Here is a 261281-nt window from a genome sequence, read left to right on the forward strand (position 1 = left end):
CGTATTTTTTGTTTTCGGAAAATCCTAATAGGAAGGGTGGAAAAGGGTGAAAAAGAGGTTGAATGCCTTTAATGAGGCTACTTATATTTCAGAACCAGAAGATATTACAGACCTGAAAAATTGGTATTTGGGATCTACTTTAAAAATAAGGAAACAGGTATTTTTTCGTTTTTGGAAAATCCAAATAATGGGCGGGGGGTGGAAAGGGGGAAGAGATTTTTAAAATGAGTGTATCTATATCTCAAAACTTTTAAAATTTATAGATGTAAAATTTGGTATTTAGAATCTCGTTTAAAAATAAAGAAACACGTATATTTTTGCTTTTGGAAAATTCAATTAATGGCGGTTAAACAGGAGTGGCAAATTGGGGTGAATTTTTTGAAAGACTATATCTACAGAATATCTGAGAAGCGTAAAATGTTACAGACGTAAAAAGTGGGTATTTGGAATCTCCTGTAAGTGTAAAGAAACATAGGTGATTTGTCTTTGGAAACTCCACTTAAGGGGAACTAAAAAGGGGTGAATTTTAAAATGAGAATTTCTACAGTATATCTCAAAAAACTTAACATGTTAAGAAGTGAAGAATGGTAATTTTTTAATTCTACTAAAAATAAAAAAAAACGTGTATTTTTAGTTTTCGGAAATACCACTTGGGTAGTGGGGGGTGGGGTAAAAGTGACTGAAAATGGTGTTGAATTCTTTTAATTAGGCTACTGATATCTCAAAAATGAAGATGTTACACACGTGAAATTTGATTTTTGGAATCTGCGTTAAAAGTAAACAAACACGTATTCTCGGAAAATCCAATGAAGGGGGTTTGGGGGGTTAAAGGATTGAAAAAATTAATTAATTGTATGAGAATACATACATCTAATAAAAACTAAAGTTGTTACTGACGTGAAAATTGGTATTTTGATCTCTTTTAAAAACAAAGAATAGCGCGGTTTTTTTGGAGGGGGGGGGGGAACAATCTTGGGGGTGCGGGAGTGAATAGGAGTTGAATTCCTTTCATGAGGACACATAAATCAAAAACTAAAGAGGTTAGAGTGGTGATAATTGGTATTTAGAAATCCTTTACTATTACAGGAACAAGTATTTTTTGCCTTAATAACACTTTGTGAGGGGGGGGGGGTGGATTGTGAGAGGAAGTTAAAAAAAGGGAATTAATTGTAAGGGGATACTTATATCTCAAAACTGAAGGTAATAAACGTGAACATTGGTATTTGGAAGCTCCTTTAAACATAAAGAAACACACCTTCTTTTAATTTTTTGGGGGGTGGGGGTAAATAAATTTAACGGCGGTGGGGTGTAAAAGGCGGTGAGACCAATTGATTTTACTGTTCATAATGTACTTATAAGGAGCCTCAATTGCTCAGGCGGCAGCGCGCCGGCCTCTCACAGCTGGGTTCCGTGTTCCAAATCCCGGTCACTCCATGTGACATTCGTGCTGGACAAAACTGAGGCGGGACAGGTTTTTCTCCGGATACTCCGGCTTTCCCTGTCATCATTCATTCCAGAAACACTGTCCAATATTTCATTTCATTTGTCACTCATCGATCATTGCCCCAGAGGGGAGCTTCGGCAGACGGCACAATTCATATTGTCGCCGCTAGATGGGGCTTTATTTATTCCATCCCTGATCCTGTCGAATGATAGGAATCAGGCTGTAGACTTGCGATGTACTTATTCTGATCATAAACCGATCATTTTTAATCTTTCCTGGGTTCTTTTTCAACAGCCATCTTTCCCTTCGGAGAACGTTCTTAGATTACAGTAGATTCTTCTGGCATATAAATAAAAATTTAAACACATTTGAAATAAACGATAGGAATGATATTGACCGTCAAATTGTTCACCTCTATAATAAGGTCAATAATACACGGAAGTATGTCATTCGTATCGCCAGAAATCCCGCACACTTGCCTACGCGCTACAATGGTGCTGGTCTCATTGTCAACAATGACAATGGCAGAAGATGTAATTTACCGCCAAGTAGCGGTCTTGCATATTGCCGTGGGGTCCAGAACATATAATAATAATAACAATAATAATAATAATAATAATAATAATAATAATAATAATAATAATAATAATAATAATAATAATAATAATAATAATAATAATAATAATAATAATAATAATAATAATATAATAATTATAATGTTCTGGACCGTCGTCACATGTGCGGACCACGCTGAAAACGGGTCCTGGACGGCTAATGACTAAGAATGTAGTCCGGCCGCGGGTTCAGTAGGCTACCGCCAAGGCACCCAAGACGACACCACGACAGATCCCCTGAAGGATTTGATCCATATTAAAAATGCTTATAGGAAGAGATGGCAAAGATTTAGGGACCCAACTAACTGGGTGGAATACCTGGACCTAGCCCGGGAAGTACGAAATCGTTTGCTGGAAAGAAAGATTGAAAAATGGGAGGAAACTTGCCGTAATCTATTAGCAAACGAGTCAGATCGCGAATTTTGGCGGATTCTCGCAGAAAACGAGTCAGATCGCGAATTTCGGCGGATTATATATCTAAAACAATAAGCATTCAATTATAAATTTCAGTATAATACCGTAGCGAAGCACGGGTATCTTGCTAGTCTATATATATAAAATAACTTGTCCTGACTGACTGATTCATCATCGCCGAGCCAAAACACTGGACATAAAGAAATTAAATTTTGGGGATATATTCATATTAAGATGTAGGTGCTCGCTAAGAGAGGATTTTTGGATATTCCGTCACTAAGGGGGTGAAAAGGGGGGTGAAATTTTAAAATGAGTGTATCCATATCTCAAAACTTTAAAAGTTTACAGATGTAAAAATTGGTATTTAGAATCTTCTTTAAAATTAAGGAAACACGTATTTTTTGTTTTCAGAAAATCCCAATAGGAGGGGTGAAAAAGGGTGAAAATGTGGGAAAATGGGTTGAATGCCTTTAATCAGGATACCGGTACTTATATCTCAGAAACTGAAGATATTACAGACCTGAAAATTGGTACATTTGATCTCTTTTAAAAATAAAGAAACACGTATTTTTTTGTTTTTGGAAAATCCAATTAATGGGAGGGTGAAAATGGGGGGATTTTTAAAATGAGTGATTCTATATCTCCAAACTTTTAAAGTTTGCAGATGTAAAAATTGGTATTTAGAATCTTCATTAAAAATAAAGAAATACGTATTTTTTTGTTTTCGGAAAATCGCAATAGGAGGAGTGAAAAGGGGTGAAAAAGGGGTCGAATGCATTACATGAGTCTACTTATATTTCAGAACCTGAAGATATTACAGACCTGAAAATTGGTGTTTGGGATCTCCTTTAAAAATAAAGAAACACATATTTTTGTTTGTGGAAAATCCAATTAATGGGGCTGGTGGGGTGAAAAGGGGGTGATTTTTTAAAATGGGTGTATCTATATCTCAAATATTTTAAAGTTTATAGATGTAAAAATTGGTATTTAGATTCTCCTTTAAAAATAAAGAAACACGTATTCTTTTGTTTTCGGAAAATCCCAATAGGAAGGGTGTAAAAGGGTTAATAATGGGTTGGATGCCTTTAATGAGGCTACTTATATTTCAGAACCTGAAGATATTACAGACCTGAAAATTGGTATTTTGGATCTTCTTTGAAAGTAAAGAAATACGTATTTTTTTCGTTTTTGGAAAATCGAAATATTGGAGGGTGAAAAGTGGGGGGGGGGGGGTGAATTTTTTAAAATGAGTGTGTCTACAACTTAAAACTTTAAAATTTACAGATGTAAAAATTGGTAGTTCGAATCTCCTCTAAAAATAAAGGAACATGTATTTTTTGTTTCCTGTAAATCCTAATAGGAGGGGTGTAAAAGGGTGAAAAATGGGTTGAATGCCTTTAATGAGGATACATATATCTCAGAAACGAAAGATATTACAGACCTGAAAATTGGTGTTTGGGATCTCCTTTAAAAATAAAGAAACACGTATTTTTTAGTTTTTGGAAAATCCAATTAATGGCGGTTAAACAGGAGTGACATATTGGGGTGAATTTTTTGAAAGACAATATCTACAGAATATCTTGGAAACGTAAAATGTTACAGACGTAAAAAGTGGGTGTTTGGAATCTCCTGTAAATGTAAAGAAACATAGGTGATTTGTTTTTGGAAACTCCGCTTAAGAGGAACTCAAATGGGGTGAAATTTTAAAATGAGAATGTTTACAGTATATCTAAAAAAACTTAACATGTTACAGAAGTGAAAAATGGTATCTTTTATCTCTATTAAACATAAAGAAACGTGTATTTTTAGTTTCCGGAAATACCACTCGGGTGGAAGATGGGGGGGGGGGGGTAAAAGTGACTGAAAATGGTGTTGAATTCTTTTAATTAGCCTACTGATATCTCAAAAATGAAGATGTTACAGACGTGAAATTTGATATTTACAATCTGCTTTAAAAGTAAAGAAACACGTATTCTCGGAAAATCCCTTGAAGGCGGGGGGAGGGGGGGTGAAAGAATTGAAAAATTAATTGACTTAATTCTATGAGAATACATACATCTAATAAATATAAAGTTGTTACAGACGTGAAAATTCGTATTTGGATCTCCTTAAAAAACAAAGAAAAACGCATTTGGTGGGGAAACCATCTTGGAGGGCGGGAGTGTAAAGGAGTTGAATTCCTTTCATGAGGACACATAAATCAAAAACTGAAGAAGTTAGAGTTGTGATATTTGGTATTTAGAAGATCCTTTAGTATTAAAGAAACAAGTTTTTTTTTGCGGGAAAGTTCACTTAGGGAATGGGGGGGGGGGAGTAATTTGAAATGAAGTGAAAAAAGTAATTTACTTTTATGGGGATACTTATATCTCAAAACTGAAGGTAATAGACGTGAACATTGGTGTTTGGAATCTCCCTTAAACATAAAGAAACAAGCATTATTTTAATATTTTTTTTGGGGGGGGGGGTGGCGGTAAATAAACTTAACGGCGGTGGGGTGTAGAAGGAGGTGTATCCAATTGATTTTACTGTTATTAATGTACTTATAAGTATCCTCCGTTGCTCGGGCGGCAGCGCGCCGGCCTCTCACAGCTGGGTGCCGTGGTTCAAATCCCGGTCACTCCATGTGACATTCGTGCTGGACAAAACGGAGTCGGGACAGGTTTTTCTCCGGATACGCCAGTTTTCCCTGTCATCAGCCATTCCAGCAACACATAATAGTAATAATAATAATAATATTCCGGACCGTCGTCAAATGTGCGGACCGCGCTGGTAACGGCTCCTGGACAAATGACTAAGAATGCAGTCCGGCCGCGGGTTCAGTGCCGCCAAGGCACCCAATATGACACCACGCCGGATCTCCTGAAGGATTTTATCCATATTAAAAACGATTATAGGAAAAGATGGCAAAGATTTACGGACCCAACTGACCGGGAGGAATACCTGAGCCTAGCCCGGGAAGTACGAAATCGATTGCTTGAAAGGAAGATTGAAAAATGGGAGGAAACGTGCCGTGAAATAATAGAAAACCAGTCAGATCGGGAATTTTGGTGGATTCTCGCAGAAAACGAGTCAGTTCGCGAATTTCGGCGGTTTATATATCTAAAACAATAAGCATTCAATTATAAATTTCAGTATAATACCGTAGCGAAGCACGGGTATCTTGCTAGTGTTAACATATGATCTTATCACACGTCCGAGGTCACCTGTCCTAATACAATCCCAATCACATACGGTAATGGGGCTGCCCACTGAAATAGGTAAAGGAGTGTTTGGTTCTCCCGGAAGGACGTGTTTTTAAATTCCCCGTCAAAGCGTCTTGAAGTGCAGAAGCGATGGAAACAATTCTTTCTCTTTTGGAAAGTTCGGGTTCACCCAGTTTAGACTAGGCACTTAGGGCGACAGAATGAAACTGGATGAAATGTACAATGTATTTCATACCGGTTCGAGTCTGGTAACACCCGCTGGTGTTGGATGGCCCATTGCCTCCTATTAACGCTGTATATCCTTGTAATAAGATACCCGTACAACCGGTCGTCAAAATGTCTCAGTAATATTCAAATTAAAAAAAAAATGGCTCTTTGGTTGACCGAGTGAAACATCAACATTTAATCTATTTAACTATTTTCCAAGGAAGTGCCAGGTCAGGAGATGAACCCCTAACTAGCGCCAAGTAATAGGATCGTGCTGGCTGTCGACACTTGTGGCAGATCATCGGGACGGTGACAAGTGAATGATTACGGTGGGTTACTGGGATATAATTTACGGGAGAAGCCGGAGCTCCTGGAGGGAACCACTCCCACGTCAACTACGTCCACTTCAAATTGAAAAATCAACGTCTAAGCGCCTGAGTCACAGAGACGCCTACAAGTAAGAAGCCAAGTAATAATAATTCCTGGGAATAAAGGTGGCGAATAAAGACTGACTGCGAATTTTAAATGGAATGTTTCGAAGTCAAAACTGGAATCTCGACAAACATAGCAGTATAACTGCATGGAATGCTTTAGTTCCGTTTGGACAGCCTTGATTACTGGTGGAACGCATGGACTCGTGCGAAGTTCAAGGGCACGCCTTACAACTCGCTCGAGCATCTGGAGAGTTCAGGGATGTCCAACTGCTATTAACTCACTGCTTTGATATGGCATACTCCAGGTTCGACTTTGGAAATTTCCAGTTAAAATTCGCAGCTATTTTTTTTGATAAGCAAGCTTTCCATATGACGCAGATAATTTTAGGGAAATTTCAAGGCAGGTTTCTGCATGAGCTCACTGGGTTTTCTCTGTTTAGTACCATCAATACAGCTAGACTTCTTTTTCCATATGCTGAAATTAAAGATTATCTTTGCCACTTCTGAAATCAACCTGGTGGAATGCTGTAAAAATTAAACTTTAGGAAGTCTTCAATGGAATGGAGAATCAACTATACGCTATGACATAAGTAAATTAATGGCTATTCTTTCGTACCTGTGGATGACGTAAATGAAATATTCGATACAGTGGTCGATACCGTTGCAGGATCTGTTTGGGGCCTTACTCTGTACATCGAACGTCAGAGGATTTCCTGCAAACTGGAATGTATATAACCTTGTATTTAGTGGTTTTCAGAGAACAACAAATCCTTCTGAGGATTGGCACAGTAAGTACCAAAAGTCTAGTGTTACTCACCTTGCCAACATATGGAAACGTAGGCTTATCGAATATTTACAATAAGACCACCATGATAATGCCTTACTAATAAATTCACTTCCTCCAGGACATGTGGGTGTTCGACATCTTAAACAAATATATACTTTAAACTTGAGAAAATGTGAGCAAATGGTTCGAAATTATGCTGTCTGTAGTGAAAGAAGTGAAACTCAGAGATATCAGAGAGACATCGCTTACCTGTTGGAGCTTTACCCTGAGGAGGTCACCAATTAAAATAAAAAATATTGATGATTATATTGTTTCTGCCCACAATATGATTTCGCATTGTACTTCATCCAAATACTACATTTTAATTAAAAAGAACTGTCATACTTTCATACACATAAAATCGTCGTGTTTCAGTAGCTTAAGGCCTCTGGAGATAGGTAATGTGGACCCACATGATCATGGACATTTCAGTGTAGACACACGTGCTTATGGACACTATACATGTGGACATGAGCATTATGGACTATGAAAAAGTGGACATTTTGTCAGCGGACATAAAACAGTGGTTTTGACATCCATGAACATATCGATTACATGTTTACTCACTCGTGCAGTCTCTAGTCTAGACTAATTATCGAAGGGGGAAAATTCTATGAATTGTACATATTATTATTATTATTATTATTATTATTATTATTATTATTATTATTATTATTATTATTATTGAGTTGTGTTAGGATCATAGATGATCATGCTGGGAAGAAACTGAGGAAATGAAGTGAAACACAGGGCCTAGATCTTCGTTCATTCATTCAGAGATGTTTCCATCATATATACAAACAACATACATATGTATTTCTTTATTAAAAGTAACGTATGTAGGTACAAAACATTTACAGACTCTCTCCAAAACTGTCAGTGTTTAGGAAATGGTATTCAGGAAAATAATATTCGTCCATAGACAAGGCATATATTGAAGAATTATTTTAATTTATAAGATGCTCAAAGGGGGTGTAGAGCAAGACAGCTTCATGCAGTATGTGGGCAAATGTTTGGCTATTGCTGGGTTTGATTGTACTTAGCAGCCATAAAAATGGTACAACTTTCTCTTAGGAACAAGAAGCAGATAATTTATTCGAAATTTATCCCTGACGTTTCATGGCAAAATATATCTCTACCAAGGCCAGTAACAGCATGCAAAGATCTTGGTAATTCTTTTAAATATAATAACATGTTATTGCTGGTTTTCCTAAGTAACAAAACAAATTGCTCGCGCACGCTTGGTCATCACAAAGGGCCTTTCTTGTGATAAGTATGTATATTACAATATTCTTAATATAACCTGAGATTTACATTTCCTTGCTTGCAGCTCGACGTTGGTAAACCCCCTTCCACCTTCAGCTGAACGAGTTATCACCAAAGACTTCTAGATAGGCAGTAGTAGACTTGGCAGGTCAAGGAGCTAATCGATTGTTGCGCCACGGGTTTGCTTTGTTGCACAGAAGGAAAATAATAGACGCTGTCTAGAAAATAAAATACATGCTGCATGGACATACTGCTAGCCCCGTGATGTAGCGGTAGAGTGCCTGCCTTCGATTCCGGTCTCAGGGACCTGAGGGCTGGTTCAAGGCCAACTCAGCCTGCATGATTACACTTAAGGAGCAATCTGACGGTGAGATGGCAGCCCCAGTCTAGAAAGTCAAGAATGACAGCCGAGATGATTCGTTACGCTAACCACGCGTCACCTCATAATCTGCAGGCATTCAGAATGAGCAGCAGTCGTTTGGTAGGCCAAAGGCCCCTCGGGGCTGATAGTACGGGGGATTTTAATTATTGATTCGTGGAAATAGTATGGTAATCAAGTTCTACATTAGTCACTGTACTACTTAGGAAGGAAGACTAGAAAAATGAGGAGGTTTTCTATTCTGTTGAACCGAGGATCGGAACACAGCGTTGATGGCGGCCATTCCGAGCAAGGTTTCCGTTTGAGTTTTTTACCACTCATTCCTGAATAAATCGGTTATTTCATTTCCCGGATCCAAACAATTAATTGAAGATGGTCTTCCGTGGTTTTCTATTTTCACACTAGGTAAATGCCGGGGATGTACCTTAATTAAGGCTACGGACGCTTCCTTTCCACTCCTAGACCTTTCCTATCCCATCGTCACCATAAGACCTATCTGTGTGCGACGTAAAACAAATTACATTAAAAAAGCGCTTGTTCAGTTACAGTAGCAACACAAACCATTCTAACGGTTTCTCGTGCATATACACGCACAGAATTTATTGACGAAGTCATACATAGCTCTTAAGCAACACAACAACCATGTCAAGGAGCCATAGGAAACTATGGTTTTTGACTATTTGCTTTACGTCGCACCGACACAGATAGGTCTTATGACGACAATGGGACAGGAAAGGCCTAGGAGTGGGAAGGAAGCAATTAAGGTACAGCCCCAGTATTTGCCTGGCGTGAAAATGGGAAACCACGGAAAACCATATTCAGGGCTGCCGACAGTGAGGTTCGAACCCACCATCTCCCGGATGCAAGCTCACAGCTGCGCAATCCTAACTGCACGGCCAACTCGCCCGGTGGGGAAACTACTAGCAAAGTGTTTCACGTCTTCAGCCCTTAGCAAAAGAGACAAACCATTACTGTCTAATAATTACCTCTTGGCCGATGAATGACAAATGAGTACTCCCAGGTCTTGATATGTGAGTTATTTCTGTTGACCTTATGTGACTAACAACAAAACAGACATCGATAAGAAACCTGACATTTGAACATAAGTTCCATAAGTAAAGTTCGCATGAAGAACAAAATGATGAAGTTTTATGATCAATAACATTTTACAATACTGCAACCGTACAATACTATTCGACAAAATCACACAACTCTTGAAACACAGTTTATAGAGGAAGATGGAAACTGGGAAACTAGTTCAGTCATCTGTTGTTCAAAAAGTGACGACTCCTCACATTACCCTGGAAACGTGAGGGAATCATACGGTCAAACTGAGATGGCGTGAAGAATGGTCTCGTGGCTCGTGATAAACTTCCAGAATTAGGTGGGGAAGACCTTAGATACTAGCTAAGAGCATAGAGTTACATGTATTATCAGTATTAATAGAGGAAATGCACGTATTTTGTTAAATAATAAGTTCAAAAGAGCAGCTTGGCACTTTCCAACGTTCAGTGGTACACATTCCCTAGGGAGCCTAAGAAATACATTGTGAAGACTGAAATAGTACGTGATGATGAGGTGAAGTCTAACTGATTTAAAGAGTAAATGTTCCGTCTGTTTGAAAAACTTATTGGATGATCAGTGTAGTAGTATATGTCTTTAGATCAATAAAACTCTATATTAGGATAATTAGAGTAGCAACTCAAAGGGGCCCTGGTTGATGTGCTGTGATGTACTCGTAATATTAGGCACTATGTAGATAATCACTCGTGTAATATCGATTTCTTTGATGCTGAATGAGATGTTTATCGTTTTCTTCGCAGTGTGAAATATTAAACTTTGTTCCGTATGGTCTGATTTCAGACCAATAAATATCTTTACACAGAACTGTCTTGATGAACTGGAACGACGTCCCCAGCTGGAGAGCTCTTCATCATCCTTGCCGCTCCACCCTCTCCACTTAGAAGTAACTCCTTCGCTAAAGCCGCTTCTGGTTCGAAATTCGACTTGTCGTAGTCCAGCGAAGTCTTTTTCTTTTGCGTAGCGTAACTCACCACCATGCCCACGAACATTGTGACAACTATGGAGATGAAGGAATACCATAAAAATGATATCCGATACATCACAAAAGCGTCCTCCACGTCCCTGTAAACACAAGCAAGCAGGAGTTATTGCTTAGACACAGGTAATTTAGACACAGAGAATTTATAAAAGAAACAAACCGAAATACATAGATAGACAACGAGCTACTGTATTCCTGTTTTTATCTTCTACTGCTAAACTGAGAGAGGTACGCAAGGAGTAAATAGTACGATGGGGATGAATAGGGTGAAACTTCTTGTTTAAGGAAGCTGAGTTTCATATGTACTCTTACCAGCACAAGAAGCGAGTGGACCCTTGTGTATGGAAGAATCAGTGTCAAACTCTACACGTAGAGTTACCTAGGACATCAAAGATGTAATACCAGGACAGCAAAAGTAAGAAACCAGGATACTTTGTACTAAAAAAAAGTCAAATATGGAACATGTCACACTTGCTTATTACAAAGATGCTACATGTCGCTTACAATGATCAGACTTCCTACTTCTCTGATTCACTAGTCATTGCCAGGAGCTTGCTGTTTGTCAAAATATATGTGTAGAGATTATTACCGCGCAACTCATATCTTGAAATATTATACTGCAAGAAAATTATTTCTCGTATTGTGTCTAGAGAGAGGCGAATTCTCTCTTATGTCCACTGACTGAATTAGTGAAAACAAGTCAATCCTTCAATGCGTGCATTATGCCCAGGAATTAAAAAGAGAATTATGCAATTTTTCAAGAATTCAAAGCACGCCTCTCTAGTTGAACACTTAAATAATATCACCCACCGCCGAAGCGCCAAAAATGTTATTGCACGTTTCTGCTTTTAAATCATCACTAAATGTATTTAAATTGTACAAGTGAGCAAACACATATACAGATAGAACATTCTTCCAAAAAGGAAATTCTCTCCAAATTCGACCACTGGAAAGATGCACATGCCTTTAAGGAAACGGAATCCAAATTCCTACAATGGTGGGAGAAGGGGGTGAACACTATTTAACAGATACTGAGAAAGCAAACCTCTTTAGTAGGGAATTCAGAGATTCAGTAGATGATTGTCAGGAGTTGGAAACCGAAAGAGAAGATACAGAGGGAGAGACACAGAGGGAAACAAGAAGCTTCTCATTCACAAATGAAGATATTTTCAGAGAAATCCAACTGCTTCAGCAAGGAAAAGCAGCAGGGAGTGATCAGATTACTGGGGAGGTGATACAATGGGGTGGTATATAGTGCCTTATTTAAAATTTATCTTTGACTATGTCATAAATAATAGTGTAATACCAAAGGAATGGAAGGAATCTATAATAATATCAATTTATAAAGGAAAGGGAGATAAAAGGAAACCAGAGAACTACAGACCAATCAGCCTGACCAGTATAGTTTGTAAAATACTGGAGAGTTTAATAGCAAAGTACATCAGAGGGATATGTGATGATAAAAATTGGTTCATGAGGAGCCAGTATGGATTTAGAAAGAAATTTTCTTGTGAGGCACAACTGGTGGGATTTTAGCAGGACATATCAGATCAATTGGATTTAGGAGGACAGTTAGATTGCATAGCCATAGATCTTTCCAAAGCCTTTGATAGAGTGGAACATGGAATATTATTAAAGAAATTGGAGGGAATAGGATTGGACGTAAGGGTTACACGTTGGGTAAAAACATTTCTAAATTCAAGGGTTCAGAAAGTCAAAGTGGGAATTAACGTATCGCAGGAAGAGAAAGTTTGGAACGGAATTGCACAGGGTAGTATAATCGGTCCGTTACTTTTCTTAATATACGTAAATGATTTAGGGAACAATATAACATCAAAAATAAGATTGTATGCAGATGACATAATTGTTTATAGGGAAATAAATACCATTGAGGATTGTTCAGAATTACAAAGGGACCTTGAGAGTATCCAAGAATGGGTTGAAGAGAATAACATGAACGTTAATGGAGGCAAATCAACTGTTACAACATTTGCAAACAGGAGTTTTAAAACTGAATTTGAATATACTTTGGATGGGGTAGTTATCCCAAAAGATGGCAAGTGCAAATACTTAGGTGTAAGATTTGAAAGTAATTTGCACTGGAAGGGTCATGTGGATGACATTGTTGGGAAAGCATACAGATCGTTACATGTCATAATGAGGCTACTTAAAGGATGCAACAAAGAATTAAAAGAGAAAAGTTACTTAAGTATGGTTCGTCCATTATTGGAATATGCAAACAGTGTTTGGGATCTTCACCAAGAATACCTAATAAAAGAAATAGATAGTGTGCAGAGGAAAGCAGCAAGATTTGTAACAGAGGTTTTCAGGAGAAAGAGTAGTGTATCAGAAATGTTAAAGGAACTTGGGTGGGAAACTTTAAGTAAGAGAAGGGAGAAAACTAGACTTATAGGATTATATAGAGCCTATACAGGAGAAGAAGCATGGGGAGATATCCGTGAGAGGCTTCAGTTGGATAATAATTATATCGGCAGGACTGACCACAAATATAAAATTAGAAGGAATTTTAGCCGAAGCGATTGGGGTAAATTTTCATTCATTGGGAAGGGTATGAAGGAGTGGAACAGTTTACCAGGTGTAGTGTTTGATCCTTTTCCAAAATCTGTACAGATATTCAAAAAGAGAATAAACAGCAACAGAGAAAATAAATGAAATGTTAGAGGGCATTCGACCAGTGCAGGTTAATGTAAATAAAAATGTGTGTGAATAAATTAATTCCATCCCCTGGTCTAAGGAGTTTGGACAGCCAAAGTAGGGGACTGCCTGTAGGGGTGAAGTACAGTGGGGACTTCGAGGGCTCTGGGACCGCTACGGTAGCTGTGAAGGCCCTTCAGGAACTCTGAAAAGTGGTGGTAAAAGGGGCTCTGGTTAAGATGCAGCAGGTCGTTATGCTACTTAGGTTCCAGAATGGGTAAAGAAAAGAAAAAGTAAATAAATGCAATGTAAATTTTAATCTTATACCAGTTGTACAGTATCATTTGAAGTAATTCCACATACTGTATATCAGTTGACTATATTTGTAAGTAGTACAGGAGGTATTATAAGTAGAATTTTGTAAACAATGTAAATTTATTAAGGATGAGCTGTGTGTTTAATAGAAAAATTGTTAGCGTAAATTATATAATATTGTATTATAGGAAAATTTTATTCTCTTGTTAATTTAATATTTAGAGCTTGACAATAATGTATTTTAGTGTACCATTTGCCACCGAGATAGACACCTCATTTGCAAATAAAGATATTTTTTAAATTTTTTTTATTCAGTGCATGAAGTATACAATATATCCGATGTTTCGGTATATTCCTTACATTCTATACTTAAGCATTCATCCTCTACGTTTTGCAAGATTTCCTCGACTTTGAAGGGAATGCATAAAGTTCCCATCCCACTAAGAATATCAAGTACCTCATTAACTGAATTTCCCTTTCGTTCTATTGCTTCAATTTTACTATGATATATTGACATGAGCGAATGCAAAAGAATAGCATAGTATTCGCTGAGCTCATTATTGAAAAATTTCACTGAGAGTACTATTGGTGGCCTATTTTCGACGTAAATCGATCAGGAAACACACTTTAGATTTTTTCACAACCTACAGTTGCCAACTTCCACTACATCATCCTTGGTTAAAGAAAACCATCGGCCAACATTTCCAGAAATAACAAATGTATACAGCATATTGTCAGTTCTTGAGAAGGTAATTAAGTCTTAATCGGAAATCCCCTCGAACTTCTCCGGACGAACTTGGAAACCTAAACAATTCGGACGTACGGTAACCCTATTGTACATGTACGGTACCTCGTCCCGTGCTATAGTCTCTCGTAATAAAATATGTCTTGTCTTGTTTTCTAAGATGCATTTGCCAAAATTCGTTTGAACATTCGCAAGATTTCCTGTTGATCATGTAATCAATTTCAATTTTTCCATAACAAGATCGTGACTTTTAATAGGGACACTCTTTACTTAGTGGAGCTTGTTTAATGGGCTATAATCCCACTTCTCCGAAGAGTTACATCATGCATCTTTACAACCAGTCATCTGCGAGGAAACCGTGATCCACTACACTCATTCCCACTCTCATGTTTATCTCAACAACATATAAAAACCTCCATACTCTTAGAGTAGCATCTTATGCTCACGGTTACAGATCGAATTCGATTGGTGTATTCTGTTCCTTTTTTCTCACGATAGTTGCACAGCATACCACAAACACTGAAATTCTTATGACTCACAATCTCCATGGGTGAAATGAGGAATTAAACTCCGAAAGCTTTCCAAACTGATATTATATTATGTCCATGATGGTGTGAAGTATGCGAAGAAGGCCCTAGCAGCAACGAAACTTACACAAAATAGCACCAGATGAGGAACTTTCAAAATCCAACCTGTTTAGAATGGTTGTAAGATGCATAAAGAAAAAACCTTACTACACTAAAAGTCAACTCAAGAGCTGAGGAAAAGTATCCTTCCGCATGTAAGCTCGTCCCCTGTTCCCGCTTCCCGTTTCGGTTCTCCTTGTCTGCCACAACCAGCTTATTATTAACGTCGTACGTCTATCTGACAAGTACTTCATTCTCAAATAGTGTAGCATCGAAAGTAATCACTTCCTTTCACATAGTTGCACTTTGATTACGTACCATACCTATTTATTCCTTTATTGACCATGTAAAAAACATACAGATTAGGCTTACTGACGAATACAAAGGCAAGAGAAGCAAGGTTTATTTTCATTTCACAATGCAATTTTGGTGAGCTAGACACATGGGGACAACGAAAAGTATGACGACATAAGTATACGATTCCTCTCTCGTGCAACGACTGTCAGAGGCAGTTTCTCATAGTTCAACAAGTTGAAAACCCACCTATGAGTGGGATTGCAAAATACAGTGTTTCCATAAATGTTGTAAATATTGTAGTCTCTTCATTCGACAGGTAAAAACGAACTCATGATTCCCTCATGCCTACATTTCTGCATATGGAGGGCAGTTATGAAAATAAAATAGACTACAAATTATTATTATTATTATTATTATTATTAGTATTATTATTATTATTATTATTATTATTATTATTATTATTATTCTTTTTTCTAGGGGCTTTACGTCGCACCGACACAGATAGGTCTTATGACGACGATGGGATAGGAAAGGCCTAGGAGTTGGAAGGAAGCGGCCGTGGCCTTAATTAAGGTACAGCCCCAGCATTTGCCTGGTGTGAAAATGGGAAAACACGGAAAACCATTTTCAGGGCTACCGATAGTGGGATTCGAACCTACTATCTCCCGGATGCAAGCTCACAGCCGCGCGCCTCTACGCGCACGCCCAACTCGCCCGGTATTTATTATTATTATTATTATTATTATTATTATTATTATTATTATTATTATTATTTCGAGTTCGCTAAGGATCCTATACCCATATCGTGTTAAAGCCCTTCCTGTTTTACTTACGGCGAGTGCATAGTTCGAACTGAGCTGACACATAGGCCTACTGACGAACAGTCAAACGAAAGAGAACTTTTTCTGTCACATAAATCCTGGCATGCAGCTTACTTGAATTACAGTTTGTTTCACTTCCCTTATAGCCTTAATTGCTTGTTTACATCATTCAGACACTTTCTTAAAACAAGATTTTCAGCGACTTTAGGGAGACGTATCGTCAGAAACCCTCAGGACATACTGTATATAAAACCACAAGCCAGTATATACGATATGGTACCTCAAGAAACCATACGTATTCCTTTAAATTCCGCGCGAGCCGTGTAAACACTGTAGGCCTACGTAGAAACGCCGGCCATCTGAGCGGTTTCTTTCACCACTTCTTCCACAGTCCACAGCGGATTCTCGTCTGGTAGGCTACTGTAAACGTTCATAACAATTTGTTTAGACTTCCTACTTAATCCCTCCCCCACTTTTATTAGCTTTAAAGTATTTCACTTGTGACTCAAGCGTCACAGCATCACCCACGTGTTGCTCACGGATGGCAGCCATTACGAATATTGAACATGCTATTACAGCCAGTACTGCCAGCAGTTTTCTTGGATCCATCTTCAACGCCGTAAACATTACGCGAACTAAACAGCAATGGAATTAATTCAAACAAAGCTTAAAAGTACACAATGCAATAAGATATCAAACTCATGTTAAACAATAATTTATGTTGCTACATACACCACCGAGAACAATAACTATTCACAGCCATCTACGTATGAAATATAAGAGTTGGTAACGAACCCAAATAACATACAACTTGTGAAATATTTTCCATATTTTTACAGCGCAAAAGTATTTATTTGGTCAAGTCAGAACACCAGAATATCCAAACAAACTGAGGGAAGCTCCTGACTGCAACAACAAGCAACAAACATAGGAACTATTCACTGCTGCGGAAGCCTCTTCACTGACCAGAAGTCTGGCTAACATCAAAGGGACCGCTTAGGTCTTGAGTTGACTCTCAGTATAGTTTCAGTTGTACAAGAACGTAAAATTTCAGGTGATTTGTTGAAGAAAATTATTGACGGAATTATTTACGTTCCACTCTATAAAATGAATGAAAGTTTGAAACATAATTTTGTAACATTCTTTAATAATTTTGTATGTGTTCATTGAAATACATTGCCGGGCTGAGTGGCTCAGACGGTTGAAGCGCTGGCCTTCTGACCCCAACTTGGCAGATTCGATCCTGGATCAGCCCGGTGGTATTTGGACCCGTGTCGGTAGATTGACTGTCACGCAAAATGAACTCCGTCGTCCGCAAAAACTGTAAAAGTAGTTAGTGGGACGTAAAAGATCATTAAAAAAGAACAGTTTGTAACCATCTGAGTGTATATTCAAATGAAAGGGATCTGTGCCATTTTTATGTTAAAGATACTATTTCAAGGAGAGCATGTGGTATAGTGAAGCTTCTCCAGATGATTAACAGTTAAGGGATGTTGTTCACTGGAAGATGAATATGATCAATATACGGGGTGGTCCGCCGCCCCTTGAGATCTAGTTTTATGCAAACCCTTAGCCGGGGTAATATAACGAGATATGTGGTTACGGGCTAGAAAACAGCAGGAATCATGAGCGCCATTATTCATTCATTGTGGGTACCCTGAATGAATCCGTAAAACGAACACAGAACACGTACCTTACAATACAGGAAGTGTACACATTGACCAGAATCAGGCATTGTGCTCCTTACATGACAAGCCTCGAAATATGTCCCTTGGCAAGGGTGCGGTCGAAGGTAAGATAGTGGACTGTGTTCGAGGATATGGAGGTTCGAATCCCATGCAAGCACAGTACTTTTTTGCACCGCCACTTGCTTGGGATGTGGCAAGTTTGCATACTTAATAGTTTCCAGAGATTGATTTGTTTATTTGGCCATGTTACCAAGATACGAGTCAGTTGCAGTCAGAAACCATTTGCGTGTGTTCAAATGGAAGATATATATAAAATATGATTGTTAACCAACCTTTCTGTTCCGAGCGGCAATGAGGTGTTTGCTGGACAGTTGTTCGTGTGGAGTGGTAGAATTGTAAATATTCTCTGGTGATCCTCAGCTGCCACTTGGGCACCAATAGTGATCCAGCCAACGACACAGACTCCAGCAAGAAGTCCACTGAAAGCACCCTGCAATAAAAGCCAAATGATCTTAGTGACTTGTTGTAGAGGTACATAATCTGAAATAAACTGAAGGGCTGAACACATGATAATTTGTGAAACTCTTGCTTTCAGATCATCGGCTCAAAAAATAAAAGCTTACAGCAGGGCGTCCAGTAGACGTGTATAGAAGAAAAGCAATCGCGTATGGCCGTCTCCACCCAACCAGCACCAGTTTTGTTCCACGGAACTTGCTGGTACGCTTTCATAAGCACACTTATCATGCAGTGTGATAAGTCTGTTACGATGCACTGTACATGTATACTTAACGATTAACCTACGTCACCTCTTTGGAATGTGCATAGGTAATTTGTAGAAAAATATCTGGCGATCAAGTGTCATGTGGAGAATCATTTAGAGAGATCACTTTACGGTGTCAGTAATCAACTGGGGCCGATGACCTAGATGTTAGGCCCCTTAAAACAACAAGCATCAGTAATCAACTGCGGTCGCAGAATGTTACACAACATATAGATATACTACAATAAAGCTTATTATTGTTATTTATATATTTTACCATATGTTTTCATGAGACTTGTTGGTCGGTTGTAAAGTTAGAATAAGTATCTCGCGAGATCACGATTGAACTATCACTATTAATAAATAATTATACAGTTATCTGGGAGTCGAAACGATGCCACGGTGAGACTTGCGATAACCGAATACGGTTCTAGACTAACTCTAACTTCACTTAATTTCTCGACCGATTCACTGCACAGATGACCCTTTAGGTGGTGAAAACAAATGGGACTACAGTTTTGTGAAAAATGTTTGTTTTCGGTTTTTTCATGCCGATCATGTTTCAGATATACGTAAGAGATAGAGAAAAGAAAATTTGAGCCATTTTTCTAACGAATTCAAACAACCGATTTACTTTTTAAACACCATGTGCAGTTTGTAGTCTCCGGTTTTGCTAGGACGGTAGAGCACTGGCCTTCTGAGCCCAGCTTGGCAGGTGCGATCCTGGCTCAGTCCGGTGGTATTTGGAGTTACTCAAATACGTCAGCTTAATGTCCGTAGATTTACTAGCACGTTTAAAGAGCTCCTGCGGGACGAAATTCCGGCACCTCGGCGTCTCCAAAAAATGTGAAAGCACTTAGTGGGACGTAAAAGCAATATTTCAGCGTCCAGCTAGACTTCGTCCCGAATACCTGTCACGCTTATGTTTCTTTCTGAATAGTTCATGGTGGTCACTAAAACAAATTATTTCATCATTTTGAATTTTCCTTTGAGTAACCACATTTTTGTAAAAACCTCGACTGAATCAGCCGATTATCATAAGACTAAACCCCCTCTCTGAAGTACGAAATAAAGTTAGCAAAGAGCACCTTAAACGCGAGGAAAACTTAACAGCCCATATTTCTCACCAAATTAAAAAAACATTTACTGTTTTCCAGTAAAAATGTTCTTTCTTCCTTACTTAATCAGTTTACCCTCCCGGGTTGGTTTTCCCCTCGGACTTAGCGAGGGATGCAACCTTTATAGCCTCAAGGGCAGTGTCCTGGAGCTTGAAGACTTTTGGTCGGGGATACAACTGGAGAGGATGAACAGTACCTCGTCCAGGCAGCCTCACTTGCTATTATACCTATTCTCAAGAAATCAGGTGCTGAAAAGTGTGGAAAACTACCGCTTTATTAGTTCAGTGTCTCACGCTTGTGAAATTTTGACACGTATTATTTACAGAAGAATGAAAAGGCAAGTTGTAGCTAAGTTGGGAGAAAATCAGTTTGGCTTCAGAAGAAATATAGGGACACGCGAAGTAATACTGACTTTACGTCTGATCCTAGAGGATCGAATTAAGAAGAACAAGCCCACGTACATGGCATTCATAGATCTATAAAAGGCGTTCGATAATGTTGACTGGACCAAGCTGTTTTAAATTCTGAAGGTGATTGGGATCAGAGACAGAAAAATAATAATTATATACAATATGAACAAAAATCAACCTGCAGTAATAAGAAACGAGGGCTGTGAAGAAAAGAAGCAGCAATCAAGAAAGGAGTGAAAACTACCGCACTATTAGTTCAGTAGCGCATGCTTGCAAAATTTGAACACGTATTACTTAGAGAAGAAGGGAAAGACAAGTGGAAGCTGAGTTGGACACAGCCTCGGAGGAGTCTTCTTCTTAATCTGTTTACCCTCTAGGGTCGATTTTTCCTCTGACTCAGCGAGGGATCTCACCTCTACCGCCTCAAGGGCAGTGTCCTGGAACGCGAGACTTTGGGCCGGGGACACAGCTGGAGAGGAGGACCAGTACCTCGCCGAAGCGGCCTCACGTGCGATGGTGAATAGGAGCCTTGTGAAGGGATGGGATAATTGGAAGGGACAGGCAAGGAAGACGGAAGGAAGCGGACGTGGCCTTAAGTAAGGTACCATCCCGGCATTTGCCTGGAGGAGAAGTGGGAAACAACGGAAAATCACTTCGAGGATGGCTGAGGTGGAAATCGAACCCACCTCTACTCAGTTGACATCCCGAGGCTGAGTGGACCCTGTTCCAGCCCTCGTACCACTTCTCAAATTTCGTGGCAGAGCCGGGAATCGAGCCCAGGCTTCCGGGGGTGGCAGGTAATCACGCTAGCCACTACATCACAGAGGTGCACCCCCGGTGGGGTACTAGATGAAAATAAATAAACCTAAAACGAACGTAATGGGGTGCAGTCGAACGAAGTCTGATGATGCAGAAAACAAACATCCATCTTCATTATATACTCTTATGCCTTCCAGCGTTCAGTCTGCAAGCATCTGTGAATTTATTAAACGCTGCCGTAATCCTCTATTTGTAAATAGTCCTGTGGCAGCGTTTAGTTCTATACCTCTAATCTTTAAATCATTAGAAATTGAATCTAACCATCGTCGTCTTGGTCTCTCTCTACTTCTCTTACCCTCCATGACCGAGTGCATTATTCTCATAAGTAACCTATCCTCCTCCATTCGACTCACATGAGCTCACCACTGAAGCCGGTTTATGCGCACAGCTTCATCGTTTGAGTTCATTCCAAATTTAGTCTTCATTGCCTCATTCCGAGTACTCCCATTGTTCGTACCTGCTTGTACCAGCAATCATTCTCGCTACTTTCATGTCTGTTACTTGTAACGTATGAACATGAAATCCTGAGTTCACCCAGCTATCACTCCCGTAGGCTAAAGCAAAGCTGGTCTGAAGACAGATGGGTGTAAAGATAATTTCGTCCGGTAACTGACTTAATTTTTTTTACAAGTTGCTTTACGTACGTCGCGCCGACACAGATAGGTTTTATGGCGACGATCGGATACGAAAGGGCTAGGAATAGGAAGAAAGCAGTCATGTCCTCAATTAAGGTAAATAACATTTACCTGATATGAAAATGGGAAACCACGAGAAACCAGCTTCAATGCTACCAACATTGGGGTTCGAAATCACTATCTCCCGAATACTGGATACTGGCCGAATTGAAGTGACCGTTGATCGCAACTGCAAACTCACTGCATCAGCTTTGCTGCATCTTGATTCAGTATCACAATGAAATGAAATTAAATGTCGTATGGCTTTCAGTGCCGGGATATCCCAGGACGGGTTCGGCTCGCCAGATGCAGGTCTTTCTATTTGACTCCCATAGGCGACCTGCGCGTCGTGATGAGGATGAAATGATGATGAAGACGACACATACACCCAGCCCCCGTGCCATTGGAATTAACCAATTAAGGTTAAAATCCCCGACCCGGCCGGGAATCGAACCCGGCACCCTCGGAACCGATGGCCAGTACGCTAACCGCTCAGCCAACGAGTCGGACAGTATCACAATACTACCAACCTGGAAGAATACACATCTTAAATACTTGAACATATCTACCTGTTCCAGCTTTGTATTCCTAACCTGACATTCTTGCTTGCTTGATGATGATGCTTATTGTTTTAAGGGGCCTAACATCGCAGGTCATCGGCCCCAAACCTGACATTCAGTTCTTTTAGGTTTCTTACCTATTGACATCACTTTAATCTTGGAAAGGCTAATTTTCTTATCAGACTCATTGTACGTATTTTCAAATACCAGGACTTTAGAACGCAGGTTTTCAGCACAATCTGCCATTAAGACCAAACTGCTTACCATATTTCCACCTAACTGAATCTCTCCCTGCCGCCTTATAATTTTCAGTAGATGATCCATGTAAACTATGAACAACAAAGGTGAAATAATACAGCATTTTCTAGCCCCTGTAAATAACTTGAACCAAGAACTTATTCTATCATCAATTCTCACCGCAGCTCAATTGTTAACATAAATGCTTTTGATATATTTTAATAATATGCACTTAATCCCATAGTCTCATAGGAAATATTAGATAAGGGAATGAAGTCATATTGTTACTTGGGTAGCATAATAACTAATGATGGCAGAAGTAAGGAGGTCATAAAATGAAGACTAGCACAAAGAAGGAAGGTCTTCCTTAAGAAAAGAAATTGGCTTCCTTCGAACATTGATATAGGAATTAGAATTATTTTTGCTTTCTTCTGGAGCATGGCATTATATGGAAGTAAAACATAGTCGACACTAGCTCAGAAAGAACGAGAATAGAAGCATTTGAAATGTAGTGTTACAGAAGGATGTTGAAGGTGAGATGGGTAGATCGAATCACGAATGAAGGGTGACTGAATCGAACTGGTAGAAAGATTTGGCGAAATTTGACCAGAGGAAGAGAGTTCAGTTTATTCTTGAGGGAAGTGTAGGCGGTAAGAACGTCAAGGGTAGCGTGATAAACAGATTAGTAGGATGTAGTAGTTACGTAGAAATGAAAAGTTTAGCTCAGGATAAAGGTGGCATGGAGAGCTACATCAAACCACTCTATGGACTGATGACCCAAACAACAACAACAACAGCAACCACAACCTTGTTCACAAGGTCATCATACTTCGGTTTACTCACGCAAACTCTATTTGTACTGCAAGAGTGTCCGCCTCCATGGGTCACAGGGCCTTTGGTCACAGGGGTCCCAGATTCGGCAGAGTCGGGAATCTTAACCTGAATTGGTTAATTTCGCGGGCACTGGGGCTGGGTGTATGTGTCGTCTTCATCATCATTTCATCTTCATTACGACGCGCAGGTCGCCTACGGGCCTACGGGCGTCCAATCAAAAGATCTGCACCTGGCGAGCCGAACTTGTCCTCGGACACTCCCAGCACTAAAAGCCATAGGCCATTTTATTTCATTACTGCAAGAGTCATGATCATGTCTAAGTATTCCATTGAACTGTTCATAATCTCACCGTGTTGTAAACACAGAAACAGACAGAAAAGTCTGAAACAACTAACAATGACACTGCGTGAAGTTGGTAGTTACGAAATTCGTGGAATGAGACGGGTTTGACACGTTATGCTTTTGAAAATCGAGCAGGGAGGGAGAACGTAACAATATTCACCCTTCACTGAAGTGTGTTAGTGAAGGTCGACGTTCACTAGGAAATGCTGATTGGGCCTACAGTACATGATAAATATTCAACTTTCACTACTCGTCCCAGTGACTGTCAACTGTCACTAGTCAGTGAATTTCAAGATTCACTGTGACATATACACCATTTAATTTAATTTAGAAACGAGCTAGTAGATTTTCGTGTCCACTAATATCGTAGTTACGACCTTCAGTATGACGTGGAATTCGAACCACAGGGATGTGACTTTCATTTCCAAAATCTCACTTGCTTTGATTAGGAATCGAAGAGCTGCCATCTTAGCAAAAAACCAGTGGCGATGTAAATCGGCTATCATGTTCTGAGAATTATTACGAGCAAATGATGAATAAACTGCAGAAGGAAAGAAGCAGATAATATTAGCAATAAATAAACTAAAGTATGAACATTGTAATTACAAAGAGACAGTCTAGCATGTGTGAATGTGTTCGAAACTCTATGTGAACATGCATGGTGCAGAAAAGGCATGGCTGCCAGTATCCTTCACTTTCATATAATGTTATTAGTTTTACGTTCCAGGTTCACTGACTACTTCTATGGCTTTCAGGGACCGATGTGCTGAAATTTTGTCCCACAGGTGTTCTTTTGCTAGTAGGCTAAATCTACTGCCTAGGCTGACGTGTTTGAGCACCTTCAAATACCACCAGAATAAGCCACTTCGAAACCAACAACTACAGTTCACAAGCCTAGGATTCTACCATCAGGTCTACTCAGACGGGGGTTTCTCCTTCATGTGCTTGTCGTAATTCCACATGATTAGAACGCGCTGGAGTTACTCCATCTGGAGTGAACAATAATAATTGCACTAACTAATTTTACGGTTTTTAGAGATGCAAGGTGCTGGGATTTTGTCCTGCAAGTGTTATTTTACGTGCCAAGTAAATCTATCGACAAGGCGTTAGCATATTTGAGCACCTTCAAACACAACCAGACCAGTGGCGTATACTGGGATGAACACGTGGGCTACCACAAGACTTAGGTTATCGTTATCCCTTTCCGATAGTTGGTTTAGTGAAAGTCAAGCCTTAAGTGTTTTGAGCTGCAGCTAATAGCTAACGGAGTTGCCTGCTGTGTTGTCAAGGCTGTTTCACATGCTACAGCCCTGGCCTCTTCTACCGTCAATAATCAACACCTAATCAGTGGAGATGATAGCCTAAGGTTTAGCAAGTTAAAGTCTGGCTTTGTGGCTAAATGGATAGAATGCTTTCCTTTGGTCTGATACCCCCGGTTCAATTCTCATAATCAACTCCCTTGTACTCTTGATTCCCCTGGCTTGGGGACTCTGCTTTTATGACGTCTTCACAATTAATTTCATCCTCATTAGTTCACCATTAAGTCTATACAGATGTCATGCACCATTATTATTATTATTATTATTATTATTATTATTATTATTATTATTATTATTATTATTCCTCCGATTGTCCCACATTGTGGGGTCGCAGGTGCGAACCGTGTCGCACGTGTAGACTTGACCATATTTTACGGTCGGATGCCCTTCCTGACGCCAACCCTATATGAAGGGATGTACTTACTATTGCGTGCTTCTGTTGTGGTTGATAGTGTAGTGTGCTGTCTGCATATGGAGAGGAAAGTATTGGGACAAACACAAACACCTAGTCCCCGGTCCAGAATAATTAATCAGACCTGATTAAAATCCCCGACCCGGCCGGGAGCCGAACACGGGACCATCTGAACCGAAGGCCTCAACGCTGACCATTCAACCAATTAGTCGGACATTATTATTATTATTATTATTATTATTATTATTATTATTATTATTATTATTAAATTAGTATTTTGAATTTTACAGCATTACCAGCGGTCGTAACTATCGTTTACTGGTTTACTAGCTTCCTCGAGAGATCAGTATAGGTGTCCGACCCATGATCACGGGTTCTATTCTAACTAACAAAAGAGAACACTAAACCTGAAAGATTGTATTTCATATTAGAAGAACCACCAATAGAAAGAGAACTATATTACTTCTATAACAGCAGCCCAGCAGTGTCTTCCCACGAAGTTGTAGTAAACGGGAGTGAAATGCCAGCACTCTGTTATCTATACAATACATACAGAAGTATGTGGTGAGGAAGTATACACGATGAATAACACATGGTTGTTCGTTAGCAGTGGCGATCTGACGGACCGAAACGAAGCCTAGCAGAGCAGCAGCACGACGCGCGAGGTGCGGCGAGGGGAAAGGGACACACCGCTTGGACTGCAATATCAGTCTCCGATGCCTTGCTCTCAGAAACACGTGTGACGTATTTTCTCATTGCTTTCAAGTATTTTAAATGGAACTATTTGTCAGATGCTTACATTATAATGTGCTTTAGATATCCATCGTTCTCATTTCAGGTTCGGGCTTCACCGACAGCCTCGGTAGCCCTCAGTATACGCCACTGAACCAGACTGAACCGTGATCTTAGCGGGACAAGAACACTTGACATGTCCATTACCAACATTACCATTAGAAAGGCAGTTTTGCATAATTTGATGGTAGAATGAATGGGACTTGAATTGTGTCTTGCAACTGGGAATGCTGGTATTTTGATATCTTTGTGTGTTTGTACATTTTTACAATTTGATTTACGTCGTACAGACACAGACAGGTCTTCAGGGCTGTCAATAGTGCGGTTCGAACCCGCAATATCCCGAATGCAAGCTGACAACTACGTGACCCAAACCACGCAGCCACTCCCTTGGTTAATGCTCTGAAATGAAGTTCGAACACCTTTTGTATGTCATGCACGATGTGATGCCCTTGTGCGGTTGGTGGAGGTTTCTTAACAAAATATAGACAGCATGCCCATCACCATAGCCGAAGAGTTGTCGAACTGTAAGGCCTCACAGAAACCAAACAATGAAATGGGGTCAGTTTGCCATCCTGCACTACATATTACTTTTAGTGATACTTCTTTGTTCGGGGGTGAGGAGTAAGGAGGGAGCTAGCCCGTTTCCGGTACTACTGCCAACTGAATGGAAATGAAATCTGAATTGAATCGATAGTGTGGTCGATCGATAGGAATTTTCTAAACCTTTGTGATCTTAAGCCAACAACTGTCACACACACATTATATAACATTATATAACATTTCTCGATGCCAATCTTCTTCCTAGCATGAATTCTATATTTTGGCTTTGCTGTGTAAACAGCAACAGTACTAGTACGTAAAGTGTTCGCCAGATGTCTCACGGCGATTCATAGTTCGTGTTCAAAGGAATCAATAAGAATCTCGAAGATTGCCGAAGTCTACCGATTCAGCACTAGGGAGTCCAGGTATCACTAAAAGTTTCGCGAGTAATACTAAGCATTGTCGGCGTTGTTTTGAATCATATTGTCATAATTATGGCTGTGTTCCTTAGGGCTGATGCTTGTGGGTATGTCTGCATATGTTCCTGGTAAGTGGTTGACAGGTTATTGTTCTGTTTGAATTTTCTTACTATTATTCTACCACTTTTACCCACATCCTCGTGGGGTTGCGAGTGTGAATTGTGTCACACATATGCGGATTTATCCTTTTATATACGGCCGGATGCCCTTCTGGACGTCAACCCTATGTGGTCAGTTTGCTATCCCGCACAACATACTAAGCATTTTCGGTATTGTTTCACTACTCTATGTATTCACTATTGCTTGGGTGATGTATTGTGTGAATATGAATAGGAATATGTTGGGAGAAACACAAACACCCAGTCTCCGAGCCAGAAGTATAAACCAGGTGCAATTAAAATCACCTACCCGACCGTGAATCGAACCCGTGACCCTTTGATCCGAATGGCTCAACGTGTACCATTCAGCCAATGAGCGAGCTCTGTGTTGTATTGTATGCTGTGTACATCGTCCTGAAATTTCGATCGGTTTGACCAATACAGTAGGCTATCTAATGCTTGCATAACTAGCGTCATGACCCCGTCTGTTTAAAACGACATTCAGTTGGTCACAATCAGTCTGAATCAGCTGCCTGTTCATCCCCAACTGAGTGAAAGAGTGCAATTAATTCATCTTTGAGTCATTTATTCTAATATCTCATGAAAAATTCTGCGTGGCATGCTGGGAAAACAAAGGTAAGATATTTTTGTTCATGCTACCTCCCAGAACAACAAATCATATCAAGAAAGTCTGCATATAATTCGAAAGCCAAATGTTAAACTGAAGTTAAAATAGAATTAAAGCATAATATAGGAAACCCTTATAACTCTTGGCATTTCACATGATGTTTCACAAGCAAATAGTTTGTTCGTAATGAGAGGAATGGTAATTGACTTGAATACCAAAGTTTCAAATGAATCTCGTATGTTTTGATGTATTTACTAATAACGCCATTCAGTTAGAAAGAAAACTACTGTCACATTTGCAAAACTAGTGCACGCAAGCATAACAACATAGCTCTCTCATGTAATTGCAATTAATTTGCATAGAATCGCTATTGATCAACACTCAAAGGCTCGACAGGAACAAAACCGCACTAAGATCAACTCTGTCGTGGATGGTGATGCTCGTGAGAACCACTTACGTACTAAAACAGTGCTATGAAGTGTATAACGCAGAGGTGAATGTATATACCGCCACAATCTATCCCAGTACATCTGGACACGTTTATAAGGGTCATCTCACGTTAACGAAAGCATGCATTTTGGAACTTAGGTTAGGTAGTTGCTCTATGGTCCACTATCCTATAACGGGTTAATGTTTGTAATTAATCTTAAAGAGCTGCAACTGTGTCAAAGTAAACAGAAACTTAAACATTTTGTGAGTAAATAGGACGTTAAATTCAGTTATTTAGGTGTAGGTACAATTTGGTCATTTGATTATTACATACAATTTTCTGAGGACATTAGAAAGTAAGATACCGAAATCGGTACACAGAAAGCTAAGTTGATACTACCAATGAGTTTCCGACACCAGGTAGCGCTTATCCTCCCACGACTACGTCACGTGAGTATCGTATATAAACGGAAGCAACAAGAGTCCATCAGTTCAGCAAACCAAGCATATAGCATAAGTAACTTTGTGACATTTTTCTTCAAATATCTCTCATCTACAGTTGCGCTCAAGATAATTAACGCTCCGTGACGGCTGAAGTAGTCTTTCTTGTAGGATCCTTAATTCCTTTCTCCTGAACATTGAACTCTTCCTCCTCTTCCATAAGTAGTTAAGTTAAATCTAGGCATTAACTTGACATTCATTTGCTTTGTTCTGATATTGTCACTATTCACAATTTTCTTATATATAGTGTAGGGGTAGCGTGCCTGCCTCTTACCCGGAAGCCCCACGGTTCAATTCCCGGCCAAGTCAGTGCTTTATACCTGGATCTGAGGGCTAGTTCGAGAGCCATTCAACCTACGTGATTACAATTGAGGAGCTATCTGACGGTGAGATGGCATCTCCGGTCTAGAAAGCCAAGAATAACGGCCGTGAGGATTCATCGTGCTGACCATACGACACCTCGTGATCTGCAGGCCTTCAGGATGAGCACCGATCGCTTGGTAGGCTAAGGCCTATCGGGGCTGTTGCGTCATGGGGTTTTACTAATGATGTAAACTGATGTCGCTTATGTATCCCAATTTAATGAGCACTTGATCATGGGAGCCCATCTTTTGAAAGATCGGGTGAGTTGGCCGTGCGGTTAGGAGCGCGCAGCTGTGAGCTCGCATCCGGGGGATAGTGGGTTCGAACCCCACTGTGGGCAGCCCTGAAGAGGGTTTTCCGTTGTTTCCCATTTTCACACCAGGCAAATGCTGGGGCTGTACCTTAATTAAAGCCACGGCCGCTTCCTTCACATTCCTAGGCCTTTCCTGCCCCATCGTCGCCATAAGACGTATCTGTGTCGGTGCGACGTAAAGCAACTAGCAAAACGAAAATTTTTTTGAAAGAATACTCCGGTAAATTCTAACTGAAAACACCCGTGAAAACATATCCATATATAAATATAGTTTCACGTAGTTATACTTACCGCTGCGTTAGCCCATGGGACGAATATCCCCAGGATAAAGACACCAAATAAGGATCCTGAGAAGAAACTGGATACAGCTATGGCAACCTGCAAGGATAAATGTGTCATATTGTACGTATTCATTAACAAAAGATTACATACATAGGCCTACTGTACATACATACCCATCGGTGATTAACAAAATACTGGAACTTCTAAACGAACATGATTAATATGACGTTGAAATATACAGCTACGATTCGTCGTGGAACGAATGCATACAACTCGTCAATTGTTTCAAGAAGAATTGTGTACGATTCGTTGTGGCGTACAGCACACATTCCCTAAAACGATGATGGGGGATTCTGTGCTCTGCTCTGAAAAGGACCACGGATGTTCTTTAATGTTCAAGTCGGGTGATTGATCAGGTCAGTGGAGTTGTTGAAGTTTATCCACATATTTGCGTCAAATCACGCCTGAAGAGAGCTAGTAGTGAGTATGAATTACGGCATATTCATCTTGAAGACGGAACAACAACTGAACTATAGAATGCACTTTGTCACCTAAAATGTCCACATAATCTTTGACCGTAATGCGTATTTAGGAACAAGAATATAAAAATACCAGGAATACCAAAAAATTGCGGCCCACTTCATCACAGAGTCACCTCGATGTTTAAGGGTAGGAAGTACGCAGTCTGACGCATCGGGTTCTTTGGGCGCCCACCATGCAAAAAACCATCTTGTTGTTGGAAGGTGAAGGATGACTCATTGGAGCAAAGTACACTCCTCCAATCATCTTTGGTACTCGTTACATGATCTTGGCACAGATTGTGTCTTGATGACACGTTCTTTGCGTGCCACACCGCCGCGGGTTTCAGCTTGTGTAGCTCGCGTCGCGTCAAACTGTGATTGCAGAATCCGATTGTTCTGACGTCACTTATTTCGCGTTAACTCTATGGTTCTTTGAGACTCAGTATTTGAAGATCCCGATCACAGGATTTGTTTTCACCCACTCTTACTCTTCGATGCCTTTGCTGACGAGTCGTAGTGTTTACAGCGCACTACGTCTTCTAGTGTGGGCTAGAACAAATTAGTTACTTTCATTGACCTCTCTGACTTATCCTTGGCCTTTACAATATCAATGTCACTGAGGTATGAGCGATGCTAGTCATGCAGCCTTTTTGCAGAAAGTCACTGGTTTAAACGGTGTGAAAATGTTGCTCGTAGTGTTGGTACGTGCATTTCAGTGAGCTTATCAGACTGATACGTAATACCAACTTCTGGCTTGGTGAGGAAAGCAATGGGAAACTACCTTGCTCCTCATTTTCCTCGTACACCTTTTCAGTAATGCCCAGGCCATCTATAACAGCTGAGCTGTTGAGGCTGCAACCAAACTTCGGGCTAAGTACGCAACATACATTGATTCTACTTTTATTCTTGACCTCACTTCACTGAATTCTGTGATCTGATACGTTGTTTAAAATTTGTTTTATTAGGGTTGTTCTAGTGACAACACTTAAGGGTGTGAGGTTACAGTAAACGTTCTTGTTTCAGGAGGCTGCCGTCATCTATGGACTGGGGGTGGAATAATTGGACAGATGTTCTTAGAGCTACGGTCATTATCATCGGAAAAGTCCGTAACTGCCTAACGGACAACAATAATAATAATAATAATAATAATAATAATAATAATAATAATAATAATAATAATAATAATAATAATAATAATAATAATAATAATAAATCGTGTCCGCCTCCGTGGTGTAGTGGTTAGTGTGATTAGCTGCCACCCCCGGAGGCCCGAGTTCGATTCCCGGCTCTGCCACGAAATTTCAAAAGTGGTACGAGGGCTGAAACAGGGTCCACTCAGCCTCGGGAGGTCAAATGAGTAGAGGTGGTTTCGATTCCCCCCTTAGCCACCCTCGAAGTGGTTTTCCGTGGTTTCCCACTCCTCCTCCAGGCAAATGCCGGGAGGGTACCTAACTGAAGGCCACGGCCGCTTTCTTCCCTCTTCCTTGTCTATCCTTTCGAATCTTCCCACCAAGGCCCCTGTTCAGCATAGCAGGTGAGGCAGCCTGGGCGAGGTACTGGTCATCCTCCCCAGTTGTACCCCCCGACCCAGAGTGTGAAGCTCCAGGCGGTAGAGGTGGGATCCCTCGCTGCGTCCGAGGGAAAAACCGACCCTGGAGGGTAAACAGATAAAGAAGAAGAATAAGAATCGCATGGCCTCAGCTACTGTATGCAGACATTTAAATTTGACGCCATGTGGCTGTCTGCTCGTCAATTTCGACTCTAGGCCCACTAGCTGGCAGACAGAGTAAACCGGATCTCTCTTGGGTGTCTGTGGCTGAGATTTTAATAAATTTTATCTGGTAAACACCAAATGTGTCACCAGAGATCTTTTACATGCCGACATCGTACGACATGGAGTGTCGAATGGAATTTTCCCACCCTTCAAAAATCCGACTACCTCTGCCGGGTTTGAACCCGCTAACTTGGGATCCGGAGGCCGACACTCTACCACTGATCCACAGAGGCAGCTATAATAATAATAATAATAATAATAATAATAATAATAATAATAATAATCGGAAGGCATTTTGATAATCCACCCAGCCGCCTCATGTAAGAGCTCATTTCGTCAGGTGTACTAATCTGGAGCTATTTCCCGTCTTCTAAATGTACGATAACTCGGCCATTCTGCGATGAAACTCGCCGCACACCTCAAAAGATCAGTCCTTTCTTTAAACCTTCCTTCCTCGTGGACACCAGGGATTCGGTAATGACTATTTTGGTACCTTTAAGAGCTCGCTTGACACGCCAGATGCGGTCTCATTCATGGCACATACGGCCCAGTCTGTGACAGCGATCTCTACTGTCCATAGAATAGACAATTCGATGTTCAGTCTGTTTTTCCAAAGTTCCCAGTATCACAGCACCTCGCCAGGGTCTCACATACACCATACCCTCTGCTATACAGTTCTGCTTCTTCAATCAGAATGTCCTACTGGACGGTACGTTCATCTAGATTACCTTCTTCATATCACATGATTCGTAGAATGCTACTCCTGGAAGTCTGATGCAGGGCCAGCTAGATTGTCACCAGAGTTGGCAGGACTGGTCGCGCTAGCAGCCATGGTTTGTTCCACGCGAACTTGAAATTCAGCGATTCGCTATCGTGGACATCATATAGACTATATAATCTATCCTACTTCAACCTCCTCTCGATACCACTAGATACGCTGTAGACTGCGGTGTAGATTTTGCAGAGATCAGCTTGACCTGGCCGAAAAGCAGCTGGAAGTGATTTACAGGGAAGCGCATGCCTGTTGTAGACTTTTAGTATGAAACAATTCAGGGCCAGACAGAATTATGCCATACTTTGTTGCACTCTCTGCCACCCTACATGACTAGGCTAGGCTATACAAGCTCTGGGACTTGCCGTAGCTCTATGATATACAGAACAATGCCGTCACCGTTCCAAAGAAAGTCACTGATAACGACCTATTACTGAATGACGCCTTGAAAGTTGTAGATAATGGAAAATTGCTCCAGCAATTTGGATCGTAATTGCGATACGAGATTATCTAAAGAGTTTCAACATTTATCTCAACAGTTAATAGAGAAGTCATTGGACTTGTTCATTACCAGATCCGCCCTACTGGTTAGTGGCGAGCCGTTCTGACCATTACTGTGCTCCCAACACGACCGTCAAGTGGTGTAGTAACTTGACTTTGTCAGTTTGAAAATAAGTCCTTCGAACCGAATCACGATAAGCTCAAATCCGTGATCTCAACAAAACAATGTTAGCGGGACCAAATGTAGACAGATCATCGGCCAATGTTCTCTGTGAAGTTGATCATGATATAAGTATGGAATTTCAGAGAAAGTTCTAGCTTCTCACCCCAACGGCCGTAGCCGTGTTGAAACACCGGATCCCGTGTGATCTCCGAAGTTAAGCAACATTGGGCGTGGTCAGGAGTTGGATGGGTTGCCACGCGCTGTTGGTGGGGGGGGGGGCGGGGGGTAAGGGAATGGAGGAGCGGAATGGAACTGGCCACCCTACCGCACGTAAACTCCGGCTCAGGAACACCTCTGCGGAGGTTCGGACCTGCCTTCGGGCAGAATAACCCTTACCTTACCTTCTAGCTTCTCACAGTGGAACATTCATATTGAATATCATATTTAATACGTGTTATTTACTTTACTTTAGCATAGATTTAATTCCACAACTGAAGGAGACAAACTCAAAAACAACAACACAAATGGAGAAAGTAATAAAATATTAAAATTCCAATTGCAAGTTTCGTTATGTAAAAAAAAATAAAATAATAATAATAAAATAAAATGAGGAGCTTCACATAGAGTTGAGTTGTACCTCTAATGTTCTACTTCATTGATTTGAGCAATTATTAATTCATTAGCGGATACTGGATGTTAGATAGAATTTCGTTATTTAAATGAATGAGGCATATACAGCAATTTAGAATCAAAAAGTCATTCTCTGAAGGTCTAAAGCTGACAGATGTGCGTTAAACTCCCGTAGAATTTTATCTTTGCAAATCAATACATTGTGAGTTGTAGGTTAGTAGTTTTAATTGTTCTCAAATAGATGGAGCTTACAAAATTGTTAATTATAAAACCGTTGAAACACAATTCAGCCACTCAGTTGTTATTTCTGTCGGCTGTACTATGACAGAAAAGGCAAACACATTTGTACTGTGTCTGTATGGGACTGATAACCTCATTGTCCTTAAAGCAATAATCATCATCACCACGACAATATGTAACTTATGAGTCAAATGTTCCTTCAGAATTACTACATGATGTTTTGTCCATAACTTATTTTCTATTGAATAAGAAAAAGCACGTTCCTATCTGTTTCCCGACTCTGCTATTCTTTGTAAAAATCAAGATTTTTTGGAATGGACTACAGTAATGTATTTCATACACCAATACTGGTGAAAATTATATTTGTCTCCAAGTAGGCCTACAAGATTTTTAACAATATATCAGGGATACTCCTCTAGAGTGTAGCAGTTTCTTATACAGCTGTATATTAATTTTCTTGGGTGTGTATGTGTATGATGATCCACGACATTAAGTTTTCCCTACACGAAGGGAATGATAGCAATTACTTGTTGTATTAATGGTTCAGACATGGATGCCATCATCCCATATCTTACATAATTTACTGAACAGTGGTTCTATAGCAGAGGTGTTCACGCTGGGCATTCCGTCCCGCGGGCGCCCAGCACTGTAAGTGGGCGGACTGGCAGGCGATGAGCGCAGCGTATGCTATTCAACCACAGTGACGTTGTGGCTACGTCACAGGCCGTGAAGGGTGGGTGAAGTTCTCCCAGTCACTCTCGATCACTGCGGCGATACCCGAGTTTGAAATTAAGTCAGAAAATAATGAAAGATAGAGGGCAGAAATCCATGTCATTTTCAATTTATGTTGTAAGAAATAAGTTATTTATGTTCATAGCAGTTTACGTCGTTTGACCGGATGCAATAAAGAGTAAGGCCTACAAACTCAGATATTTTTATAATGTACGTAATGAATTACAATTTTCACTATTGCATTTTGAATTAAATTGAATACAATTGGCTTTACGTCGCACCGACACAGATAGGTTTTATTGCGATGATGGTATAGAAAAGGCCTAGGAGTGGGAAGGTAGCGACCGTGACCTTAATAAAGGTACAGCCCCAGGATTTGCCTGGTGTGAAAGTGGGAAACCGCGGAAAACCATTTTCAGGGCCGCCGACAGTGGGGTTCGAACCCACTATCTCCCTGATGCAAGCTCACAGCTAAGCGGCCCTAACCGCACGGTCAACTCGCCCAGTACTATTTTAAGAGGTGCTTTAGAAACATGTCTAATATAATACGGAGTTACGGTGGATAAGCTGTGGCTTGTGGTTGCTTGGGTTTAAATTATCTGATAAACTCACCAACAATCTAATCATACAGCGAATAACATCAGTGAGGTTATTTATTTGAAAGCATACTGTGTATCTATCTGGTAGATATACTTACATTGTTGTACTTTGATCTTGGATAGCAAATATCCATGTCCTCACTCGTGATGAAACTCCCTCTCGCCATTTAGAGGCTAGCTATTAAAATTGGACGCCTCTTAAATTTCAAATACTATGCTCAGAAATTCAGTGAACAGAGAGAGAGTCACACAACATTACAATACTGTGCAAAATCAAGCAATTATGTAATTATATTACTTTTTGTTTAATGAATAACAGGAATGTTACTTTCTTAAAAATGGAAGTACTGCCATGTCCATCCAAGGAATTGTAAATCGTAGCTTGTACGCTTAAACCCTGTATCCTTGTACATTGTAATCAAAATCGTTAACATGTCAGTTTTCTTTGAATAAATGAATACAAGAAAATAAAACGGACTGTTTATATCGAGCGCAGTATAAATCACTCCGGAATATCTTGAAAAGGTCAGTTTCCTTTGCGATTATAGCGCTATGTTTTAAATACTGCACCCCAATCCGCATTTCGCTGAGTGGTGGAGGAGAGCTTCGTAATGACAATTGAACGTCAATGCTCCCCCTCTTCCCTGCAAAGTGTGTTCGCTCTCTCGCTTAATTGTGAAGTATGCTTGCTATGTAAGCTGCGCGCATTTACGTCACGCCAGCTCGACCGCACTGGCCTAGCCTCAGCGGGCGCCCAGCTGAGCACCTCCTACAGTAAAGATCATTTATGCTCTACTAGCAAGATACCCGTGCTTCGCTACGGTATTATACTGAAATTTATAATTGAATGCTTATTGTTTTAGATATATAATCCGCCGAAATTCGCGATCTGACTCGTTCTCTGCGAGAATCCACCAAAATTCCCGATCTATTATTTTACGGCAGGTTTCCTCCCATTTTTAAATCTTCCTTTCCAGCAATCGATTTCGTACTTCCCGGGTTAGGCTCAGGTATTCCTCCATGTCAGTTGGGTCCGTAAATCTTTGCCATCTTTTCCTATAATATTTTTAATACGGATATAATCCTTCAGGAGATCCGGCGTGCTGTCATACTGGGTGCCTTGGCGGCACTGAACCCGCGACCGGACTGCATTCTTAGTCATTACCCGTCCAGGAGCCGTTTCCATCGCGGTCCGCAATTTGACGACGGTCCGGAATATTATTATTATTATTATTATTACTATTATGTGTTGCTGGAATGGCTGATGACAGGGAAAACCGGAGTATCCGGAGAAAAACCAGTCCCGCCTCCGTTTTGTCCAGCACGAATGCCACATGGAGTGACCGGGAATTGAACCACGGAACCCAGCTGTGAGAGGCCGGCGCGCTGCCGCCTGAGCAACGGAGGATCCTTATAAGTACATTAATAACAGTAAAATCAATTGGTCTCACCTCCTTCTACACCCCACCGCCGTTAAGTTTATTTACAGCCACCCCCCCCCCCCCGAAAAAGAATTAAAAGGATGCTTGTTTCTTTATGTTTAAGGGAGATTCCAAACACCAATGTTCACGTCTATTACCTTCAGTTTTGAGATATAAGTATCCACATAAAAATAATTTACTTTTTTTCACTTCATTTCACAATAATCTCTCCTCCCCCTAAATGAATTTTCCCGCAAAAAAATACTTGTTTCTTTAATAGTAAAGGATCTTCTAAATACCAATTATCACGACTCTAACTTCTTCAGTTTTTGATTTATGTGTCCTCATGAAAGGAATTCGACTCCTTTACACTCCCGCCCTCCAAGATGTTTTCCCCACCAAAACGCCTCTTTCTTTGTTTTTAAAGGAGAACCAAATACGAATTTTCACGTCTGTAACAACTTTAGTATTAGATGTATGTATTCTCATACAATTAAGTCAACTAATGTTTCAATTCTTCCCCCCCCCCCTTCATTGGATTTTCCGAGAATACGTGTTTCTTTACTTTTAAAGCAGATTGCAAATATCAAATTTCACGTCTGTAACATCTTCATTTTTGAGATATCAGTAGCCTAATTAAAAGAATTCATCACCATTTTCAGTCACTTTTACCCCCCCCCCGCCCTCCACCCAAGTGGTATTTCCGAAAACTAAAAATACACTTTTCTTTATGTTTAATACAGATAAAAAAAATTCCATTTTTCACTTCTGTAACATGTTAAGTTTTTTAGATATCCGTAAAAATTCTCATTTTAAAATTTCACCCCTTTGGGTTCCCCTTAAGTAGAGTTTCCAAAAACAAATAACCTATATTTCTTTACATTTACAGGAGATTTACACCCACTTTTTACGTCTGTAACATGTTACGATTCCAAGATATTCTGTAGATATAGTCTTTCAAAAAATTCACGCCAATTTGTCACTCCTGTTTAACCGCCAATAATTGGCTTTTCCAAAAACTAAAATCCTCATTAAAGGCATTCAACCCATTTTTCACCCTTTTACACCCCTCCTATTAGGACTTACTGGAAACAAAATATACGTGTTCCTTTATTTTTAGAGGAGATTCTAACCACCAATTTTTACATCTGTAAATTTTAAAGTTTTAAGATGTAGACACACTCATCTTAAAAAATTCACCCCCGTTTTCACCCCCCAATATTTGGATTTTCCAAAAACGAAAAAATACCTGTTTCTTTACTTTTAAAGTAGATTCAAAATACCAATTTTCAGGTCTGTAATATCTTCAGGTTCTGAAATATAAGTATCCTCATGAAAGGCATTCAACCCATTATTCACCCTTTTACACCCTTCCTATTGGGATTTTCCGAAAACAAAAGAATACGTGTTTCTTTATTTTTAAAGGAGATTCTAAATACCAATTTTTACATCTATAAACTTAAAAAGTTTTGAGATATAGATACACTCATTTTAAAAAATCACCCCCTTTTCACCCCCCCCCCCCCATTAATTGTATTTTCCACAAACAAAAAATACGTGTTTATTTATTTTTAAAGGAGATCCCAAACACCAATTTTCAGGTCTGTAATATCTTCAGGTTCTGAAATATGAGTAGACTCATGAAATGCATTCGACCCATTTTTCAACCTTTTCCACCCTTCCTATTAGGATTTTCCGAAAACAAAATATACGTGTTTCTTTATCTTTAATGGAGATTCTAAATACCTATTTTTACACCTATAACCTTTAAAAGTTTTGAGATATAGATACACTCATTTTAAAATATTACCCCTTTTTTACCCCCCTTAATTGGGTTTTGCAGAAACAAAAAAATACGTGTTTCTTTATTTTTAAAGGAGATCCCAAACACCAATTTTCAGGTCTATAATATCTTCAGTTTCTGAGATATAAGTAGCCTCATTAAAGGCATTCAGCCCCTTTTTCACCCCTTTTCACACCTCCTATTGCGATTTTCCGAAAACAAAAAAAAATACGTGTTTCTTTATTTTTAATGAAGATTCTAAATACCAATTTTTACATCTGCAAACTTTAAAAGTTTGGAGATATAGATTCACTAATTTTAAAAATTCACCCCCTTTTCACCCTCCCATTAATTAGATTTTCAAAAAACAAAAAAATACGTGTTTCTTTATTTTTAAAAGAGATCAAAAGTACCAATTTTCAGGTCTGTAATATCTTCAGTTTCTGAGATATAACTACCGGTATCCTGATTAAAGGCATTGAACACATTTTCCCCCATTTTCACCCTTTTTCACCCCTCCTATTAGGATTTTCTGAAAACAAAAAAATACGTGTTTCCTTATTTTCAAAGAAGATTCTAAATACCAATGTTTACATTTGTAAACTTTTAAAGTTTTGAGATATAGGTGCACTCATTTTAAAACTTCACCCCCCCTTTTCACCCCCTTAGCAACGGAATATCCAAAAATCCTCTCTTAGCGAGCACCTACATCTTAATATGAATGTATCCCCAAAATTTCATTTCATTATGTCCAATAGTTTTGGCTCGGCGATGATGAATCAGTCAGTCAGTCAGGACAAGCTATTTTATATATATATAGACTAGCAAGATACCCGTGCTTCGCTACGGTATTATACTGAAATTTAGAATTGAATGCTTAGTGTTTTATATATAATCCGCCGAAATTCGTGATCTGACTCGTTTTCTGAGAGAATCCGCCAAAATTCGTGATATGACTCGTTTTCTAATAGATTACGGCAAGTTTCCTCCCATTTTTCAATCTTTCTTTCCAGAAATCGATTTCGTACTTCCCGGGCTAGGTCCAGGTATTCCACCCGGTCAATTGGGTCCCTAAATCTTTGCCATCTTTTCCTATAAGCATTTTTAATATGGATCAAATCCTTCAGGAGATCCAGCGTGGTGTCGTCTTGGGAGCCTTGGCGATACTGAACCCGCGGCCGGATTGCATTCTTAGTCATTACCCGTCCAGGACCCGTTTCCAGCGCGGTCCGCACATTTGACGACGGTCCAGAACATTATTATTATTATTATTTTTATTATTATTATTATTATTATTATTATTATTAGAGATGTACTGCACCCCACAGCAAGATGCAAGACCGCTACTTGGCGGTAAATTACATCTGATGCCGTTGTCATTGTTGAGGATGTGAGCAGCACCATTGTCGCGCGTAGGCAAGTGTGCGGGATTTCTGGCCATACGAATGACGTACTTCCGTGCATTATTGAACTTATTATAGAGGTAAAAAATTCGACGGTCAATCTCATTCCTATCGTTTGTTTCAAAGGTGTTTAAATTTTTATTTATGTGCCAGGAGAATCTACTGTAATCTAAGAACGTTCTCCGAAGAAAAAGTTGGCTCTTGAAAACGAACCCAGGAAAGAATAAAAATGATCGGTTTATGATCAGAATAAGTACATCGAAAATCTACAGCCTGTTTCCAGTCATTCGACAGGGTCAGGAATGGAATCTAGCGGCGACAATAGGAATTGTGCCTGGCGCCGAAACCTGTCGCACTCCGCTGGAGCATTGATTAATGGATGACAAATGAAATGAAATTATATTGGACAGTGTTACTTGAATGAATGATGACAGGGAAAACCTGAGTATCCGGAGAAAAACCTGTCCCGCCTCCGTTTTGTCCAGCACGAATGTCACATGGAGAGACCGGGATTTTAACCACGGAACCCAGCTGTAAGAGGCCGGTGCGCTGCCGCCTGATCAACGGAGGCTCCTTATAAATACATTATGAACAGTAAAATCAATTGGTCTCGTCTCCTGTTACACCCCACCGCCGTTAAGTTTATTTACCCCCCCCCAAAAAAAAAGAAACTAAAAGAAGGCGTGTTTCTTTATGTTTAACGGAGATTCCAAACACCAATGTTCACGTCTATTAGCTTCAGTTTCGAAATTAAAACAATTCACTTTTTTTCTCTTTCACACTCCTCCACCCCCACCCCCCCCCCACCCCCCGAAGTGAATTTTCGGTAAAATATACTTGCTTCTTTAATAGTAAAGGATCTTCTAAATACCAATTATCACGACTGTAACTTCTTCAGTTTTTGATTTATGTGTCCTCATGAAAGGAATTCAACTCTTTCTCAATCCCGCCCCCAAGATATTCCCTCCCCCCTCCCAAACGGGCTTTTCTTTGTTTTTAAAGAAGATCCAAATACCAATTTTCACGTCTGTGGGCCCTAACAACTTTAGTTTTTGTTAGATGTAAGTATTCTCATACAATTAAGTCAATTAATTTTTCAATTCTTTCACTTCCCCCCCCCCCCCCCCACCTTTCATTGGATTTTCCGAGAATACGTGTTTCTTTACCCTTAAAGCAGATTCCAAATTTCACGGCTGTAACATCTTCATTTTTGAGATAATAGTAGCCTAATTAAAAGAATTCAACACCATTTTCAATCACTTTTAACACCCCCCCTCCACCCAAGTGGTATTTACGAAATTTAAAAGTACACGTTTCTTTACTTTTAATAGAGATAGAAAATACCATTTTTCACGTCTGTAACATGTTAAGCTTCTTGAGATATACTGTATAAATTCTCAATATAAAATTTCACCCCTTTTTAGTTCCCCTTAAGAGGAGTTTCCAAAAACAAATCACCTATGTTTCCTTACATTTACAGGAGATTCCAAATACCACTTTTTACGCCTGTAACATTCTACGTTTCTCAGATATAATGTAGATATAGTCTTTCAAAAAATTCACCCCAATATGTCACTCCTGTTTAACTGCCATTAATTGGATTTTCAAAAAAAAAAATTTAAAAATACGTGTTCCTTTATTTTTAAAGGAGATTCTAAATATAAATTTTTACATGTGCAAACTTTTAAAGTTTTGAGATATAGATACACTCATTTTAAAAACCCCCCCTTTACCACCCCCACCCACTATTTGGACTTCCCAAAAGCAAAACAAAAAAAGTATCTTTATTTTTAAAGTAGGTCCCAAATACAAATTTTCAGTTCTGTAATATCTTCAGTTTCTGAGATATATGTATCTTCATTAAAAGCATTCAATCCATTATTCACCCGTTTACACCCCTCCTATTCGGATTTACAGAAAACAAAAAGTACGTGTTCCTTTATTTTTAAAGGAGATTCTGAATATCAATTTTTACATGTGCAAACTTTTAAAGTTTTTAGATATAGATACACTCATTTTAAAAATCCCCCTGTTCACCCCCCCCCCCCACTATTTGGACTTTCCAAAAGCAAAAAATAATCATTATTTTTAAAGGAGATCCCAAATACCAATTTTCAGGTCTGTAATATCTTCAGTTTCTGAGAGTTAAGTATCTTCATTAAAGGCATTCAACCCCTTTTTCACCCCTCCTATTGGGATATTCCGAAAACAAAAAAATACCTGTTTCTTTATTTTTAAAAGAATTTCAAAATACCAATTTTTACATCTGTAAACTTTTAAAATTTTAAGATGTAGATATACTCATTTTAAAAATTCACCCCCCTTCTCACCCCCCATTTTTTGGATTTTCCAAATACGAAACAATACCTGTTTCCTTATTTTTAAAATAGATCCCAAATACCAATTTTCAGGTCTGTAATACCTTCAGGCTCTGAAATATAATTAGCCTCATTAAAGGCATTCAACCCGTTTTTCACCCTTTTCCACCCTTCCCATTGGGATTTTCTGAAAACAAAAATATACGTGCTTCTTTATTTTTAAAGGAGATTCTAAATACCAATTTTTACATCTATAAACTTTAAAAGTTTTGTGATATAGACACACTCAATTTAAAAAATCACCCCCTTTTCACCCCCCATTTAATTGGATTTTCCAAAAACAAAAAATACGTGTTTCTTTATTATTAACGGAGATCCAAAACACCAATTTTCAGGCCTGTAATATCTTCAGTTTCTGAGATATAAGTGTCCTCATTAAATGCATTCAACTCCTTTTTCACCCCTTTCCACCCCTCCTATTGGGATTTTCCGAAAACAAAAAAATACGTGGTTTTTAATTTTTAATGAAGATTGTAAATAGCAATTTTTACATCTGTAAACTTTCATAGTTTTGAGATATAGATACACTCGTTTTAAAAATTCACCCCCCTTTTCACCCTCCCATTAATTGGATTTTCCAGAAACACAAAATTACGTGTTTCTTCATTTTTAAAAGCGACCAATAGTACCAATTTTCAGGTCTGTAATGTCTTCAGTTTCTGAGATATAAGTACCGGTATCCTCATTAAAGGTATTGAATCCGTTTTTCACCCCTTTTCACCCGTCCTATTGGGATTTTCTGAAAACAAAAAAATATGCGTTCCCTTATTTTTAAAGAAGATTATATATACCAAGTTTAACATTTGTAAACTTTCCAGTTTTGAGATATAGATACACTCATTTTAAAATTTCACCCCCCTTTTCACCCCCTTAGCGACGGAATATCCAAAAATCCTCTCTTAGTGAGCACCTACATTTCAATATGAATGTATCTGCAAAATTTCATTTCATTATGTCCAGTAGTTTCGGCTCGGCGATGATGAATCAGTCAGTCAGTCAGTCAGTCAGTCAGTCAGGACAAGTTATTTTATATATATAGACTAGCAAGATACCCGTGCTTCGCTACGGTATTATACTGAAATTTATAATTGAATGCTAATTGTTTTAGATATATAATCCGCCGAAATTCGCGATCTGACTCGTTTTCTGCGAGAATCCGCCAAAATTCGCGATCTGACTCGTTTTCTAATAGATTACGGTATGTTTCCTCACATTTTTCAATCTTTCTTTCCAGCAATCGATTTCGTACTTCCCGGGCTAGGTCCAGATATTCCACCCCGTCAGTTGGGTCCCTAAATCTTTGCCATCTTTTCCTATAAGCGTTTTTAATATGGATCAAATCCTTCAGGAGATCCGGCGTGGTGTCGTCTTAGGTGCCTTGGCGGTACTGAACCCGCGGCCGGACTGCATTCTTAGTCATTACCCGTCCAGGACCATTTTCCAGGGGGGTCCGCACATTTGACAACGGTCCAGAACATTATTATTATTATTATTTTTATTATTATTATTATTATTATTAAAAGATGTTCTGAACCCCACAGCAAGCTGCAAGATCGCTACTTGGCGGTAAATTACATCTGCTGCCAGTGTCATTGTTACAATGTGACCAGCACCATCGTCGCGCGTAGGCAAGTGTGCGGGATTTCTGGCGACACCAATGACATACTTCCGTGCATTGTTGACCTTATTATAGAGGTGAACAATTTGACGGTCGATCTCATTCCTATCGTTTATTTCAAATGTGTTTCAATTTTTATTTACATGCCAGGAGGATCTACTGTAATCTAAGAACGTTCTCCGAAGGAAAAGATGGCTGTTGAAAACCAGCCCAGGAAAGATTAAAAATGATCGGTTTATGATCAGAATAAGTACATCGAAACTATATAGCCTGTTTCCAGTCATTCGACAGGGTCAGGAATGGAATGAATAAAGCCCCATCTAGCAGCGACAATAGGAATTGTGCCGGCTGCCGAAGTACACCTCTGGGGCAATGATCGTTGAATGACAAATGAAATGAAATATTGGACAGTGTTGCTGGAATGAATGATGAGAGAGAAAATCGAAGTATCCGGAGAAAAACCTGTCCCGCCTCCGTTTTGTCCAGCACGAATGTCACATGGAGTGACCGGGATTTGAACCACGGAACCCTGCTGCGAGAGGCCGGCGCGCTGCCACCTGAGCAACGGAGGCTCCTTAAGTACATTATGAACAGTAAAATCAATTGATCTCACCTCCTTTTACACCCCACCGCCGTTAAGTTTATTTACACCCCCCCCCCCAAAAAAATAGAAGACGTGTTTCTTTATGTTTAAAAGATATTCCACACACCAATGTTCACATCTGTTACATTCAGTTTTGAGATATAAGTATCCCCATAAAAATAATTCACTTTATTTTCACTTCCTTTCACACTCCCCTCCCCCCCACCCCGTAAGTGAATTTTCCGGCAAAATATACTTGTTTCCTTAATAGTAAAGGATCTTCTAAATAGTAATTATCACGACTCTAACTTCTTCAGTTTTTGATTTATGTGTCTTCATGAAAGGAATTCAACTCCTTTTCACTCCCGCCTCCCAAACGCGTTTTTCTTTGTTTAAGGAGATTCAAATACCAATTTTCACGTCCGTAACAACTTTAGTTTCTATTAGATGTATGTATTCTCATACAATTAATTCAATTAATTTTTCAATACGTGTTTCTTTACTTTTAAAGCAGATTCCAAAGCAGATTTCACGTCTGTAATATCTTCATTTTTGAGATATCAGTAGCCTAATTAAAATAATTCAACACCATTTTCAGTCACTTTTACCCCCCCCCCCTTCCACCCAAGCGGTATTTCCGAAAGCTGAAAATACACGTTTCTTTATTTTTAATAGAGATAAAAATACCATTTTTCACTTCTGTAACATGTTAAGTTTTTGAGATATACTGTAGAAATTCGCTTTTTAAAATTTCACCCCTTTTTATTTCCCCTTACGTGGAGTTTCCGAAAACAAATCACCTATCTTTCTTTACATTTACAGGAGATTCCAAATACCCACTTTTTACGTCTATAACATTTTACGTTTCTCAGATATTCTGTAGATATAGTCTTTCAAAAAATTCACCCCAGTTTGTCACTCCCGTTTAACCCCCATTAATTGGATTTTCCAAAAACAAAAAAATACGTGTTTCCTTATTTTTAAAGGAGCTCCCATATACAAATTTTCAGTTCCGTAATATTTTCAGTTTCTGAGATATATGTATCATCATTAAAGGCATTCGTCCCATTATTCACCCATTTACACCCCTCCTATTGGGATTTAAAGAAAGCAAAAAATACGTGTTCTTGTATTTTTAAAGAAGATTCTAAATACCATTTTTTTACATCTGTAAACTTTTAAAGTTTTAAGATGTAGACACACTCATTTTAAAAATTCACCCCCCATTTCACCCTCCATTATTTGGATTTTCCAAAATCAAAAAAATACCTGTTTCTTTATTTTTAAAGTAAATCCCAAATACCAATTTTCAGGTCTGTAATATCTTCAGGTTCTGAAATATAAGTAGCCTCATTAAAGGCATTCAACCGCTTTTTCACCCTTTTCCACCCTTCCAATTGGGATTTTCCGAAAACAAAAAAATACGTGTTTCTTTATTTTTAAAGGAGATTCTAAATGCCAATTTTTACATCTTTAAACTTTAAAAGTTTTGAGATATAGATAGACTCATTTTAAAAATTCACCCCCTTTTCACACCCCCCATTAATTGGATTTTCCAAAAACAAAAAATATGTATTTCTTTATTTTTAAAGGAGATCCTAAACACCAATTTTCAGGTCTGTAATATCATCAGTTTCTGAGATATAAGTATCCTCATGAAAGTCATTCAACCAAGTTTTCACCCCTTTTCACCCCTCCTATTGGGATTTTCCGAAAACAAAAAAATACGTGTTTCTTGTTCTTAATGAAGATTCTAAGTACCAATTTTTACATCTGTAAACTTTAAGAGTTTTGAGATATAGATGCACCCATTTTAAAAATTAACCCCCTTTTCACCCTCCCATTAATTGGATTTCCCCCAAACAAAAAATACGTGTTTCTTTATTTTTTAAAGAGATCAAAAGTACCAATTTTCATGTCTGTAATATCTTCAGTTTCTGAGATATAAGTACCGGTATCCCGATTAAAGGCATTCAACCACTTTTTCACCCTTTTGTGCCCCTCCTATTGGGATTGTCTCAAAACAAAAAAATACGTGTTTCGTTATTTTTAAAGAAGATTCTAAATACCAATTTTCACATCTGTAAACTTTTAAAGTTTTGAGATATAGACACACTCATTTTAAAATTTCACCCCCCTTTTCACCCCCTTAGCGACGGAATATCCAAAAATCCTCTCTTAGCGAGCACTTACATCTTAATATGAATATATCTCCAAAATTTCATTTCTTTATGTCCAGTAGTTTTGGCTCGGCGATGATGAATCAGTCAGTCAGTCAGTCAGTCAGTCAGGACAAGCTACTTTATATATATAGATATAGATAGATAGCTTGTCCTGACTGACTGACTGACTGACTGACTGACTGACTGACTGACTGACTGACTGACTGATTCATCATCGCCGAGCCAAAACTACTGGACATAATGAAATGAAATTTTGGGGATACATTCATATTAAGATGTAGGTGCTCGCTAAGAGAGGATTTTTGGATATTCCGTCGCTAAGGGGGTGAAAAGGGGGGTGAAATTTGAAAATGAGTGAATCTATATCTCAAAACTTTAAAAGTTTACAAATGTAAAAATTGGTATTTAGAATCTTCTTTAAAAATAAGGAAATACGTATTTTTTTGTTTTCAGAAAATCCCAATAGGAGGGGTGAAAAAGGGTGAAAATATGGGAAAATGGGTTGAATGCCTGTAATCAGGATACCGGTACTTATATCTCAGAAACTGAAGGTATTACAGACCTGAAAATGGGTACTTTTGATCTCTTTTAAAAATAAAGAAACACGCATTTTTTTTTGGAAAACCAATTAATGGGAGTGTGAAAAGGGGGGTGAATTTTTAAAATGAGTGTATCTATATCTCAAAACTTTGAAAGTTTACAGATGTAAAAATTGGTATTAAGAATCTTCATTAAAAATAAAGAAAAACGTATTTTTTTGTTTTCAGAAAATCCCAATAGGAAAGGTGGAAAGTGGTGAAAAATGGGTTGAATGCTTTTAATGAGGATACTTATATCTCAGAAACTTAATATATTACAGACCTGAAAATTGGTGTTTTGGATCTCCTTTAAAAGTAAAGAAACCCGTTTTTTTGTTTTTGGAAAATCCAATTAATGGGGGGGGAGAGGGGGTGAATATTTAAAATGAGTGTATCTATATCGCAAAACTTTTAAAGTTTATAGATGTAAAAAATAAGTATTTAGAATCTCCTTTAAAAATAAAGAAACACATATATTTTTGTTTTCGGAAAATCCCAATAGGAAGGGTGGAAAAGGGTGAATAATAATGGGTTGAATACCATTATTTTAATTAAGCTACGGATATCTCAAAAATGAAGATGTTACAGACGTGAAATTTGATATTTGGATTGTGCTTTAAAGTAAAGAAACACGTATTCTCGAAAAATCCAATGAAGTGGGGGGGGGTGAAGGAATTGAAAAATTAATTGACTTAATTGTATGAGAATACTTACGCCTAATAAATACTAAAGTTGTTACAGACGTGAAAAGTGGTATTTGGATCTCCTTTAGAAACAAAGAAAACGCGTTTTTTTTGGGGGGGGGGGGTATTATCTTGGTGGGCGGGTTTGAAAAGGAGTTGAATTCCTTTCATGAGGTCACACAAATCAAAAACTGAGGAAGTTAGAGTCGTGATAATTGGTATTTAGAAGATCGTTTACTATTAAAGAAACAAGGTTTTTGCTGGAAAATTCAATTCCGGGGGGGGGGGGGGAATGTGAAAGGAAGTGAAAAAAGTGAATTATTTTTATGGGGATACTTATATCTCAAAACTGAAGGTAATAGACGTGAACATTGGTGTTTGGAATCTCCATTAAACATAATGAAACATGCCTTTCTGTTTTTTGTGGGGGGGGGGGGTTAAATAAACTTAACGGCGGTGGGGTGTAAAACGAGGTGAGAATAGTTGATTTTACTGTTCATAATGTACTTATAAGGAGCCTCCGTTGCTCAGGTGGCAGCGCGCCTGCCTCTCACAGCTGGGTTATGTGGTTCAAATCCCGGTCACTCCATGAGACATTCGTGCTGGACAAAACGGAGGCGGGACAGGGTTTTCTCCGGATACTCCGGTTTTCCCTGTCATCATTCATTCCAGCAACACTGTCCAATATCATTTCATTTCATTTCATTTGTCATTCATTATCCATTGCCCCAGAGGAGTGCGACAGGCTTCGGCAGCCGGCACAATTCCTATTGCCGCCGCCAGATGGGGGCTTTATTCATTCTATTCCTGACCCTGTCGAATGACTGGAAACAGGCTGTAGATTTCCGATGTACTTACTCTGATCATAAACCGATCATTTTTTATCTTTCCTGGGTTCATTTCCAAGGGCCATCTTTTTCTTCGGAGAACGTTCTTAGAATACAGTACATTCTCCTGGCATATAAATAAAAATTTAAACACCTTTGAAATGAACGATAGGAATGAGATTGACCGTCCAATTGTTCACCTCTATATTAAGGTCAACAATGCACGGAATATGTCATTCGTATCACCAGAAATCCCGCACACATGGCTACGCGCGACGATGGTGCTGGTCACATTGTTAACAATGACAGTGGCAGCAGATGTAATTTACCACCAAGTAGCGGTCTTGCATCTTGCTGTGGGGTCCAGAACATCTATAATAATAATAATAATAATAATAATAATAATAATAATAATAATAATAATAATAATAATAATAATAATAATAATAATAATAATAATAATGTTCTGGACCGTCGTCAAATGTGCAGACCGCGCTGGAAACGGGTCCTGGGCGGGTAATGACTAAGAATGCAGGCCAGCCGCGGGTTCAGTACCGCCAAGGCACCCAAGAGGACACCACGCCGGATCTCCTCAAGGATTTGATCAATATTAAAAATTCTTATAGGAAAAGATGGAAAAGATTTAGGGACCCAACTGAGCGGGTGGAATACCTGGACCTAGCCCGAGAAGTACGAAATCGATTGCTGGAAAGAAAGATTGAAAAATGGGAGGAAACTTGCCGTAATCTATTAGAAAACGAGTCAGATCGCGAATTTTGGCGGATACTCTCAGATAAGAAGTCAGATCGCGAATTTCGGCGGATTATATATAAAACAATAAGCATTCAATTGTAAATTTATGTATAATACCGTAGCGAAGCACGGGTATCTTGCTAGTCTATATATATAAAGTAGCTTGTCCTGACTGACTGACTGACTGACTGACTGACTGACTGACTGACTGACTGACTGACTGATTCATCATCGCCGAGCCAAAACTACTGGACATAAAGAAATTAAATTTTGGGGATATATTCATATTATAATGTAGGTGCTCGCTAAGAGAGGATTTTTGGATATTCCGTCCCTAAGGGGGTGAAAAGGGGGTGAAATTTTAAAATGAGTGTGTCTATATCTCAAAACTTTAAAAGTTTATAGATGTGAAAATTGGTATTTAGAATCTTCTTTAAAAATAAGGAAACACGTATTTTTTGGTTTTCAGACAATCCCAATAGGAGGGGTGAAAAAGGGTGAAAAACGGGTTGAATGCCTTTACTCAGGATACCGCTACTTATATCTCAGAAACTGAAGATATCACAGACCTCAATTTTGGTACTTTCGATCGCTGTCAAAAATAAAGAAACACATACTTTTTTGTTTTTGGAAAATCCAATTAATGCGAGGGTGAAGGGGGGGGGGGTGAATTTTTAAAATGAGTGCATCTATATCTCAAAAGTTTTAAAGTTTAGAGATGTAAAAATTGGTATTTAGAATCTTCATTAAAAATAAAGGAACACGTATTTTTTTGTTTTCGAAAAATCCCAATAGGAGGGTTAAAAAGGGGTGAAAAATGGGTTGAATGCCTTTAAAGAGATTACTTATATCTCAGAAACTGAAGATATTACAGACCTCAAAATTGGTACTTTTGATCGCTTTCAAAAATAAAGTAACACATATTTTTTCGTTTTTGGAAAATCCAATTAATGCGAGGGTGAAAAGGGGGGTGAATTTTTAGAATGAGTGCATATATATCTCAAAAGTTTTAAAGTTTAGAGATGTAAAAATTGGTACTTAGAATCTTCATTATAAATCAAGGAACACGTAGTTTCTTGTTTTCGGAAAATCCCAATAGGAGGGGTGAAAAGGGGGTGACAATTGGGTTGAATGCCTTTAAAGAGAATACATATATCTTAGAAACTGAATATATTACAGACCTGAAAATTGGTATTTGGGATGTACTTTAAAAATAAAGAAACAGGTATTTTTTCGTTTTGGGAATATCCAAATAATGGGGGGTGAAAAAGGGGATGAATTTTTGAAAATGAGTGTATCTATATCTCAAAACTTTTAAAGTTTATAGATGTAAAATTTGGTATTTAGAATCTCCTTTAAAAATAAAGAAACACGTATTTTTTGTTTTCGGAAAATCCAAATTGGAAGGGTGGAAAAGGGTGAAAAAGGGGTTGAATGCCTTTAATGAGGCTACTTATATTTCAGAACCAGAAGATATTACAGGCCTGAAAATTGGTATTTGGGATCTACTTTAAAAATAAAGAAACAGGTATTTTTTCGTTTTCGGAAAATCCAAGTAATGCGGTGTGAAAAGGGGGGTGAATTTTTAAAATGAGTGTGTCTACATCTTAAAACTTTAAACGTTTACGGATGTAAAAATTGGTGTTTAGAATCTCCCTTAAAAATAAAGGAACACGTATTTCTTTGTTTTCTCTAAATCCCAATAGGAGGGGTGTAAAAGGGTGAATAATGGGTTGAATGCCTTTAATGAGGATACATATATCTCAGAAACTGAAGATATTACAGAACTGAAAATTTGTAAATGGGATCTCCTTTAAAAATAAAGAAACACGTATATTTTTGCTTTCGGAAAATTCAATTAATGGCGGTTAAACAGGAGTGGCAAATTGGGATGAATTTTTTGAAAGACTATATCTACAGAATATCTCAGAAGCGTAAAATGTTACAGACGTAAAATGTGGGTATTTGGAATCTCCTGTAAGTGAAAAGAAACATAGGTGATTTGTCTTTGGAAACTCCACTTAAGGGGAACTAAAAAGGGGTGAAATTTTAAAATGAGAATTTCTACAGTATATCTTAAAAAACTTAACATGTTACAGAAGTGAAAAATGGCAATTTTTTAATTCTATTAAAAATAAAGAAACGTGTATTTTTAGTTTTCGGAAATACCACTTGGGAAGTGGGGGGGGGGGTAAAAGTGACTGAAAATGGTGTTGAATTCTTTTAATTAGGCTACTGATATCTCAAAAATGAAGATTTTACACACGTGAAATTTGATTTTTGGAATCTGCTTTAAACGTAAACAAACACGTATTCTCGGAAAATCCAATGAAGGGAGCTTGGGGGGTTAAAGGATTGAAAAAATTAATTGACTTAATTGTATGAGAATACATACATCTAATAAAAACTAAAGTTGTTACAGACGTGAAAATTGGTATTTTGATCTCTTTTAAAAACAAAGAAAAGCGCGTTTTGGGGGTGGGGAATAACCTTGGGGGGGGGGGAGTGTAAAGGAGCTGAATTCCTTTCATGAGGACACATAAATCAAAAACTAAAGAGGTTAAGGTGGTGATAATTGGTATTTAGAAGATCCTTTACTATTAAAGGAACAAGTATTTTTTGCCTTAATATCACTTTGTGAGGGGGGGGGGGGAGTGTGAAAGGAAGTTAAAGAAGTGAATTATTTTTAAGGGGATACTTATATCTCAAAACTGAAGGTAATAAACGTGAACATTGGTATTTGGAATCTCCTTTAAACATAAAGAAACACACCTTCTTTTAATTTTTTGGGGGGTGGGGGTAAATAAACTTAACGGCGGTGGGGTGTAAAAGGCGGTGAGACCAATTGATTTTACTGTTCATAATGTACTTATAAGGAGCCTCCGTTGCTCAGGCGGCAGAGCGCCGGCCTCTCACTGCTGGGTTCCGTGTTTCAAATCCCGGTCACTCCATGTGACATTCGTGCTGGACAAAATGGTGGCGGGACAGGTTTTTCTCCGGATACTCCGGCTTTCCCTGTCATCATTAATTCCAGCAACACTGTCCAATATTTCATTTCATTTGTCACTCATCGATCATTGCCCCAGAGGGGAGCTTCGGCAGCCGGCACAATTCCTATTGTCGCCGCTAGATGGGGCTTTATTCATTCCATCCCTGATCCTGTCGAATGATAGGAAACAGGCTGTTGACTTTCGATGTACTTATTCTGATCATAAACCGATCATTTTTAATCTTTCCTGGGTTCTTTTTCGACAGCCATCTTTTCCTTCGGAGAACGTTCTTAGATTAGAGTAGATTCTCCTGGCATATAAATAAAAATTTAAACACATTTGAAATAAACGATAGGAATGATATTGACCGTCAAATTGTTCACCTCTATAATAAGGTCACTAATACACGGAGGTATGTCATTCGTATCGTCAGAAATCCCGCACACTTGCCTACGCGCGACAATGGTGCTGGCCACATTGTCAACAATGACAATGGCAGCTGATGTAATTTACCGCCAAGTAGCGGTCTTGCATATTGCTGTGGGGTCCAGAACATATAATAATAATAATAATGACAATAATAATAATAATAATAATAATAATAATAATAATAATAATAATAATAATAATAATATCAAAAAAGGCTTTCACGGCCGCAGATCTTATAATCACAGCAATAGAACCAGCTTTTGGGTGGTTAGACCGTGTGCATTATGCAGAGTTTCGTCCAGACGTGCCATTTGGACTCATCAGCTGGAATAATAATAATAATAATAATAATAATAATAATAATAATATTCTGGATCGTCGTCACATGTGCGGACCACGCTGGAAACGGGTCCTGGACGGCTAATGACTAAGAATGCAGTCCGGCCGCGGGTTCAGTAGGCTACCGCCAAGGCACCCAAGACGACACCACGACAGATCCCCTGAAGGATTTGATTCATATTAAAAATGCTTATAGGAAAAGATGGCAAAGATTTAGGGACCCAACTAACTGGGTGGAATACCTGGACCTAGCCCGGGAAGTACGAAATCGTTTGCTGGAAAGAAAGATTGAAAAATGGGAGGAAACTTGCCGTAATCTATTAGAAAACGAGTCAGATCGCGAATTTTGGCGGATTCTCGCAGAAAACTGGTCAGATCGCGAATTTCGGCGGATTATATATCTAAAACAATAAGCATTCAATTATAAATTTCAGTATAATACCGTAGCGAAGCACGGGTATCTTGCTAGTTTTATATATATAGATTTAGAAATCACAGCTCGTTGAAGGAGAAACAAACAAAATATCATATAACATGAAAAAGGCAGAGTTCAAATCACTGCACACATTTTGAAACATATCCTATATAAACAATAGTTTCTGGAGGGTTTCTCTGGGCTTTTTTTCTTGTTTGGATGATAGCCTCACACATAAACGAACATGTTGGCATAGGCACAGAAAAATAACAATCCTGTATCTCAATGCCGTTATACAATCGACCTGTCCCAAACGTTTTGTAGATTGTGACTTTTTTCCTTAGAACATTATTTTGCTACTTAGGCATTACTAGCAGTCCCATACATGTTTTGTGATTCAATTATTCATTCATCTCAAGTACAACAGTTCCATAAAGACATTTTCCCTCGTCTATAGCTCATTCCGCGTTAAGAAAATAGTATTACTCTTATGGACCTACAAGGAGTGAACACACACCCTCTGAGACACCCATAATTACTCCTGATTAAGGGATATTATACTGTACTTTGTAATGTATTATGAAGGACAGATAAAAAGGATGAGGCATTTGCGCCCGTGGCCTATCAATATAACTACGTAACATGTTATTTTCATAAATAGATTTGTAGGGAGGCAGCACAATGGCGGACACAGCCATTACTTCGTTGCCTTCCTTCATTTTTCTTTTTCGCTGTTGCTCTGGTACAAGCCTCGTGTAGTCCCTCACTCTGTGAACCGCCGGCACCTCACCTCTGTAGTGAAGACATGTACAGTACTTATTTGTTGCGCGTGAGTTTTTAGGCTATAAATCAGTGCGTACATGTCTTATTTTTACAAGTTGCTTTACGTCGCACCGACACAGATAGGGTCTTATGGCGCTAATGCGACAGGAGGAGTGGGAAGGAAGCGGCCGTGGCCTTAATTATGGTACAGCCCCGGCATTTGCCTGGTGTGAAAATCGGAAACCACGGAAAAACATCTTCAGGGCTGCCGACAGTGGGGTTCGAACCCACTGTCTCCCGAATACTGGACACTGGCCGCACTTAAGCGACTGCAGCCATCGAGCTCGGTTACTTGTCTTGTGTTGAGTGAGAGTTGGTTGTATATTGCATAGTATTTGTGTGTGTTCTATTATTTTTGTACTGTACAGAAGTTGCTACTGAAGATTTTGGTATTATGTTGTGCAGCGGTACATCATGGCATAACTTTTACTGATAAAAAATTTGTCGTGTGTTTTATTTGTGCTTGGTTTGTTATTTAGCTGTTCTTTCTTAATGCATTTTAATTTTACCACTTTGTTTTACGACCGCATTTAATTTTCACTATTGTTTTTGTGAGCGATACGACAGCACAGTAGTACCCCCGCGTTGCCTGGGGAAATTTATTAAATCTATTAAATCCATCCCTCACCCCTCGAGCCCATAAAAATATTTTTTTTTCTATTTTATGCTCAATTTGCCTTACATTTCAATGGTGAGGTTTGTAATGTGCCGTAGTATACCTCTGATTCCATACAAACCAAAAATAGCCCCTAATTATCCCCACCCCCTTTAGTTCACAAAATTAATTTGTAGCTTATTTTCTTCCAGTTTTTATCTTGAACTTAAATACTGAATTTCACAATAATTTATGTTCCGCCATTTTCCCGCGATGGTATTGAACAGAGCCGTTCGATATGGCAACCCTGTTGTCATAAGAGCATGGAATGACCTGTAACTGGGGTACGTTTGCTCGTATTAACCGAAGTGTTTCCATTTTGACCACATTCTCCTTCGAAGTTAGTTTAAAAGACAATTTACTTCAAGGGAACAAACTCCGGAAGAATGCACAGAGAGTAACCGATATAAAGCCTATCTTTGGATAGAATGGAATATTAATCGACAGGAAGAAAGTAAGAGATTGTTCTTAACTGCTTGGGAAGAACAATAACTTAATTTGATGATAAATAATTTATCTCAAAATTTTACTCCCGGTATTTTCCTAATAGGCCATTTATTTTGCAATACAATTTAATACTATGCCAGATATTAGTAGATAAACCAAAAAATTCAATAAGGTTACATTCTTCAAACTCAATGTGAATAATGCGCTAAATATTTAGATATTTTTGACAATATGTCACCACTGTCACAAAGATGGTTGAATTGGTCAGTAAATGTGCTATTTTGAAAAATTCAGTTAACTTAAAGCTAAAGAAAATGAGCCATAATGTAAATGTACATACAACATTATCAGTGTTATGAGAACTACTCCGACCATTATTATATCTCCAATGAATAATCTCATATAGAGCGATATATAGTGATACCGGATCGGGTGAGTTTCTTAGATTTTTGCAGGTAAACTGCGGAAGAATTGGTAATAACATCGCAAAATTTACACGGGGTAGAGGGTCGAAAGGAGGGAGAATTTTCATTTGTGTTAGATCGGAGCAAAACCGTACGTTAAAATGGGTTGTCAAAGACTGCGCAACAATTGGGTTGGAGGTAAATAATGCACCCAATGAACAAAATATAGTCGTCATTGGAGCTTATCGCCTGCCGAAATCACGTTTAAATACGATCACTCGTCTTTCAGAATTGACATGTGCAAATATGAGCTACGGGAAAAGAACTACAGTTGCAGGGGATCTAAACCTACGGCCAGTAAACTGGGCTTGGTCAACTACAGCGGGACTACCGCAGGAAGCAGTTAAATTATTAGTGTGGAATAATGGCTTTTCCCAAGTCGTTACAAAGAACACGCGTAAGCGAGCACTTTTAGATGTTTTTCTAGTCAGATCGGATTACATAGTTATATCTTGTGACGTAATTCAGGGGATTAGTGACAACAGTGCAGTGATACTTGATTTATCTTCGGAAACTTGTAATACGAGGCATGTGGGAATTTTTAAGACTATTTGGGGCTATGCGAGGGGAGATTCCGTATGTTTTCAAAATTATTTGAGGTTGTGCTATACTAATTGGTCACAAGAGGGCGAGGGGATGGACGGCATTCGGAGAATCTCAAAACCATTTTAAATCCTGGACAGAATAAATTCGTTCCCAAAAAGGTAATTAGGAAAGATTCAGACTCGCCGTACTACACCGCGACTATTAGGAAGCTCAAAAGTAAGACTAGGAGAGCGTTCAGCAGAATAAATAATAATGATGCGTACAAGACGGAGTATAGACGTTCGGTGAAGCTTTTGCTAGCAGAAAAGAAAGTGGCTGAAGAGAAATATCTTGACAATATCCTAAATGAAAATCGAAATTTATTGAACCGTTAAAAAAATGTACGAAGATTGATGGAAGAGATAAGTCAATTCCTTCTCTTTGTATAGGAGGCGATTTCTTGGCGACAACAGATATAGATAAAGCGGAAGCATTAAATAAGCCCTACAGAAAAGTTTTTAATCCGGCGGCAAAGTTATTTTTGGACAATTCTCCTTAAACTAATCATGATCTCCAAATTAAAGCTTCATTATTCTAAACTCAGAAAAAATAAATCTTGTGGGCCAGATTCTATCTCCGGAGAGGCACTTAAACTCGGGGGTGAAGCGATCCTACCATACTTAACAAAAATCTTTAGTATATAACTGAACAATACGAAGGTTCCAGAAGATTGGAAATCGGCCAATGTAATTCCTATTCACAAAGGGGGTGACAAGAGCGACTTGTAAGTTTGACGTCAATCGTATGCAAACAAATGGAGCAATTAATAGAAGATTATTAGAGGTTAAAATGGGACTCTTCTGGAATTATACTTAAGGGGCAGCATGGTTTTAGGAAAGGCTTCTCCTGTGAAAGCCAGCTCTGTTCCGTATGTCGACATACAGTATATTGGATAAGCTCGACAATGGGTCAAGTATTGATGCAGTAGAAATTAATTTTGCTAAGGCATTCGATCTTGTGCCACATGACATCCTCCGTAACAAGTTAGCGCGTACAGACATTGGCATTAGAGTTGTGAAATAGATACGAGAACTCCTCAATGGAAGAACTCAGACGGTGCGCGTGGGAGAAACGCTATCTTCTAAAATAAAACGTTGGCCCAGGAGTAGTATAATTGGATGGTTCGGCCGCCACCACCTCCTCCGGCTCCCAGAGGCCTCCTCCACCACCACCACAGCCAGAGGCCTCCCAGAGGTCTCCTCCACCACCCGCGGGAAATTTGAATTTGTAAACAAAGCCACGTGCTTCTTGACAGCTATCATCGATAACAACGCGTCGCTAACCTCACTGCTGCCATCTTGACGGGCCTAAACCTCAGTAGTACCAACTTAACTTAACTAGCGCGAGATTCGAATTGGTAAACAAATCCACGTGTTTTTGACAGCCACGTGCTTTTTGACAGACAACAACGCAACGCTAACCTCAGTACTGCCATCTTGACAGGCCTAAACCTCAGTAGTACCAACTTAACCTAACTAGCGTGAGATAAACAAATCCACGTGCTTTTTTGACAGCTGTCATCCGCCATCTTTAAACCACAGAGCACTGTGCTGCCCTCTTTATCGCAGTAGCTGCAAATTCGTCACCTGTCATCCGCAGTGCTGCCATCTTAACGGGCCTAAACCTTAGTGCTACCAACTTAACCTCACTAGCGCGAGATTAGAATCGGTAAACAAATCCACGTGCTTTTTTGACAGCTGTCATCCGCCATCTTTAATCTATAGAGCACAGTGCTGCCCTCTTTAGCTACTTACCTTTGAAATGTGGTGGCGGATAATTTGAAAAATGCTTTTTGACAGCAGCCATCTTTAATCTAGAGAGCACCGTGCTGCCCTCTTTAGCTAGATACCTTTGAAATGTGGTGGCAGGCAATTCCACATGACAGCAGAAATCTCTAATCAAGAGAGCACCGTGCTGCCCTCTATGTGGTGGCGGCAATTTGAAAAATTCTACATGCTCTTGTTTGGAAACAAACTCACGCGCTTTTTTGACAGCCGTCATCCCCCATCTTTAATCAACAGAGCACAGTGCTGCCCTCTTTAGCTAGATACCTTTGAAATGTGGTGGCGGCAAATTCCACGTGCTCTTGTTTGGAAACAAAGCCATGTGCTTTTTTGACAGCTGTCATCCGCCATCTTTAAACTACAGAGCACCGTGCTGCCCTCTTTATCGCAGAAGCTGCAAATTCGTCACCTGTCATCCGCAGTGCTGCCATCTTAACGGGCCTAAACCTTAGTGCTACCAACTTAACCTTACTAGCGCGAGATTTGAATCGGTAAACAAATCCACGTGCTTTTTTGACAGCTGTCATCCACCATCTTTAATCCATAGAGCACAGTGGTGCCCTCTTTAGCCACTTACCTTTGAAATGTGGTGGCGGATAGTTGGAAAAATGCTTTTTGATAGCAGCCATCTTTAATCCAGAGAGCACCGTGCTGCCCTCTTTAGCTAGATACCTGTGGTGGCAGGCAATTCCACGTGACAGCAGCCATCTTTAATCAAGAGGGCACCGTGCTGCCCTCTTTGTGGCGGTGGCAAATTCCACGTGCTTTACACACTCACGTACTTTTTTCTGACAGCTGTCATCCGCCATCTTGCATCACAAACCTCAGCGCTGCGCTCTTTAGCTAGTTACCTACGAAATGTGGTGGCGGCAATTTGAAAAATACTGTGTGCTCTTGTTTGGAAACAAAGCCACGTGCTTTTTGACAGCTGTCATCCACCATCTTTAATCAATAGAGCACTGTGCTGCTATCATGCGGGCAATTTCGTCAGCTGTCATCCGCCATCCTTAATCTACAGAGCACCGTGCTGCCCTCTGTAGTAGCGGGGAATTTGAAAAGTTCTGTTAGCTGTCATCCGCCATCTTTAATCAAGAGAGCACCGTGCTGCCATCTTTAGCTGGATACCTTTGAAATGTGGTGGCGGCAATTTGAAAAATTCTATGTGCTCTTGTTTAGTAAACAAAGCCGCGTGCTTTTTTTGACAGCTGTCATCCACCATCTTTAATCAATAGAGCACTGTGCTGCTATCATGCGGGCAATTTCGTCAGCTGTCATCCGCCATCTTTAATCCACAGAGCACCGCGCTGCTCTCTGTAGTAGCGGGCAATTAGAAAAGTTCTGTTAGCTATCATCCGCCATCTTTAATCAAGAGTTCACCGTGCTGCCATCTTTAGCTACATACCTTTGAAATGTGGTGACGGCAAATTGAAAAATTCCACGTGCTCTTGTTTAGTAAACAAACTCACGCGCTTCTTTGTCAGCTGTCATCCGCCATCTTACATCGCAAACCTCAGTGCTACACTCTTTAGGTACATACCTTAGAAATATGGTGGCGGAAAATTTAAAAAGAAAAATTATACAGCAGCCATCTCTCGACGCTAATTGCACAAGATGGTGACTATACATGACTCCATAAAGGTGCTTATGCAAGATGGCCGCTATACATAGGTTCTTATGAGACACCCTTGGGATGCTTGCGCAAGATGGCGGTTATACAAGGCTCCTTATGAGACACCCTAGGGATGCTTGCGCAAGATGGCGTTTGCTCTTATGAGGCGGCTTAAGGGTCCTTGCACAAGATGGCTAGAGACGCCCTAAGGATGCTTGCGCAAGATGGCGGACGCAAGATGGCGGCTATACACGACTCCTTATGAGACGCCCTAGGGATGCTCGCGCAAGATGGCGGTTGCTCTTATGAGGTGGCTTAAGGGTCCTTGCACAAGATGACTAGAGACACCCTAAGGATGCTTGCGCAAAATGGCGGACGCAAGATGGCGGCTATACACGACTCCTTATTAGACGCCTTAAGGGTGATTGCCCAAGATTGCCGCTGCCCTTATGAAGAAAGCTACCTTAGAGGCTAACGTGTCATGCTAGTTCGATTCATTAAATTTGGGGCTTAAGTGCAAAATGTTAAATATCTCGAAAACGGTGCATCGTAGAGCAAAACGGACAAAACAATTTCTGCCCAACTCCTCGGTTCGCAGTACGAGGAACATGATAGCATAAGAAAAACATAGTCTAATGATGAGATCAACGGTTCGGTTCCTACTTAGGCCCTTTGGCATTCGCTCTGTTTTAGCTTGTATTGAAGCAAGTCTTCCTAACATGATCAGGTCTAGCTATGGTAGAGAGTATAACGTGCCGTGCAGGTTCGATTCATTAAATTTGGGGCTTAAATGCATAATGTTAAATATCTCGAAAACAGTACATCGTAGAGCAAAACGGATAAAATTTTTCCACCTGTTACCTAGGTTTGCAGTATCAGGAACAAGAAAAACATAGTCTAATGATGAGATCGACGGTTCAATCCCTACTTAGGCCCTTTGGCATTGGCAGCTATCTAATTCTACAAGATGGCGGCTATACATAGCTTCTTATGAGGCAGCTTAAGAGCGCTTGCACAAGATGGCTGCTGCTCTTATGAGACGCCCTAGGGGTGCTTGCGCAAGGTAGCAGCGACAAGACTGTGAATATACACCGCTCCTTATGATACGGCCTAGAGGTGCTCACACAAGATGGTTGCTGCTCTGATGAAGAAAGCTAGCTTTGCATCGTGCAGGTATCTTTACAGCACTAAACCTCATACCTTTGAAATGTGGTGGCGGGTAATTTGAAAACTTCTACGTGCTTTTTCTTAACAGCAGCTATCTTTAAACAATAGCGGCTATACATAAGCTGTTAAGGCCTCCTCTTATGTCAAGGCATAGCTCTATCGAACAAGTTTAAACCTGCATCGGGATAGCTAGAGTAAGCACGTGCTGCAGTGATGACGTCATTATGCATGTTTAGACTTGCAAATCACTAAAGAAACATAACAAGACTAGAATCGAACACTGTACTCTATGCCGTTAACTTTATCATGTGATCGCAACATTGATTGAAGTGTTTAGATCAATAAATAAGTAGAACCGAACACTGTACTCGATACAACATGTGTTTAGAACATGTCAGGTGATACCTTTGTTCTAAGAAGATTAGATTACCGCACATTCCTTGTAGGGCAAATAGGCTAAAGGGCTAATGGGCTAAAGGGCTAGGGTGCCTCTCCTCTCTTTATCCGGGCTTGAGACCGGCTCTACAACTAGAGGCGGAGTTAACACCCTAAGGGAGGGAGAATGTTGGGAAATAATCTATACGAATATAGCTACTCGATCGACTATATACTACAGATAGATGACTTAGGTGAGGGTAAGCGCATACTTAATAATACCTATACGACGTAATTCATGCTCTATTTCAAAAATATCTTCTTTGTACTGTGTGTAACCAGCATCAGCATCTTAGCAGTTGTAAACGTTTTACGAGTACGTTGGGGTCTTTACAGTATCTTATATCTACATAGGGTAACAGAGGCTTGTTGTGAACTTTGAGTCTATATGCAGACAGTTGATGTGTGGGGACTTGTTTTGATGTAATACGTGCTTCAGCAGTAGCGTTTCTAGGTACAAACTTAACTTCTTTCGATAGCGATGAAGCGTTGAAATTTCCTTCTTCTTTACCTTGCATCTCTTCTTGAGATGTTTACACTGCGACAGAACGTGTAGTAGGCTTCGGAAATGAAGTAAAATCATCAAGCTGTAATGGCAATGAATTTTCTTCTTCTTCTACTTTCCCTTTACTACTGTTTTGATCAACATCATTATCCTTATTATCATAATGATGATCTTGCCTCTCTTTATCTTGAAGTTTGTGCTTAGTAACAGAGTTTGCAGCAGGCCTAGACAACAAGGGAGAATTAAAAATCTCTCGCAGAGGTGTACTTTTTAAACATAAATCAGTGTTCGCTGGAATATGGTTGAGCTCTTTGTATTTTGTTCCCGATGAAGCTACAGTACACGCGGCTTCATGACGTTGAGCGTTGTATGCGTTCTTGAACTCTCTTCTACAATGTTTGCATCGAAAAATTGTCCTACATGATATCTCATGACGTCTCCTGTGATAGCTTCGGGAAAATTCTTTTCTACACTCTTCGCAAATAAACCTAGAAATAGGTTTTTCCATGACGGACTTTTATCTTCTGCTAACAGATTCTTCTTTAAATCTACTTAAAATTTGTTACTCTCTACTTCGATGATGCGAACAGCTTAGCGATTGACAGTAAACTAACACAAAAGCGTATAACCAAGGTAGCAACAGTAAGGTTTAAGCCCATCAAGATGGCAAGAGTGAGGTTAGCGACGTTCTGTTGTTGGATTTTAAATTCCGCGCTATAACATGCGTAAGGTGACAGCCTTGAGGTTTACCGCCGTAAAGATGGCAGCAGTGAGGTTAGCGACGCTCTATTATCCTTCAATGTGAGGTTAGGGTCCGTCAAGAAGACAGCTGTCAAAAAAGCACGTGGCTTGGTTTACTAAACAAGAGCACGTGGTTGTGACGTCACGGTCACGTAGTATGCTGCTTCAGCATGCAAAGTTCAATGTCTACACCTACGTAGTTAACACTCTGCTATGTTCACAAGATTTTTACACATAACTATTCTTTATGTTTTAAGTTCCTGCATATACGTTATGTTAAGATAGCAGCACATGTACAAGCGATGGTCGCACGCTCGCGTAGAGGTTGTTTAGTACGATAGTTGATGTATGCATTATCAAAAGGTGATATGTACACACTTTTAAACCTTGCTATTCTTACTGCTACTATGTTCGCAAGATTTTCAAACATCGCTATTCTTTGTGCTTTAAGTTCGTTCGCTTAAGTCATGCTAAAGTAGCAGCGCAAACACATGTGAACGTTGTACATTCTAGCGGGATTTGTTTAGTACGATAGTTGATGCATGCATAATCGATAGGTGTTGTGTACACGCTTTGAAACTTAACTATTCTTCGTGCTTTAATTTCGTGCACATAAGTTATGCTATGATAGCAGCACACTCCAGCGGGAGAAGTTTAGTACTCTAGTTGATGCATGTATAATGGATAGGCAATGCGTACACGCTTTTCAAACATCGCTATTCTTACTGCTGCTGCTATGTTCACAAGATTTTATACATCGCTATTCTTTATGCTTTAAGTTCATGCGTATAATTTATACTAAGTTAGCAGCATACTTATGAGGTTGCCGCACGCTCTAATGGAAGAAGATTAATACAAAAGTCGATGCATGCAAAATCGATAGGTGATGTGTACACGCTTTGAACTTGGGTATTCTTTGTGCTTTAACTTCGTGCACATAGGTTATGTTAAGATTGCAGCACACACAAGCGATGATCGCACGCTCTAGTAGAAGAAGTTTAGTACAATAGCTAACGCATGCAAAATTGACAGGTGATGTGTACACGCTTTGAAACATAACTATTCTTTGTGCTTTAAGTTCGTGCACATGGGTTAGGGATACACAAAAGCGATTGCTACATGCTCCAGCGGAAGAAGCCTAGTACGATAGTCGACGCATGCATCATCAATACGTGATGTGTACACGCTATTCTTTATTCTTTAAATTCATGCACATAGGTAGCGGAACACAATTGCGAATTCTAGCGGAAGAAGTTTAGTATGATAATTAATGCATGCAAAATCGATACGTGATGTGTACATAGCTATTCTTTGCGCTTTTATACACATAGGTTAGCAATACACATGTGGAATCGTTGTACACTCCGGCGGTAAAAAACAGTCGATGCATGCAAAATCAATAGGTGATGTGTACGGGCTGTTAAACGTTATTTGTTGTGCTTTAAGATCGCGCGTATAGGTTATGCTAAGATAGCAGCATAATCTAGCGGAAGAAGTTTTAGTACGAGAGTCGATGCATGCGAAATCGATAGGTGATGTGTACACGCTATAGCTAATCTTTGTACTTTAAATTTATGGGTATAGGTTATGCTAAGATAGCAGCACAATCTAGCGGAAGAAGTTTAGTACGAGATTCGATGCATGCAAAATCAATAAGTAATGTGTACACGCTTTGAAACATGGCTATTCTTTGTACTTCAAGTTCATGCGTATAAGTTATGCTAGGATAGCAGCAGAATCTAGCGGATGAAGTTCAGTGCGATATTTGATGCATGTGAAATCGATAGGTAATGTGTACACACTTTGAAACATGGATATTCTTTGTACTGTAAGTTCATGTGTATAAAATTATGCTAAGGTAGCAGCGCAATCTAGCGGAAAAAGTTTAGTACGAGAGTCGATGCATGAAAAATCGATAGGTAATGTGTTACACGCTTTGAAACATGGCTATTCTTTGTACTTTAAGGTCATATGATGCTGGTTACACACAGTACAAAGAAGATATTTTTGAAATAGAGCATGAATTACGTCGTATAGGTATTATTAAGTAAGCGCTTACCCTCACCTAAGTCATCCATCTGCAGTATATAGTCGATCGAGTAGCTATATTCGTATAGATTATTCCCCAACATTCTCCCTTCCTTAGGGTGTTAACTCCGCCTCTAGTTGTAGAGCCGGTCTCAAGCCCGGATAAAGAGAGGAGAGGCACCCTAGCCCTTTAGCCCATTAGATCTTTAGCCCTTTAGCCCATTAGCCCTTTAGCCTATTAGCCCTACAAGGAATGTGCGGTAATCTAATCTTCTTAGAACAAAGGTATCCCCTGACATGTTCTAAACACATGTTGTATCGAGTACAGTGTCCTATTTTAGTCTTGATCACTTATTTAGTACCAAGCTCGATAGCTGCAGTCGCTTAAGTGCGGGCAGTATCCAGTATTCTGGAGATAGTAGGTTCGAACCCCACTGTCGGCAGCCCTGAAAATGGTTTTCTGTAGTTTCCCATTTTCACACCAGGCAAATGCTGGGGCTGTACCTTAATTAAGGCCACAGCCGCTTCCTTCCCACTCCTAGCCCTTTCCTGTCCAATCGTCGCCATAAGACCTATCTGTGTCGGTGCGACGTAAAGCAAGTAGAAAAAAAAACTTATTTAGTGTTCTAAACACTTCAATCAATGTTTCGATCACATGATAAAGTTAACGGCATAGAGTACAGTGTTCGATTCTAGTCTTGTTATGTTTCTTTAGTGATTTGCAAATCTAAACATGCATAATGACGTCATCACTGCAGCACGTGCTTACTCTAGCTATCCCGATGCAGGTTTAAACTTGTTCGATAGAGCTATGCCTTGACATAAGAGGTGGCCTTAACAGCTTATGTATAGCCGCTATTGTTTAAAGATAGCTGCTGTTAAGAAAAAGCACGTAGAATTTTTCAAATTACCCGCCACCACATTTCAAAGGTATGAGGTTTAGTGCCGTAAAGATACCTGCACGATGCAAAGCTAGCTTTCTTCATCAGAGCAGCCACCATCTTGTGTGAGCACCTCTAGGCCGTATCATAAGGAGCTGTGTATAGTCACCGTCTTGTCGCTGCTACCTTGCGCAAGCACCCCTAGGGAGTCTCATAAGAGCAGCAGCCATCTTGTGCAAGCGCTCTTAAGCTGTCACATAAGAAGCTATGTATAGCCGCCATCTTGTAGAATTAGATAGCTGCCAATGCCAAACGGCCTAAGTAGGGATCGAACCGTCGATCTCATCATTAGACTATGTTTTTCTTATGCTATCATGTTCCTGATACTGCAATCCTAGGTATCAGGTGGAAAAAATTTATCCGTTTTGCTCTACGATGCACCGTTTTCGAGATATTTAACATTATGCATTTAAGCCCCAAATTTAATGAATCGAACCTGCACGGCACGTTATACTCTCTACCATAGCTAGACCTGATCATGTTACGAAGATTTGATTCAATACAAGCTAAAACATAGCGAATGCCAAAAGGCCTAATTAGGAACCGAACCGTTGATCTCATCATTAGACTATGTTTTTCTTATGCTATCATGTTCCTCGTACTGCGAACCGAGGAATTGGGCAGAAAAAAGTTTTTTGTCCGTTTTGCTCTACGATGAACCGTTTTCGAGATAATTAACATTTTGCATTTAAGCCCCAAATTTAATGAATCGAACTAGCATGACACGTTAGCCTCGAAGCTAGCTTTCTTCATAAGAGCAGCAGCAGTCTTGCGCAAGCACCCTTAAGGCGTCTCATAAGGAGTCGTGTATAGCCGCCCTCTTGCGTCCGCCATCTTGCGCAAGCATCCTTAGGGCGTCTCTAGCCATCTTATGCAAGGACCCTTAAGCCGCCTCATAAGAGCAACCGCCATCTTGTGCAAGCATCTCTAGGGCGTCTCATAAGGAGCCTTGTATAACCGCCATCTTGCGCAAGCATCCCAAGGGTGTCTCATAAGAACCTATGTATAGCGGCCATCTTGCATAAGCACCTTTAACGAGTCATGTATAGCCACCATCTTGTGCAATTAGCGTCGAGAGATGGCTGCTGTAGAATTTTTCTTTTTAAATTATCCGCCACCATATTTCAAAGGTATGTACCTAAAACGTGTAGCACTGAGGTTTGCGATGTAAGTTGGCGGATGACAGCTGACAAAAAGCGCGTGAGTTTGTTTACTAAACAAGAGCACGTGGAATTTTTCAATTTGCCGCCACAACATTTCAAAGGTATCTAGCTAAAGATGGCAGCACGGTGCTCTCTTGATTAAAGATGGCGGATGACAGCTAACAGAACTTTTCAAATTGCCCGCTACTACATGTCATAAAGAGGGCAGCACGGTGCACTGTAGATTAAAGATGGCGGATGACAGCTGACGAAATTGCCCGCATGATAGCAGCACAGTGCTCAATTGATTAAAGATGGTGGATGACAGCTGTCAAAAAAGCACGTGGCTTTGTTTACTAAACAAGAGCACATATAATTTTTCAAATTGCCGCCACCACATTTCAAAGGTATCCAGCTAAAGATGGCAGCACGGTGCTCTCTTGATTAAAGATGGCGGATGACAGCTAACAGAACTTTTCAAATTGCCCGCTACTACAGAGGGCAGCACGGTGCTCTGTAGATTAAAGATAGCGGATTACAGCTGACGAAATTGCCCGCATGATAGCAGCACAGTGCTCTATTGATTAAAGATGGCGGATGACAGCTTTAAAAAAGCACGTGGCTTTGTTTCCAAACAAGAGCACATAGAATTTTTCAAATTGCCGCCACCACATTTCGTAGGTAACTAGCTAAAGAGCGCAGCACTGAGGTTTGTGATGCAAGATGGCGGATGACAGCTGTCAGAAAAAAGCACGTGAGTTTGTAAAGCACGTGGAATTTGCCACCGCCACAAAGAGGGCAGCACGGTGCCCTCTTGATTAAAGATGGCTGCTATCAAATAGCATTTTTTCAAATTATCCGCCACCACATTTCAAAGGTAAGTAGCTAAAGAGGGTACCACTGTGCTCTATGGATTAAAGATGGTGGATGACAGCTGTCAAAAAAGCACGTGGATTTGTTTACCGATTCAAATCTCGCGCTAGTAAGGTTAAGTTGGTAGCACTAAGGTTTAGGCCCGTTAAGGTGGCAGCACTGCGGATGACAGGTGACGACTTTGCAGCTACTGCGATAAAGAGGGCATCACGGTGCTCTGTAGTTTAAAGGTGGCGGATGACAGCTGTCAAAGAACACATGGCTTTGTTTCCAAACAAGAGCAAGTGGAATTTGCCGCCACCACATTTCAAAGGTATCTAGCTAAAGAGGGCAGCACTCTGCTCTGTTGATTAAAGATGGGGGATGACGGCTGTCAAAAAAGCGCGTGAGTTTGTTTCCAAACAAGAGCATGTAGAATTTTTCAAATTGCCGCCACCACATAGAGGGCAGCACGGTACTCTCTTGATTAAAGATGGCTGCTGTCATGTGGAATTGCCTGCCACCACATTTCAAAGGTATCTAGCTAAAGAGGGCAGCACGGTGCTCTCTAGATTAAAGATGGCTGCTGTCAAAAAGCATTTTTCAAATTATCCGCCACCACATATCAAAGGTAAGTAGCTAAAGAGGGCAGCACTGTGCTCTATAGATTAAAGATGGCGGATGACAGCTGTCAAAAAAGCACGTGGATTTGTTTACCGATTCTAATCTCGCGCTAGTGAGGTTAAGTTGGTAGCACTAAGGTTTAGGCCCGTTAAGATGGCAGCACTGCGGATGACAGGTGACGAATTTGCAGCTACTGCGATAAAGAGGGCAGCACAGTGCTCTGTGGTTTAAAGATGGCGGATGACAGCTGTCAAAAAAGCACGTGGATTTGTTTATCTCACGCTAGTGAGGTTAAGTTGGTACTACTGAGGTTTAGGCCTGTCAAGATGGCAGTACTGAGGTTAGCGATGCGTTGTTGTCTGTCAAAAAGCACGTGGCTCTCAAAAACACGTGGATTTGTTTACCAATTCAAATCTCGCGCTAGTTAGTTTAAGTTGGTACTACTGAGGTTTAGGCCCATCAAGATGGCAGCAGTGAGGTTAGCGATGCGTTGTTATCGATGATAGCTGTCAAGAAGCACGTGGCTTTGTTTACAAATTCAAATTTCCCGCGGGTGGTGGAGCAGACCTCTGGGAGGCCTCTGGCTGTGGTGGTGGTGAGGAGGCCTCTGGGAGGCCTCTGGCTGTGGTGGTGGTGGAGGAGGCCTCTGAGAGGCCTCTGGCTGTGCTGGTGGTGGAGGAGGCCTCTGGGAGGCCTCCGGCTGTGGTGGTGGTGGTGGAGGAGGCCCTTGGGAGCCTGTGGTGGTGGTGGTGGTGGTGGAGGGACCCCTGGGAGCCCGGAGGAGGTGGTGGCGCCCGAATCCTTGTATTATACTACTCCCAGGGTAGCGCTATTGGGCCAATTCTTTTCATACTTTTCATGAATGACATACCTGGTTCGATAAAATCGGAATTTCGCCTCTTTGCTGATGATTGCGTCATATACCGGAAGATAAAGACAGAGGAGCATGAACTATTGCTTCAGCAGGATTTAGATACGATTGAAAAATGGGCGCGTGAAAATAGAATGAAAATCCACAGCGGAAAAGAAGAAACTGTGTTTCAGTACGAAAAAAATAAAAAAAATAAAAATAAAAACAGGAAAGAGGGATTACGAAATTGGAGGGGAAAGTGTTATGGAAGTTGATAGTTTTAAGTACTTAGGTGTTACTATTAGAAAAGACTTAAACTGGTCAGAGCAAGTGGAAAATGTAGTTAATAAATCCTGGAGATCGTTACATTTTATTGTACGGATTCTCAAGAAAGCTAATTCTGGTTCCAAAAGCAAAGGTTGTAAATGTTTGGTAAGACCCATTCTCGAATATGGATCAGCGTGATGGGATCCGTAGAGGGTAGGTTTAATAAATTCCCTAGAAAAGTTCAAGGAATAGTGATGCGCTTCGTAACCGGCAATAGGAGGAAAACCATTTATTGGGAAAGCCTTGAATCTAGAATAAGTAGCGCTTGCTTGTGTGGCCTTTCTTAAGCGCTATACGGGAAGGACTGACTAGAGTAGTATTAGGAATAGGATGGAACCTCCCTCGTACTTATCGAGAAATGATCACAAGCATAAAAGTAGGGCCAGAAACCACCATACGGACGTGGGCAATTTTCCTTCATAAACAGGACCGTAAGGGATTGGAATAAATCACCTGCAGCAGTCTTTGATACATTCACTTCCGGTATCAAGTCATTTAAGAAGACCATTAGTGCTAGTGTAAAGTGAAAAGTAAAAGTTGTAAATTACGAACACTGAATTTGTGATTTGCTGCTTGGTTTAGAATGTTAAAGTAGTTGTATTCCTTGTAGTATTCTCTTTCCAGGGAATTGTTTGTTGTACTCATGTTGTTGTAGTTGTTTGATAATTACCTATGTTTATTGTACCGGGCGGTACACCTCCACGCCGCTTATTCAAACTTTGCGCCAGTTGAAAATCCTCTGCTGGAGGAAGTCCGAACTTTATCTAATGTATTAAATTTTCAAGTTACCCAGAAGATGTCACTACTTGGAAATTTTGAAGTTTCTGAACTGGGTCGTTTTCGACGTATTTTTGTTTTGCTTGTAGTAAGAAGTGTGAACTTTCTCTTCTAGAGGACACTACTGAAGAATTACTATAGTGCACCCTAGTGCAAGGTGAAAGAACTGTTTTTTGGAGAAATTTCTATTTCAAAAGTTTGCTTCTTGTTAAATTTCTTTCTGGTATTGTTTAAGTTGGCTGTATACCCCTTTCTTTCCCCTTGTTTTGAATTTAGCCAATCCCGAATTTCTTTAATTAATTTATGACCAATAAGGGGTTTCTTCTTCAAATTGGATATGCTGCTTAACCCTAACCAATAAATGATTGTGGGCGGGTGTTTTCTTTCCTGAAACGCCTCGAACTTTCCGCAAGAGTATATAAACTGCTGATTTTAGGGTCTCGGCGCCACTTCTCTTCCATCTTTCAGTGTGTAAAGTACATAGCAGGGGGCGGGAAGCGCCTCTTTCTTCGGACAGCAGTTCAACAACCAGGTAATGGCCGTATAATAACTTCTTTTCTTGCTATCTCAGCAGTTTAACTCTCGGGGCGGGTCCGAAGCTTTTTCACCATGTAACCTTTCCCTAAAATGTAAAGACTCTTAGTATCTATTCTCTTTTAAGCTACGTATTGGGATAGAGAGTGCTTAACCCTCTCGAGCTCCCACTCATATTGTTTTGAAGTGAACTTATTTCTCACAACCGATTCTTCCTTAATGTAATGTAAATTGTTCTTTTCTAAAGTCACCTCCGTAGTATGGGATTAGCCCTTGCATTAGCGGCCTAGAGCCAGATTAGGTTTTAAACAAATGTATTAGGAGTGCAGATCGCCTCCTCTCAAATTGTTATTTTAGAGTTCATGTAACTAACCTTTTTCTCACTTAATAGGCCTCAGTAGGTTGGGTATTTTACCCCTGTGTCTATGTCCTTAGAGGACAACTTGAAGGTGGAGTTTGGTGTGGCCTTTGATAGGCTTAAAGTTGAGAGCGAGTGGCTCTTTCTCGAAAATTGAGTGTTGTATGCCTCGAGGAGGCTTTTCTGTGTAATTTAGAGCAAGTGCTCCGGGGCATGAACGGGGTTTTCTGCCCCTCTGTTAAATCTTGTTTTGAGGTAAAGTTGGGCTAGTTGCCCAAGAATTGCGAGTTCGGGGCTCGAAGCCCAAATCCTGTAAATACTGTAATTGTACTTTTGTTGCCTTGCTACTCTGTACCTGCCATTCGTGTTATTTCTGAATTTTGGAAAGAAAATATAACCTTGTTAAATTTTAAATTAACTTTAATTTCGTAGCCTGAGACCTGTTCACCCCCGCACCTTCTTTCACCTCTACCTACCACTAAAACTTGGTAACATTTATAACTTTACTTTATTATCAATTGTAATGTTGCGCTAGTAGTAAGCTCAACGTATAGTATTGTAAGCCGCAATGTTAAGCACTGGATATACTTAAGTTGTATATAAATTTGTATATGATGATACTGGATTTAGAATGTTAAACCAGTAGTATTTCTTGTAATATTTCCTTTCCACGGATTTGCTTGTCGTTGTTGTTGTTGTTGTTGCTGTTGGGTAATTACGTTTTTAAGTTTATTTTATTATCATTGTAATGTTAAGCTAGTAGTAAGTCAAAAAAGCAAAGTCATCTCCGTACAGGCCATGAAGGCCCTTGGATTGGTGGAAGGTAAAGGCTTTCACTATTCGTAACGTCGGCACTTGATGGAGTAGAGTGGATAGCTCTACGCCCGGCCGCCTTTGCCCCCAGGAATTAACCTGGTACTCATTTTTGGTGTAGGCTGAGTGAACCTCAGGGTCATGTGCACCTCCGGAAGTGGAAATCTCGTTTCTTAAATTTTACGACTTCCTGACGGGGGTTCGAACCCACGTCCTTCCAGGCGAACCGAGCACGCCTTTTACCGCCTCGGCCGGGCAGCCCCTAAGCTAGTAGTAAGCTCAACCTATATTACTGTAAACCGTAATGTTAAGCTCTAGATATACTTAAGAATGTTAAACTAGTAATGTTTTATTTCCATGGAAGTGCGTGTTGTACTTTTGTTGTTGTACTTTTGTTTTGTTGTTGTTGTTGTTGCTGTTGCTGTTGTTGGGTAATTATGTTTTAACTTTACCTTATTATCACACTACTGTAAGTGGCCATTGCCACCGGGATATTTCCCCTTTGCGATGTATTTGTTAATAATAATATTAATAATAACAGTGTAAGTAGCGCAAAGTCAGTATAGGAAGATGAGGCATTACTCACTGAAATAGATTATTTGCTATCGGGCTGAGTAGCTCAGTCGGTTAGAGCGCTCGCTTTCCGAGCCCCGTATGGCAGATTCGATCCTGGCGGAGTTCGGTGGTATTTGAAGATACTCAAGTACGCCAGACTCTTGTCACTAAAATTTGCCGGATCCCAAAAGAACGCCTGAAGGAGAATGTTTCGGTATATCGGCGTCTCGGAAAACCATACGAGTAGTTATTGGGAAATAAATAAATAGAATTATAATTAGACTATTCAGTCTACTAAATGTGTAACAGAATTAGCTCGTATGTCGGCAAGTCTAGTCTTTTAAATATAGAGGCATATTCAAAGCACATCCGTTATTTCTTTTTGGTATATCTTACGACATGCTACATTCCTTAATTATTGTTCCGGTGACCACAGTGGGTGTTGAAAAAGAGGCATGGCCGTAAAACTGGACGAATGAAATAAAGAAAATCAAGTAAAGGCAATAATTAGATGTTTAGTAGACTATCTTAGGTTTGGATCTTAACTTTCTCTTTGTTTTTATTTCTCTTGGTTTGTAATCAATATAACAATTGTGTTACAATACGAGGACGTCAGTCACTCTGAATAACAATTCCATAGAAATTTTAACAGTTAATAACAGTTATAAGATATAAGAATTCCACAAAAGGCAGAGTGCCCTCAGAGCCTAATCTATATATATAAAATAGCTTGTCCTGACTGACTGACTGACTGACTGACTGACTGACTGATTCATCATCGCCGAGCCAAAACTACTGGACATAATGAAATGAAATTTTGGGGATACATTCATATTAAGATGTAGGTGCTCGCTAAGAGAGGATTTTTGGATACTATGTTGCTAAGGGGGTGAAAAGGTGGGGTGAAATTTTAAAATGAGTGCACCTATATCTCAAAACTTTAAAAGTTTACAAATGTAAAAATTGGTATTTAGAATCTTCTTTGAAAATAAGGAAACACGTATTTTTTGTTTTCAGAAAATCCCAATAGGACGGGTGAAAAAGGGTGAAAAATGGGTTGAATGCCTTTAATCAGGATACCGGTACTTATATCTCAGAAATTGAAGATATTACAGACCTGAAAATTGGTACTTTTGATCTCTTTCAAAAATAAAGACACACGTATTTTTTTGTTTTTGGAAAATCCAATTAATGGGAGGGGGAAAAGGGATGTGAATTTTTAAAATGAGTGTATATATATCTCAAAACTTTTGAAGTATTTAGAATCTTCATTAAAAATAAAGAAACAAGTATTTTTTGTTTTCGGAAAATCCCAATAGGAGGGGTGGAAAGTGAAAAAGGGTTGAACGCACTTAATGAGGATACTTATATCTCAGAAACTGAAGATATTACAGACATGAAAATTGTTGTTTTGGATCTACTTTTAAAATAAAGAAACACGTATTTTTTGTTCTTGGGAAATCCAATTAATCGGGGGGGGGGTGAAAAGGGGGCGAATATTTAAAATGAGTGTATATATATTGAACCCGAGTGACATAGGTCCATAGTCAGTCATGATTTGATTGATAAACTAATATATGGTACATTTATTGAAATACAGAAAGTTTATTCCGTACAAGCTGTGTTGAAATAATAATTTGGGTACGCGACAGACTGGAGCTGTGAGGCTTAGCCTGGCACAAGAGAATTTGGCTGCTTCACAGCAGGGGAGCCCATTAGTTTGGCGACCAGGAAAAATACAAATCCACAAATAAGTCTTGGTCAGAAAGAGAAGGGGGTAGTTTGAGACAACGAAAGCTTGCCACACGTGCAGTGCGCTGGGATGTTTTGGGCGAACGGAAACTTCCGCGACGTCATGAATTCCAGGAAAGGTTGAATGGAAACGTACAGCGGTTTCAACGACATTCGCTAGCCTAGGTTATTGCAGGTGGAAACTTAAATCACGTGACCACTTGTAGGCCAATCACGTAAATTTAGATGGAGACTCAGGGATACCATCTTGAGAGACAAGGAATGAGACACCAATGTAACTTCGAAAGTAATCAGTAATAAATTATTGTGAGTACACGGATCAATGTAATGAACTTATTAGATGTCACCCATGGAAAAATAATCGATAATTATGGGCAAATTAAATAAATTGAAGGATGGATTTCTTGGAAACCAGACAGCTTGAATGTCATTGGCTGGACGGAAACCACGTTGTAAGGGACGCTTCCAAAGGCGCGAAATGTGGGGAGCTAAATCCACCCGTACCTCCTAAATCTATGATCGTCAGGAGTTCATATTTAATCCAGCAAATATGCTAGAGGAGTGAAGTAATTTGATATAAATTTTAACGTCCAATTCGGAATGCAAGTGCCGATATTAAAAATCCACCCCCTCCATCATGGATATGACGTCAGTTAATGCGCTAGGGAAAGCTTCGTCAATATATACGAGCGCATGGAACACTCATCCCCCAGTCTTACCAGTCGTAGCAGTCTTAGTAGTTGTGCTAGTCTTACTTGTCTTGAAACTAAACTTCGGAGCGGAAATACCGTCCGCGCTTGACTTGAAATTGTACTTCGAAGCTGAACGACCGTCCGCAGCTGAATTCAAACTTGTCGTGCTTACAGTAATTCAACATGTATTGGTGCGAGCATCCGCCGGTACTTATAAAATGTGACCGCGCTCGAAAACCTTGAACTGAAAATAGTTAACTTAGGACAGTGTGTGCCAGTTACAAATATCGTAGTAAAGTTAATTAATTGCATTGCATGAGTGACTAATATAAAATTCAACTGCACAGCATTAAGTGCAAGATTAGAATACTGTGTGACGAACAGTACCTGGGAAATAATAGCCTGTACTTAGGAGGATCGAACCGCTATCATGAACACTTCAAGAGGGAAACCTGCGTCGGGCGTATCGCGTCGGACAACATAACTCGTGTCGGGCGAATAATTCGACACCTCGTCGTACGTGTCCAAGTCCTTTTGTGCGGTAATTGGACGAAGCTTAAAACAGTGTAATATAATAAATCTTGGGTCTAGGGTATTAATTTGTTTTGTAAAAGTCAACTTTTCATTGTTAACATTGTCAATGGTGAAGTAGTGTGATATTTAAAGTATTTGTGTAAAAATGGTAATGTGCCAGGAAGTCACTTGTGGAATTCCGCCATTAAGAATGGGCGAGTAGTACGGCGGATAGGGTCCGAAAGGAACCTCTCATCTGCCAAGCTGCAATGGATTACAAATAACTAAAATGAGTACCAAAATGTAAATAATATTTGGGAAATGTTAGCGTGATTGGGAAAATGGGAATAATTTGGTTAGACTTGGTTACCTTCTGTAACAAGATGGGTCGCTTAACGATCCCATCCTAAATTTGTAGCACGGACAGGATTTAGTAATAATAACGTAAATAATCGGGTCTTTTTATGTATTCAGTTTGTAGATGTAAATTTTGTAGATATAGGGTAGTACGTTAAGTCATGCATGCATTCATATTTTCTTTGTAGTCATGAATATTTTTACATTTGAATTCGTTATCATAGTCTAATAGACCCGATCTGTGCTTTTCTGTTAGTCATTTTGACGAGTTATGTAATGACGTTGAAGGAAAGTCCAGCCTTGTCATGCCAGCTGTGTTTTGTTGTTGATCAGTGTGTTCAGAATTTCAAAGTGAAGTTGTTAAATTTGTGAGAAGCGATATTAATAATAATAATAATTCAATAGATATTGGAAGTTTAGTGAGCAGTGCGTAATAATAAAATTCAAGTGATAAGATGTTGAGTTTATCGGGAATCATTTAATGACGGGATGTCGTTTTTAATTCGGAATTAAAGTGTGTGATAATTTAATTTGATCAATTAATAATATTGAAATTTAATATCGGTGCTAATAATCCGTACATGTTAATGAACGTGTGGTTTAAATTACGGTCCAATATTTTTTTTTTACGAATAAACATCGTGTCTTAAATTTGCAATTCAGTAGCCGGAACACGTAGGACTAATGTTACGAAACCATGATTGTCAAATTTTGGTAAATATAATTTCAAAATGTTACGGTTATTTGTGGAGAACGAACTAAAGCGTAGATCAAAATGAGATAAAAAACGTTAAAGAATCTGCAGTCAGATAATAAAAGGTCGTACGATGTCAGAAGTGGAATAAATAAGTCAGTTGATAATTCTGTGAGAAATAAATGAATCAAGGAATATTGAGATAGAAAGGGATATAAATTCCGTATGAGAAACACTTAGGATATTTAAATGAGTGTAAAATGTACGGGCAGTGTCACAGAGAAATACTGAGTTACGTAGCGGGTAGAATTCGAACCCGTGACAGCATGTACGAAATAAATAGACTGCACCGCTACTCGTCGAGATACTACGGATCTAAGGATAATGAGAGTTCAGATTCCACATAAATGATCGTATATTGTAATCATTGTAATGACGAGTGATGACAATCATGATACCGTGATGATAATAACAAATATTGCAGATAAAAGGTTGGACCGTGTTAATTTAATGAGCGTTGATAAAGATGTTAAACGGGAATCTAGATGATAATATGCAACCGATAATAATAGTAACAATGTAAGGACGATGTTAAATCATCGCGGTCAGATTAATAATAATTGTCATAATGATAATAATAATGATGTCGTTGGTTGATCAGTAAAATAATTGTAATCGCGACCGATATCTTAATGTATTTTGGCGGAAGTGACCGGTTCAGTAATAATAATAAAATCTTGAGTGACCGGTTCAATAATAATAATAATAATAATAATAATAATAATAATAATATCTTGAGTCACCTATTCATTAATAATAATAATAATAATAATCACAAGGGGATATAATAATAATAATGACAGTAATAACCATTTGTGTTTGCGTCCCGCATAATAATGACGATATTAATCAAACGTGACAGTGCCAGGAACCGTATAATAATAATAATAATAATAATAATAATAATAATAATAATAATAATAATAATAATAATAATAATAATAATAATTTCAAGGATGATAATTTCGTGGATAAATAAATATTCTGACGACAGTGGATTAAATAAGTGGTGACAACATCTCTCTATTCGAGTAGTTTGAATAATAAGAATAATAAATATTATAGTCATTTTGTTACCTCGTTATCGTACGGTTTCCGCACGGGACAAGTTACAGTAATACTTTGTGTGTTTGTTTACTTCGCTTGCGATGCGAGGGGAGGTCTTCGGCATGGTATTTCCCACCGCTTCTCGTTATCTCATGTGTAGCAATAGTCTACTGAGGCTAATTTGTAACGTTTCAGATCATGTGTAAATAAAATATAAATGTTAATTCAGTGGTATGGCATCAGCTGGACATCGTAAGATAGGAACTGTCCGTGTAATCCATTTTCGTAATTCACGAGAAACATTACCCAGTCCGAGTACCGGTCTCGAAAAAATGTATATAGCCGGGGTACGCCATCTTGGTTAAATCGAGAAGCCGACCGTAACATGGGTTATGCTCGGGCTCCCGATAGAAGGAAGCTATATCCTTGAACAACGGTTCGATTCAAACGTAATCGATCCATAAGTTATATCCCATTTGTAATTTCTTTCAGGAGCAACCCAGCAACATATTGATACCACTTGCGGTATAGCAAGTGATTTGTTTATGTAACGTGTGTGAAAATTTAAATATCATTGCCAAATGTATCAAAGTTTCGTACGTCGGATGGCGTAATAAACCGCTCCTCTAGCCATTATTTCAAAGGAAACCATTCTCAATTTTCTCATTGTAGTTAGATGATACCCTTTTTAAAGTTAACTGTCACTTCCTAGTCCTATCATGGAGTCCTTAAATTAAAGTTTACAATCGAGCTTTCCCCATTTTAATTTTAATTGCTCCGTTCATTCCCGTGTTCCATTGTGCCTCTACATTTATATATTCCTGGACTTAAAGTAATGAACCGACACCCCTGAGATAAATGCTAGTCTGGGACCCGGGAGGTGGACGGGTGCAATATCTCCAAACTTTGAAAGTTTACAGATGTAAAATTTGGTATTTAGAATCATCATTAAAAACAAAGAAACACGTATTTTTTGTTTTCAGAAAATCCCAATAGGACGGGTGAAAAAGGGTGAAAAAAGGTTTGAATGCCTTTAATCAGGATACTGGTACTTATATCTCAGAAACTGTAGAAATTACAGACCTGAAAATTGGTACTTTTGATCTCTTTTAAAAATAAAGAAACATGTATTTTTTGTTTTTGGAAAATCCAATTAATGGGAGGGTGAAAGGGGGGTTGAATTTTTAAAAAGAGTGCATCTATATCTCAAAACTTTAAAAGTTTTCACATGTAAAAATTGGTATTTAGAATCTTCATTAAAAATAAAGAAACACGTATATTGTCGTTTTCGGAAAATCCCAATAGGAGGGGTGAAAAGGGGTGAAAAGTGGGTTGAATGCCTTTAATGAGGATACTTATATCTCAATAACTGAAGATACTACTGACCTGAAAATTGGTGTTTGGGATCTCCTTTAAAAATAAAGAAACAGGTATATTTTGTTTTTGGAAAATCCAATTAATGGGGGGGGGGTGTGGATTTTTAAAATGAGTGTATGTATATCTCAAAACTTTTAAAGTTTATAGATTTAAAAATTGGTATTTAGAATCTCCTTTAAAAGTAAAGAAACACGTATTTTTTAGTTTTTGGAAAATCCCAATAGGAAGGGAGGAAAAGGGTGAAAAAGTGGTTGAATGCCTTTAATCAGGCTACTTATATTTCAGAACCTGAAGATATTACAGACCGGAAAATTGGTATTTGGGATCTACTTTTAAAATAAAGAAACAGGTATTTTTTCGCTTTTGAAAAATCCAAATAATGGGGGTTGAAAAGGGGGGTGAATTTTTAAAATGATTGTGTCTACATTTTAAAACCTTAAAAGTTTACAGATGTAAAAATTGGTATTTAGAATCTCCTTTAAAAATAAAGGAACACGTATTTTTTTGTTTTCCGTAAATCCCAATAGGAGGGGTGTAAAAGGGCGAATAATGGGTTGAATGCCTTTAATGAGGATACATATATCTAAGAAACTGAAGAAATTACAGAACTAAAAATTTGTGTATGGAATCTCCTTTAAAAATAAAGAAACACAGTTTTTGGAAAATTCAATTAATGGTGGTTAAACAGGAGTGAAATTTTGGGGTGAATGTTTTGAAAGACAATATCTAAAAAATATCTGAGAAACGTAAAATGTTACAGACGTAAAAAGTGGGTATTTGGAATCTCCTGTAAATGTAAAGAAACATAGGTGATTTGTTTTTGGATACTCCTCTTAAGGGGAACTAAAAAGGGGTGAAATTTTAAAATGAGAATTTCTAGAGTATATCTCAAAAAACTTAACATGTTACAGAAGTGAAAAATGGTACTTTTTATCTCTATTAAGTATAAAGAAACGTGTATTTTTAGTTTTCGGGAATACCACTTGGGTGGAGGTGGGGGGGGTATAAGTGACTGAAAATGGTGTTGAATTCTTTTAATTAGGCTATTGATACCTCAAAAATGAAGATGTTACAGACGTGAAATTTGGTATTTGGAATCTGCATTAAAAGTAATGAAACACGTATTCTCGGAAAATCCAATGAAGGGGGGGGGGTGGAAAAATTGAAAAATTAATGGACTAAATTGTATGAGAATACATACATCTAATAAAAACTAAAGTTGTTACAGATGTGAAAATTGGTATTTGGATTTCCTTTAAAAACAAAGAAAAACGCGTTTCGGGGGGTAACATATTGGGGGTGGCGGGAGTGAAAAGGAGTTGAATTCCTTTCATGAGGACACTTAAATCAAAAACTGAAGAAGTTAGAGTCGTGATTATTGGTATTTAGAAGATCCTTTACTATTAAAGAAACAAGTATTTTTTGCCGGAAAATTCACTAGGGGGGGGGGGGGGGGAGTTTGAAAGGAAGTGAAAAAATGTTCATTATTTTTGTGAGGATACTTATCTCAAAACGGAAGGTAATAGACGTCAACATTGGTGTTTGGAACCTCCTTTAAACATAAAGAAACACTCCCACTTTTAAATTTTTGGGGGGTGTAAATAAACTTGGGGTGTAAAAGGAGGTGAGACCAATTGATTTTACTGTTCACAACGTACTTATAAGGAGCCTCCGTTGCTCAGGCGGCAATGCGCCGGCCTCTCACAGCTGGGTTCCGTGGTTCAAATCCCGGTCACTTCGTTTGACATTTGTGCTGGACAAAACGGAGGCGGGACAGGTTCTTCTCCGGATACTCAGGTTTTCCCTGTCATCATTCATTCCAGCAACACTGTCCAATATTTCATTTCATTTCTCATTCATCGATCATTGCCCCAGAGGGCTGCGACAGGCTTCGGCAGGCGGCACAATTCCTATTGTCGCCGCTAGATGGGGCTTTATTCATTCCATTCCTGACTCTGTCGAATGACTGGAAACAGGCTGTAGATTTTCGATGTACTTATTCTGATCATAAACCGATCATTTAAATCTTTCCTGGATTCGTTTCCAACAGCTATCTTTTCCTTCGGAAAACGTTCTTAGATTACAGTAGGTTCTCCTGACATATAAATACAAATTTAAACACATTTGAAATAAACAATAGGAATGAGATTGCCCGTCAAATTGTTCACCTCTATAATAAGGCCAATAATGCACGGAAGTATGTCATTCGTATTGCCAGAAATCCGCACACTTGCCTACGCGCGACAATGGTGCTGGTCAATTGTCAAGAATGACAATGGCACCAGATGTAATTTACCGCCAAGTAGCGGTCTTACATCTTGCTGTGGGGTCCAGAACATCTATAATAATAATAATAATAATAATAATAATAATAATAATAATAATAATAATAATAATAATAATAATAATAATAATAATAATAATAATAATAATAATAATAATAATAATAATAATAATGTTCTGGACCGTCGTCAAATGTGCGGACCGCGCTAGAAACGGGCCCCGTGAGGGGTAATGACTAAGAATTCAGTCTGGCCTCGGGTTCAGTACCGCCAAGGCACCCAAGACGACACCACGCCGGATCTCCTGAAGGATTTGATCCATATTAAAAATGCTTATAGGGAAAGATGGCAAAGATTTAGGGAGCCAACTGACCGGGCGGAATACTTGGAACTAGCCCGGGTAGTACGAAATCGATTGCTGGAAAGAAAGATTGAAATATGGGAGGATACTTGCCGTAATCTATTTCGAGAATTTTGGCGGATTCTCGCAGAAAACGAGTCAGATCGCGAATTTCGGCGGATTATATATCTAAAACAATAAACATTCAATTATAAATTTCAGTATAATACCGTAGCGAAGCACGGGAATCTTGCTAGCCAATAATAGAGAACTATTTGGATTCCCACTTTCAACAATTGCTGACGAAAATTTCAAGCTTTAAAGACCAACTTGGGATGTGTATATTCAAGAAGCCTACATGATCTACGTATAGGCCTAGAATGAAAAGGAATTGTGAAGTACGGTATTTCACTACGAGTACATCGAATCAACTACTCATTTTATCATCGTAGATCATTGCAACTTGTCTCTGAACAAGAGTCAACGAGGCAAGTGGCGGGTCCCAATTCGCAACCGATTTTTCACTGATAATGTTCTCCTTCAGAAGTATTTTTCTATTACCCACCACACTACTGATCACATCAAACTCCTCTTATAAATAATACCACAAACAAACTCAAAAGTTATAGTGGCAGCATCATCTAATAATATTTTGTCTGCATTGTTCAATTTAAAGAAACATGTTATTCCTACCTTGAGCCATGATGAAGCACAACCAGGTAAGTCTGGACTACGTGTGAGTTTAACGTCTGAATCACGTAGCCACCAGTCGGAGTCTCCTACTGAGGCCCAGTATGTAGTGTAGTGGTTCAGCCCGAAGAAGTCGGCAGTACCTGGACAAAATATCTAGTTTTATTCTGATATTCTACTAAACATATGACTACAGATCTTGTTAGAAGTGAATTCCTTATGATGGTTTGGCTATGTTTGACACGAAGGTATTAGATGCTGTCAGTAGGTGAGTGACCGATTTAATGTAAGCTACTTCGAAAGGGAGGTAGTTCAGAATGGTGCCGTAGGAATGCGATTAAGATAAGATAAGTGCCAAGAAATTGACAAGAGAGGGTAAGAGATTACATGAGCAGTCCCACCTAGCAACAGCATTTCCAGCCATCTTGATTGTAATTTCGTCAATTTTCTATCGCAGTTCACTGTTAGGGAAATTGGTCTACCATCGATGAAATAAAACTCAGAAATAATGTTCACAACTATAATACACAAAACACAACCAGCTTGTTTGCCGTCGTTATACGTTTTAAAATACATATTCTAGCCATTTCATCGTTCAGTTACAAATATTTTACAAATTGCTCAAAGATCTAAACGAACTACTATCAGTCAATCAGTCACTACTGATCTGCCTTCAGGACAGTCATCCAGGTGGCAGATTCCCTATCTGTTGTTTTCCTAGACTTTTTTAAATGATTGCAAAGAAATTGGAAATGTATTGAATATCTTCCTTGGTAAGTTACACGAATCCCAAACTGCCCGTCCTATAAACGAATAAATGCCCTAATTTGTTGTCTTGAATTCCAACTTTATCTTCACATTGTGACCTTTCCTACTTTTAAAGACACTGCTCAAACTTATTCGTCTACTAATATCATTCCACGCCATCTCACCACCGAGAGTTCGGAACATACTACTTAGTCTAGCAGCTCGTCTCGTTTCTCCCAAGTTTTCCCAGCCCAAAAATCGCAACATTTTTGTAACGCTCCTCTTCTGTCGGAAATAACCCAGAAAAAATGGAGCTATTTTTCTTTGGATTTTTTTCCAGTTTTTGAATCAAGTAATCCTGGTGAGGATCCCATACACTGGAACCATACTCTACTTGGGGTCTTACCCGGGACTTATATGCCCTCTCCTTTACATCCTTACTACCCTCAAAACCATGTGTAGAGATCTGTACCCTTTATTTACAATCCCATTTATGTGATTACCCCAATGCAGGTCATTCCTTATATTAACACCTAGGCACTTAAAATGATCCCTATAAGGAACTTTCACCCATCACCGTAGTAGTTAAAACTGAGAGGACTTTTCCTATTTGTGAAATTCACAACCTGACTTCAACCCCGTTTATCATCATACCATTGCCTAATGTCCACCTCATAATATTATCGAGGTCATTTCCTCTTTTCATACCAGGCAAATGCTGGAGTTGTAATTTAATTAAGTCCTCAGTAGCTAACCTTTTCAATCAATCAATCAATCAATCAATCAATCAATCAATCAATCAATCAATCAATCAATCTGTCGTGACCCTAAGGGACGTACAACAGGCTGAGGACTTGGGTTCGGAGTTCTGGAAGCGTATAATCAGATTGGCAAAGTTTGAACACTAATTATATTCTAACATCGAGAATATTCACACATCAATATATACAATAATACATACAACATAAAATCTCTGACACCAATTACTCTCAATTCCTTCTCAACTTCAGGTCTCTGAGAAAGTCTTTAAGTCTTTTCCCTAGTGCACACAAAAATACATATAATACATATATTTACTGGTTGCATACTTAACTACGGAGTATAGCTGATTCTTGTACAACTGACGTCTTCCCTCTTCTCTTCTTGCCTTCTCCTCTTCTGCGTAGATATCCCTGGAACTCGTTACTCTTCACGGCGACGTGACTTCTCCCAATTAAAACTGAGCTGCTAGTCTATAAGCTTATATCCCAACACCTATTTTGATAATCGGTGTGGAAAACCCTTGTGATTGTTTACCAAAAACTCACACTCAGTTCGGGAGCCTGATATCCCTCTATCTTACTATCACCTTACTGCGTACTGCGACTGAATGCTAAGTCTACCAGCTCTCCAACAGTTCTCCCTAGTTGATTATGCTTACCGTCGAAACGCCTTCTTCCAGTGCTGTGAGTCAAAAAACCTCCTTCGAGGGATGAAAGTCAAAAGCCCTGTTGTTTAAAAGTTACCAAGTTTTATAGTTTCTTTCTATTCTTTCTCGAATAATCCTACTGATTCACATACTACCACAACAAATCACTAGTTCACGTCACGGCTGCACTGTTCTCTGATTGGTTCTTTCACATGGAACCACCCAGTCACGTTGCATTACACACATTGTTCCAGAACAATTTGGAAACTGTTTCTACGACTCTTACAAGTGAGCCTGTATATTTCCAACCCAAAATAAGTGCGTATTTGACTTACACAATGTTTCACAATATTAAGACACAAAGCTCTTGGCTTACGAGCTCCCAAAGCAACATCGAATATTCTAAATCCTTCTTTGAAATATTCTGTTATTTCTCTTATTATTAATAATACAATCATTTATGAATTATGAGTTATGAATATACACAAACTCTCCTATAATTTCCCTTCACATATACATGCGTTCATATGCTTGCTACTTTTTAAATCACAGGCTTTTTACCCTGGAGTTCGCGGACTCGAATCCCATTCAAACCCGTTCGCTTTCTCGTTAATATGCGGAAGGCGCGTCGTGAGCCGTCGTTCACGACAAATCAATCAATCAATCAATCAATCAATCAATCAATCAATCAATCAATCAATCAATCAATCAATCAATCAATCAATCAATCAATCAATCGATCGATCAATCAATCAATCAATCAATCCTGATCTGCATTTAGGGCAGTCGCCCGCGTGGCAGATTCCCCATCTGATGTTTTCCTAGACTTTTCTTAAATGATTGCAAAGAAATTGAAAATTTATTGAACATCTCGCGTGGTAAGTTATTCCAATCCCTAACTCCCCTTCCTATAAACGAATATTTGCCCCAATTTGCCCTCTTGAATTCCAGCTTTATCTTCATATTGTGATCTTTCCTACTTTTAAAGACACCACTTTAACTTATACGTCTACTAATGTCATTCCACGCCATCTGTCCACTGACAGCTCGGAACATACCACTTAGTCGAGCAGCTCGTCTCCTTTCTTCCAAGTCTTCCCAGCCCAAAATTTGCAACATTTTTGTAATGCTACCCTTTTGTCGGAAATCACCCAGAACAAATCGAGCTGCTCTTCTTTGGATTTTTCCAGTTCTTGAATCAAGTAATCCTGGTGAGGGTCCCATAAACTGGAACTATACTCTAGTTGGGGTCTTACCGGAGACTTATATGCTCTCTCATTTACATCCTAAATACCCCTAAATACCCTCATAAACACGTACAGAGATATGTACCTTTTATTTACAATCATGTTTATGTGATTACCCCAATAAAGATATTGCCTTACATTAACACCTAGGTATTTACAATGATCACCAAAAGTACTACAGATATGGTACTATATCCCAACCCATTGTCTTTAGTATATCTCCCGAATACTTATCAATTCCAGCTGCTTTTTCAGTTTTAGACTTTTGTATCTTACTGTAAATGTCATTGTTATTACTGGTAAATTATAATACTTCTTTAGTATTAGTCACCTCCTCTATCTGGACATCAACGAAGCATATAACCTGAGAGGAATTTTACTATTTTTGAAACTCACAATCTGACTTTCAACCCCGTTTATCATCATACCATTGCCCACCGTCCATCTCACAACACTATCGAGGTCACTCTGCAGCCTCTCACAATCTTGTAACTTGTTTATTACTCTGTACAAAATAACATCATCTGCAAACAGCCTTATCTCTGATTCCACTTCTTTACACATATCATTGATATATATATATATATATATATATATATATATAAGAAAATATAAAGGTCCAGTAATACTGCCATGATGAATTCCCCTCTTAATTATTACATGGACAGATAAAGCTTCGCCTACTCTAATTCTCTGAGTTCTGTTTTCTAGAAATATAGCCACCCATTCAGTCACTCTTTTATCTAGTCCAATTGCACTCATTTTCGCTAGTAGTCTCCCATGATCTAGCCTATCAAATGCCTTGCATAGGTCAATCGAGATACAGTCCAATTGACCTCCTGAATTCAGGATATCTGCTATATCTTGCTGGAATCCTACAAGATGAGCTTCAGTGGAATAACCTTTCCTAAACCTAAACTGCCTTCTATCGAACCAGTTATTAATTTCGCAAACATGTCTAATACACAAAAAAATGCTTCCCCAAAGCTTACATGCAATGCATGTCAAACTGACTGGCCTGTAATTTTCAGCTTTATGTCTATCACCCTTTCCTTTATACACAGAGGTTACTATAGCAACTGTCCATTCATTTGGTATAGCTCCTTCATGCAAACAATAATCAGATAAGTACTGCAGATATGGTACTATATCCCAACCCATTGTCTTTAGTATATCTCCCGAATACTTATCAATTCCAGCTGCTTTTTCAGTTTTAGACTTTTGTATCTTACTGTAATGTCATTGTTATTACTGGTAAATTATAATACTTCTTTAGTATTAGTCACCTCCTCTATCTGGACATTATCCTTGTAACCAGCAATCTTTATATACTGCTGACTGAATACTTCTGCCTTTTGAAGATCCTCGCTTACACACTCCCCTTGTTCATTAATGATTCGTGTAATGTCCTTCTTGGAACCTGTTTCCGCCTTAAAGTACCTATACAAGCTCTTCCATTTTTCACTAAAATTTGTATGACCGCCAATTATGCTTGCATCATGTTATCCTTAGCTAACTTCTTTGCTAGATTCAATTTCCGAGTAAGTTCCTTCAATTTCTCCTTTCTTCTACAGCCATTTCTAACTCTATTTCTTTCCAGCCTCCACCTCCTTCTTAGTTTCTTTACTTCTCTGTTATAATATAGTGGGTCTTTAATATTCCTTACCAGGTGTAAAGGTACAAACGTATTTTCACATTCCTCAACAATTGCTTTAAACCCTTCCCAGAACCTCTTTACATTTTCATTTACCGTTTTCCACCTATCATATTTACATTTTAGAAACTCCTCCATGCCTGTTTTATTAGCCATATGGTACTGCCTAATGGTCCTAATGTTAATACCTTCCTTTCTTTCGCATTTATTTCTAACTACCGTACTAAAAAATCAGCTTCGTGATCACTAATACCATATAATACAGTACTTAGGCTTCTCTATAGAGCTCATCTGGTTTTACCAACACCACATCCAGAATATTGTTCCCTCTAGTTGGTTCCATCACTTTCTGAATTAGCTGTCCTTCCCATATTATGTTATTTGCCCTTTGTTGTTCATGCTTCTGTCGTTCGCATTACCCTCCCAGTTGACATCTGGTAAATTGAGATCACCCGCTACTATCGCGTTCCTTTCCATATTGTTTCCCTCATCCTGAACCCATAATTCTACAATGATAAATAATTGCAGATATTTATTTCAGCTCCAAATAACATTTTTGAGAGTAGTCATGTTTTAATTCGAGAGACTCTCTCCCTCCGTGGGAACAGAACTCACCCCAGCGAGCGGGCGACCCGCTCGTGAAATGCCGGAACGCTTCGGTTGATTTCGAGTACTGACTAATTTAACAATTTAGGAAAAACCTTCTCAACGAGAGATTTTGGCTACATGTTAATCCAGCAATAAAGGATCGAAATTATTAATAAACATTAAATGATGACAGAATCCACAGTGTGAATTTAAATGCAATTAAGCCTGGGGAGAAATTAGCGTCCGTACTGGCGGATTTGCGGTACGTGTGGAGGTCATATCCAAAGAAAGCGCACCAAGTTACATGTCAGAAATAAATGTATTACGCCCGTTGTAAGTATGGGAAAAATATAATCCATCGGTTATGGAATTAGAGGATTGGACCACCAGGCTTCATGATCGGGGTAGCTTCACATGTAGTCTTATAAAAGGAATCCCCTCCACCGACATTTACACATTCTATCTGAAGGTCTGGTCGGAGGAACCCACGTCGCTCGTCTACAAGAAAGTACGGGATTTGTTTCTTAAAAATAACTTATATTATATATTCAGGTAGATGGTTCAAGTTAAAGTATTTCATTGAAAGTGATAGAAAATTTTCCTGAGCTTCCGCCGACGAAAACCGTGAAGGCATAGATATCTACTTAAAATACGTAGCTGATTTCATTTATTACATTGTGTGTTTAAAATTGTCAAAGGAGGTTTGGAGGCTAGTCAGAGACAGGTCTTATTTTGTTACCTTTTGGAACACCTGGCCGAGTATGGTGGATGAGAACTGAGTCCCCAGAGACAGTTCGCAGTCGTCAGCAGAGAGAAAAGTACGTTCGAATGATAAAGAGCGAGTAGAGTGCGTCATTTGTGTTGTTGTTAATTAATAGCGAGTGTAAAATCTGTGTATTTTTAAGTGATCTATAAGAAGATGACGTATTTTACAGTCATGTGCGGCTGAATCTGAGGTCAGCTGGCTAAAATGTAGCCAGAACTCCAAGATGACTACATTACAGGTCTGTCTATATTTTGTATTAATGTTGTAGATATAATTTGTTTGTCCCAATAAAATTTTCCAGTGCGTGTGTCGAATTAGTGTTAACAAAATGATCAGGCGAAATGTTTATATTTCTTGTCGGCGTGTGGAACTAGTCAGGGTGGTAAAAATCACGTTGAGAAACTGTAAAATGCGAAGTTTAAGTAATGTGTTAAAATTCTTTAAGATGTTGTTCAAACTGATTAAAGTTCTAAGTACGATAACGATCACACAATCGCGGCGAACATGATAAATTCGAATATCCTTTGAGTTCAGAAAAAAATTAGCCGAAATAATAATAATAATAATAATAATAATAATAATAATAATAATAATAATAATAATAATAATAATAATAATAATCATATTTACAGCAGGATAACATTTTTCTATGTTAAAACATGTATGTAACAGTAATTTCAAGTAAGGTTTGCGTTCGTTTCGAAATCCAGTGAAGTCTGATAAAGTTATATGTATTCGTGGGAAGTTAATTTTTGTGACACCGGGTATTTTGTGATATAGGAAATCACGGTATGTTATTTTGTCCTTGAGGTCCGAAAAAAGTAACGAAATGAATGGAAAGATTCTTATTAAAATTGTTCGTCATGGGAGGACCGAGGTTTGAATGTTTTGGAACAGGAAGAAATGGATTGTGTCGGAATCATATGTTAAGAGATTAGTTGTGTAGACGCTGAAGGCATAGGAAGCCTGCATTTCACGAGTAATGCCGCCGTGATGATAGGCGATGTAGAAGAAATTTTGAGACAGGCTGTGTTTGTCGATTGCGAAGAATTTTAGAGACAGGCTGTATATTAAATGTGATATGTCTGATGCAGGCTGTATATGAGGTTCTGTTAGCAATCCGGAACAGCTCACTGATTTTATGATGGTCAGATTCGAAATGACTACGTTGTAACGCCTATTATGATTTCAAGCCAAGAACTCCCCGTGATAAACAATTTCTGTAGAAGACTGTAGCTGTTGGCAGTTAAGTCTAAATGACGATTTATGTAAAATCAGAATAGTGCATGTTATATTAAGCGACCTCACGAACAGAAGGGCATTCTGAAACACGGTTGGTGTTATTTAATTGTTGTAACAAATTTCCATTCATTTTTTATTACGAGACGAAATGTTCATTAAATCGGAAACATTGTGGGATGAGATATTGGACGTTATTAAAGTGATAGTTGGCTGTGTGGATCAGAAAATTTCGCTTCACTGGATAGTTCTTGGATAGAGATGTTTGGAACGATGAGATGGTAGGCGATTTTGGGCGTCACACAAGAATTGCATTGCGGATTTTGCGATGGTGATGATTACTGTTTTGGCGATATTCACGTAAAGTTAGACGACTGCTGAATATTATTATTATTATTTTTCCAAATTTTACTGCGTGTGTTGAGATCGTGTTTGAGTCGTGGATTTAGTAGCCGCGCGTTATTAATTTTCAATTTCACGTTTTATTGACGAGAAGGGATTTAGTTACATTTCCAGACTTGCGTTCATTCTGTGGCAAGCTTCATTTCATTGTGTTCGAGATTCGACCAGGTTTCGAGCTAAATATCAGCACTTATATTTGAAGTTACGATTTTGCCTGATATTGTAGAGGATGAGTAGATATCCCAGCTTCCGTTCGACGAAAGATTTAGGACGTTACGCGTATCATAGAAGTATCCCGATGAGTAGACATCCCCGTTTACGCTCAACGATAGATTTGGGATGCTGCGTGAATATATAGATGTTATTGGTAGGGTGTGTAGACACTATGTAGGCTCGACGACAGGATTAGGTTGTCGTCTGTATATAGTCAAGTCTTAGGTTAGCTGTTTTGCGAAGTGACTTGAACGATGGTAGCGTCTGCAGTATTGTATGTAATTCGAAGAGCGTTAGCAAAGAAATATTGAGGCCATGTTTTGGCACAATCCTTACCAGCTAGAAGGTGGTTACATAGGGACATGGAACCACTAGTGGCATAAACTTGAGGGTTGTCCAGCATGGATACTGAGCTAACGGAGATTGATTATTACTGTTATATGCCACGCACGTTCGAGTTCATTGAACTTTAGTATTTTTCATGTTATTTCTTGACTTAATTATTTTATAGTTCAGATGTCCGATATGCTTTGATAGTGCCGTGTGGACGCTTAGCTTATTTATATGAGACTTGGGTTACGAATGCGGTTTCGATTCGTCAGCTGTTATATATTTTATTTTCAATTTTCGTTCTTTCATTTTATAATAACTTGTAGTTAGTTTATTGGGACAAACATAGGTAGACGGATTTGTAATGGTAGTCAAAATTGTGGGATTGGAAAGATTTCCTTTGTGATTTCCTTAGGTATTTTTGTATTTTATTTTATCGTGTGGACTTGTAAGTTCATTAAACTTAAACTTAACACAACCGTTTATAACCTGAAAGTTTGTTTTGTAAGAACATTTTCAAGTAATTTACCACTTTTTCTTTACCTTCAGTGTTTGGCATTTCTTCTAAATGCATGATGAATAAGTGTTTCCTGCATTTCGCAGTTTTGTTCCTTCAGAACGACGTAACATAAGGTCCTCTCGGATCGAGTTGTTTTTTGGTTCCTTCTGAACATCTGTTTGTGTGATGTATGTTTCAGCATCGGGATTATTCCATAAGGTCAGATTTTCCATGGATTGTGTGGGTTAATTCTCAGTTATCGTTTGGATCAAAACGTGCCCGATTTTCAGGTTTTATTTTCGTTTTTCTAGTTTTCGCTGTCCACTAATTTGTGATATTTTCTACTTTCCTCCGAAGAAAGTTCTTCGATAAATGTAAAAAGACAACATTCACGCAATGCAATGTGTCTGCGTTTAAATATTAAATAACTAAATGTTTTTCTATCCGATAAATGAGTTTATAAACATATTTTTTTGCAACTGATAAATTAATAAAATCTAGTAAGCACATATTTACTCCTCATTTCAAGTAGTTAGGCTCTCTCCTGAACCCCATCGTTTGGTCAAGATCGTGATAGAAGTATACCCGCTACGACCCTAAGATTTAAGAGTTCTACATTGCTCTATTGCAGCAGGTGTGGCCGACCAACGATGGAACGGTAAATTCTAGGGTTCGATACCTCATTATCTTATCAAATAATTCTGAATCAGCGTCAGCGCTACATTTTACAGGTCTGTACACTCCAAAGACAACAAGTAGCCAATTCTCTTTGAAGATGAACCTTACATCTAGAATTTCATGTTTGTCATCTTTAACTTTTTCGTAGCTTACAAATTCTTCTTTCACCAGAATGAATACTCACCCTCCTACCATTCCTATCCTATCTCTACGATACAGACTCCATTTCCGTAAGAATATTTCTGCATCCATTATATCATTTCTTGGCCAATCCTAGCCCTTTCCCATTCGTCCTTCGCTGAAAATTTTCGATGTGTTAATGCGATGTTAGAAAGTAGCAAAAAATATTTTTCTTGGTTTTGGTTCGACTTCGAATACCGTGAACCTTCACGCAATTCCGTGAACAATACTATGTCGTATACCGCGATCTTCTGCTGTGTGCATTATTCTTTCAAGTGGCAGATTGATCAAACTCTTTATCTGGTCAATGTACCGGTTTGGAACACGTCCTTTCAGCAGATTTCCGTCACCTTTCCCCTGAATGATGTGCTTCTCAATGCCGTCACGCCGAATGACATGGCCGAAAAAAATTCATTATTTGCCTTTGGAAGTTTGGGAGCAGGCGTATGTAAGGGGCAATCCTGAGCTCCTTCAGAATGAAGTCATTCGTTCTTCTTATTACCACGATATTCATAGCATTATTTGATAGCACGTCTTCCCTAAGGTTTCGATTCTCCAACAGCATGCAACACTTACACTCCAGGACCCGGATCCATGAGTGACGAAAGGAAATACCAAAGCCTGAACCACTCGCTTCTTTGTGCCCTTGGTAATATGATGATCTTTCCATATGTATGTTAGAGTAGGCAGTGCCTTCTTAGCCACACCTGTTATTTTTTAATTTCGCCTTCACAAATCCCCTTACTGAATACGCGAATTTGTAGGTAGACTAGGCATTATTATGCATTAGGCATTTCTAGGTAGTAGGCACTACGAGGGTAGATCTTGATTAAACAAGTAATAGTTTAAATAGTAAAAGGCGAGTTACTTTGAAGGAGGTTGAAGGGTTGGGACATATTGAAGAATGAGTAGGCAGGCCTATATCATGTAAAGAATACAGTGAGCTGTGAGATCGTGGAAAGTGGAACACTTGCTGGACTACACAAACTTAATATCGTCAATATGCCGAAGTGAACTCTGACAGAAATTGTGGGAAATCAATCAATCAATCAATCAATCAATCAATTGATCAATCAATCACTCACTCAATCAATCAATCAAACCTGCGATTTTCGCATGGTTGTTGATATCACGATCATGACCACAGAATCTCCAGTTTTGCTAGGAATCCCTGGGTCACGACATGTCATTAAAGGAATACCAACAACATTGAATTATTTAAGATGTGTAAATACGCAATGAGATAGGATGTAATACCAAAAAATGGGTGTTCTTAAACAGTGAAGTAAATATGAAGTGGTGTATGGCTTTTTGCACCGGGAGGTGTCCGAGGACTTCGGCTCTCCAGGTGCAGGTCTTTCGATGTGACGCTCGCATCGTGATGAGGATGACATGATGATGAAGACGACACATACACCCAGCCACTGTGCCAGAGGAATTAACCAATGATGATTAAAATTCCCGACCCTGCCGGGAATCGAACCCGGGACCCCTGTGACCAAAGGCCAGCACGCCAACCATTTAGCTATGGAGCCGGACAACAGTGGAGTAATCCCACGTGACACTTTGTGCAGATTTCAAATCACTACCCTCTTGCTATCCAGTCTACAAGTTCCTATAAACATACGGTGTTAGTTAATTACGGAATCGTTCATTTATACTTTTAGTTACCTTTAATTTTGTTTCTCCACTCTTCACAGAAAGGTAAAAGGTGTGATCTGGAAAGTCCTCGTGCTTTACATTTTTCTGTGACCTTCTCTACTACAACAGGTGGAAAGTTTCCAGCCTCACTGAAGATCGGATTGGCGAACGTCCCAAGCTGTAATGGAGAAACGAACGTTACTTCAATAACCATTTTTCATTCCATCGCATAAAATTTAAATGACATAATTATTATGTGAGCAGACGTCGATCAATTTTATTTATTCAATTATCTGGCCTAACAGATTGTTTACCAAATGATACATAACAGCTCACAAATTTTGATATAAAAGAAATATGTTTATGAAATGGTTATCATTATAAACATGAGCAAGGTTGAAGAGCAGACTACGTACACCATATAAATATGCAGGTAACAATTTGATCTCGAAGGACGTCGGCATCTTATATTTCTGCCACCATCCCGAACAATTAGTCGTCCTCGCACCGAAGAAGAGAACTGTGATAACTATCTGCTTTAGACAATATTGAACACATTATTCTAAATCGCCAAGGACTACGCCGCACGAAAACAGCGCGTCCATTAACGTCACAACTTGGCAAACAGCCTGTTTTTTTTCTTTTTTTGGTTTTTGCTAGTTGCTTTACGTCGCACCGACACAGATAGGTCTTATGGCGACTATGGGACAGGAAAGGGCTAGAAGTGGGAAAGAATCGGCCGTGGCCTTAATTGACCACGGAAAACCATCTTCTGGGCTGCTGATAGTGGGGTTCGAACCTACTATCTCCCGAATACTGGATACTGGCCGCACTTAAAACACCCTGTTGCTAGCCGATCGATAAAGATCCATTTCTTTTCATCTGAATATGCTTGGTGAGGGATAAGGCAGTATTATAATCTCCTTGCGTTGAGATAGGCTCAAAATTACGATATCCTACGAGGAAGTCTCGGAAGGCTTCGAGAATGCCCGGAATTTCTTTTGAAATTAATCTGACAAATTAAACTCTTATTGGAAGAGAAATTAGCAACGTGGGATACCAAATAATATTCTTAAATAATTCTCAAGACAACACATTCCTTTATTAAAAGTGGATGAAATTTCAACGGGACCGTGGGAGTCATGCAGAGAAAATTGTCACAAGCATTGTATCAGAAAAGGGAGGGGGAAATTTTATCCATGTGACGCTTAGTCATTTAGAATCTTTTAGAGTCGTGGCAAAATTATGAGAACAGGAAATTCGTGATATCCGAAGTTTTCTGAATAGTGTGGACCTCAGAAATGCTTGAAAAAACAGTCAGATGGTAAAATTGGCACATATTGCACAACAATCTCCCTAGCGTATTCCCGCCAAAGCCGAGGTTTCATAGGCTCGATGCGGCAGGGGCTGATCATGCGAGTGTGGACCTCTGTTATTCGTGGACGCTTGCGGCTGGTGATACTCTGAAATATTTAGCAAGGGATGGTAGAGACTGTAACGGTTCAAATCCCGTTACAAGATGATATCTGTATTGTTATTATTATTATTATTATTATTATTATTATTATTATTATTATTATTATTATTATTATTATTATTATTATTATCTCTGTATTATTATTATTGTAACTATTAATATTGCTCAATTCATTTCTGCAATGATTATCGCTTGCGTGATTGTAGTTAAATTATTACGTATATATGTGCGTGTGTAGATTAACATTCAAGACGTGTACAATGAGAGTTGCTGTATGGTAACAGAGGCGGATCTATTGCGTGTAATAAATTGTGACATTACAACATTGTGCAATACTGCTAGCGTAACTGCCGAGTCATCGCTCTGTCATTGAGTGCATTTAGTGATGAGCTCATTTTTTGGAGAAACCTACTGCCGCCCCAGGCAATTTCAGCATAGTATGTAACATTTGGAGCCGGGTGCGTGTAATATTATTGTTATTTCTGGAGATGGCGTAGGTGTGTCGGCTAAGGCTGGACCAGTGTCTTATAGAGTCAGTGAAATGGATGGTGAACAGTGAGGTAGTCAAATGGATGGAGATGCCTCAGTCGGTCAGTTAGTTGGAGTCATGGGGAGAGTGAGACTACAGTTGGTCGGTCAGTCATATGGACGGAGAGACTTGCCATGAAGTCATATAGAAGGAGAGACTTGCCATGAAGTCATATGGATGGAGACACTTGCCAAGGAATGTTGTACTGAGATGATAGTAGACAGTCATCTGAATGGAGAAGCAGCAGCCAGATGGATACTTATTCGTCAGTGAAACAAAAAGGATACATCACAAAATTAGGCTTGAGACACCTACAGCAGACACCAACTCAAAGAAATACGTCGTTGAGGGTATAGTCAAGTGAACCAGTGAGGGATAAATTTCTTGTACAATTTTTAAATGTCCGGTCAAGAGGAATTCAAATTTAATGCCTGGTTTCTTTCAGTTGTAATGTCATACTTTTATATTATCATCTGTTTTATCGCAGAAGTTCTTACTATTTTGTGAAATAATTTAAAGAATATATTTTGTTCTATCATACTAATTTATCGTTTTATTTCAATGGTAGACTTAGATAACCTCAAATTTAATGGGGAAAAACGACAATCTCTTTTCCCCAGAACCTGTATGGTATGTTGTCAAAAGTAAGCTTATTACCCCACACCCTAGAGATATTCAAGACTCTCATTCTCTTATTGCTCCATTAAGTTGTAGCTGGCGCCCATCAAATATTGTATGTGTAGGTAATCAGGTAAGAACAAAGTGTGAGTACATGAGTATTTTATTTAATGAATATTATTTTCATAATTTTCATTTTAATACTATTTCATATTTTTAAATTCAGTGAGTCAGGAAATTCTACAAGACTTAATCTGGATGGGGGTTAAGGACTCAATATATTTGTTAAATCGAATTCAATCGGATGTGAGTGTAACAAACATACTTGTCCATATCGGAGGAAGAACACATTTAAAGTAGATATATTTTAGTCAACGAGCACGACCTTACCTTGTCTGTCTGACTTTGTGTTTTAAATCAAAACCAAGTGTTCGACTGTACTAGTGGGAGCTTTTAGAATCGCAAACGGACGCAAATTTCAGTGCTACCGGTAAAGTGCAGCGTACGGACGTAAGTGCTATCTTGCGAAATAAAATATATAAATAGTGTGTTATATTCAGTGTGAATAAATATATAAGATGTTGTGAAGTAATTTACAAGTTGTGAAATCATGTCAGAAGGTAAGTCACAATCAAGAAGATTTAGATGGTAAATTGTAAACGTTGGAACATTATATTGATAATTAGCAGTTACCCGCGCCTTCGCTCCCGTGGATTTCGTAATTTCATAAAAGTAATCGTTCCTCGGTAGTGTACTAAAATATTATCTGAAATACCTAAAGTATGTATAAAAACACACCGAAAAGTTGATTTTCATTTACCCCAGAAAATCTTTGTAAACCACATTTGTGGTACTGCCTTTTGGAGAAAAGATGACCATGCGACATAGAAGTGTACATGTGAGAAACAGTCTTCTCTCAAGTCGAAAAATATAAATTAAAAAAATGTTTCTTTATGTTTAAAGGAGATTCCAAATACATATTTCCACGTCTGTAACATCTTCACTTTTGAGATATAAGTACAACGAATAAAAAGAATTCAACCCCTGTATCAATCCTTTTTCCACCCCCACCTGAGTGGATTTTCCAGAAAACAAAAATATACATGTTTCTTTATTTTTAAAGGAGATTCCAAATACCTATCTTCATGTGTGTAACATCTTCAGTCTTGTGGATATACGTATCCTCATAAAAATAATTCAACTCATTTTCACTTCTTTTCCCTCCCGTTCAGTGCCTATGCCGATAAAGAAAACATTTCTCTGTACTTTAAGGCACTTTCCAAATACCAATTTTTTCGTCTGCAACATATTTAGTTTTTTATATATAACCATGCTCATAAAATTAGTTCAAGTAATTTTTCAATTCTTTCACCCCCCTTAAGTACTGTACCCGTCCAAATTGTATTTTATTGGATTTAGAGAGGTTGGTTCAATTCTCGTAATGTAATATGGGTCTACGCGCGAACGAGCATCAGCTGCTTACTAGGCGGTTCCGCTGTGGACGAGGAGACTGTGTCAGGCGGTCAAGGACATCATACGTCATAAGGTTTACGTCACATAGCGAGCGCCGGAGACGAAGGGGAGTGAGATTCCAGAAAAATCTGCTCCAAATTTTGAATAACGAATCACGTCGCAGAATAGCTGTCGACCAATGAGAATTAGCGAAGCTGTTCTATAGTCAGAGAACCATTCTGGAAGGAAGATGAACAGTGTGTTTTTAGTAAGGCTGAGAGACAGATGGAGTACGATAGGCACTGCTAAAGCTGTTGAAGAAATGCGTTGACTATGAGATAGTACTGCACGACAATTATGGTATTCGAGTGTGCTAATTTAATTTTCTGTACAGACGGATCAGCTTAGTGCGATGTCTCATTGCAGTACATTTGCCTGGGTGAAAGTTTCCAAACCACAAGACGTTACGTCGAGTTTTGCCGTAGAAACTTATGGAATGTTCTATTAGGTAATAAGAGGGAAGATAATCATTGAAATGGAAACTTCGAGAGTGAATCTGGCCGAGGAATATCGTTTTCAACAGTAATATAGTGGACTATGCGAGAGTACGACAACTCAATGAAGTGCTGTAAACTGATAAATGAGGTCAAGATTTGAAGCTTTCTGCAGTGTTGAACCACGTTGTACATCATTGCGCCAGTTAGGTATTCTAAGGCAAACTGTTAGTCTACAACGAGTGCGGATAAAATTTTAATATAACGTTTTAGTTTCAGCAACATCGACGAAGGCCAGTCGTCATCATGGACCGACCAAGAAGGAAATTCTGGGGAACTCTAAAACACCGCTGGAGTGATTCTACGCTATTTGACTGCACAGGAATCCTGATGTGTTAAGCCGACGTGTGTGTGAGCCAGCACGATGAATTTGTCCATCTACAATCCACCATAATCCAGAGGAGGAACCTACATCTACACCTATATTCAAGACGCCGGAGATTTTTCATCGGAATTATAAGTACTCTTGTCACATTTTCCTTTCTTTCGGTAGATTGCTAGTTGGATTCTATTCTTATATAATGAAACGCAGATTAGTTAGTGATGTAGTATTTAAATTGTGGTGATGGTAGAGTACGCATTGATTTCATTTTGTTGATTTCTTGGAGTATTGCTGTGTTGATTCAGTGATTGATAACCCCAGTTGTTAGTGAATTTCGTGAGGTTTCGTGTAATTAAGGTCTTCGAAATGGATTACGGGGGAATGAATGATGATGATAATAATAATAATAATAATAATAATAATAATAATAATAAAAGTAATAGTATGGATGATGTGTGACTTCATTAAAAATCATGACGGTAATAAAAAATTATCGGATTATATTAAAGCAATGATTTAATCGAAGCATTGGTAGAGAATGACTTATGAAGTAATTCTGACCTTAGAAGGGAAGGTGATAGCTGTGGACAGTAGGCAGCTCATCGAGATGATGCGTTTAGGAATAATAATCATGGATATTATAATAACAATAGGATCCTCCGTGGCTCAGAAGGCAGCGCGTCGGCCTATCACCGCTGGATACCGTGGTTCAAATCCCGGTCACTCCATGTGAGATTTGTGCTGGACAAAGCGGAGGCGGGACAGGTTTTTTTCTCCGGGTACTCCGGTTTTCCCTGTCATCTTTCATTCCAGCAACACTCTCCATTCTTATTTCATAGCATTTGTCATTCATTAATATATCACTTTGGGAGTGGCGACCCCATCGTACTAATAGCCTATATCTGCTTCATTCATCATATCCCTAACCCGGTCAATGACTCGAAAACAGGTTGTAGGTTTTCATTTTCATAATAATAATAATGAGTCGGAACAATTTAAAGTGGTTGTTGAGAGTTAAATGTGAGCGACGATTGTGATGATTAATTTTCATGATAAAAATAGGCAACATGATGACCGCTAGGGTACATGTTAGTCGTAAGGATATTGTGATTTATGGTGATATGTTTAATTACTCAGGGAATAATAATAATAAATATTGGCTCAATAACTTATATTGTGTAAAGTAAAGATTCAATAATTTTTTCCATGAGGTTAAATGAGTGCATTCTTCGATGTATCCCTAACTGATGGTGGTGATGATTGTTTCCTTTTTTATTCGTCCTAGTTTGATCATTCATCGCATGTCATGGTGATTCTTTGTTAGTGTCTGCAAATAATGCAAGGGTCTTCAACCTAATTCTGAAGAGAGACATAATAATATTATTATAATAATCTTGATACTATGATAAAATCTGCTGATAAATAATTGGGGAAGTTTGTGTAATTGTGTGACAGCTTATCCATGTGATTCAACAGTGACATTTCTTTTGGTGATGTTTCATGTGGTTTATTGTCATGTGGAGTTTTGTTTCCGTTTGTTGCGCGATTCACTACGCGATACTCTGCTATCTACCAACAGTAAATTAGTAAGTGAATGATTGTTTTAAATTTTCAATAAAAGAATACAATAGAGCGTAATCTGAGAAGGAGGGGAAACTTGCCAAAATATTTTCCAATTAAATGCCAAAGAATTTTCGAATGAAATGTTAAAATATTTTCCAATGAAATGTTAAAGGAATTTTCCAATGGAATTGTAAAGAATTTGCCAAGTAAATGTAAAAGGATTTTCTTACGATAATGTTCAAAAATTTTCCAAGTATTGGTAAGCGAATTTCCTAAGTATTGGTAAAAGAATTTCCCAATGGAAATATTGCAAGAATTTTCGAAAGATTTGTAAAGGAAATTTCCAGAAAATTAATCAATAGAATTTTCCAAACAGACGTGGTGAATTAGAGAATTAATCGATGGGGATTTGCCCAGAACTTGTGTAAAGGAGCGGTAAAATTAGTAAAGAATTAATTCATCAAGGGAATATTGTACAATTTAATGATCTAATGTAGCAATATTGGTCATAATGACATTGTCGCTAACATTGTGATTGGTTCAATGTTACAGTTCCATAAATCGACGATTTTGACCTGAAGCATGGTTTCGGACAAGGTGGTTAAATGAAGATGGGTTGTAACGAATGGAACCCATAAGCATGCAGTGTACAGTACATATGTTTGCATTACAGATCAGAAGCAGTTAATTTGAGTTGTATTGGTGTAAATAGTTTTTTCCCTTTTCTCATCTGCATGTCCAGACTGTTATTCATTTAATAAACATTATTGCTATTTTGTTCCGAATTCTTTTATCATGCTGTGTCACCTATCCAGTCACCTATAGCCCTGCAAATTCAAAATTTCATAAGGTCTGTCCCGAAACAGTAAAGTTGGCCCTGCGAACGTCCCACCCTTTGGGACTCTCGCTCTGCCGACTGAGCGACCCCGTAAAAGGGGACAGTATATTATCCGGAAACAAAAGAATACGTGTTTCTTTATTTTTAAAAGGGATCCCAAACACCAATTTTCACGTTTCCAACATTTTTAGTTTTTAAAATATAAGTATCCTCATACAAAAGAATTCAACTAAGTTTTTAATTCTTTCACCCCCATTAAGTGGATTTTCCGAAAACAAAAAATACGTATTTATTTTTAAAGGAGACTACAAATACCAATTTTTCACGTCTGTAACATATTCGATTTTTGAAATATCAGTATCCTAATAAAAATAATCCAACCCCTTTTCAGTCCTTTTAAACCCCACACCTCATGTGGTTTTTCCGAAAACAAACATACATGTTTCCTAATTGTTAAAAGATTTAAAATACCAGTTTTCACATCTGTAACATGTTAAGTTTTGAGATATACTGTAGATATGTTCATTTTTAAAAATTCATCCCTTTTTCAGTTCTCCTTAGGTGGATTTTCCGAAAACAAATTATCTATGTTTCTTTATTTTTGAAAGAAACTCCAAATTCCTCTATCCACGTCTGTAACATCTTCAGTTTTTGAGTTATATGTATCCCCGTAAAGAGAATTCAATCCAATTTTCAGTCCTCCCCCACCCATCCCCACCTAAGTGGATTTTTTCCGAAAAAAATAAATGTTCCTTTTTAAAGGAGATTCAAAATATCGATTTTTACGCCTATAACAACTTCAGTTTTTGAGATATATGTACCCTCACAAAAATTCAACTCCTTTTTCAGTTATTTTCACTCCCGTTAAGTGCCTTTTCCAACAAGAAAAGGTAAAACATTTTAAAGGACTTTTCAAATACCAAGTTTCACGTCAGTAAGATGTTAACGTTTTCGACATATACTGTGCATATACCGGTACTCATTTTAAAGCTTCACCTATTCTCTTCACTCCCTTAAGTGGATTTTCCGAAAAAAATACATTTCCTTTATTTTCAAAGGAAATTCCAAATAGGGCCTAGCTGTTTTCACGCCTGTAATATCTTCAATTTTTGAGATGTAAGTATCCTCATGAAAAGAATTCATCTTCTTCTTCACTTTACACACCTCTCCCCTCATAAGTGGACTTTCCGAAAAAATGAATACTTGTTTCTTTTTTATAAAGGAGATTCAAAATACCAACTTTCACGTCTGTAACATCTTCAGTTTCTGAGATATAAGTACCCTCATAAACAGAATTCAACTCCTCCTTTACTTATTTTCACCCTCCACCTAAGTCTATTTCTGAAAACAAAAAAATACCCGTTCCTTTATCTTTAAAGGAGATTCAAAATACTAATTTTCACGTCTATAACATCTTTACTTTTTGGATATAAGTATCCTCATACAAAGAATCCAACTAATTTTCAATTCATTCACCCCCCTAAGTGGATTTTACAAAAGCAAAACAATACGTGTTTCTTTACTTCGAAAGAAGATTCCAAATACAAATGTTTATGTCTGTAAAATCTTCATCCTTTGAGATATAAGTATCCTAAACAGAACTAAACACCTCCTTTACTTATTTTCACCCTCCACCTAAGTCTATTTTCCGAAAACAAAATATACCTGTTCCTTTGCCTTTAAAGGAGATTCAAAATACCAATTTTCACGTCTATAACATCTTCAGCTTTTTGGATGTAAGTATCCTCATACAAAGAATTCAACTAATTTTCAATGCATTCACACCCCTAAGTGGGTTTTAGAAAAACTTACTTTGAAAGAAGATTCCAAATACAAATGTTTATGTCTGTAACATCTTCATCTTTTGAGATATAAGTATCCTCATAAGAGGAATTCAATTCCTTTTTCACTCCCACCCCCGTTTATTTGTTCCCCCCTCCCCAAATGCGTGTTTCTTTATTAGTAAAGGATCTTCTAAATACCAATTATCACGACTGTAACATCTTCAGTTTTTGGGATATGTGGCCTTCATAAAAGGAAATCACTTCCTTTTCACCCCCAGCCCCCAAGATGATTTTCCCCCCAAAATGCGTTTTTATTAGATTTTATTAGATGTTAGTATCCTCATACAATTAATTCAATTAATTCTTCAATTCTTTTACCACTCCTCCTTTCAGGGATTTTCCGAAATCAAAGGAATGCGCGTTTCTTTACTTTTAAAGCAGATTCCAAATACCAATTTTCACGTCTGCAACATCTTTCGTCTTTTAGATAACAGTATCTTCTTAAAAATAATTCAACTAAGTTTTCAATTCTACCTCCCCCCACTTAAGTGGATATCCGAAAACAAAAAAATACGTATTTCTTCATTTCTAAAGGAGATTCCAAATACTAAATTTCGCGTCTGTAACATCTTCAGTTTTTGAGATATCAGTATCCTAATAAAAATAATTGAACCCCATTTTCAGTCATTTTACCCCCCACCCCCACCCAAGCGGTTTTTCCGAAAACCAAAAATACATGATTCTTTATTTTTAACAGAGCTGAAAAATACCATTTTTCACTTCTGTAACATGTTAAGTTTTTGAGATCTACTGTAGACATGTTAATTTTAAAATTTAACTCCCTTTTTAGTTCCCCTTAAGTGGAGTTTCCGAAAACAAACCACCTATGTTTCTTTACATTTACAGGAGATTCCAAATACAAAATTGTACGTCTGTAACATTTTACGTTTCTGAGAAGTACTGTAGATACACTGAAGAAATTGGAAATTGCAACACCCAGAAGGAGTGGTGTCACATTGCTGCAATTGAACATGCAGGACAAGTGTTCGGTTGTGATTCGATGATTACACCTTCAGGTTCCTCTGACCGCAAGTTTGGACAACAGTCAGTACAGGGTGTGCCCACCATGAGCTGCAATACATTGATGAATTCGTCGAGGCATGGAGTCAATAAGGCCCTAGATCGCTTCCTGAGGAATAGTGGCCAATGCTTGCTGTACTGCACGGGTCAGTTGTTCCAGAGTTGTGGGTGGCTAAGGACGGTTGGCCTGTTGTCGACCCATCATGTCCCACACATGCTCAATAGGACTGAGGCCCGGGGATCTGGCGGGCCATTCTAAGGTTGTGATGTCGTGGAGAGCTTCTCTGGAGATGCGTGCAGTGTGAACCCGGGCATTGTGATTTCACATTAAAGCCAATAGCTCCCCAGGCCCTGTGTGACTCTCGACAATAAGATCTGGGCGGCCCCTCTCCCCGGTACGTCGGCGCACACGATTCCGGCGATCACTGCGGGCAAGACAGAAGCGCGAATTATCACTATAGACGACCCTATGCCATTCGTCGACCCACGTCGATCTTTCTCAACATAGGCCAGCCTTACACGTCGCTGTTGTGGGGTCAATGGAACACCTTCTGCAGGGACACGGGCTCGTAAGCCAGCTGCACGCAGGCGATTACCAACTGTTTGTTGTGTAACGTGGGGTGCCACAGCTGCTCGAATTTGCGCTGCTGTTGCATGGGGTTCCATCCGGGCCATTCGAATGATGCGGCGATCCTCTCTCACAGTTGTCCGTCGCGCTGGAACTCTGCCAGGTCTACGAGTGTGGGTACCTTCATTTGACCACTGCTGCCATACACGTTGTACCATAGATGCCTGTCTGCTAACACGTGCAGCGACAGCCCTTAGCGATAATTCATCCTCACACAGCCCAATTATCCGAGCCCTCTCAAACGGCGAGTTGTTGATAGCGTGCTCTTCTCTGTCGTCGAGGCATGTTTGACGGGGAACACTTCACTGCACAGACTGCAAGTCAACTACGCTACACCAGAGTCCGTATACTGGAGTTGATTCCTCCGCGACCAATCACGTGGGGAGACCTGTAGCAGCAATCCAATGGGTCTGAAACTTTGATCGTTTACATATCTACATGGCATCGTTCCATATCTTGAAAATCAACACAAACGACCAATGCCTTTATGGTGTTGCAATTTCCATTTTCTTAAGTGTATATTCTTTCTAAAATTCGCTTCATTTGTCACTCCTGTTTAACCCCCATTAATTGGATTTTCCAAAACAAAAAATACGTTTTTCTTTATTTTTAAAGGAGATTTCACATACCAATTTCTAGGTCTGTAATATCTTCAGTTTCTGCGATATAAGTATATAAAGGCATTCAACCCCTTTTTACCCCTCCTAATGGGATTTACCAAAAACAAAAATTGGCGTTTCTTTATTTTTAAAGGAGATTCTAAACACCAATTTTTACATCTGTAAAAAAATTTAAGTTTTGAGATATAGATGCACTCATTTTAAAAATTCACCCCCTTTTCTCCCCTTTAGTGACGGAATATCCAAAAATCCTCCCTTAGCGAGCACCTACATTGCAATATAAATGTATCCTCAGAATTTCATTTCTTTATGTCCAGTAGTTTTGGCTTTGCGATGATGAATCAGTCAGTCAGGACATGTTCTTATATATATATAGATTGTGTTAAGCAAAATGTTTCTCTAAAAACCATCGGGCGCGGGCATTCCCTGATTTCCTAATGGCATCCTTCATCACCAACTGAGACAAGGTCTACCATGAATTTTCTTACTTAGTTGCACATTACGTTGTCGTGTTAAAACAGGTATAGTGGCTAAATTCAGGCCAACATGTTTTGGTCATGTAAATATTGAAGTATTCTCTTGTATATCAAGATGTCGCCTGTGGATGTCAATGAGAATATCGTGTGTAATTTCCTATGTCTAATAATAGCAAAACATAATGTGAATATCATAAAATCTCATGTGGGTGTCTGATAAAGATCGTTCAGACCCCAGTTTAAGTCCTTAGAAACGTCGTGGGCAAACTTCCGTGACTAATAAAAATTAATATAAAAATGAGTGTCTTAAATTTTGGGAAGGTATGTGGTAAATTTCCGTTATACCCTAATTTAAGTAGAGATCAACTTTGCAGTTGGATCGGCAATTTCTGCTACGCACTTCTACGTGTTAATTGCAATGATATCAATCCTGCTATCGCTATTTCCAGCGGAGATGCAGTGTACTTCGTCATACACTTCGAGATCTTCGATTGTTTTAAAAAAATTGGGGTGCTTAATTCAAAGTACTTCTCACGAGAGCATTTCCCCAACACATGTGGTAAAGTTTCATACTCACTACGTTATCCTCAGTGGTCTGTGCTCATCGAGCGCCCCGGAAGAGTACTTACGGGCACTAGAGCTGTGCGAAACGACGTGTAGACTCGTTCAGACTCATTTGTAAGAAATGAATCTCACTCAATGTTTCGAATTGCAGACTAGTTCAAAGCTTCATGTTCGATCACTCTGGGCAATAAGTGTTTGGAATGATTAAACTCGATAAGACATTCAACTTAACAGAACAAATAAGTCTAGCGCACTATCCACGTTGTGTGATCACAAGCCCGGGTAGAATCGAGCAGCTCGCAAACTCGGAATTTCATAGGTACACTGTTGCTACAAGCACGTTTCTTTGTACATCTTTATGTTACAGTCTTCGTCTTTGTGCCATCTTTACAAATAACGCTCGAATGCACACGTGAGAAGCAGAAACAACACAATAACTCACAGTTTGATCACTCACGGAGGGACTGAAGGACTCAGTGGACAGGTATGTTCAGGTTGACATGCACAGCTGTGACTGAGCAGCAATGAGTCTAGTTCGAGTCATGCATTAATGAGTTTCTTTCTGCTCATTCTAGCAGCAGGCTGTTCTCTCTGATCAAACTAGGTCAGTAGTGAAAGTAGAGAGGTATAATCTCATAGAGAGCTGAGAATCGTTCATTGCACGGCTTTGACGGGTTCCATAATTGCAGTCATTTTCCTCATCTCTCTCCTGGGATTATTCTGTGTGAAATGATATAAACTACAGGAGAATCTTTCCTGGGAACCGGAAAAATGCCATCATCCGACCCTTGCAGAAAAACAGTACCCCCACAACCCTTGACGATTACCGCCCTATTAGTATTCTCCCTGTACTTGGAAAAGTACTGGAGAAACTAATACACAAACAAATGACAGCCTATCTCTTACATCATAACTTACTCGACAGATATCAGTCAGGGTTTAGATCGAACTACAGTACCAGCACAGCATTAGTAAAAGTAACTAACGACATTCAGCTAGCAATGGATAACGGACAAATGACAATTCTTATTCTTCTCGACCTTACAAAGGCATTTGATTGCGTAGATAAGGACATTTTACTAGCCAAATTAGAAATGATGAAATTTTCTAATAATGTATTATGCTGGGTACGTTCCTATCTCAGTGGACGTAAACAATGTGTGTCAGTGGGAGACAATATGTATAGGTGGCGAAATACTGAGATGGGGGTAGCACAGGGTGGGGTGTTATCACCACTTCAGTTCTCCCTATATATGAATGACCTATCAGAACAACTGGCGAACTGTAAATATCACTTATACGCTGACGATATCCAATTGTATATTCATACCAAGCCGAATGACATACAAGAAGCAACCATGAAATTAAACGAAGTCTTATTTAACATTAACGAATGGACTAGTAGCCACTGCCTGAAGGTAAACCCATTAAAATCGCAAGATATCACAATAGGATCTAGAAAAGCGCATGCCAAGTTAGAAAGCATCAACATACCGGTTGTCAAGATCAATGAAACACTTATAGCACTGAAAGACTCCGTTAAGAACCTTGGAATAATTTTTAATAAGTATTTAAGTTGGTCAGAGCACGTAACAAAAATTTGTCAACGTGTATTCGGTTCATTACACTCACTATACAAACTGAGGGATTTTCTACCTCTCAAAACCAGGAAACTGCTCATTCAAGGACTAATACTACCAATATTTGATTATGGTGATTTAGTCTATAATAACATAAGTTGTTCACTTGGTTCTAAACTTATATTTTTCGAGATATAGCTTTAATAATAGTAAATATTATAAATTAATTTTAAAATGTTAAAATGATTTTTATGATGCTTTACATTTCACATTAACTTTAAATTATAATTAACTTATTTTAATTTTAAGTAGTTATAATGTTCAGTATATTGTGTTTATGCAGGTGCATAATTGTATGGTTTGGCATAATAGCAGGCTTCATAGCCTGAGCCCCGCCATGTACAGAAAGACATTAATAAATAAATAAATAAATAAATAAATAAATAAATAAATAAATAAATAAATAAATAAATAAACACATAAATAAATAAATAAAATATGTGTTCCAGCATTGGATTTGGTGATCAAAACCTTCCGTACCTCTTGTGCGTGATATATGTTGGATATTTATTTGTGTATCTGTAATTGATTTGGGGTTAAGACTGTGAAGGCAGAAGCTGTGGACAACATGCTAGGTACCACTCTAATATGGTCTACTTCAGCAGCTGGCACTGTGACTGTAACACATCTCTCCTATGTAAGGCTTAGTGCACTTGGTCTCGAATTTAAAATTAGGTTATGGGATTGAACATGAGCCGAATAGGCAGTAGACTAAAATCTTAATCCCTAGAGAGCAGCGGTGGTGCTATCCTTCTATGGCCAGGGGAAAGAGATTGCGAAATATATTTGCTATTTGCTTTACGTCGTACCGACACAGATAGGTCTTGTGGTGACGATGGGACAGGAAAGGCCTAGGAATGGGAAGGAAGCTGCCATGGTCTTAATTAAGGTACAGCCCCAGCATTTGCCAGGTGTGAAAATGGGAAACTACGGAAAACCATCATCAGGGCTGCCGACAGTGGGGTTCGAACCCACTATCTCCTAGATGCGAGCTCACAGCTGCACGCTCCTGACCGCACGAAATACATTTGAAGGTAAACAGCTGATTTTACTCCCCTTCCTCTCATTTTTTCTTTTTACAATTGGCTTCACGTCGCACCGACACACATAGGTCGATACGATAGGATAGGAAAGGCCTAGGAATGGGAAGGAAGCGGCCGTGGCCTTAATTAAGGTACAGCCCCAGCATTTGCCTGGTGTAAAAATGGGAAATCACGGAAACCATCTTCAGGGTTTCCGACAGTGCGGCGCGAACCCACTATCTCCCGGATGCAAGCTCACAGCTGCGCGCCCCTAACCGCACGGCCAACTCGCCCAGTCCTCTTATTTTATCCACCCCTACACATCATATCAAATTTATCAAAGTGTTTTATTGACTGAAATGTTCTGGCAGAAAATGTATATGAAATGGCTATTTTCGTCAATCACGTTTACATTATCAACATCATCGTTCTGCATTCTCAATTTAGTATTGTATCATTGTAATGGAAGTGTTATACATGTCAAGTCATTTTATAAGGCAAATATTATCTTGGTACATGTTTCTCCTGAATTACTTTAAACAAATCTACAGTATATCCATACAGGTGTAATTGATAAAGGCTTATTTCATTCAAAACCTCGGCAGTATGTAGTGTAGAGTGGGAGCTCTATGCCCGTCTGCCTTTGCCCCCAGGTATTCACCTGTGGTGTAGGCTGAGTGAACCCGAGGGCTATGTGACTTTCCGGAAGCAGAAGTGCCGTTTATACATTTTTCGAGTTCCTGACATGAAATCGAATCGCCGTTATTTATGGTGCAAGGAGTAAATCTTTTGCTTCCTCGTCTACACAGCCCAAGAATCGCTTTAAGAGTCTGGAGTAGCAGGGAGCAGAGTTATAAGCACTATGAGCTTAGTTTGCAACTTTCACAGCCCACACCACTGTTTTGTAAGGCAGTTAAAACTCATAGGAGTTCTGAGGAGCTGTGGCACTTTAACATTCGCATATTTTTCAACAACGGAAACGGAGCTTCAAACCTTGTAAGTCCCATCTTGAGTGTATGAACTTTCTGGACCTGATAGCTTGCACGACTGTAACCGATTGAGCCTTTGACCGAGATATACCTCGGAATTGAAAATCAACCATATTTATGAGGATAGTGAAGACCATATAACGCTCCGCATATTTTTCTACACACAGATACGATGTGGGCAGGCGAGGACAGATGTTCGTCAGATATTACTCCAGGAATCCTAACATTTTAGTTGTACTTTATGAGAGTGTTATTTATGAACAACTGTGGTGACGCTGTTCGCATGAGTTTGCAAAGTAACTTAGGGTAACAAATGAATATTACCTGGGATGTTGATGGGTTTAATTTCAATCCATAAATTTGGGCCCATATATCTACGGTCAAGAAGTCCTCATTCAGATGTACCCTAACAATTAGTTCTTCGTTAGATTACTGATGCCAAAGTATGTCATATAAATCCACATCATCGCAGGTCGTACGTCAGGTTTAATCAGATAACGGGCGTAACGCAGTCTAGCGCTTCGAATTTTAGAGATCGATTTATTGTGTAGTATTTTACAAGTTTGGTGGTTCACTTCCATTGGGTAGTGTTTGTTACGTCTATGAGCAGCGTAATGTTTAGCCATTAGGTTACAAATTTCATCTATCCGCGGTTTAGGAGTTCTAGAACTCGTTCCCCTGCGCACAGGGGCGTATTAATCGTAGAGCTGCGTTACTAGTTCATTAAAGTATAATACCATTTCATCTAAATTATTGTCACGATATATTTCTACCCACGGCACGCAAGGCGAATCTTCTTATAATTCCTCTGCGTTTATTCATCTGAGGTCCTTGAATTATAACACCTATGTCTTTGGTTTCAGACAATATAATTGGTCCCGACGCGCAATAAGCGTTTAATTTTGGATGGCTTCTATTTCCAGCTGAAGTTCATTAAAACTTGAAGGACAGAATAATTTAAATATTTGTAGCCACTTAACATATCAACGTTTTAGAATTGTTGTTAGGAAACATGTTTTATAGAAGAAGGGTCAAATACTTTAACATGCCAATACCGGACAGCTTGCGGTTTTCTGCGAGAATGTCTATAGTGTTGGTGTGACCAACACTTCAATAACATACTGTATTGCCACTTGTCTGATTCTTGGTACACTAGTGTATTGTTTATAATGTATCAGAGTTTGTCACTAAATAAGCTTACATTGCAGTTATATTCCAAGAAAAGTGTTATGCGCTGAGCAAATTACCCAGCAAGATAATGACATGGGGACTAAGTTAATTACGACCGCAAGTATTAAAATAGTCATGACCTCGCATCTGTGTTGAGGTTACATTCTATGTCTCTTATATTAAGAAATCAATCAAATACTGTACTAGAATGTTAGTGGGACGTAAAACCAACAATATTACCGAGTAAATGGCTGTGCGGTTTCTGTCACGTAGTTATCAGCTTGCATCGGGAGATTGTGGGTTCGAACCCCCATTGTCGGCAACCCTCAATATGGTTTTCCGTGGTTTCTCATTTTCACACCAGGCAAATGCTGGGGCTGTTCCTTAATTAAGGCCACGACCGCTTCCTTCACAATCCTAGCCCTTTCCTATCCCATCGTCACCGTAAGACCTGTGTATGTCGGTGCGACGTAAAGCAGATTGTAAAAATTACAAAATAATATCAACAAATATGGAACTCTAATACACTCAAGCTTGAGGGTCCGCATTGTTGAATAGTATCATTAATTTCACAATTGAAAATGTGTGGGCCTGTAGCATAATTGTTATCGCGGTAGTCTTGAAACTGAAGGTGATGAGTTTCGAATCCAGTCGGCTTTTTTTACTGTAAGATAATAATGTTCCTTTTTACGTCCGACTAACTACTTCTATGGGTTTCAAAGACGCCGAGGTGCTAGAATTTTGTCCCACAGAAGTTCTTTTACGTGCCAGTAAATGTACCTGCACGAGGCCGACGTATTTGAGCACCTTCAAATACCACCAGACTGAGCCGGGTTCGGATCTGCCAAATTGGGGTCAGAAGGTCAGCGTCTGAGGCACTCAGCCCGGCGTAAGAAAATTATTTCAGTTCATTATTGACATAGGCTTGAGCACCAGTTCAATTAGTTTAATCCATATGTATGATAATTCTTCATGCATACATTTGTGAAAGAGACTTTAGGAAATTCTGAACACTTCTTCCTTGTCAGGGGAACATCGTAGTTCACACGTGTAACCTCAATATGTATTTCTATCTTCAGAGGTAAAACAAAAAATGTTAAGTACATGAAAAGCGAGATAGCAGCGTAAGGTGAGTTCCTCTGCAGAGTTCGAGAAGATCGGCCGCACCGATGATGAAGAAGAAGAAGAAGAAGTCGTCAAAATAATGAACCACACTCCTGTTCCTTAATTACAGCTTCTCTTTCCCGAAATCTTAATAAATCATGCGTGTTGTTAAGTTAGCTGTCCCCTCCGGCGCTTTGGCTGAATGGTCAGCACTTCGTGGCCCTTCTCTTTCTTTTGATGATGTCTTCATTCTTCGAAAAGTCGGACGGTGTAACCGTACAACAGGGTTACAGACTCCATTCTGTATTTATTATTATTATTATTATTATTATTATTATTATTATTATTATTAACCTGATTCATTAGATTTTATATATTCTGTTTCTCATCATTTAGACTGTAATAATTAGGTATCGCGTATATTATTGTATTTAATCATAGGTTAAGTGAATATGTTAGTAATTATTCTGTATTGTAGTAAGTGAGATTTGTTGGTTTCATATTGTCATGATGTGGCTTGTAACTTTGGCTAGATGAGCTGGCATAGTATTTTGCAATCGAGGCCATGTTTAACTGGGAATGTTGTGTGCAAGGAGATTTCCCGGTGACGCATTCGGCATAGTCATTCTCGGACCGCTTGGGTACGCTTAGACGACACATGACTGATGACATCAGTGCGTGGACACGTGATTGCGACCAAGTGTCAGTATTCGCCAGCTACTGTATGTGGAAGTGGAAGGGATGAACAGTGAGTGGGGAGATGAGTCGTCATCGCGAGGTGATATAAGTCGAGGCAACGGTAGTGAGAGATTGAGATGATATCAATCAGTTCATCATAGTACTCAGTTCATAAGCAGTTGATATCGTGCAGATCATATGTAACAGTCAGATGTATCAAATGGAAGAAGTGGTCTTAGTGTGATGGTCAGAGCTAAGAGTTGTGTTTGAAGAGGTAATCATCGAGGAAGTCTACAAGTGGTGCTTGTATCCGAGCAGAGACGGGTACTATGCTGATAAAGAAACATCATCTTCTTGTGAGGATGGACTTCACAAGATGTTTCAATAATATTTTCCAATTATTTAAAATATATTGAGTGGACGTAATTACATTGGAGCTCCCTACACGCGTACATGGTATGTAGGCCAACTCCTTGTTATATAAGAAGATTACAACAGACGGCTCCCGACTTCAGCTCACAGGTTTTCCCAAGAATTTCAAGTTCAACAGCGGTGTATGCAGACAACAGGTAATTAAAGCATCAGACATGTTATGCATTCATAACATGAAGAAGAGTGTAATCAGCGGCGATATCACATCTCACTTCAAGTTCATGCCAATAGCTTTTTTTGTTTAGATTAAATTTTCCTTTTCTTTGTACCGCAAATCTCACGATATATTTCTTTTGTTAAATTATAAGACGTAAATGATTGTTCATTGTGACGTAAATTTAGTCATAAACTCAGTTTTATTTTTAATTATAATAAGTGATTCCAGTTCCATGTACAATCCTCAATTGTGGAAATGCAACAGTAATTTAATATTGTCCTGATCCATATCCCTGTATATTGCCAGATATGTGAGTTTATCACCTCACGCCTTGAGATAATTGATATAAGAGGTATGCTCTACCGAATTTTGTTGTTTTTCTTAAAAAAGCAACTGGCGCTCAAATAAATGTTATTTATATTATGTGGAAGATATGAAGGTATAAGAGTAGTGGTTGGAGTAGCAACAACGTGTCGCCAGCAACGTGGGACTCGAAAGGTTCAGAAAAAGTGTTTCTGAATGGCAATATACATGGATCAGTTCTTTTAATAAATACGCACATGTTAAATTCACCGAGTAATGTTAGGAAGGTCATTTTGTTGAAGTTTGTATTTACGGGGTAATGTCAGAGGAAGTGCAAGGGGAAATAGCTTTGAGATCGCGAAAAATTAGTAGGAAACCGAAGATGGACAAGGATAGCAATATGCAGTCAGGTGATGAGGCTGAGGTTATTGTGTCCAAGGAAATCCAAGGTGGTAACATAAATAGGAAGTTGGTGACTAAGGTGGGACCTACTGAAAGTCAGAAAATAGTACAAACTGAGGAAAACGCTGTCACGCAAGATCAACGTAAAGGGGTGATTGACCTGGGTTTATTTAATTTGCTGATGTCCAAAATGACTGAGCAGAATAATATCATTAGTGAGAAAATTGAATCTCAGAATAATATTATGAGTGAGAAAATTGAATCTCAGAATATTATTATGAGTGAGAAAATTGAAACGGTCATTAGTGAGAAAATTGAATCTCAGAATAATATTATGAGTGAGAAAATTGAAGCGGTCATTAGTGAAAAAATTGAAGCTCAGAGTAATGCCATAAATAGTATTAATAAGAAGATTGATGATGTTAGTAATAAGATAGATCATAAGGTGTTAGAAATAAGTAAGCAAATTAATAATTTAGAAAGTAAGGTAAATAGGGAGTGTAGTGACATCAGAGCTGAGATGGAATTGGGTCGGAGCAATCTCCATACGGAAATAGAGCAAATTAGTGAGACATGCATCAAACAGATTGATGAATTAGGCGCCAAGATCGAGTCTAATAAAGGAGAAATCAATGAGTTAGTAGAAGAAAGGTTTGAAAAGATAACCAATACAGTGGGGCAAGAAACTAGGAAATGTATTAGTAGGGTAGAACAGGTGGAAAGAAAACTTGGAGAAGTAGGTGATCTAGAGAGTGAACAAAAATCATTATCACATAAGGTGAGAGAATCGGAAGAAAAATTACAGGAGAAGTTAAGAAAAATTGAAGAAAAGGCTGAGGAAACATTGGAAGAAAAATTTCTGAGTTGCCAGAGAGTACTCCAGAAAGAAGTGCGTGATAGTAGAAATGTACGTGAAATAATTGTAAATAATGGTTTAATCACTAGAGATCATGACTTACCTAAGTTTTCTGGGAAAGAATTTAACCCGATGGAATTTATGAGAGTAGTGGAGAAGAAATTTGCTGTTCAATTAAGATACAATATTATTAGCTGGGAAACTGTATTGGAGATCTTATCTAATGCTTTCGTAGGAGAGACTAAGTCTTGGTTTCAAGTATATAAAAGCTCGATGTCTAGTCTAACTGAATTTAAGGAGAAATTCATGGCTAAATTTTGGAGTGAAGGTGTTCAGAGTAGAGAGAGAGAGAGAGTAATGTTTGGCAGGTATAATTCTAACGAGGGTGTTAGAATGACTGAATACTTTTTGGCTCATGTGTTGGTGTGGAGAAATTTAGAATGTATTGGACCTGAGGCTGATATAGTTAGACTTATGGCTAAGCACTATCCCGATAGAATAAGAGAAGCTGTTTGTATGCAAAGAGTGGAGACTATTAAGGAAATGGAGATTTTGTTGGAAAGTTTTGATGCTTTAGGTAGTAGCTTGAATAATAATAGGACACTAAATAGGAATGTAGAAGGAAGGGGTAACCAATCTAATAATCAGGACAGGCCTATGAATAATCGTAACTACAGAAGAGAATATCAGGAGAGACCTAATAATAATTTCCACAGGGAGAGAAATTATCAAAATAGTTCGGAAAATTTCAGGACTGGGAGGCGTGATTATGGTAATCAACCAGAAGCTGGGAGGCGGGAGAATACAGGCCATAATAATAATAATAATGACGCTAGAGGAAATAGGCAACAGGGGAGGCCGACTGAGGTGTGTAACCAACAAGTCGTAACCGAACCAAGTACTTTAAACGCGCAACGGACTGTATAAACAGGTCACTGAGACAGTCCGTAAATGGTGAGTTCACGTATAAGGTAGATAAGTATGACAATGTCGATCAGCCTATAGTTGTAAGTGAACATGATTGTGACCTAAGTAGCAATAATTCAAATGTTTTAAGTGACGACTTAATCGTAGACAATAAATTTTATAAGTGTAATTTAAATTTAGATATAAGGCAAGATTTGTTAAGTGATCTTATATTATGTAATGAGGATAATTTAAGTAGTGTTACTGTTACACCGACGATTGAACTGCTGATATGGGGCAGAAAAGTGAAGATTTTGTTGGACTCTGGTAGTGAGAAGTCATGTGTAAATTCCAAGCTGTATGAGGAAGTTTTGAGAGAGAAGTATGAGGTAGCGGAAATTCCAGTGAGGAATACGTTCATCGTAACAGCTGTTGGAAACAAGTCTCAAAGAGTGAATAAACAAATAGCTGTCCCCATTAGCATAAGTGGAGAATGTATTTTCCAACCATGCTTAGTTGTGCCTAATTTAGTTTATGCCGTTATTTTAGGTACCGACTGGTTAACGTGTCACAAGGCTAAATTAAATTTTGATCTGTGTAATGTCAATCTTATTTGGGGAAAGAGTAGCAGGGAAGTCAGTTTACCATATGATGTTTTGTCAGAAATTAGTGCGAATAAAGTGTGTTCTAGTACGGAAGGATCTTGTGAAATTCCTAATATGAGGAAAAATATTGATGTCTGCCATGTGTCTATACAGAGAGATTCTAGAGATGAATTGTATGAGACAGTGGAGAAATGTAAGTTAGCGGAAAGTCAGAAGGACGAATTGTGTGAATTATTGATATCACATAGTGATGTTTTTAGCGATCGGCCTGGTATAACACATCTTTACGAACACAAATTTAATGTTATTGACAACTCAACTTTTGTAGGACCGAAATATCCCATTCCGTTAAAATACGCTAGCGCTGTTGAAGAGCAGATTGACATTATGCTAGATTATAATATAATTGAACCATCATGTAGTCCTAATTTAAATCCACTTGTTATTATACCTAAGAAGGATAACACGGTAAGATGGTGCATGGTAATTTTTGTAAGACTATATTGGATGAATTTGAGCTTGGTGACAAGGTTTTACTCAGAGTGCCACTCCCGTCATCAGCAGAAGCTGGTCAATTTTCTAAGTTTTTCTTGTTATATCAGGGATACTTCACCGTAGTGAAACGGATTGGGAAATGTGCTTATTCATTAGAAGACAAGGAAGGAAATATCGTAGGCACATACAATATAAGAAATCTTAAGAAATATATCATGTGAGTTTGTTGATTAATTCTCATTATTATGTTAATTCACCATATTTTATGAAGCTGGCATTGCGAACAGGACTTCAGTGAAATTAGCGTGTGTTGTGATATTAAGTGAAGCATGGCAGTGCAATAAACTCCAGTGCTTGGAGACAGTGTATATAATGAAATGTCTTCGAGAATTACTTTTGAACACTCAATGAACGTTTGAAACGACAGAAGTGAGAAAGAAATGTAATCTATATGTAAATAATACTGTATAATCAAAGTGAAAATGATAATTGATAAATGTTTTATATGTGTAACAACGAACATCCAGATGGATGATACTATGTACCAAATTTGTAAAGGGCATTTTTATACATGTATCTATGGTGTACTCGATTTCAGGTGATTGTGTAGATATTTCATGAATCAATCGATTCATTTAATCGATTATTTCATGAGGGAGGCGTTCTGTAACCGTACAACAGGGTTACAGACTCCATTCTGTATTTATTATTATTATTATTATTATTATTAACCTGATTCATTAGATTTTATATATTCTGTTTCTCATCATTTAGACTGTAATAATTAGGTATCGCGTATATTATTGTATTTAATCATAGGTTAAGTGAATATGTTAGTAATTATTCTGTATTGTAGTAAGTGAGATTTGTTGGTTTCATATTGTCATGATGTGGCTTGTAACTTTGGCTAGATGAGCTGGCATAGTATTTTGCAATCGAGGCCATGTTTAACTGGGAATGTTGTGTGCAAGGAGATTTCCCGGTGACGCATTCGGCATAGTCATTCTCGGACCGCTTGGGTACGCTTAGACGACACATGACTGATGACATCAGTGCGTGGACACGTGATTGCGACCAAGTGTCAGTATTCGCCAGCTACTGTATGTGGAAGTGGAAGGGATGAACAGTGAGTGGGGAGATGAGTCGTCATCGCGAGGTGATATAAGTCGAGGCAACGGTAGTGAGAGATTGAGATGATATCAATCAGTTCATCATAGTACTCAGTTCATAAGCAGTTGATATCGTGCAGATCATATGTAACAGTCAGATGTATCAAATGGAAGAAGTGGTCTTAGTGTGATGGTCAGAGCTAAGAGTTGTGTTTGAAGAGGTAATCATCGAGGAAGTCTACAAGTGGTGCTTGTATCCGAGCAGAGACGGGTACTATGCTGATAAAGAAACATCATCTTCTTGTGAGGATGGACTTCACAAGATGTTTCAATAATATTTTCCAATTATTTAAAATATATTGAGTGGACGTAATTACATTGGAGCTCCCTACACGCGTACATGGTATGTAGGCCAACTCCTTGTTATATAAGAAGATTACAACAGACGGCTCCCGACTTCAGCTCACAGGTTTTCCCAAGAATTTCAAGTTCAACAGCGGTGTATGCAGACAACAGGTAATTAAAGCATCAGACATGTTATGCATTCATAACATGAAGAAGAGTGTAATCAGCGGCGATATCACATCTCACTTCAAGTTCATGCCAATAGCTTTTTTTGTTTAGATTAAATTTTCCTTTTCTTTGTACCGCAAATCTCACGATATATTTCTTTTGTTAAATTATAAGACGTAAATGATTGTTCATTGTGACGTAAATTTAGTCATAAACTCAGTTTTATTTTTAATTATAATAAGTGATTCCAGTTCCATGTACAATCCTCAATTGTGGAAATGCAACAGTAATTTAATATTGTCCTGATCCATATCCCTGTATATTGCCAGATATGTGAGTTTATCACCTCACGCCTTGAGATAATTGATATAAGAGGTATGCTCTACCGAATTTTGTTGTTTTTCTTAAAAAAGCAACTGGCGCTCAAATAAATGTTATTTATATTATGTGGAAGATATGAAGGTATAAGAGTAGTGGTTGGAGTAGCAACAACGTGTCGCCAGCAACGTGGGACTCGAAAGGTTCAGAAAAAGTGTTTCTGAATGGCAATATACATGGATCAGTTCTTTTAATAAATACGCACATGTTAAATTCACCGAGTAATGTTAGGAAGGTCATTTTGTTGAAGTTTGTATTTACGGGGTAATGTCAGAGGAAGTGCAAGGGGAAATAGCTTTGAGATCGCGAAAAATTAGTAGGAAACCGAAGATGGACAAGGATAGCAATATGCAGTCAGGTGATGAGGCTGAGGTTATTGTGTCCAAGGAAATCCAAGGTGGTAACATAAATAGGAAGTTGGTGACTAAGGTGGGACCTACTGAAAGTCAGAAAATAGTACAAACTGAGGAAAACGCTGTCACGCAAGATCAACGTAAAGGGGTGATTGACCTGGGTTTATTTAATTTGCTGATGTCCAAAATGACTGAGCAGAATAATATCATTAGTGAGAAAATTGAATCTCAGAATAATATTATGAGTGAGAAAATTGAATCTCAGAATATTATTATGAGTGAGAAAATTGAAACGGTCATTAGTGAGAAAATTGAATCTCAGAATAATATTATGAGTGAGAAAATTGAAGCGGTCATTAGTGAAAAAATTGAAGCTCAGAGTAATGCCATAAATAGTATTAATAAGAAGATTGATGATGTTAGTAATAAGATAGATCATAAGGTGTTAGAAATAAGTAAGCAAATTAATAATTTAGAAAGTAAGGTAAATAGGGAGTGTAGTGACATCAGAGCTGAGATGGAATTGGGTCGGAGCAATCTCCATACGGAAATAGAGCAAATTAGTGAGACATGCATCAAACAGATTGATGAATTAGGCGCCAAGATCGAGTCTAATAAAGGAGAAATCAATGAGTTAGTAGAAGAAAGGTTTGAAAAGATAACCAATACAGTGGGGCAAGAAACTAGGAAATGTATTAGTAGGGTAGAACAGGTGGAAAGAAAACTTGGAGAAGTAGGTGATCTAGAGAGTGAACAAAAATCATTATCACATAAGGTGAGAGAATCGGAAGAAAAATTACAGGAGAAGTTAAGAAAAATTGAAGAAAAGGCTGAGGAAACATTGGAAGAAAAATTTCTGAGTTGCCAGAGAGTACTCCAGAAAGAAGTGCGTGATAGTAGAAATGTACGTGAAATAATTGTAAATAATGGTTTAATCACTAGAGATCATGACTTACCTAAGTTTTCTGGGAAAGAATTTAACCCGATGGAATTTATGAGAGTAGTGGAGAAGAAATTTGCTGTTCAATTAAGATACAATATTATTAGCTGGGAAACTGTATTGGAGATCTTATCTAATGCTTTCGTAGGAGAGACTAAGTCTTGGTTTCAAGTATATAAAAGCTCGATGTCTAGTCTAACTGAATTTAAGGAGAAATTCATGGCTAAATTTTGGAGTGAAGGTGTTCAGAGTAGAGAGAGAGAGAGAGTAATGTTTGGCAGGTATAATTCTAACGAGGGTGTTAGAATGACTGAATACTTTTTGGCTCATGTGTTGGTGTGGAGAAATTTAGAATGTATTGGACCTGAGGCTGATATAGTTAGACTTATGGCTAAGCACTATCCCGATAGAATAAGAGAAGCTGTTTGTATGCAAAGAGTGGAGACTATTAAGGAAATGGAGATTTTGTTGGAAAGTTTTGATGCTTTAGGTAGTAGCTTGAATAATAATAGGACACTAAATAGGAATGTAGAAGGAAGGGGTAACCAATCTAATAATCAGGACAGGCCTATGAATAATCGTAACTACAGAAGAGAATATCAGGAGAGACCTAATAATAATTTCCACAGGGAGAGAAATTATCAAAATAGTTCGGAAAATTTCAGGACTGGGAGGCGTGATTATGGTAATCAACCAGAAGCTGGGAGGCGGGAGAATACAGGCCATAATAATAATAATAATGACGCTAGAGGAAATAGGCAACAGGGGAGGCCGACTGAGGTGTGTAACCAACAAGTCGTAACCGAACCAAGTACTTTAAACGCGCAACGGACTGTATAAACAGGTCACTGAGACAGTCCGTAAATGGTGAGTTCACGTATAAGGTAGATAAGTATGACAATGTCGATCAGCCTATAGTTGTAAGTGAACATGATTGTGACCTAAGTAGCAATAATTCAAATGTTTTAAGTGACGACTTAATCGTAGACAATAAATTTTATAAGTGTAATTTAAATTTAGATATAAGGCAAGATTTGTTAAGTGATCTTATATTATGTAATGAGGATAATTTAAGTAGTGTTACTGTTACACCGACGATTGAACTGCTGATATGGGGCAGAAAAGTGAAGATTTTGTTGGACTCTGGTAGTGAGAAGTCATGTGTAAATTCCAAGCTGTATGAGGAAGTTTTGAGAGAGAAGTATGAGGTAGCGGAAATTCCAGTGAGGAATACGTTCATCGTAACAGCTGTTGGAAACAAGTCTCAAAGAGTGAATAAACAAATAGCTGTCCCCATTAGCATAAGTGGAGAATGTATTTTCCAACCATGCTTAGTTGTGCCTAATTTAGTTTATGCCGTTATTTTAGGTACCGACTGGTTAACGTGTCACAAGGCTAAATTAAATTTTGATCTGTGTAATGTCAATCTTATTTGGGGAAAGAGTAGCAGGGAAGTCAGTTTACCATATGATGTTTTGTCAGAAATTAGTGCGAATAAAGTGTGTTCTAGTACGGAAGGATCTTGTGAAATTCCTAATATGAGGAAAAATATTGATGTCTGCCATGTGTCTATACAGAGAGATTCTAGAGATGAATTGTATGAGACAGTGGAGAAATGTAAGTTAGCGGAAAGTCAGAAGGACGAATTGTGTGAATTATTGATATCACATAGTGATGTTTTTAGCGATCGGCCTGGTATAACACATCTTTACGAACACAAATTTAATGTTATTGACAACTCAACTTTTGTAGGACCGAAATATCCCATTCCGTTAAAATACGCTAGCGCTGTTGAAGAGCAGATTGACATTATGCTAGATTATAATATAATTGAACCATCATGTAGTCCTAATTTAAATCCACTTGTTATTATACCTAAGAAGGATAACACGGTAAGATGGTGCATGGTAATTTTTGTAAGACTATATTGGATGAATTTGAGCTTGGTGACAAGGTTTTACTCAGAGTGCCACTCCCGTCATCAGCAGAAGCTGGTCAATTTTCTAAGTTTTTCTTGTTATATCAGGGATACTTCACCGTAGTGAAACGGATTGGGAAATGTGCTTATTCATTAGAAGACAAGGAAGGAAATATCGTAGGCACATACAATATAAGAAATCTTAAGAAATATATCATGTGAGTTTGTTGATTAATTCTCATTATTATGTTAATTCACCATATTTTATGAAGCTGGCATTGCGAACAGGACTTCAGTGAAATTAGCGTGTGTTGTGATATTAAGTGAAGCATGGCAGTGCAATAAACTCCAGTGCTTGGAGACAGTGTATATAATGAAATGTCTTCGAGAATTACTTTTGAACACTCAATGAACGTTTGAAACGACAGAAGTGAGAAAGAAATGTAATCTATATGTAAATAATACTGTATAATCAAAGTGAAAATGATAATTGATAAATGTTTTATATGTGTAACAACGAACATCCAGATGGATGATACTATGTACCAAATTTGTAAAGGGCATTTTTATACATGTATCTATGGTGTACTCGATTTCAGGTGATTGTGTAGATATTTCATGAATCAATCGATTCATTTAATCGATTATTTCATGAGGGAGGCGTTCTGTAACCGTACAACAGGGTTACAGACTCCATTCTGTATTTATTATTATTATTATTATTATTATTAACCTGATTCATTAGATTTTATATATTCTGTTTCTCATCATTTAGACTGTAATAATTAGGTATCGCGTATATTATTGTATTTAATCATAGGTTAAGTGAATATGTTAGTAATTATTCTGTATTGTAGTAAGTGAGATTTGTTGGTTTCATATTGTCATGATGTGGCTTGTAACTTTGGCTAGATGAGCTGGCATAGTATTTTGCAATCGAGGCCATGTTTAACTGGGAATGTTGTGTGCAAGGAGATTTCCCGGTGACGCATTCGGCATAGTCATTCTCGGACCGCTTGGGTACGCTTAGACGACACATGACTGATGACATCAGTGCGTGGACACGTGATTGCGACCAAGTGTCAGTATTCGCCAGCTACTGTATGTGGAAGTGGAAGGGATGAACAGTGAGTGGGGAGATGAGTCGTCATCGCGAGGTGATATAAGTCGAGGCAACGGTAGTGAGAGATTGAGATGATATCAATCAGTTCATCATAGTACTCAGTTCATAAGCAGTTGATATCGTGCAGATCATATGTAACAGTCAGATGTATCAAATGGAAGAAGTGGTCTTAGTGTGATGGTCAGAGCTAAGAGTTGTGTTTGAAGAGGTAATCATCGAGGAAGTCTACAAGTGGTGCTTGTATCCGAGCAGAGACGGGTACTATGCTGATAAAGAAACATCATCTTCTTGTGAGGATGGACTTCACAAGATGTTTCAATAATATTTTCCAATTATTTAAAATATATTGAGTGGACGTAATTACATTGGAGCTCCCTACACGCGTACATGGTATGTAGGCCAACTCCTTGTTATATAAGAAGATTACAACAGACGGCTCCCGACTTCAGCTCACAGGTTTTCCCAAGAATTTCAAGTTCAACAGCGGTGTATGCAGACAACAGGTAATTAAAGCATCAGACATGTTATGCATTCATAACATGAAGAAGAGTGTAATCAGCGGCGATATCACATCTCACTTCAAGTTCATGCCAATAGCTTTTTTTGTTTAGATTAAATTTTCCTTTTCTTTGTACCGCAAATCTCACGATATATTTCTTTTGTTAAATTATAAGACGTAAATGATTGTTCATTGTGACGTAAATTTAGTCATAAACTCAGTTTTATTTTTAATTATAATAAGTGATTCCAGTTCCATGTACAATCCTCAATTGTGGAAATGCAACAGTAATTTAATATTGTCCTGATCCATATCCCTGTATATTGCCAGATATGTGAGTTTATCACCTCACGCCTTGAGATAATTGATATAAGAGGTATGCTCTACCGAATTTTGTTGTTTTTCTTAAAAAAGCAACTGGCGCTCAAATAAATGTTATTTATATTATGTGGAAGATATGAAGGTATAAGAGTAGTGGTTGGAGTAGCCACAACGGTTTCCATTTTCCTTTCCATTATTGTTAATAGAGGATGGTTAACCAGTTGTACGTGCTCTTAAAACAATAATCACCAACACGGAATGGTCAGCGTATTGGCCTTCGGTTCAGAGGACTCTGGTACGATTCCCGGCTTAGTCGGAGATTTTAATCGCGTCTGTTAATTCCTGTAGATCGGGGGCTACGGGTTTGTGTTCGTATTCATACGCATATGAAAATACACACGACACATCACACATGACAAACAACCACAGAAACGCGCAATAGCTAATATATCCCGCCACAGAGGGCTGATGTTACGAAAGGCATCCGGCCGCTAAACTAGTCTAAGTCCATACAAAGTGCTGCCCCAGGCAACTGGGAATAGGTCAGAAAGAAGAGAAGAGATTAGTTATTAAATATTCTTCCCAGAGGCTGGGTGGATCATCAAAATTTTTATACTTTTAATTTTTAAGACATAGCGAAAGACACGGCTAACATAATGCTCGTTTAGATGCTTATGAAGACAGCATTTCATATTTTAAAATTTCATTATTAATTATAATGATTGTCAATTATAACAAAAATATTTCCAATGAGTGCGGACGCATTCCTCTCAAATGTAGCATAGACAAGTATGCACTTCCTGGGCCTGTCACACTTACACCTTCCACTCAATGCTGTTGAGACAGAGCTGTCCGGTATTGGTGTATTAAAATATTTCGTAGGGTCTATATATTGATAATGATAACAGATACATCATTCTTTCATTGCTCTGTTAAAGTTGAATGGTCTCCTTTCAATCTCGTGTAAGTTGTTCATGAGGTATTTTTGATTCTCCCATAGTAATATGGCATACCTGAGGATCGATTTAACTAGTACCTAGTAAACAATAAAGTACTCTTTGTCATCAACCTGAAATGCCGCACTGAAGAACGTGACAATGTACACAATCTGATCAAAAGTATCCAAACACCTACTCGAAACGGTTCTCTGAGATTTCCTCGTACATACTACCCAGTAGTGGACATTAATACGGGGTGGCAGACACTTGACATTTATTACAGCATGAACTCTACCAGGCATGGGCGCCCATATGACAGTTTGGAAGGGGGGGGGGTGGCTAGACCTGGGGGTATGTATCACTTTTAAAATTTTGGAAGATGAATGGCGACTTGTATTCCGCGGTAGAATAATACCCACGGTATCCCTTGCCGGTTGGTGGGATACGGTACTACCACCTCTACGTAATACCGACTTTTAAATCATTTTAATGAAAGGAACACACCTGACTAAATTAGATTTTTGCCTTTCCCTGAGAGCCCCAGGGCATGGGCGCCCTTGCTACCAGGTGTCTGGACTTCTTCGGGAGGATGGTAGACCATTATTTCAGCAGTACTATAGCAAACATAATGACATGAGTAGTCCATAAAATCAGAGCAATAACTTCTACCTTAGCCCTTATCTCTTCATTACGAATATCCTTCTGTAATTTCGCCACCTGTTCGCACGGAAATAAAAATGTCCTTAATGTGGTCGTAACGAGAAACCTAATAGTTCAGTGATAGAGAATAATGAGCTCGGTGAGACTTACGTCGAACTGGAGTGCAGTTTGGGCAGCAGCTTTATCTTCTTCCGATGACGAATTCGGCTCGTACCAAAAAGAATGGAGTGTGATTCCAACCTTACCTGGAAGCGGACACATCATTGCTCAAGTAATTGAAAGCATTTTTAACAAACTATATATAACTCCAAATTTGCAATGCATATTGATCTATTCTATGAACTAACTCATATTAGGTTCACTAAAACAATAACAGCAACTTCTTTAATAACTTTTACAGTCTATAGAAATAAATATTGCCGAACTGAGTGGCTCAGACGGTTGAAGCACTGGCCTTCCGACCCCAACTTGGCAGGTTCGATCCTGGCTCAGTCCGGTGGTATTTGAGGGTGCTCAAATACGTCAGCCTCGTGTCGGTAGATTTACTGGCACGTAAAAGAACTCCTGCGGGACTAAATTCCGGTACCTCGGCGTCTCCGGAGACCGTAAAAGTAGTTAGTGGGACGTAAAGCAAATAACATTATTCTTGAAAATGAAAACCTACAACCTGTTTTCCAGTCATTGCGGGGCCAGGGATGTAATGAGTGTAAAGTATATAGGCTATTATTACAATGGGGTCGCCACTACCAAGGTGATTTTTATTAATGAGTGATAAATGCTATGAAATGATAATGGAGAGTGTTGCTGGAATGAAAGATGACAGGAAAAACCGGAATACCCGGAGAAAAACCTGTCCCGCCTCCGCTTTGTCCAGCACAAATCTCACATGGAGTCACCGGGATTTGAACCACGGTATCCAGCGGTGAGAGGCCGACGCGCTGCCGTCTCAGCCACGGAGGCTCACTAACATTATTATTATTATTATTATTATTATTATTATTATTATTATTATTATTATTATTATTATTATTATTATTAGAAATAAATATTCCAGTATTCGGGAGATAGTGGGTTCGAACCCCACTGTCGGCAGCCATGAAAATGGTTTTCCGTGGTTTCCTATTTTCACACCAGGCAAAAGCTGGGACTGTACCTTAATTAAGGCCACGGACGTTTCCTTCCCACTCCTAGCCCTTTCCTCTCCCATCGTCGCCATAAGACCTATCTGTGTCGATGCGACGTAAAGCAGCTTGCAAAATATATATATATATATATATATAAATATTCCCTTACCGTTCACTGTTATTTAATGCGTTTGAGTGATGATGTACAGTCGATCAAAAAATAAAGAATAAGCGCTTGGTGTTGTAAGTTCCTCGCATTTAATATTTTATCAGAGGAAATTAATATCAAAACATACTTCGCCTCCCATGTAAGTACAAACCCTGGGGCTATTCACAACAAATATTATATTTGTAGGTTCATTTGTTTCTGAGAAAAGTGTACCTGAGAGGAACTTACTCAATACCACGCATCCACTCTTTTCAGTTTCTTTCTTATTATATTAAACCATCTTCCTTTTTAATGTCATGCTAAGAGTTCTGTCTACTTGCAATACAGATCCGCCCCTACCATTTTCCACTTCGTGAGGCACAGATCTTTCCCTACCTGTTCTACAGTCCGTCAGATACAGATCCTCATATACCACTTCACTCCCTGAGGTCCAGATCCTCTCCTAAACTATATAATATATATAAAATAACTTGTCCTGACTGACTGACTGACTGACTGACTGACTGACTGACTGACTGACTGACTGACTGACTGACAGATTCATCATCGCCGAGCAAAAACTACTGGACATAAAGAAATGAAATTTAGGGCATACATTCATATTAACATGTAGGTACTCGTTAAGGGAGGATTTTTGGATATTCCGTCGCTAAGGGGGTGGAAGAGGGTTGAATATTTAAAATGGGGAAAACTTCAAAGTTTACAGATGTAAAAATTGGTATTTGGAATCTTCTTTGAAAATAATGAAACACGTATTTTTTGTTTTCGGAAAATCCCATTAAGAGGAACGAAAAATGGTGGAAACGAGTTTGAACACCTTTCATGAGGAGACTTATATCTAAAAAACTGAAGATGTTACAGACATGAAAATTGTTTCTCCTTTGAAAATAAAGAAACACGTATTTTTGTGTATTTTGGGGTGAATTTTTAAAAGAGTATATCTGCAAATTGTCTAAGACAGGTAACATATTACAGATTTGAAAACTGATATTTGGAATTTCGTGTAAAAGTAAGGATACATAAATAATTTTTCGGAAAATCCACTTAAGGGTAACTGAAAAGGAAGGTGAATTAAAATTAGCGTATCTACAGTATATCACAAAAACTTAACATGTTGCAGGCGTGAAAATTGGTATTTGGAATCTCCTTTAAAAATAAGGAAACTCATATTCTTTGGTTTTCGGAAAAGACCCTTAAGGGGGGGGTCTGAAAATATTGAAAAATTAGTTGAAATACTTGTATGACAATATACACACAGGAAAAAATCTAAAGATGTAAAGAACCTGAAAACTGATATTTCGAATCTGCTTTAAAAATAAAGAAACACGCAACTGCGAGGGGCGGGGGGATCAACTTGGTAGAGGGGGATGAAAACGGAGATGAATTCCTTTTACGAGGATACATATATCTAAAAAACTGAAGATGCTACAGAAGTGATAATTGGCATTTGGAAGCTCTTTTAAAGAAACGAGTACGGTACTGTTTGTTTTTGGAAAATTCACTTGAGTAGGGAGTGTGAAAGGAAGTAAAAAGTTGAATACCTTTTCTGGAGAATCTTATATCTCAAAACTGAAGGTTACAGACGTGAAATTTAGTATTTGGAATCCGCTTTATAAGTAAAGAAACATGTATTCACAGGTATTTAGATATCCTTTATAAACAAAGAAAAACGCTTTTTCGTGGGGGGGGGGGGGAATCATCTTGGGGAGCGGGAGTGAAAAGGACTTGAATTCCTAACATGAAAACACATATCTCAGAAACTGAAGATGTTAGAGTCGTGATAATTGGTATTTAGAACATCCTTTACTATTAAAGAAACAAGTATTTTTTGCCGGAAATTTCACTTAAGGGGTTGTTGGGGCGGGGGGGGGGGGGGAGTGTGAAATGAAGTGAAAAAAATTGAATTATTTTCATGGGGATACTTCTGTCTCAAAACTGAAGGTAACAGACGTGAGCATTGGTATTTGGAATCTCATTTAAACATAAAGAAACACGCCATCTTTCTTGGCGGGGGGGAGTTGGTGGTAAACCAACTTAACGGCGGTGGGTTGAAAAAGGAGGTGAGACCAATTTACTTTACTGTTCATAATGTACTTAAAAGGAGCCTTAGTGACTCAGGCGGCAGCACGCCGGCCTCTCACCGCAGGGTTCCGTGGTTCAATCCCGGTCACTACATGTGAAATTTGTGCTAGACATAGAGGAGGCGGGACATGTTTTTCTCCGGGTACTCCGGGTTTCCCCGTCATCATTCATTCCAGCAACACACTCCAATATCATTTCATTTCATACATTAATCATTTCATTTCATTTGTCACTCATTAAACCTTGCCCTAGAGGAGTGCGACAGGCTTCGGCAGCCGGCACAATTCCTATCATCGCCGCTAGATGGGGGCTTTATTCATTCCATTCCTGACCCTGTCGAATGACCGGAAACAGGTTGTAGATTCTCAATGTACTAATTCTGATCATAAAACTATCATTTTTAATCTTTTCTGGGTTCATTTTCAAGAAACATCTTTTCCTTTGGAAACGTTCTTATATTACAGTAGATTCTCCTGGCATATAGGCCTAAATAAAAATTTAAACACATTTGAAATAAACTATAGGAATGAGATTGACCGTGCAATTGTTCACCTCTACAATAAGGTCAATAATGCACGGAAGTATCGCCAAAAGTCCAGCGTACTTGCCTACGCGCGACAATGGTGCCGGTCACATTTTCAGCAATGACAATGGCAGCAGATGTAATTAACCACCAAGTGGCTGTCTTGCATCTTGCTATGGGGTGCAGAACATCAATAATAATAATAATAATAATAATAATAATAATAATAATAATAATAATAATAATAATAATAATAATAATAATAATAATAATAATAATCTGGACCGTCGTCAAAGTCTGCGGACCGCGATGGAAACTGGTCCTGGACAGGTAATGACTACGAACGCAGATCGGCCGCGGGTTCAGGACCGCCAAGGCACCTAAGACGACACCACGCCGGATCTCCTCAAAGATTTGATCCATATTAAAAATGATTATAGGAAAATATGGCAAATATTTAGGGACCCAACTAACTGGGTGGAATACCTGGACCTAGCCCGGGAAGTACGAAATCGTTTGCTGGAAAGAAAGATTTAAAAATGGGAGGAAACTTGCCGTAATCTATTAGAAAACGAGTCAGATCGCGAATTTTGGCGGATTCTCGCAGAAAACTGGTCAGATCGCGAATTTCGGCGGATTATATATCTAAAACAATAAGCATTCAATTATAATTTTCAGTATAATACCTTAGCGAAGCACGGGTATCTTGCTAGTACTTTATACAACGTGATGTACAGATGCTCCCCCCACCACTTCACAAATGTACAATACTACTTCATTGCTGCCTGGGAGATTGATTACCTCGGATCGAGTAGGGGTTTTTCAGTCGCCTTGACAAAGAATACTGTAATGTATTCGAAACGTGGGAAAAACTATACGGAAAGTACAGAACACAACAACACGGTTCAACCCGGAAAAAGAACTAAATTATTACTCTCTAACTAGTTATACACCGTGAGATACAGATCCTTCCTCACCAACTTCACGTATGTTAGATACATGTCCTCTCATACTAGTTCATATTGCGTGATGGACAGATCCTCCCCCACCACTTCACATATGTAAGATACAGGAGATCTAAATACCAATTTTCGCGTCTGTTACAACTTTAGTCTTTATTAGATGTAAGTATCCTCATACAATTAATTCAATAAATTTTTAAATTCTTTCACGCCCCCGCCCCCTTCATTGGATTTACCGAGAATACGTGTTTAAATACCAAATTTCACGTCTGTAACATCTTCAGTTTTTGAGATATCAGTATCCTACTTAAAAGAATTCAACCCCATTTTCAGTCACTTTTACCCCACCTCCCACCTGCTTGCAAGTGTTTTTTCCGAAAACTAAAAGTACAAGTTACTTTACTTTTAAATAGAGGCAAAAAAAACATTTTCACTTCTGTAACACGTTAATTTTTTTTAGATATACTGTAGAAATTCTCATTTTAAAATTTCACGCCCCCTTTTCAGTTTCCCCTTTAAGTCGAGTTTCGCAGAAACAAATCACCTATGTCTCTTTACTTTAACAGGAGATTCCAAAAACCAGTTTTTACCTCCGTAACGTTTTACGTTTCTGAGATGTACTGTTGATATAATCCTTCTAAAAATTTACCCCAATTTGTCACCCCTCTTTTAACTCGGATTAATTGGATTTTCCAAAAACAAAAGAATACTTACTTTTTATTTTAAAGGAGATCCAATATACCAATTTTCAGATCTGTAATACGTTCAGTTTCTGAGATATACGTATCCTCATTACAGGCATTCAACCCCTTATTCACACTTTTCACCCCTCCTATTGAGATTTACAGGAAACAAAAAATACCCGTTCCTTTATTTTTAAAGGGGATTTTAAATATCGAATTTTACATCTGAAAACTTTTGAAGTTTTGTGATAGCAGACAAACTAATTTTAAAAACCACACCCCCTCGCTTTCACCCCCGCCCCACTATGTGGATTTTCCAAAAAAAGTACGATGTTTCTTTATTTTTAAAAGTGATCCCAAATACCAGTTTTCAGGCCTGTAATATATTCAGTTTCTGAGATAGAAGTATCCTCATTAAAGGCATTCAACACTTTTCATCCCTTTCCACCCCTATCTATTGGGATTTTCCGAAAGCAAAAGAAACGTGTTTCTTTATTTTAAAAGGAGATTCTAAATACCAATTTTTACATCTGTGAACTTTTAAGTTTTGAGATATAGGATACACTCATTTATTAAATTCATCCCCTCTTTTTCACCCCCCATTATTCGGATTTTTCCAAAAACCAAAAATACATTTTTCTTTATTTGTAAAAGAGATCCTTAAAAACCACTTTTCAGGCCTGTAATATCTTCAGTTTCTGAAATATAAGTATCCTCATTAAAGGCATTCAACCGCTTTTTCACCCCTTTTCACTCTTATTTGGATTCTCCGAAAACAAAAATATACGTGTTTCTTTATTTTTAAAGGAGTTTCTAAATGCCAATTTTTACATCTGTAAACTTTTAAAGTTTTGAGATATAGATACACTCATTTTAAAAATTCACCCCCCCCTTTTAAACTCCTTAGCGAAGGAATATCCAAAAATCCTATCTTAGCGAGCACCTACTTTGTAATATAAATGTATCCTCAAAATTTCATTCCATTATGTCCAGTAGTTTTGTCTCGGCGATGATGAAGCAGTCAGTCAGGACAAGTTATTTTATATATATACTAGCAAGATACCCGTGCTTCGCTACGGTATTATACTGAAATTTAGAATTGAATGCTTAGTGTTTTATATATAATCCGCCGAAATTCGTGATCTGACTCGTTTTCTGAGAGAATCCGCCAAAATTCGTGATATGACTCGTTTTCTAATAGATTACGGCAAGTTTCCTCCCATTTTTCAATCTTTCTTTCCAGAAATCGATTTCGTACTTCCCGGGCTAGGTCCAGGTATTCCACCCGGTCAATTGGGTCCCTAAATCTTTGCCATCTTTTCCTATAAGCATTTTTAATATGGATCAAATCCTTCAGGAGATCCAGCGTGGTGTCGTCTTGGGAGCCTTGGCGATACTGAACCCGCGGCCGGATTGCATTCTTAGTCATTACCCGTCCAGGACCCGTTTCCAGCGCGGTCCGCACATTTGACGACGGTCCAGAACATTATTATTATTATTATTATTTTTATTATTATTATTATTTTTATTATTAGAGATGTACTGCACCCCACAGCAAGATGCAAGACCGCTACTTGGCGGTAAATTACATCTGATGCCGTTGTCATTGTTGAGGATGTGAGCAGCACCATTGTCGCGCGTAGGCAAGTGTGCGGGATTTCTGGCCATACGAATGACGTACTTCCGTGCATTATTGAACTTATTATAGAGGTAAAAAATTCGACGGTCAATCTCATTCCTATCGTTTGTTTCAAAGGTGTTTAAATTTTTATTTATGTGCCAGGAGAATCTACTGTAATCTAAGAACGTTCTCCGAAGAAAAAGTTGGCTCTTGAAAACGAACCCAGGAAAGAATAAAAATGATCGGTTTATGATCAGAATAAGTACATCGAAAATCTACAGCCTGTTTCCAGTCATTCGACAGGGTCAGGAATGGAATCTAGCGGCGACAATAGGAATTGTGCCTGGCGCCGAAACCTGTCGCACTCCGCTGGAGCATTGATTAATGGATGACAAATGAAATGAAATTATATTGGACAGTGTTACTTGAATGAATGATGACAGGGAAAACCTGAGTATCCGGAGAAAAACCTGTCCCGCCTCCGTTTTGTCCAGCACGAATGTCACATGGAGAGACCGGGATTTTAACCACGGAACCCAGCTGTAAGAGGCCGGTGCGCTGCCGCCTGATCAACGGAGGCTCCTTATAAATACATTATGAACAGTAAAATCAATTGGTCTCGTCTCCTGTTACACCCCAGCGCCGTTAAGTTTATTTACCCCCCCCCCAAAAAAAAAGAAACTAAAAGAAGGCGTGTTTCTTTATGTTTAACGGAGATTCCAAACACCAATGTTCACGTCTATTAGCTTCAGTTTCGAAATTAAAACAATTCACTTTTTTTCTCTTTCACACTCCTCCACCCCCCCACCCCCCACCCCCCGAAGTGAATTTTCGGTAAAATATACTTGCTTCTTTAATAGTAAAGGATCTTCTAAATACCAATTATCACGACTGTAACTTCTTCAGTTTTTGATTTATGTGTCCTCATGAAAGGAATTCAACTCTTTCTCAATCCCGCCCCCAAGATATTCCCTCCCCCCTCCCAAACGGGCTTTTCTTTGTTTTTAAAGAAGATCCAAATACCAATTTTCACGTCTGTGGGCCCTAACAACTTTAGTTTTTGTTAGATGTAAGTATTCTCATACAATTAAGTCAATTAATTTTTCAATTCTTTCACTTCCCCCCCCCCCACCACCTTTCATTGGATTTTCCGAGAATACGTGTTTCTTTACCCTTAAAGCAGATTCCAAATTTCACGGCTGTAACATCTTCATTTTTGAGATAATAGTAGCCTAATTAAAAGAATTCAACACCATTTTCCCCCCTCCACCCAAGTGGTATTTACGAAATTTAAAAGTACACGTTTCTTTACTTTTAATAGAGATAGAAAATACCATTTTTCACGTCTGTAACATGTTAAGCTTCTTGAGATATACTGTATAAATTCTCAATATAAAATTTCACCCCTTTTTAGTTCCCCTTAAGAGGAGTTTCCAAAAACAAATCACCTATGTTTCCTTACATTTACAGGAGATTCCAAATACCACTTTTTACGCCTGTAACATTCTACGTTTCTCAGATATAATGTAGATATAGTCTTTCAAAAAATTCACCCCAATATGTCACTCCTGTTTAACTGCCATTAATTGGATTTTCAAAAAAAAAAATTTAAAAATACGTGTTCCTTTATTTTTAAAGGAGATTCTAAATATAAATTTTTACATGTGCAAACCTTTAAAGTTTTGAGATATAGATACACTCATTTTAAAACCCCCCCCCTTTATCACCCCCACCCACTATTTGGACTTCCCAAAAGCAAAACAAAAAAAGTTTCTTTATTTTTAAAGTAGGTCCCAAATACAAATTTTCAGTTCTGTAATATCTTCAGTTTCTGAGATATATGTATCTTCATTAAAAGCATTCAATCCATTATTCACCCGTTTACACCCCTCCTATTCGGATTTACAGAAAACAAAAAGTACGTGTTCCTTTATTTTTAAAGGAGATTCTGAATATCAATTTTTACATGTGCAAACTTTTAAAGTTTTTAGATATAGATACACTCATTTTAAAAATCCCCCTGTTCACCCCCCCCCCCCACTATTTGGACTTTCCAAAAGCAAAAAATAATCTTTATTTTTAAAGGAGATCCCAAATACCAATTTTCAGGTCTGTAATATCTTCAGTTTCTGAGAGTTAAGTATCTTCATTAAAGGCATTCAACCCCTTTTTCACCCCTCCTATTGGGATATTCCGAAAACAAAAAAATACCTGTTTCTTTATTTTTAAAAGAATTTCAAAATACCAATTTTTACATCTGTAAACTTTTAAAATTTTAAGATGTAGATATACTCATTTTAAAAATTCACCCCCCTTCTCACCCCCCATTTTTTGGATTTTCCAAATACGAAACAATACCTGTTTCCTTATTTTTAAAATAGATCCCAAATACCAATTTTCAGGTCTGTAATACCTTCAGGCTCTGAAATATAATTAGCCTCATTAAAGGCATTCAACCCGTTTTTCACCCTTTTCCACCCTTCCCATTGGGATTTTCTGAAAACAAAAATATACGTGCTTCTTTATTTTTAAAGGAGATTCTAAATACCAATTTTTACATCTATAAACTTTAAAAGTTTTGTGATATAGACACACTCAATTTAAAAAATCACCCCCTTTTCACCCCCCATTTAATTGGATTTTCCAAAAACAAAAAATACGTGTTTCTTTATTATTAACGGAGATCCAAAACACCAATTTTCAGGCCTGTAATATCTTCAGTTTCTGAGATATAAGTGTCCTCATTAAATGCATTCAACTCCTTTTTCACCCCTTTCCACCCCTCCTATTGGGATTTTCCGAAAACAAAAAAATACGTGGTTTTTAATTTTTAATGAAGATTGTAAATAGCAATTTTTACATCTGTAAACTTTCATAGTTTTGAGATATAGATACACTCGTTTTAAAAATTCACCCCCCTTTTCACCCTCCCATTAATTGGATTTTCCAGAAACACAAAATTACGTGTTTCTTCATTTTTAAAAGCGACCAATAGTACCAATTTTCAGGTCTGTAATGTCTTCAGTTTCTGAGATATAAGTACCGGTATCCTCATTAAAGGTATTGAATCCGTTTTTCACCCCTTTCCACCCCTCCTATTGGGATTTTCCGAAAACAAAAAAATACGTGGTTTTTAATTTTTAATGAAGATTGTAAATAGCAATTTTTACATCTGTAAACTTTCATAGTTTTGAGATATAGATACACTCATTTTAAAATTTCACCCCCCTTTTCACCCCCTTAGCGACGGAATATCCAAAAATCCTCTCTTAGTGAGCACCTACATTTCAATATGAATGTATCTCCAAAATTTCATTTCATTATGTCCAGTAGTTTCGGCTCGGCGATGATGAATCAGTCAGTCAGTCAGTCAGTCAGGACAAGTTATTTTATATATATAGACTAGCAAGATACCCGTGCTTCGCTACGGTATTATACTGAAATTTATAATTGAATGCTTATTGTTTTAGATATATAATCCGCCGAAATTCGCGGTCTGACTCGTTTTCTGCGAGAACCCACCAAAATTCCCGATCTGATTAGTTTTCTATTAGATTACGGCATGTTTCCTCCCATTTTTCAATCTTCTTTTCCAGCAATCGATTTCGTACTTCCCGGGCTAGGCTCAAGTATTCCTCCCGGTCAGTTGGGTCCGTAAATCTTTGCCATCTTTTCCTATAATCATTTTTAATATGGATAAAATCCTTCAGGAGATCCGGCGTGGTGTCATATTGGGTGCCTAGAAGGCACTGAACCCGCGGCCGGACCGCATTCTTAGTCATTACCCGTCCAGGAGCCGTTTCCAGCGCGGTCCGCACATTTGACGACGGTCCGGAACATTATTATTATTATTATTATTATTATTATTATTATTATTATTATTATTATTATTATTATTATTATTATTATTATTATTATTATTATTATTATTATTATTATTATTTGTTGCTGGAATGGATGATGACAGGAAAACCGGAGTATCCGGAGAAAAACCTGTCCCGCCTCCGTTTTGTCCAGCACGAATGTCACATGGAGTGAACGGGATTTGAACCACGGAACCCAGCTGTGAGAGGCCGGCGCGCTGCCGAGGATCCTTTAAAGTACATTAAGAACAGTAAAATCAATTGGTCTCACCTCCCTTCTACACCCCACGGCCGTTAAGTTTATTTACCGGCAACCCCCCCCCCCCCCAAAAAAAAAATTAAAAGAAGGCTTGTTTCTTATGTTTAAAGGTGATTTCAAACACCACTGTTCACGTCTATTACCTTCAGTTTTGAGTTATAAGTATCCCCATAAAAATAATTTACTTTTTTCACTTCATTTCACACTACTCCCCCCCCCCCCTAAGTGAATTTTCCCGCAAAATATACTTGTTTCTTTAATAGTAAGGATCTTCGAAATACCAATTATCACGACTCTAACTTCTTCCGTTTTTGATTTATGTGTCCTCATGAAAGGAATTCAACTCCTTTACACTCCCGCCCTCCAAGATGGTTTCCCCCCAAAACGCGTTTTTCTTTGTTTTTAAAGGAGATCCAAATACGAATTTTCACGTCTGTAACAACTTTAGTTTTTATTAGATGTATGTATTCTCATTCAATTAATTCAATTAATTTTTCAATTCTTTCACCCCCCCCCCCCCTTCATTGGATTTTCCGAGAATACGTGTTTCTTTATTTTTAAAGCAGATTGCAAATATCAAATTTCACGTCTGTAACATCTTCATTTTTGAGATATCAGTAGCCTAATTAAAAGAATTCAACACCATTTTCAGTCACTTTTACCCCCCCCCCTCCACCCAAGTGTTATTTCCGAAAGCTAAAAATACACGTTTCTTTACGTTTAATAGAGATAAAAAATACAATTTTTCACTTCTGTAACATGTTAAGTTCTTTGAGATAAACTGTAAAAATTCTCATTTTAAAATTTCACCCCTTTTGAGTTCCCCTTAAGTGGAGTTTCCAAACACAAATCACCTATGTTTCTTTAGATTTACAGGAGATTACAAACACCCACTTTTTACGTCTGTAACATTTTACGTTTCCAAGATATAGTCTTTCAAAAATTCACCCAATTTGTCACTCCTGTTTAACCGCCATTAATTGGATTTTCCAAAACTAAAAAATACGTGTTTCTTTATTTTTAAAGGAGATTCCATATACAAATTTTCACTTCTGTAATATCTTTCGTTTCTGAGATATATGTATCCTCATTAAAGGCATTCAACCCATTTTTCACCCTTTTACACCCCTCCTATTGGATTTACAGGAAACAAAAAATACGTTTTCCTTTATTTTTAGAGGAGATTCTAACTACCAATTTTTACATCTGTAAATTTTAAAGTTTTAAGATGTATACACACTCATTTTAAAAAATTTACCCTCCCCCCTTTTTACCCCCCAATATTTGGATTTCCAACAAAAACGAAAAATTACGTGTGTTTATTTAGTTTTAAAGGGGATTCTAAATACCAATTTTCACATATATAACCTTTAAACATTTTGAGATAGATACACTCATTTTAAAATATTACTCCCTTTTCACCCCCCTAAATTGGATTTTCCAGAAACAAAAAAATACGTGTTTCTTTATTTTTAACGGAGATCCCAAACACCAATTTTCAGGTCTGTAATATCTTCAGTTTCTGATATATATAAGTAGCCTCATTAAAGGCATTCAACCACTTTTTAGCCCCTTTTCACTCCTATTGCGATTTTCCGAAAACAAAAAAATACGTGTTCCTTTATTTTTAATGAAGGTTCTAAATACCAATTTTTACATCTGCAAACTTTAAAAGTTTGGAGATATAGATTCACTCATTTTAAAAATTCACCCCCTTTTCACCCTTCCATTAATTGGATTTTCCAAAAACAATAAATTACGTGTTTCTTTATTTTTAAAAGAGATCAAAAGTACCAATTTTCAGGTCTGTAATATCTTCAGTTTCTGAGATATAGGTACCGGTATCCTGATTAAAGGCATTCAACCCATTTTCCCCATTTTCACCCTTTTTCACCCCTCTTATTGGGATTTTCTGGAAACAAAAAAATACGTGTTTCCTTATTTTTAAAGAAGATTCTAAATACCAACTTTTACATCTGTAACCTTTTAAAGTTTTGAGATATAGAGCAACTCATTTTAAAATTTCACCCCCGTTTTCACCCCCTTAGCGAAGGAATATCCAAAAATCCTCTCTTAGCGAGCACCTACGTCTTAATATGAATATATCCCCAAAATTTCATCTCTTTATGTCCAGTAGTTTTGGCTCGGCGATGATGAATCAGTCAGTCAGTCAGTCAGTCAGTCAGGACAAGTTATTTTATATATATAGATATATACTAGCAAGATACCCGTGCTTCGCTACGGTATTATACTGAAATTTAGAATTGAATGCTTAGTGTTTTATATATAATCCGCCGAAATTCGTGATCTGACTCGTTTTCTGAGAGAATCCGCCAAAATTCGTGATATGACTCGTTTTCTAATAGATTACGGCAAGTTTCCTCCCATTTTTCAATCTTTCTTTCCAGAAATCGATTTCGTACTTCCCGGGCTAGGTCCAGGTATTCCACCCGGTCAATTGGGTCCCTAAATCTTTGCCATCTTTTCCTATAAGCATTTTTAATATGGATCAAATCCTTCAGGAGATCCAGCGTGGTGTCGTCTTGGGAGCCTTGGCGATACTGAACCCGCGGCCGGATTGCATTCTTAGTCATTACCCGTCCAGGACCCGTTTCCAGCGCGGTCCGCACATTTGACGACGGTCCAGAACATTATTATTATTATTATTATTTTTATTATTATTATTATTATTATTAGAGATGTACTGCACCCCACAGCAAGATGCAAGACCGCTACTTGGCGGTAAATTACATCTGATGCCGTTGTCATTGTTGAGGATGTGAGCAGCACCATTGTCGCGCGTAGGCAAGTGTGCGGGATTTCTGGCCATACGAATGACGTACTTCCGTGCATTATTGAACTTATTATAGAGGTAAAAAATTCGACGGTCAATCTCATTCCTATCGTTTGTTTCAAAGGTGTTTAAATTTTTATTTATGTGCCAGGAGAATCTACTGTAATCTAAGAACGTTCTCCGAAGAAAAAGTTGGCTCTTGAAAACGAACCCAGGAAAGAATAAAAATGATCGGTTTATGATCAGAATAAGTACATCGAAAATCTACAGCCTGTTTCCAGTCATTCGACAGGGTCAGGAATGGAATCTAGCGGCGACAATAGGAATTGTGCCTGGCGCCGAAACCTGTCGCACTCCGCTGGAGCATTGATTAATGGATGACAAATGAAATGAAATTATATTGGACAGTGTTACTTGAATGAATGATGACAGGGAAAACCTGAGTATCCGGAGAAAAACCTGTCCCGCCTCCGTTTTGTCCAGCACGAATGTCACATGGAGAGACCGGGATTTTAACCACGGAACCCAGCTGTAAGAGGCCGGTGCGCTGCCGCCTGATCAACGGAGGCTCCTTATAAATACATTATGAACAGTAAAATCAATTGGTCTCGTCTCCTGTTACACCCCACCGCCGTTAAGTTTATTTACCCCCCCCCCCAAAAAAAAAAAGAAACTAAAAGAAGGCGTGTTTCTTTATGTTTAACGGAGATTCCAAACACCAATGTTCACGTCTATTAGCTTCAGTTTCGAAATTAAAACAATTCACTTTTTTTCTCTTTCACACTCCTCCACCCCCCCACCCCCCACCCCCCGAAGTGAATTTTCGGTAAAATATACTTGCTTCTTTAATAGTAAAGGATCTTCTAAATACCAATTATCACGACTGTAACTTCTTCAGTTTTTGATTTATGTGTCCTCATGAAAGGAATTCAACTCTTTCTCAATCCCGCCCCCAAGATATTCCCTCCCCCCTCCCAAACGGGCTTTTCTTTGTTTTTAAAGAAGATCCAAATACCAATTTTCACGTCTGTGGGCCCTAACAACTTTAGTTTTTGTTAGATGTAAGTATTCTCATACAATTAAGTCAATTAATTTTTCAATTCTTTCACTTCCCCCCCCCCCACCACCTTTCATTGGATTTTCCGAGAATACGTGTTTCTTTACCCTTAAAGCAGATTCCAAATTTCACGGCTGTAACATCTTCATTTTTGAGATAATAGTAGCCTAATTAAAAGAATTCAACACCATTTTCAATCACTTTTAACACCCCCCCTCCACCCAAGTGGTATTTACGAAATTTAAAAGTACACGTTTCTTTACTTTTAATAGAGATAGAAAATACCATTTTTCACGTCTGTAACATGTTAAGCTTCTTGAGATATACTGTATAAATTCTCAATATAAAATTTCACCCCTTTTTAGTTCCCCTTAAGAGGAGTTTCCAAAAACAAATCACCTATGTTTCCTTACATTTACAGGAGATTCCAAATACCACTTTTTACGCCTGTAACATTCTACGTTTCTCAGATATAATGTAGATATAGTCTTTCAAAAAATTCACCCCAATATGTCACTCCTGTTTAACTGCCATTAATTGGATTTTCAAAAAAAAAAATTTAAAAATACGTGTTCCTTTATTTTTAAAGGAGATTCTAAATATAAATTTTTACATGTGCAAACTTTTAAAGTTTTGAGATATAGATACACTCATTTTAAAAACCCCCCCTTTATCACCCCCCACCCACTATTTGGACTTCCCAAAAGCAAAACAAAAAAAGTTTCTTTATTTTTAAAGTAGGTCCCAAATACAAATTTTCAGTTCTGTAATATCTTCAGTTTCTGAGATATATGTATCTTCATTAAAAGCATTCAATCCATTATTCACCCGTTTACACCCCTCCTATTCGGATTTACAGAAAACAAAAAGTACGTGTTCCTTTATTTTTAAAGGAGATTCTGAATATCAATTTTTACATGTGCAAACTTTTAAAGTTTTTAGATATAGATACACTCATTTTAAAAATCCCCCTGTTCACCCCCCCCCCCCCACTATTTGGACTTTCCAAAAGCAAAAAATAATCTTTATTTTTAAAGGAGATCCCAAATACCAATTTTCAGGTCTGTAATATCTTCAGTTTCTGAGAGTTAAGTATCTTCATTAAAGGCATTCAACCCCTTTTTCACCCCTCCTATTGGGATATTCCGAAAACAAAAAAATACCTGTTTCTTTATTTTTAAAAGAATTTCAAAATACCAATTTTTACATCTGTAAACTTTTAAAATTTTAAGATGTAGATATACTCATTTTAAAAATTCACCCCCCTTCTCACCCCCCATTTTTTGGATTTTCCAAATACGAAACAATACCTGTTTCCTTATTTTTAAAATAGATCCCAAATACCAATTTTCAGGTCTGTAATACCTTCAGGCTCTGAAATATAATTAGCCTCATTAAAGGCATTCAACCCGTTTTTCACCCTTTTCCACCCTTCCCATTGGGATTTTCTGAAAACAAAAATATACGTGCTTCTTTATTTTTAAAGGAGATTCTAAATACCAATTTTTACATCTATAAACTTTAAAAGTTTTGTGATATAGACACACTCAATTTAAAAAATCACCCCCTTTTCACCCCCCATTTAATTGGATTTTCCAAAAACAAAAAATACGTGTTTCTTTATTATTAACGGAGATCCAAAACACCAATTTTCAGGCCTGTAATATCTTCAGTTTCTGAGATATAAGTGTCCTCATTAAATGCATTCAACTCCTTTTTCACCCCTTTCCACCCCTCCTATTGGGATTTTCCGAAAACAAAAAAATACGTGGTTTTTAATTTTTAATGAAGATTGTAAATAGCAATTTTTACATCTGTAAACTTTCATAGTTTTGAGATATAGATACACTCGTTTTAAAAATTCACCCCCCTTTTCACCCTCCCATTAATTGGATTTTCCAGAAACACAAAATTACGTGTTTCTTCATTTTTAAAAGCGACCAATAGTACCAATTTTCAGGTCTGTAATGTCTTCAGTTTCTGAGATATAAGTACCGGTATCCTCATTAAAGGTATTGAATCCGTTTTTCACCCCTTTCCACCCCTCCTATTGGGATTTTCCGAAAACAAAAAAATACGTGGTTTTTAATTTTTAATGAAGATTGTAAATAGCAATTTTTACATCTGTAAACTTTCATAGTTTTGAGATGTAGATACACTCATTTTAAAATTTCACCCCCCTTTTCACCCCCTTAGCGACGGAATATCCAAAAATCCTCTCTTAGTGAGCACCTACATTTCAATATGAATGTATCTCCAAAATTTCATTTCATTATGTCCAGTAGTTTCGGCTCGGCGATGATGAATCAGTCAGTCAGTCAGTCAGTCAGTCAGGACAAGTTATTTTATATATATATATATATATATATATATATATATATATATATATAGACAATTTGCTCCCCTACTAGATCATACTACGTGATGTACAGGTCCTTCCCAATCACTTCACACACGTAAAATGCAGGTCCTCTCCTACTAGTTTCATACTATAATGCACTGATCCTCCCCCACCACTTCGCCTCATATGTAAGATACAGGTCCTCTCTTACAAGTTCATACTACGTGATGTACAGATCCTCCCCCACCCCTTCACATATGTAAGATACAGGTTCCTCTCTTACTACTTCGTACTACGTGATGTACAGATCCTCCCTCTCCACTTCGCCACATATGTCAGATACAGGTCCTCTCTTACTAGTTCATACTACGTGATGTACAGATCCTCCCCCACGTCTTCGCCACATATGGAAGATACAGGTCCTCTCCTACTAGTTGATACTACGTGAGGTACAAATCTTCTCTCACCACTTCATACATGGAAGGTACAGGACCTCTCCTACTAATTCATACTACGTGATGTTCAGATCTCCACTACCACTTCACATATGTAAGATAAAGTCCTCTCCTGCTAGTTCACTTTTCGGCACACAGAGTTCTCTCTGACATGTCGAACATGATATCGGAAATATTTTAGCATGGATTCTCCATGTTTATAATCATCAGGTATACCTGAAAAACGACATAAACATATCAACGACTGTTCTTTCAAAAATGATTTCGTTACTGTAGAAATCCGATAGCTGGCAACTCGTTGAATATACCGGTCATTCCTAGCATTTATCGGGCTTCTATCAAGTTATAGAGCTAAATTTTAACTTTTAACACGTTCGGTATGTGAACTTCCAAAATAAGCAGTGAGCCTGTCTGAGTTTGTATTCTGCAAATAAGACCTGTTCTCACCTCAGCTAGCCGTCCGCGTACCTATCAGCTCGGTTCTATCCTTAGTGCGCGTAAGGAGGGCTGTGATTGACGTGTTATTTATAATCAGCATCTTTTTCTTATTTTGTAGTAAAAATGAGTGATCTTACGTTTAACAAACATTCTCTTATAATGCCTTAATTAATACGGTAAACCATTCATGCTGAATGTTATTTTAAACGACATGTTTCAAATGTAATTGACAAAGGCACCTTATTATAGTGACTCGTTTAAAAACAAAAAGTAATACTTTATCTCAAAATACGGTTTAAAAATCCTGTTCCATGTACCGTATTCAATTAAAAATTATCGATGATAATTAAAACGAAACGCAAAAAGTTGCTTTGACTTTGAGTCTCTAACAATTTTGTAAGGTATATAGCCGATAGACATTGCATACAGCTTACCTATATAATTAACATTTATTTGAAAATACGTGCACTTTATAGTTACCTTAACAGTCAAAGAAAAAGCAGTCTCTCGCCGACTACTATGAGCAAATTTACCAAATTGGTTTGGTGAAAGATTGGTATTAAAATGTTAAGAAACTTAGATAGTAGAGTACATGCAATATATATATAAAATTATGAGGTAATATCCCTTTTTAAAAGCATTATTTTAGGAGCGTACGTTTGTAAATTAAATTTGAAACCTCTCATTCAGAATAACATTAAACATGAATGGTACCCATATTTTAAAGCATTATAAGAAAATGGTCATTAAACATAATATCACTCAGTATTACTAAACATGAGGAAAACATGTAACATCGTCAAGGCAGACTGGTAACTGATAAATGCTAAGCTTATACGGTAAAATCTAGGATTTACCGGTTTTCTGGATTTTGTAGTAAAATATGTACCGGTACGTATACAAGTTATATCAAAGAGATGGATCAAAATATTGATATTCTATATCCTAAAATATAGAAGAGAAATTAGTTATATCAGTATCGGTTTTCCAACTTTTAATTATGATCATAGTGTATTCCAAAACTCTTGTTTCTGGATTTGTGATACATTCTACCTGTATATATGTCTATCTCTTTGTTCCCTTTCTTGATGCAGGGTAGCGGGTGAGGTTATATGCATTTATATGGAATATTTTCTCGGTCGGATGCCCCTCCTAGCGCCAAAGTAAGCTGAGGAGCTAATGAAGATTAAATTTATGGTGGTGAATGAAATCTGGTAAGGAGGTGGAATGAATCGGCTTCGGCCTATGAACAGAAACTGTCCCGGCATTTGCCTGGAAGTGAAAATGGGAAAACACAGAAAACCAATCTCAGGACAGCCGACGGCGAGGTTCGAACCCACGCGTCTTCAAAATGCAGAAGTTGGCTACATAGTCGTAACGCGTAAACATCCGCGACCACTTCGCAAGGTAGGTAAGTTCTATCTTTTAATATTATATTAAATTCTCAAAATGTCTATATTCTGTCTCAGAACAGGCCTTACTGTGCCATTTCCTGTCCTTGGTACCGACTAGACTCAGGGTTCGGTAAAGCGGTGGTCCTGTTCGATGAACATGGGCGACTCAAAATCTAAACTAAACTTATACTAAAGAGTATATTGACAGGAAGAATGGACATATATCTTGAAATTATAAACATATATGGAGTAAAACGGATTTATTAATCCCGATAAAACATATAGATGGTCCATGCTAATGCAGTTCGTATAAGTAAAAGTCAGAAATCGACCTCAAATTAGTCGTTAAAATAAAGAACTGAGAAAACGCTTAGAAAAGTCATGTTACAATTAAAAACAAACTAAACAAATCGGGATATGGCCCGTTAAAATACAGTGAATGCATCGTGTTTATACAGGGGATTAGTCGTCAACATTATTACGCTGAATAATTATAAGTTTAACAATTACAATTTGATTAATTATGAGGTGACGATTCAACAGCTGACTTATAAACGGTCGATGGCTAAAGAAATGACTACTAAAATTGACGCCTTAAAAATTGACGAAGAAAAAATTGAAGACTATAAAAATTTGACCCGTGGTATACGAACGATCGATTGTTCCGGACGCGTACAGTTAATCCAATATTATTGCCCGTAGGCATCGTCGTAGCAACGTCTCTATGATGAACCGGTAAGACTAATACATTCGTAAAATAGCTTAAGACAAAATATTTACAATCCGTCTAACAGCGGATACAAATATATAAAAAAACACTATGGCATAGGGTGGTTCCCTAATTATCACTTATATACTAACACAGACTCGACAATGAGCTCGCAGTCTCACACAAAAACAGTCCAGGCAGAACTGGGTGACAACACTGTCAGCTGACGAGCGGACATAGCCCACTTAGCACAACAGGACACAACAATAGACAAAACATACAAATAGATCACACCTGTGGAAAGAAACACACACACATATATATATATATGTATATATACAGTATATACAAATGATGATATAGGGGTAATCGAACTCATTGTCTGTAGGCTGCGTCAGGTTGCGTCTTTATAGTCACAAAGTTATCAGTATTCTCGGTTCTTTAAACTATCAGCTGTAAGAATACACAAATACTTGGCTGGCGTGGGAAGACGACCGCAGGGTAACTTTCACTTTCACTGAGAGGTTTCCTCAATTAATAACGGCATATCTTGCCTTAAAACAAATACTAGGCCTCATTTCATCCCTCTGGCATTTCAAGCCTCTCACTTCAAATATTATGGATTCATTTCCCAGCTAAACCCTGACTCGTCTTCTCGCTAAAGAAAAATGAAACTAAACTTTCTCAACGAAGGACAGGTTCCCATAGCAACTTCCGTAACAGCTGAAATAATATTAATATCGCAAGCATAGAAATATCTGACTAACATTATGCTGCTAATTACGTGAAATTAGCCAACGCTGATGGCGGGTGGCCTGTGTTCATTATGAAGACTCTCATCCCCAAATAACTACAGAAAAACACGGAATAACCTAAAATACACACAAGCAAAATAAAACAGACTATATAATCCTACGGCGTGACCCTTTATTACCGGTAACTAAAATAAATATATACAAATGGCCTGGGTTCACAACATGCACACCACCCGTCTGCCAAACATTTATAATTACGTGATAACACAAACTACAGCCATAATGCCTGACATTTAACAGTACAAGAAAGACAATTAATTCCCAAACCTGAATGCATTAGCCTACCCTAAGTTCATGCCATTTTATTGGATTTCGTACTCATCTTTCGCAATCAGCAGTAATTCATCCCGGATTTCACAGCCACATGTCTCAGGCTGTTTAGCTGCTCATAGCTCCAGGAATGAGCTTTGGTTGGCAGGTCCTGGCGTTGATACCACGTCCATCCATAATGCCTCCTTTCTCCTGGAATTCTGCATAAAGGAAGTAGATTAGTATCAGCTTCTTCACCGCTTAATGTGTACGATTACACAACGCCGATCCTGATGTTAGGCTGTAAATGGCTCAACCTACACACAGATTTTAGTCCGAAATGTATGCCATCAGATCAAGGGTTCAACACCAATCGACATTAATTTATGTAGCGGCTAAGTATACGTACGAGACGCACACGATTCACACATAACCCGAACGCGAACCGTAGTGAGATTCCGGTCACAGTTCGAACGTACATCAATCTCACGCGCGACTCTCCAGCTATAATTAATTTTCAGTCAAATTATTCGCGTGACCAGATCGTGGTCTAACAAATTACAGCGTATGAAAATCAGGAAATGATATTTATCCTGCAATTGTCTTGCTCGAGGTAAATATAGAAATAAGTATAAACGCGCACAGGCGTGTAACGGTTTCTGTTAACACAAAGAGATTTTCACATCCGCGCACTACGTGCTACTTGCACCAACAACTTCAGCAGAATGAGAAAGCTTCCTTCCTCCGGGGTCCTTAAATGAACTGCCTGTCCCTTTGTGGCGCGAGGTAATTCCCCGTCTAACACTGGCCCCGTGACGGTTGACTGGCTCTCACATTCCCAACGACTTTTCATTCAAATAAAATTGTTAAATAAGGACTCAAGTAAACATTTATATGATCCAGGAATAAGTAAGAAGTATATCTGCAGGTGATATTTAGTTGGGCTCTGTGGAATTTTAGTTTAGCGGCGAAATGATCGTCGTAAATATCGAGATGCGTTACTGCTAATTCGAAGTTGGTCATCCTGAAATCTTGTTGTGTAGTTCCCTTCGTTTAAATCTAACCACTCCCACTCAAAAATCAGTTGAATTTGAAACTGGGAGTGCGGGTGGCGTGCCTAGTAACCATGACAACGACTCGCTTTGAATTCAAACTGCCTAGCCACCCTCTGGAAAATTCCATGCCGTGCCGCTCCCAGCTCGACTATAATGGACCTTTAGAGTTCGTACCCTGCTTATTGTATGCGATTACATGATGCGTTGATATGATTACCATATTATATATATTGAGGCATCTAGGAGATTGCTCATTCGTCTGAATCAGTTTCGAACAAATTGTAATATTCACGTTCAAATGTATATTGTCCAAGAGACTTCCACAATTCTCTGCAACATGGTTCATTTCAATCACGACATAATTACACATTTTGACATATCTAGTGTGTACGACTTCATTCTAAGAAATAAACACACTAACATACATTTCGCATTCAAAGGTCGAGTAAAAATTAATAATCCAATTCCAGTATCCCGATATTTGCATTTCAATTCTGGGGCGTAGTTTTGAAATAAATCATTGAGACTTTTTTACATGCTACTTTTTTCAGCGTTTAAGAACAAACTGAATTTTCGCCTCGCGTAGTAGGAAATATAATAATGATAGTAATATGCCAGTTGTAATAATTTGTCTAAGTATTTAGCTTTAACCGCATTTCTATTATTTCCGCTAACTTGTTGAGATGAAGATTCTCCTAACTTCAGTTTACAATTGTAGTGTAGTTATTTTATTAGATACGGTTGTATTCTGCCTGCATTCTTTACTATTGTGCAATTCTTCACTTGATCCGCAGTGGTTCGTATAAGATACGAAAGGTCTTTAGAAGAACTATAGGGAGGTGCACTCAGAGAAATAGGGTGGACTAGGGAGTGGTGATAAAAGAGTATAGGGAGCTAGAAGTCAAGTAAGGATGACATAAAAAGTCAGTGTTAAACTGTACAGGGTGGAACAGAAGTCACGATCGGAAAGTATTTCAAGTAACTTAACATATAGTTTGGCTGTTACATGGATCTGAAGATGTCTTCTAGGTTGAGAATAATGTTCATCCCTGCCCGTAGTACGTCTGTCTTCTGGTAGAGGTTACTCAAATTACAACAATGCAGGCGATAACTGCCATGCTTCACTCCATGAAAATACGGCATGTGATCGTGTTCTGTTTTACTTGTGATTCTGGCAACTGCCACCAAGGTGATACTGTTGTAATCATTTGTGTTATAGTTAGAGACGGGAATTTGTCTATTTGCCTACTTTATTCCTGTGTTCAGAAACGTAGGCTATTGAGATATAAATCCGTCTTAGGGCTTTTTAGCTAGATTTCGTTGGTTTTAGTGTGCCTATAAATGCCTATTTCAGGTGTTTGTGCCTATTTGGTGCCTTTTGACTGCATTTTAAAGAAGCCGATTTTCTTCCATTGCGTTGTATTGTAGCTGATGTGATCGACAGAATTATCTTCTCATTTCTCAATATCTGTTTACCCCACGAAAAAAAGGGAATTCTAGGAAGTCACCAGAAATAGTTCTTGGGAAATTTCCATCAAGAGAAACAAGGAACAATCTGACCTCGAAGCCTTCAACCCCTGCAACCTCCTTAAGACATATGCGAGAACCAAACAACGTCAAAATTTGTTGCACAACCCATATTCCATATACCTCCCTCAAGATGCGAACTGTTGTACGCGTACGCTTTATCTTCAGAAGGTGTTGTGATTTATTGTGAAGAAGAAGAAAAATAAGTGTGTCTGCGGCAGTGCCCAAAGAAAAATCGTCGAAGTCCTACTGGCTGAAGCAGTGGATCACAGGGGATCCCAATTTCACTACGGATGGAAGGGTAGTCTTCTGCGAAGCTTGCTGTAAGGTAGTAAGTTCGTTTGTTCCTTTTATCCTTTTTTGTGATTGAGAACTACGATCGCATTTTATTGTAGCATTTATAGGTCTATTAATTTATGTATTGTGGCAAGTTGTTTTGTTGCAATGCTGTATTAGTCGTGAACATTCAATCATTTACATTGCTAAAATATAAACAAACATTTAATTACTGAACGGGCAGTTAGAACGCTGGTGGTCTCCATTCACAGAGTAGTGAAAGATAAAAGTTGATATTTTGAACTGTGATTCATTTCCTGTGAAAATAGAGATTTACAACTGAAATGCAATTTAAAAAAAAAAATCGTAACTTTCACAGCGCTCTGTGTAGGCACTAGTGAACTCTATTACGCTTACGCTAAGCCTTCGCGAAACATAGGTTGCAGATCCAATCTGGCGCGGCTAGGATGATGTCACAGAGGCTAGACATACAACATGGCACGGCTCGGACGATGTCACAGAGTGTTTTACAAGGCTGCTAAGACTATCTTTACAAGACCAGGCCAGTGAAAAGACCGTTAGTATGGATTGGTGAGGGCCGGTTAGTAACCGTTGTGCTAGACGCATGCAAAGAGTGTTTGGGGGGCCTAAGCTCCCAGGTTAGGGGCGCGAAGCGGCCAACAAGCCTCTAGCATCCCCTCTAGAGTCTTGCTAAATTGTGACAAAAAGTGAGGTTATAGGCGCCTGCCACGACAATTTCAAATTATGCGGTTTTCTAATTTTCAACGAGGGTGGCAGTCATGTGGGCACACATGATGCAGGATCTATTGCATTAAACGGAAAATAGTCTTCATGACAGCTGACCCGGCTGACCAAACCCGGCGAATAGCAACAAAATGTTCACAAAACTGAGATTTATAGTGCCTCCATTTTAATTCTTCTATATAAGTAAGGATACTGTTAGGGGCAGCTTGGTAGGCCCCTGGCAAGCATGAAAGAAGGATATCTCCTCTACGCTACTCAGGTATCGTTTCGTCATTTTTATTATTTTTTCACCTGGTGAACTGGACACGATACTGCCAAATTTTAACTGAAAAATCTTTGCGGGCATATCTCCATGTAAATTATGAATTCCCTTTCATACTTTAAAGTTTTTTTACTTCTGGAAACATAATCTCTAATAGTCTCTTTTTACCGGGCGAGTTGGCCGTGCGGTTGGGAGCGCGCAGTTGTGAGCTTGCATCCGGGAGATAGTGGGTTCGAACCCCACTGTCAGCAGCCCTGAAGATGGTTTTCCATGGTTTCCCATTTTCACACCAGGCAAATTCTGGGTCTTTACCTTAATTAGGGCCACGGCCGCTTCCTTCCCATTTAGGCCTTTCTATACCATCGCCGACATAAGAGCTATCTGTGTCAGTGCGACGTAAAGCAAATAGCAAAAGAAAGTATTATTTTATGCAACAAATGCATGATATATACTTAGCATTATTGCCAATTAGCCCAACCGTAGAAATTTAGGATACAGGAATATCGTAATTTAAGTAAAATGTATTATTTGTTCAGATTAAATGTGAATAAAACCCATATAGATCAGCATAGAAATATTGCAATGGATCTGACACAAGTACAGAAAGCTATATCAATGCAGCCTTTCTACCAATCCACTATGAACAGCGACCAACAACAATTTTCTTCAGACCTATGCACTGCAATAAACCAAACCCCACGGCACTTAACGCCCTTGAAAGGGCCTTGGCCTGCCAAGCGACCGCTGCTCAGCCCGAAGGCCTGCAGATTACGAGGGGTCTTGTGGTGAGCACGACGCATCCTCTCGGCCGTTTATTTTTGGGCTTCGAAACCGGTATACACTGGATTGGTGGGAGCTAATATAACCCTACATAAACTGGAGCATATTCAAACTTCAACAGTGGTGGTAGTGGTGGTGGTGGTGGTGATTATTGTTTTAAGAGGAAGTACAACTCGGCAACCATCCTCTATAACACTAGTCAGAGAGAGAGAGGGAGAGAGAGAATGGAAAGAATCCGACACTTCCAAAAATTAAGGTATCGGCCAAAGGAAGACAAGGGCCATGAAGGGCCTCGAGTGCTCTAATACCGTCGGGGTCGGAAAAGAACAAGAGCTGGCCAAGGAAGGTCGGATAGGATGGATGAAAGTGAGGAGCCTGGCACAAGTAAGTGGAAGCAATGCCAGGACTCAGCTAAGAGCCCCGTGTTCGCCAACCCACGCTCCCAAGTTGGGAGCCCCCTGGGGCCCCTTTTAGTCGCCTCTTACGACAGGCAGGGGATACCGTGGGTGTTATTCTACCTCCCCCCTACATCCCACAGTGGGAACAAACTTCAAGCTGCCGACAGCAATCACCGAGTTGGAGAAGTGTGACATGTCAATTAGGATTGTGGAAGAAGTCAAGGGAAGTTTATACCGAAACTCTGGGAAGGTAGCCGCTGTCAGCAAGAACTTCGATAGGGTCCTGCAGCGGAATCCAGGATGGAAAGTGATGGTTAAAGTAGCCAGAGTGATTTGAAGTGCGGTAGATGAAACAACTGAACTAAAACCAGACGAAGTGACTTCACTGAAGTTTTGTCTGATCACTTCATGTGATGTTGAGAGATCTTTCCCTCAGTATAAAATCATTCTGCATGACAGAAGAACAAGATTTTTACCGGAAAACATTTGAAAAGTTGCTTGCTGTAAATTCCTTTTATAGTAATTCAGTGTGTTAAATTAATTTTTTCATGCCTATTTTATTGCCTTTTTTACACGTTAGTGCCTATTTACATGCCTATTTTGGCTAATTTAAGAGCCTATATGCCTGCCTATTTTAACTGTTTTTAGTGCCTATAATTCTCGTCTATAGTTATAGTGGTGAAAGATAACTATTATTATTATTATTATTATTATTATTATTATTATTATTATTATTATTATTATTATTATTATTATTATTATTATTATTATTACAATGTTTTGAGATGGACAGTAGGCAGTGGTATGATGAAAGGTCAGGTTGTGAATTTCACACAGAGGAAAAGTCTTATTATTGTTAATTACTGCACTGATGGGGTGAAATTACCTCATTGGAATCACTTCAAGTACGTACGTGTTAATATAGGGAACGATTTTCATTAGGGTAATCACATAAACGGGATGGAAAATCAACATTACAGATCTCTTCAGACTGTTATGAGGGTATTTAGGGATTTCAGTAAAGATGTAAAGGAGAGGGCATCTACTGTAAACCTTTCGTAAGACCACAATTAGGGCATGGTTCCAGAGTATGGGACCCTCACAACAATTACTTGACTCGAGAACTGGAAATAATCCAAAGGAATGCAGCTCGAGTTGTTCTGGGTGATTTCCGAAAAGAGAAGTTTGGGCTGGGAAGTCTTGCGAGGAAGGAGATAAACTACTCCACTACGCGGTGTGTTCCTAGCTGTCAGTAGAGAGATGGCATAGAATGACATTAGTAGGTAATAAGTTTGAGTGGTGTTTTTAAAAGTCGGCTAGATGAAGATAAAGGTGGAATTCAAGGAGAAAAAATGGGGAAAATGTTCGTTTATACAGAAGGTCGTTCGGAATATCTAGTGAAGAGTTTGAAGGTCAATGGCGGTGCTGTTATCATCTTGAGCACGTCAAAACGGGGAGTGATGGTTCAGTCAGTACCGAGACTGTGGGTGTAGAGTTTCGTGATATTAATTGTAACGATGCCGAAGCGGATTGACCCTTACTGGGAAGGCTTCATAATAGCCCTTTCCGATGCTAAATATAGCTATTCCGCAATCCAAGGAATGTGTAAGGAATGTGATTTGTGATTTCTTGATATCAGAGAATGGGATCAGTGCTGCAGAAAACAGGCAAATACACGACCAGACACCAGCCGTAGACCAGAAGTGGTGAGGAAAGTAAAGTCCCTTGTTTCAGGTGGTAATCCTGCCCCCCAAAGTGCTATCGCAAGTAGGTTGGGGATGTCTGTTTCAGCAGTTAACACCATATTCAACAAGGACCTGCAATTAAAAGACGCCATAAACGCCGAGAGCACAAGCTGTTGCCTCGTCACATTACGGAACGTCGCACTATCGCAAGAAAGCTGTATGAGGGCTATCTGGCAGGGGACAGATGGAAAAATGTGGTGACATTTGATGAAACATATGTGTACGTTAGTGACTGTAATAAACCCCTCTCGATTTACTACCGCCCTAGAGACAAAAATAATTATCAAACATTGTATAAAGAATGTCAGGAAAGTTTTTCAAGAGGTTTCATGATCATCGCTGGATACTGCTACAGAGGCAATTTAACCATTCGCCGTATCGCTAATAAATATTAAGAAGAACTCTACATACTATCAGCAAGATAATTTTAACACCCACTTACAATACAGATATCCCAGCACGGTATGGGAGGAGGAAAAATCAGGTAATGGTACTGAACCCTTGAACTTACCATTCCATCGTTGGTCGGCCACAGCTGCTGCAAAATAGCAATATCGAACTCTTAAATCTTGGGGTCGTAGCGGTACATTTCGGTCACGATCTTGACCAAACGATGGGGTTCAGAAGAGAGCCTAACTACTTGAAATGAGGAGTAAATATGTGCTTACTAGATTTTATTAAATTATCAAATGGAAAAAATTATGTTTATAAACTCATTCATCAGAATTTTTTCATTATTTAACATTTAAAGGCAGTCACATTGCATTACGTGAATATTATCTTTAATATTTATCGAAGAACTTTCTACAGAGGAAAGTAGAAAATATCATAAATTAGTGGACAGCGAAAACTAGAAAAACGAAAATAAAAATCTGAAAATCAGGCACCTTTTGATCCAAACGATAACTGAGAATTAATCCACACGATCCGTGGAAAATCTGACCTTCAACAAATAGAATTCCAGATTTACATTTAATTAAGGTTATGCACCAGTCTAATACCCTGTCGGATATGGGAACACCCGCCGAATGGACCCTTAATCGAACCAAATTGACTATCACTTGCTTTGGATAGCTTGCGAAATATTACTGGAAAGCATGGTGTTCACTACAAGTTAACAGCAACAGTCATAATTAACAATAAAATTCCACCATGTATTGTCATCTCGTGACACCCTTAAGTTATGGAATAATCCCGATGCTGAAACATGCATCACCAAAACAGCTGTTCAGAAGGAACCAACAAAAACTCGATCCGAGAGGACCTTACGTTACGTCATTCTGAAGGAACAAAACTGCGAAATGCAGGAAACACTTATTCATCATGCATTTAGAAGAAATGCTAAACACTGAAGTTAAAGTAAAAGTGGTAAATCACTTGAAAATATTCTTACAAAACCAACTTTCAGGTTATAAAAGGTTATGTTAAGTTTAATGAACTTACAAGTCCACATGATAAAATAAAATACAAAAATACCATAGGAAATCACAACGGAAATCTTTCCATTTCCACTATTATGACTACCATTACAAATTCGTCTACCTATGTTTGTCCCAATAAACTAACTACAAGTTGTTGATAGATCAAAGTCACACCTATTATAAAATGAAAGAACGAAAATTCAAAATAAAATATATTCACAGATGACGAATCGAAACCGCATTCGTAACTCCAGTCTTCCATAAATCATCTAAGTGTCAACACGCACACTATCAAAGCATATCGGACATCTGAACTATAAAATAATTAAGTCAAGAAATATCATTAAAAATACTAAAGTTCAACGAACTCGAACGTGCGTGGCAAACAGCGGTAATAATCAATCTCTGTTAGCTCAGTATCCATGCTGGACAACCCTCACGTTTATGCCACTAGTGGTTCCATGCTCTTATGTAACCACCTTCTAGCTTAGTAAGGATTGTGCCGAAACATGGCCTCAATATTACTTTGCTAAAACTCTTTGCATTACATACACTACTGCAGACACTACCATCATTCAAGTCACCACGCAAAAACACCTAACCTAAGACTTGACTATATACAGACGACAACCTAATCCTGTCGTCGAGCATACATAGTGTCTACGCACCCTAACAATAACATCTATATATACACGCAGCATCCCAAATCTATCGTTGAGCTTAAACGGGGATGTCTACTCATCCGTATACTCCTATGGTTCGCATAACGTCCTAAATCTATCATCGAGCGGAAACTGAGATGTCTACTCATCCTCTACAATATCAGGCGAAATCGTAACTTCAGACATAATTGCTGATATTTAGCTTGAAACCTGGTCGAAACTCGAACACAATGAAACGAAGCTTGTAACAGATTGAACGCAAGTCTGGGAATGTAACTAAGACCCTTCTCGTCAATAAAACGTGAAATTGAAAATTTAATAACGCGCGGCTACTCAATCCACGACTCAAACACGATCTCAACACACGCAGTAAAATTTGGAAAAATAATAATAATATTCAGCACTCGTCTAACTTTATGTGAATATCGCCAAAACAGTAATCATCACCATCGCAAAATCCGCAATGTAATTCTAGTGTGAGACCAAAAATCGCCTACCATCTCATCGTTCCAAACATATCTATCCAAGAACTATCCAGTGAAGCGAAATTTTTTTATCTACACAGCCAAACTATCACTTTAATAACGTCCAATATCTCATCCCACAATGTTTCCGATTTAATGATCATTTCGTCTCGTAATATAAAAAATATACGGAATGGAAATTTGTTACAACAATTAAATAACACCAACCGTGTTTCAGAATGCCCATCTGTTCGTGAGGTCACTTACTATAACAAGCACTGTAGCTAATTTTACATAAATCGTCATTTAGACTTAACTGCCAAGAGCTACAATCTTCTACAGAAATAGTTTAACATGAGGAAATTCTCGACTTGAAATCATAATAGGCGTTACAACGCACCCACTTCGAATCTGGCCATCATCAAACCAGTCAGCTGTTCCGGATGGCTAACGGAACCTCATATACAGCTTGCCTCAGAAATATCACATTTATTATACAGTCTGTCTCAAAAATTATTCGCCATCGACAAATATAGTGTGTCTCAAAAATTCTTCTCCATCGCCTATCATCACGGCGGCATTACTCATGAAATACAGGCTTCCTATGCCTTCAACGTCTTCACAACTATTTTCTTAACATTTCATTCCGACACAATCTATTTCTTCCTATCCCAAAACCTTTCAAACCTCGGTACTCCCATGACGAACAATTTTATAAGAATCTTTTCATTCATTTCATTGCATTTGTCGGACCTCAAATACAACATAACATACCGTGATTTCCTATATCACAAAATACACGGTGTCACGAAAATTAACTTCCACGAATAAATATAACTTTATTAGACTTCACTGGATTTTGAAACGAACGCAAACCTTACTTGACATTACTGTTAAATACATGTCTTAACAGAAAAATGTTATTATGTTGTAATTATTATTATTATTATTATTATTATTATTATTATTATTATTATTATTATTATTATTATTATTATTATTATTATTTCGACTAATTTTTTTCTGAATTCAAAAGATATTCGAATTTATCATGTTCACCGCGACTATATGATCGTTATAACATTCCTAACTTTAATCAGTTTGAACAATATCTCGAAGAATTTAAACTTCGCATTTTACAGTTTCTCAACGTGATTTTTACCTCCCTGAAGAGATTCACACGCCGCACAGTGGGTAATTTCTAGCATCCAGCCGGCCAAAAATAATATTTTCAACCCTTGTCTTTGGTGCGCATATTCTGTGAGCCGTGTTTATAAGACTCTTTGGTACAGTAATTAAGTATTGAAAAGTCGCGCTGTCTGATTATCTATTCTCACCGAAGGCCTAAAGTGGCTCTTCTCCGTTAGGGCATCATATTCTGGCGAGGCGAGCGCGCAGTTATTATTATGTGAGGGTTCAGTAACGACATCAGAACTAAATATTTCTTTAGCTTGCAATGTGATTATAACTTATTAGATGAAGGTTTGCATTTTTATATAGTATGTAGCATTTTCTGAAAATTAATATATTGTTGCCCGAAATATGCACTTAAAATTCAGGTACACGGTGTCCAAGCGCCATCTAATTATACAAATATTTGAGCTGACTTTCAAAATGGATTGCCTTTGATTTCCGCAATGAAAGTCTTTTAGATGAGTTATATATACTTCAATGAATAAAAAACTGTGACTTTTTGCTGCGACCTGGCGCGACCATGAGAGTAATTAATTTTTTCAGAAGCCGTGTACTATGTAACCCGGAGGTCGGTTTTCGAGCTGTTGAGGAACAGCAGGGAATATAAGCGGAACGATGATATAGCGAATGTTGTAATTGAACATTTAGGCCTCGTGGATTGTTCCGAGGATATATCCAAGTCAATAAGGAAATCTGTCAGTATTTTGTGTGCTAAAATTCGATCACGCTGGACAAAATATGGTAGAAAGAGGGACAAATTGCTTATGTACAATAAAATTTGGTTCGAGCAGAGAATGAGCCGTGCAGAAGGACGTGTATCACAAAAATGTCAGGATGAGCCTGCCATTAGCCTACTATAGCTCATTCCATGTTAAGGAAACAGTATTTCTCTCATGACAACAGGGTTGCCATATCGAACGCTCCGCTCAACGCCATCACGGGAAAATGGCGGCACATAAATTTGTGAAATTCAGTATGTAAGTTCAAGACAAAAGGCTGAAGAAACTAAGCTAAAAATTACCTTTATGAACTGAAGAGGACGTGGGGTTCGGTTCGTATAGAATCAGAGGTAAACTACGGCACATAAGAAACCTTAGCACTGAAATATAAGGCAAATTGCGAGAGGGGGGGGGGTGATGTATTTAACTGCATTTAATAAATTTATCCAGACAATAAAAGCTAGAAAACAGACGCAGTAAATAAATACTGCAGATGACTACAAAAGATCACAGTATTAATGTTAAATAAATAAATCACACACGTAGGCTTATCGCATAACTCTCATTCAACACAATACATTTACGCACTGATTTAAAGCCTAAAATACACACGCAATAAATAAATACTGTAGATGACTTCACTACAGAAGTTCAGGGAGGAAACGCGTCTATTGGTTGATATCCGAAGCAAAGTGCTGGCAATAACAATGATGGAAACCGCTAGAAGATTCTTCAGAGGGGCTTCCACTTCTGCGGATATTACTGGAGTAGATATAAATTTAATAAACAATCTACGTGCCATCGTAGAAACTCTTTCGTGTGGGTATGCCATTGATAAAGTAACATTTGGCATGTACGCAAAGGAAACTATACAATTGTACTTACAAAAATACAAATCGTACTACATGCCTGTAACTTTGCACAAACTCTTGGGTCATGGCACTGTATTATACCTATTGGACACCTCTCCGAGGAAGCCCAGGAGACTAGGAATAAAGATAATAGGAAATCTTCCAGAAAGACACAAATACTGACCTTTTCCATAGGCTGCTTATATCATCGGACACTTATATTACCAGCTTAGGGAAATCAAGGAGGAGGAAGTTAATTCCGCTTTCACGAGAAGTGCTCAACTTACTGTCTGAGCCTCCTGTATCTGGTTCTCCCGAAGGATTTAATAAAAGTGACGATAGCGATTCTGATGTAACTGCATCTAATGAATAAATTGTTTGGCAAGTACGTGTATTCCTGTATCTGTTTTTAAACATTTTAAACATCATGTCCCACTATTAACATCTATTTAATTTCTTGGAAGAATGATTAAAATTACAAAGATTACTAATGCTATTCCTGGCGTAGTAATTTGTCCTTTGTACTTGATTGACCACACACTTAATTATCTCCAATAATAGCAGTTACATACTAAGTTCTATGTAAATCGGTCCATTAGTTTCCGAGATACGATTTTTGGCCGGCTAGATTCCTGAAATTACGCACTGTGCGCCGACAAGAAATATAAACACTTCGCCTGATCATTTTTAAATACTAATTCGACACACGCACTGGAAAATTTTATTGGGACAAACAAATTCTATCTACAACATTAATACAAAATATAGACAGACCTGTAATGTAGTCATCTTGGAGTTCTGGCTACATATTAGCCAGATGACCTCAGATTCAGCCGCACATGACTGTAGAATACATCATCTTATAGATTACTTAAAAATACACAGATTTTACACTCGCTATTAATTAACAACAACACAGATGACGTGCTCTCCTCGCTCTTTATCATGCGAACGTACTTTTCTCCCTGCTGACGACTGCGAACTGTCTCTGGGAGCTCTGTGCTCGTCCACCCTATTAGGCCAAGTGTTTCAAAAGATAACAAAATCAGACCTGTCTCTGACTAGCCTCCAAACGTCCTTTGACAATTTCAAACACACAATGTAATGAATGAAATCAGCTACGTATTTTAAGTAGATATCTATGCCTTCACGGTTTTCGTCGGCGGAAGTTCAGAAAATTTTCTATCACTTTCAATTAAATACTCTCTTGAACCATCCACATGAATATATAACATAAGTTATTTTTAAGAAATAAATCCCGCACTTTCTTGTAGACGACCGACGTGGGTTCCTCCGACCAGACCTTCAGATAGAATGTGTAAATGTGGGTGGAGGGGATTAAGTTTATAAGACTAGAGGTGACGCTATCCCGCCTGGTGGTGCAATCCTCTAATTTCACAACCGCTGGACTAACCTTCCTGAAATTTATTCCGAAAATTCCACTAAAATTACAATTCACACTGGTGATGTTTTTATATTTTTCCCATACTTGCAACAGGCGTATTAAATTCATTTCTGACATGTAACTTGGCGCGCTTTCTTATGATATGACCTTCACACGTGCCGCAAATCCGCCAGTACGGACGCCAAATTCTCCCCAGGCTTAATTACATTTAAATTCACCCTGTGAATTCTGTCTTCATTTAATATTTATTAATAATTTCAGTCCTTTATTCCTGGATTAACCGTGCCGCCAAAATCTCCCGTTGAGAAGGTTTTTCCTACATTGTTAAATTAGTCAGTACTCGAAATCAGCCGAAGCCTTCCGGCATTTCACGAGCGGGTGGCTCGCTCGCCGGGTTGAGTTCTGTTCCCACGGAGGGAGAGAGACTCTTGAAATAAAACATGGCTACTCTCAAAAAAGTTATTTGTAGCTGAAATAAATATCCGCAATTATTAATCATCGTAGAATTATGGGTTCAGTACATCAAGATAAAGCGGCCATCCACACCTCTCGTTCGACTCACCTGTTCTTAGAGAGAATGGATATGGGCACTGGAATGGGTGCAATTCCTTTTACTGACATTCCGATGAATGCACCCGATGGGTCACCCTTCTGTGCACTTGGTCTCCTAAAAAGGGCCTTAGGAGATAGACGTCCAAGCACTATAAATGGCCTCTGGAAAGCCTCTCATAAGGAGTGGGATGATAGACATGCTAGCTCTGCGAAAAAGTCTGCTGCAATGGAAATTATGTCGTCGGGCTATAGCTAGATGTGCTGGCTTTCCAATTGAGCATGATCGTTGGTGGAGAGGTGGTTTTCATGAGCTAATTACCCTTCAAACATCGTCCCCAGATATCCGGAACGACCGTCTGTAGGAGGATGCGTTAGGGATTGGAATAATTTACCAAGGAAGATGTCCGATAATTTCCAAATTCTTTGAAACGATTCAAGAAAAGATTAGGTAAACAACAGACAGGGAATCTGCGACCTGTTCGAATGACCAAACTGAGGATCAGTGGTGATTGATTGATTGATTGATTGATTGATTGATTGATTGATTGATTGATTGATTGATTGATTGATTGATTGATTGATTGATTGATTGATTGATTGATTGATTGATTGATTGATTGATTGATTGATTGATTGATTGATTGATTGATTGATTGATTGATTGATTGATTGATTGATTGATTGATTGATTGATTGATTATGTCTGAAAGCAAAATAACCGAGAAACTAAGCATCGACTATATTTTACACATACGAGGTATCAATGCTCTGAAATTTTGCCTCTTAATTTAGTTAAACACTTTATATCAGTAATATGGACAATGACCAAACTTGTTAGATGAATGAAGCATTAGGAAATGGAAGGGGAATGTGCAGAACATTATGCTCAGATGCTAGAAACCTGAGGACAAAGAATTACAAGCATCTGTAGTGATAGGGAACCTTGATGTGAATTATATTTCCACACAGAGAACAATAATATGATCCTACACAAACTATAACTTACCTTGCATGTGAGGTCAAATAACATTAAAATGGTTTACCTTGCTGGGTGGCCCAGAATTTTTCCTTGTACAGGTGATATACCATAGCATGAGCTTTCAGGATCGTGGTTGTAGCAAGATAATGTGCCCCTTGTTCTCCTAGCTGAAGGCAAGGAGCGAATAACAGCTCGTTGACGTATGATCTAGTTATATGACCAGGCTCATTGAATGTAATCCACCATTTGACCTGCCATTTAAAGAGAAAGTTGTAATAATATTCAATATGAAGGGAATACTTTTCGTAGTTCGATGGTAATATTTTTACATTAATTTATGTAAAATAATATGACAATGTAGAAAGAATTAAATATGTTAACACTCATTAGCGGTATTCAGACGATGATTTAATTTTTAGTAGTCAATAGTCAGTAGTCAAGTACGCCGTACAAAAATAATTTTGTACAATGCAAACAGATCCTTACCAATCTGTTACTTTACAGTATTTGCAATTGAATTTACGTCGCACCGACACAGATAGGACTTATGGCGACGATGGAATAGGAAAGGAGTAGGAGTGGCAAGGAATCGGCCGTGGCCTTCATTAAGGTACAGACCCAGACCTGCCTGGTGTGAAAATGGAAAACCACGGAAAAACCATTTTCAGGTCTGCCAACAGTGGGGTTTGAACCCACTACGTCCCGAATGAAAGCTCACAGGTGCGCGCCCCTAACCGCGCGAACAACTCACTTGGTCTTATTTCAGATTCTACAGATTGACAGACTACAGCATATTATGTAAGTAGGTAGTAGTAGGAGGAGGAGGAGAACGAGGAGGAGGAAGAGGAGGAGTAGGAGTAATCCAAACATGGACCTTCCAAAATGCAGCTTCTCTGCCGTATGATGGAGCGAGTCTAAAAGCTCACCTGTGAATGTGGATTTATATCTCTGAATAAGCAATGGAATACACAATAACTGATTTTAAAAAAATACAATATAAATTTTAGATTCTAGCACAGATTTAAACAATCTTAATCGTAACTAGGGCCCCAAACCTTATGACCTAAGAGAAGAAGTACTTTTGAACTCAAATACTGTGGAAGTATGAGTATAATATGTACTAAAAAATTACCGGCAGGCTGTCAATATTGTAATGGCCGCATGGTTTTGTGGTTTTCGTAGACTTACTTATTCAATTGTTTTCGCTGTTGCAGCTAACCTCCAAATGAGCGCGCGAGTCAACAAATTTTGCCTTACTTTGAAGCGCTATTTCATGGAAACTGTCTTTCAGTTTTTCACTTTCTTTTGTCGCAACAGGTAGCCTCCCATTTTATCTGTCAATTGAGATATTAAACACAATAGTATATTAAACACTCTCGGTGATATACACGTTCTAATCAAACACTAAAAGCGTCTTAAAATTTTTCTTTCCATGTACCGGTTGTCTAGGAACGTAAGTTCACGTTGACAGATTTTGTTGACATATTTTAAATATTTTATCGGGAGATAGTGGGTTCGAGCCCCACTGTCGGCAGCCCTGAAGATGGTTTTCCGTGGTTTCCCATTTTCACACCAGGCAAATGCCGGGGCTGTACCTTAATTAAGGCCACGGCCGCTTCCTTCCACTTCCTAGGCCTTTCATATCCCATCGTCACCATAAGACATGTCTGTGTCGGTGCGACGTAAAGCAAATAGCAAATATATATCTAGGCTATATATATAGCCTACAGGATGTTAGGGGTATACGTGCAGATATTAAGCTAGTCGGCAAAGAAAAATACATCTCACAATATCTTCTATGTAATTTTTACCTTGTCCTATTAGTTTGCCCATAACTGAGCCAAATATTTCACGACCTAATGTGTTTTGAACGGGCGTAGCAGGATATGCCGGTTACGTCATTCTGTCCACGCGTAGTGGAAGTACAGCAGCAGAGTATAGGGCTTGTTGAACCTGTTTCTTATCGCAGGCCAACACATGTTGTTGTGCACTTCCCCTAAAGGCTTGGCAAAAAGGAGAGGATGATTCACGTGCCAGGCCACTTGCTGTACTCGAAAACCGGTCTAGGGTACTCTGTGCGAAATGTACACAGAGTCCTTACAGTGACCTCGAAGATACGTACCAGCACATACATGCGAATCAAGTATTGTGTAGTTGTGTGTGATTTATAAGACGTCAATGGCATTACTCAGTGATCCAAACTGACAAAATGAAAGGAAATAGTTAATAAGTAAATGAAAAATGAGCGCAACATTTCTGTGCTGTTATTGCGACAGTCTACGATGAAATTCTGACAATAGACAATGCGAGTTGTCTAAGCTTATTCATAAACTTTTCAGGTCAATGAAAGGACGGTGGACACTGAATGAAAAGGCTGTAAGTATTCACTCATATTGTTATTAATGAGATAGATTTCAAAAACCGTAGTTGCAACCATGCGTGAACATTGCTCGAAGGAAAAATAGCTACTGTGGATTTTTTTTTGCTAGTTGCTTTACGTCGCACTGACACAGATAGGTCTTATGGCGACGATGGGCAGGAAAGGGCTAGGAGTGGGAAGAAAGCGACCGTGGCCTTAATTAAGGTACAGCCCCAGCATTTGCCTGGTGTGAAAATGGGAAGCCACGGAAAACCATCTTCAGGACCGCCGACAGTGGGGTTCGAATCTGCTATTTCCCGAATAATGGATACTGGCCGCACTTAAGCGACTGCAGCTATCGAGCTCGGTCTACTGTGGAATTGCCGCCGGGCATTTCTAATAGAAGGCTTATTCATTTTTTTTCCTAATCTGTTTACCCTCCAGGGCTGGTTTTCCCTCGGAATCAGCGAGGGATCCCACCTCTACCGTCTCAAGGGCAGTGTCCAGGAGCGTGAGATATTGGGTCGGGGATACAACTGGAGAGAATGTCGAGTACCTCGCCCAGGCGGCCTCAGCTTCTATGCTGAACAGGGGCCTTGCGGGGGAATGGGGAGATTGGAAGGGATAGACAAGGAAGAGGGAAGGAAGCGGCCGTGGCCTTAAGTTAGGTACCATCCCGGCATTTGCCTGGAGAAGTGGGAAACTACGAGAAACCACTTTCAGGATGGCTGAGGTGGGAATCGAACCACCTGTACTCATTTGACCTCCCGAGCTACCGAGGCTTAGTGGACCCCGTTCCAGCCCTCGTACCACTTTTCAAATTTCGTGGCGGAGCTGGGAAAGGAACACGGGCCTCCGGGGGGTGGCAGCTAATCACACTAACCACTATACCACAGAGGTGGACAGAAGGATAATTACTGGGCAGTAAGTGCCGATAGGTAATGTAACGGACCCGTTTAATTAAAACTTCCATAATAATAATGTTACTACTACTACTACTACTACTACTACTACTAATATCCTTACATTCCACTAACTAATTTTCATGGTTTTCGGAGACGCAGAAGTGCCAGAATTTTGTACCGCAGTACTTTTTTAAATGCAAGTAAATCCACAGACACGAGACTGGCGTATTTCAGCACCTTCAAATACCACCGAACTGAGCCGTCATCGAACCTGCCAAGGTGGGATCAGAAGACCAGTGGTCTATAGTCCGAGCTACTCAAACCAGCATTGGAGCTTAGAGTAAGTTGATCGTGCGGATAGGGGCGCGCAGCTGTGAGTTTGTATTCTGGTGATAGTGGGTTCGAACTCCACTGACGGCAGCCAGGAAGATGGTTTTCCGTAGTTCCCTTTTCCACATCAGGGATATGCTGGGACTGTACCCTTATTAGACTTCGAACGCTTCCTTCCCACTTGTACCCCTTTTCTCTATCATCGTCGCCGTAAAATCTATTTGTGTCGGTGCGACATAAAACAATTTGTAAGTACATGTTTCGGTAATTTCGGAGACATGTCTGCAATTATAATATTCATAATAATTCGGACCTGTTAAAAGTTCACTATTTTCTTTAGTGTTTTCTGACAGATTACGAGCTACGAAGTTTGTGTGGGGCGATTAACTTTTATTTTCATAATAGTTAGTAATAATAGACTAACGAAGTTTTTATAATAATATCGTTAGTGGCTTTTCGACGGATGCAAGCTGACAGCTGCGCGCTCCTAATCGCACGGCCAACTCGCCCAGTAATAATAATAATAATAATAATAATAATAATAATAATAATAATAATAATAATAAATCTTTACGTGCCAATGGATACGCGCGGTGTCGGAATTTTTCCCACAGGTATTCTTTAACGTGCCTGTAAATCTACCGATCAGAAGCGGTCGTATTTGAGCACCTTCAAATACCAGCGGTCTGAGCCAGGATCGAGCCTGTTAAGTTCATGAAACCAGTGCCTGAACCGTCTGAGCGACTCAGCCTGGCAACGGTTATTTTGATACGTTTAATAGGCACTGCAAAATAGGCAGTAAGCTAGAAGGTTTTCATTTACATTTAAACATGTTCTCTTCGGTTGGAAGCACGAAAGGAAGGTACGTTTAATTAATTTATGTTTATAACATGTCCCTTACTGGTATGAAGTAAAACGTTCGATGTGTTTTGACATTTCAATTCCAATACTACTCACTTGGAAATCCTATCCCATGCATTCTTTCGTTGACGTAATAAACTTTATTTACGTATACGTCAACACGGGTTGTTTCTGCATACGGCGAGTTGGACTCCCAAAAGACTATGATATTGAAATCGCACTGTGGGAGAATATTCCACGTAAGCAGTTCGACAAAAGCACTAGACCTGTCACGTGCCGGTTCGGTTGTCTGCTGTTCCTAGCGACGGGGATGTGGCTGGACGGGTTCCCCGCCCCTACATGAAACCGGTCTCTCTGACCTTGACCTGAATAACAGGTGTCAGAGATGCGAATTATCGTCCGTACTAGTACGCGAGTTACTTCGTAGTAGTAGCATCAGTAGTAGTATTTGAATAATGCCAGTGTATGAATACCACGAATACCATGATATGCTGCTAGTGTATCGTGTGGCAGAACAGAACACGGGTCGCCCTTCATAAATCTATCGGGAAAGTCTTCGAGCAATTTATATTCTTTATCTTATTCACTACGAGTTAAAACAGAGGACACTGCGTTTTAAGGGCCGATGACATTAAGACAGCAATCATCATCATCATCATCATCATCATCGTCGTCGTCGTCGTCGTCATCATCATCATCGTCATCATCATCACGTATAAATATTCAATAAAATAATTGTTTTATATTCATCATTACTGAAATAGGAACTATAAGTTAACATTTAACTTAAGAAGGTTGCCTAGGGTGTTTAGTTAATTTACAAAAAAAGTTTGAAATTTCTTTTAGTGTAAGACAATCTGTATGTTTTTGTTTTCTAAACTGTTCTAGCCTACTGTAATGTTTAACATAGGTAGATTTTTTGTTCACAGGCGTTTTCGTGTACGTTCGTATTCAAGATAGTCTTGTTACCGTCCACATGGAATTACGGAGCCCGTACTGTATGTTAGTTCATTATTTTTCTACAACAGAGTGTTACTAATGCGACTGTATTTCCTACGACCACGCCACTCTTAAGTCTGTGTCACTAATGTGCGCTTTGTTCGGCCCTGTCCTGCTTGACTATGTGGCTCTCGTTACCTCCTTCTTCCTCTTCTTCTACTGCAGCCTTATGTCTTAACAGGTATACTGTATTCTACCGACATCATCTTAACACGCAGTAGCGTAATCTGCTGCGATTTACCGATCTCGATAGTTGCAGTCAACCTCCGGCTCCATGACTAAATGGTTAGCTTGCTGGCCTTTGGTCACAGGGGTTCCGGGTTCGATTCCCGGCAGGGTCGAGAATTTAACCTTAATTGGTTAATTTTGCTGGCACGGGAACTAGGTGTATGTGCCATCTTCATCATCATTTCATCCTCATCACGACGCGCAGGTCACCTACGGGAATCAACTCAAAAGACCTGCATCTGGCGAGCCGAACTTGTCCTCGGACACTCCTGGCACTAAAAGCCATACGACATTTCATTTCAGTGTGGCCAGTATCCATTATTCGGGAGATAGTGGGTTCGAAACCCATTCTCGGCAGCCCAGAAGATGGTTTTCTGTGATTTCCCATTTTCACACCAGACAAATTCTAGGGCTGTACCTTAATTAAGGCCACGGCCGCTTCCTTCCCTGTCCTAGCCCTTTCCAGTCCCATCGTCGCCATAAGGCCTATCTGTGTAGGTGCGACGTAAAGCCAATAGCTGCTGCGATTTGTTATTAGCACCATCATAGTAAAATGTAATATAGTTGTGGCGGAATCTTCTTAGATACGTTCGACATCTCTGGATTGTGTATAATTTGATAACTGATCTGTACTCATGAAAGCGACCGTCAGCCTGGCGTTCAGGTTAATAGCTACATGTCTCTAACGTGTAACCTTGTTTATGTTTCTTAGATTTGTTGATGTGTATGTTTGATGTTTATACACAATACTAGATTACAGCTGACTCATCCCCACGACCTTGACCTGGTTCTCGTCTTACGCATAGTACTCTGTAGGTAACTACTGCGACCGATGCTAACTCACGTGTCATACATTTCATCTTGTTTCCTCTTAAACCACGCATATTTTACTATTTTCTTCCACGTATTTCAGCTTTTAATGACCTAATAATAATAATAATAATAATAATAATAATAATAATAATAATAATAACGTTAAGTGCTTTACGTCCCACTAACTACTTCTACGGTTTTCTGAGACGCTGAGGTACCCGAATTTAGTCCCGTACCAGTTCATTTTATGTACCAGCAGATCTGCCGACACGAGGCTGACGTACAGTATTTGAGCACCTTCGAATACCACCGGACTGGGCCAGGTTCGGACCTGTGAAGTTGGAATCAAAAGGCCTGCACCTTAACCGTCTGAGCCACTCAGCCCGGAAGGAGGCACGAAATGTAGGTACGTTTAATTTATTTAGTTGTATAACATGTCCATTATTCCTTTGAAACTAAACGTTCGATGTGTTTCGATAATTCATTTCCGATGCTACTCATTTGGCATCCCATGGCTGCTTTCGTTGGCGTAAGGAACTGCCATCTTTCTTCTACCTTTACGCAATGCACAACGGGGATCGTACCGTATATCACGTCCCGGCGCGCCTATCCGGCCCCCCGTCACTTCTCGCTAGGAGCGACATCTCCGAGTGAAACGTCAAAGCTACTCCTTACTTATTAATTTTTTCTCGGCCGGGTGGCTCACCATCTTTACCTCAGCTACCTCGCTGACTCTAAAGAGCATATTGGCTGACACCTAGTTGGTAGTCGGCCTCCCCGCCATGCTTACCTGCCTACTCCGTAACGTCAACCTCGCTCTCTCAGATGACGACATCGTCCAACAAATCCGCAAGGCAGGCGTTCCAGTTCATTGGGCCACAAGACTACTAAACAGTTCCGGACTGTCACCAGATGTCCTTCTATATTTCCACACAGAGGCCGACGTCTGCCGCCTCCTGAATAACGGCGTCTATATTCGTCACATCTTCCATAGTGTGGAAGTTACTTCTGCGTCACTCATGGATCAGCTCATAGGCACTGATTTTACTCCGCCTGCAACGGTCGCGCCACCACAGGAGACTTCCTACCAGCTGCCTTCGCACCAAGTGGAATCTACGCCGTCAAGCCAGCCAACATCACGCGCCGTTTCTACATCGCCGATAACTACCACTACCACCACCATCTCCACTACAACATCAACCTTCAACCCCTCCCCTATTCCCATCACTATGGTTACAACCAGTCATCCTGCGTCCATAATGATTTCTTCCCTCCCTCTTCCTTCAACACCTGAATAACGTCATGCCTCATACATGCCTCCCGCAACATCTGCAGCACCGTCGTCTTCGTCGTCTTTCAACGCCGCCGAAGAAGCACCACCCTCATCGCAATCATCACCGTCCCGCCACACCATGTATAGCTGTGTGATCCGTGGAGTGGATCCTGCTCACTCAGAACAAGCCATCCTCCAACAACTTCGAGCAGAAGGCGTACCCGTCCGTCGAGTCTTCAGGATCAAGAACACCTCCGGTCTGACGTACATGGTCCGCATCCACCTCCCTACTGCCGTCGACGTTCACCAACTCATCGCCAATGGAGACTACATCTTCGGCCATCACTACAAAGTCGAGCCATCTCTTTCACCACCCCAACCTGTTCTACATAACTCCAACAATGCCCGTCGTCACACCCGGCCACCCCCTCCATATCCACCCCCTCCACCCGTTTACCCTCCCCTCCCACCACTCAGTTTCTTCCCCCCATCAGCTCCAACACTCGACATCTTGCGATTCCTAACTTCCTCCCTCTATAACATCATGGCGACCCTGCACCTCCTCAGTTTCCATTTACAGCCTGGTACTCTCCTATTTCACTCCTCCCGCACACCCTCATAACCTCAGCCCCGTAGCCATTCATCCAAATTTTCACACCGTTTTCCCTCTTCTTCATTTGAAACATCTCACTGTTCTCTCCACATCTCCCGGCCCGAAAGATCGCGACACGATCTAGGGGGCCCGCCCCGTCCTTCCGGCGGGGAATGAAAGCTCTCCAGCAGCAGCAGCGCCTATCCCAACCAATAATTATATCACACGCTCGTACGGGTCCCGCACCGATACAAGTTTTCAGGTCATTTCCATACTCACTAGACCACGGGGCTGATGACCACAGATATCCCAATCCCCTAAAGGACATAACAGCAAATGAACCAGTATTAACGCTGAGAATTCGGTACATCTCCAGGGTCCGAAACCGATGATCAGGGTTGTCTGAAGTCCCTAGGAGGGAAACTAAATACTGACAACAACGAAACCAGTCTGGCGAGAATGTAACGTAACGTGGCATACACTACTGTAGTATCCACCTTCAGCTGTTATCGTAGCTCAGTTGCTCTTAAACATAAAACCAGTTTGACAAGTATGTTACGTAACATCTCGTGCATTGCATAGGTAGCGTTCAGCTGTTCCGGTAGTACATTTGCACGTAAACATAAACAGAAACCAGTTTGGCACGGATGGCGCGTGACTCGCCTGTTCTCAAAGGGAAGCTATTCATTCACAAGAACAAGGCATACTACCGATTCTAAAAACATCGTATCTCTTTGCTCTCGAAAATAACTTCCGAGGATTACTAAAAGTTTGATATATAGTGGTTCGTCACATCGTTCTCTATTGCTAGAAGAAATATCTGCAGGTATACACCTAACACTCTGTATATATTATTCCTTGAACGTTGTAATCATGTTCACATGATCTTCCTCATTTAAAAATACATTAGAGTTTTAAAGTTAACATGCACATTGAATGTTGTCCTTCATCCAGCACTCAGTATTTAAGATACATCCAATTTATCTGCATAGATGGAAGAAAAGTCACAGAGAAATGGAGTGGCAAATTACATACATTTTAAAGTTTTCAAACAACAATAATTTTCTATTCTTACTCAGCTTTATAAGGTGAACAGTTTAACTCACCATCGCAGGATGTTATTGGGGCATATTTAAATAAAGTCAGATAATTGCTGTTGACTTCAGGATCACCTTCATAGAACGTTGCTGGTTTTCCACTCAGAATATTCATAATCTTGCACCTTACAGAATACCCTTCATTCTCGACCAACACACACTGTCGCTTTGCATGAGCACATTCACATTCAATTCAATATTCAGTCACCACTGATCTACATTTGGGGCTGTTATCCAAGTGGCAGATTCCCCACCAAGTGTTAAACTTTCCTTAAATTATTTCAAACAAATAGGAAATCTGTCGTACATCTTCCTTGGTAAATTATACCAACCGCTAATTCCTCTTCTTATACGAGGGTCAAGTCATAAGTCATGGCAACTATTTTTTTCTCACGAATAGGAGACAACACGGAAAATCTTAAGATATGCATTTGGAAATATAGGGCATGTACTTATGCATAGTGCCTGAAGACAAATTCTGACTTCAGGAGATTCTCGTAGGAAAATGACAGAACACAGGCCATTGGTAAACATTGTTTTATTATGGTATAGGCAGCAAATACACAAGACTACGTACATAGCGCCTGTCCTCTTGTAAACACTGATCGAGCACCATTATCCGTACATCATTGTCCATAGACACTGGACGGCCTGGGCGAGGCAAAATCGGCAGTTGATACTTTACCCCGTTTGAACGTCTCCACCCACCTCGCCACTGTTCTGTACGGCATGGCATGCACACCTCATGCTTCCCGCAGCTCTGCATGGCATTGGCGTGCATTTCTGCCGCGGAGAAACTGCTATTTTAATATACGATTGTTGCTCCTGCTTGTTGACTTCCATTTTGTGACGCTCTCACTCACACACTGAACTTGGGGGCATGCTTAGACCCACACTGTTGCTTACATACACCATCTAGTGGCATCATACGCAAGTACATACCGTACGTTTCCAAATGCATATCTTAGATTTTCCGTGTTGTCTCCTGTTCGCGAGGAAAAAATAAGTTGCCATGACTTATGACTCGACCTACGTATAAACGAGTATCAACTTCACTGCGTACAGCCTCTAATTTACTTTCCATACTTTTCACATTCTGAAGGCTATCTCAGAGTTAAACATCCGTTTTTTTTAACCGTTTGATTGTAGCTGATATTATTCCCGGACATTGTGGCAGTTAAAAACAGCACATTGGCAGTTATGGCTGAAGAAGTTTCGGCAGCGAAACTATCAACCACTTCTTCAATTAGACTATCCTATAGTTTTTGCAATAGTACTTCGCAACGTTAAGCCAACAACTCCAGCGTGAGAGGATGCGATGAGGAGCGAGAGGTATTATAGGGGTAATGTCTTTAAATTTCTACACTCGTAATGGAGTTTTGATGAAGATTTTCTTAACTGTCGCAATTAATTTGTCCTCATCAGGATAACTTCTTCTTATTCCTTCGGCAACCCTGTTTAATGCATGTGCAAAGCACATTAAATGTACCATCTTAGGGCACAGAGCTCTTCATTCCTTCGGGACATGCACATTGTCAAATAAAACAACAATTGATGAGTGATTTGTTCTCTCCAACCATTCACAAGAAATTATAACGTTTTTCCTGCTCAGTCTTCCCTTCAAATCCCAACAACAACATTTCCTGTGTACCTTCAGGGTCTGTGGTTTTGTAGAAACATCCATAGAAACCAAGTTCTTGTTATCAGTAACGCAGGCTCTTATCCTATTTAAAACGTCTTCGTAGCAGCCAAATAGTTGCGAAGTGTTGGTGCAGTAGGAATGTGCTGGTTGGTGTACTTAGGAAATTGCTGAAGTTCTCATTGTTTACGTTCTCCGGAGGTATTTCAGCAGGCATCATCATTTCACTCAGGTCTTTATTGCATTTTTAGTGGCCAATGATGATATTATCTCAAACACGTGTTCTTGTTGATTTTGCGACACAACAATTCGAATCAAACTGTTCTTATATTTTGCCGTGCTGAAGTGTCGTACATTTAAGCACTTTTTAGCTTTCACTTTAACTTCACGCAGTTTGTCGGAAAGGGAGCAGCTTTACTGTAACTGTAACTTTAACCTTAAACTTCACACAGTTTATAGAAAATTCAGGATTCTATGAACTGTGTGAAGTTTAATGGTTGTACTAGAATGTTAATGTCCGAACTCACGCAAGAATTCTCGCAACTTAGTATTTGAACACTTAGTATCTGGCATGATCTGAGAGTAGCCCTACTGTGAACACTATTAACCTACTGTAGGCGCTACATAATACACCATGTCACTGTTGTATTTTCCCTTCACCCATCCTCTCCTCCTTTACTTTGCGTTAGTCAGGAGCAATTGACCCGTCCTACCTTTCCATTCCTTTTATTCCTTCGCGGCTGTTTCTAGGTACGTATCTCAACCCCCTTTGTTCACAGAACGAGGTATGTCGTGAAAGTAATTTAAGAATTCAAAGGGAAATTTATTATACCACCTTGAAGCTTCAGAAACCTTGAGTGTTAAATTATTTTGTTTAAAGGAAAATTCTCAGAAGCTTCGCTTAACAATTCAGAGTTATGCGATAAACAACTAGTAAGCAAAATATGCTTCAAAAATTAATAAAATATCACTAAAATATTTCCTAAGTATCATGAAATATGACCAAAGCCTTAAAAAAAAGTCAAAATATGCTATTATACGTCCAATATACCCCCTTATTTCAGCCAGAGTTCACTAAAACATGCTTGTTGTAAGTATTCAAATGGAACTAAGAAGAAATAAAAATTATGACGTCATAAACTTTGGGACCATAAGTATAACATTACATTCTGACATGTGATAAATAATAACCTGTAACGAAGTTGTCACGACGTCTGAGGTAGCTGTTCAAAGGAGAACTGTAGGTGTGAATTACTGTCAGGTGCTGGGTTCTACAGCCGTGCTAGAGAGGTCCTGCCTCCCGCAGGAGGTGGGGGTTACCTGCTTGCGTGAGCGTGACAACGCTCATTTCGGAAGGCATCATGTTGGAGTGTGATCAGGCGTACGGTGTGTAGCTTGTGAACACCCAGGTGATTTTCCGTTTGGGCTGTACCGCGCTGTCACCGTAGCACAGCGTTGTGCTCGTCACCAGCAGTTTGCCTGTCTGCACTGCTGAAGATCCCGGCAACTAACTGTGGACTTGTGGTATGTTACCGCCGTGACTGTGCGCAACATAAGCAGATCAATCAATCAATCAATTAATTAATTAATTAGGGCCATCGACAAGGTGGCGGACTCTCAACCAATAACTTACTTACACATTTCTTAATTATTTCATAAATATCGGAAATTTAACGAACTTCTATCTCCATAAATGATCACCTTCATCGTCATCATCTGTTCGCCAGGTCTGCTTGGAACATAAGCCTCTCCATCTCCTCTTGTCTTCCCACCACTTCTCTCTCTTCAGTCTTGTCTAGCCGTCTCTTCTTCTTTGCACACACTCTTCCACTCCTTTTATCCACCTGTCTCTTGATCTCTTTTTTTTGGAAGTTGCTTTACGTCGCATCGACACAGATAGGTCTTATGGCGCCGATGGGATAGAAAAGGGCTAGGAGTGGGAAGGAAGCGTCCGTGCCTTAATTAAGGTACAGCCCCAGCATTTGCCTGGTGTGAAAATGGGAAACCACGGAAAACCATCTTCAGTCTTGGTCTCTTAGTCTTCCTCTTGGTCGTTTTTCTGTAATCCCCATTTCGTTCATCCGCCTGGGTGTCCTTTACTCTGTCATTCCCTTCATGTGTCCATACCATTGAAGTCCAGATGTCTCTATCCTGCTCTGTAGTGGCTCTCCTTTAACTATATCTCTAATCTTCTCACTTCTCATATTATCCATTCTTGTCACACCTACTCTGCTTATCAGAAATTTCATTTCACTTGCCTGTATCCTAGTCACGGCTCTCTGTCTCATTGCCCAAGTTTCTGCTGCGTACGTCAGATTAAGTACATAGTACGTCTTGTATAACATTCCTTTGCTTCTCTGAGGGACATCCTTACTTCAAACCAGGCTTCTGACAGTTTTCAGGAACGCTCCTGCTTGTCTTCCACGCTCGACTATTTCTTCTACTTTTCTCTATGCTACTTTCCAGGTACTTGAAACTCTCTACCTTCCTAAGCTGTTTTTCTTCAACCATTATCCCTCTCATATCTCTCTCCTTCTTTCTCATTATGATCACGATCTCGCTCTTTTTGTCATTAAATTTCATTCCATATTGTTCCACCTCATCTTCCCATGCATCTAACCGTTCCTGGATATCCTCTTTCTTTTCTCGCTAAATTAACAAGTCATCTGCAAACATCAACACTTTCATTTTTCCTTCCCGAGTTTTCCTTTCCACATTTGTCATTAACTCGTCTGTTACTGCAATGAAGAGCAAAGTGACAGAGCACCTCCTTGGCTTAATCCACTTTTCCGCTCGAACTAGTCTGTTCTCTCTCCTCCTACTTTCACACAACTGACGCTCCCGTGGTACATCTCCCTCACTCTTTCTATTGTCTGCTTCTCGACACTTTTTTTTCTGTAAGACTTCCCATACGTTGTTTCTACACACAAGATCATATGCTTTCTCAAAGTCCGAGAAGGCCATAAGTAGAGTAGATCTTTACCCCCGCACATAATGATGCTCTTGCAGTTGTCTTACTACGAATATAAAGTCTATAGAAGGTCTAATTCCTCTTCCTTTAAACGAATATTTGTCTCTTGAATTCCAGCATCATTTTCATATTTGATCTTTTCTGTTTTTCGAAACTCCATCCAAGCTTATTCGTACACTTCGTCATTCCAAGCCACCTCTCCATTGACACCTCGGAACACACCACTCGTCTCCTCACCGCCATTGTTTGCAACAGTTTTTCAATCACCCACTTTAGATACTTCAACCCTACCCAGTCAGGTTTGCCAAACAATGAGACACACTTTTCTCTTTTGTATGCAGAAATATCGCGAGTCCAAGTGATTGAGGCAGCGCTAGCGTTTCCGGTTATGTTATATTGAAAATAGTAAAGTGACTAGGAACAGGTACAGCAATAGGCTAGAGCATAGTCTTTTAATAATTATCTTTTGCTATCTGTTGTACGTCGCACTGACACAGGTCTTAGGCGACGACATTATAGGACAAGGCTAGGACTAGGAAGGAAGCGATCGTGGTAGTCATTAATGTACAGCCTAGTGTGAAAATGAGTAACCACGGAAAGCCATTTTCAGGGCTGCCGACAGTGGGGCTTGAGACCACTATCTCCCGAATGCAAGATAACAGCTACACGCCTCAAACCTTGTAGACAACTCACTCGGTACCTTCGAATAAGAATAAAATATTTGCTGTGTCACTTAATAATCAGATAGTATGCTCTGCTACTTACTTCACCAATCTCCACTAAAATCATCCTTAGAAACTTCCAGATTATCATTCGCATATTTAATTATTTTTGATGGGTCATTCCACTGAGTTTAATTTTGGTGTATTTCAGGAATATTTACTCAGGTTCATTACAATTTACAACGTTTTAAATTTAAGCATTGTGTGTAAGCTCTTACTTGTCATATTTTACGTATTTTCGAATTAACGAACTAATGCGTTTTAATTATATTTCTTTTCAGTTGGAATATGCACATTGAATATTCTCATTTCAAAATACTCTTGTAAGATCCCAGCATACGTAGTTACGCAACATTTTAAATGGTTCAACATTAACTTCCCGAGGAAAAGCTTCTTACAAGCTCCCAGTTCAATCCCGACAGGGTACACTTTCCGAGTGCCTTTAGTTTCTTAACTGCATGTATCCCATGCAGATTTTCTCTTGTTTTGAATCGCAAATAACAAAAGGATAAATAAAAGCAGGATAATTTTGTAGCAGCCATACTCTTTCGGAGTATCTGGCGCTTGATAGGGTAATTGACGATGCTTGTTGTGTAAAGGAGCCTAACATCTAGGTTATCGGCCCGTTAGGGTAATTATTATCCATAACGTACCTATAAGATTGTTTTACATCTAAAATCATAAACTGCACGTTTGAAGTCCAGAGTGAACCTATAAAAATTCTGCCCTGGCTACTCGATATGTCAAACAAACATAGGTACTTACCCGATCTCCTAAGTGCGTGAAGAGAACTCGAGCGTAGTCTAGAAAATAATAGGTCATTTGAGAATTAGTCCATCCACCTAGTTCTTGCAATTTCTGTGGCAAATCCCAGTGGTACATAGTTACCTACAACAAGCAGTATTTGAGTTTCTAATATAAGATTACTATTTCCAGGTTGAACATGGCGCTATCCTGTTTATTGAAAAATTTCTTCCTCCTTACCACAGGCTCAATTCCATTCTCGAGCAGTTCCGTGATCAGATTCCTGTAGTACGTGATCCCAGCTTCACAAATGTTGTCATCACAGCCAGATGGTAGAACCCTCGACCAAGATATCGAGAAACGGTAGAAATCGAACTGAAATCCAAACAAAAAAAGGTGTATTGCTTGAAGGAAAATGGTATTTGGACTTTCATTCAAGTGTACCAGTAATATTAATCTGCTAGATGAGATATATAGTGTTAGCCTTATTATCGGCACAGGTACTGAGCCGATGACCTTGAACTTAAACCTCATTGTTAGAAAATCAATCATCATCACCAATTACAATAATAACAGCAAATCAACAACAGTGGTGCCGCACCGCAGTTCAAGGAGGGAAAGCCATCCCACATCTTGAAAACACCAGGTGTTCTTTGTTTTTACAAGCTGTTTTACGTCGCACCGACACAGATAGGTCGTATGGCAACGATGGGACGGGAAAGGGTTAAGAGTGAGAAGGAATCGGCCGTGGCCTTAATTAAGGTACATCCCCAGCATTTTCCTGGTGTGCAAATGGGAAACCACGGAAAACCGTCTTCAGGGCTGACGACAGTGGGGTTTGAACCCACTATCTCTCGGATGCAAGCTCACAGCTGCGCGCCCCTAACCGCACGCACAACTCACCCGGTATCCAGGTGTTTTTAATACCGTTCAAGGTATTCTGCAGAGATTGAAATAAGGTAAGTAAAAATGAAATGGCGTATGGCTTTTTTTAGTGTCGGGAGGACCAGTACCTCGCCCAGGCAGCCTCAGCTGCTATGCTGAACAGGGACCTTGCGGGGGGATGGGAAGATTGGAAGGGATAGGCAACGAAGAGGGAAGGAAGCGGCCGTGGCCTTAAGTTAGGTACTATCCCGGCATTAGCCTGGAGGAGAAGTGGGAAACCACGGAAAACCACTTCCAGAATGGCTGAGGTGGGAATCGAACCCCCCTCTACTCAGTTGACCTCCCGAGGCTGAGTGGACCCCGTTCCAGCCCTGGTACCACTTTTCAAATTTCGTGGCAGAACCGGGAATTGAACCGGGGCCTCCGGGGGTGGCAGCTAGTCACACTAAACACTACACCACAGAGGCGGACCCTTGCCTTCTCTGATATAATATCTCTCATCGGTTGTCCTCGGTCACTCTCGGCACTAAAAGCCATACGCCATTTCATTTCTCATTGGTTGCAGTAAATAGTCCAGTAGCGTGCGCCAGCTACAACATTTTAAGAAGTGGCTGCCCCACCACATTACCATTTCCAAATTGGTATTCACGGCATCATCATAACAGAAACTACAGCAGATTTTAAACAATGTTTCACAAGGTGACCCTTCGTAATCGTACAGCCATGGTTTTCACAGAAATGTACCGGGACTTACTTTGACCGAGCGGAATGACCCCGCGTATTATCTCGCTATGGCTAAGAAGCGAAGTTCTGCATTCGGGAGACGAGTGGACTCGAATCCCACCGCCGGCTGTGTTGAGAATGGCAGCCTATGATTTCCCAGTTTCACTTCCAGGCAAATTACGGGACAGTGTATATTCATACTTCTTCCTCCCTATCCAATTTTAATTCGCCATGAATTATTTCATCTTCAGTAACTCGTCAACTACAGTTGGCGTCAAGGAGGGCATTTGACCGTAAAAACATTCCATATAATTTCATCTCACCTCATCCCCGACCCCGTATCAGGAAAAGGGAGTAAGAAATAGACATACAGTATATACTACGACTTACTTTTTGTTAGTTAACTTACACTGATCAGCCAGAACATTATGACCATCTACCTACTATCGATATAACCACGTCCAGGCGATAGCAGCGTCACCTGACGAGGAATGACAGCTAGTCAGACACACGCACGGTGCATGTAGTGTCAGTGGGCGTGCTGTCGGTGTGTAGAATGGGGAAGGCACGTGATGTATCTGAGTTTCACCGAAGACAGATGGTGATGGCCCGGGAACTCGGCACGAGCATTTCGGAAACTGCACGACTTTTATGCTGTTCGAGGAGTGCTGTGGTGAGTGTCTTCAACAAGTAGCGAAACCAAGGTAAAACCACGTCCAAACATCGAGGGGTTGGGAGGGAAGCCACCCCTCATTACAGATGTCGGACGTCGTAGGCTGAGCAAATAGGTAAAACAGGATAGGCAGCGAACTGTGGCGGACTGGGCAGAGTATAAGTATGTCTGAACACGCAGCGCACCGAACACTTCTAAGGATGAACCTCCTCAGCCGACGACCCATGCATATGCATATGTAAACACCACGACATCGGCAACTACGACTGAAATATGCACGTGATCATCGTCACTGGACGTTGGCGCAGTGGTCTGATGAATCCCGATACCTTCTTCACAGGCGCGACTCCATAATACGATCTGCAGAGCTGCAGAACCACCACAATGAAAGATATACGATAATATATAGCGATTAGCGATCCTATCCTTCATATTGAGTGTATATATCGAGCCAAAGGTCGATACCCATACAGCTGCTGGTGATCTGGCAACCCTGTTTAGATCTGTGAACGACAGAACATTAGGAGAGCACACTTAACTACAGCTTTCTTCCGGTAGGTGGCTAAGAGTCGCCCATAAGGTTCTGTATGAACTGCACGCCTTGCAGTACGTCTGGCCTATTCCCGTGACCATAAAGTTAGTAAATAGTACGCTAGACAGCGCCACCGTCCGTGAGAGAATAGTTGCAGCGAGCGAGCATGTTGAAATCTCAGCTGTTTGGGGAAAGCTCCATCCATTGTATTCATCAGCGTAAATAGAGAACTTTTAAAACTGTGTGGATATCGATGTTGTTTAAAATTCTTACATATCAACATTCTCACATACTAAAGTACAGTTGTAATGCTTCTCTTCAGTAGAAAGAAAGCCCAAATGGCTTAAATACAGGATAAATGCGTGTTAAAAGAGGATGGTTGTGATTAAGTAACACAAAATGAATTTAATGTTCATGTTAAGTCTTCAAACAACGTAACTTAAGATTGGAGGTATGTATATTTCTCTATCTTTTGTGTAAATGACCAGGCCTTCAGCATAATTCTATCCAACGACCGAAAACATTCTCTCTTGTACGAAGCGAATGAGCGAGTTCTTAGGCCTACAAATAATCATGACTATGTTTCTCCATAATGGTAGTGAATTCTTCCGAGTTAGGTAGTCATGGAAATGAAAACATAAACGCTAGTACCATCAGGTGATGTTCCCCCTCCATTAAGAAAGCCGGCTCCCAAATATGAATGCAGGTCACGGAACCTTTGTAAATATGAATGTGTCGATAGGTCAACATTTTTTTGTTCAATAAGCGGAAGAGGGGCTTTTTGTAACTTTTGAATTGTTGTTCTTTTGTACAAGTCAGTTATTTATATTGTCAATGTCCCTCGAAATCGGGGTCTTACAAATTAAGATGAACGTCTACCTGTATTATTTCGATATATTTTCGAGACTTCACGCTGATAGGACATGGAGTAAAGCGTTTCCGCAGAGTTGGTGGACGGATTCACACAAGCTCAGCTGACACTTCCCGTATGCAATACGAATTTAGATTTGTCTATTACACTTAGGCCCCTACTGCAGTGGACTGGGCATCACAGAGCAGAACCACCAACATTATTCAGCACGAGCCGCCACTGCTTCTTCATCATGCCGATGCGAGGGTGCGAATCTGCCGTCTTCTAAGGAAACAGCTCCTTGACATCTATACTACGGGACGGAGACAATCTGGCGGCGGCTGAATAATTGAGCTGAGTGCAACAGTGGTTTAACCCTTGAAAAGAAACAACTGAGATATTTTACAGCAAAGTTGACATAAGCCAGATTTTCATATTTTACTACTACGTCCATTTAATTTCCATCAGTACTTAATCAGAACCATGGTAATCTTCTATACATTAAATAAACTGTCTTAAGATGAAATGAAAAGGCTAAAATTAAATAAACGTAAGCACTTGACACATCATGGTATGGGTTGACCACTGTTGCACAGAAATATAGTACTGGGTGTCAGATAAACATTTTCTACTTCAGAACATAACATTAAAAATACCTTTCAGAAAAGAACTTATATTAACTACTCTTGTATTACTGGTACTTCAAAGTATCATAACATGTAAAAGGAAAATTTAGAAATGGAATTAGTTAAAAAAAGATTTTGATGAAACATAACCAGGTGTATCAAAACCATTATCTTCATGACTGTGTCAGACTATTTATTATTCTGAGAAATAACATTTACAAAAAGAAAACACTGTAATTATACATAATCAGAATCAGATATATCAAAGCCATCATCTTCATGGTCGCAGAATATTTTGAAAAATAGGTTTCAAAAAAGAAAACATTGTGAATACTTAAAGATAATCAAGTATATCAACACCATCATCTTCATGATCATGTCCTTCCTGATCAGCATCAAAAGCGAGACCATTGAAGAAAGCATGATTTATTGGTGGCACATATTTTAGCAGCTCTTTAATATCTTTCAGTTTACTGACTTTGATTGGCCTTGGAGTTTTGTGCTTTACAGGGAGCATAATGGTAGCAAGATCAAAAGTGTGTTTTTCTCTACGTATTTCCCCCTTAGTAACATTTACTGAACTGTAACTCTCTAGTTGTGACTGTGAACGTTTATAAAAGTATTTCCATGGGTGGTCCTTAGTAAATTTCAAACATGAAATTTTACTAAAATTAACCGCAGCTTTATCTTCTTCAGAAAACTTTCTATTATACATTTTATTCACTAGTGGTTGTGCTGAAACAAAGTCATGCTGCTTCATTTCTTTCACCTTGAATTGATATTAAGTCTTGATTGCGAGATTACACTGACCCATTCGGAAGGAGTAAATAGATACTTATGTACCTTTTTTCTCTTTTCAATAAGAGCAAAGTCTCTGTCGCAGGGTAAATAGCTGTGGCCAGAGACCAGATATTTATGCTCCACAGATTCAACCAAAAGTTTGTGAATAATATGTAGCCAAAATGCAACAACGGTAATGTTCTTGTTCTGACCAAAGCAGTTGTCTGAATATGCAACTAATGTTTTAATGCCCTGCAGGTGTTCATCACAAGTTAAGGCTTCTTTACAAACAAGTAATTATCTCATCAGCACCCCTTCCTGCATAATTTTCAGGCCACACATACTTCATTACTTGTAGAGTAATGTATACAAAAGTTATATGTCCATAACTGACGCTTATAAAATACTTCATTAGTGTGAAGATGAGGGGTTGGTAATGCTTGTTGCGTATCAAATGTAATACCTTCATATCATTGACTTCTTTTGACTTTTTAATGTCATCCTTAACATTTTCATTGGCCTGTGTAACCTTTCTTTGGTGCAGTTCTAAATCTTCTTTTAATGTCATTCTATCTTCCTCCTCAACTGCACACTGTAGCTTAATATTTAACACATCACATGTTTTACAAGTGTCAGTTGCAAGCTTTTGGAAAGAAAGGTACCGGTATTGAAAATATGTCTATACATATACTCACTCACAACAGGTTCGTTCTTATGTTCAGTTTTCGTCCATTAAACATATGACAAATACAGTCTAGATACATTTAACCCCTCTGGAAGATATTTTCTGTGAGGAATCACTTTCACTGAATAATGAGTTGCACGTTTAGGGATGGATTCAATATGTTCCTGAACATATTTTTCTTGGTTTCCAGTAGTTTTATTAGGCCTACTGTTGTGGTTTCCCCTACCATAATGTTTGGGAGTTCCTTCCACTTGTCTTGTGGAAACACAACGACTCAGTCTACCATTACTTATTCCCAGTAACGAAATGAATGCTTCTTTACAAATTATCCTATCACAAACCTGAACGCAAACAAAATATTCTCGAGAATTTTGACGTCTGCTGTTTACTTTATCTTCATCATAACGTTTGTTTACATTACTCACTTTTACACTGACGTTTATAAATGCATTTTGTAGAGCAAAATCTCCTAGTCCCCAAAACCTTTCAAAAATTCCCTTTCTTTCGTTCTCCCTGATCCCTTCATAGCACTTATTTACACAGTTGCATGGTGGACCTTGCTGTCTTTTGGCCACTGCCTTTCCCCAATGACCGATATATTGTTCTCCAGTGTTTCTTTTTATCTTCCTCATATTTCTAGCATACATTTCTTCGTTTCTTGCCCTCTTTCGACTTCTTGTACTGTCTTTTTCCATTGAATTTTCGTCAGAACTATCACTTACAGCACAGAGAACACTAACAGCGTCAGCCATTTTGTTTGTTTGTGCACGTGACCTCATATACCAATTCTGATAGGCAGAAGTGGCTTAGACCACAGTTGCACTAAATATTTATTGCTTTCTTTCGAGGGCACAAAATAACATACGGTAGCTGCCAACACACGAAAAACGACTTTATTCAGTATATATCGATTCTCCTATGTAGTTCAAAGCTAATAATAACAGATGGCACAATTAACTCAATTTCGACATTTGGGAGGGTTAAACCACTGTTGCGCTCAGCCTTTCAATAATTATACTCTGGGGAACATTCACGTGGGCATCCATGGATCCAGTGGTGCTCGTGCAAGGCACCATGACGGCCTAGGCGAATCGTACACTGGTTGCCGACCACGTACACCCCTTCATGACGATCATGTTTCCCAACGGCAGTGGCATTTTTCAACAAGATAATGCGCCATGTCACAAGGCCAGAAGTGTGATGGAGTAGTTCGAAGAATAGAGTGGCGCTTTGCAATTGATGTGCTGGCCCCGACAATTTCATTTTTTATGTCCAGTAGTTTTGGACATAAAGAAAAGGAATTTTGTGGATACATTCATATTAAAATGTAGGTGCTCGCAAAGGGAGCATTTTTGGATATTCCGTCGCCAAGGGGGTGAAAAGGGGGAAGGGGTGAATATTTAAAATGAGGATATCTACATCTAAAATACCTAAACGTTTACAGACGTAATATTTTGGTATTTGGAATCTACTTTAAAAATAAAGAAACACGTATTTTCTTATTTCGGAAAATCCCATTCGGGGGGGGGGTGAAAAAAGGGGGAAAAGTGGAAAAAGGTGTTGAATACCTTTTATGAGGAGACTTATATCTCAAAAAGTGAAGATGTTACAGACATGAAAATTTATATTTGGAATTTTCTTTCAACGTAAAGAAACACGTAATCTTTTGTCTTTGGAAAATGCACTTAAAGGGGGTGAATAAATTGAAAAAATAGTTGAACTCTTTGTATGAGGATACTTATATCTCAAAAAGTAAAGATATTGCAGACGTGAAAATTAGTATTTGGAATCCCCTTTAAAAATGAAGAAAGACGCATTTGGGGGGAGGGGGATCAACTTGGGGCGGGGGCGGTAAAAAAGGAGTTGAATTCCTTTTTATGATACATATATCTCAAAACTGAAGATGTTACAATCGTAAGAACTGGCAGAGACAAGAGACAAGAAACTCGGTATTTGGGAAGTCCTTTAAAAATACAGGAACTTGTACCTTTTTGATTTCGAAGAACGCACTTAACGTGGGGTGAAAAGAAGTGAAAAATAGTTGAATTATTTTTATGAGAATACTTATATCTTATAAGCTGGAGAAGTTACAGACGTGAAAATTGGCATTTGGAATCTCCTTTAAAGATAAATAAACATGTATTTTTGTTTTCGAATTTTTGGGGTAAATGAAACTCAATTTTTGGGTGAGATTTTATACTTTAGGAATTTTCTGATAATGTCTTAGTGCAATGTCGAGGAACGATTAGTTTGATCAAATTACGAAATCCACGCGAGCGAAGCCGCGGGTAATTGCAATTTTTTTATAAATGTAAGAATATCCGAGAACAAACGTGTGAAAAACATTGAAGACACGCATATATTTATTATGTATTAAAATGTTCAGCGTGTAGAATGTAAGAAATAAAACTGAATAATGCTGCTAATTAAGAATCTCCGAGAAGAAAGGTGTGAAATGTGTATATTGTGTGTCAACATGGTGCGTTAAGTCCTAGTTGAGCGTTCTGCGAATGCCAATATCTAACAACATGCCACTGTTCAGCAACAATCCAGTTGGGTGACACGATTTATATTCTCTAAAGCGTATTCTGCATCGTTATGTTCTGTGAAAATAAGGGCCAAAATTTCAGGCCAATAGCTTGTTGTTTGTCTTTGCTTTTCTGTAAATATCAAGTGCTGTGTGGCAGAAAGATGTTTTTCGTGTGGTCAGTAGTGAGACGTTTACGCAAATTTTATGTTAAAATCCCAGAGTTTCAGATAATTATTTTAAATCGGATTAAAGGAGATATCGGTTTAAGATAAGTTCTATGCTATTTTTTCGTTAAGGAATTAGTGTGTCAAGGTTTTGTGTCAAATTATAATGTATAAATGTATAGATGCAGTTGAGTGTTGGTAAATTTGTTTTGTAGATATTGGATAGAGATATCATAATGTCTACAAGATCAGAGTGATTTTCCTGTCATTTGAAGTCTTACATTTGTTAGAAGTTTGTTCCAGTAGTTTACGTAATTTCAGTACGACGACCAATCCGTGGAATAAGCCACGATATAAAAATAAAAATAAAAGAAAATGAGAATAAGATAGGCCATATAAAATTGTGTGAGAAATTACTCTGAGATCAAATGTACAGTAAATCCAGTAGCCATGATGAGGAAGGGACGGACCATTAGGGACAGTGTTAAATAAATTAGTGGAGTTGAATTCCGGGATGATGTGGTGCCCCGAAGGAAATAATAGAAGTCAGGATGTGAGATGCTCCTGAATGAGTTCCGGGAAGATTCCCCGAGGAAATAATGTGTTAGACTGTCACGAAAGGCATTTGCAATGTCCAGCGTTCAAGGAATTATGTGATCTCAAAGATTAGATATTATCAGAAATAAATTCATTTGGAATGAGTATATATAATCTGGCTTGTTTCAAAGTGATTCTTCCCATGTAAAGTTACCGCCGGTATAAAATGACAGGTGTTAGTCGGTTAGGGGCGAGGACCGGCAAGCCGTTTGCCCGAAAGGATGATATATTTAGAACGCTGCGAGCCCGTTATCAGACGACTGTCTGGGAATATTTAAGAATGCCAGAAGTAATAATAATATTATGTAATCCTCGTAAATGATAGACACAATGTTTTGTATACTGGATTAATGTCCTTTGAGATGTGGGAGAGATTGTTATGGGGAAATCTTGGCACAGTTAGTTTCTTGTGATGGTAAAGGTAACTTTGACGGCGCTCGTCTGTCACGCACCAACACTTGGGATATATGGTTTAGTTATTAGAAGGGATCAGTTCTGGCTGTCTGATGGACCATTATGTTATTTGAGTTGTACCGCAGTGGTCTGTTAAAACGTAGTGAGTGCGGCTAGACTCACGCGTATTTTTATTAGTTTGTTAGCGGACCACACGGATAGTTGTTGTAAATAATGTTAATATTTTAGGGCTAAAAAGACGTAACGATGCAGAAAAGATTTTGTCATGTCATTATTTTTCATTCCTTGTAATAGCAGCACTGGAGAGGTCGCTAGTTTACATAGTTTATTTTTGATGATAATTTGTTACCAAAATAAGACGATGAACTCGGTCTGCAATGATAGTGCGTTAGCAGTTCAGTCTGAAATGACCAGTGTTTAGTTTATATTCAATGATAATCATTACCTAAGTCAGATGGTCATTTCTTCTTTTGCTAGTGGCTTTACGTTGCACCGACACAGCTAGGTCTTATGGCGACGATGGGATAGGAAAGACCTAGGAGTTGGAAGGAAGCGGCCATGGACTTAATTAAGGTACAGCCCCAGCATTTGCCTGGTGTGAAAATGGGAAACCACGGAGAACACCGGTCATTGCAGACTGAGTTGACTATCTGACACCGGGCAACTTGGCCATGCGGTGAGGGGCGCGCGGCTGTGAAATTGCTTCCGGGAGATAGTGGGTTCGAAGAGGAGTGAGCAGGATGCTCACAAAATGGATTATGGCCTCACTGCAGGGCCGTCAAGTTCTGTTTACCCTGAACGCAGTAATGTTGAGAGCTAATATAGACAGGGGGTGTCCACAGGGAGGAGTATTATCACCAAGATTATGGTGTCTGGTAGTGGATGAACTACTTACCAGGTTAAATGTTGGAGGAATTTGCGCCCAAGGCTATGCAGATGACATTAGCCTGATGGTGGTGGAAAATTTCCCCAGTACGGTTTCAGAGCTCGTACAGAGCTCCCTACGTAGGGTGGAAAGATGGTGCCACGACACGGACTTTTCGGTTAATCCCGACAAGCGGAGCTCGTGGTATTTACCAGGAGGAGGAGGCTAGACGGACTGTCAGAGCCTTTCCTATTTGAAAAAAAATTAGTTAAGACAACCTCAGTTAAGTACCTTGGGTTAATCCTTGAGGCAAGACTGAGTTGGAAGAAACATATAGACTATAAGGTGGATAAGGCTCGCAAGATGATGTGGGCCTGTCGCAGGGCCGTCGGAAAGACTTGGGGCCTAGGACCTAAGGTGGTCCAGTGGCTCTATATTTCTATTGTACGCCCTACGATCACCTTTGCATCTTTAGTCTGGTGGCCAGGTTCGGAGAATAAAACTGTGACCACCAAGTTAAACAGTGTCCAAAGACTTGCGTGTCTAGGAATAACAGGGACACTGGATACCACACCATTATGTGCAATGGAGGCCATCCTAGGTCTTCCCCCCTTACATTTATATGTTAAGGAAATAGCGGGAATGAGTGCTTACCGCCTCTGGTCACTCGGAGGATGGTCCTTCAAGAATCCGAATAGAGGTCATGCTTCTATTCTTACAAGGCTTCACCAGACCTGCCCTATGATAATGATGATCGGGGACTTGATGAAGCCTAGTTTTAATCTGAATTATAAGTTCACAGTGGTTATACCCACAAGGGAGGAGTGGGCCGCGTATGCTGGGGCCCGTCTTAGGTCTGGGGGCTGTACATGGTACACAGATGGCTCGCGGACAGAGACGAGCACAGGCGCCGGGGTCTGGGAACCTAAGACAAGGCTCTCCCTTCCCATGCGTAAATATGCTACTGTTTTCCAGGCCGAAGTATATGCAATACTGGCCTGTGCTGCATATATATGGAACATGCCTGGACACAGAAGATGCATCGCCATTTGTAGTGATAGCCAGGCAGCGTTAAAAGCACTATGCGCAGTTAGAACAACATAAAAAATGGTATGGGAATGCCAAAGGATGTTAGATCAGCTGTGTGAACTTAGCTCAGTTACCCTATTATGGGTCCCTGGGCACACAGGTATCAGTGGAAATGAAGAAGCTGACAAACTAGCGAAACAAGGCTCAAAAGGTCCTTTCGTAGGACCAGAGCCCTTCCTAGGAGTGTCACTCCGAAGCGTGAAACTGGTAATATCCCAGTGGACAAACCAGTCTCACTTAGACATTTGGAAGAGGCTAACCATAGCAAGGCAGGCAAGTGAACTTATCAAAGGGCCTAGCCAAAGTTATAAAAAGGGTCTGATGAATTTGAATAGGACCAGAATGCGAATGGTAGTTGGACTGTTGACAGGACACAATACCTTACAGAGAGACCTACACATCATGAAAATCAGTCAGGATCCGATGTGTAGAAGATGCGGTATGGAGGAAGAGACCTCCGCGCATGTGTTGTGTCAGTGCGAGGCTCTTGCAAGCACTAGACATCGATATCTTGGCTCACATTTTGTGAGCCTGGAAGACATCAGGAATGCCAACATCCGGACACTGGTACCCTCTATAGGAACACTAGGGCTGGACTAGGCAAACCCGTTCAAGGGACACAAAGGGTCTTCACAGACCTACGTGTGGAGCCCTTCGAAGGCAGGGCTCACCCATTCTTTATCTATCTATCTATCTATCTATCTATCTATCTATCTATCTATCTGCAATGATCGGTGTTCAGTTTATTTTCAGTGTTAATCATTATCCAAGTTAGACATCCAACTCAGTCTGTAATGATTAGTGTTAAGTTTATTTTCACTATTACCGGTAATCATTATTCAAGTCAGTCACCAACTCAGTCTGCAATGATCGGTGTTTAGTTTATTTTCAACGTTAATCATTATCCAAGTCAGACATCTAGTTCGGTCTGCAATAATCAGTGTTCAGTTTATTTTCAATGTTCATCATTATCCAAGTCAGACATCCAACTCAGTCTGTAATAATCAGTTTGCAGTTTACTTTCAATGTTAATCATTATCCAAGTCAGATAATCAACTCAGTCTGCGATGATGAGTATTTAGTTTGTTTTCATGGACGATTGTCAGTCAAATTAGACACCCTGTTCAGTCTGGAATGGCCAATGCTTAGTTGTCTTAGCGACATTCATGAGGTCAGTTAGATGGTTAGCTCAGTCTGCAAGGACCAGTGGTTTGTTTATTACAGTGAGAGTTAACATTTTGTGGATAATCATTACACGATCAGTTTAGTCTGCAATGATAGGGCGTTAGCTAATGTTTATTGGTGTTGATCACTGAAGTTAAATGTTTGAGATAAAATTTAAGTCTGTTTATGATAGTACTGATCATAGTTTTTGAGTAGCACATTTTTCAATGCTCATGATGATGGTTGTGATTACTGAACTAAATAACAAATCGTCCTTTTATATGAGTGAGACGTTTCACCTTGTTTCTTACCACAGTAGTGATCATTATTATTGTAATGAACTATGTTTTCCACATTTTGATGAAGACCGTTTGTTTAACATAAGTTCGCGTTAGTTGCTATTGATAACCTGGTGATGCTTATTATGACACCATCCATTGACGTTACTCATTTCAGTTCAGATTTTGTTGGTACCGTTCATGAACGGTCGGATTAAATTAATTTAATTATTATTCAGTGAAGCAATAAGATAAATTTTCAGATATCAGTGCTTATTGGTTCATTCATTTTAATTTAGTCTATTATAAACTAACATAACCTGAAAGTTATTTGTGTGTTAACTTAAATGTAAACTCAAGTTTTTATTTACATTTTAAATATTGGAGTTCAATGGAACAATAATCTATATAATTTAAAATAATTAATTATTAAAGTAACTTTATTTCTGGGTGTCTGGTTGTGGCACAACATGGTGCGATCATGTATTTCTATAGAGATATCAGGGATTGGTAACACTGAATTTTGGAGCACCATGCCTTGCCAAGGAGCAAGTTAACCTGTGGAGTAAATGCCTTTTTGTGTATAACTAATCGGTTCAAATATAACCGCAGGTTGTTTCGGTTCGATTAAGGATCCATTCGGTGGCTGATGATATCCTGCGCGATATTTTATAATCGGTGGATAACCTTAGTTAAAGAAAAATTCTGAGTCCGGTTGCGGAAACTGAATCTTCACGGACCAAGTGAATAGACCAACGGCGTTACTTGTAATCCGATAGTAATTTTCAGGGTTTTTCTCTTTTCATTTTTGCATTGAATTCTGTTCTGGCAATGACAATTTGCATTAACTTAACTCGATAACAATAAAATTCATTTTTCTGAGGTCTTCATTTTATCTACATTTACGTCAAGTTTCTGTCAGCTGTTTCATAAATGTCAATTTGTTTTCTTCGATGCCTCACATCTATTGAGATTAGTATTCTTTTTTGAATACATCCATTTTAGCTCACTTCTTGAATTTTATTTTAAGTAATAATTAAATTACCGGGCGAGTTGGCCGTGCGCGTAGAGGCGCGCGGCTGTGAGCTTGCATCCGGGAGATAGTAGTGTGACCGTACCGGCACAATTAGTATTTATTTCAAGTGATATGCTTGGTAAGGAGGCTGGCAGCAAGCTTTCTTTGTGTGGATGCTGGGGGTATCGTCAGGTTGTGCAATACGAAGCCCGCCAGAGAGGCGCCTTCACCCGCCCACTGGGTGGCTTAAGGAATCCCCGAGCTAGGCACACGTCATAGAAGAAGCAGGAGAAGAACACTATTTAGCGACTCCATATTGGAAAAACATCTGCAAGCGTACAGCGATGCCAGAGCGATCGGGCTAAATTTAATGCATTTTTGGCGTAAATAAGGCTTGATTAACAAAACTGCACCTGTTAGAGGAGTGTGCTGAATTTTGGTGGAATTATAAAGTCAAGAGTTCTGATAGAAAATACTCTCCAAGCGAAAGGCGTTGGTAAACAAGTTATATAAGACCCGTAGCGTACGGACGCCATGGCTGAAACCAGATGCTTTTGGGGATTCCCTATTTCCCCTCCAAGCTGATTAATTAATTACTGCAGATCCGCCGAACATATTCAACTCCGCATATCATACCGTCCTTGTGCATATCCAAGTCACACAGTCTAGCGTATTGCTAATTTCGACAGGCTGGTTTATCCAGGAAAGGCCAGAATCAGAGTGGGGAGAACACACGCTAGCCACCCCTATTCCCGGTTTGGCTATATAGTTGTTGCAGTTTCTCGGGGGAGGAGTAGTCAGAAACGAGCTTCAGAAGGTGGAACTACGTGCGGTCCGCGAGCGAGGTCCACCTCTTTTTTTTTGTTTGAATTACTGACACAAAGAAACGGGAGTGAAGTTTTAAAAGTGTTTTCCAGTGTGCAGCGATAGTAGAAAATGTAACTATATGACAGAGGTATTTGTGCGACGTCCGATCGCGAAGTAAACTCTGAATATTTGTCATTATGTCTTAGGTAGTGACTGTAAAAGGCTAATGTCTGTAGCAGTAAGGGAGCTCAGCTTCGAGAAGTCTAACTTTGGGATTTGGTAAACTTTGTTTCAAAGAAAATCAGATCGTGTGAAGAAATATTATCAGTTAAATTCATGTAACATTGAGAGCAGGATTTCCGGAACAGATTATAACACCAAGTAAAGGAGAATGATAAGTTCAGGATCTGATTTAATCGAGACAAGAAAGTAAGAAAAGGACGGTTGATATAAGTCACGGACGTAGGAGGCGATAGACTTGGGAAGGAGGAAACCACGAATCACAGCTTGCCTGATTTAACTAAATAGACTAGCTGAGATATCCATAATAATTAGCATCACGTAACTAGTATCGCTCTAGAACGATAGAGGGGAAGTTGGATGGTGTCGAGTGATCAACAAGTGTGCAAGATTGTGTGAATATAATTGCAGTGATTTGTTCACCAGGAAGATGGATTACTCCAGCAAGGTCATCACACGCTTAGAACCAAGGACTGCACGAGCCAGCGAAATGGAGTGAGCACCGATGGCAGGCCCCTGAAAACTTCGGACGGGGGCCAGAAAAACATCATAAACTGTTGAGTATTGAGCTAATTTCTTCCAATGTTAGTATTTCCCCTTGTAAATAAAGTTACTGTAAAGATAGGGTTAATGATGAGGTAATTGATAGGTTAATTACCTGGAGTGGTCGGATGACCCTTGTTTAATTTGTTTCTTGTAAGTAGATATGGGAAGGAAGTGAACCAGGAAGGATGTATAGAGTTTGGGACCCCTTTTAGAAGCCGCATGTTATCCTATATTTTTTTTGTTGTTATGAGTGCTGAGAAGGATTTAAGGGGGAAAAATGAATAGAAATTTGGCCAGGTTAATGCCATATTTTCATCTGCGTGACTGCATAATACGAGCATGGATTAGTCGGTGTCAGTATCATTAACATGTACCTATACAGAAGTTAATGTGGGATAGTGACAGCACTCAAGTCATAAAAGTAGAGACAGTAGTTAGTTTTTGCATGCTAGTGTATAAGTTTGGCTGTAACTGAAGACGTTCGAGAAAAGACGTGCGGAGGTTCAAACCTGGCCCACCCTACACATTAGCTAGACTAATAAAGTAGAGATTTTCTAGTTGAGTTTGATCATGTCTGAATATTACTATTATTATTATTATTATTATTACTATTATCATTATTATTATTTTCTTAATGTAACTTGATCAGTGTTTTATACTGATACATTTCAAGCAACAGGTTAGTGGATTATTATTATTATTATTATTATTATTATTATTATTATTATTATTATTATTATTATTATTATATGTATTTTCTTAAAGTAATGTGATCGGTGATTTTTATATACCGATATATCTCGAGTAGTAGGGTAGTATATGACAGGTACACAATCTCGCCTCAAGGTGGAGAGATTAGGGGACATTGTTCTTTGGGTTAAAGGCTGACGTAACTGTGGTAAAAACGTACGACGGAAGAAACGTATGGTTGAACCCCAGACTCCTGGAGAGTTGACGGGATTTTTGGTATAAGATAGCGACTTAATTTGAGAAATGATTCAAGGACATAATGATAGTATGAGCTGGTTCGAGCAGGTGTACCCTGCATTAGCTCGATTATATGATTTTGATGACTCGGTGATTGCCGATATTGAGTGCGGTAAATGCTCTCTCGCCGCTGTGCAAAGGGAATGTTCACAATGAGTGATTTATGGCCCCAGAAAGGGAAGGTCCTTGTGAGAGGGCAGATGAGGGTAGTCGCTTGGCCGAGAAGTGTTTTTCTTTAAGACGGTGCAGTCTTCTATGAGAATAAAGACAGAATATTTACGTAATTACCACACACGATCCACCAGCCATAATCTAAAGGCAATGTAGGAATTTATGACTGTCCTCTACATGATTAGACTAATTAGGGCTTGATTACAGGACCCTTGATGGAGACGACCAGAGTCTCAGGTTCGAACCTCAATGGAGCACAGAAGGGACCGACAGCTCGCTCAAGTAGCGGGCGCTACGAGATGATATACAGCCATTTATACTTTGTGTTGGTGTATAATATGTGTTTCTTTTTCAGAGTGTGATCTTGTTTTATGTTGTGTACTGTTCTGGGCGAATTTAGACTTCGTGAATTTTTCACTGGTAGTTGTTGGAAGTGACGGGTTCGTTGTCGATGTTCGTGTGATTTTTATTTCATTTGTCTTCCAATTGGTGGAGACGCGTAATATTATTTCCTTTTCCATGGTTTACGTAAACATATGATTATTTCTGCAGTATATTTCTTTTTATTCACGTACAGATATTTGGTGGCGGTAGATATAAGATAGAATGACCACTCCGGGGTAGTTGAATTAGTGTAAGTAAATGTTTAACCTCATGACATGGGATTCGGTCCCAGGGAATACTGATATTTGGAGGAAAATGGTTCGAATTGTAACTGTAAATAGGTAATCTGTGTTATATTTTATTTGTGTATCACTCAACAGTTTTTGATATCCAACGGGAGATAGACAGACAAAACAAAATGATATGGACGTCGTATGTCAACGAGATTGGACATCCCTCGGGGATGTATATTTTTCTGGGTATGTCAAATCAGGTATCCATCAGCTTGTTTCGTTAGTTCGGATGGAAGTCTTCTTTCATTTGAAATATCCTTAGGAACTGTGGTCATCCACATAAATATTCTTATGGAATGTGGATGAAGTTTAACTGATGGATGGTAGCACGGATTTTACCGTTGCTAAATATTTGTATTCAACTTGTCAATTTATATTAATTTTCCAAGGATGTCATAGTGTATGTGTATATTTCAACGAGCGCCTTAGTAAATTTGGAAAACTTATTTGTGCTTATTCTTTGCCGAAAAACAAGCATCCAAAATCCTCTTCCGTTCATTGTAGGCCTTTAAGGTAGTTTATGTTTTATAGCCTTTATTTGCCGCGAACGTTCTTCGGCCCTGAGGAGTCCGTGTTCAGACCTCAGGAACGGGAGAGTAGCTCTGATCTAGCTAGGTCGAATGGTCGATAACCCTTCATGTGAGTGGATTAAGTATACAATCCCAATGAGGAGAAATCGGCACAGACCGAAAAGATCCCTTGACTATCGACTTCCGTGGAGCATGGTCCCATGTGTTCGTGACCCGAAAGGGTTGGTTTGTTGTCACATGGTCCCATGAGTCATGGGGGACGGTGGGAAAGGTTCCATATGGCGCCCTCCGTGTTGGCATTTTCGGCATTTTCGGCATTTTCGGCATTTGCGTGTAGGCATTTTCGGCATTTTTCGGTTGGTATTTTCGGATTTTAATGTTTTCTTTTATTGGGCGCATGGCACATATGCCTAAGTTAAAATGGATAGGAATGGCCAATTATGACAAGGAACTGATTTAGTTCATACTTGGATGCACGTAATTGGACCAGTAGTTAAATCTGAATGACTAAGTAAATAATAAATGTTAATGTGAGGAATTTTTTTCGGTATGTCGTGGTTATTATTATTATTATCATGGCAATAACCATGACGGTCATTCAAAGCAATGGACGTACCCGGAAGGTAAATAAGGATTCAATCGAGTCCAGGAAACAATGAAATGATTTTCCAGAATCTGGGGAAAAATGAATATCGATACCCTTCAGGTAATCATATTCGCGGGTATGAGTCGGAAGGTACTGTTTGATGTAGGCCTCATTGCTAGTAGTGAATGTTATTTACATATTAAGGTAGATTTCTCTTGATTTAGCAAGGGTAACCTCAGGCCCTTGAGCTGATTATGAAATGGCAATAAATTAGGTTTCAGACGGAAAGTCTTGGGACGGTATGACCTATTGTATCGGGTGTATCTGCCTCAATGCTTGACGGATGACCTGTTTTATTGGCATATACCACCTGTGTTGGTAATTTAATGCGCGCGTGATTAATTTATTCAAAATTGATTATTGATGAAAAGGGCTATGTTTTTAAAACTTGTTTATGCACTCGGTGAAATAGGGGTGTACATGTTAGGCAACTTCGAGTTAGCCGTATTTGAGGCTGTGTTTTGGAATTAATGTTTTGATTTTGAAAATTTTTCGAAGTTGAACGGGGGGAACACATTCTTGAATGAACATTGTTTTGTGTGTCTATCAACCCGAGGTCCAAGGTCCGAAGGTGAAGGGGGTCTCATTTTAATGAAAGCAGTTGTATTACGATGGATATGGAGGTATTGAGGGAACTCTTACGGGAGTTGCGCGAGGACATGCAGGCAAAATTTAATCAGAATAGCGAGGACATGCAGGCAAAATTTAATCAGAATAGCGAGGACATGCAGGGTATGAAGGAACTCATGCAGGCAAAATTGATTCAAACGAGTGAAAGTATTCAGGATAATTTAACGGAAAAACTGAATCAAACTAGTGAAGATATGCAGGAAAAACTGAATAAGAATAGTGAGGATATTCAGGAAAAGATGACGGAAAAACTGAGTCAGGCTATTGGAAACGTTCAGGAAAACATCAAAGAAATGATAGACCAGGTACAGACAGAGTGTAAGGTAGGAAGGGAAGAAATTAATAAGCGGTTAGAGCGAATCGATGAGCGGCAGGACGAATTGGTCGAACAATTGAGAGTCGATCGGGAACGCTGCATTAAGATAACCGAACGCTTAGAAGAACGAGTAGGGAACGTTGAGGCAAAGCAGGAGGAGATCAGTAAGACCATGGATACGGCAATTGAACGTATTGACTGTGTTGAGGCTCGAAGCACAAGTGTCGCGGAGCAGTTAGACGAACATATGAAGGCGACAGTCGAATACCAAGAAAATCAGCGTAGGGAAACTGAGGCAATAACTCGGGAAATATCCCAAACCCAGATGAAGCTGAATGACGTACGCCATAAAGCCGAAGCGTTACGACAGGAGTTTACCGACGCGATCGAACAGCGTGTAGCAGAAGAAAGAGAGATAACGTCCGTAAACATTACCGCGATCCGGGAAGAAATCGAAAAGAGGGACGATAAACTTTCAGACAGGATCGAGGATTGGTCACATAGAACTCAGAAGGTCAAGCTCAAAGTAGACACCCACGACGCCATAATTCAGGAATTAAAGGAAGAGTTTGGGAAAATTAAAGTAGGGAAGGATTTTCCGGAAGTTGGGAAGGAATTTAGCCCAATGAAACCAATAGAGGAAGCTGGGCGTGTGCAAGAGAGGCAAGAGCGGACGGCTGGTATAGTCCTTTTGAAGAGGAAAATTAACGAGGAGGCGAACATGACTGATTTAGCTAACGGGAAAGATCAAGCTCAATGGTCCAGACAGCAAATTAGTGCTGACTCTAAGGAGCATTTAAATAAGTCTGCCGGGAAGAATATTGGCCGAAAGAAGAAACGCAAGAAAGGTACGTCACGGATGACGAGAGGAGGTTTTTCCAGCCTACACCGAGGTTCGTACGGAAAACCGAGATGGCGAAGAAGAAGAAAGAAGCGACTTTCCGGAATTCAAACGAGGCAGCCATCTATCCAGCATGTAAGACTAAACGACAGACCGCGGAAGAGGGAAGACCGATACCATTGTGGCAAATCCAGCAGGAGGAGGAAGAAGAAAAATGAAGGTTTGAACTTTGTGTTCATAGAAGTCGAGCCAGGGATGGTTTGTTAGATCCCAGGGTACTGAATATCGTTATCGAAGAAAAGGAGAGGACAAGCAAGACCAGTAGTGAGCAATGGTCTAACACCGACTGTACAATACATTCCATGGAAAATAGTATATAATTAAATTTAATAGACTTTGAGGTCATGGACCAACGAAAACCATTGAACATGAGAATGAATTGGCTTCGAAAGGGTTTTTGAAGAGAAATGGAATAAATTACATTTAAAATTGTACCATCCTCCAGGAAGCAGCAGAATAGACGCCAATCAGGTAGACGAGAACGCCGAAGAAGAGGAAGAGGATTTAGAGAGAGACGAAGATGAGGATCCAGGGGACGAAGAAGGAGATGGTGAAGAAGATCCAGCAGTCCATGTAATGACGGTGGAGGAACGAGATGATTTGAGTGACCAGAGTTGTGAGGAGTGCGTAGAGCTGTACCAGAGACGCGACATTATGGCACGAGTGTGTTTCTTGCTCCAGAGGGAAAATGCCCAGTTGAGGTTGGAATCACAGAAACTTAGAGCAGCTACAGAAGATTGATATTAGGACGGATTGAGTGGTAATTATTCAAGAAATTCGCAACTCCGTTTCAAATTTCTTGAAACCAACGGAGGGGCAGATGTGACCGTACCGGCACAATTAGTATTTATTTCAAGTGATATGCTTGGTAAGGAGGCTGGCAGCAAGCTTTCTTTGTGTGGATGCTGGGGGTATCGTCAGGTTGTGCAATACGAAGCCCGCCAGAGAGGCGCCTTCACCCGCCCACTGGGTGGCTTAAGGAATCCCCGAGCTAGGCACACGTCATAGAAGAAGCAGGAGAAGAACACTATTTAGCGACTCCATATTGGAAAAACATCTGCAAGCGTACAGCGATGCCAGAGCGATCGGGCTAAATTTAATGCATTTTTGGCGTAAATAAGGCTTGATTAACAAAACTGCACCTGTTAGAGGAGTGTGCTGAATTTTGGTGGAATTATAAAGTCAAGAGTTCTGATAGAAAATACTCTCCAAGCGAAAGGCGTTGGTAAACAAGTTATATAAGACCCGTAGCGTACGGACGCCATGGCTGAAACCAGATGCTTTTGGGGATTCCCTATTTCCCCTCCAAGCTGATTAATTAATTACTGCAGATCCGCCGAACATATTCAACTCCGCATATCATACCGTCCTTGTGCATATCCAAGTCACACAGTCTAGCGTATTGCTAATTTCGACAGGCTGGTTTATCCAGGAAAGGCCAGAATCAGAGTGGGGAGAACACACGCTAGCCACCCCTATTCCCGGTTTGGCTATATAGTTGTTGCAGTTTCTCGGGGGAGGAGTAGTCAGAAACGAGCTTCAGAAGGTGGAACTACGTGCGGTCCGCGAGCGAGGTCCACCTCTTTTTTTTGTTTGAATTACTGACACAAAGAAACGGGAGTGAAGTTTTAAAAGTGTTTTCCAGTGTGCAGCGATAGTAGAAAATGTAACTATATGACAGAGGTATTTGTGCGACGTCCGATCGCGAAGTAAACTCTGAATATTTGTCATTATGTCTTAGGTAGTGACTGTAAAAGGCTAATGTCTGTAGCAGTAAGGGAGCTCAGCTTCGAGAAGTCTAACTTTGGGATTTAGTAAACTTTGTTTCAAAGAAAATCAGATCGTGTGAAGAAATATTATCAGTTAAATTCATGTAACATTGAGAGCAGGATTTCCGGAACAGATTATAACACCAAGTAAAGGAGAATGATAAGTTCAGGATCTGATTTAATCGAGACAAGAAAGTAAGAAAAGGACGGTTGATATAAGTCACGGACGTAGGAGGCGATAGACTTGGGAAGGAGGAAACCACGAATCACAGCTTGCCTGATTTAACTAAATAGACTAGCTGAGATATCCATAATAATTAGCATCACGTAACTAGTATCGCTCTAGAACGATAGAGGGGAAGTTGGATGGTGTCGAGTGATCAACAAGTGTGCAAGATTGTGTGAATATAATTGCAGTGATTTGTTCACCAGGAAGATGGATTACTCCAGCAAGGTCATCACACGCTTAGAACCAAGGACTGCACGAGCCAGCGAAATGGAGTGAGCACCGATGGCAGGCCCCTGAAAACTTCGGACGGGGGCCAGAAAAACATCATAAACTGTTGAGTATTGAGCTAATTTCTTCCAATGTTAGTATTTCCCCTTGTAAATAAAGTTACTGTAAAGATAGGGTTAATGATGAGGTAATTGATAGGTTAATTACCTGGAGTGGTCGGATGACCCTTGTTTAATTTGTTTCTTGTAAGTAGATATGGGAAGGAAGTGAACCAGGAAGGATGTATAGAGTTTGGGACCCCTTTTAGAAGCCGCATGTTATCCTATATTTTTTTTGTTGTTATGAGTGCTGAGAAGGATTTAAGGGGGAAAAATGAATAGAAATTTGGCCAGGTTAATGCCATATTTTCATCTGCGTGACTGCATAATACGAGCATGGATTAGTCGGTGTCAGTATCATTAACATGTACCTATACAGAAGTTAATGTGGGATAGTGACAGCACTCAAGTCATAAAAGTAGAGACAGTAGTTAGTTTTTGCATGCTAGTGTATAAGTTTGGCTGTAACTGAAGACGTTCGAGAAAAGACGTGCGGAGGTTCAAACCTGGCCCACCCTACACAATAGCTAGGCTAATAAAGTAGAGATTTTCTAGTTGAGTTTGATCATGTCTGAATATTACTATTATTATTATTATTATTATTATTATTATTATTACTATTATCATTATTATTATTTTCTTAATGTAACTTGATCAGTGTTTTATACTGATACATTTCAAGCAACAGGTTAGTGGATTATTATTATTATTATTATTATTATTATTATTATTATTATTATTATTATTATTATTATTATTATATGTATTTTCTTAAAGTAATGTGATCGGTGATTTTTATATACCGATATATCTCGAGTAGTAGGGTAGTATATGACAGGTACACAATCTCGCCTCAAGGTGGAGAGATTAGGGGACATTGTTCTTTGGGTTAAAGGCTGACGTAACTGTGGTAAAAACGTACGACGGAAGAAACGTATGGTTGAACCCCAGACTCCTGGAGAGTTGACGGGATTTTTGGTATAAGATAGCGACTTAATTTGAGAAATGATTCAAGGACATAATGATAGTATGAGCTGGTTCGAGCAGGTGTACCCTGCATTAGCTCGATTATATGATTTTGATGACTCGGTGATTGCCGATATTGAGTGCGGTAAATGCTCTCTCGCCGCTGTGCAAAGGGAATGTTCACAATGAGTGATTTATGGCCCCAGAAAGGGAAGGTCCTTGTGAGAGGGCAGATGAGGGTAGTCGCTTGGCCGAGAAGTGTTTTTCTTTAAGACGGTGCAGTCTTCTGTGAGAATAAAGACAGAATATTTACGTAATTACCACACACGATCCACCAGCCATAATCTAAAGGCAATGTAGGAATTTATGACTGTCCTCTACATGATTAGACTAATTAGGGCTTGATTACAGGACCCTTGATGGAGACGACCAGAGTCTCAGGTTCGAACCTCAATGGAGCACAGAAGGGACCGACAGCTCGCTCAAGTAGCGGGCGCTACGAGATGATATACAGCCATTTATACTTTGTGTTGGTGTATAATATGTGTTTCTTTTTCAGAGTGTGATCTTGTTTTATGTTGTGTACTGTTCTGGGCGAATTTAGACTTCGTGAATTTTTCACTGGTAGTTGTTGGAAGTGACGGGTTCGTTGTCGATGTTCGTGTGATTTTTATTTCATTTGTCTTCCAATTGGTGGATACGCGTAATATTATTTCCTTTTCCATGGTTTACGTAAACATATGATTATTTCTGCAGTATATTTCTTTTTATTCACGTACAGATATTTGGTGGCGGTAGATATAAGATAGAATGACCACTCCGGGGTAGTTGAATTAGTGTAAGTAAATGTTTAACCTCATGACATGGGATTCGGTCCCAGGGAATACTGATATTTGGAGGAAAATGGTTCGAATTGTAACTGTAAATAGGTAATCTGTGTTATATTTTATTTGTGTATCACTCAACAGTTTTTGATATCCAACGGGAGATAGACAGACAAAACAAAATGATATGGACGTCGTATGTCAACGAGATTGGACATCCCTCGGGGATGTATATTTTTCTGGGTATGTCAAATCAGGTATCCATCAGCTTGTTTCGTTAGTTCGGATGGAAGTCTTCTTTCATTTGAAATATCCTTAGGAACTGTGGTCATCCACATAAATATTCTTATGGAATGTGGATGAAGTTTAACTGATGGATGGTAGCACGGATTTTACCGTTGCTAAATATTTGTATTCAACTTGTCAATTTATATTAATTTTCCAAGGATGTCATAGTGTATGTGTATATTTCAACGAGCGCCTTAGTAAATTTGGAAAACTTATTTGTGCTTATTCTTTGCCGAAAAACAAGCATCCAAAATCCTCTTCCGTTCATTGTAGGCCTTTAAGGTAGTTTATGTTTTATAGCCTTTATTTGCCGCGAACGTTCTTCGGCCCTGAGGAGTCCGTGTTCAGACCTCAGGAACGGGAGAGTAGCTCTGATCTAGCTAGGTCGAATGGTCGATAACCCTTCATGTGAGTGGATTAAGTATACAATCCCAATGAGGAGAAATCGGCACAGACCGAAAAGATCCCTTGACTATCGACTTCCGTGGAGCATGGTCCCATGTGTTCGTGACCCGAAAGGGTTGGTTTGTTGTCACATGGTCCCATGAGTCATGGGGGACGGTGGGAAAGGTTCCAGTAGGTTCGAATCCCACTATCGGCAGCCCTGAAAATGGTTTTCCGTGGTTTCCCATTTTCACACCAGGCATATGCTGGGGCTGTACCTTAATTAAGGCCACGGCCGCTTCCTTCCAACTCCCAAGCCTTTCCTATCCCATCGTCGCCATAAGACCTATCTGTGTCGGTGCGACGTAAAGCCCATAGCAAAAAAAAATTCCTTATGCCACCCACCATTTTATGTCAACAAGTGACTGAAGAACCAGGAAGCTCTGAGACCAGAAGAGTCTACATTTACAAGAGCCAGAGGCAGATGTTGACAGTCGGTACGCAAGGGTAAAACACTTCCATCTGTAAGTCACCGATTTGATTAAGATTTGATACAAGGACTTCAGGACCAGTAGGAATGCTTTATTCAGTCATATTAAAACTAGGTGCACAGTCGTATATTTAGCATCTGTTTTGGTGTGTCAAATTTCGTTCATTTAATCATCCATAGACAGAAGTGAGCGGCGGGAAGTAGGCAGAGGCACGGTGGCCGGCCAGTTCATGTGTCACGCTCTCACTCTTTCCCTCTCACACACTCATTACTTCCCCACCGCTATCCGCTTCCAGCCACTCTCTCCTGTCTACGCGGTGCTTAAATGAGCAAATGTGGACACCCAAAACAGGAGCTAAATGTACGACTAGGTATCTTATTTTGTTTTGGTTGAATAAAGCATTGCTGCTGAAGTCGTTATACCAAATCTCAATAAGATCGGAGACTTACAGTTGGAAGGGTTTCTTTTTTTTTTTTTCTTTTTTTTTTTTTTTTTTTTTTTTTTTGCTATTGGCTTTACGTCGCACCGACACAGATACGTCTTACGGCGACGATGGGACAGGAAAGGGCTAGAACTAAGAAGTAAGCTGCCGTGGCCTTAATTAAAGAACACCCCCAGCATTTGCCTGGTGTGAAAATGGGAAACCACGGAAAACCATATTCAGGGCTGCCGACAGTGGGGTTCGAACCCACTATCTCCCGAATACTGGATACTGGCCGCACTTAAGCGACTGCAGCTATCGAGCTCGGTGAAGAGTTTCATTGTAAGCATTATTATGGATAGTATTTAGGCTCTGGTAGATAAAGGATCAAACCAGCCTTCGGGCTGAATACCCAACATACATACAGATAATAACTAATGTATGGTGTTAAGTGGTTTGCCAGATATATAATTCTAATTTCATTGGTTTTACTGTCCATTAACTACTTTTGCTGTTTCCAGAGACGCTGCGAAACCAAAATTTTGTCCCGCGGGAGTTCTTTTACATCCCGATAAACCTACTATCGTTCTCTAGACAGTGAATTACAATTCGACAAAACTACCCAAATGAAAGCGTTAAGTACAGTACACTGAGTTGTGTACGAAAGTACTCGGAGGTACTCTCAATCATGCCGATCGTTAAGGAGATCGTATACTTCTGCCTGAAAGACTTCAAGTTAACAAAACGCACGCGTCAGCTGCGGGAAAATGTTGGCTGCTTCAGACAGCCCCAGAGAACCGCTTAGTACACCGTGTGTAATACAGAATATACACCGAGTTCATACGGCTTATCTCGTGTACAGCTTGCATAAAAGTCGGAACTTCCCCCATCACCTAAGCAGTACCACATACTTTACTATGACATAGTAAAGTATTTGGCAGTACTATCACGCAGCGTAGAACTTCCCCCTAGCAAGAGCAACTGAAGTAAACAAAAATGTAATAAATAAATAAATAAGTAATAAATAAGTAACAAATAAGTAAGTAATAAGTAATAAATAAGTAATAAATACGTTACAAGATTGTGAGCAACTGCAAAATGACCTCGATAATGTTGTGAGATGGACAGTAGGCAATGGTATGATGATAAATGGGGATAAAAGTCAGGTTGTGAGTTTCACAAATAGGAAAAGTCCTCTCAGTTTTAATTACTGCGTTGATGGGGTGAAAGTTCCCTTTGGGGATCATTGTAAATACCTAGGTATAAATATAAGGAAAGATCTTCATTGGGGTAATCACATAAATATGATTGTAAATAAAGGACACAGATCTCTGCACATGGTTATGAGAGTATTTAGGGGTTGTAGTAAGGATGTAAAGGAGAGAGCATATTTGCCTCTGGTGAGACCTCAACTTGAGTATGGTTCCAGTGTATGGGACCCTTACCAGGATTACTTGATTCAGGAACTGGAAAAAATCCAAAGAAAATCAGCTCGATTTGTTCTGGGCGTTACAAAAATGTTGCAAAGTTTGGGCTGGGAGGACTTGGTAGAAAGGAGACGAGCTGCTCGACTAAGTGGTATGTTCCAAGCTGTCAGTGGAGAGATGGCGTGGGAGGACATCAGTAGACGAATAAGTTTGGATGGTGTCTTTAAAAGTAGGAAAGATCACAATATGAAGATAAAGTTGGAATTCAAGAGGACAAATTGGGGCAAATATTCGTTTATAGGAAGGGGAGTTAGGGATTGGAATAACTTACCAAGGGAGATGTTCAATAAATTTCCAATTTCTTTGCAATCAGTTAAGAAAAGGCTAGGAAAACAACAGATAGGGAATCTGCCACCTGGGCGACTGCCCTAAATGCAGATCAGTAGTGATTGATTGAATGTTTCTGTAGGTCTCCACCGACAATGATTCATGAAACGGTACCGAGCGAGTGGACCGTGCGGTTACGTTCGCGCAGCTGTGAGGTTGCATTTGGGAGATGGTGGGTTCGAATCCCATCATCGGCAGCCCTGAGGATAGTTTTCCGTGACTTCCCTTCTTGCACACCAGGCAAATGCGGGGACTGACTGCACCTTAATTAAGGCCATGGCCACTTCCTTCCCAACCCCATCTCTTTCCCATCCTTGCTTCTCCTATAACCTTCAGTGTGTTAGTGCGATGTTAAACCACTAGCAAAAACAAAAGAAAATAATCATGTAACGGGTAGGTATACATCTTTATGACTCTTAATAAAGAAACATTGTAAGTATAAGTGCATACAATAAACACGTAAGCCAAATGATTAATTTGTCCATCTGGTAGTTGAACAACTTAAGAATCCTCAGCCTTCTTGACTTCATCGTCAAGAGCATCAAAATAGTGTATATCTAAAGGTTCAACCATTGGTAATAATTTTTAACACGCCTTTGTCGGCGAAATTTGCTCGGCAACATAGATATCGACCTCCAAAGCTCTCATGCTACCGTCAATTTTCATGCTCTCATCCAGCGCTCCAATATTCAAAAACATGATTAAACATACCTGGAAGAAAGATGTATTTCTATTTCAATCTGATGTCTTATAATCAGGTACATTTGTACTTACGAGATCCCTTTATCAAGACTCATAAACCTTTTCTTTAATTATTATTTACGTCGCACCGACACAGTTAGTTCCTATGGCGATGATGGGATAGGAACGACCTAGGACTGGGAAGGAAGCCACCGTGATCTGAATTAAGGTACAGACCCAGAATTTGTCCGGTGTGAAGATAGGAAACAGCGGAAAACCATCTTTAGGGCTGCCAAATGTGGGGTTCGAACCCACTATCTCCAGGATGCAAGCTCACAGCTGCGTGCCCCTGACCGCACAGCCAATCCGCCCGGTACTCCTAAATCTACATGGGCAGCTAAGTTCATAACTGTAAGCATTGTTCATAGGTAATATATCTGTCTTATTCTGTTACTCCAAAGTATCAATATCCGTCGGGTACTTCAGGAACGTTCCTTGTAAGAAGAGGGCAAAAACGATTTCGACGTGGATCCTGTAACACACTTTTACGGCCACGTATTGAGTTGACATGGATTTTAAAGAAAATTTTATTATGATTTACTTTATGGCGCGTGGCCTCTGAAGAGCCCTGGTGGAGGTCTTTCGAGTTGAAGTCGTATAGGGACCTGCGCGTCTGTGAGGATGGGACCCTACCTATGACGAATTCGAATGATGAAGACGACACACACACACACACGCTGCCCCCGAGCCATCGGAATTAACTAATGAAAGTTAAAATCCCCGACCAGGCAGAGAATCAAACCCGGGACCCCCTAGACCGAAGGCCAGCACGCTAATGATGTAGCCATGGAGCCGAAATATATTATGATGCTACTCGTCAACAAACAATGGTAACTTGAAAGTGAGTAAAAACTCTCGAGATAAGAACATAGCATCCACGTAAATATGGATAATGTTTGCAAGGCGGTGTTAATTTTCATTATGTTATTGTCCTAAACAAGGTTCACATAAGAGTGAACTTTTGAGATCAGTCACTCTTACGTAAGCGTTCATTGTTCTTGGATTCATAACACCTCACTTATAGTCACTAATTACGTCATGAAACTGTTCAAGAATATCTGAAGGAAAACTGTTCAGTTCGTTGGACGGGATCTTGCTTTATCTAACTTCTACGAGTCAGCTGATTCTCACACAAGAAGAAAACTTTTTAAAATATTAATGTAAAATATTTTTTGGTATTTTCGTTTTCCGTCGCACCGACTCAGACAATTCTTATGGTGACGATAGGAAGAAAGTGGTCGTGACCGTATTAACGTACATCCGCAGCATTTGCCTGTTGTAAGAATGAGAAACTCGGGAAAATCATCTTCAGAGCTGCCGAAAATGAGATTCGAATCCACAACCTACCGAATGTTTTGTACCTCAATATTTTGATATTTAAGGTTTTAATTATATCACAGAAAGCAGGACCTCCAGTAGGAGAGAACCATGTGTCAAACATACTTGTAATTATGACAGAGACCTCCATTTTGAATGTCGTAAAATATTCAGATTTATTATTAAAATAAGATAAGAGGGGAACTTTTGCCTATATTGTAGTGTTCTATTCCATACTATGACTATTTCTTCATATTTACAATTACATGTACAGCGGATTTCTTGTTGATGTTCTTTGAAGTGTAGTACAACCCCGGAGTGCTATAGTTCTGTCCTAAGAGGGATATCTCGCATTTGAAATAAATTATGAGCTTTAGCCGGATAAAGTGCGCTCTGTTGGACAAAGCTATACATATTATACCGCAGAAAGTGTATGAAAAACAATGTATTTCCGAATATGTATTTAAATACACAGTAATACTGTACATGTCCGCCTCTGTGGTGTAGTGGTTAGTGTGATTAGCTGCCAACCCCGGAGGCCCGGGTTCGATTCCCGGCTCTGCCACGAAATTTGAAAAGTGGTACGAGGGCTGGAACGGGGTCCACTCAGCCTCGTGGGGTCAACTGAGTAGAGGGAGGTTCGATTCCCTCCTCAGCCATCCTCGAAGTGGTTTTCCGTGGTTTCCCACTTCTCCAGGCAAATACCGGGATGGTACCTAACTTAAGGCCACGGCCGCTTCCTTCCCTCTACCTTGTCTCTCCCTTCCAATCTTCCCATTCCCCACCAAGGCCCCTGTTCAGCATAGCAGGTGAGGCCGCCTGGGCGAGATACTGGTCATTCTCCCCAGTTGTATCTCCGACCCAACGTCTCACGCTCCAGGACACTGCCCTTGTGGCCGTAGAGGTGGGATCCCTCGCTGAGTCCGAGGGAAAAACTAACCCTGGAGGGTAAACAGATTAAGAAAGAAAGAATACTGTACATAATTTTTACTTGCTACTACTTCTTAAAACATAAATAGGAATTTCTCGGCCTGTTCCCATGTCAAATATGCTACCAGGCAGATTAGGTGTTAGGTTCCGTGCTACTGGAGGTTTGTAGTAAGGACGAGGAGAAAACCCCATAAGCGGAAATAGAAAGTGCCTAACTGAACTAGTTGGTCGTGCGGTTAGAGGCGCGCATCTGTGAGCTTGCATTCGGGAGATAGTGGGTTCGAACCCCAGTGTCGGCAGCCCTGAAAATAGTTTTCTGTAGTTTCCCATTTTCACACCAGGCACCGACTGCACCTTAAGGCCATGGCCACTTCCTTCCCACTTCTAGCCATTTCTTATCCCATCGTCGCCATAAAACCAATCTCAATTGATGCAATGTAAAGCCCATTGCAAAAAAAAAAAAAAAAGAAAGTTATACATAGCACATGCAAGGTTGTGGTTTGGAAAGGAAGTCCTCCTACCACCCTCCCCCCGCCAGTCGTAAGAGGCGAACATAGGGGGCTGCAGGGGCTCTCAACTTTTGAGCGTGGATTGGTGACGACGGGGCCCATAGCTGAGTCCTGGCATTGTTTCCATTTACTTGTGCCAGGATCCTCACTTTCAATCAATCAATCAATCAATCAATCAATCAATCAATCAATCAATAAATCAATCAATCTATCTATCTATCAATACTGATCTGCATTTAGGGCAGTCGCCCAGGTGGCGGATTCCCTATCTGTTGTTTTCCTAGCCTTTTCTTAAATGATTTCAATGACATTGGAAATTTATTGAACATCTCCCTTGGTAAGTTATTCCAATCCCTAACTCCCCTTCCTATAAATGAATATTTGCCCCAATTTGTCCACTTGTATTCCAAATTTATCTTCATACTGTGATCTTTGCTACTTTTAAAGACGCCACTCAAAATTATTCGTCTACTAATGTCATTCCACGCCATTTCTCCACTGACAGCTCGGAACATACCACTCAGTCGAGCAGCTCATCTCCTTTCTCCCAGTTCATCCTAGCCCCAACTTTGCAACATTTTTGTGACGCTACTCTTTTGTCGGAAATCACCCAGAACAAATCGAGCTGCTTTCCTTTGGATTTTTTCCAGTTCGTGAATCAAGTAATCCTGGTGAGAGTCACATACACTGGAAGCATACTCTACTTGGGGTCTTACCAGGGACTTACATGCCCTCTCCTTTACATAGTACAACCCCTAAACATCCTCATAACCATGTGCAGAGATCTGTACCCTTTATTTACAATCCCATTTATGTGGTTACCCCAATGAAAATATTTCCTTATATTAACACCTAGATACTTACAATGATCCCCCAAAAGGAACTTTCACCCCATCAACGCAGTAATTAAAACTGAGAGAACTTTTCCTATTTGTGAAACTCACAACCTGACTTTTAACCCCACTTATCAACATACCATTGGCTGCTGCCCATCTCACAACATTATCGAGGTCACGTTGCAGTTGCTCACGATCTTGTAACTTATTTATTACTCTATACAGAATAACATCATCCGCAAAAGGCCTTACCTCTTATTCCACTCCTTTACACATATCATTTATATATATAAGAAAACATAAAGGTCCAATAATACTGCCTTGACGAATTCACCTCTTAATTATTACAGGGTCAGATAAAGCTTCGCCTACTCTAATTCTCTGAGATCTATTCTCTAGAAATATAGCAACCCATTCAGTCACTCTTTTGTCCAGTCCAGTTGCGCTCATTTTTGACAGTAGTCTCCCATGATCTACCCTATCAAATGCTTTAGACAGTTCAATCGCGATACAGTACATTTGACCTCCTGAATCCAAAATATCTGCTATATCTTGCTGGGATCCTACAAGTTGAACTTCAGTGGAATAACCTTTCCTAAAACTGAACTGCCTTCTATCGAACCAGTTTTTAATTTCCCAAACATGTCTAATATAACCAGGAAGAATGCCTTCCCAAAGCTTACATGGAAAGCACGTCAAACTTACTGGCCTGTAATTTTCAGCTTTATATCTATCACCGTCCGCTTCTGTTGTGTAGTGGTTAGCGTGATTAGCTGCCACCCCCGGAGGTCCGGGTTCGATTCCCGGCTCTGCCACGAAATTTGAAAAATGGTACGAGGGCTGGAACGGGGTCCATTCAGCCTCGGGATGTCACCTGAGTAGAGGTGGGTTCGATTCCCACCTCAGCCATCCTGGAAGTGGTTTTCCGTGGTTCCCACTTCTCCTCTAGGCAAATGCCGGGATGGTACCTAACTTAAGGCCACGGCCGCTTCCTTCCCTCTTCCTTGCCTGTCCCGTCCAATCTTCCCATCCCTCCACAAAGCCCCTGTTCAGCATAGCAGGTGAAACCACCTGGGCGAGGTACTGGTCATTCTCCCCAGTTGTGTCCCTTGACCCAAAGTCTGAAGCTCCACGACACTGCCGTTGAGGTGGGATCCCTCGCTGAGTCCGAGGGAAAAACCGACCCTGGAGGGTAAACAGATTAAGAGAAGAGAGAGAGAGATGTCTATCACCCTTTCCTTTATACACAGGGGTTACTATAGCAACTCTCCATTCATTTGGTATAGCTCCTTCAACCAAACAATAAACGAATAAGTACTTCAGATATGGTACTATATCCCAGTCCGACCCGTTGGCTGAATGGTCAGCGTACTGGCCTTCGGTTCAGAGGGTCCCAGGTTCTTTTCCCGACCGGATCGGGCATTTTAACCTTAATTAGTTAATTCCAGTGGCTCTGGGGCTGGGTGAGTGTGGCGTATTCAACATTAGAAATTATCCTAGGTAGGGTCCTCATCTTCACAGGCATGCAGGTCGCCTAATAGGTCGCCTAATAGGCCGTCTTCTGGAAAAAGACCTGCACCAGGCCTCTGCGGAGGCCATACGCCATTATTATACTATATCCCAACCTACTGTCTTTAGTATATCCCCAGAAATCTTATCAATTCCAGCCGCATTTCTAGTTTTCAAATTTGTATCTTATTGTAGATGTCATTGTTATCATATGTAAATTTTAATACTTCTTTAGCATTAGTCTCCCCTGTATCTGGACATTATCCTTGTAACCAACAATCTTCATCTATCTTTCATCTATCCTATCTGACCTCACTTGGTCAACACTTGTTCTTTTCCGTCCCCGACGCTATTAGGTTTCGATGGCTAGAGAGTCTTTCATTTTCACTCCCTTCGTGACCCTTGTCTTTCTTTGGCCGATATCTTCATTCTTCAAAGTATCGAACCCCTTCCATTTTTGGTCTCTGATTAGTGTTAACAGAGGATGATTGTCTAGTTGTACTTCTTGTTAAAATAATAGTCACCACCACCTTCACCTCTCAAGACTAGCTCAGTGTACATAATTAAATATCCATAGTTTACGGTTATATAGTTTGCTCATTTAACAGAGCAAGAAACACTTTCATTCCCCACCCTATGAGCAGTGCTGTAAATATTTGGCTAATCTTTTAACTTTTCCTAGTTCTGATTTAGCTTTGTCTAGCTTATATTGGATGATGATCTATATTATTAACTGAAAATTCGGTTGGCAACACAATCTGCTGGGCCGATTTGCTGAAGGCTGCCTCGCTCTGCTCTGAAAACACGCGTGATCATGGCTCGTTCATTCCCTAAGTTTCAAAAAAAAAAGGAATTACAGTGACTTTGTTGTCACTGAAGTCGATACTGAACCCATGACCTTTGTGTCCTAAGAATATTATGTATTAAATTGTCAATTGGAATAAGAAGTTCGATTCTTGATAGCACGGAATTGACACGTGGCGAGGGGATGGCTGCCTTCTGTCCCACGCTCTGGGATACGTGACGTCAGTCGCACGTGTCGACGGCGGAAGAATCTTAAGTCATTTTGTGAACTATTTCAGAAGAGCGCGTGTGTATGGCGTGCCCAAGCCAAGTCGAAAAAATAGTGTCTATCAAATGAGGTCATTTATCCAGCTAATTGAACATGTATAAATTCTAAATGTCCATGAACACTACCGCCGGAAATGTAGAAAGTATGTAGTCACCTTCAGAACTCTTGTAATTACAGTTTAGTTAAGTCAGAAAAGTTACAGAAAATTTCTTGGCGGCAAAAGGGAGATGCCCGGAAAGAGGAGGAAGTTCTATAAATACGAAGGGACGCCATGACGAAGCCCCTGCATTTTGTATCACGAGGCTGAAGACAGAGGGTTGAGCTGCTCTGTAAAATCGAACGACAAAAGTAGACAAGTCCAACCAACAGATTTTAGCCATTGTGGCTGGGGTCTTGACTCCATGTGGAGGTTTTCTTGAGTGGAAATAATTGTACCAAAAGGATGGTCAAGGGACCGAATAAATTTGTAGTGGATGAAGAAAGTAATTCGGGTGCGGAAATAATTACAGTCCATCGTGTGCGCTCAACAAAAACAAGTGAAGGGCATTTTCTTTTTTTATGCTTTATTTCCAGGAAACCGGAAGAGTAAAATGATCTTTACAGCCAAAAATGTAAAAATGGCTAAATAAAAATGCCAGGGTCAGAGGTGAGCCCAATGATGAACGATGGCGTAACATAAGGTATGTGACTTGCCATCTTACCACCTATTATATCTTGTTTCATGATGTCTAAAATATGTGTAATTGAAGGGAGTATATACGACGCAGTTGGTCGCCCTTATGTGGTTTTTGTAAATGTCAGATTACGACGAAAAAGGGTCATTTGTTTATTTTCCACTTGGATAAATTTTTGAAGTCTTGCGAGTGCCGTATGATGTTGTTAAAAGTTATTAAATAGGGTTTCGAAGTGATATCACGTCCAATGTAGATCGTCATTTCCGTGTGTTTATTGCCTATATTTTGTGATGTCAAATTAAAATGTTCATTCGACGTAAAATTTTTCTGTCTGAAATTTTGACGTAAATAATATGAGAAATCCATGGTTACTCATTTTCAATCGAGTGGAAGCGCGCTGTCGGGAGAGAGTATAGGGTGATGAATTCGGTCACGGAGTGAAACGTTTTTCTAGGCCCATTTAAACTGTGTCTGACTGACAATAAAAAAGATTTGGTAGAATTTTTCAGTCATTTGCGTGAAAATCCAGTTATTAAAATACGATATCATTTTATGCGAAGTTATTCGTTATTAAAGCACTGTGCGTTATTAGACTTCGTGGATTCTAGTAAGGATTTTATTCCAGTTCTTTTGTCAGTGATAGTCGTGAGTTTGGAAAACAGAGGTTAGTTTTGTCGTGTGAGTCGAGATGAGATTTGTGAATCAGGTTGAAGACCTGTCAATGAAGCCGGGACTTGTGGAAGCCCGAGGAAGATTTTATAATGTTGGGAATGGAAAGCAATATACAAGAATCTGCGCCGGTATTAATTTGCGACGTGTATAATTATTGTGGGCATTTTGAAGTATAATCTATGTGTATTTTGTTGGTTAGAAATATCGTATTTGTTTAATTATGTCGGCAGAGTTTAAAGGTTGCATTCTGAGAGGCCAGTTAGGTAGAACGACCAGATGTGACATATCACAGCCAAGCGGGCTTGGAGCGAAATGCCGTCAGCTGATAGGGGTTCGCCGCTGGGATAACGGGACATGCAGAGTGTGTTACTCATGGACTTGAGATTGTATTTCTCGGCAGGGGATAATGTTAAATGTTGGATTTAGTTGAAATTTTCATCCGGTAATAAAGTGTGTGTGTTGTTAAATACTGTAAAAGTTGTTTAATTGGGAACGTAATGTGCATTTGATACCACGGACTTAGAGTATAATGAACAAGATTAGCCAAATTCAGGGTTGTCCAAAATATAGAGCGATGGTAGTGATGATTGTTTGTCTGTGAGGGGTGCGCAAACTATATAAAATGTTATGACGAGATGAGACATCGTAATTATATGGCGAGTTGCTTTTGGTTTGTACGTAGTTTATTAGGGTTATCCAAGTGTTAATAATGGCTAGGATTAGATTAGACTTAAAGTGTGAGGTCATGAAACAAGATATAAACTGGACATGAATGATGTAATAGTTCTTTTCCAGCTATCGGTATTAACAGATAAACATCACAGGATTAAAAATTTTACATCACAATTGCGTAGGAATTTGTGAAGAAACCGTTAGTCCGTGGAGATAGAATTTGTTGTTCTTTAAGATTTCATTAAATCATTAAAATGTATTTAATTATTAAATTCAGTGAAACCGCATTTTGAAATAACTTTAAATCAAGCGAATAACTTAGAGATGCATTCTGGAAATCTTAGTTTGTTTTCTGGGGAATATGTAAATATTAACGTAACGATTAAGGGGACATATCCGAAGGTAATGGATTTTACTGCCACAAAGTATTGTGAGCATTGCTATTGTTGTATTATTTAACTTTGATTGATTGAGCAGTAAATGTGCTGGGGATAGTAAAGTGGAAACTTTGGTCATCAACCGATGTAACTTAATGGTGTTTAGCCTTCAGCTTAGAAACTTGGATGGTCAGGGGGTCATCAATCTCAGTGACTTAGATTAGGGCCATATGCCACTGTAGCATCATTTTCCTTGCGGTCATCATCCACAATGACTTTAAAGTAACTTAGATGTTTAGATGTCGGTCCATGACAAGTCGCAGGTCACATCGATTCAATTAAGGGTCCATGCCGTATAACCACTGTGTGGCACACACCGATTGGACTGCCTTAATTATACCCAGAGTCCAGAGTTCGTGTTACGAGGGCTGGACCATAAAGAATCACTATGATGGTACATGTAGTCTCGCATGGAAGCCGAATTTAAGGATTTCCAGACTTTCCTTTCTTTAATTAATAATTGAGACTGGTTTCTAGTAAGAATGCCCATCAGGCAGTTACGTCAAAGGCTCACACCAGTGTTCTGACCCTCTATGTAAAGTAATTGTGGTGTCCAGTGGACACAATTGAGTTAAATGATACCGTGGATATAGCAGAAATGTTACATGAAATAATTGAATAAATAGGAACATTTTTTAAACAAACCTTTCATTTGAGTAGATTAGAATTACTGAACCCTACCTTTACCTCAGCAAGTGACGAAGTACCCGATACGACCCAAGAGACAGATCTCATGAACTTTGCTGATAGGTAAGAAAGGTAGGTATCCTTCAGTATGGACCAAAAGGGTTCAATACGAAAGAGAAAATATTGCGCTAAAAAGTAATAATAATAATAATAATAATAATAATAATAATAATAATAATAATAATAATAATAATAATAATTTCGTGTGGCTATTTCTAGCTGAGTGCAGCCCTTGTAAGGCAGACTCTCCGATGAGGGTGGTCGGTATCTGTCATGTGTAGGTAACTGTGTGCTACTGTGGTGGAGGATAGTGTTATGTGTGGTGTGTGAGTTGCAGGGATGTTGGGGACAGCAAAAACACCCAGCCCCCGGGCCATTTGAATTAACCAGTGAAGGTTAAAATCCCCGACCTGGCCGGGAATCGAACCCGGGACCCTCTGAAGCGAAGGCGAGTACACTGACCACTCAGCCAACGAGTCGGACACGGCTAACAGGTGAAAAGAATTTAGTCAAAAAAATACTGTTAAAGAACTTTGCTATTGGCTTCACGTCGCACCGACACAGATACGTCTTATGGCGACGATGGGACAGGAAAGGACTAAGAGTGGGAATGAAGCGACCGATGCCTTAATTAAGGTACAGCCCCAGCATTTGCCTGGTGTGAAAATGGGAAACCACGGAAAACCCTCTTCAGGGCTGCCATCAGTGGGGCTCGAACCCACTATCTCCCGAATACTGGACACTGGCCGCACTTAAGCGACTGCAATTATCGAGCTCGGTCTATTAATGAACTAGAACCATTCGATTTTAGAAACGTTCTACGAATGGATATACAGTGGACACTTTCAACGAACTGCTCGATGGCAAATTGGCCCGAGTTGCACAACCGCCGTACACACGACCTAACTTGCAGAGTTGCAATAGTGAGTTGGGAGATTGTGTGGTCGCCCCGATATGAGTCGTGTCGGCCCGACCGGTCCTGACAAGCTTATTATCGGCACACTTTACCTTGGTGCATTTGTGTACGGGATAGTGAGTTGGGAGATTGTGTGGTCACCCGGATATGAGTCGTGTCGGCCCGACCGGTCCTGACAAGCCTATTAAATACACACCACCCAACAGATTGAGTCGTCTGTAGAGGCAAATCTCACTGAAGATCCGTTGTGTGGGCTTGCGACTTGCTTAAATACGTTTTCATTGTAACCTGTTAGTGCCTAGAAATCCTTTCCCAAATTACGAGAATTGGCTTGTGCCATTTTTAGCCATTATGCAATATTATGTAATTGGATTCCTCGTTTATTTGCTGTTGTTTAGAACTATTGTCATTTTCCGTTTCTCCTATTTCTGCTGGTTTAACAAATGTGGGAATACCCCTTTACCTCTCTCATAGTGTGAATCTAGCACTGAAAATTTCAAACTACCCGAATATAACCTGCGCAAAGCCCTCAGTAACATCAGTTTATAATGCACAATTTGTCGAGCCAAATCTTCAATAGGTCTACGTCTATAACCACTCACACTTCTTACATCTATACAAATTGAACAGGTAATAAGAGGTTTATCAGGTGAAACAAGGTTACAGTGGTAATCATGGTTTTTCAAGACGGTTAACATTAAAGTTAAATTTAAAACAACTTAAAGGAACAAAACACTCCTTTCTGGAAGATTTACTGTCAAAATAGGATTCAAAATATCAGTTAATCATTACAGAACAATGATACTGGCAGTCACCTTGAAACATGTTGTACAAGTCTTCATGTATGATGTAAAATTTGACTTATCATTTACCGTTGATATTTTCAAACATATAAGGTTTGAAAACGTATAACAATCAATAGTAATATTCAGCGTCCGCCTCGGTGGTGTAGTGGTTAGCGTGACTAGCTGCCACCCCCAGAGGCCCGGGTTCGATTCCCGTCTCTGCCACGAAATTTGAAGAGTGGAACGAGGGCTGGAATTGGGTCCATTCAGCCTCGGAAGGTCTGCTGAGTAGAGGTGGGTTCGATTCCCACCTCAGCCATCCTCGAAGTGGTTTTCCGCGGTTTCCCACTTCTCCTCCAGACAAATGCCGGGATGGTACCTAACTGAAGGACACGACCGCTTCCTTCCCTCTTCCTTGTCTATCCCTTCAGATCTTCCCATCCCCCTCAAGGCCCCTGTTCAGCATAGCAGGTGAGGCCGCCTGGGCGAGGTACTGGTCATCCTATCCAGTTGTACCCCCAACCCAGAGTCTGAAGCTCCAGGACACTGCCCTTGAGGCGGTAGAGGTGGGATCCCTCGCTGAGTCCGAGGGAAAAACCGAACCTGGAGGGTAAACATATAAAGAAGAAATAATATTTAGCAAACACTGTCTCATATCATGTTACTGCATATTAGTACAGACAGCCCAGCATCATGTAACCATCAGCTTTCATTCGGGAGATAGTGGATTCGAACCCCACCGTTGGCAGCCCTGAAAATGGTATTCCATGGTTTGTCATTTTCACGCTATGAAAATGCTGGTGTTGTACTTTGATTAAGGCCACTGTCGCTTCCTTCCAACTCCTATCCCATGATCGGCGTAAAAACTTTCTGTGTCGGTACGACGTAACGCAAATTTGTAATTTAAAAAAATGCAGAAACGTCAACACATTCATAAAAATTCCAATCAAAGGCTATCTCACATAACCTGAAGCAAATAATAGGAAGGCAGACTTTTAAATCTAGTACTTACTCCCATGTCCTTGATGATTCGGACATCCTCTTTATAACAGTGATAAGAATCGCAGGCTACGTCCCCGTTCTGCTGATCTGCCACCCACTCTGGATGAGTGTGAGTTGCACGGTCCCAGATGTTCTCACCCTTTCCTGTAACATAGTCGGTTTGCAAATTTATTGTACAGAAACACAAATAAGGACAATGATAAACAAAACTCATTCCTAGACCATTCAAAGATTCCTAAATTCACGACATTTCCATGTATATAATTTCAGATAATTGTATCCAATATAGTCATAACCACTGTCCAAACCACTGAATCTGATTTCTTGTAGGACAGGGGACAAAAACGAAACATAATTCACATGTCGTTATGAATGACAATACTGTCTGATATTGTGGTGTTCAGATGGCACGCCGCTATTTTAAGGAAGTTATCATCCAATAATATTCCATGGAATCTCGTAGTGCCGCAACTCTAACCCCTCGGTTTTAAAGTACAGCGTAACTTCATTAAAAATGTGTCTGTTTAACAGTAAAACTTAAGGAATATCTAGCTTAAATAATAATAATAATAATAATAATAATAATAATAATAATAATAATAATAATAATAATAATAATGCTATTGGCTTTACGTTCCACTAACTACTTTTTCCGTTTTCGGAGACGCCGACGTGCCGAAACTTAGTCCCGCATGAGGTCGTTTATGTGCCAGTAAATCTACCGACAGGTGGCTGACGTATTTGAGCACCTTCAATTATCACCGGACTGAGCCAGGATCGAACCTGCTAAATTGGGGTCAGAAGGCCAGCGCGTCAACCGTCTGAGCCACTCAACTCGATGGTGTCTGGTTTACAGAGATGTTCGAGGGCCGAATGGACACTGTCAGCTTCCATCATATGTGATATTCTCTTCTGGGAAAATCACTACATTAACTTTCAAGAACTTTCTTTCTCCACTGTGAGAACTACAGGCGTCAGATATTAATACGAATTCCTTGTAATTTTTATCTACATTTGACAAGTAGTCGATCACGCATGATGTAAGTTCATTTGACGTTACTCCAATTTCAACTTCATTTGTTCTATGGACTATGCATTAATGTATTCCATTTACTTATCAATAAAACATAATTCCACGGAAGACTGTAGGCATCGAATCTTAATGGATTAATGTCGATATTTTTATATTCCAGCATGTTGCATAAGTAGGCTACCTAGGTTTATATTTTGGAACTAGCTGATGTACCCGTGCTTCGCTACGGGATTCTCAGAAAGACTGACTTGGTGGTTTTCCTAACTGAATTCAACATAGGTCATTACAAAAACGATAGTAGGAATGTAGCGACTGAAAGCAATGTTATCATATGAAATACTCGATCAAATGATAAACCGCACATTTTCAACAAACAGTACTACGGTGCCGATCTAAGAGTCCAAAGTTCCAGAGATGGAATAACCAGGTCGCCGACTGCCGTGAACACTCGTCTGTCATTATTCCGTTAAATATGCACACTACTCATTCCAATCAGTGCCTCAGTGTAGGAATTGAATAGCTCGAATACTATGATCAAACAGTGTGTTACGTACCAGATATATCAGGAAATGTATGAACCAGAGGAATGGCATGCTAAAGAAGAAAGTTATCTTACTCCCCAGCTATTTCCCGCCAATATACAGGCAGGCTGTTACAGTCGGTACGACCAGGCGAGTTGCCCGTGTGGTTAGGGGCGCGCAGCTGTGAGCTTGCATCCGGGAGATAGTGGATTCGAACCCCACTGCCGGCAACCCTGAAGATGTATTCCGTGGTTTCCCATTTTCACACCAGTCACACCAGGCTGTACCTTAAAGCCAAGGCCGCTTCCTTCACACCACTATTCATTTCCTATCCCACCGACGCCATAAGACCTACCTGTGTCGGTGCGACGTCAAGCAAATTAAAAAAACCTCGGTACGCTGCAGTAATCCTATCTATCGGGGATGAGAGGAAACAGAAGACAAAAAGCACATCACAACAAACAATGGTCAATGTAATGTTATTGTTGATAAAGTTTGTGAGCTTTCTATATTGCAGGCCTTCACATTAGTTTTCTTTAGACTCTGTGATATTAGGGTGTCCTACAAAATTATTCATATCGTAGACTGTAGTTCCTTATTGTCAGACATTACATACCGATTTTCACTAAATTCTGTTTACCCATTTTCTCGTGCCTCGGCGCTGATATGGACTTAGTAACAAAAATCCAAATTCATGAATATCTCTGACTAGCGAATGTACCCGTGCTTCGCTACGGTATTCTGCATTGTATTCGAATATCGAAGTAAATAGTGTACATGCAGTAAATAAGATTGTTTTAAAATTGCATGTCTCTTAGCGTTATCCGAGAAAGAGCATGGGGAGGTCCCCGTACGTTGTTTCCAATGTAAAGTGTTTGTTATGGATTTGTGATATAACGGCAGGCTCACTTGCCTACTGCCATTCACAATTGAGTTGGGAAGTTTACATTATAATTGCAGGCCCCATTGCCTACTACGCGGACAGAATCGATTTGGGGAGTTTTCGTTAAAATGGCAGCCCCACTTTCCTACTTCCAGACAGATTACAGTTGAGGAGTTTTTATTATAATGGCAGGCAATTACCCTACTATCACTCGAAATTGAGTTGTGCAGTTATCATTATAATGCCAGGCCCATTTTCCTACTGGCAGCCAGCTTACTGCCAGTCACACCAAGTTGGTGAGTTTCCATCAAAATAGCAGGCCACTATGCCTAATGCCAGTCACATTTTAGATGAGGACATTTCTTTATAATGGCGGGCACCCTTGCCTACTGCCAAACACATTCGGGTAGGGGAGTTTTAAACAAAACTGCATGCTCACTTGCCTTCTGCAAGTCAAATCGAGAAGTGAACTATTCATTACAATTGTAGGCCTTCCTTACTAATGACAGTTACACAGGAGTTGGAGAAGGAACCCTTTCATACTGCCAGTCAAAGTCGGTGTGGGGAGTACTGATTACAATAGCAGACCCACCCTTTCTCAGTCGCTACAAATCGACATCAGTGAATATATATGGATCGACATACGAAAGTATATGCGTGTTTACAATACTGAAGACCTTCATTTGCAGATTAACTGCTACTAACCGTACGTCATATCGACAAAGGATTATACCAAAAGACACGCCGGATTTAGTAGCCTAAATGGCTGGTCCTATGATATGTCATCTATTCTTGGGTCAGATTGAGTTAGAAACGTTGAACAGGGTAACGTTTTTGTAAGATTATCTCACATTACATTACTTTTCGGATAATTATGTGACAGCTACATACATAGCATTTGGCTCATATATGGCTACTGGGTGGGCCAATTTTCGTGAAGAGATTGATGATTCTGTATTTCATATAAGTAATCGAAGGTATGAATTATGCATGTGAAAATTCCAAATTGACTTAACATCCATTAATAGAGAAAAATCAAACGTAAAAGGGATACAGATACGGCAAAAAGTCATAAGACCAAGGTTGTAGATCATTCCAAATTGAACGGAGATTGTGCAATCTGTTATGTGATAGGAATTTCCGAAGGTCTGCACCATCATTAAAATTGCCTGCATATTTCGATATTCTTCGGGGATAAAAAGTGAAAAATTTAATGATCTTGGATGTTTTCCGTTCGTTACAGGCTAAAACGTATAATTTTGTCAAATTTCAATTATCTTCTTTTTCTTCTGGCAGATTATGCCGCAATCTGGATTTTGTGCGAGGCGGGTAAAAATTAGGACTTTCAGGAAACTAAACCTAAAATTATGCAGATGGTCATTATTACCCCTTAAACGGAAAGCTGTACGAAAATTTCGCCAAAATAGTCAGTGTAGAGGCACACAGTCGTTACGATTTGATTTATGTAGATAAGGAATCTGCTCCATGTAAAACACCGTTTTGGCTATGTCCGCTGGACTTAACCTGCAAAACTGACCATTCATGATATCTCCCTTATTAATCCTCCTGACGAAAAAATGCTCATGAAAAAAAGGTTTAGAGGTGGAATTCCATCACGTTTGGTCGATTTCCAGTCAGGTTGGTCTTGTTCTGTATATATTGTGGAAGAGTAAAATCACCATTTCGGTTCCCTATAAACCGCCAGTCCATTCCGGAACATGAAATGTTATTTACGTTTAAAACCTACCTTTGGACAGGTGGATGCTAAATATAAATTTTGGTTCGAATGTCTTCAGTAGTTATCAAGTTGTAAGGAATACGCTTTACACGCACCCGCTCGTGAGTCAAGTCCGATGGGACTTGTACAGAAATACGGTCCGTTAATGATATCTCCCTTATTAATCCTCGTATCGAAATGATGCACATGAGAAAAAAGGTTTAGGAATTAATTTCTACCAAGGTAGGTAGACTTCCATAAAGTTTGGTTGTGTATATTTTTTGGAAGTGCAAAATCACTGTTTCGGTTTCGTATAAACCCCCAGTCAGTTCAGGGATTTAGAAACAATATTTGCCCTAAAACCTATCAAGGACAGGTGTATTCTAAATATGAGTATTGGTGGAAATACATCCAGTAGTTTGTAGCACTCGCGTACATACGGCGTAATTAAGGAAGAAAATAATACAGTTAAGAAAGTTGAAAGTAATAGAAAATGGATTATAATTGAGGACAGCCGGATAACGACAAATATGTAAATGCCAAGTTAATGTATTGGAAAATCAAATGCCCCTCAATAAATTATGCTAGTGTGAGTTATGGATATAATAAAGCGGTAACAGAGGAGAAATTTAGGTCCATTGATTCCTAGGTAAACAAATAATAAGAAGATGACTAATGGTGTTATTACTTAATCTATTCGAAGGCGGTTATAACATCCAACGATATTCCGCCAATATCCCGCAGATAGGCCGATTGACGCCTCTCTTGCCTTCTACCTAAGGAACAACCACGAATTTAAAAGCATGATGAGGAAAATGGCAATACGTTACTTCCCTGCTGACATGCAGTCAGAGACGTTGCCATGGTAACCTGTAGGTTCGTTGTCAGTCTGTCGGTCACTCAATGCAGAGCATGGTACCAGCAGAAAATTGTAAATTTCTTCGTCATGTAAAGAGTAAGGTAAATTATGAACATAACGAAAGTTGTTTATAATGAAGAGACGTTTCACGTACGGTAAACGAAGTTTACAGAAAATCAATAGTATAAGAGAAAATGGAGTAAAACCATTGTGGTTTTCCTATAAACCCCCCGTCTATTCAAAGATTATAAAATGATATGCATATTGAAACCTTCCCCGGGATGATTATACTCCAAATATGAAGTTTAGTTGAGATCTATCGAGCCGTTTCGACGTGATGGTGGAAAAACCGTTCTGGTTTTCCTATAAACCCCCGTCTATTCAAAGATTTTAAAATGATATGCATATCGAAACCTTCCCCGGGATGAGTATACTCTAAATATGAAATTTGGTTGAGATCTATCCAGCCGTTTCGACGTGATGATGGAAAAACCATTCTGGTTTTCTTATAAACCCCCATGTATTCAAAGTTTCTGAAATGATAGGCATATCGAAAGCTTCCCCGGGAGGAGTATACTCTAAATATGAAGTTTGGTTGAGATCTATCCAGCCGTTTCGACGTGATGGTGGAAAAACCATTCTGGTTTTCCTATAAACCCCCCGTGTATTCAAAGATTTAAAAATGATATGCATATCGAAACCTTCCCCGGGAGGAGTATACTCTAAATATGAAGTTTGGTTGAGATCTATCCAGCCGTTTCGACGTGATGGTGGAAAAACCATTCTGGTTTTCCTATAAACCCCCCGTGTATTCAAAGATTTTAAAATGATATGCATATCGAATCCTTCCCCGGGAGGAGTATACTCTAAATATGAAGTTTTTTTGAGATCTATCCAGCCGTTTCGACGTGATGGTGGAAAAACCATTCTGGTTTTCCTATAAACCCCCCGTGTATTCAAAGATTTTAAAATTATATGCATATCGAAACCTTCCCCGGGATGATTATACTCTAAATATGAAGTTTGGTTGAGATCTATCCAGCCGTTTCGACGTGATGGTGGAAAAACCATTCTGGTTTTCCTATAAACCCGCCGTGTATTCAAAGATTTTAAAATGATATGCACATCGAAACCTTCCCCGGGAGGAGTATACTCTAAATATGAAGTTTGGTTGAGATCTATCCAGCCGTTTCGACGTGATGGTGGAAAAACCATTCTGGTTTTCCTATAAACCCACCGTGTATTCAAAGATTTTAAAATGATATGCATATCGAAACCTTCCCCGGGATGAGTATACTCTAAATATGAAGTTTGGTTGAGATCTATCCAGCCGTTTCGACGTGATGGTGGAACAAACAGACACGAACAATTTTATTTATATAGATAGATAGATACGAAGCGAGTAAGCGAGAAATATAAGATCGTGTGTGGACACGGCCGATATTGAAATTTGTCCACGTGTTACAACTTTCTGAGGGTTAGTAGTCACTTTAAGATCAATTCAGGTATATGAAATGTCCTCAGTAACTCACCGGTCGATGAGGTGCAAATGATACTGCTCTTGACGTTATCTCTACTATAAAGAACGATACCTCCACCCCTCTTCTTGCTGCGGTCATGACGATGGAGATTAAGCCATCATGGTGAACCAAGCTATTGGGAATTGAGGTAGAAAAGCAACTTTCACTGATACTTATCGCGTGGATTAAGTTACCTTTAATTGCGTCCAAGTGCGTGCGAGTAAGCTTAGGTTGTTCATATCAATTGCCGACCCCAACAAATTGATATTATGGCCAGAAGAAGAATGTTGCTCAATCTCCTTTCAATTATTATAGATTTTAAGACACGGCAGGATATTCGAATTTTGTTCCGCAAGGATTTCTTAACGAATCAGAAGCCGACGACACTAAATTGTCGCTCTTAAATGTCCTCAAACGCCATCATCTTCAGAGGGAATCGAACCCAATGCTTTGAGAACAGAAAGATAACAACTAACCAATTATGCCACAAAGAACGATGAATGGCACAGAACAAGAATAACCGAGCTCGATAGCTGCAGTCGCTTAAGTGCGGCCAGTATCCAGTATTCGGGAGATAGTAGGTTCGAACCCTTAATTAAGGCCACGGCCGCTTCCTTCCCACTCCTGGCCCTTTCCTGTCCCATCGTCGCCATAAGACCTATCTCTGTCGGTGCGACGTAAAGCAACTTCTAGAAAAAAAAAGAACAATAATATCCCGAATTTTATTTCTACGACGTATAAGACAACGATACCTTCTAGCAGTAATGCATCATAAATATAAATTATTCGTACTTTTCTTATGGTGTGTGGCCTCGGGAGAGGCCTTGTGCGGGTCTTTCGAGTTGACGCCTTATAAGCGACCTGCGCTTCTGTGAGGAAGGTGCTCTACCTATGATGAATTATAATGCTGAATACGGCACACACACCCATCCCTCGAGCCATCGGAATTAACCAATGAAGGTTGAAATCTCTGACACAATCGAGAATTGAACTCGGGACCCTTGGTCGAAAGGCCAGTGGACTAACCATTTAGCCATAGAGCCGAGTGTTATTCGTATTAGGGCGACGATACTGTCTTCTTGTACGTTATTTATAATCTTGCCCATATTGGCCAGGCATGGGCCCGTATTGACTAAATCACATTAAGTATACTTATTTTAGTGCGTCCGCCATGGTAGTACTGTACCAAATCTAATGTGTAAAAGATTTAATTGTCCGCCTCTGTGGTGTAGAGGTTAGCGTGATTAGCTGCCACCCCCGGAGGCCCGGGTTCGATTCCCGGCTCTGCCACGAAATTTGAAAAGTGGTACGAAGGCTGGAACGGGGCCCACTCAGCCTCGGGAGGTCAACTGAGTAGAGGTGGGTTCAATTCCCACCTCAGCCATCCTCGAAGTGGTTTTCCGTGGTTTCCCACTTATCCTCCAGGAAAATGCCGGGATGGTACCTAACTTAAGGCCACGGCCGCTTCCTTCCCTCAACCTCGTCTATCCCCTCCAATCTTCCCATCCCCCTGCAAGGCCCCTGTACATCATAGCAGGTGAGACCGCCTGGGCGAGGTACTGGTCATCCGCCCCTGTTGTATTCCCCGATCCAGAGTCTGAAGCTCCAGGACACTGCCCTTGAGGCGGCAGAGGTGGGATCCCCCGCTGAGTCCGAGGGAAAAACCGACCCTAGATAAAGAAGAAGAAAAGATTTAATTCATTGTACACTCAAAAATAAATAGGTAGTACATGTTTCGAGAATATGTGGATTCTGTTCTTCTGGTATACAGGTTAAAATCACATATTTACGTAAAGACCTTATAGGAAAAAGGAGCACCCCCTCTTAAAGGGTAAAACTGTAAAAATGTGCAATAATACAAATTGAAAGTTGTATCAGAATATCTTGGACCATGTTTCTAATCTTGTCGTGTTCATATACAGGGTGAACAAAAAATGCCGCACATGGAGGTCGGCATGCGGTTCCTCGTCAAAATTCACGACAAAAGTTTATCTTGCAAAACCTAGTCCCACCAATAGGTTTAATAGAAATGCCAGTTAAGAAACGAGGCAACACTGTAACGGCGTGCAGCGTGGCCAAGCACAGGTCGCATGAACTCGGCGCTCTGCCGGAGCTATCTCATAAACTCAGTGAAACGAGGTAATGCCATAAATGCCGGTTGTGCGGACTCGCCGATGTTCGAGTCGCGTTCGCGCCAATTCTTTCTTTCAGTTAATGCATCAAATTGTATCCTATGTACACCTCCACTAAGCAATACACTAATGTTCTCTCTTACCGTTAAAGTTACCTTTATTTAAACATTGAAACATAACATGAACTTCTTACAGACGTAAACGACCACTTTGTTTCGTCCATGGCACAAATAAAGCCAATACGTAGAACATAATAGTGGATACAGTAGCATTGTCTCTATCCAATGCGGTACAAGGAAACACAATACAGTACAGTAGTTAGGCTACACTGGATTGCCCATTATGCTACGCACAATAATTCCATAGTGTACGTGTGACGTCCAGTCTTATCTTCACAGTGCCGGTACGTACACTTACGAGCAACGTTCACTTCACAGCAGATGTTCAAAGCGACCACCTTGCATTTGCAAACACTTCGCCACTCGCTGAAGCATACTTTACCGGACCCTACGCAACACACCTGCATCCACCATTGCCGATGCAGCATGCACGCTAGCTATTAGGTCTTGTACATCCATGGGTAGAGTACTATAAACATGTTCCTTTAAGCGACCCCGCAAATAAAAATCCAGTGAATTAAGGTCCGGGGAACGTGGAGGCCATAACATTGGACTTCCACGACCAATCCATTTCCCTGGAAACGCTTCATTTAACCAGTTACGCATAGTCATTCCAAAGTGTGGCAGTGCACCATCATGCTGAAACCATACCTGTCGCCGAACACAAAGTGGAACGTTTTCTAAAGCGTCAGGCAAATTACTGGCCAGAAACGTACGATAACGGGGCGCATTCAACTTGTCCGTCAATAGGTAAGGGCCTAAAAGCACTCCTCCCACGATTCCAGCCCACAGGTTTATGCCAAAGCGTTCCTGAAAGCCATGTTCACGAGTGACATGTGGGTTGTGGTCAGACCAATAATGGCTGTTGTGATGGTTGAAAATACCTTCCCGAGTGAAGCTACATTCGTCACTCCATATCACATTCTTTATAAAATGGTTCGTTATCTTCAACTTGTTGCAAAAGCCATTTACAGAACTGTACTCGTTGAATGCGGTCTTCTGGCCGCTAGTGTTGAGTTAACGTTGCAGTTTTTCGTCGTGCAACACGTCAACAACCAGTGTTTGAGATACCTGGAACTGCCTTGCAATATCACGGGTACTACGGAAATCTCCAGGGCCGGTCGTCAATGTGTTAATGATTACAGGATCACCTACTCTAAACCTCTGAGTTCCATTTTTTAGAAATGTAGCTACCCATTCAGTCACTTTTTCGTCTATTCCAATTTCGCTCATTTTTGCCTGTAGTGTCCCATGATCTATCCTTTCAAATGCCTTAGGTAGATTAATCGCGATACAGTCCATAGGGTTGTTTTCACTAATAAATGCTTGTTATTAAACTGTTTAATTTTGTAGTCACAGGTTATATCTCAGTCGCTAGCGAGCTTCAGCCGAAGCAAGTCACTCCGAGCTCTTACCTCTCGCTTGTGTTGGCAGTGTAGCATAACGTGTATTGTGTGTTCGTTCTTCAGTGTGTTAGTGTAATTAAACTTCGTGTGCTTTCACGCTACGAACTTACACTTCTCTCAACATGGCTAATGGAATAAACCCTGATACGGGGACTATATTAAAAGAAAGTTTATTAACATATTATTCGTCGTCAGCGGACATGGATTCAACGCAACCAATTCAACCCAGTCAACAAGTCAACACAAACCAGCCTTTAGTGAAAGTTTCCTCAAATCTACAGCAACAAGCAGCTTCACAGCAGCAGCATTCACAACGACGAGAACAACATCATGTAAGTCCAGAACTTCTTAATCAACGTTCTATGTCTTCAACCTCATCACGATCTATTTTACAACCAAGTAAACTTGCGGAACTTAAACGTGCGCACGAAGCACTTGCTTCTCCCGATCCCCCGTTACAACAGGACGATGGTTTTCCGACTCCCAGTAAAAAGTTAACTGTATCCGCTGCAAGAGTAAACAATAAGTATATGGTAGATCTCACAGCCGTTCATAATAAGTATGCTCCTCTTGAACGCATGGATGATAACACTGCAGGTGACAATGTTGCCCCATTAACACCTAAAGTTAACGTGCCACCAATCTTTCTCCACGAAGTAAATAATTATCAGCAAATTATTAGAGACTTGAATACTGTAATCAGCAGTGATTACACTACACAACAGCGCGGCAAAGTTCTCAAGATAAATACTACCACTATCAGCGATTATCGTTCCGTCACCAAATTTCTAGAAGAATCCGAGCTTCAATTTCATACCTTCCAAGACCCTACCACCAAAAAACTTGAAGTTATCATTCGTGATGTCCCATACTCTGTTACTGACTCGGAACTCCACTCAGAGTTACAAGAGCTTAACTTCCCGGTACGCAAAGTTACTCGGCTTCTTTTCAAAGATAAGCAGCCCATGCCCCTCTGCGCCGTTGAATTGGACAACACGGAAGATGCAAAAAGAATTTTTGACTTGACACACATTCAGCGTGCCATTATTTCGGTCGAACTTCGTCGCAAACCACAAGACATCTCACAGTGTACCCGATGTCAACGGTTCGGTCACACTAAAAACTTCTGCAACTTAAGTCCACGCTGCGTCAAATGCCCTAATAATCATCACTATTCAGCATGCAATAAACCACGACAAGTACCTCCAACGTGTGTCAACTGCGGCCAATATCACGCTGCAAATTACAAAGGCTGCCCATATTATCTCAATATGAAGAACAAGCTCAGGCGTGCAAGTACTTCTCCTCCAACACCGATGTTCACCAGCACCCAGCCCAACATTATCGCCCCCACACCACCAGCTAATAATGCTACGAACTTTCCTCCGTTACCATCTCGACCTTCGCTCGTTCGAACTCCTAACCCATCAGCATGGCAACGCCCGCTTTCTCAACCTTCTCCGCAAAACCCAGTATATTCAGCTCAGAATCCACCGCAAAATTCTTCTCAACCTGCATCGTCTTCCAGCCTTGTCCAACAGATTATAGCCTTCCATACGCCTTTCATCCCCCAAATTAAATCATTTATCATGAAATTACTCTCAGAACTCCTTAACAATGGTTGTTAGTGCCAATCCTCTGTTTTCCCATCTCACATTTCTCAACTGGAATGCTAACGGTTTGAAGGTCAAACGTGCCTCCTTCTTGGAGTTCATGTCCCGCCATAATATCGATGTAGCATGCATTTCTGAAACTCATCTCGTTGAACATGAACGTTTTACAGCACCTGGTTTCAACATCTACCGATGTGATCGCCAAGCTCCTGTTGCCTCTGGTGGAGTAGCAGTCATTATAAAGAAAAGACTTAAACATTATCCGATATTCTTACCACAGTTAACCACTATCGAAGCTTGTGCTGTTAAAATTGAATTACGCAATGGAACCCCTTTGACAGTCATAGCAGCCTATAAACCCCCTTCAGCTCGACTCCACGTTGAAGATATAAGATTATTGTTTCAAGACCAGTTACCAACCATCCTAATGGGAGATCTTAACAGCAAGAACGAGATTTGGGGCTGTCGTGTAACAACTCCCAATGGTAGACAGCTGTTAGCAGCAACTGAACTTCATGCCATCCACGTCGCTGCTCCAGACGAACCGACTCATTACCCATCTAACTTCAATCACCAGCCGGATATTCTCGACATAGCCCTAATCAAAAACGTCGCCTTCCCCATTTATATGAGACCAGTGGCTGAAATGTATTCGAATCATTGTCCAGTAATTACATCCTTTTCTGCTGAAACTTTCGTTCAACAACCACGTACTCTTACTCATGGTTATATTAATTGGGACATTTATCACCACCAGCTTGACTCCTGCCTTCAACCAAATATGCCCCTCATGACTCGAGAAGATCTTGACAATGCCATTTGCCACTTCACCAACATTATCACTACTTCACTCCAAGCAGCTACTCTGTCCCAAAGGAGGCCGCAACAGCCACCTCTTCACTCAACATTTCCCCTCAGAATTTTAAGACTCATCAAGGCTAAACATAAAATGCGACGTCTGTGGCAGGCTCAGCGCCTACCTTGGCAACATCATAGATTAAACCAGCTTATCAGATTAGTACGCACAACTTTAGATAATCACCGTTATGCTTCGTACCAGCATCATCTCTCTGGTCTGTCGCCTGATGATTGTACACTCTGGAAGGAAACCAAACGAATACTGCATGAACCAAGCCTTATTCCTCCTCTGAAAGCATCTGATACCCATTGTTTGAGTGATTCTGAAAAATGTGATATACTTGCAGATGTTTTTGAAGCTTCCTTCACTCCAAACCCACCAATCAATCACGAGTATAACAGTGAAATAGTAGCGTTCCCAACATTCTGCCCTACAGTTCCAGAAAGAATCAAATTTACCTCACCGGGAGAAATACGAAATCTGATCAAGAACCTGCCCGTCAAGAAAGCTGCTGGACATGATCTCATCCCTAACATAGCCTTGAAGCACTTCACTCGAAAAGCACTATCATTCCTTGCGTCTATATTCAATGCTCTTCTTCGTCTTGGGTACTTTCCCGACACATGGAAGCATGCAGAAATAATTGCAATTCACAAACCTGGGAAACCTTCGACACTACCCACGAGTTACCGACCAATAAGTTTATTACCAACATTATCCAAATTATTTGAGAAAATCATCCTTAAACGTCTAAATAATTTCTTAGAGGACACATCTCTCCTTCCACATCACCAGTTTGGCTTTCGTCAACGGCATTCGACAACTCATCAGCTACTACGTCTTACGGAACACATTGCGCAAGGTTTCGAGTTCAAACATCACACTCTTGCAGCGTTCTTAGATTTTACAAAGGCATTTGACAAAGTTTGGCATAAAGGCCTATTATACAAATTGCACACAATCGGAATTCCACATTATATATACAGCATCATCTACAGCTTCTTGAGTCAGCGGATCTTTCGCGTACGTATCAATTCCACGTCTTCAACACCTCGGCTCATTAACGCCGGCGTCCCACAAGGTTCTATTCTTGGTCCAACCCTCTTCAACATTTATACCCATGACATTCCATCGCCTCCATTCGTCAACGTCGCAATGTATGCAGATGATACTGCTGTCTTCACATCCCACCATGACATTTTAACTGCCACTCGTCGACTGCAAGCCTCTCTGCAAACCATATCAACGTGGTTAGATGACTGGAGAATTTCACTGAATGTACCTAAATGTGAAACCATGATCTTTACTCTTCGACGTCCACCTCTCCCACCACCAATCTTCCTAAATGGAACAGCCATCCAATGGACGCCTAACGACAAGGCCGTGAAGTACCTGGGAGTATTCCTTGACCGTCGCTTATCATGGAAATACCATATAAATCAGAAATTAAATCTAAGTTATGCACGACTAAGAAGACTATATCCTCTCCTAAACAGGAAATCTTCCCTCAAATTTGAATGTGGATTACTTCTCTACAAATCACTGCTCCGTCCTTTATTCACCTACGCCTGTCCAGTCTGGGGAGGGGCGGCTCGAACCACTATCAGACGTTTGCAATCATTCCAAAACAAAGTTCTCCGTATCATCACCAACGCTCCTTGGTACGTCCGAAACAAACAGTTACATCGTGAACTTCAGTTAGACACTTTGGAACACGTGATTTCAATGCACGCCAAGACGTTCTTCAAGAAACTCCAAAATGTGCCTGGGGCTGTGTTCTTCGCCCTTGGAAAACGATCCACACTTCCACGACGGATTAAAAGTAGACTTCCTCAAGATCTTTTACTTTCGCCAAGAGAAGAATCTGAAGATGAACAGTGAGTGTTTGTGTATATCAAAAATAAAACAATTCAACGTGTACGAATTTCCACTCGAGTGCTATTGTTGCTCAGTGCTTCTTTTATTCAACTACCAATTTACTTCTCAGTGAAATATTAGTATAACAAGCATTACCAAGAACATAAGAGTTAACTTGACTAGAAAAACTGGAACATCCCTTTGTGTTAGTGACCAATTGCTTTAAAAAAAAAAAATATTATCTGTGTGTGTATCTTTTCCAGCACTTTATTACAAACTCTCCTCACTTATTCTAGTTACAGAAGGGCCTACAGGAGGTCGACTTCAAATCTCGTCCCTAGTAAGTGATTATTTTGCCCTGTTTTGTTATGTACTAAGATTTTTGTTTGTTGTTTGTTTGATTGTTTTATTTTATCTCTTGTCAACAGTAATCTGATATAGCATGTATTTATGCTGAACGATTAAATACTACATTTAAAAAAATTTAAAAAATAAAAAAAATAAAAAAATAAAAAAAAAGGTTTATCTCTGTAGACACGTCAATTGGTAGCACAAGTGTTGTCCTAATATGCATTTGTTAAATAGCAGTTCTTTTGTATTTTTCATTAATGTTGTTTCATCTGTACGCAGTACGATAGAGAAGGGCTCAATGTAGTTGCATCTTGTTCTTTGATACAGCCTGTTGATGTATAATTGTTATTTTTTCAGAATGTTCCGGTGGCATGTTATATGATTGTCAGTCTTATTTTTTCAGAAAGTTCCGGTGACATGTAATATCGATGGCCTAGAATGAAAACCTCGTATCTCACAAAGTTCTTTCTATCCATTACTTCCCTTAAGACTGGTTACGCCTCCCAGCCACACATAAATACGCAGTCCATCAGAACAATGTTCGTTGTGCTCTTTATTCCAATGCTGACGTGTGAAGGAAAATGAACCTTATCGTACCGTACTATAGGAAAGTATGTCTGCGTGACGTATTTACTGACTCCTACAGTATAATTCTATAAGGTTCATTTTCCTTTACGCATCAGCATAGGAAAATAAACCCAATGAACATTGTTCTGATGGACTGCATATTCATGTGTGGCTGGGAGGCGTGACCAGTCTTAAGGGAAATAATGGATAGGAAGAACTTTTTGAGATACGAGGTATTCAATCTAGGCCATCGATATGTTTGTTAGTCTTTGCAGACTTCTTTTTTGCTTATTACCATTTCCTATTTCTTTAATCACCGCTGTAATATGAAACCATGTATAGAGCCTAATATTACACTGGCGGAAAAAAGTATCCAAACACCAAGAAGGAGTGTGCTAGGTTAAGGAACGTTGGTAGGCGTCATTATACATCTAAATGATGATGCTGATTCAAATTTCCCGCAAATCACATTAGCGTGGCGCTAGTAGCGGCCCCATGGCGTTGCACATCAGGTTTGCATTAAGTACATTGTGTACTGTGCGAGAGCGTTAGGTTACCTGTGAGATTGGACGGAGTGACTGTGAGTGGGTCAAGAACGCCTTTACGACGACAAAGAGGTCAGTATCAACAGCTCAGTGCGGTTGAACGTGGCCGTATAATAGGGCTACGTGAAGGTGGATTTTCCTTCCGCGCTATTGCAGAACGACTTGGCAGGAATGTCTCCACTGTGCATGCGTGCTGACAGCAATGGTCACGAGAAGGTACGCTCGCAAGAAGGCCGGGCTGCGGACGTCCCCGTGGCATCACCGGGAGGGAGGACCGTCGTATTCGGCGTACGGCTGTGGCGCAGCGGATTGCGTCTGCAGCAGCAATTCGAGTGGCAGTTAGCAACACAGTGACGCAATGAAGTGTTCGAAATCGGTTACTTGAAGGACAGCTCCGACCCAGACGGCCTGTTGCGTGGATTCCGCTTACGCCAAACCACTCCCGTCTGCGACTTCAGCGGTGTCAAGCGAGAGCTCTTTGGAGGATGGAGTGGAGGTCCGTTGTGTTTTGCGATGAAAGCCGTTTCTGTCTTGGTGCCAGTGATGGCCGTCTGTTGGTTAGAAGGAGGCCAGGTGGGCGCCTGCATTCCACCTGTCTGCGGCGTCGACACACTGGACCTACACCGGGAGTTCTGGTCTAGGGAGCAATTTCCTATGACAGCAGGGACACTCTCGTGGTTATCTCACGCACCCTGACTACAGAAGTGTACGTCTGTCCGGTGATTCGACCTGTTGTGCTGCCATTAATGAACAGTATTCCAGGGGGTGTTTTCCAACAGGATAATGCACGCCCCCATGCCGCTGTATTAACCCAACGTGCTCTAAACAGTGTCGACATGTTGCCTTGGCCTGCTCGATCCCCCTATCTGTCCCCAATCGAGCACGTATGCGACATCATTGGACGACAACTCTAGCTGCATCCACAACCGGCATTAACCGTCCCTGTATTGACCGACCAAGTGCAACAGGCATGGAACTCTATAATGCAAACTAACATCCGGCACCTGTACGACACAATGCATGCACGTTTGCATGCCTGCATTCAACAGTCAGGCGATAACACCGGTTATTAATGGACCATCATGGCACATTTGCGACAGCTTTTCTCGAGTGGATATTAACCTGTAGTCTTGTACCTTTAATCAATTAAATAATGTTACCTCGGCAAATTTATTGCCAAAATTTCCGTATTCTACATTCGTTATGTCATGGTGTTTGGATATTTATTTTTCGCCAGTGTATTTGAAGTTCATGATCCCCGTGGTCATACACTCAGTGTGATAATATTCTTGTTGAAATAATATAATGGGCCGATGACCTAGATGTTAGACCCCTTTAAACAACAAGCAAGCAAACAAGCAAATAATAATAATAATAATAATAATAATAATAATAATAATAATAATAATCATAATAATAATAATAATAATAATCAACGATTCTGATATAGTTTGAATTTACTACGCATACGAATCGCTTAAATCAAGAATGAAGGTGCCCGCCTGCCATAAGAAACGTTTAACCCCTCGCCATTATTCACTGGAAATTTGTAGTTTAGAGTATGTCGAGTGTAGCGAAATATTTATTTTAGAGCATTGATATGTATTATTTCATTGCGTTGCTTACGGATGTAAATTATTGTTACTTTATGTTTTCAGCGCATTTAATATCCTTAATTAAATTGCTAGATAAAATTGTCCTTAATAATCGTCGAGCTGTCCAACTTATAAATAAAAGTAAGTTCTACATTTAAAAAATATTTATCACCAACAGTATACCAACGGATTGCATTATTCAATGGGCGATTACTTGTAAGATACGTTGCATAAAATTGTGGCCTCAGTTTATTCAAATTTACTATAGCCCCCATTCCTGTACGTTTAGTCTATTGGTGGTCCGGAATTCTCGTCACCGGTACTATCGGCATTGTCATAGTTCGTCACTACTCATCTTTATTTTACTTTTTATTTTTTGCTGCTTGTTTAAGTTTAAAGTTGCGCTGACACATTGAATGTTTTCGGCGATGGAAGGATGGGAAAGAGCTAGGAATGGGAAGGAAGCAGCCGTGGGCTAAATTAAAGTACAGCCCCAGCATTTGCCTGGTGTAAAAATGGAAAACCACGGAAAAGCATCTTGAGGGCCACCGACGGTTGGATTCCAACCCTCTATCTCCCGAATTCAAGCTCACAGCTGCGCGACTCTAACCGGACGGTCAACTCGTTCGGTCGTCACAACTATTTCCTCACCAGGCGTTATGGTCATCTCGTCTCTTTCGTCAAATGGCATTTTGACTACCTCAGCTTTCATGACACCTGGATTTTCTGTGTCAGCACAAATACTGCGAATCAAACAAAAACCATGATAAATCGTAATGCATACTGTATAGCAGAGTACTTGATACTGATAAACTAGGCCTACAACTAATAATTATGATCATATTTTTGCTTAATTTCAAGTAGCCTATCTAGCAAATGGGAATTCGTTCCGATCCATGGCTTTCACCTATCGCATGGGTACGTCTACAGTCAGTGAAATTGTTGAAAATATCTGTGAAGCTATTTGGAAGAGTGTGCAACCTATACTCATGATTGAGCCCAAGGAAGCGATCTGGAGAACATCGGGGAGAGTTTTCTGAGAAAAGCTGAACTTTCCTTACGGTATCGCAGCCTGATGGCACACACGTCCGTATTTAAGCCCCTTCGTTAAGAGGATCAGGATTTTTCAACCTCAAAAGGTATCATTCTGTTGTGCTGCTGGGGTTAGTTGATACTAATAAAACATTTCTCTGTGTAGATGTAGAGCAATATCGAAGAGTTAGTGACCGAAACATGTTTGCCAACAGTAACATTGGTAAGCGCTTGACACGAGAAGGCATGGGATTTCCTCCAGACGAAAATGTAGCGGACGTTCCTTTACCTTACATCAGGGCCTCTCAAACGCCCAAAATCTCACGCGTGCAAACTGAGGCGCAGAGTTCCTGTGCACAGTGCATCGGTCCCACTCGGCTCGGACCGACGCTTCGTCTCTGGGCTACTCGGCTAAGCTCGGCTCAACTCGGCTCGGATTTGGAGCGCTACGGAGCAAGTGAGGAAGAGGGAGGCAGGCGGAGCGAGCGAGACAGGCGCGGAGAAAGAGAGAGACAGCGCTATTGCTCCAAATCGAGGAGTGGGGTCTGCACTCTGGTCAACCAAGCGAAGTCGTCTTTTGCACCGTGCACAATGCATGCACCAGGTGCATTCACTCTGAGAGGCTCTGCCTTACATTATAGCTGGTGATGAAGCTTTTCTCCTTAGAAAGTACCTCATGCGACCTTATCCAAAACTGGTCGAAATCTCAGTGACGCAGAAAAGACTTTCAATCATCGTCTTTCAAGAAGCAGAAACGCAGTTGAAAGTGTTTTTGTATCCTTGCAAATACTTGGAGGTTATACCACCACCCTTTGGAATGCCATGTTGAGCTTGCTGACAAGACAATCATAGCTACCGTTGTCTTGCACAATATTATAGTCTACGACAAGAATCAATCCCAGCCAACATTGCTGCACCTGTAGATGGTGAAGAATGCATACACGCAAACTATTTCGTTCAGTTTGGGGTTACAACTTCAACAAAATCGAGAAGAGAAGCACTGCAATTTCTAAATTCATTCACGGACCATTTCATGTGTGATGAAGGTCAAGTAAATTGTGTAACTTACTAGCCTGAAAGAAGTGATGGTTACTAGGTAGGATACAAAACAGAAGGTAAAGAGAGTATGTTTATGCAAAATCAAGTAAGGACTATTTGTCAGTGATGAAAAGGAAGGGGTTCACTAGATACTTGGAGAGGTAGAGGTTAAAGATACATGCATTCAAGTCCTCCAGAACGGGAGATGAGAGTGACGTCACGCCCGGCACTTATCTCTTGAGGATACCCTCTGATTGAAGCTGAAATATCTCAGCATTTAGACGCAAGTAGTCTTACGTGATTATTGATATAATGGGCATGGTCACGGGATCTGCGCTTTTGCAAGACATAGGGATGCGATTCTTCATTTCAAAAATTCCACCTGCATTGGCCGGTGAGAAGTAGGCCACCCGGCCTATCTGAATGTACTGATTTCCAGGCAAATAACAGTCTCTGATGAAAATACAAACACATGCTGTTTCTTAGGCCCCAAGACTCAGCATTCATTTCAAAGGCGATACAGAAAATACATCAGACATGTGCCAAATATGCATTAGTATTTACATGAAAAAGCAGAAAGTAGCACCGTAAGACCATATAAATAGCGTTGTTGTTTTCGTTGATGATGTTGTAGCTTAGGACAGCTTTAGCCATCAGCCTTTGTGAAGTACTGTAAGTACTCTATCAAACTGGGGCAAATATTCATTTATAGGAAGAGGAGTTAGGGATTGGAATAACTTACCAAGGGAGACGTTCAATACATTTCCAATTTCTTTTAAATCGTTTAGGAAAAGGCTAGGAAAACAACAGATAGGGAATCTGCCACCTGGGCGACTGCCCTAAATGCAGATCAGTATTTATTGATTGATTGATTGATTGATTGATTGATTGATTGATTGATTGATTGATTGATTGATTGATTGATTGATTGATTGATTGATTGATTGATTGATTGATTGATTGATTGATTGATTGATTGATTGATTGATTGATTGATTGATTGATTGATTGATTGATTGATTGATTGATTGTAATTTTATGTGACTATTGATTGTGGGCGTGATAGCTGAGTGGCAATATTACTGGCTTCTCACCAAGACGTTCGTGGCTCAAACAACAGCCAATGTGTTGGATTTTTAAAATGAAACGTCTCGGCCCTGTGGTTAGATTCAACGTAAAACTGGAGGTCCCTGATATCAAGAGCCACCTACAACAACAAGCTTCTCTGCTTGCTAATATCGTGATCATACTCAAGAACCTCTAACCTTATGTCGAATCTGAGCCATAGGGACCTGACTTCCCATTTCAACCCTGATGCGATCCTCAGCCATCTTGGAGAGAAAACGGTGGCTGTATCACTCAAATACTAAAGAGTGTGCGGAGTTTTGTCTGACAACCTCTGTCGATGTGGTGTCTGACTGCGTAAAAGACTGAGAAGGAAGTGGCTGTTGACTGTATCCTCGGTACTATTCACCTGGATTTGAAGAGGGAAGCTCACAGAAAACAACTTATAGGGTGGCTGAGAATGTGATTTAAACTCACGTCCCCACTCTGTTATGTTGCCTGGCCCTGAGTTCACCCGGTTCCTGTCCCTTAAACCAGTCTTAAACACATCGAAGGTTTTCGGCAACGCAAAGATGGGAAAGGGCTAGGACTGGAAGGTAGCATTTTTTTTTTTTTTTTTTTTTTTTTTTGCAATTCGCTTTACGTCGCACCGACACAGATAGGTCTTATGGCGATGATGGGATAGGAAACGCCTAGGAGTGGGAAGAAAGCGGCCGTGGCCTTAATTAAGGTACAGCCCCAGAATTTGCCTTGTGTGAAAATGGGAAACCACGGAAAACCATCTTCAAGGCTGCCGACAGTGGGATTCGAGCCCACTATCTCCCGGATGCAAGCTCACAGCTGCGAGCCCCTAACCGCACGGCCAACTCGCCCGGTGACTGGAAGGTAGCGACCATGGCATTAATCAAGGTACAGTCCCAGCATTTGCTGGCGTAAAAATGGGAAACCAGGGAAAACCACCTTCAGGGATGCCGACGGTGCGATGTGAACCCTCGCCCCCACCAACATCTCCCGAATGAAAGCTCAAAGCTACGCGACCTTAATCGCCAACTCGCTCGGTGGAAGATTTATTATACAAATCCCTAGATGAAGATCGCGGACACACGTCAATACTGAAAGTCACGACCTGGTCAGTCACAGCTACAAGATTAGTTTGATTCTCACCTGAATGATTCCTATGGCACCTTTGCCCATATTCTAGCCAGTGCGATCTTTATATCAACACCCATATTTAGGTAATTTGTGAAGGTCTAGGAATGGGAAGTCACAAACTTGTTTTTATTGTTTGGGATATAAATCTATTGACAGGCTTAACAGGCTAAAGTTTTCCACGCCAACCCAGTCGTTTCTCTTATAGCCTGTGGATATTTCTAAATATATCTACTGCAGTCTGTCTGGCCTGTTCTCATACCACACAGTTCACACAACAAGTATGAAAACAGATCGTGGATGTTTGAAGACATGACCTGTCAATATATATAATTCTCTGGCCAAATGTGGCTAGAACGTTCTCTTCTCACCAATTTGAATCAGTTTCTCTACATTTATAATAATATAAAGTTATTGGTTCCACTAACTACTTTTACGGTTTTCGGAGACGGCGAGGTACCGGAATTTTGTCCCGGAGGAGTTATTTTATGTACTGGTAAATCTACCGACACGAGGCTAGCATTATTTTTACAATTTGCTTTACGTCACACCGACACAGCAGTTGCCTGGTGTAAAATGGGAAACCACGGAAAACCGTCTTCAGGGCTGTCGACAGTGGGGTTCGAGACACTCAGCCCGCCCACTACATTTCTTATCTAATCTCCACATTTCACGTGCAGGGACCTTCAGCAACACCACATTTCAATGGATTGTATTCTTTTCCACTCTATACTAGTAATGATCCATGCTTCACTTCTATACAGTGCCACTATCCGCACAAATACCTCCAGAAACAGCTATCTCATACCATATCGAAGGTTGAAAAGAACAGATTCCTAAGAAAAATATTCATGTTTGGGCTTATTTATGCTTCATGTTTTTCTTTTTTTCTGCCATTACTAGCAATATTATACAAAGTAAAGCCGTCTTCATACGGGCAATGGAGGCCCTCGGAGGAGAGGAAAATTAGCCTAAAGCTTCCACTATTCGTAACCTGGGCTCTATACAGTGTGATAGAGTGGTTAGTGCCTTGGCCACCAGGAATTAATCTGACCCTTATTTTAGACATAGGCTGAATGAACCTCAGGGCCGTATGCGTCTTCAAAAATGGAAATTGTTTTTTCTAAATTGTTGACTACCTCTCGGTGAAACAAACACACTCTTTCCAGATGAACCGAACACACCTTACCACCTCAACTAGGTAGCCCCTACAGAACGAATCTAATTCATTTAAGATTCCATTTCTTGACGTTATAAGCTGTCTTCATTCCCATCACTTCTTCTTCTTAAGACGCCGTCTCCGAACGGAGGTTGGCGATCAACGTAACTAGCTCTGATCTTGACAGCGCAGAATGGAATGCCATTTCTGAAGTACAGCAATGCCATTTTCTGCTATTTATTTTCAAACGAGAATATATATATATTTGCAAGTTGCTTTACGTCGGACCGACACAGATAGGTCTTATGGCGACGATGGGACAGGAAGGGGCTAGGAGTAGGAAGAAAGCGGCCGTGGCCTTAATTAAGGTACAGCCCCAGCATTTGCCTGGTGTGAAAATGGGAAACTACGGAAAACCATCTTCAGGGCTGCCGACAGTGGGGTTCGAACCCACTATCTCCCGAATACTGAACACTGGCCGCACTTAAGCGATTGCAGCTATCGAGCTTGGTAAACGAGAATATTTACCATGATCACAGTCTTTTACGAAAACAACAGTATGGTGAGAGAAAGAAAAGTGTTTGAGGACCATGGCCCGCTTTCTTCCCACTCCTAGCACTTTCCTACCCCATCGTCGCAATAAGACCTATCTCTGTCGGTGCGACGTAAAGCAAACTGTAGAAAAAGAAAAACAATCTCAAAGACACAAGAGTCTCGTTGTAGACGTCATCACATAATTGGGATTTTCTACTCGCTTGATATGCGGGAATATTACATAAACCTGGAATTATAATTACCATTATGCCACTATAATACTCACCATCTTCATTCCAACCCCCTTCTACTTGGTAGGCTGCTGTAGCAGTCCCAAACAGGAAGTCTTGAGGAAAACAGTTACTAGTGTCTTGAGCAGCACACATTGTCCTTCCAGTCTCAGTACGAGCTGCAATCTGCTCGTCACAGGACAAAACTTCAGTACTTATTGTCAACTAGGAGCTTACGTAAGAGCTGATCTTGACAGTGGCTTTACGTCGCACCGACACAGATAGGTTTTATGGCGAGGACTAGCTGATAGCGAAATGCAGAGGAAACACTGGGCGAAGACGTTACATGTTGTTACTGTTACAGATGTAAATAACTCAGACACATGAAATGTGCTCTTGAGCTGAAAATGAAGACGTATAGAACCCTTCCATAAATGGGCCTACTTATCTCAACATACGTTTTAGACTTTGATGTGTTGGTACATGTCTGAAAATAGAGGAGCTCAAACACACCGTGACCCATGGTTCTATCTCTATTTGTTCTTTATCAAATAGCAGTGTTTTGTTTATGCTTCGTAGGTTACATTTTTCCGCAGAAATCGTAAATGATACGGTACACGACGTAAAAATACGTCTACATTCAGATATCGGGACATTACTCACACCTAGAAGAAGAAAATATTATACGTAGGTCGAGTCATAAGTCATGGCAACTATTTTTTTCTCGCGAACAGGAGACAACACGGAAAATCTAAGATATGCATTTGGCAACGTACGGTATATACTTGCGTGTGATGCCACCAGATGGTGTATGTAAACAACAGTGTGGGTCTAAGCATGCCCCCAAGTTCAGTGTGTGAGTGAGAGAGTCACAAAATGGAAGTCAACAAGCAGGAGCACCGATAGCAGTTCTCCGCGGGAGAAATGCACGCCAATGCCATGCAGAGCTGCGGGAAGCATTAGGTGTGCATGCCATGCCCTATAGAACAATGGCAAGGTAGGTGGAGACGTTCAAACGGGGTAGAGTATCAACTGCCGATATGCCTCACCCAGGCCGTCCAGTGTCTATGGTAACGTACAGTGGACACCTTGGGTGATTATTTCGAAGGTCTGTAACCAGTGGAGACCTGTCCTTTGTACGTAGTCTTGTGTATTTGCTGTCTATACCGTAATAAAACAATGTTTAGCAATGGCCTGTGTTCTGTCACTTTCCTACGAGAATCTCCTGAAGTCAGAATTTGTCTTCAGGCACTATGCATAAGTACATGCCCTATATTTCAAAATGCATACCGTATCTTAGATTTTCCGTGTTGTCTCCCATTCGCGGGAAAAAAATAGTTGCCATGAGTTATGACTCGACCCTCGTATTAATGGAAATGGGTCCGGAAACGCTTTATTTCTATGTTAGAACTCATTTTCTACAGCTCTACATAGTACACTGAGTGGCCAAAAGTCACGGGAAGGTGTGTCCCATTAGAAAATGTGCCGTGTATGACCCCTGAGCGTTGCAGCTAGCTGCGGCGTACCTGAGCAGTCTGTCGCAGACACCAGTGTCGTGAAGATGGCTACACGTCGCGAGTCAACCGACTTTGAACGTGGGGTGATCATCAGCGCACGGCGCATGGGTCATAGCATTGTGAAGATTACAGCACGAATTTGGGTTTCCGAGGTTATCGGTGTCGAGGGTGAATCTTCATTATCGCAGAGATAATGTTACCACCCGCGTAATCCGCCACACGGGAAGGCCACAGGTGTTCAACGAACGGATATCACGTCGCCTCCGCAGAGCCATACTGGGCGCTCGACGGGCTACTGTGAGTCAGATCACCGCCCAGTTGAATGTTGGGGGTCAGGAACCCATTTCTACCAGGACTATAAGGAGGCAACTGCACCGATAGGCTTCAGCAGTCGACGACCAACTCGGGACCCTTTGCTGACACCTCGACACAGAGCTCAGCGACTTGCATGGGCCTTCGAACATCGTCAATGGACCCCATGGAACAGTGGAGGCGTGTGGTATGGACCAATGAATCCCGGTTCAAGTTGTCTCGAGCTGATGGGAGCGTGAGGGTGTTGCGTATGCCCCACGAAGCTATGGACCCTGCGTGTCAACATGGTTGTGTCCAGACGGTAGGTGGCTGAGTTCTGGTCTGGGTAGCATTCTCATGATTGCAATTAGGCCCCATTGTCCGGCTGCAGGGAGTGTGACAAGTGCACGTTATGTGGACATTTTTCAGACCATCTTCATCCCTTTTTGGCCCTAGAATACAGCTGATCGAGATGCCTTGTTTCAACAGAACAATGCGCCATTCCACCGCTCTGTGGTGGCACGCAGGTGGTTGGAGGAGCACTCCAGTGTAGTTATGACCATGGATTGACCCCGATCTTAATCCAGTCGAATACTTACGAGATGCTCTCGATGCTGGAGTGCGCTCCATGAACACCGCACCAACTACACAAGACTGATTATGGGTAGCAGTGCAAGATGCGTGAACCCATATCCCTCCAGAACGATTCCAATACCTTGTAGAGTCGATGCCTCGCCGTTCTGCTGCCGTTTTGAGGGCTCGCGGAGGAGCAACTCGTTATTAACATCACATGCAGTGTCTTCCTATGACTTTTGGCCACTCAGTGTAAATTAATCATGAGAAACACAAAGGATCAGAACACACCAGGATACCACATGAATCTCATCCTTATACATGAAATATTCAAAATGGCCTCCGTTAGCATCGATGCATTCATCAACCCGCCGTCGCATTGAATCGCGGATGCGCTAACGTATACCTGGAGTATCGTGTATGGTTTCGCAGCCTTCCACAATACGGGCACGAAGACTCTCTGCATCTTGTACTGGGGTTCGATACGCAAGACGTTTCAAAAGCCCACACAAATAAAAGTCTAGTAGGTTTAGGTTCGCAGAGCGTGGGAGCCTGGGAATTAGCCCACCTCTACCGATCAATCTTTCACGGAATCTGTTACATAAAATCCAATGAACATTAACACTGAAATAAGGAGGATTTCAATCGGGCGTAAAGTACATGTTTCGTCGCACTTGTAAAGGCATATATTTTAGCATAAGAGATAGAGTATTTCTAAGAATGCATGGTAAGGTTGTCCGTTGAGCCTGGGTGGAAGAACATAAGGCCCCAACAAACAGTCTGCAATAATGCCGGCCTAAATATTGACCAAAAATCTATGTTGATGGCGTGCTTCAACAGTTGCATTAGGATTCTTCAGCCCATGCGTGCTGATTGTGAAAATTTACAATCTGATCGCGTTGAAACGAAGTCTCACGCGTGAACAACACAGTTGCACTAAATCAGCGTTGAAACATTGTTGAATAAGCCAGTCGCAGAAGTGAATCCGTGCTGGAAAGTAAACTGCTGATAGTTCTTGCACACGCCGTAAGTGGTATGGATACAGCAATTTCTCATGTAACTCTCTCCAGACAGTCATGAAGTTAATATTACTTGTTGCAGCTAATTGCCTTACGCTGACTTTAGTGCCGTCGTCAAGTGCATGAAGAATTGCCTCCTCCAGCTGCAGTGTCCTCTTCCTTCTAGGTTTCTCCCAATCACAAGCAGCAGGTTTAAACGTCCCATGTTCCCATAAGACGACGATCAATAGCTTCAAACGTCTTCCTGTCGGGGCACCTTCATTCTGGAAATCTCTCCTGATACGTGCTCGGTTCGCCCGGAAGGATGTGGGTTCGAATCCCCGCCAGGAAGTCGTAAAATTTAAGAAACGAGATTTCCACTTCCGGAGGTTCATATGGCCCTGAGGTTCACTCAGCCTACACCAAAAATGAGTACCAGGTTAATTCCAGGGGGCAAGGGCAGCCGGGCGTAGAGCTAACCACTCCACCCCATCACGTGCCGCGGTTAACAATGGTGGGCGCCTTTACCTTCCACTCCTCCAAGGGCCTTCATGGCCTGTATGGAGGTGACTTTGTCTTTGTCTGTATAAACATTGAAAATGAGAGGGAAAACTGCAGCCTTGCCTCACTCCTTTCTGGATTGCTGCTTCTTTTAAAAAGCCCTCGATTCTTATCACTGCAGACTGATTTTTATACAGATTGTAGATAACTCTTATACAGATCGTAGATAACTCTTCGTTCTCGGTACCTAATCCCAATCACCTTCAGAATCTTAAATAGCTTGGTCCAATCCACATTATCGAATGCCTTTTCTAGGTCTACGAACGCCATGTACATGGGATTGTCCTTCTTAATTCGATCCTCTAAGATCAGACGTAAAGTCAAGATTGGTTCACGTGTTCCTATATTTCTTCCGAAGCCAAATTGATCTTCTCCCCACTCTGTTTTAACTTGTCCTTCCATTCTTCTGTAAATAATACGTGTTAAAATTTTGCAGGCTTGAGATACTAAACTAATGGTGCGGTAGTTTTCACACTTGTCAGCACCGGCTTTCTTGGGAATAGGTATAACAACATTCTGCCGGAAATCGGATGGCACTTCTCCTGTCTCATACATCTTACACACTAAATGGAATAACTTTGCCATGCTGGTTTCTCCTAAGGCAGTCAGTAATTCAGAGGGAATGTCATCAATTCCAGGTGCTTTGTTCCTATTTAGGTCTCTCAAAGCTCTGTCAAACTCTGACTTCAAAATTGGGTCCCCCATTTCATCAGCATCAACAACCTCTTGTTCCAGAACCCTTTCATCTCTTTCTTTACATTGATACAACTGTTGGATAAGTTCCTGCCATCATTCTGCTTTGTCTTCCTTCCCTAGAAGTGGCTTTCCGTCTGAGCACTTAATATTCATACACCTAGATTTCCTTTCTCCAAAGGTTTCCTTGATTTTCCTGTATGCAGCATCTACCTTCCCTAGTACCATACAACCATCGACATCCTTGCACTTCTCCTTCAGCCATTCTTCCTGAGCTACCTTGCACTTTCTATCCACTTCATTCTTTGATCGCCTGTATTCTTTTCTGCCCTCTTCATTTCTAGCATTCTTGTATTTTCGTCTCTCATCAATGAGGTCTAGTATCTTCTGAGTTATCGACTGATTTTTAGTTGATATTTTCTTCCTTCCTAACATTTCTTCAGCAGCCCTACTGACTTCATTTTTCATGACTATCAATCCTTCCTCTATTGTGTTTCCTTCAGCCTTTTCGTTTAGTCCTTGTGCAACATGTTCCTTGAAACAATCCATCACACTCTTTTCTTTCAACTTGTCTAGATCCCATCTCCTTACATTCCTTCCTTTCTTCAATTTCTTCAACTTCAGACGGCATTTCATGACCTACCATGTATGGTCAGAGTCTACGTCTGCTCCTGGGAAAGTTTTGAAATCCAACACCTGGTTCCTGAATCTCCGCCTAATCATAATGAAGTCTATTTGATACCTTCCAGTGTCTCCAGGTCTCGTCCATGTATTCAGCCGTCGTTTGTGGTGTTTGAACCAGGTATTAGCAAGGACTAAATTATGATCTGTGCACAATTCAACCAGCCGACTTCCTCTTTCGCTCCTTTGTTCCAGTCCGAATTCTCCTGCTGTATTACCTTCTCTTCCTTGGCCTACCACTGCATTCCAGTCTCCCATCACAATTAGATTCTCGTCACCTTTTACATATTGTATTAAATCTTATATCTCCTCACATATTCCTTCGATTTCTTCATCATCCGCTGAACTAGAAGACATATAGACCTGCACTATTGTGGTGGGCATTGGTTTGGTGAATATCTTGACAATAATAATTCTTTCACTATGCTGGTCTTAGTAGCTTACTCGCTGCTCTATCTTCTTATTCATTATTAAACCAACTTCTGCATTTCCCCTGTTTGATTTTACAGTATGTTGATAATTCTGTAGTCGCCTGACCAAAAATCCTTTTCTTCGTGCCAACGTACTTCACTTATACCCACTACATCTAACTTTAGTCTATCCATCCCCCTTTTCAGATTCTCTAAACTACTACAAGGATTCAAACTTCTAACATTCCACGCTCCGACTCGCAGAATCCCGACGACCGCCCCCTCTCGTGTAGTCCCCACCCGGAGATCCGAATCGGGCACTATTTTACCTCCGGAATACTTTACTCGGGAAGAAGCCATCATCAGTACATCATTCATACAGAGAGAGCTGCATGTCCTCGGGAGTTAGTTACGGCTGTAGTTTCCCGTTGCTTTCAGCCGTGTAGCAGTATCAACACAGCTAAGCCATGTTGAGTATTATTACAAGGTCATATCAGTCAACCATGTAGACTGCCGCCCTTGCAACTTCCGAAAGGTTGCTACCGCTCTTTCGATGAGCCATTCGTTAGTCTGCTCTCTCAACAGATATCCATCCGATATGGTTGCACCTGCGACTCGGATATCTGCTTCATTGGGACGCGCAAGCCTCCCCACCACGCATGGTCTGATGGTTCGCATGGGAGGGATGGAGGGTTGGGTTAATGTATAAAATCTTGAAAACGTTTCAGTGTAAAAACGCTACAATTCTAATCAATCGCATACTTTCAGATAGAATAATTCAAATGGTCATGAACAATACCCTAAGCAAATCAAGAAGACTAAATAATGGACTCCCGCAAGATTCCATACTAGCCCATTTGTTATTCAGTGTTTATCTCGCAGACATCCCAGAAACGCTATCAAGACAATTTGTCGATGCCGATGATATTTGCATAGCCACGCAACACAAAATATTCCACATCTTTGAGGACACGCTAACGAGAAATCTCTGCTTACTGGCAAATTTCCTTAAAAAGTGGCGTTTGACACCTAGTACAACCAAAACAGAAACATCTTGCTTTCATCCGAGTAACGTACTTGTGTGTGAAAGTGACTCTCTATGACAGCATTTTACCTTACAACCCAAACCCAAAATATCTCGGTGTAATACTGAACCGGACACTGTCTCTTCAACCTTGCAGCCAAACTAAGTACAAGAAACAACATCTTATCTAAGTTATCTCGCAGTACATGGGGATCCACAGCGGCAACTTTACGTACTTCTGCCTTAAGTCTGGTGTATACGACAGCAGAATGCTGCTCTTCCATCTGGCTAAATAGCGACCACAGTAAGAAAATTGACACCGTCCTAAATCATACCATGTGGATTATCAGCGGTGTCATCAAATCAACCATACTTCACTGGTTTCCAGTCCTTACCCACATCCATCCTTCAGTTCCACGCCGCATGAATAATCTCGCCCGAGAAGCAAGTAAAATGCAAACCAATAAATCACTTCCAATTCATCAAGACATCCAAGGAATCGCTTCAACCCGACTGAGACCCAGACACCCTCCCCTGCTGCTCGCTACAAAACTGATGAAAGAAATCTACAGTTGACTGCGAACTTAGAATGAAGAATGGACTGCTAATGCCCCCGACGAATGGAGATCGATCTTTGACCCTACGCAGGCCCCACCCGGATTTCATCTCCCGCAGAATGTATGGGTCCCACTAAACAAAGTGCGCACTGGGCTCTGGAACGCATTCCTGGGGTCTTCGACCTTCTCCAAGTTGTGACTGTGGTGAAGAATTCCAGACAATGCGAACATCACCTTCAGATGCCCACATAAAGCCTTCCGCGGAACTATCGACGACCTCTTGGCAGCTTCAACAACGGCTTTTCAATGGCTGAAAAAACTGAACATCCTAGTTTAGTTTTCATTTTTCATTTGTTAATTTATGTATTTACTTATATTTAACATCATTTCTGTGTTTTTGTATTTTTGAATTTTGTCTTTCTATTTTTGTGTGTTGTACATATCTCTCTCGTTTTCTACTTTATGTTTTACCTTGACTTTTTGTATTTATTCTGTTTTGTAAATTATTTGTTGCTTTTACAGTGTTATTCAATTTGTGCGCGGCCTGACTTGTACCATAAGCTAAATAAATAAAATAAAATACCGAGCTCGATAGCTGCAGTCGCTTAAGTGCGGTCAGTATCCAGTATTCGGGAGATCGTGGGTTCGAACCCCACTGTCGGCAGCCCTGAAGATGGTTTTCCGTGGTTTCTCCTTTTCACACCAGGCAAATGCTGGGGCTGTACCTTAATTAAGGCCACGGACGCTTTCTTCCCACTCCTAGCCATTCCCTGTCCCATCGTCGCCATAAGACCTATCTGTGTCGGTGCGGCGAAAAGCAACTTGCAAATAATAATAATAATAATAATAATAATAATAACCGACCTCGATAGCTGCAGTCGCTTAAGTGCGGCCAGTATCCAGTAATCGGGAGATAGTGGGTTCGAGCCCCACTGTGGGCAGCCCTGAAGATGGTTTTCCGTGGTTTCCCATTTTCACACCAGGCAAATGCCGGGGCTGTACCTTAATTAAGGCCACGGCCGCTTCCTTCCAATTCCTAGGCCTTTCCTATCCCATCGTCGCCATAAGACATATCTGTGTCGGTGCGACGTAAAGCAAATAGAAAAATAATAATAATAATAATAATAATAATAATAATAATAATAATAATAATAAGTAAAATAACATGGCACCATCTTTGTGTTAAACCTCTTACCAGCTGTAAAAAAATTCAAAATGGTAGCATCTAGAAGACATATGTTTGAAACCTTAATGCTGTATGAAGACTATCTATAAACTATGGTAGGCAAAAGACGACCCATACTAAAAAACAAAAAACAAAAACGACGTTTTAGTTATGTCAGGAGAAAACGAAAAAACTATTTAAAAAACATAATGGACAAGGTGCTAGAATAAATTGAAAGTAGGCTAGAGTTTCCCCACACACTGAAACTTAGGAGTGTCTCCAGTGTAGAGGTTGCTTATAGTTCTTGGACGTCATGCTTCAGGCTCTTTTTATGTACTTGTAGGCGACTATGTTCATGTGTGCAAGACAAGAGTGTGTACAATTGTGCAAAGAGTTTTTGCTGTCATTGAAGCATTGGCAAGGCATTAAAATATTTTGTCTGCAGTAAACGAATGCCAGAAAATCATTCAAGTCTTACATCAATGATCACATTTTCCTGGTGCTGTACGAGCCTTACATTGCACTCATATTGAATGTTGTGATGTAACTGCTGTTCTTTCATGTTTCAAGCACACTCGCATACTTTCAATTTAAATGTATAATAATGTTTGTCTCGTATTCATTATACTAACGCTTTTGTTCCCTCTTATTGTACATGTTTTCTTCTTAGCCACCTCCGCTAACGATAACCTGTAATAATGCCAACCATCTTGGAACGATCGAGAGTAGAATTATAGTCTGAGGATTGGAGTTGGCTTTGGTTACACCAACAGCTGATCGTTTTGACTGATAATGTAGGGAACGCAATGGATGTGAAGACTATACACATGCGCATGCAAATGGCGAGAAGCGCGGTAAAGTACGGTACGTGGCTTACCGTCTACAACCATCCTCTAACCAGAGATAAAGACGATAGTATTATACTTGAATACAAAGTTCTTCCAACCATCTTGTTACCATTAGCTTCAGCCTCTCAGAAGCTATTCTGGGCTGCACTTTTCGTTTCTTTATCACATAGCGGTTTTCGCAGGTTAACGACGATATGTTGTCATTAGCCGCCACTGGACGTACGTATGAGCAATGCTAGTAACGCCCGTCCCCGTGATTAATGAACAGTGGGCAAGTGAGAAAGTGTCGCTCATAGGGTTGTCTGGTGTATGGATTTCAGTGGACTTGGGAGGCTAATATGTAACAGCAACATATGGTTCTGTGCGGAAAGAAACGAAAATCTATTTCCTTTTCCTAGTACGCCTCTTCAGGGACACCTAGACTATCTTTATCCATGGCAGCCAACAGTAGATCTGTTCAGAATTCAACCAGACTTCGTGCTGAGGACCTAACAGCATTCCAGTCTTCCATCACAAAAAGATTCTCGTCACCTTTTCCATATTGTATTCTATCTCCTATATCTTCATATATTCTTTCGATTTCTTCATCATCTGCTGAAGTGAAGTAGTTGGCATGTAGACCTGCACTATTGTGGTGGGCATTAGTTTGGTGTCTATCTCGACAACAATAATCCTTTCACTATGCTGATTGTAGTAGCTTACCCGCTGCCCTATTTTCTTATTCATTATTAAACCAACTCCTGCATTTCTCCTGTTTGATTTTGAGTTGATAATTCTGTAGTCACCTGACCAAAAATCCTGCTCTTCCTGCCAACGTACTTCACTTATACCAACTACATCTAACTTTAAACTATAGCAGGCCTATATCCGTTCGTAAGTCAGTGAACTGATGATTGGAATGAACTACCTGTAGCTGTCTTAGAGCCTTTGCCCAAAAATGTAAGATGCTTCAAGTATAGACTATAGCATTCTGTAAATTGTCTCTAAAAATGTGTAAATTTCTATGTGATGGTTTCATATTTTAATGTAACGCTCAATCAACTGTAAATGGTAGTATTAAGGTATTAAGGCATGTGAATTATTTAATGTATGTGTGAATTTGTATATGAACGTGTTTCATTTACAATTGTAAGATAATAGTGTAAAAATCTCGAAATTCTTTAGGCACGTGTGAATTTTTATATGACGGAGTTTTAATGTTAAGCTAGTTTAAGTTTACTTCAATTTCATACTACCGGGCGAGTTGGCCGTGTGGTTAGGAGCGCGCAGCTATGAGCTCGCATCCGGGAGATACTGGGTTCGAACTTCACTGTCGGCAGCCCTGAAAATGGTTTTTCGTGGTTTCCCATTTTCACACCAGGCAAATGCTGGGGCTGTACCTTAATTAAAGCTACGGCCGTTTCCTTCCCATTCCTAGCCCTTTCCACTCCCATCGTCACCATAAGACCTATCTGTGTCGGTGCGACGTAAAACAAATAGCATTTTCATACTACCATAAATTATCTTTGCCACCGGGATATTTCCCAATCGTGATGTATCTGTTAATAATAATAATAATGATAATAATAAAAACTGTGGGTGCAGTTTGCACTACGATGGTTCAACAACCCCACAATCAGCTTTCATGAATAGCCTGGATGTCACGCTACGCGACTTGTTTGTACTGTCTGCCAGAGTCCTGCAGCCAGACCCACCGCGCAGCACTTCAAACCCACGGGCTCCGGCAGCCCAGCCCGTGCAGTGACGTTCTCTTCTGACGCGGCAGCGTACTGACCACTGATCTCTATACATGGATGGCTGGTGGCTTGGGTAGCAGTAAGCCGAATAGAAGATGACTGGCGTAGTAAGATGGCATCAAGCGCACGGTGCAGTAGACCCACTGAATAGACCACGAGGAGCGCGCTTGCTTTGTTTATGCTTAGTTCAGTGACGCCAACCCCTTTGATTGTAGTTCCACGGGTGTTCTGTGCTGTGTTATTTCAAAAGAATTAGTAGTGTATTTTATGAATTTAGGTTTGTTGCCTTGTAGTATGCTTGTAAATTCGTTCGTTCGTAATCTGTTTATCCTCCAGGGTTGGCTTTTCCCTCGGACTCAGCGAGGGATCCCACCTCTACCGCCTCAAGGGCAGTGTCCTGGAGATTCAGACTTTCAGTAGGGGATACAACTGGGGAGTATGGCCAGTACCTCGCAAGGCGGATTCACCTGCTATGCTGAACAGGGGCTTTGTTGGGGGATGGGAAGTTTGGAAGGGATAGAGACAAGGAAGAGGGAAGGAAGCGGCCTTGACCTTAAGTTAGGTACCATCCCGTCATTTGCCTGGAGGAGAAGTGGGAAACCACGGAAAACCACTTCCACGATGGCTGAGGAGGGAATCGAACCCCCCTCTACTCAGTTGACCTCCCGAGGCTTAGTGGACCCCGTTCCAGCCCTCATACCACTTTTCAAATTTCGTGGCAGAGCCGAGAATCGAACCCGGGCCTCTGGCGGTGGCAGCTAGTCACACTAACCACTACACCACAGAGGCGGACACTGCTTGTAAATTACAAAATTAAATTTAAATGTGCATGTATTTATGTGAAATCCGAATGAAGAAACATCCTACCGGGTATTAACATACCGCAGTGTTCAGCTTATGGATGTACAAACAGAAACGATCAGCAGAAGGAGAAATCATTTCATCGGTGAGTTTTATACTGTACATAATAATCTCTCTAGGGTAGTGTTTAGAGTTTTAGGTTTATTGTATCTTATTTCGCATATTCTGGGAGCAAAATGGCAATTTTTCTAGGTTTCCTTTCTCGAAACCCGAACATCTAAGATCATGAATTAGGAGTATCAGGCGGGAGATTTGGGAGCCTTCTAAAACAGCTGTTCTCTGCTCCCATCACTTTGAGGAAGACTGTTTAGATAAAAATGGACAAACTGCACGCCTTAGAAATGATGTATAGCCAACTGTTTTCAATTTTACTGAACATTAACTGCAAGTAAAGATTTACTTATATTTTTATTTATTTGTCATAATTAAACTGACTTTTTTGATGAAATAATTGACGTGACCTTATAACAATCTTAGAAAATGAAGTCTGGAGGAATTCTAGACCTTATTTACATCAGTAATAATTATGAGTTTCAGACACTGGAGTGATGGGAGAAGGCAAAGTGTGGTGGGTGTTTTAGGCTATCCCATTATACTAGTTGTGGTATTTGGGGCTCATTTAACGGGTGTTACATATTTCTGATGATGGCCATCAATATTGCTTTGGTAGCTGAATTTAATTAAAGAGGTCTGTAATAGTAAATTAAGCTGCAGGTAATGTGATATATTGACAAGTTTTGAATATTTGCTGGTTTTATGAATGTGTACATTTGCTTCAATTATATTTTAATTTGATAAACTGCGCGTTATTTCATAGAAACAGGAAACAGGAATTCATTATCAAGCACCGGTTATGGTATGTCGAATCTAGGCCTGTATAGTGAGCTACGTTTATAGGTACATCATTTTAAGAATGCATAATTTCGTGACATACATGTATACAATTTACAGCAATGTTTCCAGAAACTGATTTTCACTCGTATTGTGTTACCGATCGCTAATTGCATATATTCAGCACCTAAGTTATTATTAGTCGGCCGTTATTATACACTCATTTTTATTGCTATCCCGGAGATTTACTGACCTAGGAACGACGTGTCAGTGATCCCAATGTCCTTATGCTTGAGTGAACATGTCCCTATATTTTTAATTATTCCAACGTGCCATTAATTGCGATTTAAAATTGACTATATTATCATTGCTTCCCCATAAGGAGAGCTCTAGGATGGGTACGCCAACATGGCGAACCGCGCGCTCAACTTGGCGTACTTTCCCCTGCAGCGGAGAGCTACCATCAGCGATCCATGTATAGAGATCAGAGGTACTGACCCACAGCACTGGGCTCATACGGCCCACCGCAGTCCACCGCACTGGGCCGGCTCAGTAGAATAACCTTGAGTACTTCTCCACAATAACACGTGCGCCGTGCACAACGAAATGTTCACGTCACACTACTATTCGGATCATCTACGAATTCCCGTGCGCTAATAACATATTTTAAAGTAGGCTAATCGCATTTGGAAATTAAACGGTAGAGATTGCTCCTGCACTGTAATAATAATAATAATAATAATAATAATAATAATAATAATAATAATAATAATAATAATTATTATTATTATTATTATTATTATTATTATTATTATTATTATTATTATTATTAAAAAAACAGAAACTATTTTATACTAATATTCGTTTGCAATTGACACCAAGTTAACTGAAAATTAATCTAAATAGCACGAAGCATATTCATAGGACTTCATTCGCGTTTACCTCAAAATAAAATACAAACAGAAATGACGTGCAATATGCCAACAATAAAAACAAACCTGAACATAGCTTTTACTTATTGTGCGTAGTTTATTGGTCATTGATAATGGTGGTGGAATGGAATTACTGTGAATGAAAAGAAGAGCATCAGCAATTGTCAGGTTGTAGAAGAGAATGAAGCCCACCGAACTGAAATTTCTCTCTGAAGCTGAACCTGAAGCTTGCATACATATTACTTTCTTACAGATCTGGTGAAATTTTGAATAGTTTTGTCTGTTTGTTCTCCAATAGGACGCTATATCCATCTTCTTCCATTCCACAATTTTGCTTTAAATATGTTTCCAGCTCATCTGTTGGAATAGGAGCATCACGAACGTCAATCCACGAAGGAAACTTCATTACTTTGGCAGGTTGTGGCATAGTCGTGGAGTCTAATGACACGGAAACATTAGAATGCTCATCATTCAAGCACACCTCGTCCATCGTAAGTTCTATATCTAATTATAAAAAGCCCAAATCAGTCCGACTAATATAATAAAGAGAGAGCACGAATTGTGTTAGTTTGTGTATATCTGGAGGGTAATCTCAGAAACTACTGGACTAATTCTAAAAATCCTTTTACTAATGTAAATATACATTATCCCTGAGAGACATGGGCTGTATTTTATTTTCAAAACAATTCGAGGTGGGGGAGACGGGTGAGATACAAAAATAATAGGCTAATATAGGCGAAATAACAAATTTGTCGTGCAAGGACGAGACTAAGCTCATTTTAAGCCCCTCGACCCAACGAACAAATTTCGGTAAGCCCTACGGGCCCAAAAACCATGTTTTAAGGCCCTAAAACCGACCGTTATGGAGATATTGGCGCCACACTACCCCTCCTCTCGGAATCGGATAAGGAAATGAACTGCCGTAACCATGGCAACGCCAGCTCCAGTATTCTACAGCAGCGAGATTATGCGTGTACGTTTGGGCATAGCTACCAACCAAAATTTGTACACATAATCCCTGAGCATATGTACAATATATCTCGAAAACTTAACATGTTACAGACGTGAAATGGTATTTATAATCTCTTTTAAAAATAGACATGTATTATTTTGTTTTCGGAAAAGACACTTAATAGGGGGGGGGGGGGCGAGGACTGAAATGTGGGCTGGCGAGAATTCTTAAGATGACCATATCTACAGTATATCTCAAACACTTAACACGTTACGGGTGTGAAAATTGATATTTTTAATATTTTAAAAATAAAAAACAGGTATTTTGTTTTTTGAAAATCCACTTAACGTGGAGGGGGGTGGGACTGAAAAGGGTGTTGAATTAATTTCATTAGAGTACTGATATCTCAAAAGCTGAAGTTGTTACAGACGTAAAAATTGGTATAGAGTCTCCTTTAAGAAGAAAGAAATTTTTGGTTTTGGAAATCCACTTAAGGGGGATGAAAGGACTGAAATATGTTTAATTATTTGTATGAGTACACTTATATCTAAAAAAAACCAAAGATGTTGCAGACGTGAAAATGGGTATTTGAAATCACCTTTAAAAATAAAATTAAAAAACTCATTTTGGGGGGTAAAATTGACCTATCTGTGTCGACGCGACGTAAAGCCATTAGCAAAAAGAAATCACAAAATATTCACATATAATACATCAGAACATTCAGCATGAACTAGACTATTTGGAAAGAGGTTTGCATTTATCCTCAATGTAATATTTTATTCCCCCCTTTAAATGCCCCCTCAAAAAATCAAAATTATTTTTGATATTGGCTTTACGTCGCACCAACACCGATCAGTCTTATGGTGACGATGGGACAGGAAAGGGCTGGGACTGGAAAGGAAGCGGCCGTGGCCTTAATTAAGGTACATCCCTATCATTTGCCTGGTGTGAAAATGGGAAACCACGGAAAACCATCTTCAGGGCTGCCGATAGTGGGGTTCGAACCCACTATCTCCCGAATACCGAATACTGGCCACACTTAAGCGACTGCGCTATCGACCTCGGTTAAATTATTTTTTAATTATACATCAAATATAAATGACTAATCAGTTATTCGGAAACTTTCAAAAATATACATTTTGTAGAGCAGTTAATTCTGATGATAAGCTAGCAAATTTTTAAGTGAATAGTATTAATACCTAAGGAATTATTCAATAAACAATACGGTAGTTGATAGAGCTCTAACCGGTGGGTGTGCACAACACATTTGCAGTACCGTTGCCTACGAGATATACAAGGCCGGGAAATAGCTACTAATTTGTCGCTGAAAAAGCGGCCCGACCGTGTTCACGGTTTGGCCGCTAGATGTCAGGTTTCCGTTCTGTTCTTGGCGGACTTGAACATTGTGATATGCGGCGTAATTGTGATGCTGTGTTGATTTTGTGCAATTTATTGTGGATATTGTATCCGTCGGTGAGTGTCTGTGAGGTTGAGAAGAAGGTGCACTGTTGTGTATCTCTCTGTATTTCGGATGACACTAAAAAAAGCATGAAAATTGACGTTCCATAGTTTCCCTTCCGAGTGCGGTTTAAGGGAGAAATGGAAACAAACTATTTCTAGGCAAGGTGATATAGTAGGATCTTTTTAGGTACCTAGCAATTCTTCTCATAAAACAGATTTCAGTGTAAGCACATCAATTAAACTTCCTTCTGTTTTCATTGTGTATCCTGTTCACAAACAGGAAAATGTCAAACGCAGGAAGCGTCCAGCTCCCAAAAATGATGTATTGCCATCAAAATTTAGTAAAAGTTCCGATTCAGATAACGATGAACATAGCCTACTGTATCTTCATACGTCAGCCACAAACGAAAAAGGAGTAAAAGTCTCGTTTCTATATCAAGGAAAGTCTACGAGTATCTCTGTTAAATCTAAAAAATGTACGGATGAGAAAATTAAATACCAGATTACAGAAAATATCTGTAAATTGAGAAGTAGGATACGGGTAATGAAATAAGAAAAAATGTTTACGGTATCTGAACTTGACCAAAAAGCAAACCAAATTGAAAAGCATGCTAAAATTGGTCATTTAGGAGCTTTATTCCTGTTAGAACGAATTTAATTTTCTTCTTCTTTCTTTATCCGCTTACCCTCCAGAGTCGGTTTTTCCCTCGAGCTCAGCGAGGGATCCCACCTCTACCACCTCAAGTGTAGTGTCCTGGAGCACCAGACTTTGGGTCGGGGGATACAGCTGGGGAGGATGACCAGTTCCTCGCCCAGGCAGCCTCACCTGCTATGCTGAACAGGGGCCTTGTGGAGGGATGGGAAGAGTGGAAAGGACAGGCAGGGAAGAGGGAAGGAAGCGGCCGTAGCCTTAAGTTAGCTACTATCCTGGCATTTGCCCGGAGGAGAAGTGGGAAACCACGGAAAACCACTTCCAGGATGGCTGAGGTGGGAATCGAACCCACCTCTACTCAGTTGACCTCCCGAGGCTGAGTGGACCCCGTTCCAGCCCTCGTACCACTTTTAAAATTTCGTGGCAGGGCCGGGAATCGAACCCGGACCTCCGGGGGTGACAGCTAATCATACTAACAACTACACCACAGAGGCGAACACAAATTTAATTTTACGGGAAGAAAAAAGAGAAATACGGTGAAACGACGCTAAATATTTGCGTAACGGGCATAACATCGCTCACTAAACAGCGGCTTCAATACGAATGTCAAAATATCAGATGTGCGGAGGAAAAGATTCGAACGCCGATAATTGGTGAAAGGACCATTAAACTCAGACCGCAATCTCGATCCGCTTATCGGATACTCTGAGGCACAATTAAAGTAATCGGTAAGAAGTGACAAACTCGCTATCAGATTTCTCTGCTTCTTTCGTGAATTACTTATTTTGTTTAAGCATATTGTAAGAAATACGTTGTAGAAAATAAGTCAAACAATTGCTCTTGGTCTATCTTTGATCTCATATCTGTTTGCTGACTTCTGAAATTACTAGTTTTAATGAATATTTATAGTTTTTCGTATTCGAACGTGTTGCAATGAGCGGGCGAGACAGATCAGAACTCTAGCGGCGCTTGCCGGAGTGTCTCGAGGACGAGTCTAGTGTGCTGTATTTCCCGACCTTGTGTATCTCGTAGGCAACGGCAGTACCTGATGTACACTGACTGACAGAGCAAATGCAACACCAAGAAGGAGTGGTTCGAAAGGGATGAAAGTTGGGGAAAAAACAGAGACGGCACGGACGAATAATTGATGTTTATTTCAAACCGATATGCAGGTTACACAATGCGCACGGCATCGACTCAGTAGGATGTAGGACCACCGCGAGCGGCGATGCACGCAGAAACACGTCGAGGTACAGAGTCAATAAGAGTGCGGATGGTGTCCTGAGGGATGGTTCTCCATTCTCTGTCAACCATTTGCCACAGTTGGTCGTCCGTACGAGGCTGGGGCAGAGTTTGCAAAAGGCGTCCAATGAGATCCCACACGT

General features: G+C 39.7%; 1 protein-coding gene across 1 annotated transcript; it reads right to left on the reverse strand.

The window, feature by feature from the left end:
• Nucleotides 1-7971: 7971 nt before the first annotated feature.
• On the reverse strand, nt 7972-243335 carry LOC136864069 (myrosinase 1). Its single transcript, XM_068225980.1, has 11 exons — nt 243210-243335; nt 219380-219513; nt 179018-179152; nt 178799-178921; nt 163309-163495; nt 126802-126896; nt 94666-94813; nt 83047-83186; nt 29919-30005; nt 18329-18486; nt 7972-10932 (listed from the first exon to the last, which is right to left on the reverse strand). The coding sequence occupies exons 1-11, from the start codon at nt 243307-243309 to the stop codon at nt 10665-10667; spliced, it is 1575 nt and encodes a 524-aa protein (XP_068082081.1). The 5' UTR covers nt 243310-243335; the 3' UTR covers nt 7972-10664.
• Nucleotides 243336-261281: the final 17946 nt, after the last annotated feature.

This window comes from Anabrus simplex, chromosome 2 (genome assembly GCF_040414725.1).
Source record: "Anabrus simplex isolate iqAnaSimp1 chromosome 2, ASM4041472v1, whole genome shotgun sequence".
Lineage (NCBI taxonomy): Eukaryota > Metazoa > Arthropoda > Insecta > Orthoptera > Tettigoniidae > Anabrus > Anabrus simplex.

Excerpts from the sequence above, each read along its gene's own strand:
- LOC136864069 (XM_068225980.1), bottom strand. The coding sequence starts at position 243,309 with ATGTGTGCTGCTCAAGACACTAGTAACTGTTTTCCTCAAGACTTCCTG. Across the intron at positions 219,514-243,209 it reads AGGGGGTTGGAATGAAGATG|GAAAGGGTGAGAACATCTGG; the intron begins GTGAGTATTATA and ends ACTATGTTACAG. Across the intron at positions 126,897-163,308 it reads ATTCTGGGCCACCCAGCAAG|GTAAGGTTGGAATCACACTC; the intron begins GTAAACCATTTT and ends GTCCGCTTCCAG.